General features: G+C 54.6%; 5 protein-coding genes across 14 annotated transcripts in view; 1 reads left to right on the forward strand and 4 right to left on the reverse strand.

Moving 5' to 3' along the window:
- Positions 1 to 11870: 11870 nt before the first annotated feature.
- MEX3D (mex-3 RNA binding family member D) lies at positions 11871 to 23247 on the reverse strand. Its single transcript, XM_064734494.1, has 2 exons — positions 22749 to 23247; positions 11871 to 13289 (listed from the first exon to the last, which is right to left on the reverse strand). The coding sequence occupies exons 1-2, from the start codon at positions 23206 to 23208 to the stop codon at positions 12037 to 12039; spliced, it is 1713 nt and encodes a 570-aa protein (XP_064590564.1). The 5' UTR covers positions 23209 to 23247; the 3' UTR covers positions 11871 to 12036.
- A 9296-nt stretch (positions 23248 to 32543) lies between these two features.
- On the reverse strand, positions 32544 to 49285 carry MBD3 (methyl-CpG binding domain protein 3). 3 transcript variants are annotated; one of them, XM_064734326.1, is made up of 8 exons: positions 49208 to 49285; positions 44996 to 45052; positions 42779 to 42938; positions 40581 to 40718; positions 37669 to 37759; positions 36614 to 36791; positions 34703 to 34900; positions 32544 to 33528 (listed from the first exon to the last, which is right to left on the reverse strand). In XM_064734326.1, exons 1-7 carry the CDS (start codon positions 49261 to 49263, stop codon positions 34708 to 34710), a joined length of 873 nt encoding a protein of 290 aa, XP_064590396.1. In that variant the 5' UTR covers positions 49264 to 49285; the 3' UTR covers positions 32544 to 33528; positions 34703 to 34707. The 3 variants fall into 3 exon arrangements, with proteins under 3 accessions (XP_064590396.1, XP_064590398.1, XP_064590397.1); XM_064734328.1 differs by lacking the exon at positions 49208 to 49285 and adding an exon at positions 48829 to 49037; XM_064734327.1 differs by lacking the exons at positions 44996 to 45052; positions 49208 to 49285 and adding an exon at positions 48829 to 48976.
- A 5145-nt stretch (positions 49286 to 54430) lies between these two features.
- Positions 54431 to 58099, reverse strand: LOC135458964 (cytochrome b-c1 complex subunit 10). The gene is made up of 3 exons (XM_064734488.1): positions 57954 to 58099; positions 56684 to 56818; positions 54431 to 54677 (listed from the first exon to the last, which is right to left on the reverse strand). The coding sequence occupies exons 1-2, from the start codon at positions 58007 to 58009 to the stop codon at positions 56698 to 56700; spliced, it is 177 nt and encodes a 58-aa protein (XP_064590558.1). The 5' UTR covers positions 58010 to 58099; the 3' UTR covers positions 54431 to 54677; positions 56684 to 56697.
- A 2644-nt stretch (positions 58100 to 60743) lies between these two features.
- Positions 60744 to 145034, reverse strand: TCF3 (transcription factor 3). 8 transcript variants are annotated; one of them, XM_064734610.1, is made up of 20 exons: positions 144859 to 145034; positions 142727 to 142828; positions 135715 to 135787; positions 102296 to 102369; positions 101212 to 101308; positions 91606 to 91673; positions 88061 to 88190; positions 86475 to 86524; positions 79608 to 79710; positions 78942 to 79081; positions 78702 to 78828; positions 77822 to 77880; positions 77069 to 77147; positions 76113 to 76186; positions 75345 to 75548; positions 73782 to 73905; positions 72972 to 73134; positions 68863 to 69089; positions 68046 to 68190; positions 60744 to 67159 (listed from the first exon to the last, which is right to left on the reverse strand). In XM_064734610.1, the coding sequence occupies exons 2-19, from the start codon at positions 142799 to 142801 to the stop codon at positions 68048 to 68050; spliced, it is 2010 nt and encodes a 669-aa protein (XP_064590680.1). In that variant the 5' UTR covers positions 142802 to 142828; positions 144859 to 145034; the 3' UTR covers positions 60744 to 67159; positions 68046 to 68047. The 8 variants fall into 8 exon arrangements, with proteins under 8 accessions (XP_064590680.1, XP_064590684.1, XP_064590682.1 ...); XM_064734614.1 differs by having other exon boundaries at positions 72987 to 73134; positions 144859 to 145033; XM_064734612.1 differs by lacking the exon at positions 68863 to 69089 and adding an exon at positions 71852 to 72090 and having other exon boundaries at positions 72987 to 73134; positions 144859 to 145033.
- A 102474-nt stretch (positions 145035 to 247508) lies between these two features.
- Positions 247509 to 281425, forward strand: part of ONECUT3 (one cut homeobox 3) — a 35183-nt gene continuing 1266 nt past the window's right edge. Inside the window, exons 1-2 of the mRNA XM_064734329.1 lie at positions 247509 to 248566; positions 274924 to 281425. The exon at positions 274924 to 281425 is cut by the window's right edge and continues 1266 nt beyond it. Coding sequence (XP_064590399.1) covers positions 247537 to 248566; positions 274924 to 275216 — 1323 coding nt within the window. The 5' untranslated portion in view covers positions 247509 to 247536 and the 3' untranslated portion in view covers positions 275217 to 281425. The remainder of the gene's footprint in view (positions 248567 to 274923) is intronic.

Genomic DNA, 281425 nt, shown 5'->3' on the forward strand with positions numbered 1-281425 from the left:
GGACTCAAAGGAATCTGTCCCTGGCACACAGGGACACACCAGAACTGTCCTTGGCACTCAGGGACACCCAGGAACTGCTCCTGGCATAAAAGGACACACCAGGAACTGTCCCTGGCATGTGGCACTGCTGCAGGGCTGTACCCAGGAGGGTGCCCCACCCATGCCAATGCCCCAGAGGAGCACAGAGATCCAGGAGCAGGGGCACAGCTTCTCCTGGGGACCCACATCAGGCCACCAGCTCCAGGGGACAGGGCCAGACACAAACACCTGCAGCTACATCAGCTCCATCTCCATCACCTCCATCTCCATGCCCTGGTGCAGAGCTGGACCACGAGAGGGGCCTGGGGCACCCCAGCCCTGAGCTGCCACACCTGGCACCCCCAGAGACACCACTGGCACCCCCAGAGGGCACCGAGGCACCCCCAGCCCTGCTGGGCTCCCACCTCTGGGGGATGGCCCTGGGCAAAGCTGGGATGGTGACGGTGGCCTGGCACAGGGGCAGGGACAAGGACAGGCCTGGCACAGGGGCAGGGACAGGCCAAGACCATCCCCAGGGTCTTCTGCAGCACCATGACAGCCCCGGGCCTCTGCAGCATCCCCAGAAAGCTGCAGGGAGGTGGGCAGGGAACATGGAGCCAAGAGAGGAGGTGGCACATCCTGGAGGGGGAACAGAGCTGAGCAAGAGGTGGCAGAGCCCAGAGAAGGGACAGCAAGGGCAGAGAGCAGGGCCAGGGGGGTCTCCCTGGGCACAGGGAGGACAAAGCCCTGGGCACAGCCTGCTCCCCATCCCACAGGGCCCCCGTGCCCAGAGCTGGCAGCACTGCCATCTGTCCCCAGCCCTGTCCCTGCTCCCCTGCAGCCCTGGGTGCTCCTCCAGCACGGGCACCTGGTGTCTGCCTTGGCAAGGACAGGTGTGTGCTAGGGAAGGCAGGAGCCCCTCTTGGAATAGAGAATGTAGACCCTCTCTCTCTGAATTATCATAAATTTGAAATTAAGGGGCTCTCAGGCAAAGATATGGGAGCAGGAATAACAGTTCTTTATTAGGAAAATAAAAATACAAATGCAATATTACAAACAAAACACTGACAGACTGAGACCATGTCCTGCCCCCCTGTGTGTCAGGGGGGTGTCCCAGCCCCATCCATGGGGGCTGAGCCCTCCTGCAGTGCCAGCTGTGGCTCTGCTGCAGCAGGGATCCTGCACAAGGGGGGAGTTTTCCTCTGCAGCTCCAGGGTTGCTGCAGATGGGCCTGGGCTCCCTCTGGCCATGCAGGGCAGCAGAAAGCTGCTCCTCTGGCAAGGCAGGGGGCAAAGGCTGCTGTGCTGTGCCAGGCTCAGATTGTGCCCAGGTAGGAATGCTTGGCTCCTCCCCTGGGCGGAGCATCTCCCCATGGGATGCTGGGATTGGATCAGCCCTGCAGGGACACTCAGGGGCCATGGACAGCAGAGATCTCCTGGAGGGAGGGTTCGCTGTGGGAGAGATAAAGAAAAAACTGCCCCAAGAACAGCAGAGAACTGCCCCAGCTCTGACAGGTGGAAATAGAACACACACCCCAGCACATCTTGTAACCCAGGACACCTGGCCAGGCCACAAAATCACCTTGGGCTTCCCACACCTGCACTCGCTGGGGTCCTGCAGCACAGGGAGAGGCAGAGCAGGACAGAGCACCCCAGGCTCCCCCAGGAGGGATCCCTCCCTTCCCCATCTCCCCAGAGGCAGAGCCCAGCCCCAGCTCACCCGGTTCTGTGCCTCTCTGGGCACCAGCACAGGGGGACAGCACCTGCAGGGGATGCTCTGCTGCCACAGCTGCACCCCCAGAGTGAGAGAAGCTCTCCCAGGGGCAGTGCTCAGGTTCCTGCTGGTGCCTTCAGCTCCCCTCTGCTCACCACAGGCCTGGGCCTCTCCCAGAACTCTGGTACATCCATCTGTGGGGGCAGAGGGGGTCAGAGGTGTCACAGTTGCAGAGGGGAAGCACCGGGGTGCTCTGGGGTAGGAGAGACCTGGAGGTGTCCTGAGGTGCTGACCTGGATGGTCCCCAGCACCCCACAGGCTCTGAGCTGCTCCACTTGCCTGGAGCCAAAGCTGGGGCACAGAGGGGCTGATCCAGAGCAGACCAAACCTGGGCACAGAGGGGCTGATCCAGAGCAGATCAAACCTGGGGCATAGAAGGGCTGATCAGAGCAGATCAAACCTGGGCACAGAGGGGGTGACCCAGAGCAGATCAAACCTGGGCACAGAGGGGCTGATCCAGGGCAGATCAAACCTGGGCACAGAGGGGCTGATCAGAGCAGATCAAACCTGGGCACAGAGGGGCTGATCAGAGCAGTCCTGGCCAGTTTGGCACGCCCCAAACCGTGCAGGGCAAGAGGGACAGAGCACGGAGGGGCTGCAGTGCCCATCCCAGCAGTTCCCCATCCCCTCCCTGCAGCCAGGCTCACACAAAGGGCTCTTTCCCACTTTGGAGTGGGTGCAGGGGTGGTGCTGCCCAGCCCCTCCATCAGCCCCCTCAGGGAGGCTCTGACCTACAGGGGACAGGCAGGGGGGGCTCAGGGCCAGCAGGAGCCCCCAGGGCACACAGAGCTCCTGGTGGAGAGGGGCTCTTTGCTCTGCTGGCTCCTGGCAGGGATTTGTGGCCAGAGCAGGGGACATGGGGACACCCCTGACCTGCAGGGAGAGCTTGGTGAGGAGGGCAGAGAGCCCAGAGAGAGCTGTGGGAGCCAGGCTGTCCCTGCAGAGCCACAGCCCCTCAACCCACCCACCCAGACACAGCCCAGATGTGCATCCAGCTGTGCTGCATCCAGCTGTGCCCCACCTGCTCCCTGCCCCAGGAGGAACCCCGTGCACCTCCCCAGGTGAGCACCAGAACCTTCCCAGGTGCTCCTGACCTTCTGCCAGTGCACGGAGGGTGGAAGGGACAAACAGCACCTTACAGACATGGGGGCAGCAGAACCTTCAGGGCTCTGAGCAGGGACATGGCCAAGGTGGATCCTGAATTGGGGGGGGCAAAGCAAGGGGAATGCAGTGGGGAGCACCCAGAGATGCTGACACACACACAGATGGCTGCAGCTGTGCCAGGCCTTGGCATGGAGCTCAGGGCAAGGTTCTGCCCCCCGAGGCTGCTGGGCACTGCCCAGGCTGCCCAGGGAATGGTCCTGGCCCCAAGGCTTTCTCCAGGCTCTCAGGGTGAATTGTTGGGGTGGCTGTGCAAGGACAGGGGCTGCACTCGGTGCCGTTGGTCCCTTCCCAGCCAGGACATTGAAGGACTCTGCTCTCAGGGCGCACACAGGGATTGATTCCCCTCCTGCCCTGGCAGCCCCTGCCCAGCTCCCACAGCACAGGCAGGCTTTGCTGCCCAGGGGATCTCACCTGGCTCACAGCAGCCCCACCAGCTCCTGCGTGTCAGACCCAGTGCATCCCTCTGGGTGCCCAGATTTGCCAAGGCTCCTGCCAGGGGGCTCAGGGACCCTGGCACACAGCCCAGAGCACCAGTGGGGTTGATTATGACCCCTGGAGCAAGTTGCCAGCTTTGTATGAGGACCTGGAAGCCACAGAAGTTTAAGTGGTGTAATAATAAAATTATCACAGGGTGAAAAGATAGATTTTGGGGTTTTTAGAATAAGGATTTTAGAGACAAGATGGAGGGACTTGGGCGTGTCCAGCCTTTCTTCTTCTTCTTCTCTACCTCCATCTTCTGCTGTGATGGTGGCACTTTGGGATTGGTTTAGAGTAGAAGCTCACTGTCTAACGTAGGTGATAGGTATTGGAAAGTAATTGTAAATATGTTATATGTGGTTTTTAGTATAAAGGCATAACACTGCCCCGGGGCAGGCAGAGTGCCTGGACTGTCCTGCTGGATGGACCTTGGCAGGGAAGAAGAAAGAATTTCATGGATAAGAATTAATTAACAACTCTGAGACTGAGAACTGAAGAGCTCCAAGTCATTCTTGGAACGTGCAGGCCAAACAGAGACTGCTCACGTGTCACTAAACTGCAAACTGCCGAGACCTGGGGAGCAGCATCCCTGCTCTCCTGCACAATCCATCTCACACGGCTCCTCTGGCAGCACACAGCGCCCACAGAGCCCCGGGTGCAGCTCCCCAGGGCAGTTTGGTGCACAGCTCTGCTCAGACACAGCCCAAGCACTGGGAAATGCCCCTGCAGTCAGAAGTGGTGGTGGGCACACAGCTCCTCCTGCCCTGACTGAGGCTGCTGGTGGGAGCAGCTCACAGTTCCCATGGTTTTACCCTCAGCTGAGGAGATTCAGCCCAGCAGGATCCCCCTCCCACCCTGGGAGGGTGCAGAAGGTGCCACAAGGCCTCCAGACAGGGCACCCCTTGTGTGGAGCCCCTGCCCAGCCCACCCACAGCATCCCCTGCACAGTGGGACACAGTGACAGCATCCACGGGGCACTGGTGATTCTGGGTGGGAGGGGCTGAGGTGGGGCTGGGAAAGCTCCTGGGCTCAGCTCCCATCCCTGCTTTGAGGCAGCTGGAAAGCAAACGGGCCAGAGGAGGGCTCTGGGTGGTCTCAGCAGCCCTCACCCACCCTGCACTCCCCATTCAGCAGCTCCAGGATGCCAAAATGGCCCTGGAGGAGCTCCAGGCAGGGCTGTCCCAGAAGGTGACAAACACCAAGGGGTCCCCTCGGTTGTGTTCTCCTCCTGATCCAGCTGGGAGGTGCTGGAAGACAGAAATCAGGAGTGGCCAGGAGGGGACAGAGGAGCTCAGCCCCTGTTGTCTTATGTATTATGACAGTTCTATTATTATTACATGTTGTCTTATATATCAAGAACACTTCTATCATTATAGTGCAAGGATTCCATATCCTCAGAGTTGTGTACCCCCTCAATGCTTCTCTCAGGCGGCTCCTCTGACCACTGCCTGTTCCTGATCCTTGTAGAAACCACCCAACTCCTCTGACCCATTCCCACCAATCCACTCTTTTGTACCACTAGTTCTTATTTGCTGCAGGTGTCATCTGTTATCATTCAGCCTGCTCCTCATCTTTAGTAATAGGGTCCAGCTGCAACTCATTGGGGGATAAGATTACATTCTACATTACCTTCATTTACCCATACTGTGTCCCCCTACAAGCCCCCAGGCAGCACTGTGGTTTCCTCAGGACCCCTCTGTGAGCAGCCCTTGGTGTGGAGCCCTGTGGGGAGAGCAGGGAGGGCTGAGCCCAGGGCTGGCAGGGGCTGAAGCACAGCCAGGGTGGGGACAGAGCACAAAACCAGCAGGGTCCCCTGTTGGGGTGAGATGTCAGGGTTTGCCTCAGATACCCCCGGGTTTGTCCCTGAGGATTTCTTCCCCACGTGTGTCAGTCACCTCTCCTTTCCCCTTCCAGAAGGGCTTAACAAATTGATTGGCAGTGATTGGCAGATCCAAGATTGGCAGATCCAAAGGATGCCCTCTGGGGGGGCATTGGGGCCATCCAGGTGTCCTCTGTCCCTTTGTCCCTCCCCTCCTGTCCCTGCTTGGTGGCTCCCTGCCCCTTCCCTGCCCCTCTCCCCGGGGTTAAAGGAGCAGCAACCACGGGCTCAGGGAGTTCTGATGGAGCTGGTGCTGCACTCAGAGGCCTGTGGGCCAGAATAAAGCTCTGGATCCAAACCCTCCAGCAGAACCGACTCCTTTCCTTCACCATCACCTTAAAGCTTCTCCACAGAGGGAAACCTGAGCTCCTGCAGGCCTGGACTTGCCTCCATGTGCTCAGCTGCAGCATCCAGCTTAGCCAAAGGTGTCCCTGGGGTGAAATCACCACAGCTGCTGCCTTTGGTCCAGCACCAAGGGCCACACAAGCCAGGCACAACCTGTGCAGCTATACTGGTATTATTCCAATAGTCCCCCCTCAGTGGCTCACAGCAAAAGGACACACCTGGGGACACCCTTGGTGACACACTTGGGGACAGCCCTGGGGACACACCTGGGCCATTCCCACCAGGCTGAAGTGCTCCTGGAGGTTCTCATAGTGAAGGGTGAACACTCTGTGTGTGTTAAGGGAAGTTCTGTAGAAGTGTGGTTGTGCTACTGCACCGTGTCCTCCCCCTCACTGTTATCATGGGATGGCCTTGGGCACACAGGGGCATTTGGGAGGGTTGGCTCGTTACTATGGCAACCTGAGCTCTGATCAAGGTGTAGGAAAGTGATCTGCACCCCTGGACTCTCGGGTTTTTGGTTGTTAATTGTTGCCCTGAGATGTGCAGGATGTCTCTGCTATGGCCCATGCAACTGAAGAACGAGTCTGGACTCTTCACTTTTCTGTCTTGAAGTTGTTTATTAATTCTTATCTATAAAATTTTCTTTCTGTCCAGCCAAGGTCTGCTCAGCAGGGCAGCCACAGGCACTCTGTGTTGTCCTTTTATACTACAAACTACATATAACATATTTACACCTAATTCCCAATACCTATCACCTGTGTTAGACAGTGCACTTCTACTCTAAACCAATCCCAAAGTGCCAACATCACTGCAGAAAATGGAGAACAAGAAGAAGAAGAAAGGCTGGACACGCCCAAGTTTCTCCATCTTGTCCCCATAACTCCCAGGCCAAAAATCCCAAAATCTACATTTTAACCCTGTGATAATTTTGTTATTACACTATTCAAACTTGTGTGACTTTCAGGTCCTCATACAAAGCTGGTAACTTGCTCCAGGGGTCACAATCAAATCCCCAGGTGTTCTGAGTTGCATGCTAGGGTCTGAGCCCCCTGACGGGGTCCTTGGCAACTCTGAACACCTGCAGGATGCTCTGAATTCTGACCCTGGACAGTGAGGGAGGAGCTGGCTGACAGGACTTTAGAGGAGCTACAAGTATAAAAGGCAGAGCATCCATCTTCAGGAGGAGCACACAGCTGATGGTCACAGGGGCTCCCAGCATTAATTTTTCCTTATTTAGTCCTTTTGTTGTATTTTTTGCTAGGGTTTAATAAACCTTTATTGTCAGAGCTCAGTGCATCCCTCCGGGTGTCCTGAGTTTCTGAGGGGTCCATCAGGGGGCTCAGAGACCCTGGCACACAGCCCAGAGCACCTGGGGATTTGATTGTGACCCCTGGAGCAAGTTACCAGCTTTGTATGAGGACCTGAAAGTCACACAGGTTTGAATAGTGTAATAACAAAATGATCACAGGGTGAAAATGTAGATTTTAGGATTTTTGGTATGGGGGTTACAGGGACAAGATGGAGGAACTTGGGCGTGTCCAGCCTTTCTTCTTCTTCTTCTTGTTCTCCATTTTCTGCAGCGAAATTGGCACTTTGGGATTGGTTTAGAGTAGAAGTGCACTGTCTAACACAGGTGATAGGTAATGGGAATTAAGTGTAAATATGTTATATGTAGTTTGTAGTATAAAAGGACAACACAGAGAGTGCCTGTGGCTGCCCTGCTGAGCAGACCTTGGCTGGGTAGAAAGAAAATTTTATAGATAAGAATAAACAACCTCAAGACCAAAAAGTGAAGAGTCCAGACTCGTTTCTTCAGTTGCATGGGCCGAAGCAGAGACATCCTGCACATCTCGTGGCAGCAATTAACAACCAGCTACCCAAGACTTTATAATTTTACAAAGTGAGCAGTCATTTCTCACCCTCCTCACCATCCAGCTGAAGACCTATCCATGTCCTTGGCCAGGGCACCCTGGGCACGCAGCACCTGCTGCCTGGACAGTGGTGCCACCAAGGTCAGTGACCACCTTGGGGTGGCACAGCCAGCCTGGGACAGCTCCAGCAGGGCACAGAGCAGCCCCAGGGCCTCCCTGGCTGGCTGCAAAGGGCCAGCCCTGGGCACTGAGGCCTGGCCTGGCTGCAGCTCTGGGGACAGCTTGGGGTGGCATCAAGTCCTCTCCCAACTGCATGGCACAGCTGTCCCTCACGGTGTGAGGGTTCTTGTCAGAAATGCTAATTCCTTTGTATGAGGAACCTCAGGTGCACAAACTCATCAGGTAGAAAAGGCTTAAGATGCTCACTGGGTGTGACCTGTTGACAGTTTTAATAGATTCTGTAATTAGCATATTGGACAAGAACCCTTGTCAGAATGCTCAGGGTCTGTCCCAAGGGCAGGATGGCAGCAGGATCCTGAACAGCCCCAGCTCCAGCTCAGTGACACCTGCGGGCAGCTGAGGGCTCCCTTTGATGCCTCAGGTTTGAGCTTTTCCATTTCTCACATTTTCTGCTGCTTTAGTGGGGGGGTCTGAGCTTCATACAAGGGGGTGGTGAGCAGGGAGACAAAACAATTCCTGCTCTAGCTGGGCACCAAGGACAAATGATCCAAATCTCAGGCCCAAGAGCACAAAAAACATGGAATGAAGAGAGAAAAACAAGCAGGATGGGACTGCATGGGCTGGAGCTGGAATGGGACAATGAACTTCAAGATGCAAATGGAGCAGAACTGATCAAAGTGAGAGATCCTGTGACTGTTGTTCATTTTGGGACCATTTTGGGTTTTATCTTTGAGAGATATGAGGAACCTCAGGTGCACAAACTCATCAGGTAGAAAAGGCTGCAGATGCACACTGGGCCTGACCTGTGGACAGTTTTTATAGATTCTGCAATTGGCATTTCTGACAAGAACCCTCCAGTCAGAAACGCCCTGGTGAAGTAATTCCCCAGTTCCAGCACCTTGGGGGTTCCTCCCCTTAGGATAAGATCCCTGTTTGGGTTTCAACCTTGGTTTCTAAGTAAAACCAAGTTAGCACAGGTGCTGGTTTTTTTGTTTATTTTCTGCCTGGGTTAGGGTTGCAACTGGAAGTGTTTGAGATACTATTTTGTGTTTGGACTCAGATGTTTATTAGTTCTTATCTATATTACAGTCTTATAATTTGTGAGTTCTACAGTATTTAATGAATAAACTATAAAATGGCTCTGTAATTATTTCTGCAAGGTCTTTTAAGGAAAAACTATCTAATTAAGAAATAACACTTTAATTATTTTTACTTTTTTACTTCTACTTTTAATCTAATAACTAATCATGTATGTGGACTTTTCTGTCTAATACACAATACCACCCAAACCTACAAAGAAGAAGGTGAAGAAGAAGGACTGACAAGTTATCTTAGTTCTATATATTAATTATATTATATTTATTATATTAGATTAGATTAGATTACATTTTAATATATTATGTTATATACTATATATTACATTATATTTTATATTATTTTATATTTTATATTTTATATTTTATATTTTATTATATTGTTATTTTAGTTCTATATATATTCTAAAACTTTTCTATCACATGATATTACACACTTTTATTCAAACTATATCCTCATACTCAGTTCTAGCATTGAATTTTGGAAGCCTTCTCCACAGTCTTAGGTCCAAGCAGTGTTCTCTTGAGGGTCTGTGCCTTTCAACACAGAAAATCTGAAATTCTCAGCATCCAGGGTTCCAGCACAGGGATCCTGGAAGTTTGTCATTCTGCCGGGGAAACGTGTGGAATTAAGCTACACTATGAAGCTACAGAGCAACAGCTGTGTGTGCAAAGGGCACAGAGAATTTATGAAAGCAAAAAGGATAAACCCCAAAGGGCATAATTCCCCCTACTGCCCATTAATTAGCCGTTCATTGCCGCTAATTGGAGGGGAAGGGGATTGTGTTCTCCCCCCAGTGCAGCCCCCCAAGGCCCCCTAGCTTGGGTCCCTCGGTGCCCCTGATTCGGGACACCCCAAGGGTCCCCATGGGAGGCACCCCAAGAGCTCCCTCGGGGCGTCCAAAGAGGCCTCACCCGGCACCCCCAACTCGGGACACCCCAAACTCTGTGTCCCTCCCGCCCAGGACACCCCAGGATCCCCTCGAGGCCACCCAAAGGCCTCTCCTGTTTGGGATCCCCCAAATCTGTCCCCACTGAAGGGCACCCAGGTCCCTCCAGGTCCCTCATGCAGGGCACCCCAAGGCCCCAGAGCCTCCCCTCATGGCAGGGACTGCAGGGCACCCTCGTGGGGCTCCAGCACCCCCAGGTGTCCCCCCTGCTCAAGGGTGCCACTGTCTGTGCCCATTTCCCCTGGGTGCCACTGTCTGTGCCCACTGCCCGTGGGTGCCACTCTCCAGGGTGTCACTGTGTGCAGATCTATGTGTCCCCTCAGCCCTGGGTGCTGCTGGCCTCATGTCCCTGCTGTCCCCACACAGGGCCTGAGGGGCCCGGCCAGCCCTGCAGGGGAAGAGTGAAACCCTGGTGCCACAGAGGGTGGGCACAGCTGGGACAGAGTGACAATGGTGTCCAAGTAAGTGAGGGATCACAACCATGGACAATGGTTTGGGTTGGGAGGAACCACAAAGCCCACCCAGGGCCACCCCTGCCATGGCAGGGACACCTCCCACTGTCCCAGGCTGCTCCCAGCCCTGCCCAACCTGGCCTTGGGCACTGCCAGGGATCCAGGGGCAGCCCCAGCTGCTCTGGGAAATCCATTCCAGGGATGGATTCCACAATTCCTGATTCCCAATCTCCCACCCAGCCCTGCCCTGTGGCAGTGGGAGCCATTCCCTGTGTCCTGTCCCTGCAGGCCTTGTCCCCAGTCCCTCTGCAGCTCTCCTGGAGCCCCTTCAGGCCCCAAAGGGGCTCTGAGGTGTCCCTGGAGCCTTCTCCTGTCCAGGTGAGCAGGCCCAGCTGTGCCAGGCTGGCTCAGAGCAGAGGGGCTCCAGCCCTGGCAGCATCTCCGTGGCTCCTCTGGCCTGGCTGCAGCAGCCCCACGTCCTCCTGCTGCTGCTGCCCAGGGCTGGGGCAGCTCTGCAGGTGGGGTCTGAGCTGAGCCCAGGGGCAGAGGGGCAGAATCCCCCCCTGCCCTGCTGCCCACGGATGGATTTTGTGACTGGGAACAAGAAGGCCAGAGCCAGAGCAGGATCACCCAGCCTGAGCAGGGAGGTGGCAATGTCCCCTCTGCTCCTGCTCCTGTCCCCAAGCTGGCACCTTCTCCCTGGGCCCAAGGAAATGGGAACAGGTACCAAGAGGCTCCAGGCAGGGAGACACTGGCTAGCACAAGGATTCATATATAGTAAAAAGTCTTTATTAAGAAGGCTTTGAAGTCAAAAAATAAAACTCTTGATACAATTTTCATAACCGTCAAGTCAGCTCAGCAAATATATAATCAGTACTTTAGCCATGTAAGGTTAAAGGTCCGTTATTTTCTTTTTAAAATAAAATATATTTTAGTTTTTAAAATTTATTCAATAAAGTACATATTTTCCTATAAATTCCCTACATATACATAAAGAGGTAAAAAATAAAAAAATAAAACAAAAACAAAGAAACCTAAAAAAAAAAAAAAAGAAAAAAGAAAAGCCCCCAAAAAAACCCCCAAACTAACCCCAAAATAAAGTGGAGATAGAAATCTGTCTGGTTTTTTTGTGACATGGTGTGTTAACTGTGCCCCCTCCATTCCACAACTTCCTGACCTCACATCACACATTTCTGGGCAGTTTTCACATTGGCAAAATACAAGATAGACCTGCATTACAGAAAAAAAAAATATATATATATATATTTATAGAACCACTGAGAATCATCCAAAAAAAAAAAAAACCTACATACAAAAAGAACCACAAAAAAAATTATTATAATAATAATAGAATGATTTTAAAAAAATAAAAGACAACCCTTGCGTGTCCTAAAATAAAAAGTGCAACCGGACCTTTTCTTTCTGGTTATTTCAGTTTGCAAACGGAATACTGGTATTTGGGAAGGACTGGTGGAGAACAGCCGGGCTCCCTCCCCAGCCCCACAGCCAGGTGAAGAGTTAAAGCTATTCTGTAAACATCGGAGTTTCCTCCTCGCGGAATTCACGCCCCTCTTTCCTCATCCTCATCATCCTCATCTTCTTCTTCTTCTTCTTCTTCGGCCCCTCGGCCCCCACCCTCCCGACCCCCCTCTCGGCCTCCCCCCGCCCGCCGTGCCCGCCGTGCCCTCTGCGCCTCCGGCCGCCGCCTCGCCCCCCTCCCGCCCCTGCGCCCATCGCATCTGGTATTAAATAAAAAGCTCGATTTCAACAGTAGAAAGTCCTTAAAACGCCGTGGTGTTGGGGTGGAGGGGGCGCCCCGGGCGAGCCCCCGCGCTAGGAGAAGATGTGGATGGCTTGGGTGGCGGGCACGTGGCACGCGGGGCACTGCGGCTGCGCCCGGCCGCAGATGCGCAGGGCGCACTCCATGCAGAACAGGTTGTGGCCGCAGGGCACCAGCGCGGCCATCACCTCGCTCTCCAGGCACACCATGCACTCCCGCGAGCTCTTGCGGTGCCCGTCCGAGCTGCTCGAGTCGGTGGGCGAGCCCGAGGCGGCCGAGATGCTGCCGGGCAGCGAGGAGGAGGAGGAGTAGCCGGTGCTGTTGGAGAAGGAGGAGAGCGAGCCCTGCGCGGGCAGCCAGGCCAGCGCGCCGGCGGGGTCGCTGGGGATGCGCCGCGCCGAGGGGTGCTCCAGCCCCGCCGCCCCGCTCTCGGGCAGCGTGGGCGAGTGGCGCGGCGTGGCCGGGCCGCTGTTGCGTCTCTGCGAGCTGTTGATGGAGGAGCAGCTGCTGAAGGCCTGCAGGGGGTTGCCCGAGCGCTCGAAGGGCGACCAGATGGTGGTGGTGGGCGTGGTGAGGTCGAGGGCCAGGAAGTCGAAGCCGAAGTCGCACTCGTCGGAGCCCAGCGGGGCCGGGGGCTCGCTGAAGGTGCTGTAGGGGCTGGTGGGGCTGGCGGCCGCCACGCGCCCGCTGTAGAAGGACTCGGTGGAGCCGCTGCCCAGCGAGCTCAGGCTGTCGTTGCGCAGCGCGGCCGGCGGGCGCTGGGCCGGGTGCGGGGCCTTGGCCCAGGGGGCGGCCGCGCCGCCCTGCAGCTCCAGGCAGACGTCGGTGCCGTTGGAGTGGAAGTCGTTGTCGGCGTTGACGTCGATGAAGGAGCCTGTCCTCATGGTGATGTGCGCCTCGATCTCCTCGCGCGCCCGGTCCACGTTCTCGGGCATGCCCGTCACCTCGAACACGGGCTCCTTGTCCCGGCTGGGCGTCACGATGTACGTGTGCGTCTGCTGCTGGATGCGCTTGATGGTGGCGCCCTTGGGTCCCACCACCAGCCCCACCACGCGGTAGGGGACCCTCACCTGGATGGTGGTCTGGCCCGGCAGGTTGGGGGGCCCCTGCAAGGCCCCCGTCAGCCCGCTGACTTTGTTGCGCGTGGCCCGGATCATGGAGAAGTGCTCGGCGGCCGAGAGGATCTCGCGCTTGGCCATCTCCACGTCCTCCTTCCTGCCCGTGACGATGAACACGGGCTCCTCACCCCTGACTGGTGTCTTGATGTACGTGTTGGTCTTGGCACGCAGGGCTTTGATTTTGCAGCCTGCAGGAAAAGGGGAAGGGGGAAAAATGACACATCAATGCTGGGGCTCACAGTGACCCTCTGCTCACCCAGGGTGGGGACACAATGGACCAGCAGGAACCACCAGGAACCAGCAAGAACCACTAGGAACCGGCAGGAACCAGCAGGAACCAGTAGGAACCAGCAAGAATCAGCAAGAACCAGCAGGTACCAGAAAGGACCAGCAGGAACCAGAAGGAACCAGCAAGAACCCAAAGGAACCAGCAAGAACCAGAAGGAACCAGCAGGAACAAGAAGGAACTAGCAGGTCCCTCTGGCTCTGCACCTGCAGCATGGACACCCTTGGAGAGCAGGGTCCCTCCTGCCTCTGAGGCAGATGGGGGCTCATGGTCAGTGCTGGGGGCTGCCCTGCCTTCTCCCAGCCCCTGGCACTGTTGTGACCCTCAGGGGTTGGGGATCAGCAGGATGCAGCCTGCAGCCCTGCTCCAGAGGGCTGGCACAGGCGTGGGCAGAGGTGCCAGGGCAGGCAGCCATGGGGGCACCATCAGGGCCACTGAGCAGGGGAGAAGCTGGATTCACTCCAGAGGTGTTTAAGGAGGTACAAAGAGAATAAAGATGTCAAGATGGAAAGGAAGGAAAAGGCTGTTTGGATCCTGCAGGTCTATGACACCTCTGAGCCAGCAGCAGAACCTGAGGAACAGCCCCTGGAAGGACAGGGGAGCTGGACCCTGCCCAGGTGGGGACACAGGACACAGCCACCCCCTCCCCTCATGTCCCCCATGGGATCCCCCGTGCTGGGCTGGGGCAGGGGTGCTCCCAGGGCTCTCCCTGTTCTGGAAAGTCCTGCTTCCCCTGCAGGAGGAACGTGATTCAGCAGGCACAGCTGCCCACGGCTGCCTGTGGGATTGCAAGATGGGGCTGCAGCTCTGCCTTGGCCCTGTGCAGACCTGGGCACAGCTCTGGGCACAACCCTGGCCCACCTGAGCTCTGGCCGTGGGTCCTGGCAGCACCATCCAGCCAAAGGCTCCTGCTCTCCCCTGGGGCTGCAGAAGGCTCCAGCTCTCCTCCAGGGCCCGTCTGCTCTGGCCCACTGTCTGTGCAGCCCAGCCCCACTCCCTGCACCCCCAGCCCTAATTGCATCCACTCCCAATTAAGTCTCTGCAAACCAGGCACAGCTTAACCAAGCTGAGCTCAGTGAGCACTGGCACACAGCAGTGAGGGACCCCTCTGTCCCCTGCCAGCCCTGAGCTTTGCAGGGCACCCAGCACAGAGCTGGGGGCCAGCAGGGATGGAGGGTGCTGGTCCCTGGCCATGGCAGAGGCTGCTCAGATCCCTGTGGATGAACAGCTCGGCTCCTCCGGGCACAGCCAGGCAGCTGCAAGGGCCTGGCTGGCTCAGGGCACTCCTTCCTTCCCCTCCTCCTCTTCCCAGACGCTCCCTGAGGAAGGGCAGGGCTGCTCTTCCAGCTGTGAGGCTGGAGAAGGAAAGGCCTGGAAGGCTCAAGGGCCTCAGCACATGAAAGATGCAGAGCTGCTGGAGAGAGGCCAGAGATGCTCCAGGACTGGAGCCCCTCTGCTCTGAGCCAGCCTGGCACAGCTGGGCCTGCTCACCTGGACAGGAGAAGGCTCCAGGGACACCTCAGAGCCCCTTTTGGGGCCTGAAGGGGCTCCAGGAGAGCTGCAGAGGGACTGGGGACAAGGCCTGCAGGGACAGGACACAGGGAATGGCTCCCACTGCCACAGGGCAGGGATGGATGGGATACTGGGAATCAGGAATTGCTCCCTGGCAGGGTGGGCAGTTGGGTTTCTGTAGCAGTGAGGTTACAGGGGTGATTTCTGTGAGCCAGAAGCTCCCCCTGTCTCCACAGAACCAACTCAGCCAGCTCCACGATGGATCTGGCACTGGGCAAGGCCCAGCCCAGCAAAGATGGCAGGGACACCTTGGGATCACGGGTTTAAGAAGGAAGAAAGGTCTTGAGCAGCTGTAATTGGGCCTAGAGCAGAGCAGGGTTAGAACCTGTCAGAAGCAGCTCTGCAGACACCCAGGGCAGGGCAGGAGCAGGGGCAGGAGCTGAGATTCCCCTGACGCCTCCAGGAAAACCATGATGGAGGCCATGGAAGCCCACAGGGGTGCAGATGCACCTGCAGCCCCAGGAGGAGCCCACAGGGAGCAGGGACATGCACAGGGAATGCTGTGAGCCTGAGGGGGGCCTGAGCTGGAGCAGGGTCCTGGCAGGGACCTGCACACCCCTGGAGAGAGGAGCCCACGCTGGAGCAGCTCTGCTGGAAGCACTTGGGACCCTGAGGGGACCCAGCTGGGACAGGGTGTGGAGAGCTGGAGGGACCTGTGTCCCCTGGGAGGGACCCCACACCGGGGCAGGGCTCCAGCTCCTCTCCCTGAGCAGCAGCAGGAACAAGGTGAGGACTGTGATCCCCATTGCACCTCCCTGTACTGCTGGAGGGCACAGGGAGAGCCCAGGAAGGAGGGAGGGGGAAGGGGAAGGTATTTTAAAGATCTGTTTTACTTCTCATGGTCCTGCTCTGATTTTGTTATTAATAAATTCAATTAGTACCCCCAAGCTGAGTCTGTTTTACCCTTGTCCATTTGGGTGAGGAATCTCCCCCTGCCCTTATCTCAACCCATGTTGAAAATACAACTCTTCTGTATTTTCCCTCCCCTGTCCACTTGTGGAGGACAGTGATGGAGCAGCTTTGGGGGTGCCTGGAACCAGCCAGAGTGAACCCAGTACAGTGAGAGAGGCTGTGGCTGCCCCTGGATCCCTGGCAGTGCCCAAGGCCAGCCTGGACAGGGCTGGGAGCAGCCTGGGACAGTGGGAGGTGTCCCTGCCATGGCAGGGGTGGCACTGGATGGGCTTTAACATCCCCTCCAACCCAAACCATTCAGGGATTCTGTCCTCAGCCAGGGCTGGAATGGCACAAGAAGCTGAGGCAGGTCTGTCCCAAGCAGGGGAATCAGCACAGGCTGTCCAGCAGAGCAGAGGGAGAGCAGGGGCTGAGCTGCAATCCCTAAACCTTGGGGATGACAAGAAGTAAAAACCTGTCCCAGTCAGTGGTGTCACAGCCAGGCTCTGTGGCACCACCAGGCCCTGCCAGGTGGGTTCATGGCTGGGCACACAGAGCAGCAATGGCCCAGGGACTGGGGCAGGGCAGAACCATCCAAGGTGGCATTTACTGGAGCCATTGCCATGTGCCAGCTCCTGCAGGGCTGTCCTGGAAGAGGCACCTGCAACTCCCACGTTCCCCTCCCAGATGTATCCTGGTGCCTGCTGCAGGATCTGCCCCTGCTGCACTGCTGGCCAAAGCAGGACAAGCCCAGGGCAGTGGGAGGAGGCTCTGCTGAGCCTCCCACGGGCACCAGCTCATGCCCAAGGTCCCAAATTCATCCTCTGCAGCATCACAGAGCCATGGGATATCTCAGCTTGGAAGGGATCCACAGGGATGTCCCTGCAGAGCCACCCCAACACCCCCACCCTGAGCAGCCCTGGGAGCTCCTGGAGCTCTGGCAGCCTTGGCACCAGTAAAATAGATCTTTAAAATCCTTTCCCCTTCCCCCTCCCTCCTTCCTGGGCTCTCCCTGTGCCCTCCAGCAGTACAGGGAGGTGGCAATGGGGATCACAGTCCTCACCTTGTTCCTGCTGCTGCTCAGGGAGAGGAGCTGGAGCCCTGCCCCAGTGTGGGGTCCCTCCCAGGGGACACAGGTCCCTCCAGCTCTCCACACCCTGTCCCAGCTGGGTCCCCTCAGGGTCCCAAGTGCTTCCAGCAGAGCTGCTCCAGCGTGGGCTCCTCTCTCCAGGGGTCTGCAGGTCCCTGCCAGGACCCTGCTCCAGCTCAGGCCCCCCTCAGGCTCACAGCATTCCCTGTAGATGCAGGTGCATCTGCACCCCTGTGGGCTTCCATGGCCTCCATCATGGTTTTCCTGGAGGCCTCAGGGGAATCTCAGCTCCTGCCCCTGCTCCTGCCCTGCCCTGGGTGTCTGCAGAGCTGCTTCTGACAGGTTCTAACCCTGCTCTGCTCTAGGCCCAATTACAGCTGCTCAAGACCTTTCTTCCTTCTTAAACCCGTGATCCCAAGGTGTCCCTGCCATCTTTGCTGGGCTGGGCCTTGCCCAGTGCCAGATCCATCGTGGAGCTGGCTGAGTTGGTTCTGTGGAGACAGGGGGAGCTTCTGGCTCACAGAAATCACCCCTGTAACCTCACTGCTACAGAAACCCAACTGCCCACCCTGCCAGGGAACAATTCCTGATTCCCAATCTCCCACCCAGCCCTGCCCTGTGGCAGTGGGAGCCATTCCCTGTGTCCTGTCCCTGCAGGCCTTGTCCCCAGTCCCTCTGCAGCTCTCCTGGAGCCCCTTCAGGCCCCAAAAGGGGCTCTGAGGTGTCCCTGGAGCCTTCTCCTGTCCAGGTGAGCAGGCCCAGCTGTGCCAGGCTGGCTCAGAGCAGAGGGGCTCCAGTCCTGGCAGCATCTCCGTGGCTCCCCTGGCCTGGCTCCTGCAGCTCCACATCTTTCTTGTACTTGGAATGATCTGGACCAGCACAAGACATTTCAGATGAGTCCCTGCAAAGCTCCACCCCAGCATGGTGTGACTCCATCCTGGATGGCCACATCCCTGTGAAGCTGCTGCAGGAGCAGGGCCATGCCCAAGGGGGCTCTGGAAAGGACCTGGAGCTGCCTGGAAACGCTGCTGAGCTCCAGGCCAGGCAGTGCCAGGGCTCAGCCCAGCAGCTGCAGGTGGCACCCACACATTGCCCTGGCCAAGGGGTGCAGAGCAGAACAAAAAATGCCAGACTGGGCTGCAAGTCTCCACCAAAGTGGTTCTAAAGGCCCAAATAAAACAGTCTGAAATGAGAGGATAGAGGGGACAGACCAGGGACACTTCAGCCCCAGCAGCTGCAGCAGAAACACCACACAGCAAACACCAGGGCCTGGGTGAGGGTGGCTCAGCTGCTGTTACATCCCTGAGGGCACAAACTCACCCTGACACCCAATGGCCACACTCTGCCAGCAAACCCCAGCATTCCTGAGGTGTCCAAGTGTCATTCCAGAGGTGTCACCCCCTCCAGTGCCACCAGGCCCAGCTGTGCCTGGGCGTGAGCAGGACACTCCTCCCAAACTCTGCCTCAGCTCCATGCCCTCCTCCTCTTTCACCCTCTCCCCATCTCACAGAGCTCCCATTTCTCTCCACTCTGCAGAACTGCCCTGGCTGAACCCATCCCAGCTGCCCTTGGATGGGACAGGGTAATTTCTGACAGGGAACAGAATCCAGGGAATTCTCCCCAGGATAATGTGCTGATGGAGGCAGGAGAGGCAGCTGCTCTCCCTGGACACCCTCACTGGGCATCACCACAGCAAACCTGGCTCTCTGTGAGCAGCCCCAGGCACATCAGGGCTGAGAGCACTGCAGGAGCCCATGAGGAGCAGCACAGCCCTGGGAGAGGGCTGGGCAGGGCCTCTCCATCCATCCCCTGTGCTCCAGGGATGGATCCACACAGCTCATCCACACCTGACCCCAGCACAGCGCAGGCAGCCTCTGCTCCCACAGCAGGATCCTCCTGCCACGAGGACAGAGCAGCTCATCCCCTTCCAGAGCACATCTCTGTGCCACCAAGGGGCTCTGTGCTGGCAGTGCCAGCTCTGAGTGATAAAACCCAAAAAGCACCAGCAGAGCTTTTCTGGAGCAGCCTCTGATGGCAGCAGGCAGGAGGATGGTGTCTGTCACAGGAACCCTCTGGTGCCTCAGCCATGGCTGTTCCTCTTCCCCAGCTCTGCAGCATCTCCTGATCCACATTATCCTGGGGAGAATTCCCTGGATTCTGTTCCTTGTCAGAAATTACCAATGTCCCACCCCAAGGACAGATCCAGAGTTCTGGAGCTCCTGGTCCCCTTGGTCCCCAGAGGATGGCACAGGACAGGGGCCAGGCATGGAGAAGGAAATGCTGCACCCCCAGCACAGCTCCTCTGCCCTTGCTGAGTGCTCCCAAACTCTGCACACAGAGCTCAGCCCTGCTGCAGGAATCCAGCACATCCCACCCTGGCTCCTTCTCCAGACACTGGAGAGGGGCAGGGAGGCTGGGCTGCTCTCCTTGGCACACAGTGTGCAGCCAGGGCCAGCTCTCAGATGCACAGGCAGATCAGATCCCTCAGCAGCCACATCCATCTGTGTGACCAAGCTCAGGAGCTCCCAGCTCTGCTGGGACCCAGCTGGGAGGAGGCAGCCAAGGAAGATGGGCCAGGTGCCTCCAGGGACATGGCCCTGCCAGGAGACAGCAGAGAGCAGCAGCCCAAAGGAGACAGGCTCTGAAAGGAGAGGATTCCTTGCACCCCTGTGAGCCATGGTGAGGTTAGGGGTGCCCAGGCTGGCCCAGAGGGGCCCAGGGTCACCCTGTGCATCTCTCAGCACGGGAATGGCAGTGAGGAGAGGCGCCATGTGCCATCATCCCTGGATTTACCCTCTGAGCATCCCAGCATCTTCTATAAACAGCAACTTTCCTCCTGCAGAGCTGTGACAGTCCCCAGGTGTCACAGATGGGGAGAGGAGCTGTGGCTCCATCCCCTGGCAGGCACCTGGTGGAAATGCCCCTCCAAAGCTGGCACAGCAGGAATCCACAGCAGCACAGTGCCCAGTGCCAGAGTCAGGGCAGCTCCAACCCTGCCCGTGCTCCTGGTGACCCCTGTTATCCCCAAGGCTCTCTCTGCTGGATGGCAAGAGGAGCCCACACTGCTCCAGTTGGTGCCACAGCACTTTGTGGAGATGGTCACTCCCACAGCAGGAGTCAGGAATGGGCTGGCACAGGCACAGCCAGGGAATCCCACCAGACCCGTGTGGGCAGGGGAAGAGGAACCCCAGGTCCCAGCTGGAAGGGGAGCCCCAGGTCCCAGCCGTAATGAGCAGCCCCAGATCTTGGCTGGCAGATGCTGCTCTGTGGTGCCACTGATGCCAATCCATCCCCAGCTTGTGATAAACACTCCTCCAGCTCAGGGAAGAAAATGACAATCTGATTTACAGAACAAAGATTTACCTGATGGGCTGCTGCTGCTCCTTTGTGAAAGGGTTAAATTAGGGCATCTGAAGGAGAGAAACTGAAGAAAAGAAGTAGGAGAAGTTGTGTCCAAGTGCCTGCACAGTGTCCCATCCCAGCCTGCACAGGACAGGACAGGACATCCATGTGCTGGTCCTGGCTGCCAGGACCTCCCTGTCCCCACGTGCCACAGCAGCCAGGTCTGGGCAAAACAGGACAGGTCCCAAAGAGCCCTAAAGTGAGATCCTGAGCCTTGTCCCGACTCCAGCCCCTTCCAGGGCACCCAACACGCACATCTTCATCCCTTCCTATGTTCCAGGCATGGCAGCACCACAGATTTCTGCTCCTTGGGTCACGACTAGGCTGGGCAGTGAGGGAAAGACAGGAGTGACAGGGACATGGTCTGGGTGACCCAACCCAGCCCTGCAGTGTCACCGGCAAGGCACACTTTGTCACCACGATGCTGATGGTCCAGCCAAACACCCCAAGGCTCAGCTCTACAGCCTGACCTCACTGCCACGGGGCTCCCAAAACTGAGGGAGACTCACAGGGGGGCCATGGGAACCAGAAGGTGTGGAGGGAGAGGAGCACAGGGTGAGTGAGAAGGGCTCTGCTTGGTGTGAGTCCTGAGGAATAAACTCAGCATTGCTCAGGGTGAGTGAGAAGGGCTCTGCTTGGTGTGAGCCCTGAGGAATAAACTCGGTATTGCTCAGGCTACACCTGAGCGGGATGCTGTAATCCAGCTGCCAGAGGCAGAGAGCAGCTGGAGCACAAAGGCACTGCTGCCAGCCCCGTGCTGCCCACTGCCCATCCCACGGTGGGACCGAGGGTGCTGAGTGCCCCTCCTCAGCAAATACCCAGACTAGGGGGTTCCCCAGCACCCCGGCAGGCCAAGAGCAGGAGAGGGGCAGCAAACACAAAGGGAAACCCTGGAGAAGGGTGAAGGCTGTTCCTGCCCAGGGGCTGCGGCTGCAGCAGGGAGCTCCAGCTCACAGCCGGCCCCAGTTATCTCCAGCACCCTCCTCAAGCCAATATAATAATTTCTTCGGCAGTATTTTTTAAATAAGTTTCACGAGCTCACAGAGCTTAGCGAGCACCCAAACTCCACCGAGGTACCTGGCTGTGTCCCGAGCTCCTCGGGGTGCTGGAGGGGCAGCACCGGGGTCTCACAGCACCGGAATACCCAGGGCAAGGCAGGCACGGAGCGGCAGCTCCCGGGCCGAACGCGGCCATTCCCAGCGGGCTCCCAGCAGAGCCCAGCCCGGCACAGCTTCGGTTCCACCAAATCCAGGTCTCATCCAGCCCGGGAGGAGGAGGAGGAGGAGCAGGGCGCGGTGCCACGCTCCGCTGCCCGGCTCTGCCCCGGCGCTCCCCGCGCCCGGCGGGGTCCGGCAGCCCGGGGGGAGCCGCGGCCGGGGCGGCGGGACCGCGGAGGGGGGCACGGAAAGTTGGGAGGCCGGGAAGCGGGGCCGGCTGGGAGGCAGCGCAGGCCAATGGGAAGCGCAGAGCATGATGTCACCGCGCTCATCACAGCATGGCTCTGGCTAACAAAGAGAACAATGAGCCTGCCCAGCTCCCCGCTTCCCCCCTGGAAAAAAAGCCCCCCGACCCCCGGGCCGCAGCCCCCCGGGCACGGAGCGCTGGGAGCCGCCGGGCGAGGGCAGGGCAGGGCTGCCGGAGCCCACAAGGGCAAAACAGCCCCGAGGTCACGCTCCCTGCCAGGGGATTCCTGCCGGGATCCCTGCGGGCAGCAGCTCCCTTCCTTTTCCCTTTTTTTTTTTTTTTTCCTTAAATCTTCCGCCCTGGGTGTTTTCTTTTTGATTTTTCCAGGTGAAAGTTTGGTTTATTCGGTACGTCCTGGAGACAAAGCCCACTCGAGGCACACCCACCCGGCGGGGGCTGGGGCGTCCCTTTGTGACAGGTGGGTGCGAGGGGCTCCGGGGCCGCCTGCGGAGCTCCGGCCAGCACCACGAGCGGGTTAATGACCATTTATATCGGATTTATCAGCAGGATTTGTAAACGAAGGCTGAGATAAGGGGCACCGCTTACACGCCGGGTCTGAGATACGGAGCTGGAGGGGAGGGGGCACAGGCACAACTACAATGAAAGCAAAGCTCTCGCCTGCCTCGCTCCGTGTCCTGGCAGCTCCCACGGCCTCGCGTGGCTCCCGGGAACTTTCCGTGGGCAGCCGGCATTATCCCAGCCGGGCCGATGGAGTTTAATTTCCAGTTTAATTGCCATTTCCAGGCAGTTCGTTGGGACCGGCGCGGAGCGCGGCTCCCGGGACCCGCGGCCGACTTTCGGGGCCGCGGCGGTGTCGCCGTTAAGTTTCCGCCTCCGCAGGGAGACAAAGCCCCGAGACTGCCCCAAATCGCGGCGGGCGGCGCGAGGGAGGGAGGGAGGGAGGGGGTGCCCGTGTCCCGCCGTGTCCCCACGCCGCGTTACCTTGCCGGCCCACGATCTCGGCGACGTGCTCGGAGCTTGGCACGGGCACGCACTCGGTCATGTTCACGCTCTTCTTCCTGCTCGCCGGCGGCTCGGGCAGCAGCGCGGGCGGCCCCAGCGGCGGGGCCAGGCTGCCGAAGGCGCCCGCGGCCGGGGCGGGGGCCGGCACCGGGGAGCCGCCGCCGCCGCGCTCCCGCTCCCTTAGGCCGCCCGGCCCCGCACCCCCCGCCGGCTCCTCCGCGCCCTCCAGCCCCAGCAGCGAGAGCTGGTCCAGGGCGAACCTCAGCGCGGCGGCTTCGCCCTGCGCCGGCGGCCCCGGCGGCCCCTCCCGCTCCCGGCCGGGCTCGGGCTCCGGCGGCGGCTCCTGCCCGGCGGGCGGCGGCGGGCTGAGCAGGGTGAGGCAGCGCGGCGGGCCGCGGGCCGGCTGCCCGGGCTCGGGCTGGTACATGGAGCCGGGCATGGCGCGGAGCGGGCGCCGAGCGCAGCGGGCCGGGGCCGGGGCGGTGCCGCTGCCCGGGGCCGCCGCCGCCGCCTCCCTGCGCCCCCCGCCCCGCCCGGCGATGGGCAGGCCCGTCCCCCCCGCGCGCATGCGCGACACGGCCCCGCCTTCCGACCAGGGGCCCTCCCCGCAGGAGCCCCGCCCACCGGGCCACGCCCTTCTGTGCCCCGCCCACCCCGGAGCCGCGACCCAGGGAGAGGGTCGGGAATTTGGGGGGGGGAACCGGGAATTTGGGTGGTTCTGAGCAGTCCGGAGGGGTCCGAGCACGGGGAAAAGTGGGCCCTGAGCATCGCAGGGGGAGGGGAGCGGTCCAAGCATGGCTGAGGCGTTCTGAGCATCCCAGGGGAGATCCGAACATGCCGGGAGTGATCCGAGCGTGCCCGGAGGGGTCTCCTAAAATTGCAGAGGGTACTGAGCATCCCAGACACACCCCAGCATCGCAGATGGTTCCGAGCATCCCGGGAGCTTCCGGGCATCCGAAAGGGACCCCGACCATCACGGGGGGCGGGTGTCGATCATCCCGAGGTGTTCGAGCATCCCCGGGGCCCCGAGCATTCCCGGCGCCCGGCACCGCCGCCCTCCCCCATCCGCAGCTCAGACTCGGTTGTTCCCAGCGCGGAGCGGGGCTCGGTGCCTGAAAAGCGCCGCCAGCACCGAGGGAGGCGGGAGGCACCGGGCGGGGACAGCCCGGCAGTGCCACCGCTGCGATGGGAGCGAGCGGGTCGGTGGGAGCCGCAGGAACCGCAGGAAGCGGAGCGGCGGCAGCACCCCCGGTACCGGGCAGCCACAGCTCCCCCCGCCCCTCCCAGGCACTCGGGACAGAGCACCAGGACCGCTGGATTCCTCCTTCTCGCCAGGTTACTAAACTTAGGAAAACATCAAATCTGTCTTTCCCCTTGGATCTTCAGCTTCTGTTTCACAGAGCACTCTGGGGTGGAAGGGACCATCCAGTTCCAAGCCCCAGTTTTGCTGCTCACTCTCAGCAGCCTGGAGCCCCCGAGCCCAGGGATCCCCATCACCCTCCCCACAGGGTCACCACAGCAGGTCCCTGCTGCCGTGGGTGTCCCCCCATGGGCCACTGCCAAGCAGCCTCCAAACCCTTTGTCCCAGGGCCCTTCCACAGCCAGGACCTGAGAAAACCTTCCTGAGCGTGCTGGCCCAGCACTCTCCTTCCCTGGAAAACCACAGAGCAATTCCCAGCTCCCCCAGGACCCCACATGCCCAGACATTCCCACTCCACACTCAAGTCTCATTTTCCCATTTACACAGAATTGTCTTTCCCCATCACTGTCTTCGGGATTAATTCAAGCGTTTTGCTTGGGATTGTTTTTAATTGCAGGAACCATCAGTGTCTGGGCTAGACCCCCCCCTTCAATCCACCCACTCTGTTCCCATTTCAGATCCCAGGCAACATTAACTCTTGCTTCTCCATGGCCCCAAAACAAGCCACATGGGCTGGCTCTGTGACTCTTCTAGAGACAGAATTACAATTTCTGATACTTTGAGAAGGACACCTGAAACTTCTGTGGGATCTTCCCAGCAAGGTAACAGCCACCAGGAACTGCCTCCTTAATTCTTTCCCCTCCTCTCACCTGACAACTAACTCATCATCTTCCAGATGCTAAAAAGTTTAATGAAAACAGTTAACAAGCTGCTTCTCCTCCTGCTTTGCCTCTTCTTCCTCTCCTCCTGCTTTCTCTCCAGAGGACTCAGCTGTAAACTCCCACCAGCCCTTTTCTTCTGTGGCTGTTGCAGAGAAAGCTGAATAACTTCTGTTTTCCCCCCAAAAAGCTCAATTTAATGGAGATGTGTCCATATCCATCCCAATTCCTTACACAGATCCAACAGCACCAGCACAGCTCTGGGAATCCTCCCACTCCAGACCTGTCTCCATGCCATGAGCTGTTCAGAGAGCTGGCAGGCTCCAGGATTATTGCACAGAATCTTGGAATATCCCAGCTTGAAATATTCAGGGAACCCTGTCCCTGCACAGCCACCCCAACACCCCCACCCTGAGCAGCCCTGGGAGCTCCTGCAGCTCTGGCAGCCTTGGCACCATTCCCTGGGCAGCCTGGGCAGTGCCCAGCAGCCTCGGGGGGCAGAACCTTGCCCTGAGCTCCATGCCAAGGCCTGGCACAGCTCCATGCCAGTTTTGCACCTATTGAGAGAAGTTTCTCCTCCAGGGACCGACACAGGAAAACCAAATCTGAGCTTGAGACATTCCCTCCCCTCTGGTCCGGTCCTTCACTTCCCAAAATATTTAATCTAGTAAGTAGAAACAGCTAAAAATAGTGGGGTTTCCACAACTTGAGACAGAAGGGTACAACTCCTCCTGGCTGAGCTCCTTTTGTTCCCAGATAATGGGGGAAGCTCAGGCATGACCAACACTGGCTCTGGTAACTCCACCAGGCACCTTGAGCAGGCCAAGAGGGCTGCACAGGGACCTGAGCAGCTCCTCAGCGATGTCCCCGCTGCAGTTCCAACACCAAACACACTCCTGGCCACCCCAGGCCACCACATCAGCAGCTCTGAAGCCACTGACAAGTCCCTTTCAAACCCCCTCCGGAGCTGCACTCCCAGCACTGCCATTTCTGTCTCTGCTCTCTCAGTCCTTTTGGGAAATTTCTACATCAAGTCCAACAACACCCAGGGAAACTGCCAGTTGTTATTTTAAGCACTTTGGCAAACCTGGTTTGTAGATGTTGTGCCTCTGATCTGTTCCATTTTCAGCAGAACTAGCTCACACTTTCTTCTGAGAGTCTGACTTCCACACATGACACAGAGCAGCCTTTGGGGTTTTTTTAACCTGAGCAATTAGCAGTTCTTAAAGAGCCTTGTGTCTTCCATTAACAGAAGAAATGAGTCTACAAAGCAGGGAAGTTGCTCAGCACAACTCTGCTTCTTTACCAGAACAGGACCATGCAGTAGAACCAACTTCACTAAACACAGGAGGAAAGAGAAGGAGCTTGCTGCTTCCAGGGAAATCTGTCCAGGTGCTTCCCCATCTCCCAGCAGAACTCATTCCCAGATGCTTGTGGCACCTGTAACAATTTGGTGTCTGACCATTAAAGCTGTGGCTGCCCCTGGATCCCTGGCAGTGCCCAAGGCCAGGCTGGACAGGGCTGGGAGCAGCCTGGGACAGTGGGAGGTGTCCCTGCCATGGCAGGGGTGGCACTGGATGGGCTTGAAGGTCCTTCCCAACACAAACCATTGTGGGATTGTGTAATCTACAGAATGATGTCCCCAAAAAGAACAGAATCCCATGAACAGACAGGGGTTCCAGAACACTGGACTGAAGCACACCAGGTGTCACAGCCCATTCAGGGGTTTCCAATACAGAGAAAAAACAACAGAAGCTCAGCAGAGCCTCAGTGCCAGCACAGCTCCAACTCCCTCAGGAACAGCTCTGCAGCTGCTGCTCACTCCAGGCCAAGTGTGCAATGGCACAAGTGACAATGCCTGAGCTAGAATGTTTATTCTGCAATAGAGAGCATCCTTTGTAGATGCACAACTAAACATGGGATTAGTGAACACAGACAGGGGAACCCTCCTGCTCCCTCTCCAAAAAACCCCACATTTCTCACAGAATCATCCCAGACTGATTTGGGTTGGAAGGGAGGCTAAATCCCACCCAGTGCCACCCCTGCCATGGCAGGGACACCTTCTACCATCCCAGGCTGCTCCCAGCCCTGCCCAGCCTGGCCTTGGGCACTGCCAGGGATCCAGGGGCAGCCCCAGCTGCTCTGGGAAATCCATTCCAGGGATGGATTCCACAATTCCTGATTCCCAATCTCCCACCCAGCCCTGCCCTGTGGCAGTGGGAGCCATTCCCTGTGTCCTGTCCCTGCAGGCCTTGTCCCCAGTCCCTCTGCAGCTCTCCTGGAGCCCCTTCAGGCCCCAAAAGGGGCTCTGAGGTGTCCCTGGAGCCTTCTCCTGTCCAGGTGAGCAGGCCCAGCTGTGCCAGGCTGGCTCAGAGCAGAGGGGCTCCAGCCCTGGCAGCATCTCCGTGGCTCCTCTGGCCTGGCTGCAGCAGCCCCACGTCCTCCTGCTGCTGCTGCCCAGGGCTGGGGCAGCTCTGCAGGTGGGGTCTGAGCTGAGCCCAGGGGCAGAGGGGCAGAATCCCCCCCTGCCCTGCTGCCCACGCTGGGGCTCAGCCCAGCACAGGGGGGGTTTCTGGGGCAGCCTGAGCCCCTCACCCACCAACAGCCCAAGTCCTTCCCCTCAGGGCTGCTCTCTGTATTTTTTACCATTTTTCTAAATCAGACCACATTAGCCAAATTCCATAAAATGGGATCCAAAATTTAGAGGAAAAAATACTTTTAAAGAACAATTCTAGCTGCTCTTCTCCTCTTTAGGAGGTCAAACCCTACTTTCTGCAGCTCTCCAAGCACAGAAGGCACAGGCTTGGAGCAGAGCACAGAAGAGGTGCTGCAGCTCCGAGCAGAATCACAAAAAAGCCCTTACTCTGTGTGGGAAGGCTAAAGGGAATATTTCAGCACATCAGGAGCTGAATCACTGCATGTGGGTGGAGCCAGACAGATTGACAAGATGTGGAACTTGAAAGATGACCTCAGCCCGAGATCAATCATCCCACAAAGTCGCTGACTGAGGGAACAGCACAGGGGGACAGCTCAAGGTGAGGAGGCTCAGTGTCACCCTGGTGCCACAGCTGCAGCACAGGCACAAGCTGAGGTCACCCAAGGCCTGGCCCACTGTGATCCCTCAGCCCCTTCTCTGCCACAGCACCCTCAGAGGCTCCTGCCCTGCAGCAGGACATGAAAGAGGCACCTTGGGGGAAGCCATTAGCACAGGGCTCTTTTCATGCATTAGATGAATGAGGAATTGAGCTGTCAGGTAATGACTTTGGAGTTGTGGAGAAGCCAACTTGATGGAAAGCTAAGAATTAATTGCAGATCAGACAAAAGCATGAAGAAATAAAAGCTGGAACACCACGCTTTCAGGTTTTACAGCCCTTCAGATCAGCAAACCCCACAGAATGTGCCCAGCAGGCTAATCCAGGACATGGAACTGAACTCATCATGCAAACAAAAACACATCAGGAACTTTTTATGATTCAACTTTTTACAGAAGCTCAAGCCTGGGGGTCCATAGCCCACCTTGAGCACCATGTCCAGCCCTGGGCAGCAGCAGCAGGAGGACGTGGGGCTGCTGCAGCCAGGCCAGAGGAGCCACGGAGATGCTGCCAGGGCTGGAGCCCCTCTGCTCTGAGCCAGCCTGGCACAGCTGGGCCTGCTCACCTGGACAGGAGAAGGCTCCAGGGACACCTCAGAGCCCCTTTTGGGGCCTGAAGGGGCTCCAGGAGAGCTGCAGAGGGACTGGGGACAAGGCCTGCAGGGACAGGACACAGGGAATGGCTCCCACTGCCACAGGGCAGGGCTGGGTGGGAGATTGGGAATCAGGAATTGTGGAATCCATGCCTGGAATGGATTTCCCAGAGCAGCTGGGGCTGCCCCTGGATCCCTGGCAGTGCCCAAGGCCAGGCTGGGCAGGGCTGGGAGCAGCCTGGGACAGTGGGAGGTGTCCCTGCCATGGCAGGGCTGGCACTGGATGGCTCTGAGATCCCTCCCAACTCAAACCATTCTGGGATTCTGTGTATCAGAAAACTTGACATTTGTAAATGCAAATGAACCCAGATTTCTTCAGCACAGCATTTCTGAATTTTGCCACTGAAGACAAACCTGTTCAGGTCACTCATTGCCCAGTTCTGTGCAGTCTCCAACTGCTGCTGTTGGTGACTCTGCAAGGTAAGAAAAATCCAATCTGAGACTTATTTAATGAATTGACTAAATTGACTTCCTTCTTTCCCATTGGAGGCCAATATTATTTCTTACCAGTAGTTATTGTTATCAGCTAGTCAGCAGTAGTTTTGGATATTGGTGAGAATCAGCAACACTAAATGAGATTGCTGAGCAATGCCCTGACAATTCCAAGTGCATTTGGTGGGTCATTCTGGAGTTCAAAACGTTTTTCTCTCCCCACCCTCCCAAATGTTCTGTCACTGTAAATACCATTTAGCACACACTGTTCTGTGCTGTTCTCTCCTACACTCCAGCTACTCACGGGATCAGCCTGAGGAGGAGGGGGAGAAAGGTTTTCCCTCATTAATTCAAGTTGATCCCTGCTAATCTGAGAACAAATCCCAATTTTTAGCTCACTACAGCCCATAGAGGACATTATTTTCTGTGCTGCAGAATTAGGACACCACCTTCCCATGGCTGTGTTTCATTAAAGCAGGAAGGTAAAATAGGCAACACTGGGATCCTCAATCGACCCCAAAGTCTGGAGCAATTCCAGCAGATGCAGAAATTCCTGTTCAGAGTGACAACAGTGAGGAATATGCATTTATGTGATAGGAAGAAGTGGAATTATCCAACTATTTGCATGGGCATCTGGACTCTTGGAGATTGTTCTTATGCACATAATCCCAAATAACCAGGATTTCCTGACTGGAGAGTTATTACCAAAAAACTTCCTTTTTCTCCATTAAGCATTCTCCTGCCTCCTCCCCCTTTAAACACATTATCCCACACTCTTTCCAAGGACCAGGACAATCAGCCCAGACAGAATGGTCCCTCCTTAAAGCAAGACAAAGGCAATGACTCAGGAGTCCTGCTTCATTCACATCCCACAGAGCAGCAATGAGAATTTAATATTGGGATATTGGGAAGGGATTCCTGGCTGGCAGGGTGGGCAGGCCCTGGCACAGGGTGCCCAGAGCAGCCCCTGGATCCCTGGCAGTGCCCAAGGCCAGGCTGGGCAGGGCTGGGGCAGCCTGGGACAGTGGGAGGTGTCCCTGCCATGGCAGGGCTGGCACTGGGTGGGCTTTAGGCCCTTTCCACCCCAAACTGCAGCCATGGCATCAGAGCCTCCCCAGGCAGGGTTTGACAGGCCTGCACTCCCAGAGTCCAGCCATGTCATCCCTGACTCTCTGCTCTTCCTGCTGGGCTGAGTTTACAAGCAAGAAAACTCCTCCCTTTCCTTGCTCAACAGCCAGTTCAGCAAGCTCAATTTCAGATGTGAACTGAGCCAACTTTTCCTGGGCAGAACCAACTCCAAGAGCTCTGCTGGCCAAACCCAGACTGCACCAATATCCATTCCAATTCATTCTATGGTTTGCACAAAATTTAATCCAGCTAGAATTCAGGAAAAATAACACTCCCCAAACAGCAGGAAAATGACATTCCCTTTAAATCCTGAATTTTGTAAAACAAAGTGGAAAGGAAAAAACTGTAGCCATCAACACCCTATGCTGAAGAGAATATTAATTAATGAAATATAAGCATTGCCTCAATTCCACTCATTGCTCTTAAGAACATTATTTACTAATCATGTGCCTAACAAGTTGTACCTCCAAGCAGCTGCTTTCTCCACCCTGGGGATAGATTTGGTGATGGCAGACACTTCATGCCCGTCAGTCACGTCCAGGGCTGAGATAACACAAACTAATCCAGTTGTTATTGCAGCAACACGAAACACATCATGGTCAGTGAAAACAAACACTTCATTTCCTCATCTTGGTAAGCAGGTCAAGTTATTTCACTTTCTCTGGCTGTGAGAGGAGTCCCAGGTCCTTTTTTGGCACTTTGCACAAGCAACTCCTCCATTTCAATGAAAACATCATAAACTTTGTACACTGAAGGAAAGAGAACTGGGAAAGGGGTGGGGGGGGATGAAACAATTGGCAGCAATTTAAATTGATATTCAGTGCATGAAAATATGAGTGTCAACACTCAATCACCTGTGGTATGGTGCCTCAGTGGTGTGTTTAGATCCAAGTAAAAGCAGATAAAGACATCACCAGATATTACACAGGTTTTCAAAGAGCCAGTGTCAGAGTAGGATTGCCCTGGTCACAGCTCTGGGGTGGGATATGAACTGCTGGAGCTGAGATTCAAAGGGCCACATGGGAACAGACTCAGGCTGAGACAGGAAGGTTTAGATTGGATATTAGGGATATATTTTTTGGGTTTTTTCCCCCCAGAAAGGGCTGTCCAGCCCTGGCACAGGCTGCCCAAGGCAGTGGTGGAGCCATCATCCCTGGGGTGCTCAGAAGCAGTGTGGATGTGACACCTGGGGACAGGGTGTAGTGGTGAATGTGGTGGTGCTGGGCTGATGGTTGGACTTTATTATCTAAAAGATCTTTCCCCACCTTAACTCTGTGACTTTATCAGCAACCTGCCCAAGAGATGGGACACCCTGGAAGCCTCCATTTGCTGGGGACACAGGAGAGGATTCTGCAGAAGATTGAATTGCTTTGCACAAGTTTCCCTCCATGTTCCCCTCTGCCAGGGGATGTCCAGATGTCCAGATCCAAATCTCAGACTGGAGCCCCCAAGTGAACCCCCAGAGCATCTCCACTGGGAGAAAGGGAAAGGGAGAGCACAAAACTCCAGGCAGGGCTTGAGGCAGACCAGAGGAACCTCTTCTTTGTGAGAAACATTTAATTCAACACCATGACTTACAAGAGGACAGATTTACAGAGTAGTAACTGTAACAGACTGTTCAGAAAGGAAAATAATGGTGGCTGCCTGCAGTGCCAGGTAAAGCTCCCCAAAGCAGCACCTGGCACAGCATCAGCAAAGTACAATTCAGTCTCCTTGCAGTACTCAAATGAGCAATATCAACCAATTTTGTGTTTTCAAACCTTTAAGAAAAGAGTGAATAAAGGATCAATCACTTTGGCATGGGATATTTTTCAGGGATCACTAAGCTGCACTACTCCCAAAGGCAATTCCCTGGCCCCTGGCTGTCCCTGCTAATCTTTCTCACACAATAAAGGCTCTGGGAGCTACTTTCTTCCCCAAGTTTTGGGATACCAACAACTCATACAATTGGTTGGTGGCACAGTATTTCATGCACCACCCTGTAGTGTTCTCTCAGCAGAGACGTCCACGCACGGTTATGCAATGGATACCCTAAGACTAAAATAATTCTGCAACCCAGTCAACACATTCCCCAAGCTATCAGCTCTCATCTTCCTCCCCTCTCCTTGTCTCCCTTCCCAGAGAAATCCATTTTTAGCCACAAGTTACCCCAAAATGCTCAAAGATGTACTGGAAGAGACTGAGGGATCAATCAAGGTACCCATGGTGAAGCCCAATATTTAGAAACACATTAAGGCAGGTTTCACATCAGTCCAATTGTTGACACAAAATGCTGGTCACCTCACTGCACATGCAAATAAGAAAGATTCAATACTTAATAAAAAGCTTTAAATTCCTTTTTTTAGATATCAATTATAGAAAAATCAACCTTTTACCTTTTTTTTTTTTTTTAAAGAGGTCAGAACATTACTGCACACAAAAGCAGGTGTGTAGCCACACCTGTTGGAATGGATCCCCTTCCCTCCACACTGAGGAACAGAGGGCAGGTTCTTGGCACCAGAAGAGAAAAAGGAGGAAGTTTTCCTCATTATCAGTCAGAAATGAGTCATCCTTCCATCCCCAGTTGAGAAAGTCCTTCTGACTGGACTTAAACCAAAGTAAAATATACCTCAGGTTGGGTATATTGTGAACAGAGTCTTGGAGGCAAATGTCTGGACACACAGAGCTTGGATCCAAACTGTGGTGTGGAATAACCAAAGAGCCAAATGCCCAGAGCTGGCAGCCCAAGTCCTCGAGTGCAGCTTCCCCTCCTCACCCAGCCCAGGTGGGAGAGGCACTGGCAGCTCAGCTCTGAGCCTGCACTTCCAAACACCTGCAAGACCAATGTGGTCTTGTGAGGAAACAGCAACTCACACATGGAATGAACCATCCACAACATGAAATGACCTCCCTACAGTCAGGTACAAACAGGTAGCCCACAGCAGAGTAGCCAAGGAGTGAAACAGCATCTCCCTCCCTTGGGTTAGAGAGAAAAGTGTTTCTGTGGGTCATTAAAAGTACTTTGATAGAAAAGCTTAAAAATGTATCACCCAGCACTGACCCACAAAAAGTAATACCAAAAAAAAAAAAACCCAAAAAAAGAGCCAGCAAATTCAGTTCCTCGGATTTTCCCTCCCACCATTGATATTCTTTATCCCCTCCCACTTTTGCATTCCCAATCACCCTACTCCTGTAGAAAAAGGAAGGGGAGTAGAGTTTAGTCAAGTTCCATCTGCAGAACTCCCCTGCAGTGAATGAACCATCAGCTTCCATGTTTCCTGAAGTCCATCCAAAGGCTCTGGGGTACAGTTGGACTGATGGTGCACTCTTGGCTCTGTGAATGCTTGTGCTGACCCTGCTGAATGGGTTTATACTGGGAATTCTTAGATGGAACTCCCTGAAAGAGGAAAAACAAAAGACCTTGTAAGTCAAAAAGAATTTTTGTAGCTTTTCTTAAAAGGAGAAATCCCACTGTCTTAACACACTCCTGGGTTTCACCTGCAGCACTCAGTTTGTTCTGGCTCCTGCCAGACCTCTAGAGCAGAAAGGAATTCAAGGTATTCACTGTCCAAATACAGCTACTGCTGCTGATAGGGGAAAAAGGAAAAAAGAGCTCAGATAAAAGATGGGATCTCCCAAAGGCCAAGCAGATTGCACATTATAATCAATCCTCAGGCTTCAAGGATTGCTAAACAAAATCAATCTTCCTCCCACCTGAAATCCCCATTCCCTTCAAAGGAGCTCCTCAGCTATTTATCCTAAAAAGTCCCTTTTTCCCCCACCACATCCTTGATTCTTGTCTCAGAGGCTCCAGAGGAGGCCACTAAGCTGATCTTAGGGCTGGAGAACCTTTCCTATGGAGACAGGCTGAGACACAACTGGGGCTGAGCCCTGAGCCTCCTTTTCTCCAGGCTGAGCCCCCCCAGCTCCCTCAGTCCCTCCTGGTGCTCCCCAGCCCTGCCCAGCCTGGCCTTGGGCACTGCCAGGGATCCAGGGGCAGCCCCAGCTGCTCTGGGAAATCCATTCCAGGGATGGATTCCACAATTCCTGATTCCAGGGATGGATTCCAGGGATGGATTCCACAAATCCATTCCAGGCATGGATTCCACAATTCCTGATTCCCAATCTCCCACCCAGCCCTGCCCTGTGGCAGTGGGAGCCATTCCCTGTGTCCTGTCCCTGCAGGCCTTGTCCCCAGTCCCTCTGCAGCTCTCCTGGAGCCCCTTCAGGCCCCAAAAGGGGCTCTGAGGTGTCCCTGGAGCCTTCTCCTGTCCAGGTGAGCAGGCCCAGCTGTGCCAGGCTGGCTCAGAGCAGAGGGGCTCCAGCCCTGGCAGCATCTCCGTGGCTCCTCTGGCCTGGCTGCAGCAGCCCCACGTCCTCCTGCTGCTGCTGCCCAGGGCTGGGGCAGCTCTGCAGGTGGGGTCTCACTCCCACCTCCCCCATTCCTGACCCAAAGCCCCCACACCTTTCAAACTCCAGGCTAAAAAGTGAAAATTCATCAATATTTAAGGTTCCTCTTGACAACCTTCCTGCCCCCAGTGTTTAAGGTGAGACACAGCACAATCACCCACCTGGACTATACATTTTCCATCTCCTGGTCATGGTCCTGCTCCTCCTCCTCCTCTTCTTCTTCTCCTTCCTCCTCTGCTCCTTCTTTCTCCGAGGGAGGCTCCCCATCCCTGGCAATCTCCTCCACGTGGGCCAGCATGTCAGCCATCAGGGCCTCCTCCAGCCTCTTCCTCACCTGCTGCACCAGCTCCTCCTGCTTCCTGCCCAACACAGGGACACCCAACATCAGCCCCAGGGCTGCCCCTGTCAAGGGAAGAGTCCCCAGTCCCTCCAACATCAAAGCATGGACTGGAAAAGCCCTCTAAGAACTCCATTGTACAACAAAAAAACCCCCAAAAACCCCCACAACCCTGGCATTGTACTCTGAGTGAAGATGAAAAACACTTTAAAAATTTCTTCAGTATTTATATTATGTGTCATAGACCTGTTGATTTCTGGCTGAAGTTTGGCTAATCTAGCAGCCAACTTTTTAGCAGCCTAATGCTGATTTTTAACTCCTGCTACTAATATCTAAAGTCAGCCTACCCTGCACAGACTTTTAAAAATGTGACTGGAGGAAATTAAGTTTCAGGCCATTTCTTTCTGTTCATTTTCCTTTTGAGTCCCAACCCTAAGAAGTCAAAGCACAGCAAAGAAGTGATCAACAACCAGTGGCTCATGGGGCTCCTATTTCAGCTCAGCCACAGGACATCAAAGTTACAAACACTGTTTTTCCTGGCCATTTATGTCTCAATCAGGCCCAGAAAAATCATCCTGCAATTCCAAAAGATTTATCAAGCAGTCAAAGCAAGGACTGCCTTTAAACACTTAATGAATGCAAATTGCATGCTGCAGGCCTTTGGTATAGTCAGTTCTCCATTAAAAGCTTAAAGCTGAGTTTGACCAATCCTGATTTAACAATATTTAATTACTACAGCAACCTATAGCAGAATCAGCTGCATCCTTGTTCCCTGTCAGCAGGCATGGTTTGGGCATGGTCAATCCAGAAATTTTACTTAATTCATTTACTGACACAGAGGAAAGTGAAGAGAATCCAATCCCACTGTACAGGACTTCTCCAATGCCATCTCTGCACCTTGTTCCCTGTCAGCAGGCATGACTTGGGTTTGGTCAGTCCAGAAATTTTATTTAATTTATTTACAGACACAGAGGAAGGTGAAGAGAATGCAATCCCCCTGTATACAGGATTTCTTCAATGCCACCTCCCAAATCACTGTACAGGATTTCTCCAATGCCATCTCAGCACCTTGCCCCTTGTCACAGGAGGCATGACTTGGGCATGGTCAATCCAGAAATTTTACTTAATTCATTTACTGACACAGAGGAAAGTGAAGAGAATGCAATCCCACATACAGGATTTCTCCAATGCCATCTCTGCACCTTGTTCAAATTATATTTAATTAATTTACAGACACAGAGGAAGGTGAAGATAATCCAATCCCTCTGTACAGGATTTCTCCAATGCCATCTCTGCACCTCGTTCCCTGCCAGCAGGTATGACTTGGGTATGGGCAATCCATAAGTTTTATTTAATTCATTTACTGACACAGAGGAAGGTGAAGAGAATGCAATCGTCCTGTACAGGGTTTCTCCAATGCCATCTCTGCTCAGAGGTGCCTCAGTCAAGGTTCCCCCAACTCAGACACTTTTGTAATAAAAGGAAACTTGACATAAAAAGCAAACATGAGCCTGAAACTGCAGAGTAACTGAGCATGGCCAAAATAAAAAACAGTGGGATTTAAGCACATGACAGAGCTTCATGTAACTACTTTTGTCTCCTCTCTTGCTCCAGAGCCATTCCAGCGAATTCCCAAGGCACAGTGTTCCATCAGACACTCAGAAAGAACAGCAAAGCACTGGTTGAGCACGAGGAACCTCGCTCCAGAACAGCAAGTGCTATTTCCAGCTCCTACCTGATATCTTCATCAGTCACCATGAAGGCTTTGCAGAGAGGCTGGGAGGTGTTGAGCCAGACCCCAGGGTTCTTCTCCACAGCTGCAGAGAGCTGCCCAGTGATGGGCATGGTGCTGGTGTGCAGGGCACTGGCGATGGCAGAGAGCAGAGTCTCATCTGTGCAGCCAGGGCCAACCCCTGCAAGGGGGAGGGAAATCCATGAGCAGCACTGCCCCAGGCAGGGAGCAGGAAATCAGGACAATGGGAATGAAATTTTAATGGCAAAGCACAGGCTGTCAGTTGGAAAGCTCACATGACATAAATCTCAGAGCTAAATGCTTCTAACAGCACCTCTGCAGCTCTCTGAGGGTATTGAAACTTAGAGCAGTTCCTCATTGTTAGAATCAAAAAGATAATAGAAATCACCAAACTGGGAAAGGAGGATGTTTCCATTCTGCTTGAACAAGGCTCAGAGAGCTGGGGGTGCTCACCTGGACAGGAGAAGGCTCCAGGGACACTTCAGAGCCCCTTGTGGGGCCTGAAGGGGCTCCAGGAGAGCTGCAGAGGGACTGGGGACAAGGCCTGCAGGGACAGGACACAGGGAATGGCTCCCACTGCCACAGGGCAGGGCTGGGTGGGAGATTGGGAATCAGGAATTGTGGAATCCATGCCTGGAATGGATTTCCCAGAGCAGCTGGGGCTGCCCCAGGATCCCTGGCAGTGCCCAAGGCCAGGCTGGACAGGGCTGGGAGCAGCCTGGGACAGTGGGAGGTGTCCCTGCCATGGCAGGGCTGGCACTGGATGGGCTCTGAGATCCTTCCCAACCCAAACCCAAACAGCAATCTGGGACGCTCTGCTGTTGGGGAAAATGAATCCCCAAAAGGCAGAGAGGCTTTGCTTCAATGTGCCCTCAGAACAAAGGGCACTGGGAGCCCAGGCAGCAGCACAGCTCCTGCTGCAGCAGGAATGGGCACAGCCCTGCCAGGCCCTGGGAAGAGGAGCTCACCCCCAGCACTTTCACTCCCCCTGCCAGGGGCCAGATGCCAGCCCTGGGTGAAGGGCACCCTCTGGTTACCTTGCAGCCCCTTGGGAAGGTCCATTGTCTTCACCAGCTCCTCTGCAATGTCAAAGGCATTCAGGCCACTCAACTTCTTCTCCCAGAAGAGCTGCAGACAAAGCAGGAGGTTATTGGTACAACCAGGAGTGGAACCGACAGCTCCACACAATCCCTGCCTCCTGTGCAGACAGGGAACAGCAGGGCTGAGGACATTTAATGTGGATTTACCACAGAAGGGATGGATCTGCCACCTCCAACAGCAGCAGGAACAATCCTCACTGCCAATCAGCCCTGTCAAGCCTTAACTTCTTTTTGCCAGGGCTGGGATTAAATGTGTGAGATGGCATTTCTTGTTGGGACTCAGATGTTTATCAGTTCTTATCTATGCTACAGTCTCACCAACCCTGAGTTCTACAGCACTTCAGTCCAACAAACTAAAAATGGAACCCTATCTCTCTCTACAAGATAAGGATAAACTACCCAATTAAGAAATGACACCTAAATTATTTTTACTTTTTACCCAATAAACAACCAACCCATGGCTCATAATGTGGACTTTTTTATTCAATTACACCAAACCATCCAAACCCATTGAGGAGAAGGAAGGAAAGGAGAAGGAGAAGGAAAGGAGAAGGAAAGGAGAAGGAAAGGAGAAGGAAAGGAGAAGGAAAGGAGAAGGAAAGGAGAAGGGAAGGAGAAGGGAAGGAGAAGGAAAGGAGAAGGAAAGGAGAAGGAAAGGAGAAGGAAAGGAGAAGGAAAGGAGAAGGAAAGGAGAAGGAAAGGAGAAGGAAAGGAGAAGGAAAGGAGAAGGAAAGGAGAAGGAAAGGAGAAGGAAAGGAGAAGGAAAGGAGAAGGAAAGGAGAAGGAAAGGAGAAGGAAAGGAGAAGGAAAGGAGAAGGAAAGGAGAAGAAAAGGAGAAGGAAAGGAGAAGGAAAGGAGAAGGAAAGGGAAAAAGAAAGGGAAAGGAAGAAGGAGAAGGAAAGGGGAAAGGAGAAGGAGAAGGAGAAGGAAAGGAGAAGGAAAGGAGAAGGAAAGGAGAAGGAAAGGAGAAGGAAAGGAGAAGAAAGGAGAGGAAAGGAGAAGGAAAGGAGAAGGAAAGGAGAAGGAGAAGGAAGGGAAAGGGAAGGAGAAGGAAAGAGAAGGAGAAGGAGAAGAAAGGAAAAAGCACCAGCCTCCGCCCTAAAACCTCCATCTTGCTTTATATTTATTATTATATTCTAAAACCTTCAACTCTAAGTTTCCACCCTGTGATATCACTCACTTCTATTCAAACTCCACACCAACAATCCCAGTTCTATCATTCAGTTTTGGAAGCTTCTCCACAGCCTCAGGTCAGTGCAGTGTTATCTTGGGGGTCAGTGCCTGGCAGCACAGAAAGTCTGAAATTCTCAGCAGCCAGGGCTCCAACACAGCCCTACAACTCCTCTCTCCCATTTTGCTGCCTTGGAAAACTCTCTTCTCTTGCAGGGCCTGGAACTTTCAATGCTCTGAGCTGCAGAACAAGGCCAGGCTGGCTGATTTTCAGCTGCAAGCCCACAGTGTGAGACAGCCTTGTCTGCACCCTATTTCTCTCCTACATATCCCACAGAAAGTTAAGGAATGCAAGGACTGTGTTCAAGGTAAAGTATTATTTTCTTCCTTCTGTTTGGTCCTTTCCCCCATGTCTCTCCTTTACCAGGTTTTGAGTCACAGGCTCTCCCCAGGTTTAAAAAGCTGAATGTGTGATGTGGTAGAAATTCAAATAGAACCTGGGATAGTGCAAGGTGTCCCTACCCATGGTGGGAGGGTGAAATGGGATCATCTTTAAGATCCCTTCCAGCCCCCAAGAATTCTGGGATTTTTAAGCCAGTGCATGATGGGACTTGGCACTGCTTTCAAATTTTGCAGAAACATCTGGAATCTGCTGAGAAAATGTCAAAATATTCTGCAATCCAGTAAAATATCTTAAAGAGGAACACAAATCCAGCTCAGAACTGGGAGAGGGTATTTTATCTTTAGTGTTCTTTTTTATTGCCTTAACTATAAAAGCTGCAGGAGTAGCAACAACACTGTGAACATACAGGATCTGCTTCCCCAAAAAACCATGGTGAGACCCCGCCAATCTGCTTAAAAAACAAAAAACCCACCTCAACCACCAAAAAACCACTCATTTCAAATAAGTTCTATCTCACATCTGGCGGTTCTAGTTCTAAGTTGAACTGGGTTTATTAAATTCTTAAAATCTGCCTTCAAAAAGTGGTTTTTGAAGTTTTCAGAAAAGGTTTTCAGTGCTCCAACAGATAAAGCTTATTTTACCTTCCCTTGTCCTGAGCATCCTTTCCTTTAATTTTGGTGTGTTCTCTTGCTTGCTAATACACATTATGGTAAGAAAAACATTTTGATTTTGGATTAACAATAAGATTCTAAGTGAATTTATGATCTTATACTGGCAGAGTTTACTCTTAGCAATGTACAGTCCCCTGCACTGCAACAAACACCACAGTGGATGTGATCCCTGCAGGAACAAGGATTTAATGGATCAAGGATTTAATGGAACATGGAATTCTTACACAACTGCAACATTTGACAGTGATTCTAAACCCAAGTGTCCTCTGAAGTGGTTACAATGTCTGAATAATTTTGCAGATAATACTTAATTTCAGCATGAAGGAAATGCAGGTTTAGCTACAACAGAATTGGGATCCAACCAAAGGCTGCAGTTTGTAAATCCCAGTGTGCAGAGTCCATAACTAGAGACTGGGAATGGGATTTGTTCTGATTTTAAGAGCTGGGAGCACTGCAAGCCACTGCTTCTGAAACAGCAGATTTTTCTGAATTCTGAAATGCCAGACATCAGGAATTGCCAGGGAGCATTTGTTCAGCATCACAAAATTAAAGCAGATTATTTTGGGATCCTCCCAGTAGGAAATCCAGGAGTTTCTCAGCCTTACCTGCCTGGGCTGGTCCACAGCTTTCTGGGGGTCACTCTTCACCTTGTTGCTGGGGTGGTTTGTGATCTTGGTGACAGGCTGTTTGAAGATAGAGGCTGTCTGTCTCACAGGCAGGGCTGTGTTCAAATCAGGCTTGCCCTGTTTCACACAAAAAGAAAAGGAGAAAGCCACAAAAATGTTTTCAGATTGCTAAAATGCTACTACAGCCACAAAGAAGTGCAGCAGGGAACAGTTCCTGGGCTTCAAATCTTGTCTAATCTCAAGTTATACAAGTTAGGTTGCTAAAAATACATAACTAAATTCAAATCTTGCCTTAGACCTATCAAAGTTTTCCACTCATTCTGTTTAGCATAGCAGCCTCCTCCCATGTGAGCTCACACACATCAGTTTTACTCCCATTTTAAATGATTTTAGGAGTCAGAACAAACCATGTGTAATCACTAAAAGAGAGGATTACAACATAATATTTGTAATAAATAAAAAAATTATAAGCAGGGATTTAGAGGCTGATTTCTAAATCCAGGAACCACTCCAAACCATTCCTTCTAAATCCAGTTGTGACCAATAAACAAACCAACACCACTGAAAGCTGAATCCCTTTTTTTACCTTTGGTTCTGAACAAAGCTCAGCTTTTAAATGCAGCTCATAATCAATTTTGCACTACAGGACTGCATTTTCTGTTAGGGGAAGCATAGGAAGGCTGCTCCTCATTCCCAAAATCCAACACACAACTCTTGGAATGGCTCTAGGACACGCTTTGTTCTCAGGGATGCAAACGCTGTGTCTGCCTCACAGATTTATTCATGAGATGTAGAAAAGATGTATTCAGGACAAATATAATTCTGAACCATCTGGGTGCTAATCCTTGCAGAAGCCAGTGATAACATTTGTACATTTATTGAGAGTTCTGGGCAGAATTTTTAGCCTGAGAGGTGTGTGAGCTGCTGCTCTCTGCCTCAAGGCAGGTCTCAAAATATCCCTGCAGCACCAGGAGTGTAAGAAATGTTCCCAGCACTCTCGTGAAGATGATCCTTGACTGGCTGAGGTATTTCAGAAATGAGAATTGTGCCTTTTCCACATTCAGTGTTTAGGTGCATACACAGCAGCTGCTGGGTTCTGGGAAGGATTTTAGCATCTGATGAAGATCCTGAGGAACGAGCAGGGACAATCAATGCAGACAGGGAGCCTGACACTGCCATCCTGACACCTCAACAATCTGAATTAGCAGCTAGAGAATCTTTTATTTTGTTCTACAAATAGACCTCACAGTCCTCCTCCCTCTCAGGCTTTTTGCCCCAAATGCCACCTCCCCTTCCATCAGTGCCAAAGCTGGGGCAGCAGCACAGAGCTGACCTCTCCTGCAGCATCTCCTCATCCCTGTGGACCCAAACCCCTCCTCTCCTCTCCAAAGGCAAGGGCAGGGCAGAGCTGCTGCACAGCTCCAGCAATGTGGGGCTCTGGGGCAGATTGTGCTGGAGGAGGTGAGCTCACACTGCAGGGAGGGGATCACAGAATCCTGGAATGGTTTAGATTGGAAGGGACCCTAAAGCCCATCCAGTGCCACCCCTGCCATGGCAGGGACACCTCCCACTGTCCCAGGCTGCTCCCAGCCCTGCCCAGCCTGGCCTTGGGCACTGCCAGGGATCCAGGGGCAGCCCCAGCTGCTCTGGGAAATCCATTCCAGGGATGGATTCCACAATTCCTGATTCCCAATCTCCCATCCAGCCCTGCCCTGTGGCAGTGGGAGCCATTCCCTGTGTCCTGTCCCTGCAGGCCTTGTCCCCAGTCCCTCTGCAGCTCTCCTGGAGCCCCTTCAGGCCCCAAAAGGGGCTCTGAGGTGTCCCTGGAGCCTTCTCCTGTCCAGGTGAGCAGGCCCAGCTGTGCCAGGCTGGCTCAGAGCAGAGGGGCTCCTCTGCACTCATTCCCACAGGGCAATGCCTGTCTTGTGCTGGGAACTGAGGAAGGTGACAGTCTCTTCCCTGCCCTCCTCCACAGGAGACTGAGCAGTGCCACAACTCTCCTCCCCAGCACCAACCCCCTGGGAGCAGCATTTGTCCAACCCCCACCAGCAGAGCTGCTCTGACACAGCTCCAATTCACACTCCAGCTCTGAACTGCTGCATTCTCCCTTCTCTCCCAGGCTGCTCTGGCAGCTCCTCAGCAGGGAGGGGGAGCAGCAGAGCCTCTCACTCTCTTACTTTGGCCTGGTTGGAGCAGTCGTAGCGCATCCTCTGCCTGTTCTTGTTCATTTTGTTCATCAGCATCTTGCCCGTGCGGAAGTCGAAGGTGCCCAGGTCCATGGAGCTGCCCAGGTACCGTGCCAGCTGCGGCTTGCTGCGGAACTTCTTCCCACTGGGGCTGCAAGAAACACACCAGGTGTCCACCCCCGGGCACACCCCCACCCCCTGCACCTCCTCTGCACCTCAGCAGGGAGGGGTTTGATTGCCATGCTCAAAAACACAGGCTGGACTTTGCAGAATGGAGCTGACGTTCAGCTTTGAAATGTTTTCATATTGACTGCTTCTCATGTGGAACACACAAATTAAGTTAAAATGGTTTTGTATGTCAAGAGGAAGATTCAGATCAGATAAACAAATGTAGCATAATGCACACAATAACCATCAAGGGAGATCTCAGCACAGATGCACTTTTCATTCAGCTGTCTCTCATAGTAAATGCACATTTTCAAGTATAATTTCTTCTCTCAGGACTCTTGCATTTGACCAGCACCTAAAATGCTCCTTGTCTGCTCTCCCTGCCCCTTGAACAGCACATTCAGGTTTGATTCTGTCTTTTGTAGCACCCTGAAGACTTCAGAAAAAGAGAAAACCAGAAGTTAACTACTGACAAGCTGCAAGGCAAAGAATCCAAAGTGATGCAAAGATAAATGTCAAAACCTTGTAAAACTTTCCATTAATGGCAAAAGGGAAGAGAGACTCTTCTGTAACACCTGGGTTTCCACAAGGACTCAACCTGGAGAAAAGTTACAAATTATTCCAAATTCTTACTGATGTTTTCTTTGGGGTTTTGTTGTATTTTTTGTTTTAGTTTGTTTTTTGAGGAGGTTTTTTTTGTTTGGTTTTTATTTGTTTGTTTGGGTGTTTTTTTTTTCTGGTTGTTGTTGGGATTTTTTTGTTTTGGTTTGGTTTTTTGGGGGATTTTTTTTTTTAACAATCCAACATAAGCTATTTTTTTATTCATAAAGTAACAATAAGCCACTGTGTAATGGCTGCAGTGTAGGACTGTAAAGACAATAAGCACCAAGTATTTTTCACCTTTTCACTAAGCATCATAACAACACCTCTTTATTCTGTCAATTACTTCTGGTTTTCTCTGCTTTGCAACTTGCATATTCAGCCCTAGTTCACATCCAGGAGAAGCTCATTCCCTGTATATCCATCCCACTATCACAGGTTAATGGCCTGCAAGGCATTTTAAGACCAAAAATGCCAGTTACCCCCTTATCTCACACTGGTGAGATACTGATAACCTTACCAAGGTCTAAACAACAAAACAAAACAAAAGGAAAAGTCAATGTTCACATATTGTCTCCTGCCCTGAAGCTTTATAAGGGGAAAACCAGCATGAGCAGAGAATTTCTGGTATAGGACAGTGACAAAGCAATTAGGTTAAGTCAGGCTGTGCATGAAAAAAATAGATTAAAAAAAAAGAAACCCAGAAAGTACCCAAGTATTAAAAGGTCTCCAAAAACTGAGATCAATTGAATATAAATTACACTGAAACTGAAATCAGAAAAAGTCTCTGGAAGGAGTTAAGTCTGAAAGGTTGTGGTGATCCCACACAGCATCTGCTGAGGAAGCTCCTGGCTCCAACTGCTCCCAAGCTGCTTATCCTGCCTGGATCTCCTCCCTGCCACCACCACTGCTCACACGAATGAACCAGCTGAGGAAAATAATCCATCTTTGGAGGCCAGGGGAGGAGGAGGAAACACTCCCCCACTGGTTATTCCTCAGCTCCCTGTGGAGCTGCACTTGGGCCAGGACACAACACAGAGCAGGACCAAGGAACAGAGGCTGCGTCCAGCCCCAAATTCATGAATAACTTTTTCAAACTCTAAAGGCAGTTATTTGCCTCAATCCAGAGAGAGGAATAACCAACTCAGCAGCTTTAGGGCAGGGCTGTTGCTGCCAGTGAAGCCAGGAAGAAAAGCTCCTGCTACATGAAGAACATGGCACTGCTTCCTCTTCCAAGATCTGCTGCTCTAATTTAGGGTTTAGTGTCTTAGCAGGTTTAAAAATAATGCATTAAAGTGCAGAGTAACTTCCAGAACAGTCAGTACAGTCAAAGACAGGATTTTAAGTGAACAGAGCCCTTCATTTCTGTGTGTTTACTATGTGCTGTGGTCATTTTGCAAGGAAGAACTGAAAAGCTGCTCAGAGTCTCAAAAAACCCACCTGAAATGACTGAGAGTCCTGTCTCTTCCTGGGGAAGCTTGGCCCAAAGGAAAAGCACTGAAATGTTCAGAAGAAAAACTTTTATTCTGATTAGGTCTTGCAAAAGGCAGGATCATCCCCAGGGTCTCTGGGACAACAGCAGGCCAGGGAGCAAAGCTATGAGCAAAAGGTGACAGGGAACTGAGACAGGAAGGGATGGGGTGCCCTGGAGCTCCTGGGGACCCTCTGGCAGGACCATGCAGGACATTGGGGCACCTACACACACCTGGGAGGGTCAGAGGTGTGGGGGCAGCCACAGGAACCCAAAACTCGAGCGGGATTCCTGATGCACACCAGGACACACAGAAACACCCCCGGTACCACAGAACTCTGAGCGCTGTTAAAGTGACTTTAAACGTCACAAAATACAGAATTTACCTCCTTCTGCTCCTCCTGCACTCCTGGTTTTGCACAAAGAGGCCCAGAAACGAGACATTTTGGTACAAAGCTGCAAAGCCCAACCTCTGCTCTGTAACACCCCCAGGCAGTGACGCTGAGGGCCCGGATTGATCCTGAGCTCCCAAATGAGGCTGTGCCACAGCCCCCTGTGTGAAAGGCCGAGCTGCAAAGGAGTTTACAACTTGCAAAGGATTTGCCACGCTCGTCCATCACCAGCTCCGGGGCTTTATTCGCTTGGGCCGCCTGGTTCTCGCTAACAAAACAGACCTGGCTGCCGGAGCCACCGCAGCCACCCCCGGCTCTCATTCCCAGACTTTTGCGGGCAGATTGAGCCCGCTCGGGGCAGCCCATTGAAGGGCCAGGTGTCCCTGCTCTCCATGTGCAGCTCAGCCTTTGTTTCCTGCCTTATATCCTTAAGGAGAGAGCGGCTGCCCAGGCCCTCTCCCCTCCTCCCTCATCTGAGTCTCCTCCCCTCCGCTCTCCCATTTAGCCCGCACAGGATCTGCACAACTTGGGAAGCGAGGGACAAAAGGCAAAAAAAAAAACCACCAAACCCTGAGCAAAGCCAGCCACCGCCTGCCTCTGGAAGGAATGGAGGCAGGGACAGCCCAGGAAAACGGGGCACTGAGAGCAGACACTCAGAGCCTTGCGTCCTCGCTGGAGGGGCAAGGGAAGAACACAAAATGATTCTCCTTCTTGCTCCCTCCCTCACTCCTCTCCCCAGCTCTGCTCCAGGCAAATCCCGGTACCGGGGGCTCCTGGAGAGCTGCAGGAGATACCCTCACAGGGAGATGGGGACACTGCACGACTACAGTGCCAGCACCTCTGTCACAGCACCCCCAGTCACCCCTGGATGCAGCACCCACAGCCAGCCCTGCCCCGGGGTCCCACACTCAGCTGGGCCACCCTGGCATGGGCTGGCACGGCCATGAAAACCATGAAAACCACACCGGGCCAGGGGGTGACACATCCAGGTGCCACAGAGCACCCCACAACCCTACACAGCCACAGCCCCACCCCAGGGAGCAGCCCCGGGGACCTGACCTGTCCCCATCCCCGTGGGGCTGTCCCAAGGGATGATGTCCCCACAGGACAACAGGGGGGGGTCTTCGTTCAGCAACTTGGACTCCAACCATACCAAAAATAACCCCCCCAAAAACTCCAAACAAAGCACTTGGAGACACACAAAATCTCCCCAGATTTCCAGAAGCATCACATCCCTAAAGGAGAGCCCAAATGGCAGCTCTGTAACACCGGGACAAACACAATTACAACCAGATGATTTTGCAGGGCTCAATTCAGGCATGATGGAATTGTTAAGGATGGAAAAGACCTTTAAGCTTATCAGATCCAACCATCACCACCATGTTCACCATTAAACCATGTCCCCAAGTGTCACATCCACATGTTTTTTGAATATTTCCAGGGATGATGACGCCACCACTGCCCCGGGCAGCCTGTTCTAATCCTTTCCATGAAAAAAATCTCTCTAATACCCAACCTAAAAGTCCCCTGGTGCAACTTGAGGCTGTTTCCTTCTCATATGAGAAATTATGAGCTTCCCTGCAGGCAAACCAGAGCAACAGAGGAAAAGCAAAGCACAGACTCCGTGAAAGCATTTTGCTCCACAATTTTTTCTGGAAAAGATTGTACTGATCAAAATATCTTTGGAGGAGTGTTAAAAACATTCCCTTCCAACTTTTTACATTTGTGCTGCAAAGGTAAGGAATTCTCAACAAAATAAGTTTCACACAAGAGTGTGAAGTTTCCCAGCACAGTGATGTCAACATCCTGAGGCACAAACCAACAGTGATCCCAAATTTCTGACACTTGGCCATCAAACCTTCAGGAGAAAAACACTCTGCAGAAAAAAAGCCCCACAAAGCAGCACTAAATTCTCCTTCCCTCATGTGAGAACCCCGAGTTTGAAGAGAGCCAGAACTCCCTCAAAGACAACCTGCCACTTTGACAAAATCCCTGACACGATTTTCTTCCTGCAATCCTCCATCCCTGCACTTCTGCTCACTCCAAATCCAGCCCACCCTCTCAGCCAAAACCCTCCTAAGGATGAGGTTCGAGGACTGGCTGTAAAAACCTGTCCAGGCACTCAGACCTGGAGGAAGATGGAATTTCCAGCCAGAGACTGGCTCAAACACATCTCACAGGGAGTTTTCCACAAACCCTCCCTGCATCTGTACGTGCCTGGGAGCTGGACAGAACAATCGCCCAGGTAAACAACAGGCAGAAGTCCCACAGGTATTACTGAACTGCCACACCTGCATTTACCACTCTGAGGTAATGCAAAATGCAACAGAAACCAAAAATTAGCGCAACAAAGCTCTATTCTACCTTTGATCTCTGTCCAAATTGATACAAAGGGAAAACCCATCATAATTTGGGAATAAAAATATGCTACTTATCCTCTCTTCCCCTTTTTTTAAAGTTCATCTCCGACACTGCAACTTAACAAACAAGTTCTGGGACAAACAGAATCTCTGAAGCTTTCAGCTGCTGCTGGTGGTCTCATCCTGCCCTCAGCCTCCGAGCTGCAGCAGCAGAATCGGCTTCACGTTCTCGAGGATGGCACTTTCTGGTTCACTCCCCTTTTCTCACAACCATAACCTGATTCTAAAAATGAAACCTGGAGCTAAAGCTGTGTCTGTCCCACCCCTGGAAGTGTCCAAGGCCAGGATGGACGGGGCTGGGAGCCACCCGGTCCAGTGGAATGCGTCCCTACCCATGGCAGGGTGGGATGAGATGGGCTTCAAGGTCCCTCCCAAACCAAACCGTGCTGTGAGGATCCTGTGTCAGAGGCAGAAGTTGAGGGTTTGGATTTTCCCGACAGGCAGGGCCAGGTGAGGACACAGGGACAGCTCCTGCTGCGTTCGCAGCTCCCGCTGGACGCGAGTTTCACACCTCAGCCCGCGGGGGCCTCGTGGGTGCGGGGAGGATCCATATGGCCACCTACAGCCATATGAGCCATGCAGGGCTATAAATAGCACCCCTCCAGCTCCGGGGCCGTGCGCTCCCCCCGCAGCCACACTCCCGGCAAGGCGCATCCCGACCCGCCCCGGGGCCAGCACCGCCAGCAGCCCGGGCTCCCTCCCCGCAATCCCCGAGCGCACCCAGAGGGCAGCGGAGCGAGCCCCGGGGAAGGAGGAGCACCCCCCGCGCTGCTCCTTCGAGAATAAAGAACCCGGAGTGCCCGCGGGGCAGGAGCCGCTCTGAGGGGACGCGGGGGCTCCTCACGGCGCTCCCCGATCCCTGAGGGGGCCGAGCATCCCCGGCCCCCCGCGGCCGCCCCGGGCCGGCTCCCCGCTCCCTTCCCCTCCACCTGTGGCTGCAGCCCCGGCCCGGCCCCCCGCGCCCGGGGCGGCCCCGCCGAGCGCTCCCACCTCTTCCGCTCCATGGCGGCTCCTCCCGGCCCGCTCCCGCCTGGCTCCGGCCGCCTCCCGCCGGCTCCTCCCGGCCGCCGCGCTCTCCTGCCGCCGCCGGCCCTTCTGCGCTCCCGGTGCCCCCGGGAGGCGGCGCCGCGGCCCGGCTCGTCCCGCTCCCGCTGCGCTCCCGGTGCCGGTCCCGGCCCTGGCCCCGCTCCCGCCGTCCGGTGCGCGCCGCTCCCTCCGCCCGCCCCTTCCACCCACCGAGCCGCCTCCCACCGCCCGCCGCGCCCGGATCCCTCCGCCCGCATATAGTCCCTCCCCCCGCCGCCCCCGCGTGGTGCCCCCCCCGTGCCAGCCCCGCTACCCCGGCGAACCCGCACGGTGCCGGCCTTACCCCAGCGCCGAGCGCCGCGGGGCCCCCCGGTGTCCCGGCAGCGCCGCTTTGGGCATCTTCCCCCGCGCCCGCCCCGGCCGCACTGGCGGCCCCGCGACCCCCGGCCCCGCCCCGCGCCCTGGGCTGCGGACCCGCCCGGACCCCCGGGGAGAACCGGCCCCCGCCCTGGGGCTGGCCCCGGGGGGTCGGGGTTCGTGCCGTGCAACAGAAGCATACTAAAAAAACCCGCTCAATAAAACCCAACAACAACAACAAAAAAACACAACAAAAAAAAAAAAGGAGGAAATCTGCACACGAGGAACTGGAGTGAAGACAAAGCAATGAAAAGTTTTTCAGGACAGCGTGTAAACCAACACCTACTGCAGCTGCAGTGGCAAATTCCCGGCTGTGGTACCGCCAGGAGAGGTGTGTGCCGAGGAACGGCCACCTGGGAACCCCAGCTTTGGGAATGAGACACCAGCCAGCACCTGAATCCCAGCTGCTGTGCTCCTGCCATTCCATTCCAGTATCCACACGCTGAGAAACACCACAAGGCAGCCTCCTTCCCAAAGCAAGTCAGAGAAATCAATTTTCCTTTAATGAATGATGCATTAGCTTTTTGTTAAGAATCCTGCTTGGAGCAGCAGTTGGAAGGGATCAGTGTCGGACACTACAGCAGGGCTGTCCATAGCAGTGTGTCCACTCTCTCTGGCCACCGCTCTGGTCTGACATCAAACTCTATTTGTGTCAATAACCAGCGCTTCCTCCAGTCCCCAGCTGGCAGCAACTTAGAGTGCTGGAATATCCTGAGCTGGAAGGGACCCTCAGGGATCATTGATCCCAGCCCCTGTCCCTGCCCAGCCACCCCAACAGCCCCACCCTGAGCAGCCCTGGGAGCTCCTGCAGCTCTGGCAGCCTTGGCACCATTCCCTGGGCAGCCTGGGCAGTGCCCAGCAGCCTCGGGGGGCAGAACCTTGCCCTGAGCTCCATGCCAAGGCCTGGCACAGCTGCAGCCCTTGCTGGGCTCCTGTCCCTGTGCCAGAGCAGAGCTCAGCCCCTGCCCCTGTGCCTGCCCTGGGGAGGAGCTGCAGCCCCCGAGGAGCCTCCCCTCAGTCTCCTGGGCTGCAGCTGAACCAGCCAAGTGCCCTCAGCTGCTCCTCAGCCCTTCCCCAGCTCCGTGTCCCTCCTCTGGGCACTCTCCAACAGCTCTGGGTCCTTCTGATCCCGTGGTGCCCAAAGTGCCCCCAGCACTGGAGCTGAGGCTGCCCCAGGGCAGAGCAGAGTGGGACAATCCCTCCCTGGGCCTGGTGCCCCCAGCACAGGGTGGCCCTTGGGGCTGCCAGGACCCAGCAGGGACTCAGATCCAACTTGCACTGACCAGGACCCCCAGGGCCCTTCCCACAGCACCTCTCATCCCCAATCTGTCCCAAGGGCAGGAACCAGCACTGCCATCGTTAAACATCACATTGTTGGGAATTACTTACTGCCTTTTTCTTTTCAACTCGGGGCTCACTCACTCGTTTCAAACTCCCTCGTTTGAAAAGCAGCAGGAGATTGAGGGAGGATGTGAGACTTGTCAGGGATGCGAGGGAAGCCCACACCCCCACAATGGGCTGCAAATTGTCCATCTCGGGAGTAGAAACGGGAAACAATTCCCAAGAGCCAGGTGCGCCCGTAGGTGCTGGGTTACACTTACTTTGTTTAAAAAGGTTTAAGATCCGTGCGGGTGGAGGTGGTGTCTTCAATGTGATCGATGCTGAGCTTTGCCCCGAAGGCATTCCGGCTCCCCAGGGACCGGCTGTGGGGGTTTGTGTTGTCTCCTCTGGGCTCACAGGTAGGAAACGTCTCGCTCTGCCATGGCTGCTATTTCCTGCAATCTTGCACAAAAGAGATGGAAAACTTCCAATTCCACTATTGATCAAACCCACACTATTTTCCATCAATGCACTTCCCTGTTTTTTGTAATAAAACACCCCAAACCTCAAATCCAGCTCAATGTATACTGCTGTAACCAAAAACTTGTACTGATGTGGAGCTCTGGAGTGCAAAAGGGAAACTGAAGCACGGTGAAACCTCCAGAGGTGTTTTATAAGAATGAACTGGCAGAGCTGGGAGCAAGTGGAGCTGTTTGGATGTGGAAGTGTCACAGCCAGTCTGTGGGAGAATCCCCACACGTCCTCTGGACCTCGAGCTGAGGGTATCAGGAGGCAGAAAATCAGTTTTCACTGGCAGCTGGGGCCAGTTTGTGGAAGGGAAATATTTACTCTCTCCTAGGACTGCGTGAAATGTTTGGGTAGAAATGAACTCTTGAGCTGAAGGGAAAATATTCCAGTGTTCCTCTGGGAACACTGCCAGGTGAGGTATTTGCAGGTAGAAGCACCAGCTGAAAGTGGATTCAGCTGCCAGAGACTCTGTGTTGCCCCAGGATGAGCAGATAATCCCAAAAATCACCAAAATCAGTTGTTGTCAGACATGGAAAGAAGCAGCAGGATATCCTGACAGAAAAACTTGATTTCACTGTGCAGGTATCCCTGGTTTGAAGCTTCCCACTCTGCATTCCCAGAGCCAGCAGAGGAGCTGATTCCAGAGCAGGACTGGCCATGGAATTCCCAACCCAGGAGCTCCAGCAGAGGCTGCTCCAGGAGCAGAGACCAACAGGGGCTGGGCAGGCTCCCAGTGCTCAGGTGGCTGCAGTGAATGAAAAAACCCTGTCCCAGCTCCACTGGCACATTCCAGGAGGGAAGTGAAGTGGGGGCACCACCACAAGGGCAAACACTTGGAAGAGGCAGGAGGAATGCAAAGCCTCCCTTTACATCATCAACCCACAGCTCTAAGTCCAAAGCTACCTCTGGGCCCTCTCCAGGTTTGGGAGGGAAAGCTTTTTCCCCCTCTGTCAGGTCATTGTTTTTATTTTGTTCCTAACATATGTGGCATTCATTGCTCATTATGAAAATAATTAACTGTTAGAAGACAGGCAATGCTAGGATATTAAAAATTTGAAAGATCACCCATGCCACTTGAACAGTAATTATTTGAATTTTAACAGTGACTTGCCCAAGAATGCAGAAGGTATTTTCAAGAATGTTTCTTGATCTTGTAGCAAAAGAAATATAGCAATTAAACCAGTTATACACTAATTCTAGGGTTAATTAGCAATAAATCCATCACTGGAAGTGGTGCATGAAAAACAAGGAGATGAACAATCTCCAAACAAATCCAAGCTCTGTGCATTCCTTGCAGAGCTGCCAGTGCACAAAGCTGGGATTTTAAACATGTTTTTCTCCTTTCAGTATCTCATCTCACCTGCTGGGCACACCTCTGCCACTGGGGCTGTGTAAAGGTGACTGTCACCACTGCCAGCCAGCTCGGGGACCCCGGGGTTCTCAGGGGGATGGACACCACAGACCCCCAGCTCCAGCCTTCCCAAAGACCTCCAAGCCATGGAACAAGGCAACACCAGGGAATTTCTGAAGCAGCAGGTGACACCCACCCTGCCAGGTGTGTCACACAGGTGAAGTAAGGGCAGGGACTGAGCTGTCCAGAGCTGAGGTTACAATCCTGCTGCTGTGCAAGGCCAGGCTGACAGAACACCCACTTCTCAAGAACTTCCCAAGGATATCCAGGCACAATTTGGCTGGAAATGGATCAGTATCAGCACCCCTATGTAAGGCAGAGGCTGCTGCTGTCAAACTTGCACTCTCAGCACCCTGAGGTGAAGGGGAGGCTCTGATCTCCTGCAGGTCAGTCAGGAGCACTGCTGGAGGAGGGATGGGACAGCCTGAGGAATCAGCACCATTACCCCATTATTCCATATCCCAGGGAAGCTGCCCCAAGGCTGCCAGAGCTCCAGGAGTGTTTGGACAGCACTCTCAGGGGTGCTCAGGGTGGGACTGTTGGGGTGTCTGGGCAGGAACAGGGGCTGCCCTGATGATCCCTGAGGGTCCCTTCCTACTCAGGATATTCCACGATTCTGTGATTGCATCTTAGTGGACACAGCAGAGCAGCAAAGGCAGTTTTTGCATGTGAAAATTATATTCTTTCCCCCCTATTGATTAACAATGATGATGCTGAAGCAACACTAAGAAGTTTTACTGTTAATTAAGTAATCCAAGTGTCCTGCATAGTGCCACTGTTTGGGCAGGTTCTCCACCAGTTTTCCATAGAAACATCCCTGAGGGTGACACAGCCCTGACAGGGACACATGGGCAGCACAGCCACAACTGGGATATTCCCCTAAAGAGATTCAAACCTTGCACTACAGCCAAACATTCTAGTAAGATGAAATTGGGCACTAAGCAGAGAGAAAACAGTGACCCTGTTCTCACACAGAGGAAGTTTGTTTGTAAATTCTGGTCTTTGTGAAAAGGGATGAACTTTTTGCCCCTGAGTCATCTGTGGCTGAGACCAGAGCAAAATAATCCTCATTCTTCCTTTTTCTAACAGCTAAAACTCTCATCTAAAGGGTTGTGGTAGGGGTTTTCTAACAGCTAAGAACTCTCATCTGAAGGCTGTGTTAAGGGGTTGTTTCACCACTGATTTAAGTCCACAAATAATAGATCTATTAATTGATAATATAGATTATTTTTCTACTTAAACCCCAAATTAAGAACTGAGCAGCTCTCTGAACCCCTGGTTTTCATCCTGGTGCAAAGACAGCCAGGATTTGGGGCCTGCCTTCCTCAAGCCTCTAGACTAAGCCAGAAAAGACCATTTAAGGTGTCCATGAATTGATGTTAAAAACCCCAAATCCTTTCTTTAAACTGAATTTGAGGAACCTGCTACCATGAAACTCTGCAATATTAGCTGTGAAAAATTAACTGCATCCACGAGGCCACAATAATCCAGGAATGATGAGCCTCAAACCAACACACCCCTAAGAGCAGCTCAAGAGCTGTAATTGATATAAATAAATCATCAATCACTGCATCCTAGCAGCCAGTGGTTGATTCCTGAGGAACCTGCACAGGAAAAGAGGCAAACATGTGGCAGACACAGTCCAAGAAGCTGAAGATGCAACACAGTGCCCAGAGCAGCTGTGGCTGCCCCTGGATCCCTGGAATTGTCCAAGGCCAGGCTGGACAAGGCTTGGAACAACCAGGGATGGTGCCAGGTGTCCCAACCCAAACCCAAATCATTCCATGATTCTAAAACCCAAAACCAAACCAGGAGTCTGATCTTAAGAATGTGGACTAAGAAGGTAAGACACACACACCCACAAAATCCTAAAAAACCCAAGCCCCCAAAAATCATTCACTTGGTTTATTTTGTACATTGTACACCTGGTTTATAAACTGCTCCCATCAGGGCAAGATGTGCTGGGAAAGTGCTCAGAGGAAGTGGTCAGTGAGGGTGGATTTGCTCACAGCTGTTCATGGGACAGACAGACAGACACAGACAGAGCACAGCTTGTTGCAGAATCTGTAGTGATTTCAGGGTCACCCCAGCAGGGTCTCAGGGACGGATGGCTCCAGACACTCTCCAGCAAAGAATCCTACAACAAACACAGAGCAGTGGTTAAGCAGAGCTTCCTGCACAGAGCCACAGCAGGGAAATAGGGGTCTCCTCAAGCCAGGTCTCATCAGCTCTTGGAGATCTGTTTCACACCCAAGATAGCTCAGCTACCTTAGAAGGCATAAAATCAGCAGGATGGCTTTTGAGGTAGTGTTGGCAACAGAAAAATTTAATAAAAGGCAAAATAACAAAACTCTTTACAGAGAAAAACTGAGCTAAGTGCAAGAGGTCCTTGCTCCTGGTAAAACACCTCACAAAAGCCATTAGTTTCATTGTTCTCTTCTTTTTCTAGTTAATTGCTCAGGCAGGACTTTTTGGCTTTTGTTCAATTAGCTATCCTTGAGTTTATGGTGAAATCTCCCAAGTTCTATGAGGTGTAATTTCACCTAATTGAAGAGAAACTTCTAGGCTCTTTTAAGGAGACAAAAGATAGTTTTGTCACTCTATCAACAAAGGGCACATTTCTATACAGCAGCCACTGAGAGGTTTCAGGATCCTCCAGGATCCAGGCAGAAGTTTCAGGTACAGGAGCTGATGCAGGTGTGGGTGGGCAGGCCTGGAGTCCCTCTGGAAGGGAGCACAGCTCACCACAGACACATCCCCTTTCTCTGCTCCTCTTCCCACAAAGTTCTTACTTCAAAATGGGAAACACAGGCTGTTGGCTCAGGAATAGAGCTGTGCTCCTACTACCGATAATGTTTAAGGAAGGAAAGGTAATTTAATTGCCACTACATAACTTGAGAGCTTTTCCACTTGAAAACTTTTGTCCATCCAAGTTGGACAGGGCTTGGAGCAGTCTGGGATGGTGGAAGGTGTCCCTGCCCATGGCGGGGGTGGCACTGAAGGGACTTTGAGGACCCTTCCCACCCAAACCATTGGGTGATTTTATGGTTCTATGACTTGGCTGTAAACATCACAGTGACCCACAATCCCTCCAGTTCAGCTGACTTGCAAGACAAGCTTCATTCCTCTCTTGGTCACAGAAGGATCTGTGCAATACAAAGTTTGCAAACAGTAAATTGTTTAAACTGCAACAACTATGGCTGAGAAAGGACTTAAAAAGTACTGTCTGTGCTTTCCAGACTGACTGACTTCCCTACAAAGTACTGTGTAGCTGGACAGAAATAGCTCACTTCCATTAATCAACATTTAGATGTAACTGTTATTCTGACCAGAAGAAACAAACACTGAGGTGGACAGAGTTTCCTCTGGACTCAGAGTTTCTCCATTAGCATCCTTTAATGAATGGAAAAATCTTCCTGAGTCCCTTCTATCTGCAGCAAGGAATAAAGAAAATCAAAGCCTGCCTTCTAAAAAGAATAAGCAGTTAGAGCCCCTACAGAAGGATTATACAATTGCTGTTCCAGCTTTAGGAATGGTCAAACTTTCAGAACATTCAGATCAGCACTTCGGGTATGCATTTAAAGAAGGAAAAGAACCAAAACCTGGAGAAAGCAAATCTTCCAAGGAATTTGTGGAATACAATAACAAGCTTTGAAAATTAAATTTATTTTTAATACCAGTTACAAGGAGCAGAAAGGAGTCTGAATTTGCCTAGTCACAAAACTAGCCCTGAGCTTGTAGCTCTTCTGCTCAGGAACAGAAGTAAACAGATAAGTCAAAAGTTCCAAATTAGCTTGATTTAACCTCTTAAGAACTGCATTATGTTGTGGAAAACACGCTGCTTGCAAAAAAATACTTGAAAAACATATTCTAATGAATATTTCATCCTTTGGTGCTCTGTGAAGCTCCATTTAAAAAATAGAAAAAAATTATTGTGCCCCAGGCAAAGAAGAAATATCCACTGTCACACCAACACAGGGTTATTGTGTTCAAGTGTTCCAGGCCAGGCTGTCCTGGACAGGGCTTGGAGCAACCTGGGCTGAGCAGGGTGAGCTTTAAGGTCCTTCCAACCCAAACCAATCTGGGATTCTGTGACTTTATAATTCTACTGATTAAGCCAAGAGATGCACAAACAAAACTCACCATTAGGGGGAAGCTCAGTCTTCAGTTTTGTACTTGCCGCCAATGTAGGGAACGTACTGCAAGACCAGCTTCCAGTCTGTGGCCCAGATCACCCCAATGCCAGCCACACCACCCCATGTCGCCAGGGTGGGGGTCCTAAAGGAGAGACACACCCAGGGAAACAACAAATTACCACTGGGAAAGGCCTGGCAGATGCTTATGGCTGAGGTACCTGGAAAAGGCACTTCAATCAGGAAGAGAGCTTAGAATTCCAGAATATCCTGAGTGGGAAGGCATCCATAGGGATCACTGACCCCAACCCTGCCCAACCACCCCAACACCCCCACCCTGAGCATCCCCGGGAGCTCCTGCAGCTCTGGCAGCCTTGGCACCATTCCCTGGGCAGCCTGGGCAGTGCCCAGCAGCCTCGGGGGGCAGAACCTTGCCCTGAGCTCCATGCCAAGGCCTGGCACAGCTGCAGCCCTTGCTGGGCTCCTGTCCCTGTGCCAGAGCAGAGCTCAGCCCCTGCCCCTGTGCCTGCCCTGGGGAGGAGCTGCAGCCCCCGAGGAGCCTCCCCTCAGTCTCCTGGGCTGCAGCTGAACCAGCCAAGTGCCCTCAGCTGCTCCTCAGCCCTTCCCCAGCTCCGTATCCCTCCTCTGGGCACTCTCCAACAGCTCTGGATCCTTCTGATCTTGTGGTGACCAAGCTGGACACAGAAATACTGAAACAACCTCAAAGACACGGAATAGCATTAGTCCTCAGGGCAGCCAAGATATTTGACAGGAAGAAGTTCATAGTCTTTCACTTAAAAAGACTACTGCACAGCGAAGAGAAGACACACTACCATACATGGCTGCCGCCACATCCCGTCGGTTCTGCCCCGTCCTTTTGCCTCCCACAGCCCTGCAAAGGGCACCCACGGCACTGCTGTATTACCGAACGTGGAACAGCCAGCGCGGGTGGGCCGCAAGCCTTTCCCCGGCTCCTCGGGCCCTCAGCCCGGCCCGAGCACTGCTCCGCACCCCAGCACCATCCCCAGCGACCTTCAGGGAACGGGGAGGCCTCGGGCAGGGGCCGGGATGCCCTTCAGGCTCCCTCAGGCTCCCACAGAGCGCGTTGCGAGCGCGGCCGTGCCTCGAGGACGCGGTGAGGGGAGCGCGGAGCCCCGGGCCGAGCGGACAGACCCGGTGGGGGCGAGCAGAGCCCGGCTCGGAGCGGAGAGAGAGCCCCGGGTGGAAGCGGGCAGCCCCGGCAGCCCCAGCGCGGCATGGGCAGCCCAGCAGCTCCTCACCAGGTCCGCAGCAGTTCCGCGTAGCGCGGCCCCAGCAGCTGGTTCAACATGGCCATGGCGCCGCCTCACTCAAAGTGACCCCGAGCGGCGGCGGCCGGGCCGCTCCGAGCACGCGCGGGGCTGCAGCGGGGCGGGGCTGCGGCCGAACCGGCCCCGCGCGGGGCTGTGCGCGAACGTGACGGGATGGGGGCGGCTATGAGGGGACACCGGCCGTACTGAGGGGACGCGGGCTCTGAGGGGACATGGGCCGCCTTGAGGGGACATGAGCCATCCTGAGGGGACACGAGCTGCCCTGAGGTGGCACGGGCCATTCTGAGGGGACACCGGCACGAAGGAATCACCAGCCGAAGGGACCGATAGTCGCCAGGCTGGAGAGGGGACACCAGCCCAGATGGGACACGAGCTATCCTGACGGACACGAGGCACCCTGAAGGGACACAGGCCATCCTGAGGGGACACGGGCCACCATGAGGGGACACGGGTTACCCTGAGAGGACACAGCCCCCTCTGAGGGGGCATGGGCCGCCCTGAAGGAGACACGGGCCCTGAAGGGACACAGGCCACCCTGAGGGGACACGGGCCACTCTGAGGGGACATGAGCCATACTGAGGGGACATGGGCTACCCTGAGGGGACACGGGCACTAAGGAAACACCAGCCCAGGGGACGCCAGCCCAGATGGGGCACAAGGCTTGATGGGACACAAGCCCTGAGAGGACGGGCTTGTCTCTGTGCTGGAGGGGGATGTGAGTCCTGAGGGGACACGGACCGAGGGGACGGGCAGGTGGACAGGTGGGATGGATGGACAGATGGACAGGTGGGATGGATGGACAGGCTGTCCCCACAGCGGAGGGATGACAGCAGCTGCCCTAGGGGAACTGGCTGCCCCTGCACTGCAGAAGGGGAGGCCTGTCTTCACACCAGAGAGGAGAGAGGGAACACGGGCCCTGAGGGGACAGGATGTCCGCAGGCTGGAGAGGGGACATGGGCCCTGAGGGGTGGCAGTGTCCCCACACTGCTCCCTTCCCAGAGTGGTATCCCCAGAGCCTGTCAGTGCCCCCGCAAACCCTCCTGTCAAGGCTGCTCAGTCTCCCCCAACAGGAGAGGGAGTTTCCAGCCAGGTTTTTCAGGAGAGCATCATAAAATCACCATCAATTCCATAATGTTCCCCAGGCTCTGCTCAGAGCCTGCTCAGCCTCTTGTGAACATGCAGGAGGAACTCTGGAACAGACACCCCAGAGCAGCTGTGGGTGCCCCTGGATCTCTGGAAGTGTCCAAGGCCAGGCTGGACCAGGCCTGGAGCAGCCTGGGATGGTGGAAGGGTTCCCTGCCCATGGGATGAGCTTTAAGATCCCTTAGAACCCAAACCATTCCCTGATTCTGAGATTGTGTGGCGGTGCAAACATGACATGACATTTGTCACAGGTTCTGGTAGCCTCATCCCAGCTCATCTCCAGGGAGGGAGTGCTGGCAGGAGCTCACTTGGTGGCTGCTGCTCTGCTCTTGTGAAGCCGCATGCTCTCAGCAGCTGCTCTGTGCTGCTCCTTGCTCCTGTTCTCACCGGCTCTCCCAGCCCAAAGCCTGCTCTGAGCACTCGCCTGTTTTATGCTCCACCTTGTGCATTTGTTGAGCATCCATGTTCCAGGCTGCTCCCAAGCACACACTTCTCCCTGGCCTGGATCTGAGCTGTAAACGGCTGGCACAGGCTGCCCAGGGCAGTGGTGGAGTCACCATCCCTATAAGCATTAAAAAAATGCATGAATGTGGCTCTTGAGGACATTTTTAGTGGTGGATATGGCAGTGCTGCTGGGTTAATGGTTGGACTGGGTGATCGATAAAGTCTTTTCCAATTTTAATGATTCTGTGGTTTTATGATGCAACCTAAGGAAGGAATGTCATTGCATGCACCCAGAGCAGCTCGGGAAGGGCAGAGCTGCCTCACTGCTGAGAGAAGGCACCCAAGGGAGATTTATCCAGGCACTGCCAGAGCCACTTCTGTCAGCCTGGACTGTTCTGCTCTGGAGCAGCACAGTGAGGGCACAGGCAGCAAACCTGGGGAAGAAAGGTGCTCCCAGGCAGAGGCCTCAGCTCTGGAAGTGTCCAAGGCCAGGCTGGATGGAGCTTGTGGTCTGCTGGAAGGCGTCCCCACTTGTGGCAGGCAGTGGAATGAGATGGGCTTTGTGGTCCTTTCAGCCCAAATCAATCTGTAATTGTGTGACGGTCCTGGGGGACCTTGGAGCCTGCAGGGCAGGAGAATGGAGCCAGGTGGGGTCAGGCTCTGCTCCCAGGGAGCAAGGGACAGGACAAGAGGAAATGGCCCCAGGGTGTGCAGGGAAGGTTCAGGTTGGATATTTGGAATAATTTCTTCCCAAAGAGGGTGCCAGGTACTGGCACAGGCTGCCCTGGGCAGAAGTGTTCAAACAATGATGGGGTGCTTGGGGCATGGGTTAGTGCTGAACTGACTGTTGGACTTGATGATCTGAAAGGTCTTTTCACTCTTAACTCTGATTTGATGAATTTCTCCCATCACCAGTCAGTGCTGGGCTCCTGGATGGTCTGGGGGTGTTTAACTGGATTTAAGTGGATTTTTTGTGGGTGCTCCCCAGGGGCAGAAGCAAGGAAACAACAGCGATGCAGGGGGCAGGATCCACACCCAGAGCAAGTGTCTGAAAACCTGTCTGGTGTTTTCTTTTGTTTTTTGTTTTTAGTACAAGGCAAAGCCTTTATTCCAACTTCTCATTCCTAGGGATCCACAACATCTGAAGGACACACATGGGGATAAAAAAAGAAATATTGTTATAAAATGTCACATTTATTGCTACATTACTGTTATATACAGGACAGTTCTCAAAATCTACTTTAAAAAAGTTAGGATTATTTAAAAATTCCAAATAATCCAGCCAGCTGTTTTGACACTTGTATAAAATTATTTAAAAAAATGAAAACAATTCATATCTTGAGGCACTCAGAAACACAATTTCATCCCCCAATTGTGATTCATTTCAAAGAGCAACGCATTTCCCACCCCCAAATACTTTATTTTTTTTATTTTTTTTTTTGCTGGGTTAGGCATATATATATATATATTTACTATATATATAGTTCAAAACTATAATGTGTATCTGATTTAAGAACAAGGATTTCAGCCACTTAAGTACATCTGGATTTACAGGTAGGCAGCATAAACATCAAAAGCAAGGACCATTTTTTATTTTAAAGGCCAAAAAACCAAAAACAACCCATAACTTTCTACAGGGTTAAAAATAAACAACTTCCGCAGGCATCTCCCATCTGCTCTCCCACCCCCCATTCCTACAAAAATATAAAGAACATCCCAGGAATGCTTTGTTTCCCCGGAGAGCTGGAGCCCTCTGCAGCCAACAGGTCATTCCCAGCTGGGACCCTCCCTGTCCTGCCTCTGTCCCCTCTGCTGGCACAGAGCAGTGGCGGCTGCGGGGCTCCCACAGCTCCTTCCTGCCCAGTGGCTCCGTGGTACAAGGTTTGCTCAAAGCTGCTGGTTCTGGTGGCTTGGGAAGACGTGGCCCTGGCAAGGGGGACTGTGGTGTCCCCAGCTCGCTGCCTCCAGGGGCTCCACGGCTCCCTGGGTACAACCCAGGGGTGCAGGCACAGCCCAGGGGTGCAGGGCACAACCCAGGGATGGAGAGCACAGCCCAGGGGTGCAGGGCACCACCCAGGAGTGCAGGGCACCACCCAGGGGTGCAGGGCACAACCCAGGGGTGCAGAGCACAGCCCAGGGATGGAGAGCACAGCCCAGGGATGCAGGGCACCACCCAGGGGTGCAGGGCACAGCCCAGGGGTGCAGGGCACCACCCAGGGGTGCAGGCACAGCCCAGGGGTGCAGGGCACAGCCCAGGGGTGCAGAGCACAGCCCAGGGGTGCAGAGCACAGCCCAGGGATGGAGAGCACAGCCCAGGGATGCAGGGCACAGCCCAGGGATGGAGAGCACAGCCCAGGCATGGAGAGCACAGCCCAGGGATGCAGGGCACCACCCAGGGGTGCAGGGCACAGCCCAGGGGTGCTTCTGGCCAAAGGCCTCAGTACCAGGACACCCCTTTGGAAGCAGAAACCCCTTTGTTCTCCGGGACTGGTGCTGCAGCCCTGCTGAGCTCAGATGTCTCAGGTGAGTGTTACAGCCTCGCCCTCCAGCACAGCATGGGCTTGGCAGGGCCAGGGTGGGAATGGGGAGCCCTGAGCAGCAGGAGGGGTACAAAGCCAGGGGAACACAGACACCAATGTGGACACCACGACAGGAGTGTCCTTGGCCCGGAGATGGGCTGCAGGTGGACACAAAAGGTTTGGCAGAAGGTCACGAGGAGCCTGCACCACCCTCTTAAACAGAGCCCCCCTCCCCCTGGGAGTCCTGCAGGCCAAGGCACAGCAGTGCTGGCTCCCCAAAAGGGCTGAATTGTCCTGGAAATCAAAGTACAGAGCACCCCAAGGGCAGGGAGAGGCAGTTGTGCTGTGGGACACTGGCAGCACCCACCTCAGTGCTGGCATGGGCTGCTCCTTTGCAAAGGGAAACAGCTCAGAGATGCTGGCTGGAGAGATTGGGGGGCATGGGAGGAAGGGAAATGCCCCTGCAGGCTGAAGGAAGAGCAGCCCCAGCCCAGGCTGAGGCTCAGGGGTTGGGACAGGGCAGTCTGGGCAGCAGCAAGGTGGAACAGAGCTTCTCCTGTCAGGAGGCTGGGGATGAGGGACGCTGGCAGAGCCCCACCAGCATGGAGCAGAAGGCACAGGAGGATGAAGGGTGTGTGGAGGAGCCCCAGGACCAGGCCCTGTCCTCTCCAGCTCAGTGCTCAGTATGAGCTGGGTGCTCCCACAGTCTCATCTGCCCCCTCCCAGCTCCAGAGCACAGGTGTCAAAATTTTGGAGCTGCCAGGAATGAAGCTGGACCCTGAGGGCAGCAGGGAGCAGGAATCACGGACCAGAGCAAAGAGAATGGGCTGGGCTGGGATCTGCAGAGCCCCAGGAGAGGAGAGAGGGATAAGATTTGCATAGGATTTTTAACAGGGCAAAGACCTTGTGCAAGCTCAGGGTACAGAAATCAGGCCTTGCTATTGCTGGTGTTGGGCAGGAATGGGGGAGTCCAGTGGGCAGGGCTTGCTCTGGGTTAGCCAGCACTGCACGTGGGGGCTGGAGGCTCTTCTGGCCCAGCTTTGCTTCACCTCCCAGAGCCCAGGGGTGGACCTGGAGCTGGGCCAGGCTCCCCACCACAGCACAGCAGGGCCTGCAAGAAGAACTCAGGTTCCACTGGCCACAAAGTTGGCAGCAAAGCTCGAGGGGTGCAGGGGATTGGGGGTTTCCAAAGCCTCCTGTTTTTTGAGCCCCCACAACTGGAACCACCCAGCAAGGGCCCAAAGCTCTGCTGGCTTCAGTGGGGACACTGGTGACATACAAAGGACCTTGGGGAGCAGTTTCTGCCCTGACTCTGGAATTACAGCTTGAGTCCATCCTTCCTGCAGCCCAGCTCTGGGGTAGCTGTGGAAGCAGGGGAGCAGAGAGCCCCCTGGGGCTGTGAGGGGATCTGAGGGGTCAGGGCAGGGGTGAGTGCCACACAGCTGGAATTCTGCTCCCTGGGCTGTGAGCAGCCACCACTGCCTGAGCACCAACCCATGGGAAGCTGCAGCTGCTTTGCTCTGGGGAAAAAGCATGTGAAAAGGGAGAAAAAAACAATCTGCAATTTTGCTGTTCACAGACTGGATTTCAGACGCTCCCCAGTGCTGTGGCATGCACAGCTCGTGTGCAGGGAGGCAGGGGCTGGCTGAGCGGGGCAATGGAGGCCCCTGGGCTGGGGACACAGGAAATGTCCCATGGCAGTGCCCCAGTTCTGCTGCTTCCCTGAGGCAGCCTGGGCAAAGAGGAACCAGAAGCTGCACACAAGGGAAGGCAGCCCCCCATGTGATGAAGGAAGCTTGGGGGGGCTCAGTGGCCCCAAAAGAGGAGGGCACGTGGCCCCAGGATCAGCCATGCAAGCAAAGGCCGAGAGAGGAAGGAGGAAATGGAATGAATGGCACCATAGAGCATGTCACCCCCTGGGACACCTCTCCTGGCAGCACCACCGCTGTGGGGACACACAGACAGGCACAGGAGCAGGTCTGGGCATCTCTAAGACCCCAAGTGGAATGGAGCAGAGCTGTGGGCTGGGGAGGGTGCAGACCTGGCCCTCACTGACCACAACATCTAAAGACAAGAGTTTCATTGCTACAGGGTGACATTTCAGGGCTGGGCTGGTGGGATTCTGGGTACAGCACCTGGCAGTGGTTGTTTTTAGAAAAGCCACTTTCCCTGGCAGGTTACAGACACCATGTTCACACTGGCAAGACAAAAGAACTTTTCCTTGCTGCTCTTCCCAATTGTTCTCTGAGCACCTGAAAGCAGAGATGCCACTGAGGCCACACTGGGCTGGCACACACAGCTGCCACCCTGTGCCATTGAGGCAGCACTGCCACCCCCTACATTGTGCTTTTGAGATGATCTCTCCAAGCCCTGGCTCTGAGGGCTTGTGCTCAAGGATCTTCACCCAAGCCTTGTCATGGAAGGATGTTGGCTGGATTTGCTGTCAAAGGAACATTTTAAACCATTAAATGCAGCTGAAAAGCCCCATTTTTGTTGCAATGCCTGCGGATTCAGGGATAGTGAGAAAGGCTCTGGCTCCTCAGGATTCCTCCTTGGCCTGCAGGCCTCGGAGGGGATAAAGAAGTTCAGCAAATTTGTGAACAACTCATAAATCTTCTCAGGTTTCCAATTTTGTTGAACTGATGGATTTTTCTTGACTAGTCCCTTTAAGTCCAGTCGTCCATTACTGCCACCTCCAATTCTTGGGGCAAAATCAAAGGCTTTGTGAACCATTTTAAAATTTTTTGTAGGGTTTCAAGCTTTCCAGGGCTGGGACACTGCTCCATCTGTCCTGGCCGTGGGACAGGGGCACTGAGCCAGCCAAGACCCCTGAGCTGTGGGTACTCTGCAGCCCCAGCACTCTCACCAGTGGAGCAGGAATTCATGGATGAAACAAAGCAGCTGCTGAGCCCTCCAGTTTGCACTCCAGAGCATGAATGGGAGTCAGGGCTGTCACACAGGGAGGAAAACCTCATCCATGTCCCTGCCCACTGCTGCAGCACCCAGAAGAGCCCCAGGAGGGAGGTGCTGTAACCTGTGGAGCTGATTAGGCTGAAATCAGCCTAGAAGCACCTGGGTTATGGAACCACTGAGCTTCCTGCCCTTCCCAGGGACAGAGCTGGGGCTGCTGAGGTCTCACCATGCACAGGAATGGTGGGAGCACCCAAAAGCTTCAGAGGGATGGCTGGATGGTGGGGCAGGGCCAGGGGCAGAGGGACAGCCCCATCCTGCCCTGGCACTTGGAGTGGCACAGTTGGAGCTGCCACAGGGCTGAGGCCACAGCCCTGCACTGCCCTGAGCACCTCCAGCAGGGCCTGCCAGAGCACAAAGCACCTGGAGGAGCACCAGATTGTGCCAAGAGCCTGGGGTTCCTGGGAAGTGCCACAGGAGCTAATCCTGTGTGCCAGTCCCTCCTTTCCCCGTGCCAAAGCAACACAGCTTCCCCAGGAGCCCAGGCTGGAGCAGCACAGGGAGAGATGGAGCCTGCAGGGGAGAGGGGAGCTCCCCACATCCCCCAGAACAGCAGCCATGTCTGCCTGACTGGGCCCTGCAGAGCTGGGAAGAACCAGGCACAAAACGTTTCACAAGGGGAAGGAGAGGGAAGAAACAAGAGTAAATTCCTGGTGGATGTTTTTCCAGCACCTCTTTGTTTGCTCCACACCTCCAGGGCACCCAGAGGGGCTGCCAGGGATCCTCCTCCTGCTGGGGACACCAGAGTGGTCTGGAGTGACTGGGAATCCCTTGGAGTGAAGGGACAGCTGGCCCAGCCTGGCTGCTGGAGCACAGGGACAGGAGCTCCTGCTGTCCCTCCTTCTCGAGTGCAGGTGAGGTGGCCACTCCCAGCCCGTGGCAGGGCTGAGCTCAGGCTGCCTCCAGGGATGCCGGGGAGATGTGACAGCAGGTGACAGCGGGGTGTGAGGCCACCCCTCCTCCCGAGCCAGCACTTTGCATTTCTGATGGCTCCAGTGCCAGAAGGGATCCTGCAGCTGCTCAGGCCGGGTCTCTGCTCCTTCCCTGCCTGCAGCACCCTCTGCTGCTGCTGCTGCTGCTGGCCCTGTGTCCCACTGCTGCTCTGGCTGCCTCTGCCTCTTCCCAGCGCTGCAGCTTTGTTCACTCGGTCTTTGTTCAGTGCTGCTCCTGGAAGTGCCTCTGGCAGCTCTGGCCCGTGGAACAGGCGCCTCCCTGTGCATCCGTCGCTGCTCTGCTCACCTGGCAGTGCCTCAGTCCCTTGGTTCTCCTCCCCACGGTGACGGTGACACTGGAACAGCCGCGGTCACATCCTCTGTCTGCCCCGGGGGCATCCCAGGAACAAAGCGACCCCGGCCCTCAGTCACTGCCCGGGGAGGGAGCACTGCTGCCACTCGTGCTGTTGAACTTCCTTTTCCCAAATCAGAAGTGGCCGAAGAAAAGAGATGGTGAATTCAGCACAACAGTTTGTTTGTTGTCATGGAAGGTACAAGCCAGGCAAGGAAGAACATTCCCTCACTGTGGCTACATTCGCTTTTAGTGGCTTTCCGAGCCGAATCTGAGAATTCCTCTCTTTATATCCAGTCTCTCTTAATACAATTTTAATATTCTGGTTGATCCTAAAGATGCAACGTTAACTATAGAAACAGCAGCAGAAAAGCGGAGGGTACAAGACATGTTTTTATACAAAAAAAAAATTTTTTTCGTTGCTTACAAAACATATGCAAAAGAAGCTAAAAAAACCAAAAGGCATTGCTATTTGTTCTACATAAAAAATCTCATAACTAATGTTCTTTTTTTTTAAAAAAGAAATATCAAGCTTAGGCACAATTTTGCTGCTGGCTGCTTGTGAACAAGCCAAGAGAACACGCCACCCCCTCCTAACTGAGTGATATGTATTGACTGTTCTGCACTTTATACTTAAGGCAATTTTTTGTTTCCGTTTTGTTTCTGACAAAGTGTTTTTTCCACTCCTTACGTCACGCCAGGATCCGGCTGCGTGTGTCAGTATGAGCAGTACTACAGTTCATGGGTCAACAGGGCTGCAGGTCACACCGAGGGTTTTCTTCCTACACACCTCCGTATTCAGAGGAACAAAATGATCTACAAATAAAATAAAATAAAAAAAGAAAAATTTGAAGTGATAGAAGCTAAATGAGAATACAGCTGTGCTGCTTGCACAGGGGGCCCCAAGGCTGTCAGTCCCTGCAGGGCTGCAGCTGAGCTGTGCCTTTGTTTTGGTCAGGGCATCCTCAGGCACCCACTGGGGCAGGACACCAAGGGACTGTGTGCTCTCCATGCACTGCACGGGATCAGCTCCTGACCCACCACTCCTGGATCTGCTCAATCCCCCACCCACCATCTCTGCACTGCTCACATGCTCCCAGGGGCCCTTAAAAGTGGGAACAGCCCATGGGAGCCTGTGCCTGCCACAGCCTCACCAGGGGATTTGCACCCTCTGTGACTCTCTTGGCATTTCTGGGACCTGCCCATTCCCTCTTATAGAGCCACAAGGAAAAGGAATTGTTGGTTTCCAGTAGCCAAGTGGGGCAGGACTGGGAGGTGCAGAGCAGAGCTGAGCCCACCAGAGAGCTCCAAACCCCCATCCCAGCTATGGGGCTGCACTCTTCTGTGGGCCAGAGGCTCTGGGTGTCCATGGGGCACGTCACACACAGAGAGAGAAAATCATGGATGGGCTGGGCTGGAAGGGACCTTAAAGTTCATCTTATTCCATGGGCAGGGACAACTCTCACCATCTCAGGTTGCTCCAAGCCCCTCCAGCCTGGCCTTGGACACTTCAGGGATGGGGTAGCCACAGCTGTTCTGGGCACCCTGTGCCAGGCCTGGCACACATGCAGGTCATTGATTTCAGGGAAATGAAGCAGGGCTGTGGCTGCTGCTGAGGGAGTGGGGCTGACCAACCAGAGCAGGGCACAGGCACAGGGCTGGAGCCACGCTGGGATGGGGGATCAAAGGTGGGGACCAGTACCTTTACATGTGTCCAACAGGGTTGTGACCGTCTCCTAGACCAGGATGGGAAGCTGACAGTGTCATCTGGGGGTCTCCTACCACTCCGGACACTTTCTCCTCTTCCCGGCGCTTCAAGCAGGCGGCTTTTGGGTTCAGATTGCGCTCTGTGCCCAAAACAGCAAGGGAGGGGAGCAACCTCAGTCTGGGCACCAGCATCACCCTGGCAGCAGCACCCCAGAGGGACAGAGGGGACCATGCCAGGCAGGCCTGTGTGAGGAGAGGAGCTCCTGCAGTGCTTGCTGCTGCCCCAGTCCCTGCAGGATCCTGCCAGGCCCCTGCTCAAGCAGAACCCCAGGCCCAGATGGAATCATGGAATGCTTTGGGTTGGAAGGAATATTAAAGTCCATCTTGTTCCAACCCCCTGCCATGGGCAGGGACACATCTCACTGTCCCAGGCTGCTCCAAGCCCTGCCCAACCTGCCAGGGACAGGGGCAGGGATCCAGGGGCAGCCCCAGCTGCTCTGGGCACCCTGTGCCAGGGCATCTCCATGTGCTTGTTACAGGAACCCCCAAGTGCCTCAGCCAGCACTCAGAGCTGAGGACTGAATTTTCCAAAGCTGCTTAATGGGATCCAGGTGCAAAATCATATTAAGCATGAGCAGAGAGAGAGAGAGCAGCCTCAAATCCACCCCGGGCTGGGGCTGGGGAGAGCTCAGCAGCCAGAGGTGCTGCAAACACACAGCTCAGCCAGAAAGCAGAGTGAGGACAGAGAAGCAGGAGCATGCAGAGACAGGGGGAGAGACAGGCCCCGAAATGCACCTGCAGCGGTACCATACCTCGTACTTGCTGCTCCAGGCCCAGAATGACCTGCACGGCCTGCTGCAGGATGATCAGTTTGGTCTGTGCTTTGTCCGTTTTTAAGTGCATCTGGCACATTCGTCCCAGCTCTTTAAAGGCCTCGTTAATGTCCCGCACTCGCACCCTCTCCCTGGCGTTATTGGCCATGCGCCTCTCCCGGTCCCTCAGATCTTTGTCCTCCAGTGACAAGGCCTCGTCTGTACTGCTGGGTTCACAGCACCACAGGGTTAGTCAGGGGGTGCCACCAGGGGGGCTCTCTATGTTGCCGTGCTGGGAGTGCTCCGGGTGTCCACTGGAAAGCGCCCAAACGGCCTCACTTTGCAAAGCCAATTCCTCTGGGTGCTTCCAGAGCAGCCCAGGCTGTGTCACCTCTGCAAGGCCAGGGGAAGGTGCTGCCAGCACAGGGCCAGGTGCCCAGGGGGGCTGGAGGGGCCACTGGGGGCAAGGGTGGGCACTGATGCAGCATCACCCACCAACACCTTCCATCCTCTGCAAAATTTTGCCTTCCTGTTTGTTTTCAACTGAAAACTCAAAGACTGGGGGAGGCACTCTGCCAAAAACATCAAGTTTGTCCCCCATGGAAAGATTTGGCAGGAAGCAAATCCTTCTCTGTAAGATTTCCTTCCCAGATTCCATGTGCAGCTTCCAGTGCTGGTGTTTGGAGCAGTGGTGCTGCAGCAGCAGGAGCAGCCTGGCCTGGCACCCTCAGGAGCTGCTCTGAGGATCACACTCGGAGGCAGACACTGAATCCAGATCTTTCCACACAGCCAGAAGAGGTGATTTTTTTTTTTTTTCCAGGCACAGTCAGAAGCTCTGTGAGAGCCCCCAGTGCTGACAGCACCCCAGGGATGCCTGACACAGGCAGGGGTGGGGGAAGCAAAGTTGTGCTGGCAGCATCTTGAACCATGGCCTTGCCCACCCCCTCGAAAGCCCCAATTTAAATACAGACGACCTTCTCCCCCAGAGCAAAACTTCTTGCAGGAAGACACCTATCTGAGGAGGGTCCTTGGGTGAGACCTGACACTGGGACAGCCTGTGGGCTCCTGGGGAGCCACGTGGGGATCAGCCCTTAGCAAAGAGGGGCTGCAGAGTCAGAGCCCTCCTGCAGAGCCCACGGACAGTGCAGGGCCATGTGAAGGGGAGCAGGGGCTCCCTGGCAAGCACTGCCTGAGTGGGACTGAGGGCTGCCCACTGGCCCTGCTGCACCCTGTCCTCACTGCCCTGTCCCTGCCTGTGTCCCCTCCTGGCTGCCCCAGCTGGCACTGCCACCTCCTCTCCACACACACAGCACAGGCAGGGGGACAGGGCCATCCTGTGCCCCCACACAGGACCCAGATCCTCCCTCCAGCACAGGCTGGGGGCTGCAGCTCCTTGCTGGTGGCCAGTCCTGGCTGGTGTCTCCCCCAGCAGGGACAAGGCTTGGATGTCACACATGGGCAGGACAGAGCTGTGTCCCCAACACCAGCACGTAGCACTGACAGCTTGCACTGTGTGAGGATGGGATGCTTCAGCTGCCTTGTGCCCCTGCAGACACCAACCAGTCCAAAACTCCTCAGTCTCCTCCTTTCCCTTCCTGCAGCTGCTGTGGCAGTGGGAGGATCCTGGCAGCCCCCCTGGCACACAGTGACCCGATGGCAGCACTGCCAGAGGGGCTGTGAGGGTGGGATCCTCTCCTGGAAAGCAGCACAAAGCCAAGGAGGGGACACTGCCTGCCTGCACTATCTGCTGAGGGAGCCTGCAGGGCTCAGCCACCTCTGGCTGCCCACAGGAAGGGTTTAAAAAGGGACAAGCGTGGGAGACCAAAGTGAACACGGTGCCAACTCTGCCTAAGCCCTGCCCCACCCTCGGCCTGCCTGGGATCCGTGAGCAGCAAGTACAAGGTAGAGTGGGACCACCGAGAGGTCACGGCTGGGGCATGTCTGTAGGAGATTGGAAAGAACAGAACCAAAAAGTATAAACTTGAAATAAAAAAAAAAAATCAAAAGGAAGGGGAAATTAAAAAAGAAGACAGGAAAAAATATACATGTTATGAAAGGCAAAAAATTACAAACTGAAGAGAGGCACAAAGGACTCCAACATCAAGGCACAGCAAGGCCAGCAGAGAGGAGCACAGGCAGGCACAGCCCCCGACGCGTGTTACACAGCTCTGCAGAGAGAAAGGGGTTAACCTGCCCGGAGCGCTGCAGGCGGGGCAGGGGCGGGACAGGAGCACATGCACTGCGGGGTGGGGACAAAGCGGCCACGGCCTGGGGGCACAGCCGGGACAGCCACCCTGGGTCTGGGGGGACAGCCGGGACTGCCACCCTCGCTTCCCCCCTGCCATGGGTGCACACACACCGTGGTGCACTCGTGTGGAAGGCAGCGAGCGTGCCCTGAGCATGTCCCGGTGGGGGCAGAGGCTGCAGGACCCCGCTGGCAGCTCCAGGCTCAGAATGCACAGCGCTCCCACACCAGTGCAGGCAGCCAGGGCTGCTCAGCCCGGGCATCCCGCTGCCCTCCCGTGCCCCAGGGCTGTGCCAGGTGCCACACTGGGTCACAGCAGCACAGAGCCCCATCAGGCACACCGAGGGGAAAGGAACAGGCTCTGTGCTCAGAGCAGCCCTTGGAGACGGCAGAGCTGGACCCCTCTGGGAGGTTCTCTAGTGGGGTTTCTGTCACTTTGCTGGCCAAGCACTGAGCACTCCTGGCTGCGGGCAAGCAGGACATGGCACAGGCGTCCCCACGGGGACCAGCATGCAGCACACGCGGTGGCAGCGGGGGACAAAGGAGAGAACAGCAGGGATGGATGCAAAAAAGGTAAAAAAAAGAAAAAAAATTAAAAGGACATCGACAGCCTTGGATTGGTCCCCAAGGCCACAGGGGAGAGAGACAGTGCGAGGCACCACAGCACGTCACAGGAGACAGACAGACAGACAGCCCCGTGCCGATCAGGTACGTAAATATCACCACTCCGGGACCCTCACTGACCTCTAACTTGTTGCTCCAGGTTCAGTATGACTGATACGGCCTGGTGTAGGATTAGCAGTTTGGTCTGCGGTTTTTCGCTGTTTAGGTGCAGCTGGCACATGCGTCCGAGCTCCTTAAAGGCCTCGTTGATGTCACGGACCCGCAGGCGCTCACGGGCATTATTGGCGACCCTCCTTTCTCTCTCTCTCTCGGCTTTTTGCTCTGGGGGAAGAAGATCGTCCTCCTCATCCTCATCTTGACTAATGGTTTAAAATAAGAACGAGACAGGGACATTCCTCGTGTGCACTCTCAGCACTGGTCAACTCACAGACAAGAAACACACGGTGACGCAGCGAGGTGAGAGCCCCCCGTGTGCCCTGCCAGGGCCTGCTGCCCTGTGCCAGGGGCAGGGACACGCAGGGGCTTCAGACACAACCACTTAAGGCTCTTCTTCTGCCTCTTTTTTGTTTTCTTTTGGTTTTAAACAGCAAAGAAAGAACACACAATGTGATTAAGGCCTGAGCTTGTTGCCAGGAGTGTGCAGGGTGGCCCAGACAAGGTGAAGGCCAACACTGGAATCCCCAGCTGGAATCTGGGAAGATGCAGCCCTCTGCCTCCAGGGCAGGAGTGGGGCTGGTGCTGCCTCTCTGGGCACCACCACCCTGCTGAGGTCTCCGAGCTGGTGGCAAGGCTGCAGAGCAGCCAACAGGCTGAAGGACTGCACCTGAGCCACTGCCACTCCTCTGGCTGGATGTGACAGAGGACACAAAGCAGACAGCAGAGATGCCCCAAGGCAGGGAGGGGATCAGACTGTGTCTGACTGGGAGCACTGGCTCCTTCCCTGCACAGGCAGGTGTGGGATGAGGTGCATCCCTCTGCTTTAGGAGCACGAGGATGCCCTGAGCCCACAGGGACAGGAGCCAGCAGGAGGGTGGCAGGGACCCTTCCCCTGGGGCAGTAGCAGGAGCCCAGGCTGTGTGAGACCACACCAGGCTCCAGGGTGGGCAGGGCTGGGGGGCTGTGCCACAGGGTGACCCCAGGCCAAACTGGACCAAGCCCAGTCAGTGCCTGGCGGGTCCTGGCAGCTGAACCCCAGCCCAAACAGCCCTGGCCTGGGAGCAGAGAAAGTGAAGGGAGAGACCTGTTCAAAGAGCACCTTGTTCTGGTCCGGGAGGGTTTCAGCTCCTTCTTCTCCTCTTCTGAGTTATCTGCCACCGACGTGTTCTCCTCATCCTCCTTCTCCTCCCTCTTTATCTCGCTCGTTCCTGAGGAGACGCTGCTCCGGCCCAGCCCCCCGGACAAACCTGCAGAGAGAGCAGAGCCTGAGGGGCCTGACCCACAGGGGAGGCTGGGGGGGTCCCCAGGCTCTGCTCCTGCAGTGGCAGCTCAAACTCATCCTGCTCCACACTCGGGGAAGATGTGAGGCTGCTGCCTCTGCCCTGCTGATGCTCCCCCTTCTCCCTCTTACTTCCAATTTGGGAACCCAACCTACACAGCAGAGCACTGGGAACTGTGCACCCACACCTGGCAGGGGGAATGGGAAAATACAGGTCAAACATGTAGGGTTAGAAGGGATATTGGGCAGGAATTGTTCCCTGGCAGGAGCAGCTGGGGCTGCCCCTGGATCCCTGGCAGTGCCCAAGGCCAGGCTGGGCAGGGCTGGGAGCAGCCTGGGACAGTGGAAGGCATCCCTGCCCATAGGAGGGGGTGGAGGGGGATGAGCTTCAAGGTCTCTTCCAAGCCAGACCATTCTGGGACTCTGTGACACCTCTGGAAAAGGCTCCAGGTAGAAACTGCCCTGTGAATGCTGCAAGGGAGCAGCAGCCTTGCAGAGACATCATCCATCTGCCCCAGGCTGCACAGGCCTGGGCCCAGCCCCACAGGTGAGTCCCCCCAGCCCCCAGCAGGTGACCCTGGGCACAGGTGAGCCCCCCCTGCAGAGCTGCCTTACCACTGTACGTGTCCTGCTGCCTGCTGAGCTCCGGCAGCGAGCTGGCCTGCGATGCAAGTGTGACGTGGTTGTGGAGCAAGCTGGGGGTGCTGGACAGCCCATCCTCAGGGTGGCCTCCTCCCACCTGCAGCAAGGAGCAGAGTGAGCCTCAGGGAGGGAGGGATGTGTCACTGCCAGCAGGTAATGGGGACATTCACCTGAGCTGTCACCCCAGGCCATCCCCGGGATCCACATGGACCAGGCTGAGGCACAGCTGGGTGCTCTGGGTGCTCCCCTCACCCTCCAACCCCTGGAGCTCTGAATGCAGCAGGGAAGAGCCAGCCTGTGCAGGAGCAGCTCTCTGGGACTGCAGGGGACACTGCAGCTCTCTGCTCTGAGCAGGAGCTGCACCCAGAGCCCTGTCACTGCTGTGCCCAGCCCAAGGAAAAGCCACTCTGTGCCCTCTCTTGCCCTCTGTGCAAGGCCAGCACAGAGGACATGTGTCCTGTGTCACTGAGCACCACTGCCACCAGAGCAAGGACATGCCAGCAACATGAACATGGCTCCAAAAGGGCTGGAGGCAAAGGGTGAGGGTCCCTTGTGAGCCCACAGCCCCGAGGCAGCCACACAGGCTGGGCACTGACAGGACACTCCCCAGCTGGCAGCAGGGAGAGGACACATCTACAGAGGACACATCTCATTTCCTGCTCAGGAGCAGAACCCAGGGAGCCTGGCAGGGGATCACAGCTGCTTCTCCAGAGAAGTGTCACTGCTTTCTGCAGCAGGCAGCAGCTCTGCCAAAAATGTGCTGCTGCTGTGGTCACCAACCTCTGGACAAGGGGGTGATCCTGCATGGGACCCCAGCATCCACCTGCCCAGGGTGCCCTGGATCCATCCCATTCCCTGCAGCTGGAATGAGCCCTCACACACCACACAGGGACGTGGTGCCTGCCCAAACCATTCAGAGTTCCTGGTGACACCTGGCACTCCTGTACTCATTGAATCCCAAACCATTCAGAGTTCCTGGTGACACCTGGCACTCCTGTACCCACTGGATCCCTCTTCTCCTCCCTGCACATCCCAGGGATGCCTAGAAGTTGTTTTGAGGGATTTTCAGTCATGTTGCAGGGAAAGAAGAGCAGCTCTCTCACCACCTCTGCCTGCCCTGAGAAAGGGCACAAGGGAAGGGCACACAGAGCTTGTACCAAAGCTGGACTCTAAGTCCCCAGAGCAGCTGGGGCTGCCCCTGGATCCCTGGCAGTGCCCAAGGCCAGGCTGGGCAGGGCTTGGAGCAGCCTGGGACAGTGGAAGGCATCCCTGCCATGGCAGGAGGTGAAACAAGATGAGCTTTGAGGTCCCTCCAACCCAAACCACTCTGGCATTCTGTGACTCAGCTCTCCTTGCAGGAGCATGGGATGTGATTTCTGTGCCTGTCACTCCTGCAATGCTGCCAGCACCTGACCCAGGCTGACCACACTGAGCTGTTCCTGCATCAAAGGACATCCCCCTGAATCCCACATCACACCAATGTGACACGTGTCCCCAGCGTATCCCTGCCAGCTGCCACACTGCTCCCACACTCACCAGGCTTGGGTGCCGGCTCCCCAGGGCCATGACTGAGGCAGGGAAGGCCTGGCCCAGGCTGCCCACGGCAGCACTGTGTGCTGGTGCTGAGCCCAGCAGCCCGTGCATGTCGCCGTGGTTGCTGGCCATGGCAGAGGTCTGGCCCACGGCGTGGTTCCTCAGCACGTGGATGGCTTCATCCAACCTGTCTTCCATTTTGTTTTGCTGGAAGGGCAGGACAGAGACAGGTCTGTGTTAAGTGCCCCATCCCTGGAAGTGTCCAAGGCTGGATGGGGCTGGGAGCACCCTGGTCTAGCAGAAGGTGTCTCTGCCCATGGCAGGGGTGCAATGTCTGAGCTTTAAGATCCCTCCCAACCCAAACCTTTCCATGACTCCAATCCAATCCAATTCCATGGCTGCAATGCCATAAAGCCAGCAGCCCCCTGCTGCTCTGCACCACAGAATGGCTCAGGTGCCACAGGGCAGGGATGGGGAGCAATAACCCCCCCAGCCAGTGCCGTCCCCAAAGGCACAGTGGGTCACAGAGTGGACTGCTCAGGGCAGGCAGAACCTGCCAGGAATCCCCAGGGATGGGCCTGGGGCTGTGGGGGACTCCAGGTCAGGGATGCAGCACTGGGCTCTGCTCAGCTGCTGCTCCCCAAATATCCATCCCTGGCACCCAGCTGATTCCAGGTGTTCAGGGCAGAGGGTGCCACCCAAAACCCTTCACCACCAAGCCCTGAGGGAAGAGAGAGAAAAGGAGAACCCGGAGTTTTTGGTGCCACTCACCAAAGTGTGGAGGCTCCCTTCGTAACTGGGAGATAAGGCACCCGCTCCGCCCGCCCGCGGCCACTGCGACGAGCCTGGGGACAAACGCAGAGCTGGGGACCGGCCATGGCCACGGCTGCCACTAGATGGGGCTGGAAGCTGGGACACCGCGGAGCGCAGCGGCCACAGCGCCAGCACGGCACGGCATTGCTCGGGACCGGGCCAGCACGGCACGGCACGGCACGGGCCACTGTGGCACTGTGGCACCAGGCACTACATGGGCCACCACGGCAATGCACGGGCTACCATGGCACTACACAGGACACTGTGACACCACATGGCTCTGCATGGATCACCACAGCACAGCTCAGGCCACCACAGCACTCCATGGATCACCATGGCACCTCATGGGCTACTCCAGGGCTGTGTGGCACTGCAAGGGCACTGTGGCACTGCATGGTACTATATGGATCACCATGGCACCTCATGGGCTACTGCAGCACCTCATGGGCTACCCCAGGGCTCTGTGGCACTGCATGGGCACTGTGGCACTGCATGGGCACTGTGGCACTATGAGCTCTGCTCTGGCTCAGCCCTTCAGGCCTCGAGAGGTGTCCCCAGTGTCCCTGGGCTCAGTGACTCGCTGTGACCTCCCTGGGCACAGGGAGCCTGGGCACCAGCTCTGTTGGGCACAACAGGACCTGTCCTGCCTGAAGGGACCAGGAAAGGGCCTTCAGCAGGTGCTGAACGTGGGTTTGAACCATTGGTTGCTTCCCAGCTCCCACTGCACTTCTCCCACGGGAGGCAAATCCAGCCACAGCCTCTCTGAGATGGGACAGGGTCAGGAAGGGCAGGAGAAGGTCCCAGGGTTGCTGCCAGCCCTGGGATGAGGTTTTTGGGGCTGACCTGGGAAATTCAGTGCCTGGGAGCTCCCCAAAGCAAACCCCACCCCCCTCACCCTCCCCACTGTCACTCACCTGCGAGGCCCTGCGGGGACCCGACCGGGGTGGAGGGGTTGGAGGAGAAGTTATTGCTAGAGTGGTCGGGGGAGTAAATCTGCAGGGACAGAAGGGGCATGGTCAGCAGGGCCACCTGAGTGAGCTGTCCCCTCCCAGTGAGTGGCACCCAGCACCTGCTGGGACCTCCCTCCCCAAACCCAGAGCCAGCACAATGACCGAGCCCAGTTCCCCCCAGTGCCCCCATCAACCCCGGGGTCTCTCTCTGTCCCCACTGTCACCACCCCTGAGTGCAGCCTCTGCTCTTCAGGACTCCTCTCAGGAGGAAGCAGGAGGTCTCAGGAATTGTTGCAGGGTCACTGTCAGCACCCCTCTGCCACTGTGCAAGGATCACTGAACGGGACAGAGGAAACTCTCTGGTGACCCAGTGAGACCAGTGCCCTCCAGTTTGAACCAGCACACACAGTGCAAGGACTACTGGGACCTGCAAGTGCTGCCACAAGGTTTGTGTAGGGTGGTCTTGGCAGAGTAGCAGCAGGCTGGGAGGGCACAGAGCAGCAGATGGGGCTGCAGGGCCACCACAACCTGCAGTGCCTCAGTTTCCCCGTCCATCAAAACGTGCTGGGACTGAGATGACAGCACATGGAGGGGGGGAAACCCTCCCTAAAGGCTGCTCTGGATGTGGGGTGCATTCACCAGATGTGTTCCCTGCTGGGTAGAGGGTCCCTGCAGCAGCAGGATGGGGACTGGGCCAGGACCATCCCAAGCTCTCACCGAGGCCAGAGCCTTCCCAAGCGCGTCCCCGGAGCTCCCGGCCGTGGTTCCTCTGTTACCTGCAAGAGAGACACAGGTGCCACTGCCAAGGCCACAGACCCCAGCAGCACACAGCACCCTACAGGACCTTCCTTGGGGTCACCTGCTCTGGAGTAGAATTTTTCAGCTTTAGTGCTTTGCTTGAAAATTAAATGTTTGTCCAGCTCGGAGCAGCTCAGACATGGGGCACCTTCCCCTGGAAGCCATCAAGGGGCTGCAGGGACATCTCTCCAAGCCCTGGGCTGGAGGTGTAGTGCCACCAACAGCAACCAGACATCTCTGCTGCAGCACAGCCATGGGGCATCTCAAACCCCAGCAACCACCAATGCACTGGATGAGTTTCGGGGACTTTTCCAACCTTAATGATACTTTCATTCTATGAATCCCAAACTTGCTTCTCCTAGAAAAACAAGGTTTTTTGTACAAATCTGTGTCAGGATCCTCATTTCCTAAGGAGCATGAGCTCATTTCAGTAACAGGATCAGCAGGGTCAGAGATTAAAGCACTCGGGTTAATGTGGTACCCAAACCCAGCACGAACATTCCCATTCTGGATCTAGGGGAGCAGCTTCACACAGCTGTAAATCCATCCCACAACTCCTCTAACCCACAGAACCCCAAGGAGATAATACCAGAGCTGCTGGGCTCCTCCCAGACCCACCCCATGAGCTGTAAACCCCCAGAGCAGCACCCAGAACCTCCCTGTGCCTCTTCCCCGGGCAGACACACGAGGTGACACCCGAGGGACCCAAGGTGTGTGGGTGTGCTGGATGCCTCAGGTGTGCCCAGGCCAGGCTGTCCAGGTGAGCTGTGCCTGCTGAGGGTCAGTGTGAGGGCCATACCCATGATGGTGTCGGTGCCGCTGATCGGGGGCGTGTGACTGGACACTCCGTACGCCGCGGGCGCCGAGGAGAAGCCGGGCACGGAGGGCAGCCCGCCATTCACCTCGCCTGAATGCAGCTGGTAGTTCTGCAGGGAGGGAGAGGGGCTGAGAGGAAAGGCTGTGGGGCTCAGCAGTGGGGCAGGAGCCACAGCCAGGGGAGGAGGTGCAGGGAGGTGACACAGCCACGGGGACTCGTTACCATGCGCTCGTGCTGGTGTAAACTGTTGAAGCCGCTGGACTGCGGGAGCGGGGACGAGGAGCTGCCCAGCATGGCACCGTAACTCGACTGGCTCATGGCACCCGGGGAACTCCACAGGTCTGCAGAGTTATGGAGTCCATCTGCAAGGAGCAGAGCTGAGTGGGGCAGGGACAGCAGCAGGCAGCCCCCAGCCCCAGGGGGGAACACTCAGCCCTGGCTGAGGGGATGGGACCGTCCCCAGCACATCCTGCCTGTGCTGAGCATCACCCACTGAGCAAATCAGGACAAACCCTCTGGCACAGGGACAGGAGCCCAGCCAGGGCTGCAGCTGTGCCAGGCCTTGGCATGGAGCTCAGGGCAAGGTTCTGCCCCCCGAGGCTGCTGGGCACTGCCCAGGCTGCCCAGGGAATGGTGCCAAGGCTGCCAGAGCTGCAGGAGCTCCCAGGGGTGCTCAGGGTGGGGTGCTGGGGTGGCTCTGCAGGGACAGGGCTGGGATCAATGACCCCTGAGGGTCCCTTCCAGCTCAGCATTCTGGGGCTGCATTGTGCCTCATGCACTGCTGCCCTGAGCTCCCTCCAGATGTGCAATCCCTCCCATGGTCCATAATGGGCAAGGCTGCCCCTGCTCTGCCCGGCTTGTGGGATCACAGGGCTGGGAATAACTCACCTGTCATGTAAAAGGCTCCAGGATACACAGTGCTGGGAGGTTTTGAGGGAGTATATCCAGCTGGATCCCTGCTGTAGTCATCACCTGAGTTGGATGGATACACCTGTGGGGCAGGAAAGGTGTCGGAGACAAGGCCTTGGTCAGTCCACGGCCCCACACCCTCACTGTGGCTGCTCCCAACCCTGCACAGCTTTAACTTCAAACCTCAAACTTCAGCAGTGTTTGACCACCTCTGCCATGGCAACAGAGCAGTAAATGCTTCACTCAGCTGACCTTTCGAGGGATGCAGGGACAGGACCCAGGGAATGGCTCCCACTGCCACAGGGCAGGGCTGGATGGGAGATTGGGCAGGAATTGTTCCCTGGCAGGGTGGGCAGGCCCTGGCACAGGTGCCCAGAGCAGCTGGGGCTGCCCCTGGATCCCTGGCAGTGCCCAAGGCCAGGCTGGACAGGGCTGGGAGCAGCCTGGGACAGTGGGAGGTGTCCCTGCCATGGCAGGGCTGGCACTGGATGGGATTTAAGGTCCCTTCCATCCCAAACCATCTGATGGCCCAGGAGCTTTGCTTTGATTCATCCCACAGCAGATCTGGGGGGGAACTGGAGTCCTCAAAGGGCACAGGCCCACACGGAGCAGAGCAGGGGCCAGGGCACAGAGGACAGGGCAGAGGGACAGAGGACAGGGTGCAGTGTTCCTTTCTGTTTGTTCCTGTCACCCTCCTTGGTCCCCAGAACCTGCCCAGCTCCAGCAGAAGTTTCAGCTCTGCTCCAGTTCCGTTTTCCATGGTTATAACATTTTCTGGGTAACCACAAAAGCCACCACTGCTGCAGTGACCCCACGCTGGGGGAACAGGCTGGGCAGTGCCAGTGGGCACCTGTGTCACCTTGGTACCCCCCTGTGCCAACCCTGCCCCGTGCCAGGCTCCCGAGCACAGCTCCCACTCAAAGCCCTCAGGAAAACCCGGCTGAGGGGAAACTGAGGCACGTGGGGCTGAGCAGCCCCTCATAGTCACTGTCACAGGGCAGGGACAAACCTCAGACAGCCCTCACACAGCTCTTGGGTCAGATTTCTGCAGCACTGCTCTGCTCTGTGATTTAACAGCACATTAAACAGAAGAAAAAGCTTTTCCTTCCCTTCTAAATTACCAAACCTATCCTAGAAAGCCCTGACCGAAAATCAGCTTCTGCCAGGACAAAAACAGACTTTTCTTTTTTTAAAGCAGAAATTCGACATGCAAAGAAACCGAAATGGCATTCAAAGAAACTGAAATAGCTCTCAGATGATGTGAGAACTTTTGTCACAGGTTATTTTCATCTCCTTTGATTCATTCTGAAACCGATAATCTTTTTTTTTTAATCCAGACGAAAGCAGAGGTGGGGCAGGGGCCAGGCCCTGCCTGGCACACACAGTTCTCTTTGGGAAGGAAACTTGCCTGAGTTTCTTTTTCCCCACAGCCAGCTGCTCCCTTCCAGCCCTTGTCCTCGCCAGTAAAAAGGGACAAAATTGATGGTGGGGAATAAAAGACACAATCAGAGAATCCTAAAGGTTGGAAGAGACCTTTAAGATCAAGTCCAACCATGAAAGCAGCAGCACCACCATGTTCACCACTAACCCACGTCCTCCAGTGCCACATCTACATGTTTTCTGAACAACTCCAAGGTGGTGACTCCACCATGTCCCTGGACAGCCTGTGCCAGGTTTCTTTTTGTTTAAAAAACAACCCCAAAGCCCCCCCAGAAATCCAGCAAGGGTCAGTGGGGCTGGGGAAGGGTCTGGAGGCCCATGAGAGGCTGAGGGAGCTGGGAAGGGGCTCAGCCTGGAGCAAAGGAGGCTCAGGGGGCCCTTGTGGCTCTGCACAGCTCCTGACAGGAGGGGACAGCCCAGGGAACAGGGACAGGAGGGAGGGAACGGCCTCAGGCTGTGCCAGGGGAGGTTTAGATTGGAAACTGGGAAAATTTCTTCACATTGTGAAGCATTGGAACAGACTGCCCAGGGTAGGAGTGGAGTCACCATCCCTGAAGTGTTCAAACAATGTGTGAATGTGGCACTTGGGGACACGGGTCAGCAGTGGCCTTGGCAGTGCTGGGGAACAGTTGGACTCTGTGACCCTCAGAGGGCTTTTCCAACCTTCATGACTCTGTGACTCTACAGAGAACTCGTAAAATAAAGACAAAAAAGAAGAGAGAGGGGGAAGGGCAAATCCTGACAGACACAGGCAGCTGCCCTTTGTCCCCTGCTCAAAACAGAGAATTCCAGGCCCTGGTCCCCGGGATGCTGCCGGTGCTGTGGGCAGAGGGAGCCCCGCGTGGGCTGGGGGGGTGGGGGAGGCACTGCAGAACGGGAATCCAGCAAATTGACTTTTGCTATAATTTGATTAAATAGCGGGAGCGGGCTGGGGAATGGAGTGCAGCACGTCTGAGAGCCCCGCGCCATCTGGCAGGGGCTGGCTCGGGGCCAGCGCCCGGCAGCTGCACCAACAGCCCGGCCAGGAGCCCAGCGACAAAACAACGGCCAGAAAATGGCAGGGATGGAGGGAGCAGCGCTGCAAACAGGGAATTCACCTTGCTGCCTGCCCACCCTGCTCCAGCACCCCTGGAACATCTCCTGCAGGATCCTGGGGGGCCAAGCTTCAGCACACTCCTGGCCCTGACCCTGCTAATCGTTCCTTTTGCTGTCCAGCACAGGGGGGGCTGTGAAAAGCAAATTCAACCGAGAGCCATGTGCAGGCACGGTGGGGCTGGGCGCTGCAGGCAGCTGGAAATCAGGGCCAGGCCCCATTCCCCATTCCCAGCCCCTGGCCCCAGCCCCAGGCCAGCAGCCCCGGGACCTCCAGGTGAGGTCATTTCCTCTGGTGAACATTTGCCAGCGCGGCGAGAGCTGCTCTGAAAGCCCCAGCGCTGGGATCCGCAGCGCTCTGTGGTCTGGGGTTGTTTTTCCCTCCCTGTTTTTCTTGCTCAAATGCAGGAGCTGGGGTGGGACTTTGGGCAGACTGAGGCTAAACAGAGCAGTGACCAGACTGGGAATGCAGAGCCTGAAACAGCTCCCAGGCACTGAACTCGCTGTGGCAACAACGTCCTGCAGGAACCAACTTGTACAGAATCCCTGCCCGGGTTCCTCTGGCACTGCAGCCGATGTGGGGCCACATCCAGCCCTGGATCCTGTGCCCAGACACAGCAGCTCATGGCCAGGAGCTGGAGAGCTGCAGGGAGGCTCCAAGGGGCTCCATGCCCTGAGGGCAGCCCCAAGCCAGCACCTACTGCACAGAATCATGGAATGGGTTGGGTTCACAGGGACCTCAAAGTCCATATCATAACCCCTTGCCATGGGCAGGGACACCTCCCACTGTCCCAGGCTGCTCCCAGCCCTGTCCAGCCTGGCCTTGGGCACTGCCAGGGATCCAGGGGCAGCCCCAGCTGTGCTGGGCACCCTGTGCCAGGGCCTGCCCACCCTGCCAGGGAACAATTCCTGCCCAATATCCCATCCAGCCCTGCCCTTTGACTCCTGGAGCCCCTTCAGGCCCCAAAAGGGGCTCTGAGCTCTCCCAGGTGAGCAGGCCCAGCTGTGCCAGCCTGGCTCCAGAGCAGAGGGGCTCCAGCCCTGGGAGCAGCTCTGTGGCCTCCTTGGCACAGAACCACTGAGCCCAAGGGCCCTGGGCTCCCAGCACAGCTCCTCTGTGCCCATCCCTGCCTGGCATTGCTGCTCACACCCCCTGAACCCCTCTGGCTGCCCTTGGCATCACTCCCTGCTCACCCACCCACCCTGAGCTCCTGCAGCCGCTGACCTCGGCGAGTTTTCAAAGCAGCTCGGGAATTACAGATTAAAGCACTTCATTTGAATAAGATGCTGATTAACCTATTTATTTTGCACGGGGTCCAGCGATAACACGGGGCGGGCTCCTGCATGGGCGAGTCAGACAAGAAAGAGCCTTTGATCCGCTGCCTTTGAGGCCACTCCTGCCTCACACTTCTGCTGTGCCTCGGCACAGATCTGCCTCCCCAGGTGTGGAAGTTCAAAAACAAACCAGGAAGCTGCAGCTCCCAGCACAGGGAGGCTGAGGGAAAGAGGCAGAGCCAGACCCTGCTCTGAGAACTGCAGCTTTGGCATCAAGGGGCAGCTGAGGCAACAGCCAGGGCAGAGACAGAGATTCAGGTTGGACGCTGGGGAAAAGTTTCTTCCTGGCACAGGTTGCCCTGGATCCCTGGAAGTGTCCAAGACCAGGTGGATGGGGCTTTGAACACCCTGGGATAGTGGAGGTGCCCCTGGCCATGGCAGAGGTGGCGCTGGATGAACTTTAATGTCCCTGCCAACCCAAACCATTCCATGATCCTATGAAAGGCTGGAGTGCAGGTGTCACTCAGACACAGGGAAGGGGCTGAGCTGTGGCAAATACCAAGCAGCTCTTCCTGTGGGAATCAGGGCCCTCCAGGGCTCTGCCAGCAGGACGGGCCAAGCCCCAGCACTTTGAAATTCGAGGCCAATAAAGGCCATTTGTTGGGGCGATGTTTTCCCCACATGTCGACCAGGGTTTAAAGCTCCAAATTTCCCACAGAAATTCGAGGCAGCGACACAGATTGTGACTCAAGCAGGTTTTCCCTGTCAAAGCACACACTCTTGGAGCTGGTTCTGCCTCACGTGGATCCACATGGATCCCCAGGTCTGTGAGCCCAAGCTGGCAAGGCCTCGGTGCCCTCCAGAACCAGCACCTGGGGGTCCAACCCCAAAGGCAGAGCCTGTGGTGCCGGTTCCAGCTGTGCACCCAGGGAATGCCAGAGCAGGGATTTCCCCCAGGATGGGGGTGTTCCTGGGGAATGGGGCACAGACTGAGGGCACGTCTCCAGCACAGCACAGCCCCGGGCTGGGGACAGAGCCCAGTGGGACAGAGCGAACATTCCAGCCAGGAATGCAGCCCCGGCCCAGACAGCTCCCGTGCTCCTGCAGGAACCCCGCAGCCCGCTCCAATTAGCTTTCCTGGAGATCCCATTACTTGCAGCCACAAAGCCATTGTTCAGTCGGTTCCCCTGGAGCAGCCGCGGGAGCAGGGATATTCCTGCAGGCTGCTCAGCTTTCCTATAAAGCAGCGCACACCTGGAGCGGGCTCAGCTGCCGGCCCAGCGCCAGCGCGAAACCCGAGCCCGCGGTGTCGCCTTTCAGCCGGACACGGCGGCAAACGCGGCTCGGGCTCCACGGCTCCTTCAGCTCCCCATCGCCTCCCCGAGCTCCCCATCGCTTCCCCGAGCTCTCCATCTCCTTCCCGAGCTCTCCATCGCTTCCCCGAGCTCCCATCGGCTCCTTCCCCGAGCTCCCATCGCTTCCCCGAGCTCCCCATCGCTTCCCCAGCTCCCATCGGCTCCTTCCCCGAGCTTCCCATCTCCTTCCCCAGCTCCCCATCTCCTTCCCAGCATCCCATCGCTTCCCCGAGCTCTCCATCGCTTCCCCGAGCTCCCCATCGCTTCTCCAGCTCCCATCGGCTCCTTCCCCGAGCTTCCCATCTCCTTCCCCAGCTCCCCATCTCCTTCCCCAGCATCCCATCGCTTCCCCGAGCTCTCCATCGCTTCCCCGAGCTCCATCGCTTCCCCGAGTTCCCCATCTCCTTCCCCGAGCTCCCCATCGCTTCCCCAGCTCCATCGGCTCCTCCCCGAGCTCCCATCGGCTCCCCGAGCTCTCATCGCTTCCCCAGCTCCCATCGGCTCCTTCCCGAGCTCCCATCGCTTCCCTGAGCTCTCATCGCTTCCCCGAGCTCCCATCGCCTCCTTCCCCGAGCTCCCCATCTCCTTCCCGAGCTCTCCATCGCTTCCCCGAGCTCCCATCGCTTCCCCGAGCTCTCATCGCTTCCCTGAGTCCCCCATCGGCTCCTTCCGGAGCTCCCATCGTTTCCCCGAGCTCCTCATCGCTTCTCCAGCTCCCATCGGCTCCTTCCCCGAGCTTCCCATCTCCTTCCCCAGCTCCCCATCGCTTCCCCAGCTCCCCATCGCTTCCCCGAGCTCCCCACTGCTGCCCGGAGCTCCTCATCGCTTCCCCCAGCTCCCATCGGCTCCTTCCCCGAGTTCCCATTGCTCCTTCCCCAAGCTCCCCATCGCTTCCCCGAGCTCCCATCGCCTCCTTCCCCGAGCTCCCCATCTCCTTCTCGGAGCTCCCCATCTCCTTCCCCAGCTCCCCATCGCTTCTCCAAGCTCCCCATTGCTCCTTCCCCGAGTTCCCATCGCTGCCCCTTCTCCCGCACGGGAATTCCCTTCCCCATCCCGCTGCAATCCCAGCCCGGGATGCATGCAGGGCATGCAGGGTCCTGGTTGCTGGCAGCTTTAGTTTGGGAGAAATCCTGCAAAGTTTGTGAATTTTTAGGTTTGGTATCCCAGTGTCTGCCAGGGCAAGTGGCCACAAACTGAGGCCATTTTCCATGGGAAAAAGAAGTAATTTCCCCAGGCTCTGGGTATCTATTGGAATTAAATACCCTATGACATCACACTGCAACAGGTATCAGCTCAGAGGTGGTGTCTGGGATTTTAAGGGAATGCTTAGCCCTAGTTTCTGCAAGCTTTAGTTTGGGAGAAATCCTGCAAAGCTTGTGAATTTTTAGGTTGGCACCCCAGTGTGGGCCAGTGTGAGTGGCCCCAAATGGAGGCCATTTTCCATGGGAAAAAGAATAATTTCCCCAGGGTTTGGGTACCAGCTCAGAGGTGGTGCTTGGGGCTCTATCAGCAGGGAGGGTCCTAGTGCTGGCAGCTTTGGTTTGGAAGAAATCCTGCAAAGTTTTGCAATGTTGCCACCATCACCCCACTGCTGGCCAGTCTGGGGCTGCAGGGCCCAGCATTTTGGGGCACAGGGAGCAGGGATGGCTCCAGGACAGAGAATGGAACACAGTGCTGCACTTACCGAGGAGGGGAGTCCAGGAGGCACCTTCCGAACCTTTTTGGGCTGTCCATCTGTCAGACAAGAGAGGATCTGAGTTTGCAAGGGTTAGAGGGAGGGGAAATGGGGTTGGAAACTGCAGCTACAGACAGGGCTGAGATCCAAAATGTCCCGTGGTCCAGGACGCACCAACACTGAAAATGTCCAAGGCTGAGCCTCTCCAAATCTTGTCTGCTCCCTTTGGGGCAGGTTTCACACCCACACAGAGATCCCAGGACAGGAAGGGTTTGTTGGGAGCGACTGAACCCATAAATATAATAACATTTAATGTTATAACCCCTCATTGGGGTTTTATTTTGGAAACACTTTTAACTTGAAGTGGGTTTGTGGAGAGAGGATGCAGAAAAGGAACACATGCAGGGCTGGGCTGTATTTTCCTACACAGGGATAGACTTGAGAAAGCTTCACTGCTGCAGGAGGCAGGGATGAGCTTCCCAGGGACAGACCCCAGCCCATCCCTCATCCCTCCAGTTCCAGCTCTGGAGGGGACACAGTGCCCTGGGGGAAGGGGACAGGTCAGGGAGGTGGTGGGGAAACATCCAGAAGTGGCTCAAGGGGAAACAGTGGCTAATTTTTTTTTTTAATTCTGTTTTTCATAATTGTCATTTTTATAACTATTTTTCATAATTATTTTTATTTTTTTCATCAATTTATAGAAAATTTTCATAATTAAAGAAAACCCTGGCTGGGGGCGCAGAGTGCTAACACAGCAACCTGCCAAGCCAGGGATTCTGCTGGGATGTAGCTCCAGAGCAGAAAATGCCAGAGAATCATTTTCCAGGCTGAAGTGGCAGCACCAGAGTAGGTGCCTTTCTCTGAAAAGCACTGAAAAGTGCACCCATCACTGGGTCACTTCTGGTTTCACTCGTTGGGGAAAGCCCAAAATAGCAGCAGGAAAGTGGCTCTGGTGGGTGCAGGGGGAACTGTGACGAGAAACAGCAGTTCTGGGGAACTGGAGCTTGTGTTCCCTCTCAAGTTAAACTCACACCTGACCCCAGCCTTTGGGAAAAGCTTGTTCCCAGATCCATCCAGACATGGGCAAGCCCTGCTTGGGAACAGCAGAGCGGGCAGGGAGAGCTCCTCAGCAAACATTCCCTGGTCCCAGGCACAGCTCCAGCCCCTCCTGCTGCCTCCCACACCCTGCTCTGCCAGTCCTGCTGCTGCAGCTCCAGGAGGGCCACCAGGCACAGGAACGGCCTCCAGAGCAGCCCAGGGATTGCCAGGAAGGATCACTGATGTGCAGTGTGGCTGGAGGTGTTTTTACAAAAACCTCAAGCCATTTGCTGCTTTCAGCTAATCTGGCATTTTCCAGAAAGAGGGAAATTCTACCTGACTCTTTTTTGAGGTTAGATCTCTCTCTCTATACATATAAAAGAGAGATTTATATGCATTCCCTCTCCAAAAAAGAGCAAACACCAGATTCATGCCAGGGGCACACATGGCAACATCAGTGCCTCATTCCCAGCATCCATGCCCTCATTCCCCAGGGCAGCTCTGAGCAGGGCACCTGCCCAGGTGGCATGGTGGCACCCAGGGACACAGTCACTCACCTATGCTGCTCTCAGCACCTCTCCTGCGAGGATTGTTGGGGTAAGAAAAATACTGAGCCCCCCCTTTGCCCCCGGTGGGGGACAGCGTGCTGGGGCTGGCGATTCCCATCTCGCTGGGCAGGAAACCAGGCTGCAAACAAGCAGAGAGAAAAGCCTGGAATCACACTGCAGAACGACTCACTGGGAGAGAACAGAGCTGCTTTGAGCCACCTTCACACCAATTCAGCTGAGGGGAAAAATAAACACGAGCCAAGGGGCCAGGAGGGAAAGCAAATCCGTAAATATGGGGGTGGAGGTGGGGGAATAGGTGTGGAGGAACAAAAGAGGCTTTCAGCTTGTGCCTTCCTGCTGGACCCCAGCAAGGAACCTCTGCAAAGCAGGGATGCAAACCAGCAGGTGCCATGGTGGGGACACTGGTGCTACAGTCACCTTGTAGGTGGGGGACATTGTGATCCTACAGTCACCTTGTAGGTGCCATGGTGGGTGGGGGACACTGTGGCCACAGTCACCTTGCAGGTGCCATGGTGGGGACATTGTGGTGCTGCAGTCACTCTGGAGGTGCCATGGTGGGGACATCATGGTCCTACAGTCACCTCGCAGGTGCCATGGTGGGAGACATTGAGATCCTACAGTCACCTTGTAGGTGCCATGATGGGGACATTGTGATCCCATGGTCACCTTGCAGGTGCCATGGTGGGGGACATTGTGGTCCCACAGTCACCTTGCAGGTGTCATGGTGGGGGACATTGAGATCCTACAGTCACCTTGTAGGTGACATGATGGGGACATTGTGGTGCTACAGTCACCCTGTAGGTGCCATGGTGGGGGACACTGTGGTCCCACAGTCACCTCGCAGGTGCCGTGGTAGGACCAGCATGGTGCCATGCTCACCTTGATGGTGCCATGCTCACCTTGATGGTGCCATGCTCACCTTGATGTCCAGGAGGACAGCATGAGCCCCATGTCACCAGCCCATGTCGTGGCCAGTGCCCTGGAATGTTGCTGCCACTGCTCAGGGTGGTTTTCTCCTGAGTTTTATCAGGGAAAAGCCAAATCCCTCTTTGTAAAGCCAGGAAACTCCTCCCTCTGTTTATCCCTGCTGACCTTGGGCACGCTGGGAAGCAGCAGAGCCAGAGCCCAGGGTGCTCCCTCCTGGGATGGAGCCTCTCCTCCAGCACTCTCACCTCAGGAGGAAGCTCAGTGTATTTACATGGAATTGCACAGGGCTGCCAAAGGCCCTCAAGTCCCAAAAGCTCAGCTTTGACCCATCTTCCGAGGGCAACACATGGAAATAAAGGAGGATTTCAGGCTTTTGAGAAACTGGAAAAAAAACCCTTTGCTTTCAAACTCAGTCTCCTCCAGAAAGGGGTCAGGGAGGGAAAGAGGAGCTCGTGTGTTCACAGCTGGTGACATTCCTGCAATCTGTTCCACTGCTCAGGTTTCCTGTGCTCCGGAGCCGCTCTGAGCGCGGCCAAGGAAAGCACCCGGAGGGATCCCGGAGCTGCTCCTCCTGCAGGCAGGAGACACACTGGGACTTGGAGCCATTTCCCACTGAAAGGGGTTTTCTTCCCATTTCCTCTGCCTGGGGATGCCCCAGGAGATGGTTCAGAGTTAAACAAAGGGGAGATGCCCTGCCAGCTCTGCCCTACCAGAGCAGGGCATTTTTGGGGAAAGAGCCTGATCCCCATCCAGGGCATCTCCACCAGACAATTTTTCATCTTTTCAAAAACAAAACAAAAAAAGGTCAACCCCCCTCCCTCCCCCAAACTGGAGCCAGAAGCAACAACTGCTCTGGGGGCCACAGAGGCTCCATTGGCCTCCCCCCACCCCCACAAGGGGGTTTTGTCTCCTCTCCACCTCAAGTGGGATTTGCCACCCGATCCCCAGCCCTGTGCCTGCCTCTCCCGGGGCCTCTCCCGGCCATTTGCCCCCCCATTCCTGTTACCTTATATTCCCCCTCCTCCACAAAAGCCCAGCAAAACCATCACATCCAAAAGCAACACTTGGCAGCGGGCCCGGTGTTCTTTGAGCAGCTTCAGTGGTAAATGAAATCCACTCTGGCACAGCCAGCACAGCTGCTCCAGCAAAGGAAACATCCTCACTTCAGAGAGGAGGAAATTATGACAAATTTGTGTAAAATTAAAACATGTAATATGTGTGTGTGTACATGGATAAAATAAAAGCTGTCCAGCCAAAAGCTCCTCCCTTGGCTCCGGTGCTGGGACTGCTTCCCCAGGGCAGGCCGGGCACTGAGGGGCACTTGGAGCCACACATCAAAGGGAGGTGCTCACTCCTTCCCAAAAAGCTATTTCTGGATGCTGCTGGCTGCAGGGGAGGTTATCTCAGGGCTGCTCTGCTGTGTTCCAAGCTCACATTGACACCTCTGGTATTCCCCACAGGAAGCAGAGCTGTTCCCCCCAGCAGAGCCCTGGTTCACATGGGGTGACCCAGCAGGGCTGGGCTGTGTCTGCCACAGGTGCCTCTGGTGTGCTGGGTCCCTTCCAGGGCTGTGGAGATCATGGAGTGCCAGCAGGATTTGTGCTGGGAGAGACCTCAGAGCCCATCCAGTGCCACCCCTGCCATGGCAGGGTCACCTCCCACTGTCCAGCCTGGCCTTGGGCACTGCCAGGGGTCCAGGGGCAGCCCCAGCTGCTCTGGGAAATCCATTCCAGGCATGGATTCCACAATTCCTGATTCCCAATCTCCCACCCAGCCCTGCCCTGTGGCAGTGGGAGCCATTCCCTGTGTCCTGTCCCTGCAGGCCTTGTCCCCAGTCCCTCTGCAGCTCTCCTGGAGCCCCTGCAGGCCCCAAAAGGGGCTCTGAGGTGTCCCTGGAGCCTTCTCCTGTCCAGGTGAGCAGGCCCAGCTGTGCCAGGCTGGCTCAGAGCAGAGGGGCTCCAGCCCTGGCAGCATCTCCTCCAGCAGCTCCAGGTCCTGATGCTGCCCCAGGGCTGGACAGAGCTCCTGCTGCAGGTCCTGCACCCACAGCCCCACCATAAAACCAAAGCTCCACCTGGCAGTCACTCAAATGATGCTGCAACACCACAGAAACCCCCTCAGAGACCCTGCCCAGAACTGGACACTGGCCAGGGAGGGGGAGATGCTGCTGGAGAGGGAGAGGGAAAGCCCAGGGCAGGCAGTGCAGGGGAAGGAGCCTCCTGGAATGCTCCCTGCCCACAGCCAGCCTGGCACAGGGAAAGGAGCTTGGATCTGACTGCTGGAACTCCCCAAAGGCAGCGAGGCTGGGCCAGGGCTGATCAAACACAAACCAGGAGTAACAATAACAAAATGAGCGAGGCTGAAGAAGATTGGGAAAGAAGTGAGAGCTACAACCAACATTTTCCAACCTCTGACAACTCCTCTGAGCCAGCAGCACACACCAGTATGAGCCCCCAACACTGCACAGAGGTTTTGGAGCAGAGCAGAGGCTTCCCAGGACCCCGTGCATGGAGATGAGATGGAAATCCAGGCTGGTTTCATTACCAGATTCCCACTCTTGGGAGCCAGTAAATGAAGCAGAAAATCTCACTGCATTTTATCATTACCTGGTTTAGTCCTGGCATCCCTGTGTCTCTTCCAAACGTGGAGTATGAGGCTCTTTCACTGCTCTTCCCTGCAGAAGGAGAAGAGAAAAGACAAGGTTTGGGGTAAGAGGGAAGTGGAGGGGGGTTTTTGGCCCCAGGCCCCTGGATCCTGCCAAGGGACAAATCCTGTTCCCATAAAGCAGCTCATGTCCTATGAAAAGCTTGTGCTAAAGCAGGAGCTGCTCTGAGTTCACAGAGAGCAGGACCAAACCCACCAAAAGTGGCACAGGGCAGTGTTTGTGGCCATGGACACTGGCAGTGCCAGCCCCAGCCAAAGGCTCCCTGCAGACACTGAGAGCTGGGCCTGGCAGGGGCAGGGCAGAGCACACCAAGGGCCAGGACAGTGACAGAGCCCAGGGAAATGCACTCCCAGCCAAGGAGAGCTGAGCTCCTGCTCTGCACAGGGCACTGGGCACCTTCTGCCTCCTCTCCTGGGGAAGGTTCAGCTTCCCCAAACCTGCAGCTCCTCACAGCCAGCTGGGATCTGTGTGGGCACAGCCCTGTGCCAGCAGTGCTCCTGTGAAGTCACAGATCCCAGAAGGATTTGGGTTGGAAAGGACCCTAAAGCCCATCCAGTGCCAGCCCTGCCATGGCAGGGACACCTTCCACTATTCCAGGTTACTCCAAGCTCCATCCAACCTGGCCTGGAACACTTTCAGGGATCCAGGGGCAGCCCCAGCTGCTCTGGGCACACTGTGCCAGGGCCTGCCCACCCTGCCAGGGAACAATTCCTGCCCAAGATCCCATCCAGCCCTGCCCTCTGGCAGTGGGAGCCATCCCTTTGTCCTGGCACCCAGGATCAATGAGGGCTTCTCTCACAACCACCTCACCCTGCACACATGCAGCTGAAAATAAAGTTTTGAAGGGCCAAAAACAAAAAAAAAGGAGCCTAAATATCTGGTGGGATGTACCCTGTCCAAAACATCCTGGCAGTCTCCTGCTCATGGTCACTGCCCTGGGCACAGCCTGGCCCAGCCAGCAGCACCCAGGGGTGCCAGGGCAGCAAAGACACAGGGAAGGGAGGAGGGAATGGAAATGGTTCTGTTCTGCAGCAGCTGGAGGCACAACAGTGTCCTTTGGGATTCTCTCCATCCCTCTGAAGCACAACCAGACACTCTCCTAGTGGGGAACAGGCACGGCACCAGCCCCACCCCAAACCCTTCCTGCACAGGGGATCACACATCACATCCTGCCTCTGCTCTGGCTTAGTGAGCACACTGGGAGGGGCAGGATTTTGCCAATCTGCTTAGCCTAAAGCCAGCCCCAGGCCACTAAGATGCAGTGTAATGCACTGGGGCTGGCAGGACCCTCCCCACACCACTGAGAGGTTTGGGGAGCAGAGGAACAGGGGAGGGGAAGCAAAATGCCTCAAACCATCCCCCCTGAAGCACAGGGCCCAGAGAATGGCAGAGTGGTTTGGGCTGAAAGGGATCTCAAAGCCCATCTCATTCCAGCCCCTTCCACCATCCCAGGTTCCTCCAAGCCCCTTCCAGCCTGGCCTTGGGCACTGCCAGGGATCCAGGGGCAGCCACAGCTGCTCTGGGGCTGGACTCATGGACCTGTGGGTCCCTCCTAGCTCAGGACATTCCAGGATTCTGTCATTCCTGGGCCAGATGGGAACAGAGAGGAGGCTGCTCATCGTGCAACCTTACCACGGAGGTCTTGAACTCAACCCAAAAATTTTAGAGTGGACCCTCAACCCCAGACCCCCATTCCTGCTGGGAAGGTCCTGGCACAGCTCAGCCTCCCCTCCCTGCATGCAGTGACAGCAGGAGGCCCTGGGTGCTGCTGCCATTTCCTTTCAGAGGCTTAAACGATAAGTAAACAAAGGTCACAATGTCAGAGGATGGATCTCCTAAATGACCTAATTTCTAAAAGAGCTTAAGAGCTCCATCCACTGCAGCAGCAGCCACGGGCACAAAGGACACAGCAGGTTGTGGCATCAGGCAGGTTCTGATTACTCCTAAAGCAGAGCAAAAGCAGGGTAATGCCAGGGGGGCTGGCTGGACAGCAGCAGCCAGGTCTCCCTCTGCTAACACACTGCAGCTTCTATGTGTGACTGCAGTGGGGAATCACAGAATTGTTTGGGTTGGAAGGGGCCCTAAAGCTCATCCAGTTCCATCCCTGCCATGGGCATGGGCACCTTCCACTGTCCAGGGTGCTCCAAGCCCACCCAGCAGCCTCTGCCATCACCAGAGAGCTTGGGCTGAACCAGGGGGCTCCTGATGTGTGTGGGAAGCTGAAGGGACACTGAGAAATCCCCAGCCATGTGGTGTTTAACAGGGCAAGTGTTGGATCCAGCCCTGGGTGCAGGGACAGGCTGGGGATGAGAGGCTGGAGAGCGGCGCCCTGGGAAGGGCCCTGGGGGTCCTGGTCAGTGCAAGTTGGATCTGAGTCCCTGCTGGGTCCTGGCAGCCCCAAGGGCCACCCTGTGCTGGGGGCACCAGGCCCAGGGAGGGATTGTCCCACTCTGCTCTGCCCTGGGGCAGCCTCAGCTCCAGTGCTGGGGGCACTTTGGGCACCACGGGATCAGAAGGACCCAGAGCTGTTGGAGAGTGCCCAGAGGAGGGACACGGAGCTGGGGAAGGGCTGAGGAGCAGCTGAGGGCACTTGGCTGGTTCAGCTGCAGCCCAGGAGACTGAGGGGAGGCTCCTCGGGGGCTGCAGCTCCTCCCCAGGGCAGGCACAGGGGCAGGGGCTGAGCTCTGCTCTGGCACAGGGACAGGAGCCCAGCAAGGGCTGCAGCTGTGCCAGGCCTTGGCATGGAGCTCAGGGCAAGGTTCTGCCCCCCGAGGCTGCTGGGCACTGCCCAGGCTGCCCAGGGAATGGTGCCAAGGCTGCCAGAGCTGCAGGAGCTCCCAGGGGTGCCCAGGGTGGGGGTGTTGGGGTGGCTGGGCAGGGACAGGGCTGGATCAATGATCCCTGAGGGTCCCTTCCAGCTCAGGATATTCCAGGATTCTGTGAACCCAGTGCCAGCTCTGCACTGCCCCAATCCCACAACCTCCTCTGGATGTCTCTCATTCCTCACTCAGCATCTGCTGCACCCTTAGGTCTGTGGGTACCCCATGGGATGGGGGACACTGGCAAGGAGAGGGCAGCTCCTGCACCCTCCATCATCACATAACAAGGGAAAAAAGCAGCAAAACACTCAGCACAAGAGATTTTACATTTAACTGGCAGAAGGAAAAATGGCACCTTTCTGGATTGGAATGTACCTCAGCCTGCAGAAATTCAAAAGGTGAACAGCTGGGCAAGGAAAGGCTGAGCTTGCCAGCAGAAGGAGCTGTTTCTGTGGGCATGCAGGTGGCAATCCCAGACCCACCCTGTCACCCCTTGGCAGCCACAGCCCAGGGCACCAACCAGGAAAGGTGGCAAAGTGTTAAAGGTGGTAAAGAAGGAGGCAGGACCAGGATGGAGACAAGGCTCAGTAACATGGGAAAAGCCCACCAGGAATCTCCCCAAACCCCACCTTGCTCCCAGAGAATTACTGAAATCCTGCAGATGGATGTGAAGGGATCCTGTGGGAGGAGGAGAAGACAGTGGGAATAAATCCTCAGAGAGGAAAGGGGTTTCCTTTGGAAAGGAGGTGAAGCACAGTGGAGGCCCCTCGAGTCAGTGCACCCACACACTGGCAGAGATCATTCAGCATTTCCAGATCCCCCTGGCATCCCCTCCTGCCTCTCCCCTGCCATCTCCTGCCCCCATGTGCCTGTGCTGCCTCCAGCCCTGCCCGAGGAGCCTTTCCCAGCCTCCCTGCTCTCCCAGCATGTTCCCTCTTGCAGGCTCTGCCTCCCCCAGCCCTGCCTGCACCCAGGGCTTTTCCAGAGGAACCCCCCACGCTGCTTGTGCCACTCCTCCAGTGCACATCTGCTTCTGAGCTTGAGGTGGAAAAACACAAACTGCTCTTCCCAGAGGTTCCCACCCACCCTGGCAGTGTCAGGGATTGGTTTTGGCACCCTGGAGCAGGGCAGCATCTCACCTCCACTGCAGCAAACTGCTTTTAAATAATAATAAATCATGGCTTTGCCATTTCTCTCATAAACCACAGAATCACAGAACAGCCTGAGATATGGGGGTGGAGGGAAGGAACTCGCCTGAGCTGGAAGGGATCCACAGGATCACAGAAGTCCAACTCCTGGCCCTGCACTTGACAGGCCAAGAATAAAATATTTAAATGCTGCCTACAAGTTTTTCCAGCAGCCACTGGCAGAACCAGTGCCCCCACATCACCCCAGCCCCAGCAGAGCCACCACCCACCACGCACCTCCCCCAGCCCCACTCTGCTAATTCCATTAGAATTCCATTACAATTCTGGCCTGGGGGAAAAGGGGAGGCAAAACACAGCCAGGGATTAAAAACAGGGAGGCAAAAAGAAGTTAAAAAAGCAGGAGCAGCGACCACCCCCTGATTAAACCCATTGTCCAGGAAGACCCCAATCTACAGGCACTGACAATACCCACCCGATTAGGAGCACTGCTCTGAAAGGCAGCTAATTACTAGAAATAATTACTAGAAAGAAATCTGTTATGGCTTATCAGTTTCCTTGCTGTTTAACCACCCCACTCCCTGCCTGTCCCTGCTGAAGATGAATGGTAAATTGTGAAATTGGTGACTTGGAAAAGCCCTCCTCCCCCTCCTCATCCTCTGGGACGAGCTGAGCTGGTTTGTCACTGGGACAGCCAGGGATGCTCCTGTCCCCTGTCCCACCCAGGCTGGGCAGCTCAAACTCCCCAGGAGCTTCCCTGTGCTCCAGGAGCAGCACCAAAGGCTCAGAGCTGGGAAACTTGGAGCAGGGAGCAATGGAGGGCTCAGAGATGGGTTCTGCACCCACCCAGCCTGGGATGCTCCTCATGCAGAGCACTGAGGGTGTTTCCATTCAGGGGTTTAGAATCATGGAATATCCTGGAATATCCTGAGCTGGAAGAGACCCTCAGGGATGATCAGTGCAGCACAGCCACCCCAACACCCCCACCCTGAGCACCCTGGGAGTGCTGGTCTGGGTTGGGAGAGACCTTAGGGACCATCTTGTTCCACCTTGCACCAGCCCAGGCTGCTCAGAGCCCTGTCCAGCTCTGGCACCCTGGGCAGCAGCAGCCACTGAGAGTTCAGGTGACACCAGGGGTGACAGACACGACCCCACTGCCTGCACTGCCAGCACAGCCAGCTCCACACAGGCTCAGAGACCGGACAGCCCATGGAACCTGGAATGTCCTCAGTGGGAAGGGACCCTCAGGGATCATTGATCCAGCCCTGTCCCTGCACAGCCACCCCAACACCCCCACCCTGAGCACCCCTGGGAGCTCCTGCAGCTCTGGCAGCCTTGGCACCATTCCCTGGGCAGCCTGGGCAGTGCCCAGCAGCCTCGGGGGGCAGAACCTTGCCCTGAGCTCCATGCCAAGGCCTGGCACAGCTGCAGCCCTTGCTGGGCCCCTGCCCCTGTGCCTGCCCTGGGGAGGAGCTGCAGCCCCCGAGGAGCCTCCCCTCAGTCTCCTGGGCTGCAGCTGAACCAGCCAAGTGCCCTCAGCTGCTCCTCAGCCCTTCCCCAGCTCCGTGTCCCTCCTTTGGGCACTTTCTAATTTATTTTCTTATTCTTCTGACAAATTTAGGTTATTTCATCCAGTGGAACACAGCCCAAGGTCCCTGCCCAGTCCATCCTGATTTTCCCCATCACCTGTGGAGCTGAAGTTGTGGCTGAGGGCAGGAACTGAAGGTTCCCCTCACACAGTGCCTTTAGTGAGAGCAGGAGGAGCAGCACCCAGAGCCTGTGGGAGCCTGGCTGGGGGGAGCATCTCCCCCAGTCTGTGTCAGTGCAGCCCCTTTAGCTCTGTGCTGAGGTGCCTCCTAAAGCCAAGCTCCCTGTGTGCCCCATTTTCATCCAAAGAGCTCAAAATCAACAGCTGAACAGAAATCTGTGCTTTTCCTTTCAAACTGCTTTTGGCTCAGGTGTGCACCCTGTCATCCACAAGGTCACCACCCCAGGACTGGGGTGAGGAGCAGTGATTGTCCCTCCCTGGGGCCACTGCAGGGAACAGCAGGGATTAAATCAGAGCTTTGTGCTCCCCCAGCTCCACCCCAGGGGCTGAGCAGCCCCTTCCTCACTGCCCTGGGAGGGGACCCTGGGCTGGGGTGACACAAAGGGCCCAACCAGCACAGGAACACAGGGCAGGGATGCAGCCTGTGGGGTTTCAGGGATGTGCTGGCAGTGTGCTGCTCCCCTCAAACCCACACCTGCTTTCCTTCTCTCCTGGGCCAGGCAGATCCCTCCAGCCCTGCCTGTCCCACAGAGTTTGCTGCTTGTGGGGTTTGTGACAGAGCTCCCAGCACAGAAATCTGGAAGGACAGAAATCTGGCTGGACACATCCCACTGCTCCCTTACCCCTGCAGCCTCCCAGTGCCTGTCCTTGCTCCCTGCTCCTGCCAGATCAGTGTGTGTGTGACAGGACCTGTGCAGGAGGGTGAGCAGTGCCTGTATCTGGGATCCCCCTCCAGGGCCCCCAAATGCCACCAGGCTGCAGGGACAGGGGAAGGCTCCACCCTGAAGGGATGTGATCACTGCTGAAAGCTCAGGCTGGCAGGAGCTGCTCAGCCCACCAGACTGTCAGAGCACAGCCTTCTTTTCCATGTGGAAAATTGAGACAAGAAATCCCCATTTGCTCAATTTCTCCAACGAGTGCTGCCTGCTGCAGTGTCCCTTTGCTGGGGAAAGGTGCCCCCTGTCCCTAAAGTCTGTGCCTGGCCCTGGGACATGCACAGACTGCAGGAACACAAAATCCAGAGGATGGGGGTCCCAGGAGGAGCCATCACCACCCTGAGTGCTCAGTGCTGACTTTGGGAGCCCCTTTCAGCTCAGCCTCCCTCTCTGCTGGCCCAACCCACCAGTGCCAACACAGAGCATCCAGGCTGCTCCCAAAATGGCTCTTCCCACAGTCCTGATCCTCCTTGAAGAAACAGAGGTTGAGTGGGAAAGAGAGAAAAATTCTGATCTTGGAGAAGGGCTCGGATGTTTCACAGACCTTTCATCCATCAACAACCTCAACATGTTCATTCTCACCTGCTCCCTTCACCTCCTCAGATTTTGAAATTCCCTGGTTCCAACCTGGTTTCAACCACCCCACTGACATGAACTTCCCTCCCTGAGGGGCACCTTGCTGGCACCAGGGCCTGGCACACAGGGGATACATTGCCAAAACTCCCCTTTTCCTCCCATTCTTCCTCTGCTTTTACAGAAGCATTATTTTATTTTATTTTATTTTATTTTATTTTATTTTATTTTATTTTATTTTATTTTATTTTATTTTATTTTATTTTATTTTATTTTATTTTATTTTATTTTCCTGCCTGTCCTCTCTCTTATCCCATTGCAGTTTGCCACTCTAAAAGTTTTCAGAAGACGCTTGGAAAAGAGGAAGAGAAAATCCCATCCCTGCACTTCCCCATGTCCTTCCTTCCCAGCACAGGAGCAAAGAGGGAGGTTGAGATGGGATATTGGGAGGAAATTGCTGGCTCTGAGGGTGGGCAGGCCCTGGCACAGGGTGCCCCTGGATCCCTGGCAGTGCCCAAGGCCAGGCTGGGCAGGGCTGGGAGCAGCCTGGGACAGTGGGAGGTGTCCCTGCCATGGCAGGGCTGGCACTGGGTGGGCTTTGAGGCCCCTTCCCACCCAAAGCACTCTGTGACTCTTTGATTCTACAATTAAAGTGATTTATGCATTTTGGAACCTGCTCCCAGAACTGATGCTTTCTACTTTAACCACATTCAATTTTAGAAACAAAAAGCAGTTGGAAATGTGAGGAACCCTTCCCTGCTGCCTGTTCCCTATCTCAGTGCTGGGGCTCCTGGTGCTGCCCCTGGAGCCCTGGGGCCCTCAGTGTGGCCACAGCCCTGCTGGCCCCAGAGCCACTGGAGTCCCCCAGGGAGGCCCCACGTGCCAGGGACAGGCTTGGAGAGGCAGCCACAGGCATCTTCCCCACACACATCAAAGGGGAAACCTCCTGCTCCTCCCCAGGGGCTCCTTCTCAGCTGGGAACTCTCAGGGCTGCCTTGGCCCCAGGGCTGGGCTGGGTCCCCCCAAACCCCGCTGAGCTGCAGTAAAGCTCCCCTGTGCTCCCAAAATCTTCTCTGTGCTGCACTGACACCCTCCTGGGCACAGAGGGAGAGGGCAGATCCTTCCTCACCGCCCCTGGGAGGGGACCCTGGGCTGGGGTGACACAAAGGGCCCAACCAGGACAGGAACACAGGGCAGGGCTGCAGCCTGTGGGGTTTCAGGGATGTGCTGGCAGTGTGCTGCTCCCCTCAAACCCACACCTGCTTTCCTTCTCTCCTGGGCCAGGCAGATCCCTCCAGCCCTGCCTGTCCCATGGAGTTTGCTGCTTGTGGGGTTTGTGACAGAGCTCCCAGCACAGAAATCTGGAAGGACAGAAATCTGGCTGGACACATCCCACTGCTCCCTTACCCCAAGGGCCACTCCACCCTGCAGCCTCCCAGTGCCTGTCCTTGCTCGCTGCTCCTGTCAGGTCAGTCTGAGTGAGACAGGACCTGTGCAGGAGGGTGAGCAGTGCCTGTATCTGGGATCCCCCTCGGGCTTGGAAAGGCTCCTTCCCCTGCACAGATCCCCAAGGGACACCCAAACGTTGTCCCCAACAGCACAAGGGTCAGAGGGGGAGCCAGAGCTCCCAGTGAGCCCCAAGCCCTGACCCAGGCCAGGAGGGGCCAGTGTGTGGCTGCTCCACAGCCCTGCTCTGCTCCTCCCCTCTGCCACCACATCCACAGGGGGGATTTTGTGTTGGGGGATTTTGTTTCAAACAGGATTCCCTTTTCTTACCCCTCCCTTCTCACCACCAGAGCAAGCCCTGCCCCAGCCCTGCTCCTTCCACATGTGCTGGAGCACTTTAACCACCCCTGCGTGGGCAAAGGTGGGGAGGACTAACCCCAATTCCTGACCTAATGCCATCAGAGCTCTCTAAGCCCTCCAGGAGGGATATTTTCTGCTCTTAATCTCCCCTCCCACCCCTGAGCTGGCAGAGGTGACTGGGTGAATGGTCACACACATCAGCCATGCAGGATCACCATCCCTGAGCTCCCCACCCTGCCTGCCTGGAGCTGGGCATGGAGGGGCCACACGGGGCTGCTGGAGCCTGCCAGGATGTGGTCAGAGGCCCCTCCAACCCCACTGCAGCACAGGGAGCACCCCCAGCTCTCTGGGGAGTGACACAGCCCCTTGCACGTCACAGTCACCCAGGGAGTCTGGTTGGAGGTGACCATGGTGGGATCATCTGGTGCCACCTCCCCACACAAGCAGGGTCATCCCAAATCCTTAAATTCTTAACAATAAACATCTCTCCCACCCCTAATTCCCAGCTCTCAGGGGCACACTCAGCCCATCCTGGGGGGCACTGACCTGGAGGGGGCACCCCTGCCTTGGGGTGCTACCATAGAGCAGGGAAACAACCACACACATGAAACAGCTGGCACAGCTGGCACTGATGGAACCTCTGGGTGCCACCTCCCTGGAGCACAGCCTGGAGAACACCTGGAGCAGGCCCAGCACAGGGAATGCTGTCCCAGCACTCACCCACGAGTCCAGCTCCCAGGAACGGGGACGAGGAGATGCTGTTGTGGGATGGCAGCTCCCGGTGCTCGCCGTAGTGGGGGCCTTCACCATAGCTCTGCTGGGACAACAGGGGACAGTCACACACAGCAGGGGACAAAACACGAGGCTGACAGGGCCCAGCCTCCCCCAGGAAGGGCAAAGCCAAAGGCTCCTTGTGAAAAGGCATGGGAAGGATTTTATCCTTGTGCCAAGGGAGAGCTGGGCAGTGCAGAAGCCATGGTGTTGGGAGGGGACATGGCAAGAGGGGACATGGAACCACTTTGAACCATGCTGGCAGCTCTTTGGCACCCACCAGGTAAAATCCAGGCAGCCCCTCCTTGAACCAGGGGGGTGAAGGGGAAAGAAAAAGGCTGGATAAATATAAATGTATATTTTTAGATATATTTATATAAATACATAAATTCTAAATATACAAATGAGAGTTGACAGCACAGTCCCAGCTCTGCTGCTGATGGGAGAGGAGGGCAAGGTGCCATTGCAAAAATGAATCACACAAACCCATTAAAACAAAAATTACACCATTTCCATGAAGTTTGTGGCATTTCTCTCTTCCCATACTCAGGCCCCAGACATGAGTGCTGCAGCCTCAACTCCTTCCCTGCAAAACCTTCCCAAATCTCCATCCCCACCAGGGGTGCCATGGCCAGACAACGGGGTGGATTGCAGGGATTCCCTCCTCAGGTTCCCAAAGTCTTGTGGGTGGATGCTCAGGAAGCTTTGCCATCAGATGAGATCCCTCCACCCACCCATCTGTGTCTCCTTTGGGGACCTGTCCCACCCCTGGGTCCCCTCTCCCCACACCAACACTGGGTGCAGGGAGGGAGCTGCCTGAGCAGCCACAGGAGCCCATCCTAGTGCAGCTCTGGGAGGAGGAACCTCAAGGCAGCAAAGCTGGGGAGATGGATGGGGAAAACCCCAGAGTTCCCAGAACCCATGCCCAAAGTGGGTCAGAAAAGCTGTTGCAGGGTTAGACCTGGCTCTGGCAGGCCTGGGAAGGACCCTGTTTTGTTTTGGTTGGAGTTTGGTGCTTGTGCTTTGTCCTTACCCTGCCTTGGTCAAACGTGGAGCTGTTTTGATCTGCCGTTCCCCAGGAACCTGATCCCGGCCTTTCATCCAAGCCTAGCGAAAAACAGGAAGAACAAAGGTTACTCTTTGCTTTATCAGCAAAGCCTCAAAGGTGTTCTCGTAAAATTAACTCTTCCTTCTACAAACAAAACAATATTTTCATTAATAAACCACTTCCACTTGGCGTGACCGAGCCTCCCCTCTGCCTCCTCACCTTCCCACTCCCACTGGGAGTTATTCCACAAACTTCAAAGCACATCCCACCACAGCCTGGAAATGGTTCAAAACATGGGACAGTGGGAAGAGGAGAAACAAGTATTTTAACTCCTTTATTCCAGAGAGCACCCACGAACCTCCTTCCCCCAGAGAGCAGCAGTGAAAGAGACTGAACTATAAATCAAAACCACATTGCATCCATCTGGATGCTCCAGCAAGACTTGAATTTTGCCCATGGTGGTGCAAGATCGTGGGCCACACTCTATTCAATCTGAGCAGAGTGAAAGAGTGCCCAAAGGTGGGAATTGCTGGGGCCCAACATTACAGAGCCACCTGTCTGGGGGGGCCCTTTCAGCCCCCCAAGGTTCCCCTGAGGAAGTGGGGCCATCAGAGCCCAGAGGATCCTCAGCACAAAGGGATCCAGCAGAGGAGCAGGCAGGAGGTTCTGCAGTGTTCCTGCACAGGCTGTGGTGGGAGCTGAGCTCCTTTCATCCCCTGCCAAGGCCAGGCAGGCGGCACCTCCTGGGCAGGCAGAGAGCCGGGCATGGGCTGGGCTGGGCGGGACCTCAGAGCCCATCCAGTGCCAGCCCTGCCATGGCAGGGACACCTCCCACTGCCCAGCCTGGCCTTGGCACTGCCAGGGATCCAGGGGCAGCCCCAGCTGCTCTGGGAAATCCATTCCAGGGATGGATTCCACAATTCCTGATTCCCAATCTCCCACCCAGCCCTGCCCTGTGGCAGTGGGAGCCATTCCCTGTGTCCTGTCCCTGCAGGCCTTGTCCCCAGTCCCTCTGCAGCTCTCCTGGAGCCCCTGCAGTGAGCTGGGAATGCCCACCATGACACAAAACCCTGGGGACGTTGCATCAGCACAGCTCCCACAGTTCCAGCTGATAGCACAAGCACACAGAAGGAACCTTCTGGAAAACAGCCTCAAACTGACTCAGCTGCAGGATCTCTGACTGTGCTGCTGCACCTCCTGCTGCTGTGGGTGACCAGAGGCTGGGGAGCAGCAGTTGGTGTTCAAAGGGGGCAAATCCAGGGATTTGGGAGGGGCTGGGCAGGGTGGGGGCATCCATCATCTTTTGAGGTGCTGCACAAACACTGTGGACAAAAAAATCCCAGATGTGCAGAAGGCTGAGAGTGAGGGTGGCACCAGCCATGGACACCTCCCAACCCAAGGACACCCCTGTCCCCAGCAGGGGCACACTGCAGTGACACCAGACCCTCCAGCAGCAGCACCAGGGCCCGTCCTGTGCTGGTTCTTCCAACGGGGGTGGCACCTCCAGGTGCCCCACGATGCCCCTGTGGGAGCAGGAGCTGAGTGGCAGCAAGGACAGGGGGGCAGGGGGTCAGGGCTCACTCCCATTTTGCTTGGCAAAGCTGATTATTATGGCAAACATGCCTCAGATTTGTCTCCTCCGCTCCCCTCACTGTTCATTTAACCAGAAACTTCTTTCAAATTACATCCTTCTATTTCTGTGCCTTTGTGTTAATCATTTCCCCAGAGAATTGGTGTTTAATTGCTGTCTAATTTGCATAATTATGCATATTAATCTCCACACCTAATGAATATTCATAATTCTCATTTAGATTTTGTTTTCTAATCAAAAATTTCCAATGTGATTACTGTGCAGAGCAGGGATAAGCCTCTAATAATACCTTGGATACTAGGGAGAATTACTGCCAATTCTCCCACCTCCTACTTCCTAGAATAAACTTTTGCTTTGCTAATGTGTTTTTCCAAAGCAATTCATCTGCAATCCCTGCAAACCCTGGCGAGGCAGGAGGCAGAAATGCTCCTTTGAGTCATTTTGCTGTCACGGGTGATTTTAAAGCTCCCCAAGGCTCGGGGAGAAGACATGAGCAGCATCAGCAGCCTTGGACGTGGTTGGAAAAATGGTCCAAGGGAAAAATGGTCCCTGCAGGCTGCAAGGACAGGACTGCAGCAGCACAGGGCCCATGAGGAACCCCAGGAGCCTCAGAGACAGAGGGGAAGCCAAGGAATGGGGGTGCAGACACTCACACCCACCCCTGGGGGTCCTGAGAGCAGAGCAGCATTCCCAGGCTGGAATATCCCTGGAGAGGATGCTCAGGAGGCTCTAAAGGGGGATAGGATAGGGGGCTTGGAAGATCAGGGATATTTTCCTCAGGTTGTGGAGTTTTCCTCCCTTGAATGTCCCTTCAGATATTCTCTGAGTTATGCCAAAACACTCTGGACACAATCCTGTGCCCTGTGAGATGGGATCAGAGGGGACACTGTGGTCCTTCCAACCTCCCCCATTTTGGGATTCTGTGCCAAAATTCCTGAAAAATGAAATTAAACCCGTGCCTGGCTCCCCAAGGAGAGAAGGAGAGGACAGAGAGAGGCACAGGGGCAAAGGCTGAGGGTGAGGGTCACACATCCCCTCCACAAGGACACAGCCCTGGCACCTGGAGCTGCTGCACTCTGTGGTGCCACCAGCAGGGCACAGAGCCTGGGGAGGGGCAAACCCCTGAGTGCCCCAAGTGCAGAGCATGAGCCACCCATCCAGAGCAAGGACAGGTCCCCAACCCTCCTTGGCCCCTCTGTCACCCCAAATGGGGTCACAGCAAACCAACCCTTTCTTTCAGGAAGGAATTCCTCCCTGTGAGGGTGGGCAGGCCCTGGCACAGGGTGCCCAGAGCAGCTGGGGCTGCCCCTGGATCCCTGGCAGCGCCCAAGGCCAGGCTGGGCAGGACTGGGAGCACCTGGGACGGTGGGACATGTCCCTGCCATGGCAGGGCTGGCACTGGGTGGGCTTTGGGGTTCCTTTCAACCCAAACCATTCTGGGATTCTACAACCCCCAAGGAAACTCAAAAGGTTTTTTGCACCCTCCAGGGGTAGAAAAGCCTCCAGTTCCTGTGGCTGCCAAGGTGCAGTGTGATTCCACTTTGCCACCAAAGCAGCAAGAGCATCCCAAGGTTCTGGAAGCTCCTCTGAAGGTGCCCATGCCAGCTCTGTCTGATGTCTCCTGGAGAATAAAGTCTTGCACCTTCCCCAAGCTGCAGCTTCTGGCTTGAAAAGTGACAGCAAAAAATCTCCCTATTTTCAGCACCTGCAGGTGTTTTAGGAATTCAGGGATTTCTGGGATGAAGCCAGGAAAAAGCAGACTGCCCTCTTTCAACGTCTGGCATCTGTCCTACATTCCCTGCCAGCCCACTCTCCCCTCCCTTCGTGTTCCTAAGGATCTGCAATTTGGCACAAATGCCCTCAGCCAGCCCTGCAAACCCAGTGTGTGCCCTGGGCAGGTGTGTCTGGAACAGCTCCCATCAGCAGGGCTGGCTCACTCACTCACACAGCCCCTGAGCAGGGTCACCCCAAACAGCCCCACACCCTGGGAGCAGCCAGGCTGGACATGAGGAAGAGGAAGGGGGGGAAGAACACGGCTCAGCAGCCCCAGGGCTCAGCCAAGGGCACCCCAGCAGCTGTAGAGGTGACCCAGGTGCCCAGGAAGGCTCAGAGGCACCTTGGGGCACCTGGAATGTGTTTCCTGCCTCTGGGCACTGCCCAGGAGCTGCCCCAGGTGAGATGGAGACCCCCTGAGAACCTTCTGGGCCCCAACTGCTCCATGCTTGTGGACACATCTGCTGCCTTAAAACACCCTCAGGGCTGTCAAAAACCCCCAGAAATCCAAGTCACCAAAGAGAGATCATGGCCAAAGGGCCACAGAGATGCTGCAAAGAGCCCCTCTGCTCTGAGCCAGCCTGGCACAGCTGGGCCTGCTCACCTGGACAGGAGAAGGCTCCAGGGACACCTCAGAGCCCCTTTTGGGGCCTGCAGGGGCTCCAGGAGAGCTGCAGAGGGACTGGGGACAAGGCCTGCAGGGACAGGACACAGGGAATGGCTCCCACTGCCACAGGGCAGGGCTGGGTGGGAGATTGGGAATCAGGAATTGTGGAATCCATCCCTGGAATGGATTTCCCAGAGCAGCTGGGGCTGCCCCTGGATCCCTGGCAGTGCCCAAGGCCAGGCTGGGCAGGGCTGGGAGCAGCCTGGGACAGTGGGAGGTGTCCCTGCCATGGCAGGGTTGGCACTAGATGAGCTTTGAGGTCTTTCCCAACCCAAACCTTTCTGGGATTTTGTGATTCTGTGGCTGAAAACTCCCATGGCACTGAGCTGAATTCTGTCTGCACAGGGAAGCTCCATTGTGGCAGGGTTTGGCTTTGCCACCCTCCCAGTGCTCTGCCACCCTGAGGTGTGTGAGTTTTGGAGACACCCACGTGCCCATGCTGCTGGCAGGAGCCAAGCTGATTTTAAAATACCCCCATTTCCCAGCTCCCCAAGTTGAGGCACACTTTCCAATTGAGAAACGACAAAAATAGGAGCTACCTCCTCTCGCCATTAATACAGTTATTAAACTGAGTACAGATTAATTGTGCATTTTAATAACCCTCAGCATGAATATTCATAACACATTTCTTGCTCATGTTCTAATTAAAACATACTAATAGAATAAGATGTAGCTGTCAGACAGTCATTTTTTTTTCCTCACGGTTTTCCTGCCACAGCCAAGAAGAGCTGATAGACAAGAGCTGTCCTAAGCTTCAGCAGGGATAAAAATAATTTAACCACATTTAGGCTCAGAAAAAGCATCCTTAGTGCAGCAATGAACCCTAATAAAGGCTATGGATGAGTGTCCAGTGACACAGAGCCAGGACAGATGTACCCAGCCAGGAAGAACAGAACACTTTGGATACACAGCTCTGACAAGAAACACAGGAGAGTGACAGGAAAGGGACCTGTTTTACCTAAAGGAGACAGATTTACCTCAGATACTGGAAGGAAATTCTCCCTGGCAGGGTGGGCAGGCCCTGGCACAGGGTGGCTGCCCCTGGATCCCTGGCAGTGCCCAAGGCCAGGCTGGGCAGGGCTGGGAGCACCAGGAGGGACTGAGGGAGCTGGGGGGGCTCAGCCTGGAGAAAAGGAGGCTCAGGGCTCAGCCCCAGTTGTGTCTCAGCCTGTCTCCATAGGAAAGGTTCTCCAGCCCTAAGATCAGCTTGGTGGCCTCCTCTGGAGCCTCTGAGACAAGAATCAAGAATGTGGTGGGGAAAAAAGGGACTTTTTAGGATGACTTTTTAGGACACAGGGAATGGTTCCCACAACCACAGGGCAGGGCTGGATGGGTGATAGGGCAGGAATTATGGAATCCATCCCTGGAATGGATTGCCCAGAGCAGCTGGGGCTGCCCCTGGATCCCTGGCAGTGCCCAAGGCCAGGCTGGGCAGGGCTGGGAGCAGCCTGGGACAGTGGGAGGTGTCCCTGCCATGGCAGGGCTGGCACTGGATGGGCTTTGAGGTCCCTCCACCCCAAACTACTCCAGGATTCTCTGTAAAAGCATTAAAAGGGGGCAGGGTTTTGTGATCCACCCCACATCCCACAGCCTTCCAGCTGCCCTGGAGAGGCTGCCCTGGTTTCAACAACCAGAGCCCCAAACCCAGCTGGGCACAGGGGCTGGTCCTTGAGCCCTGAACCCCAACCTGAGCACTTGGAGGTGGTGTGGGGAATGTGGCTCTGGAGGCAGCTCTGACCACCTGGACACAGCCAAGGACCCCCAAGCTCTGTGTGAATGGGCCAGGGTCAGCAGCTGGACTTGATGGTCTTTGTGTGTCCCTCCCAGCTCAGGACATCCCAGGAGTCTGTGAAAGGCCTTTAGAACAAACTCATCCCCAACAATTGCCTTGCTCAAAGCAAAGCTCAAGGGGTGTGCAGCCATCTCCCTTGATCCAGAGGACATGCAGGGATGGAGAATGGGACATTGTGCTCCTGAACCCTCTCAGATACCATTTGTAAAGCAAATACAGAGTTTTTGCTCTTAAATCCTGTACCAAGGCATACCCTGAGGAGAACATGCAGGGCTGGAAAGCTGCAGTGCTGCAGGCTCAAATCATGGAATGGTTGGGTGGGAAGGGACCTCAAAGCCCATCCAGTGCCACCCCTGCCATGGCAGGGAACCTCCATTGTCCCAGCTGCTCCCAGCCCTCCATGGCAGGCACCTCCCTGTCCAGCTGCTCCAGCCTGCCACTGCCTGGGCACTGCCAGGGATCCAGGGGCAGTCCCAGCTGCTCTGGGCACCCTGTGCCAGGGCCTGCCCACCCTGCCAGGGAGGAATTTCTGGGATTTCTGTGACTCCGAATGTCTCAAAGGCACCTTGTTCTCACGTGTCAGGAGGAGGAGGCAGCGAGGGACCCCAGCAGCAGCCCCTGGGTGACACTGCTGGGTCTCTGTGCTGCTGGAGCTGAGACTGAGCCAGGCTCAGCCTCTCCCTCCCCCAGCCTCCACAATCTGCCCTCCCTAATCTGATTCCAGCAAAACCACTGGGCCAGGCTTGCTTTTTTTTTTTTTGTTTTGTTTTGTTGGTAAATTCTATTAAAAATATTTAGGCCAAATCCCTCCTGTGGCTGGAGGAGGTTTGGAAGCAGCTGTGGCTGCTATGAAGGTGCATCTTCCATCCTCAGAGAGCCCACACAGTGCCCATGGTGGGGATTTGAGGGCCAGGAGGGAAATTCCAGCTCTGCAGCCACAGCAGTGCCCGAGGGCTGGAGCAGGACAAGGATGTGGTGGCAGCTGGGAGGAAAAACCCCAGAGCCAGCAGCTTTTGCAGCTCATGGAATACTTAGCTCCATGGGATGGTTTGGGTTGGAAGAAACCTTAAAGACCACCTAGCTCCAACCAGCCTGGCATGGTTATTTAAAGCAGAGGAGCCCTGCTCCCCACCTGCCTCCCTCGGGGTGGGACAGCACAAGCCACCACAGGCAGGGCCACCGGTGCCACTGTAATTTGATTTGAAGCAGAGGTGACAGAAGGCTGCTTGATAAACACTTCCAAATTAAGCAGCTTTGTGTGCTAATCGCTCTGGCAATCAGCCCCACAGCAAAATCTCTGCTAAAAGGGATTGGAAATCAATAAAATTAGTTGACTAGTAATTAGCTTTAGTCCCAGGAAAAGCAGCAAAGTTGTTTTTCCTGAGGAGAGTTTGCTGCACTTGGTGAAGCACAGCCCACCCTGGCACCTCCAGGAAAGGCTCTGAGGAGCTGGCACAGCCCCAGGGAGGGACAAGGGGGTGCTGGAAGCAGCTCCCAGAATTCCTGTTTATTTACCAGCCCCATCCACCCCCAAATAGGAAAAAACAGCTGTGAGTGGAAGGCAGCCGGGAGCTGTTTACAGGACGTTATTGTAGAGGGACCATACAATTTGTTCACTTCCTTTTCCCGGAGCACGACAAAACAATTACAATAAAAATAAGGGGGGGGTTGGATAAAAAACCCACCCTGAACACCTGGAGGGCAGCACGAGGGCCCTGGCAATGCCAGCCTGGAGGGTCTGCTCATGGGGCAGGGCAGGGGATGTTTTATCCCCTTCAATGCTGTGAAATGTGAGGCTGGACCAGAGCTCCCTGCAGGGACAGTGAGGCTCAGCTCTTCTGCTGCCCTGGCAGTGCCCAAGGCCAGGCTGGACAGGGCTTGGAGCACCCTGGGACTCTGGAAGGTGTCCCTGACCATGGCAGGGGGCTGGAATGTGCTGCCACTTCCTGACCTGTCCAGGGGCACCAAAAGGGCCAGGAGGCATCTCCCTCTGGCACAGGGACAGGAGCCTGGCAAGGGCTGCAGCTGTGCCAGGCCTTGGCATGGAGCTCAGGGCAAGGTTCTGCCCCCCGAGGCTGCTGGGCACTGCCCAGGCTGCCCAGGGAATGGTGCCAAGGCTGCCAGAGCTGCAGGAGTGTTTGGACACAGAATTCACAGATTCATAGAATTCACAGAATTCCAGAATCACTGGGTTGGAAGAGACCTCCAAGATCATCGAGTCCAACCCAGCCCCAACCCCTCAACTGAACCCTGGCACCCAGTGCCACATCCAGGCTTTGTTAAACACACCCAGGGATGGGGACTCCATCTCTGGGCAGCCATTCCAGAACTTTATCACCCTTTCTGTAAAAAACTTTTTCCTGATATCCAACCTGTATTTCCCTTGGTGCAGCTTGAGGCTGTGTGCTCTGGTTGTGTCAGTGCTGCTGCAGAAAGAGCCCAGCCCAGCTGAGCACAGGCACCTTTCAGGAGCTGCAGAGAGCGATGGGGGCACCCCTGAGTCTCCTTTTCTCCAGGCTGAGCACCCCCAGCTCCCTCAGCTGTTCCTCACAGGGTTTGGGTTCCCAGCCCCTCACTGACAGAGCCCTCAGGGCTGCTCAGGGTGGGGTTTGGGGTGGCTGTGCAGGGACAGGGGCTGCACTGATCATCCCTGAGGGTCCTTTCCACTCAGGATATTCCAGGATTCCATAAACAGATGCTCTGACCCAGGAGAGCCCAGAGACATCATCCCCAGGGGGACACACAGCACCCACATCAAACTCACAGACCCCTGCACCATTTCTGGCCCCCTTTATCTTTGTGGTGAGGAATGAACCCAGAACCCAAAGGCACCACAGCCCCACCCACCCCACACACAGCCCTGATCCAGGGAAGCACCTGCTGCTGCCACCCCCTCCCCAAATGTGCACTCAGGGATAATTTTTGACTTCAAAAAGCTGATGCCACCACTTTGGTGATTGTGAATTCCTCTGCTCAGCATCTCCTGCACGGTATTCCAGTTCAGCACTTTCTGCACACACAGATGGGGTTTAGGAAATGTTTGGGGCTGGGAAAAATAGGAGAGAACCAGGGAAGGAGTGGGGGAAAATGATCCATTCCCCACTGCCTTTCCATGAGGGGTAACTATGGGGAGAAAGTGAACCTGTACCAAAACCAAACAAAGCCAGAAAGAGGGGAAAGGAGTCAAAGAAGCTCTTTGGCAACTCCTGCTCATTTGGAAGCTGCTGTGGCATCACTGAACCTCAAAGGGCTCCATGGCAGCCCCTGGGCTGGATCTGGGGGTGCTGCTGTGGCATCCCAGAAACAGAACCCTGGAATGCCCTGAGCCACAAGGGATCCACAAGGATCACTGAGTCCAACTCCTGTCCCTGCTCAGGACACCCCAACAATCCCACCATGTGCAAAACCAGTGATAATTATATGCAATAATAAATGTACATATCAGTGCCAAGCACAGGGGTGAGGAAGTTTTGGAAAAACCCACAAAACCCAACCAGCAAATCTGGGCATCCCTCACTTCAGACACAAATCATATTTGCAGATGTAAAGGAAGGTCCCCACTGCATTTTACAGAGTGATTTTATGGTAATCAAAATAAAAGCTTGCCTTTATTTTAAGTCATCATTAAGGAAATTAATGACTTCGGCCTGGAATGGATTTCCCAGAGCAGCTGGGGCTGCCCCTGGATCCCTGGCAGTGCCCAAGGCCAGGCTGGACAGGGCTGGGAGCAGCCTGGGACAGTGGGAGGTGTCCCTGCCATGGCAGGGGTGGAATGGGATGGGTTTGAGGTCCCTTCCAGCCCAAACCATTTTGGGATTTTGTGATAAAAAGTCAGTAAGAGAAGTGAAGGCAGAGAGGCTTCTGGGCCTCCCAAATGCAGGGAAGATCCTGCTCCCTCCACAGGAAAGCCCCAGAGCAGCAGCCAGTCCCTCTCCCAGCCCCTGGGAGAGCCAGCAAGATGCCACACGGAGAAAGAAAACAAACCTGTGACGACAACCAGAGGGAAGAAAATAAACTTTAAAGCTCAAAACACTTCCCCCAGCTGTAAAAACAAAGGCCAGCAGTGACCAAACACGAGCACAAAGGAGAGGCAGGAGAAGGGGATGGAGGATAACACAGTCAGGGCTTTCTAAAGGTCACCAGCCTGCAGGACCAAGCCACCGTGTCCCCTGTCCCCAGGCTCCTCAGGACAAACCCATCCCTGCCCCTCAGCCCCAGCCTCCATCCAAGCCTGACAGCCCTGCAAGAAGCAGGATGTCCACGAGGGTCCAAGGGACAACAGTGCAGGGAAACAGCCCAAGAATAACACTGGGCTGAGTCAGAGCCACAACAGGTGTCTGTTCCTCACTGGGCCCTGGATCAGTTCTGCTCTGCAATGGACACAGAGACCCAGGGGGAGGTGACACTGGGGACCCACAGCCAGCCCTGCACTGTGACAGGGTGGGTGACAGGGACCAGGGAGGCTGGGAGGGCACAAGGGAACGTCCCAAAGCTCTGGAAGTAGCTTGGGATAAACCCAACCCTGCAGAACAACAAGGAGGTGGCCAGACCCAAACCTGCAGTACACCTTTACAGGAAGGTGTCACACAGCACCATGTTTGTCATTACAGAATCATGGAGAGGTTTGGGTTGGAAGGGATGCTGAAGATCATCCCATCCCACCCCTGCCATGGCAGGGACACCTCCCACTGTCCCAGGGTGCTCCCAGCCCTGTCCAGCCTGGCCTTGGGCACTGCCAGGGATCCAGGGGCAGCCCCAGCTGCTCTGGGAAATCCATTCCAGGCATGGATTCCACAATTCCTGATTCCCAATCTCCCACCCAGCCCTGCCCTGTGGCAGTGGGAGCCATTCCCTGTGTCCTGTCCCTGCAGGCCTTGTCCCCAGTCCCTCTGCAGCTCTCCTGGAGCCCCTTCAGGCCCCAAAAGGGGCTCTGAGGTGTCCCTGGAGCCTTCTCCTGTCCAGGTGAGCAGGCCCAGCTGTGCCAGGCTGGCTCAGAGCAGAGGGGCTCCAGCCCTGGCAGCATCTCCGTGGCTCCTCTGGCCTGGCTGCAGCAGCCCCACGTCCTCCTGCTGCTGCTGCCCAGGGCTGGGGCAGCTCTGCAGGTGGGGTCTGAGCTGAGCCCAGGGGCAGAGGGGCAGAATCCCCCCCTGCCCTGCTGCCCACGCTGGGGCCCAGCCCAGCACAGGGGGGGTTTCTGGGGCAGCCTGAGCCCTTTCTCAGGCTGATCCATTTCCTGATCCATTCTCCCACAAACACACAGACAGCCCCATGGAGAACCTTCCTTATTCCTGCCTCACACACACTCAACAACATCAATCCATTTGCTACCACAAAACAAGTGAAATTCAGGAGATACAGGGTAATTCCCAAAGCCAGGGGTTATATTCCATTAATCAGAAAGCTTCAGGGAGAAGACTGAATCTAAATCCAAATCCTGGTTTTTCCAGGTCATTTATTGTGCCACAGAGCTGCGCACTCATGGCAGGGCAGACACTGCACACTCACACATGGATTGCTGCCCAAAGAGACAAAACTCATTGTGCTGAGTGAACAAGGGAGCTCAGCAGCCTGGAGGCAGCGAGGACTGAAACACACCGGCTCCCCTGGGACACCCTCAGTGACCTCTGGTGCTCCTCCAGCCATGGGTGTTTTGCACACCCCCACAGATGCACACAGGAGCTGCAACACCCCCACTTACTCCACTTAGCAGCAGCCACCTCTACTTCCGCTGCGATTTGCATCTTTCCAAGTATTGTTTAATTTGCAATGTAAAATCAAATTACAGCCGCAGAGATGCAACCGGAACACCGGGGAACAAAAATCTTCTCCCACTTGGTTTCCATTACTCACCAACAAGACGAATGGGGACAGAAGCTTGTTTACTTACAAGTGACCAGAAAAACCCCCAGAAGTTTGCCAGAGAGGCATTTGAGATCAAACAGGCAGGCAGTGCCAGCCGTGTGTACGTGAGCCCTCCCAGCCCTGCACTGCTGCAGCCCTACAGGTAGGGAGGCCAGGGGCTGTTAAAAATTAGACAAATTAAGGATGGCTTCCAAATAATGTGGAAATGCTGTGGGGAAGTGGCCAAACACACGTACACCCCACCAGGGTGGCCTTGGCAGTTTGTTTGTGAGCCTCCTCTCAGCAGGGAGAGGGATGCTGGGGAATGACTTGTGCACTAATGAACAAATCCCTGTGAGCTTCCTTGGGAAAGCAGCCCCCAAAGGGCGAGGGGGACAGCCAGGGGTGGTTATTCCAAGCAGGGCTGTGATCCTGGGGGTGCTGGGCTCCTGTGGATGCCCCTGGGGCTCAGGATGCGGCCGCAGCAGCCCCAGAGCCAGCGCTGGCCCAGACGATGATTCAGCCCACAGGAAGGATCATCTCAGAAGAATTGCTGGACACAATGAGGAAAACTTTCCCAAACAAAGCGTTCTCAGCACCACCTGCCTCCCTCCCTCAGCCGGCTCCTGCTCGCCAGTAACCTCGGGGCTCTGGTCACCACAACAAAAGTCGTGCGGTGTTTTTGTTTTCCCCTTTCCCAAGGTGGGCATTCCTGGGGCACAGCGGGCTCAGGATCCCATCCTGGCCCCCGAGAGCAACGCACAGGCTGCCAACAAAGCCCCTGGCCACATCCACTTACAGCCAGCAACCTCAAGGCTGCAAACTGCAGGAGCTGGATAACCCAAAATATACGAGCCAGGCTCCCTAAGGAGTCCCTAAAGCAAATCCATGGGTCAGAGCACACCAGGTGCAGAGTTTTGGGGATAACTGCATGTACAGCCAAAGAGTTCTCCTTCCCAGACAGCAGCTTTTTACAGAATCTGGTCCATGTGACACCACACAGTGAGGTATTTACCTGAAGAACAATTTAAAGACAGATGTGACCTATTTAGAGCTCTGCCAAATATTTCTGTAATTGAATAGACCATTGATTATTTAAATTGCATTAAAAAGGGCTGAATTCAATCCACTTGCTCCTACAAAGCACCATTTCCATGAACAACTCTTTTTCTCCCTCTTTAAGCATAAACACTTCAAGATGTTCACTTGTCCCTCACCCTGAAAGGATCCACATCTTTGTATAACCATACCCCATGCCCTAAATTCCCCTTGTAGCCCTAAAGCCACAAGGACAAGTCACAAGAAGAGTTTACCTGAAGATAAATCCCAACCCATCAGCTTTAAGGCACCAAGGCTGTGGTGTGTATGGGGCAGTGCCATCACCCCGTGCCCTGGCAGGAGTCACTGGTGCATGGCACTGCCAACCAGCCCTGCAGACCTTGTTCTGCCACACACTGCTCAAGGGACACCAAAAAGCTGCTCCAGCCCCTCGTGCCCTCACTCCCTTGTCCCTAAATCCAGCTCCAGCACACATCTCCAAGCAGTGCCTAAACACTGGTGGAGGGATTGAGGCACTGAGGTGGTGGGGAGGAAGGTTTTATAATTGTCCCTGTGTCACCTGGGTGTAGAGAAGAGCATGGGGCAGCCCCAGGGAGAGGACAGGCCAGAGGGACAGAGCCAAGGGCTGGATCCAGCCTGTGTTGATGGATTGTGGTGGCACCAGCTCTGGCTGGCACGTGCCACCCTCAGCAGGTGCTGCCAGGCTCCTCCTGCCCTGCGAGGGGCAGGGAGTGCACAGAGAGCAAAGGGAGCCCACCCTCAGCATCCCTGCAGCCTGGGCACCCACTGCCCTGGGATAACGGTGGCACGGGTGAGGTGCCAGTAGATGGCACTCAATGAGTAGCACGGATCCTCCTCTTTCCCAGCACTAAGCAGGGAAGCACCTTTCTGCACATTGCAAACCATTGCCTGGGTGCAGCTCTGGCATCACTCAGCAGCAGCTGGCAGGAGCTGGTGGGTGCTCCTTGATCTCATCCCCAAAATGCCACAAAAAAACCCCACTGCCCTGGAAGCCCCAGAGGTGTCAGGAAAGCAGATTTTATGATTTTTATGGACATCTCTCACATTACCCTGGGCACACACTGACTGATCATTGTTTGGGTTGTGGATAGGTGACCCTGGGAAAGGGGAGGCAGTTTCCCCTCCCTGCTCCACTGCAGGCAAACCCACAGCAGCAGCAGCCCGGCCTCAGAGCCCATCCCAGCCCCTCCAGGGCTCTCTGCTGCTCAGAACAAGCTGCAGACAAAAAGAGACCCATTAGATTATCTTGTCTGTGTCTCCTCTACATGAGCCTTCGATTTCTGGTGCTTTTGTCAAGCCAAGCACTAACACTCCTTATCAGGAATCCTAATACAACTGTCTAGGAAAATTGACCATTAACAAGCTCCTCTGATATTTTGCTCAAAGATTGCTTTCTTTTAACTATCAGAAGCTCAAAGAAATGTTTTCCTACATGAACAAAAAGAGCTGCAGCAGTTAAAAACCTGGAGCTGCAGTTTGCTGGGATGGTGAGAGCTGAGCTCACCACTGTGGATGAGAAGCTCCTGTTTTGAAGGAAAGTGGCTGCATTTTGCAAATGCAAGTTTGAAACAAAACAAAAATTAAACATTATATGTATAAAAATGAGAATGGGGAGAAAAAAAAGCACAGCATTCTCAGAGTAGTGCTGCAAGGAAAACAAAGACCAAAGTCATCCCCAAACCCTTGGACTGGCTCCAGCATGTGAGCTCTGCTGGCAGCTCCCACCTCTGCTCTGGGGACACCCAGGGCCATGCTGGCCCTGACAAAGCTCCCTCCAGATGCTCAGGGCAGCAGGTGAGTGCTGCTCAGGGCATGGCAGCACTGGCTGCTGTGGGAGGAGAGGGCCCTTCCCACCCTGCATTTCTCTTGAGTGAGTTCTGGGCTTGCTGGACTTTCCAGGGGCTGCTCAACACATAAGGCAGCAGGAAACCCAAAGAAAATTAGTTCCCCATTTGGAGCACAACGTGCCCCAGAAGCCCCCAAGATGGGGCAGGCCAGGATGGACGGGAAGAGGAAGATCTCAGCTGGCAGCTGGTTTGCAAAACCACAGCCCCACACCTTCTCCTCTGAGAGCCCCAGCGCTGGTGCCACCACGGCACAGGGATGAACTGCCCTGGCTGATCTCACCAGAGCCCTCATCCCCAACAGAATCAAGGGGAAACAAGCTGTTATCAACCTCTCTGGTGCCCAGGATCCACCACACTCTGGGTTTGTTCATGCAGCTCTGCCCACACTGCTGTGGTGAGGGTGAGGAGCACTCACCAATCTCTGCTCATCTTGAGCTTGAACTCTCTCAGAGAGTCCCACAATTGTTTGGGTTGGAAGGGACCTTAAAGCTCATCTTGTTCCATCTCCTGCCATGGGTAGGGACACCTTCCACTATCCAGGGTGCTCATGGGAACCTGCTCCTGGGCTTGCACAGCTCTGCCCACCCTGCAATCCCCCTGATCCTGGAGCATCCCAAAGCCTCAGCTGCTCCCTGGCATCCCAGAGAGAGCGCAGGCTGCACCCAGGATGCCGCCTCACCTACACACAAACCCATGTTTATGTAAAACTCAGAGGCGCAGATTTCCCAAGGTGTCCCTGGACCCCACCTCAGTTCAAAGCAGGCACCACATTCAGACCAAATGTTCCTCTTAAATTACAACTCCACACACAAAAAACTCCAATCAAAGCCAGACCACCTCCAGGGAGCTGTGCCTTGTTTGATTCATATCTAAAACCACCTGAAATAAAAACCATCCCACGAGCCCCTTGTAGGGCAAGGAAACCCCACACCCAGGCCGTGTCCCAACAGCAATTAACAATACAGCAATTAACAATACAGCAATTAACGGTGCCAGGATGAGCTCACGGGGTGGGGGCCATGGGTTACCCTACACAGGACCCCCTCAGCCGGCACCTGAACTTGGTGCTGTGTCCCCAACTGCAGAGCCCTTTCCCCCACAGCCCTGCCCTGGTCACAGATGTAACAGGCTTAGGGGACATGGGCACACACAGGGGGGAGGCAGCAGACACAGCTGAGCTGTTCCTGCTCCTAGAAAGGGTTGGGGGTCCTTAAGCAGCTTTAAGGCTCTCAGTTCGTGCCCAACAGCACCAAAAAGCCCCCAGAACATGAGGAAACCCTGCACAATTCCAGCCTGCCCCTCCACAGCCCACCCAATCCCTCGAGAGCCCAACTCCCAGCCGACCCAGCACAAACCGCCCTTGCCACCCCAGGCTCCAGCCCTGCCCCAGCCCCGCTGCCAGCCGTGTGGCAGCACACGTACCCCCGGGCAGGCTGTCCCGGGCTGCCATGGCCCCGAGCCGCCGGCACCGAGACGGGAGCGGGCCCTGCGCCGCCGGAGCCCCAGCCCAGCCCGGAGGGAGGAGCAGCTCCGGGGCCGCTCTCCCGTCCTGCCCCCTCCGCCTGCCTTTGTGTGGGGACTGCACAGAGCTCACTGCCGGCACAGGCAGGGAAAGCAGAGTTAATGCAGTTCATGGGGTGGGTCAGGTTTGCCAGGGAGCTTGCCTGGAGAGCAAAGAGCAAATGGGCAGCATCTCTTCCAGAGCAGGATTCATAGGGAGCTCTGGAAAAAAATCACCCAAGTGCTTCAGTCATGCTCTGATCTACGGGTGAGGGTGGGCAGGCCCTGGCACAGGTGCCCAGAGCAGCTGGGGCTGCCCCTGGATCCCTGGCAGTGCCCAAGGCCAGGCTGGGCAGGGCTGGGAGCAGCCTGGGACAGTGGAAGGTGTCCCTGCCATGGCAGGGGTGGCACTGGATCATCCCTCGGGTCTCCTCCAGCCCAAAGCACCCTGTGATCCCATAATGTTCTTGTTATCTCCTTGCCAGGAGCCCTTTAAAGGCCAGGCCAGCACCAGAGCTGCAGCTGGAGCAGTTTTTGCCCTCTCACAAAAGGCACCTCCACCCAACCCTGCACAGCTCTGCCATGGTGATCCAGGGGCTCCTTTGGCACAACCCTGGGCACTGGTTATTGTTTGGCTTTCCTTTATCTGCAGATCTCAAAGCACTTTGTAAATGTTAAACCTCCAAGCCTCTCCAGGGAACAAAACTCTTTCTGCTATTGTACAGATGGAGAGACTTGCCCAAAAATGAGGGCAGAGCTAAGGGAGGCAGCAGAGCCCAGAGCTGAGCCAGCTCAGCTTTTCACTGGCACAAAGTACAGTGGCACACATCATCCCTGGGAGAGCTGTGTGGACAAACACAGCCCCTGGGAGAAGCACTCACTCTCCAGGTGGGAAAGCCTGGCATGCTGGAACACCCAAAAATTTATTTACAACTGGTGCTCCAAACCACAATGTCTCACTCATCTTTCAGTTTTCTTTTTTGGGTTAAAAAAAAAGAAAGGCAAAAAAAACCAACTCAAAAAAACCCCAGTTCTATAGTTTCAACTTTTTAGAAAATTATTTAAAGAATACAGAACAAAAAACCACAATGATTTTAAAAATACAAAGCAAGCTGGGGGAGAAGGGCTCTTCTCTATTTCTGAGCTGACCCAGGAGGGCTGGGCAGGGCAGGGAGCTGGGGGAGATGCTCCTGCCTGGCTCTCAGCTCCATGGGGGCTGTAGGGAGCTCCCCATCTTTTCACCCAGCTTTATTTCCCATATATTTCAATTTAAAGGAACCTGAGGGCCAGCAGGAATTGGGAATTCAGTGCTTTGGCCAGTGCTGCAGGGAAAGGCTGCAGTGACCAGATGGGATGGAACTGTACCAGCCCTCACTCAGGACATAACTCAGTGCCTGTAAGCTCCAGCTCAGGGAGAAACCCAACTCACTGAGCGTCTGGGATGGAAGGAGCAGCACAAGGGTGCCCTGGCAGCTGGAAAACCTCACAGGGATGAACACAAGCAGCAGCAGGAGCAGCCCAGCACAGGCACCCTCTGGGATGCACAAACCTGCTCTGCTCAGGCTCTAAGGGCGTTGGGAGCAGCTCCCAGGGGAAGCAAGTGAAGTCCAGGCCTAAGGAACCTCCAGGGGTGACTAAAACTGCAGCCAAAGAGAGCCCCAGAGGTTTGCTGTGAGCCCATGGTTCCAGACATCACTTCCCAGACCCTTCTCAGAGCATCACCTCTCCCCCAAGGCCAGGATCTCAGTGACAGACACTCCTGCAGATTCTGACCTACACCCGGGGCTCTGTGCCACAGGAAACCTGGAAGAGCAGAACTGGCCATGAAGAAGGCATGGAGGGACAGGACACAGGGAATGGCTCCCACTGCCACAGGGCAGGGCTGGATGTGATTTTGGGAATCAGGAATTGTGGAATCCATCCCTGGAATGGATTTCCCAGAGCAGCTGGGGCTGCCCCTGGATCCCTGGCAGTGCCCAAGGCCAGGCTGGGCAGGGCTGGGAGCAGCCTGGGACAGTGGGAGGTGTCCCTGCCATGGCACTGGATGAGCTCTGAGGTCCCTTTCATCCCAAACCAGTCTGGAATTCTGTGAAGAGCATGTAAAAACCCCACAGGACAGAATTCAGGACTCGTTTTCCACTCCAAGCTGCTCATATCCAAGTGGTGTTTCCAGCAGGACAGAACTCCACTTGGATCAACCCCACGCCTCCCTGCAGAGCCAGGCAGTTCCTGGAAAGCCATTGCAGGGACAGCAACACCTCAGTGCCACGAGCCCTGCAAAGGGGGAGCACCAGAAGTGCCAGCTTGGGAAGGAGCCAGAGCTGGAGGGGACACAAGGCAGCTCTTGGTGACCCACGGGGAGAGACCCCAGGCACCTCAGCCAGAAACAGCAGCTTGACATTGAACAAACCCCAGCTTCTGAGTTCTGAACTGATGGAAACTGAGAGGAGCTGAGCAGGGCCCTGCTGCCCACAAGGCTCCTTCCCCTTCAGCTGTTTCAGCCCAGCCTCAGAGGCTGCTCCTCCATCACAGCCAGGCTGCAGACAGCGAGGGAAGCACAGCTGGCACGGGCACCACTGAGCTCCACACGGGGCCAAAAGGGAGTTGGACACACCAAACCCAAACCAGAGTCTCAGGTGTGAGGGTCAAGCAAGAAGGTGCAAAGTGGAGCTGTTTAGGTGAGGAGAAGCTGTGGATGGCAGCTGGGGGTGCTCCCCAAGGAAGCTCAACATGCAGGACCCCCCAAAAGGCTCAGATCAGCTCAGCTGGCCAAACCCACCCTGCCCTTTCTCTCCATCCTGCACTTTCACTCCCCACTGATTCCCATGGAACTGCTTAATTAATTAATTAATTAAAATGGTGATGGCTGCTGGGCTTCATGATACCAACAGTGAATCAATAGCAGGTGGGTGGGTGAGTAAAGAGAAGGGGGGACAAGAACCAGGAGGGCTCCAGGGTTTGGGGCAAACACTGCCCAGATGGGATCACTGCCACACACCTGAGGACAGGCCTCAGGAGCCACTCCTTCCATGCCCACCCGTGCCACATCCCCAAGGCTGGCAGTGCCAGGATGGAGACGGCTTTTGCTCTGCACATCCCTGGGCTCAGGGACACCTTTGGATTGTGCCAAGTGACCCCTCAGAGAGGCAGAGACAACAAGGCTGACCTAGAGCTCGATGTGCAATCCCAGCCCAGACCAATCCTGCTCCTGGCACGCACCTCCCATCCCAAAGCATCCACAGGGCACAGAGGTGACAGTCCTGCCATGATGGCACAGCCAGAGCCTCCTGCCTCAGTGCCCAGCATCTATGGGGTCAGAGAGCCTCTCATGCCATGGGCACAGTCCCCAGCCTTTCCTGGGAGAGATTTTAGAGTTAAAGCAACACCAAAGCATCCACAGGGTACAGAGGTGCCAGTTCTCCTATTAATGGCATAGCCAGAGCCTCCTGCCACAGTGCCCAGGGTCAGAGAGCCTCTCATGCCATGGGCACAGTCCCCAGCCTTTCCCGGGAGAGATTTCAGATTTAAAGCAACACCAAAGCATCCACAGGGTACAGAGGTGACAGTCCTGCCATTGATGGCACAGCCAGAGCCTCCTGCCTCAGTGCCCAGCACCTTCTTATGCCATGGGAAGGTGCCCCAGCCTTTCCTGGGAGAGATTTTAGAGTTAAAGCAACACCGGTAGTGGGATTGTCAGCAGCACAAATGCACAATCAGGAGGGGAAGATGTGGGGGGAAAGCATCCAACTGGCAAATATAATACTTGGAAGGAAAAGTAGATTTTTAAAAAAATAAAAAATGAGGGGGTGGCAAAAAAAAAAAAAATCTCAGGAAGTCATCTAGTCATTCCTGCTCTTTGCAGAAACAATAGACTCGGGATGCTGGCTAAGTTATAAATAATCCTGCTGGCTACACAACACAAATCCAAGACAGGAGCAGGGTAACTATCAGCCCCATGGAAAGTGAGTCACTACCTTCTTACAGCATTCCCAAAAAGGGAAAACACCACGGCCCCATTCCCGCTCTGCTCCGCTGGCCAGGACCCCATCCTGAGGACAGGAGCAGCTCGGGGACACAAAGTGGTGACACAAGGTGGTGACACAATGTGACATCCTGACCCACAGTGAGCTCCAGCAGCACACACAACCTGACACTCACAGAATCCTGGAATACCCTGAGCTGGAAGGGACCCTCAGGGATCACCCAGGAGACCCCAACACCCTGAGCAGCCCCGGGAGCTCCTGCAGCTCTGGCAGCCTTGGCACCATTCCCTGGGCAGCCTGGGCAGTGCCCAGCAGCCTCGGGGGGCAGAACCTTGCCCTGAGCTCCATGCCAAGGCCTGGCACAGCTGCAGCCCTTGCTGGGCTCCTGTCCCTGTGCCAGAGCAGAGCTCAGCCCCTGCCCCTGTGCCTGCCCTGGGGAGGAGCTGCAGCCCCCGAGGAGCCTCCCCTCAGTCTCCTGGGCTGCAGCTGAACCAGCCAAGTGCCCTCAGCTGCTCCTCAGCCCTTCCCCAGCTCCGTGTCCCTCCTCTGGGCACTCTCCAACAGCTCTGGGTCCTTCTGACACTGTGGGATCAGCGGCAAGAAAGCTCAAATTGGGGCAAATAATGGGAAGCCACCAAGTCCACAACATCCTTCTCTTTTTAGAAAGGAAGTTGCCATTGTGAGATGCTTTGGCTGAGCTGTTTTCCAGATCCCTGCTCTGAACCTGAGAGCAAGCACAGAGATGAGCAAAGCCAGCATGCCTCAAGATGCTGGTGGAGCTGAACTGCCCCTGGAAGGGTGGGTGTGCCAGGGCCTGTGCCCCAAGCAGGGGACACTGCCCCTCTGGCCTGGCAGCTCTCAGGGCAAAGGGAAGATGCATCTTTTTGGGCACCCATAACATCTCTGTCACTTCTCTGTGTTTGTGGCTGACCAGGACAGGGAGCACAAAGGGCAGCACCCAGGACTGGGGTGTCCCTGCATGGCCACAGCCCTCAGGAGCCCTCATGTCATGGGCAGAACATGGAATCAAGGAATGGTTTGGGTGGAAAGAGACCTCAAAGCCCACCTCATTCCACCCCTTTCACTATCCCTGGGTGCCTCAAGCCCTGTCCAACCTGGCCTTGGAAACTCCCAGGGATGGAGAGCCCCCAACCTCTCTGAGTAACTGATAAAGGGAAAGAGCTTCCCAACTGGAGACTTGGAAGTGACATAAGTTCTCTTTTCTTTAAAAAAAAAAAAAAAAAAAAAAAAGCTTCCTGACTTGTTATTCCATTACTCAAATCTGGAAATGTAATCATATTAGTTCAGCTGCATTAACACAACAAAAAACCCCAACAAAAACTGTCTTAAAAATTGAATTGATCTCCAAGGAGTGAAGAGAAAGGAGAACAAAAGTCAGAAACCCAAAGCAAAGCAAGCAGCTCCCCCTGTGAGCACCACGGCCAGCCCAGCACCCAAGACACTCTCTGATGACAGATTCACGGAGGATGTGAAATAATCAGGATGTGATGTGATTTTTAAGAGCTCTTTTTGCCAGGTAGGTGAGGTAAAAGGTCAGTGAGAGCCATGTGAGCACACCCAGCTCGGCAACGTAACGCTGAGCTTGTCACAGAGCTTAACTCAGCTTAAACAGCCCTCAGCCAAGGGGAAAAATCCAGCCCTGAGCCAAGTGGGAAGTCCAGGCAGCTCTGAGGGACTGTGGGGATGTGCAGAGCTGGCTCAGCAATGCTCTGGCTGCCCAAGCCCTGCTCCTGTTCTTGGGTACCCGGGGAGCAGTGCCCAAAGCAGGGCCCTGGGTGGGGAGGGGCTGGGAGCAGCCACTGCTGCAACTGAAGGGAAAAACCAAAAAGCCTCAATGCCCACCTGGGGGCTGCAGCCAGAGCCCTGCAGGGAGCAGCAGGAGCAACGTGGGAGCTCCTGCACAAACCCACCTGATGGGCTGGGAAAATGCACTGAATCCCACCTGGTTTGGGCTGGAAGGGACCTCAGAGCCACCCAGTGCCACCCCTGCCATGGCAGGGACACCTCCCACTGTCCCAGGCTGCTCCAAGCCCTGTCCAGCCTGGCCTTGGGCACTGCCAGGGATCCAGGGGCAGCCCCAGCTGCTCTGGGAAATCCATTCCAGGGATGGATTCCACAATTCCTGATTCCCAATCTCCCACCCAGCCCTGCCCTGTGGCAGTGGGAGCCATTCCCTGTGTCCTGTCCCTGCAGGCCTTGTCCCCAGTCCCTCTGCAGCTCTCCTGGAGCCCCTTCAGGCCCCACAAGGGGCTCTGAGGTGTCCCTGGAGCCTTCTCCTGTCCAGGTGAGCAGGCCCAGCTGTGCCAGGCTGGCTCAGAGCAGAGGGGCTCCAGCCCTGGCAGCATCTCCGTGGCTCCTCTGGCCTGGCTGCAGCAGCCCCACGTCCTCCTGCTGCTGCTGCCCAGGGCTGGGGCAGCTCTGCAGGTGGGGTCTGAGCTGAGCCCAGGGGCAGAGGGGCAGAATCCCCCCCTGCCCTGCTGCCCACGCTGGGGCTCAGCCCAGCACACATCCAGGAGTGGAGTTGCCACCAAAAAAAGTTGTTAAGAGTAAATCTAATCCCTCTCCCTCATGGGGCTGGAGCTCCATCTCCTCACAGGCCTTGCAATGACCACCCAGCCAGACGAATCCAGTTTGGGAGGAAAGGTGTGAACACTTTGAACCATGGTACAAGAAATGAAGGAACCCTGCTTTAAAATTTTTTCTTCAAAAAGGAAAAAAAAAAAACCGACCAACCATATGTGATGGGGAGGCACATCCACCTTCCCACAGCTTTTTGGGCCATTCATCATTTGGATAAAATCCAGTTTCACATTGAAATTCAGCTGGACTTTCAAATGCAAATCCGAGGAGGAGAGCAACATATGGTAGAGGTTAGTGCGTATTTTTCCTAATTAGATGGCAAACTGCTGCTTTGTATAACAATGTTAACAGGGCAGGAGGAGCCTTTGCAAGGGAGAGCACATCACTGCAGAATAAAATGTCCCAGAAAGCACAAGGGGCCCAGGCCAGCCCCGCTCCCAGGGAAGGTCACGCACTCACCGCCACCAGGATGGGTTTTGTCACTTGTCAAATGTGAGATTTGTCCCCCCAGCTTGGCAAGGATGAGGCACAAAGGTAAGAGAAGGGGCTGGCAACAGAGACCTCGAGGCTTGTCCTGAAGGACTTTGGCTTCTTCCAGGTCGGGTTGTCCCCAGGTGCCACACACACACCTGGGAGGGCTTTTGGAAGGGGAAAACGTCACCAAGTCCTCACCCCAGGGGCCAGGGATGGAGCAATGATGGGCAGGAGATGCTTCTCCTCCTGAGAAGGGGAGGAACAGCTTTTCTTTGAGCAGGGCCCAGCAGCCACCACCAAAGCAGCCCCAGGAGGTGCCACCACCAGAGGTGACCCCAGGGCTTGCTGCCACATCCAGAACATCCCCCACTCTCCTGCAAGGTTATTCCCAGCTAGGACAAGTCAAGGCTCATGGATGACTGTCCCTTGCCCTGCTTGGTCCCAAAAAAGCCACCTCCTCATGTCCCTGCATGCTGGAGGCTGCCCTCCCTCCCAGCCCTGGCCCCAGAGGCTCTGATATGAAGCTCATTTATTTATTTTCAGTCCCTGTCTAACCAGGCAAACTCCCCTGCTAGAAAAAGCTTATGCCACATTAACTTCACCTCCTTCTTACTCCTGACGCAATCCCCAGCTAAATTTAGAGGAAGACATTGCCTGAGGTCACTTTGGAGGTGGGGATGTGCTTCCCAGGTTTCACAGGCAGATGGACACTGTTTTTTAGATTTTTCTCCCTGCTGGCTTTGGAGTCGGGCCTACCTGGTGAGTTAATTGAAAAATTCAGGATTAAAAAATGAGGGCAGATGTCCTGGACTGTCTCTTTCCCTTCTTTACTGGGAGAGTGAGGCACTGGAGGCAAGTTCTCTCCAGAAACATTAATCAGGGCAGGGAGAAGAGCATCCAAACAGGCACTGCAAAAACTCCAAAGCTGAACCAAGAAATCTCCTCTCATGGCTCAGATTTTCCCTTTCTGATGTTTATTCAGATTTACTTCCACCCTGCAAGGCAGGACCAGACAGACCAGGATCTCTGCAACCCATTGGCAAAACCCCCACCCTCCATCCTCCCCCAAACCTGAGGCAAATCCCTGTTTGGATGGCAAAGGCAGAATGGCCACAGTGGCTGCTCCTGGGGACACAGCTGGGGACACTGCCAGCAGCCTGAATCCTGCCCAGGCAAACCCCAACCAGTGCCACACCTGTGGGCACAATGACATCTTTGCTGTGATGGGGGGTTGGCCTGGTCCCCACTGGGGAGCATTGAGGAGTTCTGTCTGTCTGTCTGTCTGTCTCCCCAGCCCACGAGAGCTCTGTGCCTGCCTTGCCTCAGGTGATCCCTGATCCTCAGCCGTGCTCCCAGGCCCCTGTACAATTACACATTCAGCACCACAATGTATTTCAAACTGTATTTCATGCCTCATTTGGTAACAAAATTAATTAAACTCTAAGTCACCACTGAAGGAGTGCAGCACCTCTTCCCTCCGTGGGTATAACTCAATTTGTTTAAGCTAATGTGCTCATCAAAGCTTGCCAGGTATTTGGGGGGCTCCTGGCAGAGGGGGCTCTGAGGTGTGCACAGGATGGGCTCTGCTTAGAGGGGACCAGCACTGACTGTCCAAGCACAGGGAAGGCCACCAGCATCTGAAAGAGCTCAGATTTCCTAAAATGCAACCCCTCCTCTACCAGCAGTGAGGCCAACTCATCATCCCAGGGCTTTGGGGGTGTGGGAGCTGACAACTGGCTGGAAATCACAGAATGCTGGAATATTCTGAGCTGGGAGGGACCCTCAGGGATCATCGAGTCCAACCCCTCACAGGCACCCCAACACCCCCACCCTGAGCACCCCCGGGAGCTCCTGCAGCTCTGGCAGCCTTGGCACCATTCCCTGGGCAGCCTGGGCAGTGCCCAGCAGCCTCGGGGGGCAGAACCTTGCCCTGAGCTCCATGCCAAGGCCTGGCACAGCTGCAGCCCTTGCTGGGCTCCTGTCCCTGTGCCAGAGCAGAGCTCAGCCCCTCCAGGAGACAGATCCCAGTGACCCCAGAGGATCACTGCCATCCTGCCTTCCCAGGCTGATCAGACTGAGGCTGCTGCAAGGATCCAGCTGGGCTTGGGATGTGCCAGGGAAACAACAGCACCTGTTCCTGGCACTGCCCAGGTCCCTGGTCCTGGCCACACAGGGGCTGGTGGGCAATTCAGTGCCCCCACTGCCAGCTGTTAGAGGTGCTCAAAGAGGGCAGGATATCCCAGCCCAGACAGATGGGAATCTAAGAGGCAGACAGAACCACAGAGTAATGAGAGTTAGAAGGGACCTTAAAGCTCATTCCCATCACCTGCCATGGCAGGGACACCTCCCACCGTCCCAGGGTGCTCCCAGCCCTGCCCAGCCTGGCCTTGGGCACTGCCAGGGATCCAGGGGCAGCCCCAGCTGCTCTGGGAAATCCATTGCAGGCATGGATTCCACAATTCCTGATTCCCAATCTCCCACCCAGCCCTGCCCTGTGGCAGTGGGAGCCATTCCCTGTGTCCTGTCCCTGCAGGCCTTGTCCCCAGTCCCTCTGCAGCTCTCCTGGAGCCCCTCAGGCCCCAAAAGGGGCTCTGAGGTGTCCCTGGAGCCTTCTCCTGTCCAGGTGAGCAGGCCCAGCTGTGCCAGGCTGGTTCAGAGCAGAGGGGCTCCAGCCCTGGCAGCATCTCCGTGGCTCCTCTCTACTTGACGTGAGTAAACGTTGTGACATCCCTGGGACAGCTCTGTTGTCCCTACATCCACCACTGGCTCCCCCTGGGCTCCCTCCCTTCCCATGATGGAAATGGCCCTGGGTGAATCCTGCACGCAGAGCAGGGAGCACAGGCTGGGCAGGAGTGAAGAGGATCCTCTCCAGGCCACCAGGATAACAGAGACAACAGTCAGGTATTTACAGTGTCCTTCAGCTGTGTGCACTGGGAATATAGCACCAGGTGAGAGATGAGGCCCTCCAGAGTAACAAAACAGCACTTTGCACGAAATGCACCCCCTGAAGACACCCATTTGTTGTGTATAATTAAAAATACTACCAATAATTGCAGTTTGAGTGTCCCTGCACACAACCATTAACAATGGAGATGCACCAGGCTGAGGAGCTGGTCACACGTGGGACACGTGCTGCAGCAGGGCACCCCACAGGGCATGAGGAATTGCAAATTAGCAGCAGCCAGGTCCGGCAGCAACACTTGCCAGACCTGCTGGGCCCCTTCCAAAGCCATCTCTCCCCTCTGGAAAGGGCACAAGGAGCGTGGAGGGCTGGAGCTGGCAGGCTGAGCCAACGTGTGCTGCTCGGGCAGCCCTGGGCTGGGGCAGGATGGGAGGTGAGCTCAGGCAGGGCTGCACCAAACCCCAGAGTCCTGACCCCAGAGATCATCTGAGAGCTCAGAATGGACATGGGAGCCCTGAGGAACAGGGCAGAGGGAATTCACAGAATCCCAGAATGATTTGGATTAGAAGAGACCTTAAAACCCATCCAATGCCACCCCTGCCATGGCAGGGACACCTCCCACCATCCCAGGCTGCTCCAAGCCCTGTCCAGCCTGGCCTTGGGCTGCTCTGGGCACCCTGTGCCAGGGCCTGCCCACCCTCACAGGGAGGAATTTCTTCCCAATATCAAAGCTGAACTTACTAATTACTGCCCACCAGTACTGAACTTACTAATTACTGCCCTCTCATTAAAGACAGGGCAGTGCTGGAGGCTGTACCTGTTCTTTCAGAGGGTGCACACCAAGCCCAGCTTCCCCTCAGATTTTTACACTGATCCCATCAGAGCCCCCTGAGCCTCACAGCCTGGAACTGCCTCATCCATGGGAGGAAAGAGCTCTGCTGGGAAGAGAGCCCTGCACTGCCTCAGCAATTCTGGCAAAGTTAAAACTGTGCTTAAACAAGGTCTGTGGCAAACTGGCAGTTTCTAAACAAAAGCTGTCACTTATCTCAGTACAGCTTTGGCTCTGGCACACCCAGCATTCTCTGTACTCTTCCACAGTTCAAGATCTTAAATCCAGTCAGGAGGATTCTTCTCCAGGTGAACAAAAAAACCCCAAAAGAACCCCCCAAAACCTTCCCTTGAAAACATGCACCCTTCACCCTTTAAGTTAAGCACACACTGAGACAGGGACTGGGTTGTATTTGCCTCTCCCCAGCTGCTGCCAGAGCATCCCCACAGCACTGCCACCATGTCCCTGCTCTTCCCAGACTTGCTCCTCATGTGTCCATTAGGAACCAGCTGTCCTCTGGCAGGACAGGACACCCTCACTCCCAGGAGTGAAATAAATTCAACGGGAAACAATTAATTGCAAGAGAGAGTCCTTCATATTTCAAGCCAGGCTGGACAAGGCTTGGAGCAGCCTGGGCTGTGCAAGGTGCCCCTGGCCATGGCAGGAGATGGAATGAGAGGGGTCCAAATCATTCTGGGGTTGTTTCAACATCACTGCAAAGCCCAGGAGAAGCCCCTGGGAGCAGGAACATGCACAGGAGGAGCAGAGATGGGGTGTGACCTGGCTTGAGGCACACAGGTGTGAAGACCTCCCCCTGACATTTGTTGCCCCAAACATGTTTCCTGCTGACCTGCACTCCCTGCCTGCAGCTTTTGGCCCCTCCAACTCTTTTCTTCCAGACCCTGCTTTCCATATCCTGGTAAATGGGATGTGCCCATGGGAAAAACAGGGAGCAGAAAGGGGAGAGGGAGGAGAGCAGGAGCTTCCCAAGGGCAAAGGCAACACCAGAGCAGAAAGCCTGACTGGCACAGAGGAGCTGAACTCACTGAGAGTGCCCAGGCTGTGTTAGCAGCACACAGGTGTGTCCCTGCCATGGCTGGAGAATCCTCCTGCATCCCAGGAGCAGCAATGGAAAGGCTCCAGAGCTGTGGAGAGCAGGGGATGGCAGGGACTGGATTTGGAGGAATGAGACTGCACAGCTTTGCAAGCTGGACCTGGCCATGGCAAGGATTTTCCATGGAACCCCAGAATGGTTTTTGGGTTGGAAGTGACCTGAAAGCTCCTCTTCTTCCAAACACCTGCCATGGCAGGGACACCTCCCACTGTCCCAGGGTGCTCCCAGCCCTGTCCAGCCTGGCCTTGGGCACTGCCAGGGATCCAGGGACAGCCCCAGCTGCTCTGGGAAATCCATTCCAGGGATGGATTCCACAACTCCTGATTCCCAATATCCCATCCAGCCCTGCCCTCTGGCAGTGGGAGCCACTCCCTGTGTCCTCCATCCACACATTCCCTGTGTCCCCAGTCCCTCTGCAGCTCTCCTGGAGCCCCTTCAGGCCCTGCCAGGGCTCTGAGGTGTCCCTGGATCCTTCTCTTTCCCAGGTGAACACTCCCAGCTCTCCTTTGATTTCAGTTGATAATGGCTAAACAATAACATTTACTTGGAAACAAATGGTCACACCAACAGCCTGGCAAGTGAGTTTTCCTGCTTTGCCTTTTTCTGTTGTGGTGGCTTTGTGTTTGGTGACAGTTTGCACGGGCACACCACAAAAACACACAGCCCGGATCCCAAACTTGAAGGGGAAGTGCCAGTTCTAAATATCGAGTCCCATATTGCACACCTCATGTCTGCCTTTCATCATCCATCAAAATAGCAAGTGGAGCCCAGCACTCCCACTTCAGCATAAGCAAAACATGTGGGAACTCGAGGCAGTTAGTAGGAAAACGTGATAGAGCCTTGCTAATAAAAGCTCCTGCTTTCCTCACTATGGAAAACAGTTGCAAATGGGTTTCTGCAGCCTGGGACTCTGCTGACAGCATGGTGACAGAAACGCTGTGCTTGGCTCTTGCCAGCCCTGCTGTCCCTGCAAACCACCAGCTCCAGAGCAGAGGGGAGCCCAGCACCATCCTGCTGTACCAGACCCTGCCCATCCCACTCAGTGCTTCCCAACGCAGGGCTGCCTGCACACTCAAAATAATTAAACCTTCAAACAGCTCCCCCATAGCACCAATTAAAGAGACAACTCCAGCTTGCAGAGAATTTATGACTCTCGGTGCTGTTGCCACAGGTATCTGAGTTTGTGCTCTGTTTAAAGAGAGTTTCAAAGGGGATCCGGGCTCGCCTCCCTCCAGGGAGAATCCATTTGCTTTGTTCACCAGACTATAACTTAAAATTTGTTACATGCACCAGCTTGTAAGCCTTTGAAAAACTCCCTGCTCCACCAGCTTCAAATGGACTTGATGAACTTCCCCTGATCAAAGCAATTCCCTCACAGGGAGCCTCAGCTCACGAGCAAGGAAGCACCCAATGAATTTGGGGGTGGGGATCACAACATGGGCCGGGAGGGGACTCCCCCTCCCAAACCCACCTGAGAGCCCAAGCAAAGAGCCCAACCCACTTTGGCACAAAGCATGAAGAAAAAGGCATTAATGCTGAATTCGCTTATTTAAAAGGGAGGAAAAGAAAAAAAAAAATTAACAGGGGTTTTTCTTGCTGAGAGCAGAATAATTTGTCAGAAGAGACCCCATGGCTCCCATCCCATCAGGACTCAGTCCTGGCACCCCACAACATTTGGGATGGGAAGGGAGATGGTTGCACACCCTCCACACCACCCAAAGGTGGAAGTGCTGCTCGTGTGCTGCTCCAGGAGATGTTTTACCTCACACACAACCAACCACATGCCTTGGGTTTATTTCCCTGCTCTGCAGAGCCCAAACCCCTTTGCTGGAGCAAAGGTGCAGCCGGCACGCACCAACCCTGCCGAAAACTCAGCAGCCACGAGGCCACAGCACAACTCTGCTGCCTCCAGCCACTCCCACTGCCTCGATGTCAATTAAAATGGTCATTTCCATGTGAAATTCAGGCCCAGTGGTTTCCTGCTCGAGGCAGGGCTCGATGAAGCACTGGGAGGGAGCTTGCTGCAGCTCAGATTAGTCATTTATGAACTATGATACGACAGGGGACACGCTTTGAGATGTTTTGCTACTGCAATAGCAAACACACTTTGGGGAGGGGAAGGTGAACCCCTTTGAGGCACGGGCTGAAACAAACAGCCAGCAGAAAACAGCCCATGCTGGCAAACACTGGTTGCACTCCCAGCCCCAGGAAGACCAAACTTCCCGCGGTGACCTATATGTGCTATAAATGCTGCAGCCACGGGCTGGGTGACGTCAGCTCCATCCTTGTGGCAATTGTTGGGTCTCTCCTTGCCAAGAAAAGGCAAAGCGGAGGTGCTGAATTGTCCATGCGGCGGGGGAGCCAAACCAGTTCCTCCCCGGAGCATTTGAGGACAGAAAGGAGGGAAACAGTGGCAGAGCTTAAAATAAAAGCAGAAGGCAAATAGGAAAGCAAAGGGATCTCAAAGCTGGAGGGTTTGTGTGAACTCTTTGAATTTTTTTTGGCCTCAGGAATATAAAAGGGTTCCCTTGGTAAAGGGGCCACCAGCAGTTATTAGAAACATGGAATTGTTAAGGTTGGAAAAGATTTTTAGGATGTTCAAGTGCAACTGTCAGCCCAGCACCATGTCCTCAAGTGCCACACCAACACCTGCTCTGAGCACTTCCAGGGATGGTGATTCCATCCCTGCCCTGGGCAGCCAACGGTTAACAACACTTCTGGTAAAGAAATGTTGAATTAGAAAAGGATTTGGATTTGGGATGATTTTAACACTGGGACTGCCTGTTTCAAATGCTTCTGTTCCTTTATTTACCAGCTGGGCTTTGGAAGCAAAAATCTCATTTTGGCCAGGACTGATCAGTCAGTGCTTTGCTCCCTTCCCTCCTTCCTCCTCACTTCCCTGGGGAGGAAAGAGCCTGGAGATAACAGCTCTTTTGGAGGGGAAAAAGAATAAAAGCTGCACACTGCCCCAGCATTTCCACATTGAGATGGAAGAGGGAGATCATGAATTCCCATGTCCAACCCAATTACACCAACCCAGGGACTGGCTCCCGTCCTGGGGGAAGGATAAAACACCATTATTTCTTGGCACACAAGACAACATCAGTTTGTTATCTTGAGGTTACCACAACAAGCCCAAATAAAGAGATCCTGGTGCTGTGGTGCACAGCATCAAGCTAAGACTCAGACAAATCAGTGTTTGCTGCTTCTTTGCAGGCAGAGGGGAAATGCTGCACTGCCTTCTCTGAGAAGTGCTTGGAACACATGTGGCACGTTAAAGAAACAGCCCAGGCCTTCCTGCACGGCAAGATCTAGGGTGATCACCTCCAGCTCCAGGCTGTGGTGTGGCTGTGAGGTGCTCTGCTCCCCCTGCAAGTCCAGATCCCCAAATCCAAGGACCATCTGCTCTCCACCCTCTGACCACATCATAATGATGATTCCAAATCAAATTTTGAGCTGGATGACAGCCTGTGTCTTGGGGGATGAACTACCTTGGGGAATGACCAAGGCCAGGTTGGAAGGGGCTTGGAGCAGCCTGGTTTAGTGGAAGGTGTCTCTGCCCATGGCAGGAGGTGGAAAAAGATGAGCTCCAAGGTCCCTTCCAACCCAAAGCCTTCCATGATTCTGCAATTCTAACTAGTACCTGATTGCATCTGTGAATAAAGCTAAACCAACAAACCAACAATCTCTGAGAACAACCTCTTGCCATTTTCTAGGGCCTTGTTTAGACACCTTGGACCCTTCTAACAGGCAGGGCACAGCCCTCTGCATGGCACAGCTCGCTGACGTCATACTGCAGTTATTCACCCACCAGCTAAAAGCCAAAGATGCAGGAGCAGGAAGGAGTCCCAAAGCTGACACTTAGATGAGATTTGTCCCCTGAACTCCAGGTGAGACCAAGGATGGCTGACCAAGGGATAAATGTGCTGCTGGAGCAGAGCTCTTTCCCTACACCCAGCCCAGAGCTGCATTCCCAAGGCAGGATGCCCTCAGCAGGATGAGGGAGCCTCTGCTGTGTCCGAGGCTGGGACAGCAGGGATTGTGCAACGTCCCTCAGTGCAGTTGTATAACATCAGGGCTCTGTTTTTATGAACTGCTCCCAGTCAGGCCCAGAGAGCAGCAGCCCAGAGGAAGGGTGGTGTCAACATTACCTTTCACTCACCCGAAAGAAAAGAAAGGGTGGGGGGAGAATCACAGATTTGGTGTCATTTGGGCTGAAGGTGGTCTGGCTGTGCTGCAGGGCCCTGCTCCAGGCTCTGCTCCTGGCCAGCACCACTGAGCAGGCAGCCAAGGCAGGCTCTGAGCAGGAAACGGGTTAATGGGAGCTCCTGCACTGCTCTGCTCCCCCCAGTGTGCAGCACGTCTTTTGTGGATTATTTTAACAGCAGAAGGCACACAAGGAACACTCGCTGAAGAGATCAGCTTCCATCTGGGCTAACCCGAGAGTTTTCTCCCCTCCAATTTCCTCCAGCACCCACTCAACAGCTTCCCTCCCTGCCAAAGTGTTTGCTCAAACCATCTTGACATGCAGCTAAACAGCTCAGTTGGAGAGCATCACATTTGCCTGCTCTAGGAGGGCAGGGCAGGGCAGGGCTCCCACCCTGCTGCTGCAGGTCCCCAGTGCCCCACTGGGGCATCAAAGCTGCTCTCCAGAAATCCCAGCCCAATCTCTGGGACGCTCCCAGTGTCACAGCACAGCCAGGAGTTTCCCTGTACAGGGAAGGTCGAGTTTTAACCATCCACAAAGTGTTCAGCAAGAAAGGCAGATGAGCTGAACTTCCCTTGTGCCAGGGGCTGTGTGGGCCCTGACAGAGCAGCTTCCCTGGGCATTAAAGCCCTGGCCCAGCACTGTCTCAGCCTCAAACCCACCAGCACAATTTTCAGCCTCCAATTGCAGCCACTTCTCCAGCCCACTCCTCCCCAAAGCCCTTGGATGTTGGCATCCCTGCTCCCCTCCTGGCACCCTGGAAGGCTTTGCAAGATTCCTTTGGGAATGCTGAGATCCCACCCAACAGCAGCGAGCTGCTGGAGGGGCTGCATGGAGCAGACCCTCAAAATGCACCAGCAATGAGCCACCACCCCCCATCTTCAGAAGGGAACAGCAAAAGTCTTCCAGGGCAGTGCAGACACATCTAAGCAGCTTAGAGAGCAGCCCTGTCTGCTCCAGGCTCCTGGAGCAGTGGGACAACAACCTCCAGCTCAGACAGCAACATCTTAATGGGAGACAGCTCAGCAAGAGCAGCTTTGCCCACCCAGAGACACATGGAGCAACAAGGAAACCATCCAGAGCACCACCCGAAAAATACATCACCAAAATACAGAACCCCCTCCCCGACAGTGCCGCTGGAACCAAACACAAATTTATTACAACAAACATTATGGCATAAGGGGAAAAACAAGATGACAGTACCTGATCCTCCAAACTGAGTGCTCGCAAGGGTCGTGGGTCTGTTTTTTCCATTAGCCACTGGCAAGGGAAACATCTAGAAAAACAAGGAGATGAGAGAGAAGGGAAGAGAAAAGAGATTTCAGTATGTTGGTTTTACAGTGCTCTGCAAAGGGGTCACACTGGGGGAGGGGAGGGGAAGGCAGCCCATTATTGATGCAAAAACCTTTCCTTGGCTCAGGAGGGGCAGGAGGGAGGCACAGCCCTGCTCCCACACACATCCCCACGTGTACAACCCCTGCTCCTGCAGGGGCAGCTGGAAAGCAGCCAGGGAGCAGCCCTGCCGTGCTCCAAACCAACATTCCACCCCAAAGCTGCTCAGCCTGGCTACAGGTGAGCCCTGGGGAAAGGCGACTCCATTGATAAAAAGCCAGCAGGATAATGACAGCAAAGCTGTTTTATCCCTCACTGTCCCAGCTCCCACAGGAGCCCTGGTGCCATCCCACACCTCCAGCCACGTGCAGTGCCTGGGCAGGACAAGGGCTGCCTGTGGGTCTGGCTCAGGGATGAGCCCCCATCCTCATGGAGCAGCTCCCACCCCGCTGCTTTGGGAGCACCAGGACCTGACACAGCCCCAGCCTGGGGAGAAGAAGCTGCTCCAAGGGCAAATACAGTTACTCATGATTTAAAAAATTAATATATTTCACAGAATTGGTCGCTCTGGAGACTTGTTTGCTCTATCACTGCAGCTTCATTATCACAACCGAGCCTCTCCTGCCAGGAGCTTCCTCAAAAACACACCTCGTCACCTAACCTGTATAAATATTTTTAATAAAAGTTGGGAGAGTTTCAGAGGCTGCTATTTAATAATTTACATGCACCTGCGTGCAGCAGAAAAGAAAACTAATTCTCCTGCACACAAATGGAGCTCCAGCCAATAAAACAACTGGTGGGAAAACGCTTAGTGAATTAACATTTTAATATCCTTTTTCTACTCAAGATACTTTCACCACCAAGTCATTTGAATTTTTATTATTTTTAGCTTTGTAATGTCTGAATAACTCAAAAGTTTAATGCTTTGAAGATTAAACAATGTAATGGCACAAGAGCCTACAGAAAGGCAGCGTTTCATGCCCTGACATAGCTGATGTCTGGCTGTGGTCAGAAACATTCCTTTGTACAGAACTGTCTGCCCAGCTTTGTTTTCACAAATGCTGGGGAGGAGAAAAAAACCCAACAAAAAACAGTTAAATGTGGTAAAGATGCAAAGAGAGCAGTTAAGGAACCAACTGCCATTCATAAAGAGCACAAATTTGGGATCATATATATGCATGTGCAGGGTGTAGATGTTTTATCCACGGATTTAAATGAAGGTGTAAACAGTGTTTAGTGCTCATCCCAGCTGCCTGCACACACCTGCCCTCACCTGCCTGCACAGGGCCCCCTGGCCCCCTCAGATGTGCCCCCAGGCTGCTGCTCACCCCAGGGGCTCCTGAGGTGTTTGGGGTGGCCCAGCAGCCCCACCGTCGGATGAGCTTTGTTTCCTCAGGAAGTTGGGCTAGAAAATAAAAACAAACCCCAAAGATTGCAGCTCACCTTCCTCTGCACTGCTGCAGGGCTTCCCTGCATCCCCTCCCCCTTGCAGGGCACGAGGGGGGCTCTGCAAACATCTCCAATGGTGCTGAAAATTGAACTGAGGTGCCTGATCCCACCCTGCCTGTGCTCTCACTCCCTCTTCTCAAGGTGGGGAAGATTGAGATCAAACTCCCTTTTTTCCAAGTGGCAAGGAGCAGGGCTGTGTGTGTGAGCAGGGGGGAAGGGATGCACCATGAACCGACTAGAAAAAAGCACACTCACACAAGAAAAACCAACAAAACAAAACAAACCCCAAAACAAACAAACAACCCCCCCAAAAACAGCACTGCTGGCTCTTTTCATCAGCATTTCTGCCCAGCACTTGCTGAGGCTGAAAAACTCAAGGTTTGAGCAGCAAAAATGAAGGGAGAAAAGGAACAGCCTCGTTCCATTGTGCACCCAGCACCTCCTGCTTGTGCAGATCAGGAGCGTCCCCCCAGGGCAGCAATGCCCAGCACCCCCACAACACCCCCACACAGCCCAGGGAACCCAGCCCCTCCTCCAGCTGCTTGGAGAGAGATTTTGAGGCTGATGCAACACCTTCCTGCTCTGACTCCCCAGGGGATTTAGGAGCCATGGACCCCTTCCTGCAGCAGGGCAAGTAGAGATGCTAAAGGAAAGAATCCTGGAATATCCTGAGCTGGATCCCACAGGGATCATCAGTGCAGCCCCTGTCCCTGCAGAGCCACCCCAACACCCCCACCCTGAGCACCCCCGGGAGCTCCTGCAGCTCTGGCAGCCTTGGCACCATTCCCTGGGCAGCCTGGGCAGTGCCCAGCAGCCTCGGGGGGCAGAACCTTGCCCTGAGCTCCATGCCAAGGCCTGGCACAACCTCACGCTGTCAAAGAAGGGTGCTGGGGAGCAGAGAACCCCAGGTTACCCCTCCACATCTATCACTTGCCAACCACAGGAGGCGTTTTGGGCTTTTTTCTTGCTCCCAGCCTCTTTTTCCACTGTGGTGTGGGCTGAAGCTGCCCCGAGGAGCCCGGCACAAGTCATACATGAAGTGCCTTCGCTGGCGTGTGTTGCTCAGAGGCAAAGTTCATCCACCCACTGCAAATTTCCTTTCTGCTTTTAAATGCTGCTTTAAAAATAAACTGGGGGGAGGGAGGAGATGAACCGGAGCTGGCACCTACCAGGGGACCCAGGCATTGAGGGACCCAAGAGCTCTCAAGAGTTGTAATTGGGTCATTAGTTGGCCTTTGATAGATTTGAATAATGTAGATTTGAACGGTTATGTAAAATCCCCTATCTTAAGTTGCTGTATTTGGTTTTTCAAGCCCTATCTCCAGCCTCCCTGAGAGCTGACAACAACTTCTTCGTTCCCTCCTAGCTCAATTTCCACCCCTTCCAAAGAATTTATTCTCCCTTGTTTCTCCCTGCGTAAAAGAGGCAAATCCAGAGCATGAGAAGATCCAAATGCCTGCACCCTCCCCTGAGGAGGTTATAGCCAAGAGACCCCCACAGTTCACACAGCAAACCCCCAAGAAAGTAAGGGAATTTGCGAGAAACGAGGAACATCAAGCAGCATGTCATTTATTGTGCACATCTAGAAATGCACTTCTTTTCAAATTAAATCAGTGCTCATTCTCTCTCCTCTCCCACCTGATGAACTCCAGGCTGAACCAACCTCAGGCCTGAACTCCAAACCCAAAATCTATTTTGCAGCATGGAAAGCATCCAGCTGTTAATTTGGGGAGAAGAGGGAATTTGACTCAAAATACATGGACGTGTTATACATGTTCACTTAAGACAGACCTTCCTGACTACAGTCCCAAATGCCCACTGTGTGTGTGCAGTCAAACTTTAAACTCCACAGCTGCTTCACTCTGGACAGAACTCTGAGTTTTACCATGGAAATGCAGGCACTGGGCCTTGGCTGGAGCAGGGCACGGCCTCAGCATCCTCCAGCAGAGCAGCAGGAGCTGCTCCAGCCCTGCCTGCTGCCAACACTTGGGCTCCCACCCCCGGATGCGGGGCTGGAGCCGCGGTGCAGCGAGAGCAGCAGGTCCTGTGTGACTGCTCAAGCCCCTGCCCACCCTGCAGAGAGCCAGAAACCCCCTGTGCCAGGCAGCTCCCCGCAGCATATGGTTAATACTCTGCTAATAATCGTGGCTGTTAGCAGCACCTCGCTCCTGCCAGAGCCCCCGGCTGGCACTGGCACTCGGTGCCACCAACACCCCCAGGGCTGCTCTGCCCCCCTGTCCCCTGCCTGGGCGGTCCCTGCCCTCCAGAGCCCAGCCAGGACACCTGTGTGCCACCTTCCCACTGCACACCAGTGCTGGCACAGCTGAGACACTGCCTGGGATAACCAGTAACCATGAAAAGTCCTAGAATCCTGGAAAATCCTGAGCTGGAAGGGATAAAAGATCATCCAGCCCAGCCCTTGTCCCTGCACAGCCACCTCAACAATCCCACCCTGAGCACCCCTGAGAGCCTGGATCTGGCACTGGGTGCCAGGGTTCTGTTGAGGTGTTGGGGCTGGGCTGGACTCGATGATCTTGGAGGTCTCTTCCAACCCAGTGATTCTGCGAATTTTGTGATTCTGTGTCCAAATGCTCCTGGAGCTCTGGCACCCTTGGGGCTGGCACCATTCCCTGGGGAGCCTGGGCAGTGCCAAGCATCCTCAGGGCAAAGAACCTTGTCCTCATATCCAAGTCCTTGTGGTTGAGCATCTCCCAACAGCAGAGGACAAGGGCAGCTCCCCCATACACAGCCTGGCAAAGCCTGGCAGCCACCAAAGCCCAGCCTAAGCCAGAGGCTGAGCTGCCCACTCGGGTCTATAGGCAGGATGTTTTCTCGAAAGCTCCTCTCCAGATCTGGCAGCCCATCTGGGCCTGCTGCCAGGGAGCAGTGGTGAAGGCAAGCTTACAAATTACCTGCACTTTGGGGTAATTAGAAAAGGCAATTTATCTGGGGGTAGAGGCAAGTGTGCTGCCATGCAACCCCAAACATCACTGGGCCTTTCCTCTGACTCCTGCTCACTTACAGATTCCTTTGATTTTTGCTCTTTTTGGCAAATTACAGTGGCACAAAGCTTTGGTGAGTGTTCAATATCTACCCAATAGATTTATTTATTAAAGAGGGGATGAGTCTCTTCTTTCAGGACTGCAAGTCCAGTTTGCAGCATCTCACACAACCCTGTCATTTACAGACCCCAGGAACTCATGGCAGGCCATGCCACCCTCCTAGGGCCTTAAAATTCCCTCCCTGCACAGCAAAACACATTGGAGGGCTGGACCACAGACTGCTGGGGCTGAACACATTTTTCCTAGAAAAAAGGAATCAAAATACTGATCTGAAGCAAATGCTTCCAGCTGCTCTGAGTATCTCTACTTTTCCCTCCCCTCTACTCTCCTGGAGAGGATTACTGAACCAATGCTCCACTCCTGTTTATTCAAAGAAAAATATAAATACATTTGAAAGAGCGAGCTTTGTGGTCAAAAATCCTGTATCCCAAGGACACAGCGAGAGCAAACCATGGAGCACCTCTTCAACAGACCCATCTACTGTCTAGGAAGCTTTTCCATTTCAGCTCCTCATCCTTGAGGAGAGCTGTTAATATTCCCTTTATGCAAAGAGAGGAGCAGGGTGTGTGGAGATGAGGGTTTGTGAAACAGAGCTGGCTGCAGGCCAGGCTGCGCCGGAGCCCATCGGCCAAGGGATCCTGCAGGGAACATCTCCGAGTCATCTGCTGGCAAATGACATCCACAGGCCCTGGTGCTGTGAGCAGCACCCCCAGCACCCCCACACAGCCTTGGAGAGCACAGGGTGAGTGCTGGTCCCTCCCAGAATTACACCAGTGGAAGAGTGCTGAATCCAACCCCAAATTTAACCTTTTTGGCATGGATTCACCTCCAAGGACAGAAATATTTGTGGACAGAGGGACCAGGTCAAGACTCCTCCTGGGAATACAGCTCTAGGCATGCAAATGAGGATGGCTGGTTAAATTGGAAAATAAGGTCTTGGGGTTTTTTTAAAGCTCTAAATGGTGAATGGGATTTGATTTTTATTTTTCCAAGGAGGAGAAAAAGTGAAGCAGGAGCTGCTGCAGCCCCCATCAGAGAGCAGATTCTGGGTTACTGACCCAAAGTGCAGCTGATGGAAAGCCCCAGGGCTCCTGCCAACCTGCAGGAGCTCTGAGAGGGACAAATAACCCCAGAAAGCCCTGAACAGATTCCTGGTTTTACAGGGGTGCCATCACTGCAGTCCCTGCACCGCTTTAAAACATTCTGCCAGAAAAGCCCATTACCAGCAATTTAACAGAAGCAGCCTCCCAGCAGAAGTATGAAACTGGGAGCACTGGGCCTCTCCTGCAGGAGAATTGTTCTGGGGGGCCGAGAGACACCCCCAGAGCCCTGTGAAGACAGGTACAACCCCCACCTATAGAAAAAGCTTTATTTCCCAGGGCTGAACCTCAGCGTGCGGATGCAGAACCCCCAGGTGCCACAGGTGACCCCAGCTCTGCCACCCCTGTTTGTCCCTTCTCCCCACAGGGCAGGAACAGGAGCCCAGCAGGGCTGTGGGCTGGGTGACCCAGGCTGGGGTGACTCTCACGGCCATTCCCCCTCCTGGAGCTGTTGTTTCTATCTCTGCAGCACGTTTGCTTATCTGCACAGCAAGACACAGGCTTGGAGAGCCATGAGGGTGCAGCACACAACAGAGGAACCCAACAGACAGTTATGTGCCTTTGAACAGCAGCTCTGCCCTCCACCAGTCACCTGCCAAGCAGAGGCAGCAGCGCTGGCAGTGCCACGGCGGGATGTGCCAGGGACTAACCCCGCTCTGCTGTGACTAAAGGGACTTCTCCTCCCCCCGAGCTGTGCACACCCTTCAGGGGGAACTCTTAGGTCCTGTTTCTTTGAAAATAAACAGCTCCTAAATGCAGCTCAAGGTTTCCAGGATACAGAAGAGCAGAGCATGGGGAGCACAAGTGTCCAACTCCTGCAAAAATAACGCGCTGGAGAGCTTGGACACATTTCAAACTGTGACAAAATAACCTGTGGGAGCAAAAGTTTAATAGTCTGGATCTAGGGAGAGGAAAAAAGCTTGATTAATCAGCTACTGAAGTTACATCTCTGCACGGCTGCAGAAACAGTCACCCAGTGAGCATTTAAACAGAGAACACACAACTCTGTTAATTCCCCCAAAATTTCCCATCCAGAGAAGAAACCTCTCTGCCTTCCCTTCGAGGGAACAACACACGTTTGAGGGGAAGAGGGGGAGAGAGGAGGGGCAGAGGCTTTGCTTTAACTTGAAAATAAACAAGTTGCAGCACATGTGCACGCACACAAACACGGCACATCTGAAAGCCATCATGTCCAATTTACAGGCTCACATTTCCTCCCCTGTGCAGCTCCCAGCCCCGGGGCTGCGCAGCCCCCCGGCCGCGCTCGCTCACCATACTGAAGTCCAGCAGGTCACTGAGCTCTTTGTCTGTCCCAACTGCAGCCATTCTCTGCTGCTGCTGATTCATATTCCCACAGACTCAACAGTGGCAGTCCTGCAGAAAGCGAGGGGGAGGGGAGAGAGATATTTTAATGACTACAGCAAACTACCCACCCCATTGATGAATATTTTAAAAAGACAGAGCGGAGGGGCAAGAAAAGAAAAAGCCCTGAGCGTGTCGGCAGCGTCAACTGCGGGGCCAGAGCACAGTCGGAGTCCTCACACAGCACCCAGCGGCAGGAACAAGCCTTCTATTGACCAGACACACTTGTATGTTAGTTTTTTGCTGCCAATTCCACTAGTTCAGGCCAATTCTGTTCCTGGCGTGTGGCGAATGAAGGGGGGGAAAAGGAGAAAAAAAATAAAAAAAAGGGGGGAAAAAAAAGAGTGAACTCATTTATCAAAGGGTTCAGGCAAGTTATCACTCAGGCGCTTGTCTGGCTCAGCTCGCCCCCTCGCCTTCCCCCACACTTGCTCCCCGCAGGAGGCTCTCTTGTCCTTGCCGAGTTTTGTTTAAAAAAAAAAAAGAAAAAAAAAAAAGTCTGATGTTACAGCTCTTTCCTTCGGGTCGCCGAGCACCTGCAGCTGCTTTTTCAGGGGCTGTGTTTGGGGATGCCCAGCCAGGCCGTGCTCAGTGAGAACTGAACCTCTCCACTCCCAAAAGGGGCTGGAAACAAAAAAATTTTGTTTTCGGAGTGTTTTTTGCAAAAATAAAGCCCTCCAGGCAACCTTGCAAGATAGGTAAATATTATTCTTCCTAATTTTACAGATTATTTTTTTTCAAAAGGGAGATTGATCTTTTTGGCCAGCTTGCTATGATAGAAAAATATTTCTTTGGGAGGGAGGAAGAGAGGCCTGGGATGAGATAAAAGATTCCTTTTTTTTTTTTGGCCTTTTTTTTAGGAACTCATTCATGGTTACAAAGGGCAGCTGGCCAATAAATTTAACTCATTAATCGTAAGGTTAAAAAAAAAGAAGAAAAAAAAAGAAAAAAAAGAAAACTCCACATGATCCAAAGTGTTTGTAGGCTCAGCCATTACATTTCAATGAAGTTTCATAAAAAAAGGCTGAAATCAGCCCAGCGTGTAAAAAGCCTTCACCACTATAAAAAACAGCCCGGGAATTTTCTTTTTTTTTTTTTTTCCTTATTTTCATTTTCTTTGAAAAGCCGTTTTCAAAATGTCATCAGTGCATCTGGTCAGTGTTTTTAAAGCCACTTTCCCAACCTTCTGTCCCGGTGCCTCAAGTGGGGCTGGGGGACACGAGAGAAGCCGTGGAAGGAGCAAGGTACATCTCATCCCAGCCCCCGAAACACCGGGGGACAACGTGAACAAAACCCTCGGCCGCCCCAAAGCCAGGCTGGGAGGGTTATTTTTATTTATTCCACTCACACTTTCTGACCCCACAGCAGCCCGCGGGGCCGGGGCGCCGGGCCAGGACCCCCTCGCAGATGTGTCCGCGCCCCCGGGGTCCCTCCCCGGCCCGGACAAAGGCTCGGCTGCCCCGGGACGGCCGCGGGCCGGGGCTGAAGTTGTTGCTGCCCCCGGTGCCGTAGGGAGGGGGTCCCGGCCGGCAGCCCCCGCCCAGCCCGGGCAGCGCAGGAGGGCGAAGCGGCCCCCACGAGCCTCCCCTCCGTGCCGGGGGGAAAAGCCGAAGCTGCCGCCCCCGCGCTGGGTCCCGCGGCTCCCGAGCCGGGAAGGGGCTCCGGGACCCCCGGGGGGCCGCGGCGGGCTGCGCTCGGCTGAAGTTCGCGGCAGGACCGAGCTCCGGGCCCCCCTGCCCGGCGGGGACCGCGCACCCCCTCCCCGCGGCCCGCACGCCCCCCGAGCCCGCCCCGCCGCTGCCGCCCCCCTTCCCCCGGCCCCGGCAAACTTTGCCGAGGGGACAATAGCGCCGAGCCCGTCCCGTCCCGCTCCGCGCCAGCACCCCGAGCGCTCCGAGCCCCGCCGCACCGGCACCCACAGCTCCGGCACCCCGCGCCCGCTGCGCCGGGACCCCCGCTCCGCGCAGCCCCGGGGCGGCGCGGCCGGCTTGGCGTGGTTATTATTTTATTATTCCTACATTTTGTTTTATTTTGTTTTTTACCTGTTCCAGGCCCGGCGCGCCCGGGGCAGGGGAAGCGCATGAAGGGTGTCGGGGGTCGCGGCGGGGGCGGGGGCGGCCGCGGCGCCCAGGCCCGGGGGCGGCGGCGGCGCCTATTGTTCTCCGCCGCCGGCGGATACAATGTAGCGAAGCGGCGCGATCGCCCCGCACCGGGCGGCGCGTGCGCCCCGGCCCGCCCCGCGGCCCCGCCCCGCGCCGGGCCGGGCCCTAACGCTGCTGCTGCTGCTGCCGCCGCCGGGGCCGCCGCTGCCGCTCCGCCTCCCGCCGCTGTTCCGCCCGCCCGCCCCGCGCTCCCTGCATAGTTCCCCGCGCGGCGGCGGCAGCAGCAGCAGCGACGGCAGCTCCCCCCCACGCCCGCCTCTGTCGCCTCCCCCCGCACGCCCTCCCGACTCGCGGCCGCACGCCCCGCCCCCGCCGTATCGCTCCGCCGCCTGCACAAACAGCGGGCAGCCAGGGGGGTGATGCCGGCAAGCACGGGCCTCGCGGAACAGGCACTGGCGTGGCCGCGCCCGGGAGGGCGGAGCGGGGCGACGGCGGCGCGGCGGAGGCACCGCCGTGGCGGGAACTACATTTCCTAGCGGATGGGGACGGGCGGCTGGGCGAGCAGCTCTGGTGACGACACCGGAGCTCCGCGAGATGGACTGATAAGGCAGAGGGGCCCCAGCCAATGGAAATGCACTGTTGCTGTGATTGGCAGGTGTTGCGGCCAACCAGGGTGCGGGCTGTGGCGGTCCCCGCCCACCGAGCGGGGGGCGGGGCGGGGCCGGGGGAGGCCGCCGGTTGCCGTGGCCGCCCACAGCTCGGCTCCCCCCGTGCTGCCGGCGGGGCCCCCGGCGGGGCAGGGCGCGCGGGGCCGGGGTCCCGGGGGTCCCGCCGCGGAGCCCCCGCCCGGCAGCTGCTGCCTCGCAGCCGCCGCCCCCCGGAACCCCCGCCGAGGGGCCGCAGGGGCCCGGCGGGACCTGCGTGGCGGCCGTGGCCCGGCCGCGCCGCCCCCTCGGGGGCCCCGGGGCACCTTCCGCGCCGCTGGGGATGGCGGTGCCCCCGGCACAGCGCAGCCCCGGGGGTGGAAGGGCCGGGGCAGCCCCGCTGTGGGGGCGCCGGGGAGCGCCGAGGCCTGGACCGGCCTGCGCGGCTGCGACCCGGGCTCGAGCGGGCCCTGCAGAGCAGCGGGGCTGGGATGGAGAGTCCGTGTGAGACATCCTGGAGCGCGTTGGGTGCGGAGAGGCCTCAAATTTCGTCTCGTTCCACCCCCTGCCATGGCAGGGACACCTTCCTCTATCCCAGGTCACTGTAAGCCCCCTCTAGCCTGGCCTTGGGCACTGCCAGGGATCCAGGGGCAGCCACAGCTGCTCTGGGAAATCCATTCCAGGGATGGATTCCACAATTCCTGATTCCCAAGATCCCATCCAGCCCTGCCCTGTGGCAGTGGGAGCCATTCCCTGTGTCCTGTCCCTGCAGGCCTCGTCCCCAGTCCCTCTGCAGCTCTCCTGGAGCCCCTTCAGGCCCCAAAAGGGGCTCTGAGGTGTCCCTGGAGCCTTCTCCTGTCCAGGTGAGCAGGCCCAGCTGTGCCAGGCTGGCTCAGAGCAGAGGGGCTCCAGCCCTGGCAGCATCTCCGTGGCTCCTCTGGCCTGGCTGCAGCAGCCCCACGTCCTCCTGCTGCTGCTGCCCAGGGCTGGGGCAGCTCTGCAGGTGGGGTCTGAGCTGAGCCCAGGGGCAGAGGGGCAGAATCCCCCCCTGCCCTGCTGCCCACGCTGGGGCTCAGCCCAGCACAGGGGGGGTTTCTGGGGCAGCCTGAGCCCCTCACCCACCAACAGCCCAAGTCCTTCCCCCAGGGCTGCTCCTGATCTGTATCCAGTTCTGTATCCAGTCTGTGCTTTTGCTTGGGGTTGCCCTGACCCATGTGCAGAACGTTGCACTTGAACTTGTTGAACTTCATGATTTGGCACAATCCCTCTTCAGCCCTTGTAGGCCCCTGTGGTTCCCCATCCCTTCTCTCTAGCATGTGAGCCCACAACACAGCTCTGTGTCACACCAAGTGCCCTGGGTCCCACTGTTCATGTCACCCATAGAACTCCTCACCTTCTCACCCATCTCCCTGCCCACTTTGCTATTGTAGCCGGTGCTGGCACTTGGGAGCAGCTGGCAGGTGCTTGGGATCAAAGGTGCCAATGAGACTGTGGAATGTCTGTCTGTCTGGCTCTCTGGATTGTATCATTCCCCAGGGTCCTGTGCACTGTTTCCCCCACCTCTTCTCCAGTGGGTTTTTGAGGAGCTGGGATTCAGTGTGGGGATGGATGGATGGAGCTTTGCCCAGTTTCAGGAGGTGCAGGAGGCACAAACACGTGGTTGCAGCAGGTGTGGGCAGGGGTTCCCCTCCTCTCCCTGCATCCACCCTGGATCCCAGCACAGGGATCTTGGGGGAGCTGGGCTGTTCTCCCTGGCAAAAGCTGCTCCAGGCTCATCTGTCAGCAGCACTGGTTTGGGTTTCCCTGTGCCTGACCCCTCTGCAGCCAGATCTGGGGCCAGCTGTCACCTGCAGCTTTGGGCCATTTGGCTTTTATTTTCTTTTTTTTAAAGTGGAAAGAATTGCCCGCATTTAAATGGGGTCACTGACCAAAGTCATCTCCTGTCATCAGGGATGGATCATTGCAGGCTGAGGATGGCCCCTGCCCCAATTCAGCAAGGATGGGGGTGTGGGCTGGCAGCGAGGTGCTGGTCCAAGGCACATGGAATCATAAAATCATGGAACAGTCTGGGTGGAGAGGACCTTAGACTTCATCTTGGTCCATCCTCATGCCCTGGGCAGGGACATTTTTCACTGTCCCAGGTCACTCCTAGCCCTGTCCAGCCTGGCCTTGGGCACTGCCAGGGATCCAGGGCCAGCCACAGCTGCTCTGGGAAATCCATTCCAGGGATGGATTCCACAATTCCTGATTCCCAAGATCCCATCCAGCCCTGCCCTGTGGCAGTGGGAGCCATTCCCTGTGTCCTGTCCCCAGTCCCTCTGCAGCTCTCCTGAAGGAAGTTGAGCATTGCCTCATTGCTGCTGCTCTGTACAAAGGAGCCATTCACCACCTTCTGCCACATCTCCTTTGGGCCCAGTGGCCCTTGGGACAGGTGTCACCCCCAGCATCCCCAGCCCTGTCACTCCCACCACTGTGGGGCCTCCTGCCAACCTCATCCCTCTCCTGCTGCTCCCCCTCCGCCTTCCGCTCCCGGGGATGACAGGGAGAAGATGAAACATTTCCCTAACACAATTATATTCTAATTTTGCATCTGTGGCCATAATTTCCCTGTCAACAATTGTAATTAAACCTTTGAGCTTCGCTCTGCTGCTGCTGGTGGCTCAGCAAAGCCAAGTGATGGAGGGGAGGGATGGGATGGGATGGGATCCATGGGATGGAGGGTGGGTGGGATGGGATGGGATGGTTCATGGGTGGACATGAGATGGGATCATGGGATGGGATGGGTGGGTCCAGGATGGGATGACATGGATGGATGGGAGGTCGGGATGGATCCAGAATGGGATGATGGATATTGGCATGGATGGATGATGGCTCATGGTTCCAGGCATCATGGCCAGGACAGTGTGGGATGAAAGCAGTGAGGAGATTTTCCTGCTCTGAGCTGTTTTGATCACTTGGTCTATGTTGGAAATAGAATTTGTGTTTCACAGAATGGTTGGGCTTGGAGGGGACCTCTGGAGATGATCCAGTTCAACTCCCTGCCAAGGCAGGGTCACCCAGAGCAGGTAGCACAGGAACACATCCAGGTGCTTTTGGAGTCTCCCTCTCTTGGGCAGAGACTCCACAGCCTCTTTGTGCAGCCTGTCCCAGGCCTCTGCCACCCTCATGGAAAGAAAGTGTTCCTCATGTTGAGGTGGGACTTCTGGCGGTTTAGTTTATGGCCACTGCTCCTTGTCCCATTGCTGGGCACCAGAACAGAGTCTGGCACCATCCTCTGACACCCCTTGGAGATGCTTGTATGGATTGGTGAGATCCCTCTCAGTCTTCTCTGGATTAACCAAGCCCAGCTCCCGTGGCCTCTCCTCATCAGAGAGAAGCTCCAGACCCCAAATCTTCTCTGGACCCTCCCCAGTAGCTCCTTGTCCTTCTTGTCCCAGCAGCCCAGATGTGCCTCCCAAGCAGAGGGGCAGGGTCCCTGTGTCCCCCTGGCCCCAGGACACTCTGCTGGCTCAGGGACAGTTTGCCATCCCCCAGCACCCCCAGGTCCCTCTGCAGAGCTGCTCTCCATGGGTCACCCCAGCCTGTGCTGGCCCCTGGGGTTGTTCATCCCCAAGGTCTACAAGGACTCTACACTTGCCCTTGTTGAAGCTCCTTAGGCTTCTCTCCACCCAGCTCTGCAGCCTGTAATTAATTAGTCTATAATTAATAATGTCTCCTTCCTGATGGATGGCAGCATCATGGCACAAAGTGTGTCCCCAGGCCTGCTGGTGGGGAACCAGGCAGGCTTAAACCTCCTCTGACATTGTGGGGTTTTTCCTTGCAGCTGAGAAGTTCCCCCTTCCAGTTCACGGCATGGCCCCCTCAGTTTCCCATTTCAGGCTATTTTGGTCGGGCAGGAGGAAGCAGAGGGGATGAGGGGATGCACAAGGGGCACCACGGGGATGCTCTGCAGACATGTCCACCCAGAGGTGACACCAGAGGAGCTCTGGTGACATTCCCCACCTGGAAAGGGGCTGGAGGCTCAGGGGCAACTTCAGCATCCCCTGGGCACCTCATGAGGTGAGATAGGAGCACAAAACAGCATGGGCAGCATAGAACCACAGAATCCTGGACCTCCTGAGTGAGAAGGGACCCACAGAGATCATCAGAGTCCAGCTCCTGGCCCTGCACAACCCCAGGAAATGTCAGGATTCTCCCAAGAACCCCAAGAACAGCTCAAGTTCTCATTGTTTCCATCCCCTGGACCTTTGGGATGGGAGTAGCAATTTTCACCATCTTCACAATTGGTTGTGCTGATAACACACAGCTGATAAATAAGAAAATAATTCTGGGGTTGTGTCCAAGTGCTGGAGCTGTGGCTGAAACGAAGCAGTTCCCCAGCAGCTCTTGCAATGCTCAGAGCTGGCAATGCCGGGGGAGAAAAGTGGAGTGGAGGCTCCAAAGGCAGCGCTGTCCAAAGGAGAGCATGGAGAGCTTCCCTCTGAGGCAAGGTCATCCTCCACGATGGTTTTCCAGGGCACAGAGCAGCTGGGGCTGCCCCTGGATCCCTGGCAGTGCCCAAGGCCAGCCTGGATGGAGCTTGGAGCAACCTGGACAGTGGAAGGTGTCCTTGCCCACATCAAGGGGTGCAGCTGGATGGGCTCTGAGGTTCCTCCCAACCCGAACCATCCCAGGACTCTGTGATCTCCCCTGGAAGAGGAGCAGTTCCTCTGGTTGGGCTTCTACCTCTGTCCCTGGTCTCTGTGCCTCAGTTTCCCCTCAGTGTGATGACATCAGGGCCGGGCCACACACTGCTCCCATGGAACCCTTGGAGACCATTGTGGGTGTGAGCCCAGCATCCCTGGGCAAGGCAGCCCTGAACAAGCCCCAGCAGAACCTGCCTGACCCAGAGGGGCTGAATGAGGTGTCCTGGGCCCAGTCCCAGAGCCAAAAACCAGCTGAGGTCACTGAGATCAGCAAGGAGGTGCAGGTGCCACTTGTGTCCTCAGAGCTGCTGGGGCAGAAGGAAAGGCTGAGACCTGAGGATGGATGGATGGATGGATGGATGGATGGATGGATGGATGGATGGATGGATGGATGGATGATGGATGGATGGATGGATGATGGATGGATGGATGGGGGATGGATGGGGGATGGATGGATGGATGGATGGATGGATGGATGGATGGATGGATGGATGGATGATGGATGGATGGATGATGGATGGGGGATGGATGGATGGATGGATGGATGGATGGATGGATGGATGGATGGATGGATGGATGGATGGGGGATGGATGGATGGGGGATGGATGGATGGGGGATGGATGGGGGATGGATGGATGGATGGATGGGGGATGATGATGGACAGGATGGATGGATGGATGGATGGATGGATGGATGGATGGATGGATGGATGGGGGATGGATGGATGGATGGAGGAATGGATTGTTCAAAGGCAGCTTTGGGGCAGGTTGTTCTGCCTCTGACTCTCCACCTTGGCCTGTCAGTGTCCCCAGGGCACATTCCAGGGGTCCATGAAGGTTTGGGGAAGGCTCAGTCAGTCCTTGGCCAGGAGAGCTTGGGAATGCTGGGCTGGTCCAGCCTCTTTCGGTGGGAATGGGTGGGTGAGGCTGTGTCCCCAGCGGGAGCTGTGGGACACCAGCAACTGCCCTCAGAGCCACCCACCTCCTCTTACAAAACTGGAAATTAATAAAGTACAAGTCAGTGCCAGGCAACAAAATAGACTTTAGAAAAAAAATCATATATATACAGCAGAAAAGTCTCCATTTGCCTGGAATTTCCTTAGAGCTGGGCTGGGTTCCCACCCTGTGATTCCCTGGCCATGGCACTGCCCCCTCCAGGGACGCAGATCCTTTTTCCTTCTCTTAGTGACTGGGGACACTGTGACAGCCACCCACGGCAGGGACCTGGAGCTGGTCCAGAGGAGATGGACGGGCCAGGACTGCCCAGCGAGGCCGGTGGCTGCACTGAGCCCGAGGAGGTCCCCTCAGTGTGGGGACAGCGAGGGGCAGGAGTGTGTCCCACCCAGAGCCGAGGTGTGGCAGCCCCATCCTGCCCGGGCTCCCTCTCACTCCCCCTTGGGGAGGTGGAACAGAGCGGGGCTGAGGGGCAGTGCCCGCTGCTGTGCCCATCCTGGAATGGCAGTGCCTGCTGCAGTGCCCATCCTGGAATGGCAGTGTCCCACAGGGCTGTGCCAGCTGCAGTGCCCATCCTGGAATGGCACTGTCCCACAGGGCTGTGCCAGCTGCAGTGCCCATCCTGGAATGGCAGTGCCCGCTGCAGTGCCCATCCTGGAATGGCACTGTCCCACAGGGCTGTGCCCGCTGCAGTGCCCATCCTGGAATGGCAGTGCCCTTCCAGGCTGGGCACTGGCAAGGGGCCGGTGGGAGCCCGGGGTTCCTCGCTGGATCCCCAGGACTTTAAGGAGCAGGTTTGAGTTCATATTTGCATTTAGTCACAGTGTGAGTCAGACATTCCAGCCCCGGCTGCCGAAATGCCTCAGCTCTGACTTCTGATTTCCCACTGCAGCCTTGGGTTGGTTTTTTATTTTCTTTTTGTTTGGTTTTTTTTTCCTCCTCTTTTCTCTTTCCCTTTCCCTTTCTCTTCTTTTTTTTTTTTTTTCCCTTTCTCTGACCTTTCTGGCCAGCCCCAGTTCAGAGACAGGGCACTGGCACAGGGCACAGGTGGATGGGGCATAGGGGTGGGCAGGGGCATCCTGCAGAGTTTGTTCTTCCCTGGAGCAGGTGGAAGATTAAAGCCAAGGGAGGGTTAAACCCTGCCAGGTGGAGGGGGCTGAGCAGTGCTGGGGGACACGGGGGTGGCACTGCAGCCACCAGCACCTTTTGGCCATTGTGGAGGTCTCAGGGCAGGGTAAAACTGGGGGGGAGGAGTGGGAGGAAATGGAGCAAAGTGCCAGGACAAGCCCAGCAGAGGCTCCCCTGTGCTTCAGGGTACGTGTCAGGCTTGTGCGGGTTTGTTTGTCCTCAGCAAAACAGCAGTTCTGGATTTGTAAAGTTTTTCATTAAAACTGACCTGGAGCTCTGCAGGCTCTGAGCAGGAGCTGCCTCCCCCTTGTGTCCCCCCCTTGCTGTCCCCCTCACCCAGAGGCGGCTCCCACGGGGACATCAAAGTGTCCGGGCCAGACGTGGGGGCTGCGGGACCCCCGCACCGGGGGCTGGGGGCGGGAGCCGTGCCGAGCTCCTGGCCAGAAAGGCGATTTTGTTTTTGGTTTCCTGGATGATGCATTCCACATGGCGTTGCATCACGCACAGCTGTTACATCACTTTAGCCAGGAAATTTAAAACAAGTGGCCTGGGCTGGAAATGGTGGTTTAATTATTATTTATGGGTAACAACAACAACAGCGAGAGAGAAGAAAGGCCTCAAAACCCTTTTCGGTTTTTTTTTTTTTTCCTTTTTTAAAAGCCCGCCCATCTCTCACATTACAGCGACTTTGTCCCCAGCCTCTGGTGGGGAGCAGCCCCAGGGGCGACTTCTGGGCTTGGCTTGGCTGGTTTGGACACCCTGTCCCCCTCCCCTCGAGGGTGTCCCCTCCTTCCTGGCCACCCCCGCAGAGCTGGGACACCCTCCTGCCACCCCCGGGGACATTCCTGCACATGAGCCCAGCACGGGTCACAGCAGCTCCCTCAGAGCATCCTTGGCATCCTTGCTGTCCTCCCTGCAGGTGCCATTTGTCACCAGCAGCCCCTGCTGCCAGCTGAGCTGTGACAGTCACTGTCCCCCAGGGGATATTGGAGACACAGGACAGATCCAGTTCATCCCTGCCTGCTGGGGCTGCCCCACAGGGCACCTGAGGGAACTGGTGACAGGGATGGTGACACCCATAAGGACATTGATCACAGGGATGGTAGCATCCATTGGGACATTGATGACAGGGATGGTGACACCCATAAGGACATTGATCACAGGGATGGCAGCATCCATTGGGACGTTGATGACAGGGATGGTTCCCTCTCTCCAACCCCTTTCACTCCCTTCCTTCCAGCTGTGGGGACAGAAGTGATGCTGAGAGCATTGCCATCCTCATTGTCCTCCCTGCCAGGAGGCATCGGGGGTTCTCTTCTTCCTCTGTCCCTTTGGGCACAGCACAGAGCAGGGGCACCGGTGGCTCTGCTCCCCCAGTGCCACCGCCTGGGGGTCGCTGTCACCGGGCAGGACACCCCTGTCCATGGGGCTCTGCTCCTGGCAGTGTGACTGATGGCTGCACAGGGGCCACGTGTGTCCCCAGGGCCCTGGTGTGACCTGCCCAGGGGGTTTGCACAGCCCCCAGCCCCATTTACACTACCAAGGGCAGTGGGTGGGCACTGAGCATCCACAGGCACCTGCCAGGCAGGGCCACGTCCCCTTCCATGGGATGGAGGGGACACAGTGAGGGGACAGACCTGGAATCTTCACTTGGGACCCAGCCCGGGCAAAGCTGAGATGGAAACTCCTCCACCCCACATCACAGAGCCTGGGGCAGCTCTTGGGAAGTTCTGGGGGAATTCTGAGTGCAAGCCCCGTGCTTTGTGCCAGTGTTGAAGAATTCAACAGTGCTCCTTTTCTGTGCTGCTGCTGTCACCAAACCCCTCCAGCCACCTCCCACGGCCACCACGGGGCTGCTCACCCTCCTCATACCCACCACGATCACCCTAAATCCCTTCATCTGCTGATGGGAGCTCTGCAGAACCCACCCCAGCCCTGAGGACACCCACAGGGCTCAAGGAAAGTGATCCCCAAATTGCCACATTCAGATGATCTGGTTGTACAAAATCCCACCCTGGGTGACTGTGGGAAATGGATTTGTAGAGAATTTTTAAAGTTTGATTTTTAAAATTTTTAAAAAATTTTATTTCTCTACAAACCCATCTCCCACAGGTGAGCGCCAGGTCCTTCTGCTGTTTTCCCTGAGCAGTGGGGAAAATATCATCCCCCACAGGCACAGCAGAGCCTGGGGATCCTTGTTGGAACTTGGGGATCCTTGGGAAACTGCTTTGGGAGCTCAATCCTGCCCTGGGGGCTTGAAAAACGCCTTTAAAATCAACAAAAAATGATCTGGGCTGCTGAGAGCACCCTGGCAATGTGTGGAGGAGGAGGAAACGCGGCATCCCCGGCCCCAGGTGGGGTCCCCCGGCGGCTGCAGCCCAAGATAGAATCCGCCCACGGGCAGGAAACCCTCGGTTCGCGTTCTCGGGGCGGGGAAATCTCCTGTGAATGGAAAGGAAAGGCGCCCTCGCCCCCAGAAACCATCGCAGCGCCGCCCCCGAGGCCGGGGGATCTCCAGGGCTGCCCCGGTGGGGCCGCGCTCCCCCAGCAGGGCATGGCTGGGGTGAGAGGGGTGCGAGAAACCCAGAAAGGGATGGGAGAACCTGGGCTGGGCACGGGCACGGGCAGGAGGCTCTGGAAAAGGGGATGAGGACAGGGGGAATGAAAGTGAGGGATGGAGAGAGAAGGAAAGTGAGGGATGGAGCAAACGAGATGGCTGTCATGGGAGTTGGACATGGAGCAGGGGACAGGGACAGGAGCCTTGCCCACAGAGGCTGTCCAGGGTGCCAGATGGGGCACCCAGCACCGTCACAGGTGAAAACAGCAGGGGCTGAGGCAGCTGTCAAACCTGAGGGTAAATATTGCCCAAGGAAGGGGACAGCACCAAGTCCCACAGCAGGGATGGGTGTCCCATAGTGAGGAAGGCACAGGAGAGTTTTTGCCTGGCTGAGTTGGAGTTTTGGATGTCATTGGGATGGGAATGTGCCATTCTTGGGGCACTTTTCCTGTTTTTTCGAGCTAAAACGGCTCAGTGAACCCATCTTTCCCATGGGAGAGGGTCAGGAGGTTTCAGCCTGCAAAGGTGCCCTGAAGTGGAGCTGGTCCAAGCCCTGGGACATCAGGACCACGGTGGCCTTTGTGCCTTTGTTCAGGGGCAAGGAGAGGACACCGTGGTGCCTCTTTGGGACCCAGTGGGGGATTTCCCCTCCCCAGATTTCTTCACTCGGTGAGTTTTGTGATCTGATGTCAGGTTTCAGCTTCGTGTGAGGAGTAATAGAAACCACACAGTGAGGTGGGTCCCTGCTCCAGGCTCTGTCCCCAGTGCGTGGCCGGGGCTCAGCAGATCCAGTGACAGCCCTGCTGCAGCAGGAGAGGGCTCAGCCTCTCTCAGGAAAGTGGAGCCCCATGTCCCATCTCAGCCCCATTTCTCATCCCATCCCCATTTCCAATCTCAGCCCCATTTCTCATCCCATCCCCATTTCCAATCTCAGCCTCACGTTCCATCTCAGCCCCATTCCCCATCTCAGCCCATTTCCCATCTCAGCCCCATGTTCCATCCCATCCCCATTTCCAATCTCAGCCTCATGTTCCATCTCAGCCCCATTCCCCATCTCAGCCCATTCCCTCCCATCTCCATTCCAATCTCAGCCCCATTCCCATCTCAGCCCATCTCCACATCTCAGCCCCTTTCCCATCTCGGGCCCCATGTTCCATCTCAGCCCCATTCCCATCTCACCCATTCCCCATCTCAGCCCATTTTCCCATCTCAGCCCCATTTCCATCTCACCCATCCCCATCTCCATCCCCATTTCCATCTCAGCCCATTTCCAATCTCAGCCTCATGTTCCATCTCAGCCCCATTCCCCATCTCAGCCCATTTCCCGTCTCAGCCCCATTTCCCATCTCAGCCCATTTCCCATCTCAGCCCCATTTCCCATCTCAGCCCCATTTCCATCCCAGCCCCATGTTCCATCTCAGCCCCATTTCCCATCCTCCTTTCTCATGGTCTCAGCCCAGGGGTGTTGTGAGCACCACCTGCCCTGTCTGCCTTCCCTCTGCTGGATCCAGCCCTGCTGGCTTTAGGAACATCCTCTGGCTCTGTCCTGTCCCACACTGCACCATGTCATTCCTTGTCCCACTGTGACTCTGGCATGGGTGGAATCCTGGAATATCCTGGGTTAGAAGGAACCCACAGGGATTGTGCACAGCCACCCCAACAATTCCACCCTGGGAGCGCTGTCCAGGGATGCTCCTCATTCAGAGCACTGATGGTGTTTCCATTCAGGGATTTGGAATCACAGAATCCTGAAATATCCTGAGCTGGAAGGGACCCTCAGGGATCATTGATCCCAGCCCCTGTCCCTGCACAGCCACCCCAAGAACCCCACCCTGGGCACCTCTGGGAGCTCCTGCAGCTCTGGCAGCCTTGGCACCATTCCCTGGGCAGCCTGGGCAGTGCCCAGCAGCCTCGGGGGGCAGAACCTTCAGTGCTGAAAACTCCCCATGAGTGATCTAAATTCATGGTTTATCTCCCCAGCAAGGGGCTCAGGGCTGGGTGTGCCTCTCTGGGGACACAACCCCACATCCCCCTTTAGGACAGCCCCAAATCCACCCCTGTGTCCGGGAAGGGCTGGGCACAGGGTGCTGTGGCTGTGCCAGCCCCTGCCCCTGCTCAGCCCGGCTGCAGCTGTGGCTGTGCCGTGTCTGAGCTCGGCTCTCACTTCCCCAGGCTGAGATGGTGCGGGGGAACCGAGCCCAGCACAACTGGGAAGCCAAGGGAGGGTCAAACCCTGCCAGGGAGCCCCCAAATCCCTCCAGCAGTGCTGGGGGACCCGGGGGTGGCACTGCAGCCACCAGCACCTTTTGGCCATTGTGGAGGTCTCAGGGCAGGGCAGAACTGGGGAGGAGGAATGGGAGGAAATGGAACAAAGTGCCAGGACAAGCCCAGCAGAGCCTCCCCTGTGCTTCGGGGTGCGTGTCAGGCTTGTGCGGGTTTGTTTGTCCTCAGCAAAACAGCAGTTCTGGATTTGTAAAGTTTTTCATTAAAACTGACCTGGAGCTCTGCAGGCTCGGAGCAGCGTCCAGAGCCGGGAGCTCGGGGCACTGCGGGGACAGAGCAGCGGGAACGCCTGGCAGGGCTGGGGGTGCCAGGGGAGCCCCCCGAGCTGTGCCCTGTGCCCAGAGGGGCTGGGGATGCCAAGGGGAACAGGGCAACCCCCGAGTTCCTGTGCTCTGTCCTCAGCAGGGGCTGGGGCTCCTCTGTCCCCAAAGGGGCTGGGGGTGCCAGGGCAGCCCCCAGACTGTGCCCTGGTCCTGCTGTGTCCCCCGAGCTGTGCCCTGTGCCCAGAGGGGCTGGGGGTGCCAAGGGAGCAGGGCAGCCCCCAACTGTGCCCTGTGCCCTGCTGTGTCCCCCCAAACTGTGCCCTGTGCCCAGAGGGGCTGGGGGTGCCAAGGGAGCAGGGCAGCCCCCAGACTGTGCCCTGTGCCCTGCTGTGTCCCCCGAGCTGTGCCCTGTGCCCAGAGGGGCTGGGGCGGTGCCAGGGCGGTGGCACAGGGCAGTGGGCACAGCCTGGCCCTGGGTGCCCGCTCCGTGGGTGAAGCTGTGGGGTGCTGTGGGAAATGGTGAAGGAGATTGTTAGGAAGCTGAAAAACCAAACTTTAAAAACAAAAAAGATCAAAAACTGACTAGAACTACAAAATCTAAAAAAAAATATACAGTAATAGAACAAACAAAAATCACAATAAACCCCCCAAAATTAACTACAAAATATAAAACTAAAAAAAAATTACAATAATATAAAAAACAAAAATTACAATTAAACTCAAAAACTAACTGGAACTACAAAATTTAAAAATAGAAAAAATACAATAATTTAAAAATAGAAAAAATTACAATAAAACCCAAAAAACTAACTATGCCTACAAAATTTAAAAATAAAAGAATTGCAAAAATATAACCAACAAAAATATTAAAAAATAACTTAAGTTTTAAACTGAACTAAAATAAAGCTTAAAACTACATAGAAATGTACTTAACAAAATAATAAAAAAACCCCTTAATAATAATGTATTATGCATTATTAATAAAAACACCCCAAAATTATATAAAATAAATATATATACTTTTAATCATTAACTAAAACAATAACCTATAAACTTTAACAATACAATATTAACTAAAAAGTTTTCTGAATATAGCAAAAAAAAATTTAACTACTACTAACTACACATAAATTTTAGCATCTTTCTATTATCTTTACCATATAATAAAACCATTATTTTAAACCATAAATGAAACTCAAAAAACATACCCCAACAATCCCATCCCATTCATAAAAAATAAATAGCCCCCCCAGCACAGGGTGCCCTCCCTGGCATTTTTCAGGTGCTGCCCCTGCCCTGGACTCGGGGATTTGTGCAAGGGGGGCACGGAGGGGACGTGGGGTGGAATCCAAAGGGGGTTAAGGGATGCTGAAGGAGGAAGAGGAGGATGAAGAGATGCTGAGCCCTGGGCATGCAGAGGACCCAGCACCAAACCCTGTGCCCCCAGCTGAGCCCAGGATTTGTCACTGGGGGTCAGCAGGTGTTGGATCAAGTATTTTTCTAAATCTTACTACAATACATCTTTCATAATCCTATTTTTCTAAAATATCTAATGTTTTTCATAAAACTATCTTTTAAAACTTATTTCTATTTTTCTCTTAACAATACCTGTCTTTCTTATTCTATAATATTTCTAAATCAATATTTCTTATCTTAAAATTTACATAGGAATGATATATTTTTAAAACATATATTCTATATTATATAATATATATAATACAATATTTATTATATATGATAACATATATATAATATATAATATATAATATATAATATATAATATATTACTATATATATTATAATATAATATATATATAATATATTATATTATTATATATATATATAATAAATATTATATATTTTATTATATATTATATTTATAATTATTATTATATATATTAAATATGTATTTATTTATATTATTTTATAAAATTTTAATTATTATTTAATTATATATTTTAAATTATTAATTATTATTTAAATATTTATGATATTATATTATGTTATTTCATTTAATTATTATAATAGAATATAATTTTTAATTCTATTAAATTTTAAACATTTAATAATACTATTAAATTTAATTATTTAATAATTAAGAATTTTAGAATTCTATTCAATTTAATAATTAAGAATTTAATAATTCGGTTAAATTTTAAACATTTCCTACAAATTCATTTCCCACAAGGAGGGGATATGAGCACCCGGGGCTGTGCCCGAGGGATATTCAGGGTTTGGGAGTGTGCTGTGCCCATGGGCTGGGGGGTTCCCAAGGGCTGGGGGCATCCCCTGGCATCCCCTGGCTCTCCCTGGCACCCCTGGCAGCCCTGGCAGCCCTGGCACCCCTGGCAGAGCGGAGCTGGGCTGGGCCAGGGCAGGAAGCCAATAACGAGATGCGAGATGTGGGGCAGCCCCAGGTGGCAGCTCCCCCTCGGGGCCTCCCCCCTCCCGCAGCCCCTCCCACCCCCAGAGCCACATCCGGGGGGCTGCCGAGCGTCCTGGGGGGCGGGGGGGCAGAGGGGCTTTACCTTCACCCACCCTGGATGTGCCCTGGTTCCCATCCTCATTTAACCCTGGATGTGCCCTCGCTCCCACCTTCACCCACCCTGGATGTGCCCTCCTTCCCACCCGGCCTGGGCACCCAACTCATCTCCAACCCAGAGCCTTGGCACCCAAGAGTTTCCTCATCTTAATAATAAAATAAATTTATTTACTTGTTTATTTATTTTATATATATATAATCTGATATCCTCCTCTTATAAATAATATTTATTCTATTATATTTATTATATATTTTATATATATATTTATATATAATCTGATATCCTTCTCTTATACATAATATTCTTTCTATTCTATTTATTCCATATTGAGGAGATACATTAATATTTATTTACATAGAATTTTATATCCTCCTCTTATACATAGTATTTATTCTCTATTTAAGAGATATATGAATATTTATTTATATAGAATCTTATATCCTCCTCTTATACATAATATTCTTTCTATTCTATTTATTCTATATTTAAGATATAGATATTTATATATAATCATATATGCTCCTCTTATACATGGTATTTATTCTATTCTATTTATTCTATTTTCTATATATTCAAGATACATATATAAATATTTATGGATATATAATCTTATATCCTCCTCTTATACATAATATTTATTCTAATATATTTATTGTATTTATTATATATTTAAGATATATATAAATATTTATTGATATATAATCTTATATCCTCCTCTTATACATAGTATTTATTCTATTTATTCTATTTATTGTATATTTACGATAAATATAAATATGTATTTATGTATAATCTTATATCCTCCTCCTACACATAATATTTATCCTATTTATTCTACTACTTATAAAAAGATATATGTAAAATATTTATTTATATATAATCTTATATCCTCCTCATACACATAATATATTTTGTATTATTAATTATAACCTGAACATTATAAAAATCAAATATGCATATACTTTTAATAATGGACTAAACCAATTATCTATAACCTTTAACAATACATTATTAACTAAAAAGTTTTTAAAATACTCTATAACAAAAAAAAAATATATATATATATCTTCCAAAAGCTGCAGCTGAAGGAGTCAGGGGGTTTCAGGAGAGTTTTATTTAAATTCGGGAGTTTAAGGAAGAAAAAATAAATTTGGAGGTGGGAGGGGCAGAAAGGGGACTGAGGCTGAGACCCCGCGCTGCCATTCCCGGGCTGGCTCTGGGGCTGCTCTGAGGGCTTTTCATGGCTGGCAGCCCTGGAGAATGCCCAGGGACAGACCTGCCCGTCCTGCCAGCCCCAGGAGGTGCCAGGGGTGCCCCTGGATGAGCACGGAGGAGCCAGGACAGGCTGGAGCTGTTCTGTCCCTCATCAGCCTCAGGAGAGCCCTCAGCCCCTCGCTGAAACTCGGAAATACAAAAACCCTGCCTGCCCCACAAGCTGCCCCTCTCCCACACAGCATCTTGCTCAGATTTTGAGCAAAACCAGGCAAAAAGCAGCCTGGAACCCCCTGGTCCTGCCATCAGCTCTGCTCAGTGTTTGGCCCTGCAGGAAAAGGTGCCAGGAGATGAGTGAGGGGACAAAAATCAGCCCAAAATGAAAATAGACACGTGGACATTGCCCAGATACACAGAGTGCTCAGGGGTGCTGTGGCTGCCCCATCCCTGGGGGTGCTGGAGAGGCTGGACAGGGCTTGGAGCAGGTTGGGGTGGTGGGAGGGGTCCCAAGAGGGGCTTTGGGGTCCCAAGAGGGGCTTTGGGGTCCCTTCCACCCAAACCAGTCTGGGGCTCTGTGTGCAGAACCTGCGGCTGTGGGGACCTGGCCTCGGCTCACCTTGGCAGCCCCAGACACCTTTATCTTATCTCATCTCTGCATCGAGCTGTGCTGCAGTGAGAGTGCCGAGTGCCCGGGCTTCCCCTGCTCCTGCCTGCCAGGGCACCCAAATAACGCCCGTGGGACACCCATGGCACCCATGGGACACCCACAGCACCCATGGGACACCCACTGCACTTGTGGAGGACACCCCCAGTTTCCGTGGGACACCCACAGCACCTCTGCCAGGACACCCCCAGCACCTGTGGGACATCCACAGCACCCCTGAGCAACACTCGCAGCACCCAAAGGACACCCAAATCACCCCTGGGTGACACGCCCAGCACCCTTGCCAAGGCACCTCCAGCACCCATAGAATACCCAAATCATCCCAGTGAGACACCCACAGCACCCGTGGGACACCCACAGCACCCCTGGGTGACACCTCCAGCACCCGTGGGACACCCACCCCACTGAGGCACAGCTCCCAGAGCTCATCACAGGGACAGGAGACACATGTGGGGAGCATCTGCTCCATACAGGGGAGCAGAGATGTTCCCCATGCTCAAACTCCTCCTCCAGCCCCCAGGAAGGGATGAGGATGAGGATGAGGATGAGGATGAGGATGAGGATGAGGATGAGGATGAGGATGAGGATGAGCTGCCAGCCCCCAGCCCTGTCTCTGCTCCCCCATCTCTGGTTTTTGGCTGTAGTTCTGCAGGTGCCCGATCCCTTTGGGTGCTGAGCTCTGGGGCACAGCCTGGGGTTTGTCCCCAACCCTGCCCACAGCAGAATAAATCCCCACTGCAAAAGGCTTCAAAAGCTGCTGCGGCCCCTCCTCACAGGACACCCCTGGCACTCAGACCTTGCTCTTGTCCTTGCCTGCTCCTTTATAAACCCAAATATTGGCGTGGTTTGCCCAGAGCAGTGGCCGGAGACAGGGATGGGGTGTGACAAAAGGAATCTGAGAACACTTCACCCCCTAGATGTGCAAGGAGAGGGGTGTCGAGTTTTAAATTTTTGTTTGTTAGGTTTGGGATTAAATATGTTGTTCAGACTTAGATGTTTCTTAATTTTTATTTATATTATTATCTCATAACCTGTGAGTTTTACAGGTTATGAGATAATAATAACCTGTAAACAAATAACAAACCTGTAAACACTTTAATCAAATAAACTAAAAAACCGAGTTCTGTCTTTTCCTTTACAAGGCGTTTCAAGGATAAATTGTCTAATTAAGAAATGACACTTAAATTATTTTTATTTTTAACCTGATAACTAACTACCTGTGCCTTGTAATGTGGACTTTTTAATCTAATTACATAATATCACTTAAACTCATGAAGAAGAAGGTGAAGACAAAGGATTAGCTTCTGTCCTAAAGCTTCTGCTTTGCTTCATACATGCTACTTTATATAGTATATAATATATTTTATATATACTACTTTATATAGTATATATATAATATATATACTATATATATACTTTATATAATATAGTATATATACTATATATATTATAATATATAGTATATTATTGATATAATATGATTGATATAATATAATACAATATAATGTAATACAATACAATATATTATATTATATTATATTATATTATATTATATTATATTATATTATTTTATTTATTTTATTTTTTATTTTATTATATTATATTTATTTATTTATTTTAATATATTACTTTATATATATAAAACTGTATTCTAAAAGCTTAAACTCTAAGTTTTCTACTGGGTGATATCACACACTTCTATTCAAATTCCACAGCCATAATCTCAATTTTATCATTCAATTTTGGAAGCTCCTCCACGGCCTCCGGTGAAATGCAGTGTTCTCCTGGGGGTCAGTGCCTGAGGGCGCAGAAGATGTGAAATTCTCAGCAGCCGGGGTTCCAGCAGGGTTTGCTGCGAATAATTTCCATTTTCGCGGGGGACCCGCGCCCCCAGCCCTGCCCCGGTGCCGCTGCGGTTCGCGGGCCCCCCGGGCCGGGTGGCAGCGCCTCGCACAAGGCAGGGCAGGATGTCACCTCAAACCTCAAGCGGAGCTGCCGCCGAGGGGGAGGGTGCCCGGGATGCACCCGAGGGACCCAAAGTAAACACGGGCGCTCCTGTCCCAGCCCCTCGGGGTGCTGGACGTGCCCTGTGTGCCCCGGGGGATATGGGGGACATGGCCAGAGGGTGGGGACACGGCCCTGGGCAGGGCTGGGGCTCCGTGACTGCAGGAAATGCTCTGGTGCCCTCAGGGCTCCTTCTTCCTTCGAGGTGTTCCCCCCTCTCGGTACCCTCGAACCCACCGGGAGTGCATTTGGGAGCTTTGGGACCGTGGGTGGGGACCCTGCAGGCCCCGAAGCTCCTGGGGGAGGGGGACACAAATGGGGCGGCTCTGCCCTCAGCCCTCTCTGTCTCTGGGCTCCTCAAGAGCTGGTTGATACCCATTTACTGCCCATCATCACCACAAATCCCTCCTGTTCACCCGTAATCCGCAAAACCCTCCCCAACCCACCTGAAATCTGGACCGGGACCCTCGAGCACATCAGGGTCTGCCGCCCCCGGGGTGTGGGGCTGGGACACACAGAGGAGGGGGCCACGAGTCATCCCTAAATTCCTGAAACACCCCCAGAGCCCTGATGACACCCGGTGACCGTAACGGGGCTCAGGGGGTGCTGGGGAGGGGGTGGCAGTGCCCACTGCGGTCCCCCAGCTCTCGGTGGAGCTGTCACCGACCTGTACAGGTGTCCCCAGAGCAGCCACAGCCCCCACCCGGCCAGGGATGGAGCGGCCTGGGATGGAGCTTCCCTCGGGAAAAGGCGGCGATTTCCCGCTGCTCGCCGTGCAGAGGGAGAGCAGGAGGTGCAGGAAAAGAGCTATGGCCGGTGCTGCCCCCCCTGCCCGCCCCCTGTGCCCCCTGCCACCCTGGGGACACGAGAAGCAGGGCTGTATCTGCCACCCTGGGGACACGGCGGGCTGTGTACCACCCTGGGGAGGGCACCCGTGGCTATATCTGTCACCCTGGGGGCACAGAGACCGGGGGCTGTGTCTGTCACCTTGGGGACACAGGGACACGAGTCTGTTTGTATCACCCCGGATAGGGCACCGGGGGCTGTGTCTGTCACCCTGGGGACAATGGGACCGAGGAGCTGTGTGTGCCACTCTGGGGACACGGGGACCGTGGGCAGTGTCTGCCACCCTGGGCAGGGCACCGGGGCTGTGTCTGCCACCCTGGGGACACAGGAGGCTGTGTGTGCCACCCTGGGGACATGGGAGGCTGTGTGTGCCACCCCGTGTGGCACAGCCGGCTGTGCCTGAGGTTTGTCCTGCTGGGGACAGCTCCTCCCGCCCGTGTCCCCCGCCAGCCCCGAGCGCTGTGCAGGGCACGCAGGGCCGGTCCCTGTGGGTGATGCCCGGGGGATGCCCGGGCTGGGGATGAGCTCGGCTCCGCTCCCGCATCCTCAGGGAGCCAGCGAGGCTCCAGCCCCGGCCGGGCCACCCTCGCCACCCCAGCATGGGGACCACGGGAGGGGGTCCCGAGCCTGCGAGCAGCAACTTCTGCGGCTGTGAACGCAAAACCAGAGCCCTGCATCCCCAGGAGCAGCTGCTCCTGTTTGCCCGTCTCCTTTCCTGCTTTTATTCCGTTTTTCTTTAATCATTTCTCTCGCCTCGTCCGCACCGACGCTAAGATGGAGCCGCTCCCCTCCCCTCCAGCGCGGCTCCCCGCGCCTCCCCCAGCCCGCAGCGCACCTCGGGGGTGACAGCGACAGCTGCGAGGGTGGCGGGTGTCCCTTCCCCCTCCCGCACACCCCTCGCCGTCCCCCTGCTGTCCCCAGCCCCCCGCCGGGGCCGAGCCCCCCGAGCCGGGCGGCCCCGCAGCCTTTTTGCCTTGACATTTGAAAAATGCCAGGCTGAGCCGGAGCCGGCAGCTGCAGGGTGGCACGCTGCCAACTATTCCGTTTTGGGTGGGTTTCGGTTTGTTTGCCGTGGCGGGAATGAAAGGGGAAGGCTGAGCCCCAGCCAGGTCCGGGGGGCGGCTCGAGGGGGGGCAAGGATCGGTGGTTCTGGGGCTGGGGCATCACCTGTGTGGGGCTCGCCGGTCTGGTGACAGCTCCCCAAATCATGGGGGTACCCGAGGGTCGCCCCGCACCTTCCCGATGTCCCTGTGTCCCTGTGCCAGCCTTGGCCGGGTCGTGGTCCCCAAAGCACTCGGGGGTGGGAGGAGAGGGATGGAGCAGGAGATGATCCAGAGCTCAGCGGAGCATCACGAGAGATTCCCGATGTTTTCAGAGCAGGATTCCGATGTCCCTGCAGAGATGTGACCACACTGGGACCCCGCAGTGAGGAGTCACCTCTCGGCTTGGGTGTCCCCATTCCCCCCTGGGCCCCTACTGCCCCCATGGCCCTGGCACTGGGGGTTTGCTGAGGGTTTGCTGGGGGCTGTGGCACGGAGGGAAGGGATGGAAGGATGGAAGTTGTTTTTCCCCTGCCCTGTTGCAGGTACCCAAGTCCCCGGCTGCTGCTGGCAGTGCCAGTGGGGATGGCACAAGGGATTGGAGACCTCCTCAGTGCCCCGTGCCCCGTGCCTCCTCAGACCCGGAATTGTGCCCGTGCCCTCCTCGGCTGGGGCAGGGCACAGCAGCCAGCAGCAAGGACACCACTTGGATACTCATATTTTTTATTCATGTAAGCACCATAAATCTGCCTGGCTGCTCTTTCCCTGACAATAGAATTCATTATGATGGAAATATCCTCCGGAGGACTGCAGCTTAATTACCTCCTCATTTGCATTTTTGCATATTAATGACTGCAGAGCTGCTAATTTTGCTGCATTATTTTAAAGGCAAAGCAGCCCCGCTCGTCCGTTGTCTCTCCTGCCATTTTGTGTTCCCTCACTTTGTCCCCGCTGAGGCCGGAGGTGGCTCAGCCCGGGCTGGCCGGGTGTCCCCGGTGTGTGCCCGCTGCGATGTCCCCGCTCTGTCCCAGTGCCACCCTGGGGATTCCAGCCCGGTGCCTCCGCCACCCCTTTGGGTCACCCAGCCCGGTGAGTGGGGTGTCCCTCGGCTGGGATGCCAGGCCAGGTGCCCGTGCGGTGTCCCCAGGATGTCCCCGGCTCCTGGCGAGCGTTGGGGGCGGCGTGGCCGCTGCGTCCTCCGCGCTCCCGCCCATTGTTCTGGTGGCGTTTTTGGGCAGCGGTGTCACCGCCTGTTACTTCCAGTCCATGGCTCCAACCGCAGCTCGGGGAGGGGCGCGGGGGCTTCGCCTCGCTGCTCCCGTGGGCCCCGGGATGTGCAGAGGTCACTGCCCGGAATCTCTGACGGGAGTAGGAGGGCTGCGGGGGTGGGGGATGCTGAGCCCGCTCCTGCCTCTCCTCGGGGCGCTGTGCCCTTCCCTTCCCTTCCCTTCCCTTCCCTTCCCTTCCCTTCCCTTCCCTTCCCTTCCCTTCCCTTCCCTTCCTTCCCTTCCCTTCCCTTCCCTTCCCTTCCCTTCCCTTCCCTTCCCTTCCCTTCCCTTCCCTTCCCTTCCCTTCCCTTCCCTTCCCTTCCCTTCCCTTCCCTTCCCTTCCTCCCTTCCCTTCCTTCCCTTCCCTTCCTTCCTTCCCTTCCCTTCCCTTCCCTTCCCAACCTTCCCTTCCCTTCCCAAACCTTCCCCCTTCCCTTCCCCCTTCCCTTCAAACCTTCCCTTCCCTTCCCAAACCTTCCCTTCCCTTCCCTTCCTTCCCTTCCCTTCCCAAACCTTCCCTTCCCTTCAACCTTCCCTTCCCAACCTTCCCTTCCCAAACCTTCCCTTCCCTTCCCAAACCTTCCCTTCCCAAACCTTCCCTTCCCCAAACCTTCCCTTCCACCTTCCCCTTTTCCCAAACCTTCCCTTCCCAAACCTTCCCTTCCCAAACCTTCCCTTCCCAAACCTTCCCTTCCCTTCCCCTTCCCTTCCCAAACCTTCCCTTCCAAACCTTCCCTTCCTCCCTTCCCAAACTTCCCTTCCCAAACCTTCCCTTCACTTCCCAAACCTTCCCTTCCCAAACCTTCACCTTCCCAAACCTTCCCAAACCTTCCCTTCCCAAACCTTCCCAAACCTTCCCTTCCCAAACCTTCCCAAACTTTCCCCCCCACAGAGACCGAAGCAGACCCGAGATTTTCCCGTCCCCGGCCCGAGGTGTGTCCCCGTGTCCCGCCCCAGGTGTGACCCCGGTGCCACCAAGGCAGGGCTGCCCAGCGGGGCTCGGCCTGGCCGGTGCCACCAAGAGGGGCTGGCGGTGTGACCCCCACCGGGGGATGCTGAGCACCAGCGGCAGGGGTGAGGTGGGCAGGGACAGCCCTGGGGACACGGACAGGGGAGGGACCGGGCACAGGGACAAAGCCAGGGCTGGGGCTGGACACAGGGACAGGGCTGGAGACGGGACTGGGCACAGGGAAGGGACAGAGATGGGCTAATGGAGGGGGACAGGACAGGGACAGGTTTGGGAACAGGCTTGGAGATGGGGCTGGGGGCCCGAACAGGGATCGGGGTCCGGGCTGAACACAGGGACGGGGACAGGAGAGGGCGCAGGGACAGACACGAGGTTGGGGACAGGTCTGGGGACAGGGACAGGACAGAGTCGGATCTGGGCATGGAGACTGGGGCAGGGCTGGGGACAAGGCAGTGCACAAGAGCAGGGCTGGTTACAGGGACGGGACGGGAACAGGACACAGGGACAGACACACAGACACAGGAATCGAAATACAGGGGTAGAACAGGGACAGACAGGGGGACAATCATGGGCAGTACACAGGGACAGACACACGGAGAGACACGGACAGGCACACGGACAGACACATGGACAGGGCAGGGACAGGCACACGGATAGGACACAGAAAAAAATGCACACGGACAATACAGGGACAGACACATGGACAGGACAGGGACAGGCGTAGGGACAGACACACCGACAGGACAGGGACAGACACAGGGACAGACACACAGACAGACACACGGACAGGACACGGACAGACACACGGACAGGACACGGCCGGGGAGGGCTCGTGGCGCCACCTGGCGGCTGCTGGGGGCACTGCAGGGCCGCGGGCTCGGGGCGTCCCCGCTGGGGCGCGGAGGGACCGGGGGGGGACAAAGATGGGGACAAAGGCGGGGCACAAAGAGGGGGACAAAGGGAACCCCGGGCTGGCCCGGCGCCCCACGGGGGATCCCCGAGGATGGGCCGCGTAGCTGTAACTCCAGAGCCTCTCGCAGCTCCCCCATCCCTTCACCCCGGGGACCTGTCCCCGACGTGTCCCTCCGGGGGACGGCAGTGTTGCACGAGGGATCCTGGGGACACGGGGCAGGGACCGCCAGGAGAGGGGACAGCGCGGGGACAGCGCACCTGGCATGCCAGGACCTGCCCGCTAGACGGGCACGAGCCAAATGGGCCCGCGAACCTCATCTTGCACCCCTTCCCTTACCCTCCCCTTCGTCTTCCCTTCACTTTTCCCCTCACCTTGCACCCCTGCAACCCTCACACTGCCCCCACACCCTCCCTTCATCCCTTCCCTCCTTCCTTCCCTCCCTCCCGTTCCCTGCTCCCTTCCCCCACCACTCCTCCTCCTGCACCCCAAACCCTCACACTTGCCCCCTTTGCTTCCCTTCTCCTCCAACCTGCCCTTTCCCACCTTCCCCTTCCATCCTTCACTCCCATCCAACCTTCTTCCCTTCCTTCCCTTCCCTTCCCTTCCACCTTCCCTTCCCACCTTCCCTTCCACCTTCCCTTCCCCTTCCCTTCCCTTCCCTTCCCAACCCTTCCCTTCCCTTACCTTCCCTTCCCACTTCCCTTCCCTTCCCTTCCTTCCCTCCCTTCCCGTCCCTTTTCCACCCATGTCCCTCCTCCTCTGTAGTTGCACCCAGGTGTAGCACCAAAACACCCACCCACTAAGGTGATCTGGCACCCCCTGGCACTCGGTGCTGCCAATTTAACCCTCACCGTCCCCAAAGCAGCAGCATCCCCCTAACGCAGCAGCCCTGACACCGTGCCCTGCCCCACAGCCCCCCCTGCATCCCCGAGCCCCCCACCCGTCCCTGGGGACCCCCGGTGTCACCGTGGCAACCGGAGCCGGTCAGCAGCCGCTGACCCGGGTGCCCTGGAGGGAGCCCCGGGCCGGGCCGGGGTCAGGGGGTCAATCAATCTCATTGCTATGCACAGAGCCCTCCTCGGCCCCACAGTGCCAGGGCTGGAAGGGGGGAAAAGGGACAAAACAGGGGCAGAATGACAGAAAAGCAGCTCAGAGGGTTTTCCCCAAGTCTGTGCCATGTCCCCCAAATGGGTCCCTCCAGAGCTCTGCGGGGAGCTCAGGACAGAGGGGTGCGCTGGGTGGGGGTCCCTGGGCACGGTGGGGTGACCCAGCACTCCCCCCAGGCTCCCCCATCCTGCCAGACAATGTCAGCAAGGGCTGGGGGCAGAGGGGGCTTTGCTGCACCCTGGAAGGCCCCGGGGTCCCCCAAAATGGGGACGGACCCTGGGGAGAGGAGGGGGGCTCTGACTGCTGAACAGGGGAGCTGATGGCAACCTTCCTCCACACCCTGCTCTGTGCCTTCATCACCTTCCTCACCCTCCTCCATCCCCCTGCTCTGAGCCTTCTTCACCTTCCTCATGTTCTCCATGCCCCCGCGGCTGAGCCGGGCTGAGCCGAGCCAGGGCGATAGGATGGGATGGGATCCATGGGATGGGTTGGGATGGGGCACCCAAACCTGCCCCAGCCGGGTGCTACTCCTGGGGAGCCCCCCGGGCTGCCAGGGCAGGCGGGACCCCTCAGGGAGCCCAGCGGGGTGAGCACCCCGACTCCTGTGCAATTCCCATCTCAGGATGCTCCTCCGTGGCTCAGGGGTGCAGCCACCCCCGGACGAGGTGCAGCCCCAAAAGCCACCGGGTCCCACAGGGCTGCTCGGGCCCTGCATTGCCACCCCTGTCCCCAACCCGTGCTCCGAGGGACCCCCGGGGCTGGGGGATGGCTTTGGGGCAGCGCTGTCCCCAGAGCTCCGCCGCTGCTCCCCCAGCCCCGCTCTCCCCCCAGCAGGGTTGGAGCCTGCGGAGGACAGACAGACTCGGTGTCTCCAGCACAACCACACTGCCCCGGCAGGGGAGGGGGCTGCTCGGAAGAGGCTCCCCCGCCCCGCGGGGCATTTACCGGTACTGGGCCGGCAGCACCGGCTCGGGCCCTCCCAGCTCCCCCCGCTCCTCCCCAGCCAGGCAGCGGCTCCGAGGGTCGCGTGTTCCCGGTGCCGTGACAGCCCCTCCATGTCCCCGGGGTCCCTTCATGTCCCCGGGGTCCCTCCATGTCCCCGGGGTCCCTCTGTCCCCTTCAGGACAACCCCACACCCATTGGGGCACCGGCTCCTCCTGCACTCCCCGGCCATCCCAGGCTCCCATTTGGGCTCCAGCCCCCGAGGGCACCCCGGGACCCCCCAGGCCCCCCCGGTGCTGCCGTTCCTGCTGCCCCCACCCCCGCATCCCGCCCGAGGCCGGCCCTGACGGCGGATTGCAGCTGACGGCTGGAAGATGGATTTATTGCAATGATGCAAAAATTAGTTTATAGAATATATATAAATAAAGATTTCCTTCCTTGATGGGCAAACTCAGCACAGCAGCAGCTCTTCTGGCAGGATTTATTAATCACCCCGGCGCTGCCTGTGCGGTGGCAACAGTTTCCCAGGGCAAATTGGGCCAGTGGTGCTCTGAGAAGGGGCAAAATTCCTCAATTTTAGCTTCTCCTGGCTCCAGAACCGGTTATTGCTGCTGTGGACAGGCCTGGCAGAGCATCCCCAGCCCTGGGACTGGCTGGAAGGGGAGCATCCTTCCAGCTGCCTTGGGCATCAGTGGCAGGACAAGGGGGAAAGGCTGAAGGAAGGTAGAATTAGACGGGATATTGGGCAAGAATTGTTCCCTGGGAGGTAAATGAGGTCCTGGCACATCTGTGGCTGCTCCTGGATCCCTGGCAGTGCCCAAGGCCAGGTTGGATGGGGTTTGGAGCAGCCTGGGATAGTGGAAGGAGTGAAGATGTGCCATCCATCAGCCCCGGGCACCCGAATAATTCTGCGATTCTGGGATTCACCCTGCTGGATAAACACGGGGAAACTGAGGCACGGCTGCAGCGTGGCCTGGCTGAAGCTGTGCGAGCCAAAGGGACCATGCTGGAGCCCCAAAGGGGGCTGAGCTTCCTCTGGGGCCGGGGGAAGGAGGAGCAGTGACCCCGACGGGACCATCCCCGAGGTGGAGCAGGGAGCCCGGGCCCGCTGTCCCCTGTCCCCTGTCACCCTCGGGGGGCCGGGGCACGCAGTGGGACCCCCCTGGCCCCGGGCAGGCTGGCGGGGGCGCCGGGCAGCGGCGGGGTCCGGGCTGCTGCTCTCTCTCTGTGTCTCCTTGCTGGGCGGTCGATCCCCAGACAGACTCCTCGCCTTGCTGCGTGTGCTCTTTCGAGCCCATTGATTTCCCTGAGTAAGTGAGTTTGTATGGATCATGCAGCATGCAGGCTGGGCTGCCCAGCGGTGCAGCAGCCGGCGGGGGGGAGGGCTGCGAAGGGGGGGCACCGGGGAGAGAGCAGAGCCGATCAATACGGACAGTGTGAAGTGAATTAATGGAAGACGTAGAGCCTGGCTGACAGCGCTGCCGGGGCCGCGCTGCCCTTCGGGGGCTGCTGAAGGCAGCTGGCCGTGCCGAGAGGGCTCCCCGGGGGCTGCAGCGCTGCCCGGGGATGCCGCTGGGCCAGGGGGCGGCCACAGGGACCTGCTGGCTCTGGAGATTGTCCCCAGAGCGAGGTTTGGCTCTTGGGCTGTGCCCAAGGGTTGCCCCCTGTCCGTGCCCACGGGCAGGCAGCTCGGGGGTTAAAGAGTGGCGAACACAAAGCTCTCGGGGAGGGGGTTTGGTCAGGGGTTCCGTGAAAACGTTCTGGGGATGGGATGGAATAAAAGGGGAGAAAAATGCCCGGTTTTCTATGAAAATCTGTTGGCTTTTCTTCCAACAACAGTGTTCAGAGGAGTGGGGTGCGAGCAGACCCTGCCTACATCCAGCCCACAGCACCCGCATCTCCTTTGCCCGTGCAGCGTTTGGTTGTGAGCTGGGAAAAAAGCAGAACCCTGAAATCCCCCCCAGAAATGTTTTCTATGAAAATCTGTTGGCTTTTCTTTCAACAGGACTCCCCGTGCTCAGAGGAGTGGGGTGCGAGCAGACCCTGCCTGCACCCAGCCCACAGCCCCCGCATCTCCTTTGCCCATGCAGAGTGTTTGGTTGTGAGCTTGGAAAAAAGCAGAACCCTGAAATCCCCCCCCCCAAAATGTTTCCTGCGGTGCTGAGGGGGCAAGAGCAGCCTGGCACAGCCCCTGGCAGCAGCAGCACCCTCAGCTCATCCCCAGCTCGGGAATGCTCAGCTCGGGGTGCAGGGGTGGGGGGAGATTCCGAATTCTGGCAATGCCAATCAAACAGGAGCACGTGGGCAGCGCAGAAACCTCCCAAACTCCACCCAAAATGAGGCATTTTGCGGCCCATGCTTTTGCTGAGGCTCATTAGGATCTTACTAATTGTCACAGAGTCCCAGAATGATTCCAGTGGAAGGGACCTCAAAGCCCATCCAGTGCCACCCCTGCCATGGCAAGGACACCTCCCACTGTCCCAGATGCTCCCAACCCTGGCCTTGGGCACTGCCAGGGATCCAGGGGCAGCCCCAGCTGCTCTGGGCACCCTGTGCCCCCTCACAGCCAAGAATCTTTTCCTTATATCTGACCTAAATCCTCTCTCTCAGTATGAACGCATTCCCCCTTTCCCATCACTCCAGCTCCTGATGAAGATTCCCTCTCTGTGATTATCCATTCTCTTCCTGCCTAGTTTTTGCTGGAATTGAGGCACAGAGGAGGGGACCGCGGTGGCATCGCTGCCTCTCGGTGCTCAGGGATTTAGGAACGGGAGGGTTCCCCTGCAGGGCTCGGGGCTCGTTCTGCCCGGGCTGCGCAGGCGGAGCCACCTGAGAGAGCGACTCCAGGTGCTGCCACCGCTTTGTCACTCCCAGAACGGGACCTCGAGTGCCGAAGGGAGGCGGGCACAGCCCAGGGTGGAAATCCGGGATGCACTGTGGGTTTGTACGGGATGTGCAGAGCAGCGGCTCTTGGGTCGCTCTTCCTGCTCCAGGGAGGCCATCGCCACTTTGGGGACTTTGGGAGCATTTCCCCCGTGGATTTTGAGCAGGAGGAGAAGCTATTTACCCCCTTTTGAGCAGGAGGAGAAGCTGTTGCCAGCCAGCAGTGCTTTGGGAGCCAGGCTGGAAACACACTCCAGGTGCTCTGGGCTCCCAGTGAGGTCTCTCAGGACTCCACACAAAGTGGGGATACCTGCTTGTCCCCCCTTTATTTCCCTTTTACTTTTTCATCTGTAAATTCTTGTTCCTGTGCCCTGGCTGGCTCCAAGGGCTGGAAGAGAATTAAAATGAATTGTTGCACCTCTGCTCTGGAGCCAGCCTGGCACAGCTTGGGGTGCTCACCTGGACAAGAGAAGGCTCCAGGGACACCTCAGAGCCCCTTTTGGGGCCTGAAGGGGCTCCAGGAGAGCTGCAGAGGGACTGGGGACAAGGCCTGCAGGGACAGGACACAGGGAATGGCTCCCACTGCCACAGGGCAGGGCTGGGCATCCTCTGCTCCCTGGAACCTGAGGAATCCTGAGTGTTGGGAGGCTGAGGAGGGGAAAGCTGTGTCCATACAGAGCTGCAGAGCAGGGAGAAAGCTGCTGGTGGTGGCAGAGATGTGCCCTGGGGATGGCACCCATGTGTCCCTCACGCTGTGGCACAGGGATGTGGCACTGGGGATGTGATGGGTGCAGGGTGTCACCATCAGCCCGGCGTGGTGCCCTGCCTGGCAGGTGGCACCTGGGGACACGAGGCTCCTCTGGGCCCTGACACAAGGCAGATGGGCCCAGGGAGGGGGAGGAAGAGGAGCTCTGGCCCTTTAAGAGAATAATTTCGGAGCTGGCCTACTGAGTTATTGATTGGCGCTATGGTAACGTATATTAGATTATGTATGGCTGGAAATGTGTTGTGGACTGGGAGCCTTGTTTGGGAAGCCAGCACTCCTCTTCTTGTAAACCAGCTCCCCGCAGAGGTTTGGGCTCTGCTGGCTCTGTGCAGTGGCAGCTCCAAAGGAGCTGAGCACAGGCAGGAGCTGAGCACGTGGGGGATCCTTGGCATTCTGCCCCTGGGGGCTCCGGGGGGCACAGGGACCCCTGAAGGGTCTGGCTTCAAAGGCTGCTATGGACAGGGGGGGATGGCTGTGGAATTGCTCAGAAGTGGTGAAAGCCCAGAGCAAAACCTTTCCTCCCAAAGCAGCCACAGCTTTCCCCACCTCTGGTCTTCCTTGGAGAAGGAAGGAGCCAGTGCCATGACCCAGGGCAGGTGAAGAGCCTGGGCTCACCCCAGGCTGTCCTTCTGCCAGGGCTTTGCCTTTGCAGCTGGCCAAACACAGCTTTTCTCTGGGGCTGTGGCACAGGGGGGCTGGTGGAGAGGTTTTGGGTTTGCCAAAATCCTTTTCCAGCCAAGTGCTCCTGCTCCAGGTCCTGTGGCGAGCCTGAGCCCTGCAGCTCCATGGGCTGGGTGTGCTCTGGTACTGCAGGGGAGGCTCCTGCAGCCCCACTCTGGGTCTGCACAGACCCTGGGAGCAGGAGAGGAGCTGGGATTCACAAAACCCCTCTGCAGCTCCTGCCTGGGTAGGCAAAGCTCTTCAGAGCCCTCTGTGCCTGTTCCCTTAGCAGGAACAGAACAGGATGTGGCTCACCCTGCTCCTGCTGGGATGGCTCTGGAACCAGCCTGGCACAGCTGGGCCTGCTCACCTGGACAGGAGAAGGCTCCAGGGACACCTCAGAGCCCCTTTTGGGGCCTGAAGGGGCTCCAGGAGAGCTGCAGAGGGACTGGGGACAAGGCCTGCAGGGACAGGACACAGGGAATGGCTCCCACTGCCACAGGGCAGGGCTGGATGGGAGACTGGGAATCAGGAATAGTTCCCTGGCAGGGTGGGCAAGCCCTGGCACAGGTGCCCAGAGCAGCTGGGGCTGCCCCTGGATCCCTGGCAGTGCCCAAGGCCAGGCTGGGCAGGGCTGGGAGCAGGGACAGTGGGAGGTGTCCTGGACATGGTAGGGATGGGATGAGATTAAGTTTAAGGTCCCTTTTTTCAGGTGTCTTCCCCTCTTTTTTTCTTTCCCCCTCTTCACCCCCTTCCCTTTTTTCTCTCCCCTTCTTTTCTCCTCTTCCCTTTTTTTCCCTTCCCCATTTTTTACCCATTTTTTAAATTTTGGCATTCCCAGAGGAGCTGCCAGCTCAGACCCATCTGGACATGAGGGAGAAGAAATGGGCGGGAGGGGAGAGGAGAGGAGAGGCAGCGCTTGGGCCGCGCCTGTCAGTCCCACATCAGCATGGGGCCGCCCTCAGGGCCTGCAGGCCGGGTTAGCCCCATTAGCCCTGTAGCCATCCCTCAGGGGCCTGCTAGCCCTGTGGCCATTGCTCAGGGCCCCGCTAGCCTGGTGGCCATCTCTCATGGCCCCATTGTCACCTTCAGGGTCCGCTAGCCCTGTCAGCTCCGTTAGCCCCATGGCCATCTCTCAGGACCCCATGGCCACCCTCAGGGCCCCACTAGCTCCATGGCCATCCCTCAGGTCCCGCTAGCCCTGTTAGCCCTGCTAGCCCCGTGGCCATCCCTCACCCCACTAGCCCCACGGCCATTGCTCAGGGTCCTGTGGCCATCCCTCAGGGCCCTGCTAGCCCCGTGGCCATCCCCCAGCACCCCGCTAGTCCCGTGGCCCTCTCTCAGGGCCCTGTGGCCATTCTCAGGGCCCTGCTAGCCCCATGGCCATTGCTTAGCACCCTGCTAGCCCTGTGGCCATCACCCAGCAGCCCACCAGCCCTGTGGTCATCCCTCAGGCCTCGCTAGCCCCACTAGCCCCGTGGCCATCCCTCAGGGCCCTGCTGGCCCCATGGCCATTGCTCAGCACCCCACTAGCCCCATGGCCAGTGCTCAGGGCCCTGCTAGTCCCATTAGCCCTACTGGCCCCATGGCCATCCCTCAGCAGCCCTGTGGTATTTTCAGGGTCCCCCATCATGTGGAGGAATGATGAATCTGACTCCATGTTCTTATAAGGTTAATTTATTATTTTATGTACTGATATTACATTAAACAATGCTATACTAAAACTATGCTAAAGAATAGAGAATGAATACTTACAGAAGGCTGAACAAGATACTCATGAAAAACTCGTGACTCTCCAGAGCCTCGACACAGCTGGACCATGATTGGTCATTAAATCAAAACAATTCACATGAAACCAATCAAACAATGACCAGCCGGTAAAAAATCTCCAACCACATTCCAAAGCAGCAAAACACAGGAGAAGCGGATCAGATAATTATTGTTTTATTTTTTCTCTGAGGCTTCTCAGCTTCCCAGGAGAAGAAATCCTGGCAAAGGGATTTTTCAGAAAATATGACAGTGACACAGCCTGCTAGCCCTGTTAGCCCCCGAGGCAGGAACGGGGAGCAGAGATGAAGAGGAGGAGGAGGAGGAAGGAGAGGCACTGGGTGCTTGGGGACATGCCAGAATGGGGCTGAGCTGCCACAGGGAGGACAGGTCTGTCCCCTTGAGCAGAGCCTTGTTCTGGGAGGTTCCAAGGATGTGGGAAATGGATTTGTAGGGAATTCCCAAAGCCTGGCAGAAGCTCACAGTGTGCAGCTGTATGCACATCTGGAGATGAGAAATGCTGGCTTAGAAATGCCATGGAATAGGACAGACATGGCTGAGAGAGAAATGGAACTAGAAAGTTTCAAAAGGTGGCCTTGCAAAAAAGACTGGATACTTTAGAGAAATAGAACTGTGAAAGATGCATTGCAGTATGACCACAAGGGGTAATTTTAGATGATTGGCTTTGAGGCATTTACAGCATAGTGTGGCTAAAGCTGAGGCCAAAAAATGTTTATAATGCATTGTAATTAGGAGGTCGTTGGCTTCTGATGGTGATGGCATGAATTATAACATCTGTATTGTTTCACCCTTCACGTGAGACTGAAAATGGAATAAAAGTTTATAAAACACCTCTCAGTTACCCCATTTCTGGGTCAGAAAAGAGCCTAATCCAACATGAGGACAGTCCCAAACACAGCAGTGCCACCACACCAGAGCAGCTCCCATCTCCAGAATCCATCCTGGATCCCTCCCTCACCCCCAGGGCTCGGATCTGGGTCTTGCCCAGGGTTTCCTGGGCTGCAGTGGGACCATTCCTGCCGTGGGGGGAGTGTGGCAGCACTGCCCTGCACCCGGAGCTGGTGGCACTGGGGTGGCCCTGCCAGGAGGCAGCTGGGGACCCACAGCAGGTGCCAGAACAGGAGGAGGGGTGACAGCCCTGCTGGCTCCTCACAGCATGGAGCAGAGCAAGGGATGCCACCAAGCTGCATTTGGTGGCATAAATGGAAAGGGAGGAGGAGGAGGAGGGAGGAGTTGAGGGGGTCCAGAGGGGTCCCATTGGGGTTTGTCCAGATTTCCCACCCCTGGAAGTGCCCAGGGCCAGGCTGGATGGAGCTCTGAGCAACCTGGTCTAGTGGAAGTTGTCCTTGCCCATGATGGGGGGCATTTAAAGTGAGCTTTAAGGTCTCTTCCAGCCTAAATCATTCTGGGATTCTGTGATTTTCAGCCCAGGAATGAGGAAGAGGAGGATGGGGGATGCCTCCTGAGCATCCAGCCTCCCTGGGAGCAGGCTGCTCTGTCCTGGGGCTCCTCTCTCACCTGCCCCAAGGAGAGGGGGACAAACCCTCCCCTCTCAGGGCAGGGGGACCACTGGGGCCATTGTCCCACTGCTCTGCACTTCAGGGGAGGCCACACCAGAGCAGTGGGGATTTAAATCCTTCTTTGGCTTTAGGTGCTCCTGGGGTCACCCATGGCCGAGGTGGGCACAGACCAAGCGCCTCAGAGGAGCCCCGTGCTCCCAGCACTCCTTGGCACAGCTCCAGCCCCCCTCTCCTGATCCCCTCATTAGCTGCAACACGGAAAGTGTTTTGAAACCTTTGCAGAGGGGTTTGTGTCCCCCCCTCTCCTCCCCCTGCCACTTTTCCCGTCACGCTCATTAGAGCCCTGAGTATCAATCAGGGGGAGATGAAAGCCAGCTGGGGATACATTACAACACCTTGGGAAGGGATGAAAGCGCCTCTTTAGTCCTAACAAACCTCTCCAAGCCCCATTGCATATGGATGTGAGCCTGGCTCTCGCTGCCTTTCATCTCAGGTTTTGCCTTTTGGGCTCTTTGGCTTCTGTCCCCCCACCAGTGACCCAGTGACATCACGAGTGTGACCAGCACGGTGGCCTGGGGACCCTGGCATGGGTGGCACAGCCTGCTGGACACACCACAAAGATTCTTAGGAGCTTTTAGACATCTCACTTTGCTCATTTGTCCCCTCTGATATCTGAGGGCTGAGAGGGTGACCCAAAATATGCCCAGCAGGAGGAGTTTCCATGGACACCTCCAGGTGCACATCGGTCCCATCCCAGATCTGGGTGGTTCCCACTGAAGGAGGGGGCCAGGATCAGGCTGCCTTGCAATAGATTTTAAATTTAGAAATTGTTCAGATTTGTACTTTGGAAAAAAAAATCCATGGGGCATTAAATATTTACAGAAAATCAGCAGCTGCGTAAATAATAGAAAAATCCAATATTCGGCGAGTGGACCGGTTTTCAATAAATTTGAAAATTTTATGATATTGTTATTATTATTTATTGCCTATTTTATTTGCTGGTGTCTCTCCTCACAGCCTGCATGGATCTGGGTGTTGGACCACCCCGTGCCAGGCCAGGGGTCAAACTCCTCCTGCCCAGAGCTCTGCTGCTGAGCCCGTCCTGCTCACTGCACTGATGGGATGTGCCCGCAGCAGCAGGCAGGGACAGGATCCCTCTGCCACCCCCTGCCCTGCTGATGCCCACCCTGGCACAGCCCCACAGTGCCCCAGGGGTCCCTCAGGGCCACGGGAGCCCCATGGGAGCAGAGGGCTGTGGAGGGTGACGGCGACGTAGCACCTCCTCTAATGGGATCCTCTCCACAAGTAATTAAGCTCCGGCTAATGCTAACCGTAATGTGATGTATGTATGCCTTTAACTAATCATTTATTAGCCTCGTTGATGGTTTGTCAATATTAATTCATTTATTTAAACAACTCCGAGCTGTAATGAAGATGTTTGCTTTAAGGGGGGAAAAAAGAGATGGAGCTGCCAGGAGATTTTTTTGTTGACTCGATGTGTGTCGCCCTGCCCCGGGTGACGAGGAGCCGCTGCCACCGCTCAGCCCGGGGCTGGTGGCCTGTCCTGGCTGTCACTGCTGGACCTGGGAACCAGGGGGAGCACAGGGAGCTCCAGGATTCCCGCACCGGCCAGGGCAGCAGGATCAGGCGCTGTTTCTTGCCCCAGGGCGATGCGGGGCTCCGGCACAGCTCACACGGGAGCCTCTCCAGCGCCAGGCAGCTCCGGAGAAACTTTGGAACAATTTCCCTTGGTTTGACCTTAAAATGTTCGAGCTGTGCCTCAAAGCCTGAAATCAAACCCAAACGTGCTGCCTGACCCACAACTATCGGTTTTTGCTCGACTTTCGATTTGTTAATGATTTCAGACCAGTTTTCACTTCAAATCAAAGTATTTCTTTTTATTTTTTTTTGGAGCTGGGGAGTGGGAAACTGCTGATAAACTGGAAAAAAAAGTACTTTTGGTCCTGTTTGATAAGCTCAGGTTGGATCAGATTGGGTGCTTGTTTTGTGCCCTCGGGGTGCTGCAGCAGGTGGGATGCAGGAGCAGGGATTGTCATGGGAAGCATCCCGGGGCAGAGGGGTCCTGCCCTGGCTCTGGGCTCAGCAGATCCTGAGGCAGAGCCTCTGGCCAGGCGTTGGATCAGCTGCTTCCAGCTTTCCTTGGCAGCTTCTTAATATCAACTAGATCACCGTATTAAAGTTAACTTTCTCTTAAACAGGCTTAATTAGCGTCCTTCAGACGAACATAAATTAATCCTGGGCTGCTCAGGAGGATGTGGAGTTTCCCCTTGATCGATCGCCAGTCCTGGCTGGAGACAAACTCCTTGGAGAGCCGGGGCAGCCCTGAGGCTACACCTGGAGCTGGGAGCTGGCAGCTCCTCATGCCCTGCCCCAGGCTGTGGGCACAGAGAGCTGGCCCTGATGTCACCATTGACACATGTGACCATGTATGACCACACATGACCATTCACTGCTGTGCAGGACAATGTGTGACCATGCACAAGCACACCTGAGCATTCCTGAACATTCCTCATCATCCATGAGCACACACAACCACACACAAGCCAACATTGCCATGTCTGACCACTCGCCATCGTGTGTGACCTTGTGCAACTATGGATGACCACACATGACCACTCACCACCACACAGAGTCATGGACAACCAAATGTTACTGTGCACAACTGGGCATGACCACACACGACCACTCACCACCATGGCTGAGCATGGATGACCATGGATGACCACACCTGACCACTCACCACCATGGCTGATCATGGATGACCACACACAACCATTCACCACCATGCATGACCATGTACAACCATGGACAACCGTGTACAACCATAGATGACCCCACATGACCACTCACCACCATGGCTGACCATGTACAACCATGGCTGACCACACACAACCATTCACCACCATCCCTGACCATGTACAACCATGAATGACCACACATGACCACTCACCACCATGGATGACTATGTACAACCATGGGTGACCACATATGACCATTCCCCACCATCCATGACCACACCCAACCACACACCACTGTAGATGACCATGGGCAACCATGGATGACCATGTAGAATCATGGATGACTTCACACAACCACTTACCACCATCCATGACCATATGCAATCATGGATGACCATGTAGAGTCATGGATGACCACACACCACCACTCACCACCATCCATGAGCATGTGCAACCATGAATGACCATGTGCGACTGCGACCATTCCTCACCATCCGTGACCACACAAATCCACACACAACATTGCACAACTAAATGTCACCTTGAACAACTATGTATGACCACACACAACCACTTGCCACAACAGCCGACCATGTACAACCATGGATGACCATGTACAACAACAGATGACCATGCATGACCATTCACCACTGTCTAGGACCACACAAAACCACACATGATCACGGACATCTCTATATTCCCATGCACAACTCTGTATGACCACACACAACCACTCACCACCATCTGTGACCACACACCACCACATGTGACCACGGATGACCACGCCCAACCCTATATTACCATGTATGGCCACTCACTCTCATGTATGACCATGAACAACCATGGATGACCACACATGGCCATTCACCACCATCCATGACCACACACACCCATGGATGACCACATGTGGCTATGAAATGTCCTCCCCACCACAGATACAGCCCCAGCAACTCCTGCAGCCCTCAGGTGCAGGGTTGGTGTCTTGGCTGTGCATGGCCATGGATAGTTTGCCTCTCATGGAAATGTTCTTTGTTCCTGAGCACACTTGCAGTGTCTGCAGCATCATGCTGTTGCAGGGGACATTCCCATAGGGAAGGATCTTCTCCCACATGGTTTGATCTTTCTGCCTGCTCTTTTCCTTTGGTGCCCTTCATTGTGTCCAAGAGGAACCAGAAAGCAGGCTCCTCCTCTAGGGCAAAATAGGGGAAAGAAAGATGGAGATTTGATAGGAGGTCAAAGGAACCTGGGGGTGAAAATCACTGTGTTTTGGGAAACTGCTGAAAGGCTTCCAGCACAGCAGGAACCTGCATGGATTCCTCAGGAAACAGGGATGGAAAAAACCAGGTTAATTATTTTCAAATCACTGGTGGTATTTGCCTGTGTTGATAAAAGCAACAACTAAAGCTACTCGATACCAGTGGCCTTCAGCCTGGAATCCTGTAGGAAAAGGGAGTGAAGATCCTTCACTTTGGAGGCAGGGAAACTGAGGCACTGAGGGTTTGACAGCCTTTTGGGGGTGCCACAGCCACCTCATCCCCAAACTCCTCGTGCAGTGGGCTCAGAGCCTTGGAATTTCCCCAAAGCAGAATCGGGAAAAACTTGGGAATCCCCATCTCTGTGCACAGAGCACCTCTGGGTGGCTCAGCACCCCCTGGGGGAGGCAATGGGGGGATAAAGGACCCATGGTGGGACATGGGGGCTGGATCCCCTCAGGGTGAAGGCACACAGGGAGCAGAGATCCCATCCCAGCCCGGGATGAGCAGAGGGATGGCAGCGGCTCGGGGGAGGCGCGGGGCGGCCGGAGCTGCCCAGCCTGACACCGGGTCACGGAGCCGGGAGCGGGGCGAGGTGCCGAAGGGATCAATAGCAATTCTAATATCATACGAGTCAATTCTGACCTGCCATGGGCAGCGCGGCAGGCTGACTCCGGAGCTGCAGGACCTGATAAATGGGCTCTCAAAACCATATTTATAGCAAGAAAAAGCTCATAAAATGGAAACAGGGGCAGGGCGAGGGAGGAGGAGGAGGAGGCTGCAGCCTGGCCGCGCTCTGGCCATTATGTTGGCTGCGGGAAGGGGAAAGGGATGTGGGAATGGAAAAGGGTTGTGGGAAGCTGCCCACCCTGGGGGCTGTTTAGGGGCTGGGATTTGGTGCTGGAGGGGCTGTGGGGTGTTTAGGGGCTGGGGTTTGGTGCTGGAGGAGCTGTGGGGTGTTTAGGGGCTGGGATTCGGTGCTGGAGGAGCTGTGGGGTGTTTAGGGGCTGGGATTTGGTGCTGGAGGGGCTGTGGGGTGTTTAGGGGCTGGGGTTTGGTGCTGGAGGGGCTGTGGGGTGTTTAGGGGCTGGGATTCGGTGCTGGAGGAGCTGTGGGGTGTTTAGGGGCTGGGATTTGGTGCTGGAGGGGCTGTGGGGTGTTTAGGGGCTGGGATTTGGTGCTGGAGGGGCTGTGGGGTGTTTAGGGGCTGGGGTTTGGTGCTGGAGGGGTTGTGGGGTAGAGGCTGTGCCCATAGGGCTGGGGAGCAGCAAATGATGGGGTGGGTGAGGGACAGGCGTGAGCATGGAGGGACGCATGGCTGGGGGGGAGTGTGGGGTTGTTAACCCGGCAAACTCCTGCCCCAGCCCTCTACAAACCCAACTCAGCCCCAAACCCTGGCTGCGGGAGAGCTCTGGGACACCTCAAACCCTGCTGAGGGGTCCTGAGCTATTTCTGGGGGACACACATGAGCTGCTCCCCCTCATCCCTCCCCAGGCAAAACGAGACCTGCAGCTGCTCATCCCTGCTCCCCTCTGCTCCCATCCTGCCCCTCCTGCTTCCCCTGCAAAGAGCAAATCCTGGCTGACATTTCCAGCAGCAGCAGTTTTCCTCCAGGCCTTGATGAGGAAAGAGAAAAATTGGGGAAAATGAAGTCAGGCAGGTGAGGGGCATCAGTTCACCTGTGCCCAAAGAGGTTTGTCCCCTCTCCTCTGTCCCAGCCAGCAGGACAGCCAGGGGTGACTCCTCATGCCAGGAGAGGTGTGGTTCCCCTGCCTTCCTTCACTCCTTCATCTTCTCCCGCCTCTTTATCCTCCTCCCTATGGATCCAACCCCACACAGTGCTGTGCTGTTTCTCTTCTCCACCTTTTTGGCCATTTTCCTGCTGTAAATCCTCCCCAAATGTTGCTCCCTGTTAACCAGGGAGATTTATCACCCTCAAAGGCTCCTCCCAGGAGGTGGGCAGGGGGAGCAGGGGGAGCTGAGCTCCTCTCCATCCTCTCTGGGCCTTCCCAGCTCCTGTGGATGCCTGTGGGCACTCAAGGAAAACCAAAGCACCCAGACATGGTGTCTCATGATTTATTCCATATTCCATTCCATATTTTCATGTGGATTTAGCCAGGCTGGCTGGAGTTTCCAGTGTTACAGGTGTGATGAGTTTTGCTGGGTTCAGCTCGGGTCCTCTGAAGGGGGGGGTCCGTGACAGAGGGCTTGGAAGGAGGAGGGGAAGGTGCTGAGGGAGGGTGGGACATGAACAGGGGTTGGATTTGGCATCCAAGGGGCTCCCAGAGCTCAGACTGATCCTCTGAGCTGTGTTCTCCATGTGCCTTGTGGCATTTTTGGGATGCTCCGTGCTGGATGGCGCTGCCAGCAATTTGGGATCTGTTTCTTTGCCTTCATCCAGAGCAATAGAAGGGACAGGAAAACTCCCACCCCCAGATTTCCCATCCTTGTTATTTTTGTCCCCTTGGATCTTCTCCCCCTCCCTGTGCAGCAAACACAAAGTTCTGATCACACCTGGATGGATGCACCCTGAGAGGAACCTGCTGCAAACCCAGCCCTGTTCTTGCTGCTCCTTCCTCCTTTTCCTCCTCACTCTCCTCCTCCCAGCAGCCTCACATTCTCCTCCTGCTCCCTCTTCTGTCCTTGGCACCCCTGGGGTGGCTTTGTCCCCTTTTCCCTGCCTGTGTGGCACCGTGTGGCTGCTGTGCTGCTCTTGCATGGCCCTGCCCTGCCCAGCCCAGCTGCTGAGTGCAGGGTGAGGGGGGAATGCACCCCCAGGCTGGACCCACATCCCAAAATCCCAGACAAGGCCCTGTCCAGCCTGGCCTTGGGCACTGCCAGGGATCCAGGGGCAGCCCCAGCTGCTCTGGGAAATCCATTCCAGGGATGGATTCCACAATTCCTGATTCCCAGTCTCCCACCCAGCCCTGCCCTGTGGCAGTGGGAGCCATTCCCTGTGTCCTGTCCCTGCAGGCCTTGTCCCCAGTCCCTCTGCAGCTCTCCTGGAGCCCCTTCAGGCCCCAAAAGGGGCTCTGAGGTGTCCCTGGAGCCTTCTCCTGTCCAGGTGAGCAGGCCCAGCTGTGCCAGGCTGGCTCAGAGCAGAGGGGCTCCAGCCCTGGCAGCATCTCCGTGGCTCCTCTGGCCTGGCTGCAGCAGCCCCACGTCCTCCTGCTGCTGCTGCCCAGGGCTGGGGCAGCTCTGCAGGTGGGGTCTGAGCTGAGCCCAGGGGCAGAGGGGCAGAATCCCCCCCTGCCCTGCTGCCCACGCTGGGGCTCAGCCCAGCACGGGGGGGGTTTCTGGGGCAGTGCCCATGGCTGGGGCAGCCTGAGCCTCTCTCACCCCAGGGCTGTCAATAGTTTGGGAATCCTGGGGAGCTGCTCCCCTGCTCTGTGCCCCTCCCTGGAGGACTTTCCTTCCTCCCAACCTCTGCTGGGCAAGGTTGGACTCTGCCAGGTTCAAATCCCCCCAGGAACATCCCCAGGGAATTCCTGCTCCAGGGGCAGCACGACAAGCTGACATCCCCCTGGGACTGGCCCGGGCAGATTTCACATGAACCAGCAGCTGCCACCAAACGGGTGGAGTCCAGAATGAATAAAATAACCCCCAAATCAGAGGATTTCTGGCTGAGGAGGGGACGGAGCCGCTGCTGCCGCTGCGCTCCCGCTCCTGGCCAGGAGGAGGGCTGGGAGCTCGCATGGGCAGCGGCGGCCGAGAGGCAGGAATCAGCTCTGTCCTCGGATTGTTGTTCATGTATTCTCACAAAATGTGAAGTTTTCTGCTTCAAAAAGGAGAGGAGAAAAGAAAGATCAGTGTGTTGGAACAGACAATTCCGGTCCTGTACTCCCATCTTTCCAAGAAAATCCACTGGTTTATTTATGAATTAGGCTCTCAAAAACCTTTGAGCATCTGAGGGTTTGGTTTTTTTTGTGTTAAAAAATATTTCCCAAAAAAACTTTATATATGGATTTTTATTTTTAAAATAAATATCTCTGGAAAAAAACCAATGTCTTTGAAGCCCCATTTCTCACCGTGTGGGGGAGTTTACCAAGGAGCTTGGTTGCAGAGATCTCGGTGAGGGTGAGATATTTTTCCCAAGCTCCCTGCTGGCAAAAGGCAGGGAAAGGGATTTCCAAAAGGCAGCGGTGCTGGGGGCAGCCTTTTGGGATGGAGCAAGGTGGGGAGCAGGGTATAGGGCTGGGTGTAAGGATTTGGTGCTGCTCAGAGTGTTTATTGCACTGCAAAAGCCTACTCTGCTCCCTGGGTGGGGAAGAGAAAGTCACAGAATCGTGGAATTGTTAAAGTTGGAAAAGAGCTCCAAGATCTTCGAGTCCAACCATTAACCCAGCTTTGTTTCTCCACTGAACCTCATCCACATGGCTTTTGGACACTTCCAGGGATGGTCACTCCCTGAGCAGCCTGTGCCAGTGCCTGACCACATTTCCAGTGAAGAAATGTTTTGTATCAAATCTGAATTCCCTGCTGGAAGGATTTTCCAGACTCAATTGCCACAGATGCTTTTGCAGAAGGAGCTCTGGGACTCTGTTTTTCCCCTCTGGTGAGGATCTCAGGAAAGCATCTGAGCAAAAGTTGGGCCAGCAGGACTTGGTTTCCCCTTTTCCTCTTGGTGGGTACCTGCAAGAGGCTGCCTGGCTGGGTGGGATATGGAGGATTTCCATCCCTCTGCTGTTGGGGTGCAACAAGAGCAGGAACCTCACAGAAATCAGGAATCTGAGGCCACCAGGAGCTGCCAACGTGCAGAGACCAGTGCTCTGCCATGTCCTGCCTTCCCTTCTCCACTTGGCCACCACTGACATGACCCAAAGGCTCCCAACCACTCTGTCCCATTCCCGTCTTCATCTCCCACCTTCCTCATGTCCCAAAGTCATCCTGCCCCACCTTCATCCTGTCCCATGGGCCTTCCTGATGTCAGGAAGGGTATTTTTGCATGGGACAGAAAGAAGGCAGGAATTACCAGTTTGTAGCTGGTGTCTGGAGAGCCACCACTGTGCTGGGAGGTGAGCTCGTGACCAGCACCTGCTGATCCTGATTGGAGCAGAACAGCTCCTGGGTGAGCTCTGTTTCTGTGCTCATGGGCACTTTGGGGCATTCATGGTGGTGGGCAGGGGTGGCCCTGTGTCCACCACCAGCTGCACCATCTCCTGCCTGAAGGGTCTCCAGCAGCACCAGCTGCCACCACCCCAAGGACTGAGCACCCCAGCTCAGCTGCTGTCCCCAGGGATGGACACACAAAGCCCAAGGCAGACAATGGCCAGGAAAACAGGGGTTTCTGCAGCGCTGAGAAGCTGAGCCCAATCTCCTGAGGTGTGCTTCATGCTCAGCTGGGGCACACTCCCTTGCTGATGGAGACAGACATGTCCCAGAGGTTCTGCTCCATCCCTTCTGCTCCTTGGCCACCTGGGAGAGTCCCAGGGTGCTGTTGTTAATTGCTGCCCGAAAATGTGCAGGATGTCTCTGCTTCGGCCCGCACATCTGAAGAACGAGTCTGGACTCTTCAGTTTTCAGTCTTGAGGTTGTTTATTAATTATTATCTATAAAATTTTCTTTCTGCTCAGTAGGGCAGCCAGCGGCACTCTGACTGCCCCAGTACGATGTTGTCCTTTTATACTACAAACTACATATAATATATTTACACTTAATTCCCAATACCTATCACCTATAGACAGTGCACTTCTACTCTAAACCAATCTCAAAGTGTCAACATCACTGCAGAAAATGGAGATAGAGAAGAAGGAGAAGAAGAAGAAAGGCTGGACATGCCCAAGTTCCTCCATCTTGTCCCCATAGCCCCCATACCAAAAATCCTAAAAGCTACATTTTCACCCTGTGATCATTTTATCATTACACCATTCAAACCTGTGTGACTTTCAGGTCCTCATACAAAGCTGGTAACTTGCTCCAGGAGTCAAAATCAAATCCCCAGGTGCTCTGAGTTGCACGCCAGGGTGTCTGAGCTCCCTGACAGGGTCCTTGGCAACTCTGGACACCCAGAGGGATGCACTGAGCTCCGACAGGAGAGCCTCTTCATGGGTCCAGGCCAGTGCTCCAGCCCGGCCTGTTGGCCACAGCCCAACCACCGCCATCCCAGGCCTACCTCCTCCTCCAGGCCCATGGCTCCCCAGGCCTCCATTTCCCCCACCACCCGTTCCTGGGCCAACTGTGGAAAAACAAGCAGCTTGTGTGGAGAACCCAAGCGTGGCAAACAGCGATGAGCCCGGGAGAGGACACCTCCCCATCCATCTCCCTGCCAGGCCTTATCTCGGAGGGAAGGCGCATCCGGAGGGAACGAGGAAGAGCTGAAGGGGACATCTGGCTCCTGGAACCCTTGGCCCCCATCTCCATGTAGCCGGTGAAGATCCTGGCGTCCTCTTGACGGAAGCTAGGCTGCATCCCCGGCCTTCCTATCTCCTTGCAGAGCATGGCAGTTCCTGAATTGCCTGCTCGTGGCGGGCCCTAATGGCCCAGAGCTGATGTTTTATTGTCGGGTTTAAAAGTGTAATTAGTTCAAGTGTAAACAAAAAAACCTTGCTTAATTAAGAATTTTTAAACAGGGCACAGAGAGATTCCGGAAACATTAATGAACCCCAGGCAAGCACCATAAAATTGATCGAGGGAAGAGAGACGGTGAGGGCTGGGGGAGGGCTGGGGTGGGATGGGGGAGTGAGGAGAGGTTTTACCACAGGAATAGCCTCAGTTTACTTTGGCCGCTTTAATGCCGGAGTGCATTTGGAGGCTGCGTTTATGGCGATGGGTCTCCATAGAAATGCCTAATGATTTTTGATGCATTAATGGGAGAGATGGACGGCGGCAATGCATTGTTTAAGGAGATGGAGAGGATCCTTTTAAAGGCTGACGTGTTATAGATCAAGACTGACGAGGCAAGCCCTGCCATGAGGGTCCCTCTGCCATGGCCTGGTGGGGCCCACACCTGAACAAGGAGCCAATCTCAGGCTAGGCCTCTAAGAGTCGATACAAACAACAAGCAAAATCAAAATGTTGTTTTCCCACCACCCCAATACTGCTTTCAAAGCTCTTTTTGGTTGGTGCCAAGGCAGGTTCCCTCTGCCATGGCCTGGTGGGGCCCACACTTGAACAAGGAGCCAATCCCAGGCTGGGCCTCTAAGAGTCCACACAAACAACAAGCAAAATCAAAATGCTGTTTTTCCACCACCCCAATCCTGCTTTCAAAGCTGTTTTTGGTTGGTGCCAAGACGAGTTAAATAAATCTGCCTTCCCCATCCATGGGCAATGGGGAGGAAGAGGGTCTGACCCTTTGCCATCCAGGCACTTCCAGGTGTGTCTCCATGCTCTGTGTAGGTTGAAACACCTGAAGCAGGAGAAGAGGCCTGGAAGAGCCTTCTTCTTCCTGTTGACTGGGAGGCAGCCACAGGGTCTGCTGGGCTCTGCTTGAGGCCAAACAGCCTCTCCCTGGACAGCTGGGTTGTGTGATGGGAGGTGCTGGTGAAGGTCAGCCCTGAAGACTTTGTGTGCATGGGTGCCCCATTGAATGGTGGCTGAGAGAACTGGAAGGACCAAGAAGAAAATGAAAGAGGAAGAAAAGTGACCTTGAGGCTTGGGAAAGGTCATCCCTCTTATTGCACAGGCAGGGCTGAGGAGCCTTTTGCCCATGGAAGGAGTCCTGCTGCCTCTGTCCTGGGCTGAGAACCCAGCTCTGCTCCAAGGGTAGAGCAGCCCCTGCTGTGGGCAGCTGAAGGACTTTGAAGGTCAAGACATGTCTTGGCTTTTCCCTTCCTGGCCCAGCATAAGGCCCCAAGGATGTCGTGCCCAATGCTTTGGAGTAGCCAAGTGCTGGAGAAGTTGAGCAATTTCCTGTTCTTCTGATCAAAGTTCCCTTTGGAGACCTCTGTACCACACATAATATCTCTTGGAGTTCTGCAGGAATGTCCACCTTGTTCTCCCCCAGACCTCTCCAACAATCATGTTCAGGGCCACCAAAGGCCACCAAAATCCTCAGAGAGAAGCTGCTGCTGCCCTGGAGCCCATCTTCAGCCTGGCTTTGTGTATCCTGTCCTCCCCTTATGTGAGATGAAGAAGAAACCAGCCAGTGTTCTGTCCTTCTGGATTTGCTGCTCTCTTGTCCCTTCTGGAGTACATGAATTTGCTGCCTTCTTCTCTTCCTCAAAGGCCAAACCTCCTGTTCCTGTCCATTTCCTTTGTGGTTCTCCAGCTTCTCCACATTTTCCTTGTAGAGCTGGTGCCCCACCCAGGGGAGAGGCTCTGGTGGGGCCCTCACTGGAGCTGACTGGAACAAGGTGTGGCTGCCAGGTCTGGTGCCTCACCTGGCCTCTGTGCCCTCCCCGGCCTGCTCAGGGCTTCTCCCAATAAACCAGGGCCCTGTGAGCTCTGCTGAGCGCTCAGAACTTGCTCTTCTCAAGGGACTGGAATGAGCAGGGCCACCAGGAGACACATCTGTGCTCAGTGGGGCCCTGCCCTGTGAGCTGGGTTGGCAGGGTTGGGCAGAGAGAGGATGACCAAGGAGAGAAAACAAGTCCCAGAATCACAACATCCCAGACTGGTTTGGGTTGGAAAGGACCTTAAAGACCTTATTCCAACCCCTTTCTTGGGCTGTCTCGACCAGCCACTGTCTAGAGCAGCTTCACTGGATGAGCTGTGCTCAAACTCAGCCTTCCAACAGCCCTGTAAGGCATTATCAGAGGTTGGAAAATGAGGTGTGGGGAGCTTAGACCATCCCTAGAGGCAGATAAAGCACATGGGACAGGCTGTACTGCCTCGGGAGGGACACAGAGCGAGGTGGAGCTACACCCTGAGATGGTGGCAGGGAGCCCAGGCCAGCAGGCTGTTCCCTGGGCACTGTTGGAGTCTCCTGGAGGTGCTTTTGTCAGAAGCCACACTCAGGGCTTGTCCCTCTCCTGATGATGGTGGGCAAGCAGGGACAGCTGGCAGCACCTTCCAACTCCAACTAGTCTGGGATTTTATGATTCTGGTGCTTGTTTGGGGGTTGGTGGAGCTGCTGGCAGAGACCCCAGACCAGCAGGTTGTCCCCTGGAAGCTGTTGGGGTCTCCTGGAGGTGCTTTTGTCAGGAGCCACACTCAGGGCTTGTCCCTCTCCTGATGATGGTGGGTAAGAGGGAGAGTTGGCAGCACCTTCCAACCCCAACTAGTCTGGGATTTTGTGATTCTGTGGCTTGTTTGGTGTTTGGTGAGCAGGTGGCAGAGGTCCCAGACCAGCAGGTTGTCCCCTGGGCTATTTGGGACACTCGTGGCTTGTCCCTCTCCCGATGATGGTGGGCAAGCAGGGACAGCTGGCAGTGCTGGCCCTGGGCACTTGGCTGTGCTGAGGGTGTCCAGCAGAGGACAGAGCCCTCACCTTGCTCCCCACAGAGGCTGTGACACCCAGGGGACAGTCCCTGTCCCGCTGTCACCGCTCCTGTCCCACCACAGCCAGGGCAGAGCCCCCTCGGGGCACACCATGCTCTGGGGGCTCCCCGGCCTCTCTGCCTCTTCCTTCATTATTTCCCCGCTCCTCCCACCCTCTCCCTGCCTCTCCTCCTTTCCCTGGCTTTTGTTCCTTCTCTCCTCTTCCCCTCCCTCCTCCCAGAAGCCTTCCCCCATCTCCAGTCCCTGCTCCGGCTGCCCAGCCTGTGTCAATTAAGTATCGATCCCCTGTTCTCTATCAGTGGTCAGCTGAGCTAACCAGTCCTGCTCGCTGCTTTTCACCGGGATGAATAATAACAATAATAATAAAGGGGTAGGGGGGAGGCAGCTGCACTTCGTGCCTGCAGCCCTTCACCTCTCCCTACCCCGCACACGCCCGCCCTCGCCCCCTCCACAGCTACAGGCAAAATCGATAGCTCGCGGAGTCAGGAATGGAATATTTTTATCCTCTAATTGGGAAATGTGCTTTGACAAAGCCCGAGGAGCAGGGAGGGGGCCGGCAGATACTGTACCGAGAGCCAGGCAAGGCGCAGAGCCCGGCCAGGGCAGGGGCACCGGGGATTGTCTGTGCACATGGGAGGAGGTGGCGGTGGTGGCATCTCAGTGGGTCCGGGCACGGCTCTGCAGGGCTGGGCCCATGCAAGAGCCACTCTTGACCCAGGGGATGTCAGTGCCAAGATGAAAGGAGGACAAAAAGCCCATCCTCCCCCTCAGCTCTCTGCTGCAGCTGCAAGGAAGGAAGGGAAGGTGTTCCCTGCTCTGGCTGCATCCCAAACCCCACAGCCCATGGTACCTGTGCCTGCCCAGGCCAGAGGGACAGCGAGGTGTCCCAGGGAGCCACCAGCCCTCCCCTGTCATCCCTGGCTGATCCTGACCCTGCCAGGCCCCAGGCAGCTCCTCCTGCTGTGGCTGCAGAGATGTGGGTTGGGCTCCAGGATGTTAAATCTCTTTTCCAACCTGAACGATCCCATGGCCCAGAATGATTCTGTGCCTGCCCAGCTGGCAATCCTGCCACCAGCCTCGTGTGCAGCTCCAAGTTTGTCACACCTGGCAGCACCTTCCTGCCTCCAGCTGTGCCAGGAGAGATGTGTTTCCTTTGCCCATGGCAGGGGTTGGGATGTGATGATCCCAAAGGTCCCTTCTCACCCAAACCTCCCTGTAATTCTTTAAATTATCCCCTTGCTTAGGTCAAACCAGCTCTGGCAGGTTCTCAGGTGGGTTTTTCACCACTGAAGCCACACAAGGCCATAGGAAAACACCAAAGACACAAAGCCCAGCATCTGGAGGGATGTAAAGGAGATGTGGATTAGGGACATGGTTTAGTGGTGGGTTAATTGTTGATGGTTTTGGAATCATAGAATCATTTAGGCTGGAAAAGACCCCCTGGAGCTGCTCCAGGCTGAATATTGGGGCTACCCTGGGCACATTCTGGAGATGGAGATTTGTGTCTTTTCTCCCAGGTAAAAAGTGACAGGAAGAGAGGAAACAGCCTCAAGCTGCCCCAGAGGAGGTTTAGATTGAATATTAGCAAAAATTTCTTCCTGGAAAGGGTGGCCAGGTATTGGCACAGGCTTCCCAGAGCAGTGGTACAGCATCACCACTGGAAGAGTCCAAAAATAAGCGTGGATGTGGTGCCTGGGGATGTGGCTTAGTGGTGACCACAGGGCTGGGTTAATGGCAGGGCTTGATGATCTCAGAGAGCTTTTCCAAAATTAATGATTCTGTGATTCCACCGAGCCCTGACCCTGCAGCCCAGCCCTGCTCCCTTCCTCAGGAGTTCGGAGTGAATCCATTTGTTGTTCCTGAATCAGTTTCCAGTCCTCAAACTGGGAGCATGTGGCACCTGCTGGCTCTTCCTGAGGGTGCCCAGGCAATGCCAGGGTGCCAGGGCTGCAGAGGAATCCAGCTGGGAACGTGCCAGGACCTCAGGCTTCCCACAGCTGCTGAGCCTGGCTGCTCCCTCGGAGGAAAGCTGAAAATCAGAGCAGGGACGAGCAGGAATGGAACCTGTGATGTGACAAGTCCTTCATCAGACAAACACCAGGAGCTGTGTTGACTTCAGCTGAATGAAGTGGCTGAGGGAAAGCTCCGGAAGGAAATGCTATTTAAAAGCTGAAATTAAATACTTTGACCTGCCAATGCAGGATGTTTCAAATGGTACTTAATTTCCATGTGTAAGGTGCCTCTAATGCTCCTGAGTAAGTGAAGAAGTTACTCGGGTTTAATCCAATTGTATCTTCCCTGGGTTTATTTCAGGGGAGATGTTGACAAGCTGTAGCTTCAGGGGATGAAAAATAAAGGCTGAGAATTATTTCTTTCTCATGACTCTGGGCCAGACATGTGGAGGTTCCTGCTCCCACTCAGCCCTGTGTGTGGGACCTCAGCAGAAGGGTTGGATGTGGCTTTCCTGCTCTGAAGGAACCTGAAGGAAATTGGGTGTGACCCAAAATGTGGCCCACCTGCAGATTTTGGGATGCTAAAGCCTACAGGAATTCTGTCCTCAGCAATAAATGGCAGGACAGGGGCAGCAGAGCCCTCCAGGGCAGCTGCTGCTTTGGGGCATTTCAGATGAACTCAAGAGGATTTGGGTAAAGACCAAGATGATCCTAATGAGGCACCCAGAGCATGAAACCCAAACCAGCACTAACAAATCTCCTCATCCAGCTTGGGAGCGAGGTTTTGGCTCCCCCAGAGAGGGAAGGAGATGGGGCTGGGCTGGAGCCAGAGGGGGCTCAGCTGCTGATGGTGCTTGGGCAGCCCAAACCTCCCCTTGCCATTTACTGCAGCCTCAACCCAGCATCTCCTCGAGGAGTCTGAAGTGATCTGGAAAAGCCTGAGGGGTTTTTACACCATGCAGTGCCTGTCTTTTTGATCTGGCTTTAGGTTTGCTTTCAAACCTTTTAAACATCTCATCCTCTCACATCCAGCCCGTGCTGTCGCCCTAAGAGCACTCTCTGGCTGCCCTTGGCTGGGTTATTTTTATTTTTAAGCGTCTCTGCCTTGTTGTGGCCGTGCTCATGAAACCTTTGCAAGGATGGAGGGGGAGACCCAGCACGGAAACCACAACTCTGCTCTTTTCCAAACACTTGCAGCCCTCAGGTACAGTGGATATATCTGCCCCCAAAGAAGGGGAGGAATGATAAGCAGGACTCCATTGATATCAGAAGGCTAATTGATTACTTGATAATACTATATTATTCTATATTATATTACACTATGTTACATTACAGCTAAAATGAATCTGCCAAGCACTCAGCTCTGCACACACTGCCCAGAATCTCATGACTGACCTGACACTCACACACACACACACACACACACACACACACACACAGAGCTGGCCCTGACAGGCCAAGGAACCAAAACACCATCACTGTGGGTAACAATCTCCACATTGCATTCTACTTTGGCACAACACAGGCACAGAAAATGAGGTAAGAATAAGAATTGTGCCTTGCTTTTTTTTTTCAAGAGAAATGTGGGGCTGCACACTTGGCCCTGACAGGCCAAGGAACCAAACCACCATCACTGTGGGTGAACAATCTCCATGTTGCATTCTGCTTTGGCACAAACACAGGCACAGCAAATGAGATAAGAATCGTTTTTCCTTTCTCTGAGTCTCAGAGAATGTGAATCTCAGAAATATTCTTGGGAAGAATTGTGCCTTGCTTTTCTCTGTGAGGAGAAATGTGGGGCTATTTCCTGACAGGCCAAGGAACCAAACCACCATCACTGTGGGCAAACAATCTCCATGTTGCGTTCTAGTTTGGCACAAACACAGGCACAGCAAATAAGAATATTCTTGGGAGAGATAAGAATATTCTTGGGAAGAATTGTGCCTTGCTTTTCTCTGTGAAATGTGGGGCTGCACACTTGGCCCTGACAGGCCAAGGAACCAAACCACCATCACTGTGGATAAACCATCTCCACATTGCATTCTACTTTGGCATAAACACAGGCACAGCAAAAGAGATAAAGATTGTTTTTCCTTTCTCTGAGGTTCAGAGAATCTCAGAAATATTCTTGGGAAGAATTGTGCCTTGCTTCTCTCCATGAAGAGAAATGTGGTGACACCCAGGTTTTATGTTTTTGTTTGCTCCTGGCTGACCTTCCCCAGCCTGGCAGTGCCCAGTGGGTGAGGTGCCAGTTTGCCCACCCAAAGAGAGACTGGTTTGGGGCATGCCTGGGGCTGGGGCTGAGCCAATCTTCTGGGGAATAGAGAGAAAAGTGGAGCTCTGGCTCCTCAGCAGGGCAGGAGTGATGGCAGTTGCCATAGCAGTGTCCTCTCCCTCCAGCCCTCCCTGGTTATTTTTGGCTATTGTTTTCCAAGCTGTTTTCAATGGAAACAAGAGTGAGCTGGAGGGAGGAACAAAGTGAAGTTGGATTCCTCTGCTTCTCCCCTCCTCAAAGGGCAAACTGAGGTGGTTGTGGGTCTGCTGCAGCCCTTGGGACACAACGGGGCTGAAGGCCAAGGGGAGGGGATGCAGCATCTCCATGGCTTGGTTGGAATCACAGAATCCTGGAATATCCTGAGCTGGAAGGGACCCCCAAGGATCAAATCCACCCTAACAATCCCACCCTGAGCATCCCTGAGAGCAGTGTCTAAACACTGAAATTAAATTAAACACTACTAAAATTAAATACCTTGACCTGCCAATGCAAGATGTTTCAAATGGTTCTTAATTTCCATGTGTAAGGTGCCTCTAATGCTCCTGAGTAAGTGAAGAAGTTACTTGGGTTTAATCTAATTTAATCTTGGGTTTAATCTAATTTAATCCTGGAGCTCTGGCAGACTTGGAGATCATTGTGGGAGCCTGGGCAGTGCCCAGCACCCTCAGGGGGAGGAATCTTGCCCTGATGGCCACCCCTGCACTATCCCAGGAGAGAACAGGGCTGTCCCATGGGTGTCATCCCTGCCCATGGCAGGGGCTGGAACCAGGGGATCTTTAAGGTCCCATCCAACCCAAACAAATCTGGGATTCTCTGATTCTGTGAAAATCCAGATCTGCAGGATTGCTCCATGGGATCCCATGAAGCAATGATGAACAGACTGGACAGACCTGAGGACAGACAGATCTCAGGACAGACATGCACACACAGGACAGAACAAGGACTTGAAGAGAAGCCCTCCATGGCAGAAGCCTCTTGCTGGGTAAAGGATCTTCCTCAACATTCCTGTTTATTGTCACAGACATCTTTTATGAAAAATCCTTTCCTTAGGATTTTTCCTCCTGAGAAGCTGAGAGGCCTCAGGAACAAAATTAACATTGATTATCTGCTGCTGTGGAATGCAACAGGTGCATCTGTGATTGGCCCATCTTGGATGTTTGTAATTAATGGCCAATCACAGTGAGCTGGCTCAGACTCTCTGTCCAAGACACAAGCCTTTGTTATCATTCTTTCTTTTTCTATTCTTAGCTAGCCTTCTGATGAAATCCTTTCTTCTATTCTTTTAGTATAGTTTCAATCTAATATATATAATAAAATAATAAATCAAGCTTGCTGAAGCATAGAGTCAGATCCTCATCACTTCCCTCATCCTCAGACCCCTGTGAACACCATTTATCTTACAGGACCTGTTGCTGCTTCCATGCTCTCCAAAGCAGATCCCGTCTCCTCTCTCCTCTTCTCTCAGGCCTGCTCTGAGCTGTGACTGGAGCTCCCAGCAGGGCCCTGCTCCCAGGCCCTTTGCAATAAACCCCAAATTCCAAGACCAGAAGAAGATTTATTGTATTGTAACAGGAACCTTATCCTCTTTTACTCCCTCTTTACTCTTCCTCACTCTCTCATCTCTTTACCACACTCTTGCCTTCTCTTTCTGTACCTCTCTCTCCTCTCGGGCCTGCTCTGAGCTGTGGCTGCAGCTCCCAGCAGGGCCCTGCACCCAGGCCCTCTGCAATAAACCCCAAGCTCCACAACCTGGCTGCAGAGATCTCTCATCTCCATCCATCCCAACCCTGATACCCCCTGACATTCCTACACTGGCCCTTCTTCCCCTTCCTGATGCCAAACTAAGAAATTATGGAATATTTTCAGCTCAAATGCAATATTCTCTTGGGAATCAGTGCAGAAAGTCCAAAATTCTCCGTAGCCAGGGTTCCCACACTGAACAATCCCACATTTCTCTCCTTCCCAAGCAGGAGCAGGGAGGTTTCCTTGCACCCAAAGCTGAGAGCTCCTTGTGGGAGCCCCTGGGCAGGGGCTGAGGGCCGTCCCTCCTTCCCAGGCTCACAGAGCATCCTTCAGCTCCTCTCCTCAGTTTAACCATTTGTGTGGCAGAGAAGAGCACTGGTGGGAGGCAGAGAGGGGCACAAGAGGATCCTGGGGAGAGGAGGGCTCTGGGGAGCCCAAGAGTCAAAAACATTTCTCAAAATTCTCAAAAAATTCCCCCCAAAAATAAAAAAAAAATCCCCCCAAAATTCTCAAATAATTGAAAAAAGTCAGAAAAATCCCCTAAAACTCCCCCAAAAATTTTTAAAAAATCTCAAAGAATTCCCAAAAAAAAATCAGAAAATTCTCAAAAAATTCCCCTGAAAAATAAAAAAAAATTCCCCCCCAAATTCTCAAATAATTTTTAAAAAGTCAGAAAAATCCCTAAAAACTACCTCCAAAATGAAAAAAAACTCAAAGAATTCCCCAAAAAAATCAGAAAATTCCCCCAAAAATTCTCCTCAAAAATTAAAAAATAATTCTCAAAGAATTCCCAAAAAAGTCAGAAAATTCCCCCCAAAATTAAAAAAGAAAATCTCAAAGGATTCCCAAAAATGTCAGAAAATTCCCCCCAAAATTAAAAAAAAAATATCTCAAAGGATTCCTAAAAATGTCAGAAAATTACCCCCAAAATCCCCCCAAAAATTAAAAAAAAACTGTCAAAGAATTTTTAAAAAAGTCAGAAAAATCCCCCAAAATCCCCCAATTAAAAAAAAATCTCAAAGAATTCCCAAAAAATCAGAAAATTCCTCCAAAAATCCTCCCAAAATTAAAAACAAATTCTCAAAGAATTCCCAAAAAAGTCAGAAAATCCCCCCAAAATCCCCCCAAAATTAAAAAAATCTCAAAGAATTCCCCAAAAATTTCCCAAAATTCTCAAAAAATTCCCCCCAAAAATTCTCAATAAGTTACCAAAAACGTCAGAAAATCCCCCCAAAATGCCCCAAAAATTAAAAAAAATCTCAAAGAATTCCCCAAAAAGTCAGAAAAGTCCCCCAAAATCCCTCCAAAATTATTAAAAAATTATCAAAGAAATCCCAAAAGAGTCAGAAAATTCCTCCCCAAATCCCCCCGAAAATTCCATAAAATTCTCAAAGAACTCCCAAAAAGTCAGAAAATTCCCCCAAAATTAAAAAAAATCTCAAAGAATTACCAAAAAGTCAGAAAATTCCCCAAAAACTCCCCACAAAATTAAAAAAACCTCAAAGAATTACCAAAAAGTCAGAAAATTCCCCCAAAATTCCCCCAAAAATTAAAAAAAATCACAAAAATATTCCCAAAAAAGTCATAAAAATTCCCCCAAAAATTCCCACAACATCCCCCAACCCCAAAACTCGATTTGGGGAGGGTCTGCAGGCTGTGCAGCCACTCCCACCCTCAGCCCTGCCCTGGATGCCTCCCCACTCCCTTGTGTGGCCGTGGCAAACAATAAAGCTCAAGGTGAGCATCACCTCTGCCCTATCTCTGAGCTCTGCTGTCCATCCATCACCCCCTGCTCTCCTGCAGCCCATTGCAGCCAACCTGCATCAGCTATTGATTTATTGACACAGCCAGGCCTGGAAGATTCAGGGAAGCAGCTCCCCACAGAAACGCTTTTCAGAAGTAGAGATTTGATTTTTTATTTATTCTTCTCTTCGATGTATGGATTTAACAAGCTCTAGGCAACAAAGAACTTACTTCTCCAGCAGGCAGGCTCTCACACTGCCTCCATCTCCTTCCCTTCTCTGGCACAAAAGTCATTTTTAAGGGATTATTCTTTAAGGGCAGGATGGATGGAGCAGCTCCCCAGGGCTCAGATGCTCCATAACCTCTGTGCTGACCTCTCTCACAGGGGTAAATGTCTCCCTGGCTCTCTGTGTTTGTCATGCATTTGTGTTGGTGTCAGCCTGGGACCAGAATTCCCTGGGTTTTTTTCCTGTATCCTGGTGATGAACTTCCAGCCCAAACAGGTGCTGGGGGCCAGAGGCACCTGAGGGGGAGTGGTGTGAAAAAACCCACAATCAATGCATGAAGTGATGTATTCCCATCACGAATGAGAAAATATATGTGGAGAATATCCCAAAAATCCTGATTTGGGAGGTTGCACACAGCTCCTGTGCTGGGGCTGCCCCAGCAAGGCAGGGCACAGCTGGCAACATCTGCACCTCCCCTTTTTCCGTGGCTGCTGGTGAGTTCAACGCTTGGATTGGGGTTTTTCCCCCAGGAATTCACTGGCCAGGAGTTTGGAGAGACCAAAACCAGGGGAAAGGGCCCTTTGAGCTTTTTCTCAGCCTTCAACCCCAGGGATTGTCCCCAGCTGGGGTCACTGCAGGGTCGGGGGATGTCCCAGGACATCCCAGCACATTCCCTGTCCCATCACCTCTGGGTGCTCCAGGACAGTGAGATGGGTGGGCAGGGGGTGGTGAGGAGGAGGAAGATGAGGACGAGGCCAGTGCTGCCTCTCCATAGTGATCCCCATGGCCAGCCCTGAGCTGAGGGAGCAGCAGAACCCTTGGGCCTGGGGAGAAGCTGCCTTAGCAAACTGGAAATCAATTCCTGGGAGAGCAGCAGGTTCTGAGAGCTCAGCTCACCCACCCCTGTCCTTCACAAAGCTGAGTTTTTCTGGCTCAGATCTCTGTTTTTTCTCCAGATACCCCAGCTGGGCTTTGGTTCCATCCCCTTCTCAGGCTTTCCAGGCAGGTGGAGCCTCATGATCAGAGCATGGCTCTCATTGCCCCATCCCAAAATTGTGGCAACAGCCCCTCCCCAGCTCCCCCTGCCCTCAGTCCAGGGGGATTTGTAGGTGCAGTCCTTTCCAGATCCCTTGGTTTGAATAGTTAATGATGGGTGATTTCATTTGTGGCTGCATTAAACATCTGATTACTCTCCTGTGGAAGACTAATTTGCAGGCAATGGAGACAGATGCTTCCCAAACTATCAGCCAAAAGGCCTAATTCCTGCACAGCCAACTTTTTTAATTTACTTCCTGGCTGATTTAAAAAAAAAAAAAAAGTTTTACACAATAGGAGAGGTCAAGGTGGTGCAAATCCTGTCAGAGACACTTCAATGGCATTGTGGGCTGCCAGCACCTGAAATGCTGCTTTGGGAAGCAGCTCTGGGGTGAGATTGCAGAGAATTCTAGAAACCCAGAACTGGTTTGGAAGGGACCTCAAAGCCCATCCAGTGCCACCCCTGCCATGGCAGGGACACCTTCAGGGTGCTCCAAGCCTTGTCCAGCCTGGCCTTGGGCACTGCCAGGGATCCAGGGGCAGCCCCAGCTGCTCTGGGAAATCCATTCCAGGGATGGATTCCACAATTCCTGATTCCCAATCTCCCACCCAGCCCTGCCCTGTGGCAGTGGGAGCCATTCCCTGTGTCCTGTCCCTGCAGGCCTTGTCCCCAGTCCCTCTGCAGCTCTCCTGGAGCCCCTTCAGGCCCCAAAAGGGGCTCTGAGGTGTCCCTGGAGCCTTCTCCTGTCCAGGTGAGCAGGCCCAGCTGTGCCAGGCTGGCTCAGAGCAGAGGGGCTCCAGCCCTGGCAGCATCTCCGTGGCTCCTCTGGCCTGGCTGCAGCAGCCCCACGTCCTCCTGCTGCTGCTGCCCAGGGCTGGGGCAGCTCTGCAGGTGGGGTCTGAGCTGAGCCCAGGGGCAGAGGGGCAGAATCCCCCCCTGCCCTGCTGCCCACGCTGGGGCTCAGCCCAGCACAGGGGGGGTTTCTGGGAGCCCACACTCATGGCTGGGGCAGCCTCTCACCCACAGTTCTCCCAGGAGAAGCAGTGGAGGACAGCTGCCCACCCTCAGGGATGTGTAGGTGACATTCCAGAGCTCCAGTTGTGACTCCAAGGGCTTCCCACCTCCACCCATCTCCTCCCACCACCCTGCTCCCCTTCCTCAGTACAGGAGGGACACGGAGTTGGCCACTGTAGCCACCAGGAGCCCTTTGAGTCCTGGTCTGAGGTTTCTCCTTCAGTGCTATCCCATCCCTGCATGGGGAGGGGGTCTGGCAGCAGCTCTGTGGCTGTGCCTGGCCAAGGTCAGCGCTGCCTGCAAGGACATCTGCAGCAGAGCCTGGCTCGTGCTCTCCCCCAGCTCCACACGAGCTGCATTGCTCGTCAGGGCTTAATGATTACCCTCAGATAACTTTATTGGCTGGGAATTATTGGCTGCCTCTGCTGCAGCTCCAGCCTCCCTCCTCCCTGCAGCCAGGCACGAGTGAGACCTGGCAGGGAAGGTGGGCCAGAAACCCCCAGGCTCCCCTGGCCTGTTTTGGGGGGGATTATGGCTCAGGATCCTTTTTCTTGCATGGAAACAAAGCAGGGGATGTCCACCCTTAGCTGGGCAAGCTCTGGTTCCATTCAGCTTTCTGAGCACTTCTCTCCAGTGCTTTTCATTGTGATAACAGTTTAAAGACAGGATTTGCTGAATTCCTGGGAGAACTGGGGCAGGTGGGGAGTTGGAGCTGGGATCCACACAGGCCCAGGGGAACTTGGGAGCTCTGGTTTCATCCCTGGCCTGTGGGAATGAGGAAAACCAGGACAAGGATCTTCTCCAGTGCTGGAGGTGTGATGGTGACACCTCATTGTCACAGAATGAGGTATCATTCGTTCCTGAGCCTGTTCCTGAGGCCCTGAGGGCAGCAGGACCCCCCTGAACAGGGGTAGATCCTGGTGGGATGCCTGCCCTGCCTTGGGGTGCTGAGAGGGGTCTGATGGTGACACCTCATTGTCACAGAATGAGGTATCATCCGTTCCTGAGGGCCTGAGGGCAGCAGGACCCCTCTGAGCAGGGGGAGATCCCTGTGGGACCCCTGCCCTGCCTTGGGGTGCTGAGAGGGGTCCCCAGCAGGGTGCAGGGTGGGGGGAGAGCAGCCCATTGCCATGGAAACAGAACATCCTGTGGCTCATCCTGCCAGGGTGGGTTTGCTCTCCCCTCCCCTCCCCTGGCTGTGCGAGCCCTCGGCATTGATCTGGGAACGTGCTCTTGGCATGTATGATCCATGCAAACACCGTGTTCCTATTGATCAGCTCCTCTGCTGCCTGGGCTCGGCGCTGCCAGCAGAAACAAAGGAAGGAGGAGAGGAAATCACCCAACCCCACACCGAGCCCGCAGCCCTGGCAGCACCCACGGGCTCCCTCCGGGGCTGCCTCCTCAGCCTCGCCCATTCCTCCCATCTGCCTTGGGATTTCCCTTCCTTCATCCCTTCTCCATCTTCCCCCTTGTTTCTGTATGCCAAAAATGGGCCGAATTCCCTCCTTTGCTCCTTTTAGGGCTGTTTCCAAGAACCAGGGAGCTGACACGTCCCTGTGCCACTCCTGGGGATGTGGGGGGACACTCCCACATTCCCAATAATGGGATTTCCCCTCCTTCATCCCTTTTCCATCTTCCTCCTCATTCCTGCGCACCAAAAATGGGCCAAATTCCCCCTTTTGCTGCTTTTGGGGCAGTTTCCAAGAACCAGGGAGCCCACAAGTCCCTGTTCCACTCCCAGGGATCTGGGGGGGCACTCTGGGTGTGTGGGGGTCCCAAACCCAGCTCCTTTGCCAGCTCCGCTCTGTGTAAGCCTTAATAATTACAGTGAGGAGTCAATAACAATTAGGCCTAACAGCCACTCAGCAGAATTGACGCAAATTATTTTAATTTTATGTTTCTATCGATGAACTTTTCCAGGTTGGCACCTTCTCCCCCATTCCCAGCCCCCCATTTCCTGGGCACACTCCCAAAATGGGGGATCACTGCTGGGTTCTCCTCTTCCCACATCCCTGCTGCACAAATCCAGAGCTGTGTGCATTGGAAAAATACGGAAAAAATACTGAGAAAATACTGAAAATATACTGAAAATATACTGGAAAATATACTAGAAAAAATGCTGAAAAAATACTAAAAATACTAAAAAAAATACTGAAGATATACTGAAAAAATACTGAAAGAATACCGAAAAGATGCTGAAAAATGCTGAAAAAATGCTGGAAAAATACTGAAAACATGCTGAAAAAATACTGAAAATATACTGAAAAAATGCTGAAAATACTGAAAAATACTGAAAACATGCTGAAAATATGCTGGGAAAATGCTGAAAAAGTACTGAAAAAATACTGAAAATATACTGGAAAAATACTGGAAAACTACTGGAAAACTACTGGAAAATACTGGAAAAATACTGGAAAACTACTGGAAAAAATGCTGGAAAAAATACTGGAAAAATACTGAAAAAATACTGGGAAAATACTGGGAAAATGCTGAAAGCTGCATGGGCAGCTTTCTTCTCTCAGGATAAAAACCTCTGCTTTTCCAGGGAATGTGGTTCCCAGGTGCTCCAGAGGGGAGAGGATGGCTTCAGGCTTTGTTCCACAGAGCTGAGTGCAGCCTCCTTCCTACAACACAAATTTTAGGATATTTTACACACATATTTCCTCATTCCTGGTGGGGATACATCACCTCAGCTTCGGCTGCTACCGTGTCAGATTTTTTTCATGTCATTCTATACAATTGACCCGCATAAATATGATATATTTATATTACATAGAAATTACAACAAATCTATTCCAACTGATGCCTCAAAAGCAAAGCTTTTAGTGTCTAAGGCTGTCTGAAGGGGCCTCACCTGGGAAATGCAGCCACAATCCTGAAGGTTCAGGCTCTGTGCTGGATGTTTGCAGCACCTCCAGCCCTCCCAGCAGCCAGAACCAAACTGTGGTGTGGGGAAAAAGCCCAGGACATTTTTTTGTGATGTGAATGATTCCTGGGACTTTTTCTTTCCTATTCACATACTGCACATCCCCAGGGATGCTGCAGAGCTCCACATCCAAGCAGCGACCCTCCAGCTGTGCTCATGGAGGCTCCCACCCATCCTGGGGAGGTTTATCCTGCTCCCATTCCCTCCTCCTGCCTCTCGGGGTGTTTTTCTCCTGTCTCTGAGCCCTGCTGGCTGTAAATTGCCGGCATCCCGGCACTGCTGACCTGCAGCTTTTCTCCTCTCCTGTCATTAGGGCGAGGCAGCCCATTCAGTGGGTGACAGGTGCTCAATTGCTCTTAAGTGGCTCCCAGATAATTGGGGAGGTCTTTAGCTACTTGTAACTTCCAATAATAAACAATGGAGAGAGGGGGGAAATATCCACGCGGAGCACTTAACTGATGGTCTCGTTGTCAAAACTGCATTAGGGCTCTTCTTCTTGCCTCGGGCCAGCCCCAGGGTGACACGGTGCCACCCTGACGAGCAGAGCCACCTTCTCCTGTCACCTGGAGGTGCTGGATGGGAGCTCGGGTGTTGGAACTCAGTGCATCCCTCCGGGTGTCCAGAGTTGCTGAGGACCCTGTCAGGGGCTCAGAGACCCTGGCACAGCCCAGAGCACCTGGGGATTTGGTTTTGACCCCTGGAGCAAGTTACCAGCTTTGTATGAGGACCTGAAAGTCACACAGGTTTGAATGGTGTAATAACAAAATGATCACAGGGTGAAAATGTAGAGTTTAGGATTTTTGGTATGGGGGTTATGGGGACAAGATGGAGGAATCTGGGCGTGTCCAGCCTTTCTTCTTCTTCTTCTTGTTCTCCATTTTCTGCAGTGATGTTGGCACTTTGGGATTGGTTTAGAGTAGAAGTGCACTGTCTAACATAGGTGATAGGTATTGGGAATTAAGTGTAAATATGTTATATGTAGTTTGTGGTATAAAAGACAACACAGAGAGTGCCTGTGGCTGCCCTGTTGAGCAGATCCTCAACCGGCTGGGCAGAAAGAAAATTTTATATATAAGAATTAATAAACAACCTCAAGACCGAAAAGTGAAGAGTCCAGACTCGTTCTTCAGCTGCATGGGCCGAAGCAGAGACATCCTGCACATCTCAGGGCAGCAATTAACAACCAAAAACCTGAGACTCAGGCTCAGCCCCACCACTGCTGGAGGTTTGGAGTTTTGTGAACCCCTCCTGGGGGTTTTGTTGGGATGGAGGGGGTGCAGGTGCAAATCTCAGGTGAAAAAGCCAAGTTTTACATCTCAGGAAAAGCTGATCTCCCCTGTGGTCAGCACAGGCTGCTCCTGGCTGGGCATGATCTGATCCTGCCCCGTCCCTGGAGCTGTCCAAGGCCAAGCTGGACAACCTGGACCAGTGCAAGGTGTCCCTGCCTGTGAAAAGGAGTGGAATAAGATGGACTTTGAGGTCCCTTCCAAACCAAACCATTCCATGATTGATTAAGAATGTGTTTTAATGTTTGATGTGTTTTTTTTAACAATTGTTTGATTTGTGGGAGAATAAGGAATATTAAAGATGTGATGAACACTCTAATTTTTTAAAAGTTTTACATGTCAGGAACTGCTACTGCAGCAAAAGCTGATCCCAGACCCCTGTGGTCAGCACAGTCTGGCATGATCTGATCCTGCCCCATCCCTGGAGCTGTCCAAGGCAGGCTGGACTTCCATGATCTGTTCTTTAAATCCAAACCAGGGAGCTGCTTCTGCCCCCTCTGAGCCAGCTGCAGTCAGTCCCTTGGGAGGTCCCTGAACAAGGATCTTCCATCCCAAAAACAGCTCAGAAAGGGCCTTTCCCCAAAGCTCCTCCATGGTTCCAACTGTCCATGGAGCTTCCACCTTCTGCTGGGAGCTCATCCCTGGCAGGGGAAAGGCAGAAAGATGGGATGGACCCTGCAGAACTGCTCAGTTTGGGTGTAAAACTGCAAATCCCTCACAAAAATGCTCTCAAAACCTCTTCTTTATCTCATGGGATGGGATGGGATGGGATGGGATTTATGGGAAGGGATGGAATTTATGGGGTTTATGGGAAGGGCTGGGATGGGATAGGGTGGGATGGGGTGGGATGGGATCAATGGGATAGGATGGGATAAGATGGGATCAATGGGATGGGGTAGGATGGGATGGGATCAATGGGATGGGATGGGAAGGGATTAGTGGAATGGGATCAATGGGATGGGATGGCATGGGGTGGGATGCAATGGGAAGGGATCAGTGTGTTGGGATGCAATGGGATGGAATCAGTGGGATGGGATGGGATGGGATGGGATGCAATGGGATGGGATGCAATGGGATGGGATGCAATGGGATGCCATGGGATCGATGGGATGGGATGGGATGCAATGGGATGCAATGGGATCGACAGGATGGGATGGGATCAGTGGGATGGGATGCAGTGGGATGGGATGCAATGGGATGGGATGCAATGGGATGGGATGCAATGGGATGGGATGGGGTGGGATCAATGGGATACGATTTATGGGAAGGGATTTATGGGAAGGGATGGGAAGCAATGGGATGCAATGGGATGGGATCAATGGGATGCAATGGGAAGCAGGGCTCACAGCAGCATTAGCTGCCCATGCAGATGCAGAAATGTGATTTCCCCTTGCATGCTCTGGGTTAAGGGGGAACTCAGAGCCAGCAGGAAAGGTGGGAAGAGGGTCCAGGTCCTCTTCTGGAGCTTTCCTTGCTTTCCCTCAGCAGTTCCTGAAGCTCTGGGGTGGCTGCACTGCACCTGCCCCAGGAGCCCCATCCTGTACCCAATTTCTCCACAAGGGCTGCTCTCCAGGTGAAGCCCCTGCCCCAGGCTGCTCCTGGAGGAGCCAGAGGGGATTGAGGAGAACCTCAGCCAATGTCCTGCCCTGCCAGGGGACCTCTGTGACACTGTCCCTGTCCATGGGGGGCTTCCCCTGAGGGTCAGCTGGTGCTGGGGGGTCTGGAGTCACCCCTCACACATGGAATCCTGTTTGAAATGTCAATACTGCTTTGATTGTTTTGTTAAACTTTTGTTGGATATATTGAAGTAGATAGGTATAAGGGTATAAATATTATGATAATGTAAGGTATAAATATTATATTTAACATATTTTATATTGATTTATATATTTATAATATTTAAATTTATATTCACAGATTTAACAATTGTTTTATATATTTATTTTTATTTATTTCTATATAAATAATATTTTCATTGTATAAGGAAAATAGTCTATTTAATATATATTTTTATATATTTTATATTTACAATATTTATTTCATATATATTTATATAATATATTTTATATATTTAATATTTATATAAAATTATATTATGATTATATAAGGTATAAATATTATGACAATTAGTAGATATACGTTTATTTTAAAAAGTTTTTTAAAATTGGTGCAAGGTTTAGTTAATTAAATGGAATTTTTTTTTTACTTTGAGTTTGGTTATACTTTTTTGTAATTGTATGTTTTGATGTATAGATATCAAATGGTTAGAATGATTTGAATAACACATTTTATTAAAATATTTATACTTATGTTTATGTATTAATAAAAGAATATTAATTGTTGTTCTGTTTTGTAGAGTTGTCTGTCTTACACTTTGAATATTAATGAATTGTTTTGTGTAAGAGAAATGGTATGAGATTGTTTACTTAGCTAACAATTGAGTTGATGTAATTGTTTTAAGGCTGGTTTTGAAGCAGTTTGAGGTAGAAGGAAGATTGCTGTGAACCTTTTTCTAACATTTTAAGTCTTAAAGTTGTTATTATTATAGTTAGGTCTATATTGTTTCTTTATTGTATCTTTATGTATTTATATATTATCTATTATATTATTCTTATTGTATATTATTTATATATTATATTGTTTCTTTCTATATTTAAGGTACCTTTTTTTTGTCTTTTTAAATTCTATTTTGGGATAGTCTAATTAAAATTTCAGTGGAATTATACCTTGTACAAAATTTAGAATCATAACACCATTTACCTGTGCATTCCTTAACAAGGCTCTATGATATTAAGGACAATTACACTTTTTGTATTAAAATAAAAAACCATCCTCCCCTTGTGCTTCTGTTCCAGGCAAGGCCACCAAGCAGTGAGATCCTGTGCCTGTGCCTGGGGTTGGGATCCTTTGCCAAATTCCCACAAATTTTTCATGAGTATCTTATTAAGCCATCTGTAAATATCCTTTCTCTATTCTTTAGTATAGTATTCTTTTACATAATATAATAATATAATATAATATAATATAATATAATATAATATAATATAATATAATATAATAATAAATTGGCCTTCTAAGAACATGGAGTCAGATTCATCAGTTCCTCCTTGGTCCTGGGGACCCAGCAAACACCACAGCTGTCCCACAGCCAGGGGGATGGAGCTCTTGAGATGTCCCCATCCAGTGCCACAGCCACCCCACACACTGGTGAGGGACCCCCAAATCCACCACCATCATCATCATCGCCATCCCCAATTTTTGGCAAACACCGCCGTCCCCACAGCCAGTGAGGGATCCTCGGCCATAAATTCTCCATTGATTCCCCACCAGAAGGAGAAGGCCACAAATATTATTCCTGATGAATAATTCAGGCAGCTCCAAGCCCTGCCTTGCGCCTTCATTACCCTCCACGAGGACCTGGGGGATACGGCTTGAAAGGCCCTGGAAAAGGAAAAGGGGGAAGATTTATTTTTAGGGACGGGCAAATCGCGATGAGCCGCGCTGGGGAGGGGTCGCTGCTGGGGCCGCTCCGCGCTCGCTCCGCGCTTTGTTAAAAAAGGAAAGCACTTACCGGGCTCAGGCCACTCTCCTTTCTTCCTGCCGAAGCTTTCAGGGATGAAAGCATCTAAAGTGCGGGAGCTGGGAGGGAGTTGTGCCCCTCCTGCAGCCTCTGCCTGCTGCGAGGTGGCGGCGGGGTCACAGGAGAGGGTGGGAGAGGATGCTCAGCCCGGGCTGGGTGCCCTGGGAGCCACCCGGGGCCACCAGGAATTGGGGTACAAACCAGGGAATGGGGACAGGGTTTCAGGGTTTACCCCAGAACCTCGGGACCCTCCCTAAAAATTCCCTCCCAGGTGTGTCAGTCACCTCTCCTTTCCCCTCCCAGCACTGTCTGTCAGTCCTGGAATTCCAGATTGGCAGATCCAAAGGATGCCCTTTGGGGCCATCCAGGTGTCCTTTGTCCCTTTGTCCCACCCCTCCTGTCCCTGCTTGGTGGCTCCCTACCCCTCCCTTGCCCCTCTCCCTGGGGTTCAAAGGAACAGCAACCACAAGGTCTGAGAGTTCTGTGGGTTCAGGTCCTGCAGGCCCTTTCATCACCCCAAACCCCTCCCAAGGGAAGCCACCTCACCCTTTGGAAGGTGTGATGGCTTCCCACCACAATTTGATTTTTGCTGGCTGAAGCTGCATGGAAAGAGAAGCACTTTTCTTCAAAAATTGCCTTTTATCTTGCAGGAAAGGTACAGAGGTTTTGCTTTTATATTTTTAGGAAATAAACACAAAGGGAGGGTCAAGGTTTTGATGTGAGTTGGATGCTGCTGAGGTTTGGAGTCAGATATTGGCTCTACCCCAGGGTCGCCCCATCTGTCAGTACAAAATCTGGAGTGGTTTGGGGTGGAAGGGACCTCAGAGCTCATCCGGTGCCACCCCTGCCATGGCAGGGACACCTCCCACTGTCCCAGGCTGCTCCCAGCCCTGCCCAGCCTGGCCTTGGGCACTGCCAGGGATCCAGGGGCAGCCCCAGCTGCTCTGGGCACCCTGTGCCAGGGCCTGCCCACCCTGGGGAAGAATTTCCCCCAGTATTCCATCTATCTCTACTTTCTTCTGCTTTAAATCCTCTGCCTGTCCATGCTGCTGAGCTCCTTGGAGCAGGCCCTGTTCCTGAGTCCCTGTCCATAAACCCCCTGTCCCCCATTACAGGGACGCTCCTGTAACCAATGCCACCTTCTGTTGACCCCACACTTCCCTGCTCATCCCAAAAGCAGCTGAATTTCACCAGTGCTGTGCCCATGAACCTCCTGGGGTCAGAGATTTCCCTTCCCTGACTGGCACTGCCCTCTCTGTTACCCCTGCCAGTAAAACCTGAGCCCTGCATCAGGTGTCAGGATCCATCTCCCACCTACTGAGAGGGCTGAGTGTGGGGTGGCTGTGGCACTGGGTGGGGACATCTGAGGAGCACCATCCCCCCTGGCTGTGGGACAGCTGTGGTGTTTGTTTATTATATCTATTATATTTAATTAATATATTTTATTACATAATAGAATTTTATTATACTATAATATAATATATAATATATAATATATAATATATAATATATAATATATAATATATAATATATAATATATAATATATAATATATAATATATAATATATAATATATAATATATTATTATTCTTTTTCTTTGTTATATTTAATAAATATATTCTATTATATTCTGTATAATAAATATACAATATATAATATATATTATATAATAATATATAATAAATATAATTTATTATATTATGTAAAATAATACTATACTAAAGCTATACTAAAGAATGGAGAGAGGATACTTACAGAAGGCTTAATAAGATACTAATGAAAAACTCATGACTGATTCCTCAGAGTCTGACACAGCTGGCTGTGATTGGTCATTAATTAAAAACAATTCACATGTTGGATAAACAATCTTCAACCACATTCCAAAGCAGCAAAACAGAGGAGAAGCGAATCAGATAATGATTGTTTTCATTTTTCTCTGAGGTTTCTCAGCTCCCCAGGAGAAGAAATCCTGGCAAAGGGATTTTCAGAAAATGTGACAGTGACAGGACAGCGGCCATCAGAGGGGACTCAGGGCTCTCTGAGGGGGCAGATCTTCCTCTGGTGGCCTCAGCTCTGGATTTGACACTTTCCCTTTGGTGGGAAGCTGCTGCTGGCTGGACTGGCAGAGCCTCCTTCCACCTCCTCTGCAGTGATGCCAGGGACAAGGGACACCCAAGGGCTCAGCCCGTGGGGTTTCAGTGCTGAGATCCCGGGCAGGAGGAGGGTTCTGCTGCCTTGCCTTGTGCCCATGATGTGTTTTGTTAGGGCAGGAATATCTCTGGTTGCTCACCTGTGCTTTGGTCTGTCAGAGGGGAGATTCCCCCTGGCTCCCCAGGCTCAGCAGGGTGAAGGTCACCAGGAGAATCCCAAGGGTCCTTGGTGGAATCACAGAACAAAACAATCACTGAGGTTGGAATATCCTTCCAAAATCAGCCTTTAACCGAGTGCCTCCCTGCCCGCGGAGCCATGTGGCACAGTGCCACATCTGCTCTGCTTTCTGAGCACTTCCAGGGATGGTGATTCCATCACTGCCCTGGGCAGCCTGTGACAATGCCTGATCACACTTTCACTGAAGAAATTTTCTCCAATATCCAACCTCAACCTCCCCTGGCACAGCTTCCATTTCCTCTCCTCCTGTCCCTGTTCCCTGGAGCAGAGCCTGACCCCATCCCAGCTGTCCCCTCCTGTCAGGAGCTGTGCAGAGCCACAAGGTCCCCCCGAGCCTCCTTTGCTCCAGGCTGAGCCCCTTCCCAGCTCCCTCAGCCTCTCCTGGTGCTCCTGTTCCCTCCCCTGGACACCCCCAGCCCCTCCAGATCTCTTGCAGTGAGAGGCTCAGAACTGGACACAGGATTCCAGTTGGGGCCTCAGCACTGCCAAGATTTTCTCTCTCTCTCTGTCATGCCAGAATTTTCAGGGCACTCTCTGCAGGAAGATGCCCAGTGGCAACTCAGAGTGCAGGTGATGGAGCACCCATCTCTGGAGCTGGATAACTGATGGTGATTAATTACCCTGGTTATTGAGAGATCTGCCTGGCTCCCAGCTCCTGTTCCAGCAGCATCAGAGTCTCATTAGGTCCCTATCCCACATCCCCCGTGCTGGTATTTGAACAAATCCCCCTTTTAACCTCCTCATGGGCCTCAGAGCAGCAGTGTGGGCAGCAGCCTTGGCCAAAAGATGTTCCAGGGTGCCAGCCCTGATCCCTGGCAGAAGAGGAGGGAGATGGAGGTTCCATTGTTGGAGCATTGTGGGGTAGCATGGTTGGGATGGACAGAGGCACAAGAGGTCTCTGAGGCCAGGTCGTGGAACTTGGTGTTTATTGCAAAGGGCCTGGGTGCAGGGAGCCACTGGGAGCTGCAGCCACAGCTCAGAGCAGGCCTGAAAGGAGAGAGAGGTTGAGAGGATGAGAGGGTAAAAGCATAAGAGAGTAAAAGGGGTAAGAGAATAAACAGGGTAAAAGGCAAGAGCTAAGAGTGCAAAGTTCCCTTTACAATACAATAAATCTTCTTCTGTGTTGAATATTCTGATTCTCACTAGCCAATCTAGTACAATATACAAATCCTACAGCATTTCCATACAGCCTATAAGAATCACTACATTACTATTCTGCGTTACATTTTAAACCCTAAAAAACTCCTCTTTGGGCCCCTTCTGCCAAGCTGTAGGGTCTGCTTGGACTCTTAGACCTGTCTGCAAGCAGAGGGAATTGTTCCATCAAAAGGAGATTACCTTCAGCCAGCCACACCATTGTTTTCCTGTTGTTCAGTAACTGAAGTATCTCAAAGCTTGCTTTCATTTCATTAATTTCAATCTCACTTATAGTTTCTATATTCTCAAAATCTTTTGCCAGGCAATCATATTTATAAGGCTTTCCTGTTTCACCTTCCCCAACATCCATGGATGTGCTGGGACAGGCACAAGAGGAGAGTAAACGTGCATGAGTGGGGCTTTGCCATGGCCACACACCCATCCCTCCCCTAAAATCCAGCTGCTGGTGCCAAAGCTGTGCCCCCCAGAGGAACCTGGGCTTGCCTGCTCCCAAATGTACACCCTGCACCCCATGGGATGCTCCTCAGGCCCTGCCTCCATCCCTGCTCCCCCCAAACAGCACGGCACGGACAGGCCCGTCAAGTGAAAGGTGGAAAAAGGTAATTAATCTACAGAGAAAAAAGTGTTAATACCTCTAAGACACCGGGGACACTGGCTGTCAGCTTCCACCAATTAGTCACCTAAAACCCTGCCTGTATGATCTCTGTGGTACAGCTGAGTTGATTACTCTAATTAATTTTGCATTGATCTGCATGGATCTGCAGCAGCAGGGCCTATCAGGGCCGGAGCAGGAGATGGATGCAGGAGCCCTGCTGGAGTGTGGAGGAGGGAGCTCAGCCTGGCTGCTCCCTGTCCCTCCCTGCCCCGAGGCCACCACAGGCAGAGGGGACACAGCTGTCCCCAAAGCAGGGCCAGGGAAAGGGGCAGTGACTCATTTTGGGACATCCCAGTGGCTGCTGTCTGCTCTGTGCACATTCCTTCATCCCTTGCCTTTTCCCCATCTCCTAAATTGTACCTCAGGGGTTTTTGAGCAAGAATCTCTTTTGCCGTGTCATACTCAGCAAATGCTGTGGGGCACCCATAATGGCCTGGGAGCCGCTGCTTTCATGGAATCATGGAATGGTTTGGTTTGGAAGGGATTTTAAAGAGCTCCCTGTGCCTTGCCAAGGAGAATCCCACTGCTCCTGCTGATCTCCCTTTGCATCAGGCCTAAATGCTGAGTCTGATCCACCTCAGGCTCAGCCTCCCCTTTTTGGGGACTCCATGTTTACTCTCAGGAATGTTTTGTGACAATGGAAAGCCAAATGTTTGGTGTTTTCTAATTTTATTTTTTCCCTCCTTACTTGGCTGAAATTTGACCTAAATGTCCCAGCCTGCTCTGAACATGCTCCAAATCCAGACTCCACGTGGCACTGGCAGAACATGTGTGGAGCAGGATCTGTCAGCATCCTCCTGTTTAGGGATTAATTTCTCCCCTCTCCAACCATCTCCTGAAGCCTCTCAGCAGGAAGGATCCTGACAGAACCCAGAACATTCCTCTGACTGCCCTGGTGGACTCGAGACACTGGCAGGGGGTTCAGAGACCTTGGCACGGAGTCACAAACACCTGTGCCTTCCATTTTAGCCCATGGAAACAATTCCCAACTTTGTGTGAAGAGTTACAAGCCACAAGGGTTTGAATAGAATGATAGTGAATTCATCACAAGGTGAAAAAGTAGAATTTTGGGGATTTAGAATGGGGGTTCAAGAGGCAAGATGGAGGAATCTGGGCATGTCCTGTCCTTCTTCTCCTTCTTCTTGTCCTCCATCTTCTGCTGTGATGGTGGCACTTCTGGATTGGTTTAGAGTAGAGACAGACTGTCTAGCATAGGTGATAGGTACTGGAAAATTATTGTAAATAAAGCACACGTAGTTTTTAGTATAAAAAGCCAACACCACCCCAAGGGTGGTCAGAGTGCCACAATCCAACCTGCTGGACAGATCTCAGCAGGGCAGAGAAAGAATGAAATAGATAAGAGGAAATAAACAACCTTGAGAACCAGAGCCAAGGAATCTTGACTTCTTTGGTCATGGGGCTGGTAAAAAACTCTTCAATACCTTGGGAGCCATTTCAATCACAGAAAACCCAAGAGGATCCCTGACAGCCATGAGGAGGATCTGTGGTTCTTTGGGATCACCCTCCAGCCCCAGTGGGCTGCACATCCCCAGCCTGGCTGGCTGGAGGAGCCAGGATGAGCTGTGGTGTCCCTGAGGAGCCCTGTCCCAGCACCTCCTGCTGCCTCCCAAAGTGGATTTTGCCGCTTTCCAGGAATGTCACTGCTCCTCACATCTTTGACCTATCCTTAGCCCTTCAGAAGGCTGGGCCATGTCCCCACCAGACATGGATTTGGGACACACAGCTCCTGCTCTGCCTCCTCCCAGAGCAGGAACAGCAGCTGGGGTGCAATTCCCCCTGGAGTGAGCCCATCCTTGCACTCAGACTCTGCAGGACCCCCCAGCAGCTCCGTGAGCCTGCTGTTCCCCCTGCTCATCCCAACCACATCCCAGGCTGTTCATTAAAGGTTTGGCTCTAATGAGAGCTCGTCTCTCAGTGCTTTAACCAGTGCCACTTCCGACTCTGGCTTTACACATGTTGGAAAACAAAAATTGAGGCACTGAGGGATTCAAATCACCCAAATATGGAATGAGGCAAGTGAGCAGGGAATCCTCCTTGCATAGTGCAAAGGGTTGGCCTTCATCAGCATAATTTCCTGGGATTAATATTAAAAATGTTTCTAATGGCTCCCACTTGTTTATTATATACCCAGTGTGGAGATAAGTTATCAGCTTTGGCTGGAATTGCTATTAATCAAATATTCAAATCTGTGCTGCACTTGGCCACAATGGGACACACACATAATTCTCCAGCTCTGGTAATAATTAATCTTTTTTCCCCCTTTTCTTCCCTTCTACTTTGGACTCCTGCAAATATCTTTTGGTGTTAAGAGGTCCCCAGAGAGACCTGCCTCTAAATGAGGTGTAAAAATCTAAGCCGCACAAAAAATAGCATGAGGCTGGAATCGATATTCTCTTCACAGCTACATCGATTAACAACAATATTCTTCATTTATTAATTATGAAGGGGAATTTTCCATCCTTGCATCTCTTTCTCTGTTTGTTGCTTGGGTGGGTTCGTGAGGCCTCAGCCAGGGTGCCAGCCAGGCCAAGGAGGAGCTGGAATCTGCCAGAATGGAGGGGCTGGAGGGGAGCAGGGACAGAGAGCAGAGTTTGTCTGTCTGGGAGCTCTGGGCAGCTCAGCCTGGGGCTGAGACCTGGTGAGACCTGGGAGGTGATGGGGAGAGGGGCTGGAGCTGGGATGGATGGATGGATGGATGGATGGATGGATGGATGGATGGATGGATGGATGGATGGATGGATGGATGGATGGATGGATGGATGGATGGAGGGATGGACATGGATGATGGATGATGGATGGATGGATGGATGGATGGATGGATGGATGGATGGATGGATGGATGGATAAATGGATGGATGGATGGATGGATGGATGGATGGATGGATGGATGGATGGATGGATGGATGGATGGAGATGAGATGGATGGATGGAGATGGGATGGATGGATGGAGAGGGATGGATGGATGGATGGATGGATGGATGGATGGATGGATGGATGGAGCTGGGATGGATGGATGGATGGATGGAGCTGGGATGGATGGATGGATGGATGGATGGATGGATGGATGGATGGATGGATGGAGCTGGGATGGATGGATGGAGCTGGGATGGATGGATGGATGGGGGATGGATGGAGATGAGATGGATGGATGGAGATGGGATGGATGGATGGAGCTGGGATGGATGGATGGATGGATGGATGGAGCTGGGATGGATGGATGGATGGAGCTGGGATGGATGGATGGATGGATGGATGGATGGATGGAGCTGGATGGATGGATGGATGGATGGATGGATGGATGGATGGAGCTGGGAGGGATGGATGGAGCTGGGATGGATGGATGGATGGATGGATGGAGCTGAGTGCTAGATGGAGGTCAGGGATGGTTGGAGGTCAGGGATGAATGGACATGAAAACTGGATGGAGATGGATGGAGCTAGATGGAGGTCAGGGATGGTTGGAGGTCAGGGATGAATGGACATGAAAACTGGATGGAGATGGATGGAGCAGCATGAAACTCAGGGCTGGATGGAGCTCAGGATGAATGGAGGTCAGGGATGGATGGAGCTGAGGGCTGGGTGGAGCTCTGGGCTGGACAGTGGCTCAGCAGATGAGAATGGAAGAGGAGGTTGAGGAAAGACTCCAGAGCAGCTCCTGTGCTCGGGGTTTTTCCAGCCCTGCCCAAATCCCAGGGGCTGTCCCAGCTCCAGCTGTTGCCCAGTGAGTGCCTGACTCTCCCACTTCCCCCTGAGTGCTCTGCTCCAGCTCCAGCCGAGCTTCCAGTTCCTGCAAGAGCTCTGCAGGGCTGCAGAAAGCGGGCAGCTTCCTCAGCAGACCTCAGCTCATCCCTGAGTTTTCCTTGGCATCTGCAGCTCCCTGTCAGGACAGGAACATCCTGGCTTGGCAGACAATGCTCCCAGCAAGACAATTCCCCTGGCAGCTCCCATGGGAAATGCCATTCTCCAGGAGAGGACTTTCCCAGGGACATTGCAGAGCCAGCCCAGCCTGTCCAGGTGGCTCTGGGTCACATTTTGGGGCCAGGGAGATGGGAAATGGCAGGGAAAGGGATCAGCAGGGAGCAGGGAGGTCATGGGAGCAGGGTGAGAGCCTCAGGGGCTGAGCCCCTTTTGTCATGCACCTTTTCTTCTCAGGGTGCTTAGGAACCCACCAGCTCTGCCTGGGAGGTGCCACATCTCACTCTGAATTTCAGGGCTATTCCTTCTGGGATGGAGAGTGGCTCAGCAGATGAAAATGGAAGAGGAGGTTGAGGAAAGGCTCCAGAGCTGCTCCTGTGTTCTGAGGTTTTTGGTTTTTGTTGGGATTTTTTGTTTTATTTTTTGGTTTTTTTTTTTTTTTTTTAATTTTTGTTGGGGTTAGGATTGAAGGTACTTGAGATGATAATTTGTGTTTAGACTTAGGTCTTTATTGGTTTTTTTAGTGTTATAGTTTTATAGTTGTGAGTTCTGTAGTCTTTTATTAGTAAGGTATAAAATGGCTAACTATCTCTTGTTATAAGGTCTTTTAAGGCTAAACTATTTAATTAAGAAATTATACTTAAATTATTTTCTCTTTTAATTCCATAACTGATCACCTGAAGCTCGCAATGTGGACTTTTTGGCCTAATTACAAAAATGCTACTTAGACTCATGAAGGAGAAGGAAAAATAAGGTAAAGAAGAACAACTTGTCCCTGCTTTAAAACCTTTATCTTGTTTCATATTTATTACTGTATTTTAAAACTCCAAACTCTAAGTTTTCTACCTTGTGATATTATTCACTTCTAATAACTACACACTCATAATCTCAGTGCTATTAATCAATTTTGGAAATCTTCTCCGCAGCTTCAGGTCAAATGTATTGCTCTCTTGTGAGTCTGTGCCCCTTAGCACAGAAAGCCCAAAATTCTCAGCACTCAGGGTTCCAACACTTCCCAAAGGCTCTGAGTGAGCAGAGATGGAGTTTGTGTCATCACCTCACCCTGAGAGCTGCCTCAGGCTTGATGTCAGCACCTCCCAATGAAAAGTTTTCCCCAAATCCCTCCTTCTAAATAAGGGGTGCAAATAGGAATTGCCCTCTGATCCTGCCCAGAGGGAAGGGAGCAGCAGCCCCCACTGCTCACTCCTGCCAGGGGCACTCAGGCACACCTTTACCTTGTACTTCCAAGTGTGTAATCGTTATTTAAAGTGAAAATTACCACCGAGCTCTATTAGACTTTAAAATAAAAATGAGAGGTTTTTAGAATGGATTTTCCCTAACGAGGAGCGTGACGGATGGGCCCTTTGGAGAGCGTGTGAGCCAAGTGCTGCAGGGTGAAATGAAATGGCATCAGTGGCATCCCCCCCTGCTCCCCTCCCTCAAAAATCCATAGCAGCCCCATCCTGCCAGAGTGGCACTGGGACAGGGGCCAGACACGTCCTTCCCTCCAGTTTAAGTGAGCAGAGACATTTCCTTCCTCTCCAGAGACAGACATTTCCCTTCCTCCTAAATCAAAGACAGCCAATGGCCCATCTCTTTCCCCCCTAAATGCGTTTGCAGCCTGGAATTTCTCCCATTCCCTTCGACACTCACTCCAAAACGCCCTCAATTTGGGAGCAGAATTCAGCTTAGATGGCAAATTTCTATCACAAATTTATCAGATTTAAAATGTGGGGGTTTTTTTCCCCCTAGGTGACCAAAAGCTGAACCCCTGAGCTGTGTGAGAGTGAAAATGGTCAAACTTGGGGGTGTGGGACAAGGTTTTGTGTTTGGTTCCTGCTGCTTTTCTGGCTCAAAGCTCATTTTGCAGATGTGGGGCTTTCATATCTGTTCCAAAGCTGAAGCGTTTTCACAGGGAACATGGAAATGAGGTCTCTGCAATTCCAACCAAACACAATTGACGTTTTCCCAGCTTCATTAAATGTGCTATTTTTACCTCACAAGGTGTAATGTCCCTCCGTGCTTGGTAGCGAAGGGGCTGGGACAGCTTTAAAGCAGCAGCTCTTCACATGAAGTTCTGTTCAATTTCTGTGTTATCTTTCCCAGCACCTTATCAGCCTCTCGGGGCTATCTGCCTTCCCCATCCCTCCCCTCGTGGCTGTCAGCGAGCTGGGGATGCTCAATGTGAAAATCCTTTTCCATCAGAGCCTGAGGGGCTGCGGCCAGACCTGAGCCAGGAGCGCATCCCGTGGGCTCCTCCTGGGAGCTGCAGCCCAGAAAAACCAGCCAGGGCTTCCAGAGGGTCCTTCAGAGGCATCTCCTGCCTGGCCATGGAGCAGGGGGTGTGTCTGTGATCATCCCACATTTTCCATCCAAGCTCCGCTGGGAGGTTTGAGCTGCTGGAGGGTTCCTCCCTCCCACTTGGGTTCAGCCCGAAGCTGTGGATGGTTCTTGGAGAATCCCAGGAGGGTTTGGGGCATAAGGGACCTCAAAGCCCATCCAGAGCCACCCCTGCCATGGCAGGGACACCTTCCACCATCCCAGGGTGCTCCAACCCTGTCCAGCCTGGCCTTGGGCACTGCCAGGGATCCAGGGGCAGCCCCAGCTGCTCTGGGAAATCCATTCCAGCTCTTCCCCACCCTCCCAGCCTGGAATCCCTTCCCAATCTCCCACCCAGCCCTGCCCTGTGGCAGTGGGAGCCATTCCCTGTGTCCTGTCCCTGCAGGCCTTGTCCCCAGTCCCTCTGCAGCTCTCCTGGAGCCCCTTCAGGCCCCAAAAGGGGCTCTGAGGTGTCCCTGGAGCCTTCTCCTGTCCAGGTGAGCAGGCCCAGCTGTGCCAGGCTGGCTCAGAGCAGAGGGGCTCCAGCCCTGGCAGCATCTCCGTGGCTCCTCTGGCCTGGCTGCAGCAGCCCCACATCCTCCTGCTGCTGCTGCCCAGGGCTGGGGCAGCTCTGCAGGTGGGGTCTGAGCTGAGCCCAGGAGCAGAAGGGCAGAATCTCCTTTCTCATGCTCTGGTCAAGGTCAGCCTGAGGTGGTTCTTCTCTTCTTTCCACCATCAGAACAACCCCAGCTCCTCCATCCCCATCCCTGGGAATCTCACAGCTTGGATGCACCTGTCTCAGAGAGCCTGAGCCCCATGAACAAGGTGATCCCCAAGACCCTGCCATGAAGCCATTGTTCAGAAATGTCACTGGGAGCTGCTCACTGTCCCCTCTCCTGCAGCTCCAAGTGCCACCAACACCTCGAGCCTGCAAGGTCTCAGCTTCCTCCTGGGAGCTGTCCCCGAGGGGACAGGAGCTGGCAGAGGGTGGCCCAGCCAGGCCTGGGGTGGCAGTGCCAGGGGAGGAGAGGCAGCTCGGGGCTCTGGTTAGCCCTGAATCCGCAAAACTCAGCGTCCCCTGAGCAGTGCTCAATACTCCTATTGATCAGTGCTGTGCCTTGATCAGTTTGCTGTGCTGCTGCCGCAGTGCTGCTCTGGGCAGGGAGGGAGGGAGGGATGGAGGGATGGAGGGAGGGAGCGGCCCTGGAGGGGGCAGGGAGCCCAGAACGCGCCTGCGCCGCCAATGCTCCAACTTCCCAAGGCCAACTTTGCCTGGTCCTGCTGGGCTCAGGGCCTGCCCACCCTTCTGAGGGAGCCAGGCTGGGCTCTGCACTGGGGACTCGGCCCAGGGGGTGTTTTTGAGGCAGGAGGGTGGAGGAGAAGTCCAAAAATTCAAAAATCTCCTCGCTCCTGCCCAGCTGCCTTCTTGCCAAAGCCTCCTCAGACACCTACAGCTGGGTGTCCAAGAGCAGAAGCAAAGAGCCAAAGGAGGGAGAGGGAGATGGGATCTGTCCTTGCTGGGAGCACCCAAAGGAGGGTGAGAAGCTGTGGGGGGACCCCATCCTGCTGTGTTTCTCTTCAGGGGAGTGGCTGTGTAGGAGAAGAGGTGGGGCTGGAGTGTCCCAAGGGCCTGTGCATGGCCAGGGTGGCCAAGAAGGCCAATGACACCTGGCTTGTACCAAAACCAGCAGGGACACAGGGATTGTCCCTCTGTGCTGAGCACTCCTGAGGACAAACCTGGAGAAAGTGTCCAGTACTGGCCCCTCACTGCAGGACAGACATCAAGGCTGGACAAGTCCAGGAGAGGGAATGGAGCTGGGGAAAGTTCTGGAGCACCAGGAGAGGCTGAGGGAGCTGGGAAGGGGCTCAGCCTGGAGAAAAGGAGGCTCAGGGGGGCCCTTGTGGCTCTGCACAGCTCCTGACAGGAGGGGACAGCCAGGGGTCAGACTGTGCTCCAGGGAACAGGGACAGGAGGAGAGGGAACGGCCTCAGGCTGGGCCAGGGGAGATTCAAGTTGAACATCAGCAGGAATTTCTCCATGGAAAGGGTGCTCAGGCCTTGGAGCTTCCCAAGGAGGTTTGGAGTCCCCATCTCTGGAGGTGCCCAAGGAATTCCTGGATGTGGCTCTCAGTGCTCTGGGCTGGGGACAAGGTGAGGGTGGGGAGTTTGACCTCGATGGCCTCAGAGGGCTTTTCCAAGCAGGTCACTCTGTGATTCTGTGTGAGCAGAGGCCCTGAGGAAGGTGTGGTGGGATGGAGCAGAGCAGGACAGGTGGATCCACAGCTTTGACCTGGTTTGGGCTCAGGCTGGCAGTGCATGGGGTGGGTGCGAACACCAGGATGACTCTGGATGTCCCCATAGCCTGGGCTGGCTGTGTCCTGCACTGTCCCCATGATCTCAACACCCTCAGCAGCCTTGGGGACATCAGCCAGGGGCTTACTCATGGGAGAAGCCCCATTTCTGCTGAGAGAACTGGAAACACGTGCTGGGCTCAGGAGTGGAGGGAGGCTGGGAGCTCAAACCCCACCCCCAAAGGTCACAGAGTTAATTCCAGCTCGTGCTCCCCTCTCACACCTCACTGATTAATAATTGAAGAAAATGTATTTCTTTTTCAGCTTGGCATAAATCAAAAACAAACACAGCATCCATATTCTGCCCCAGGGAGGGGCAGGAGCGTGGGCTGGGAGCTGCCTTGGAGCAGGGGGAGGCTGGGATGGCAGCAGGGGCTCTTTGGCAGAGGCTGATGTTGGCTTCGAGCTTCTCCCATTGAAACCAGCACTACTAAAAGGCTCCTTGAGAGACCTGAAAGGAGCTGGTGGAGCTGGGCTGTCAATCTGCTGCCACCAGGAGAGCCTGAAGGGATTTTGGGCATTTCCCAGTGCCCAGGTCCTCCATTCTTCCTCATCTCGGGTCCTCAATTTCTCCTGCTCCCAGGTCCCCCATCCATCCTGCTCCTTGGTTTTCCTTTCACCCTTCTTGCTCTCAAGTCCTGCACCTCCTCCTGCTCCCAGCCATGGCTCACCTGAGCTGCTGGCAGCCTCTGGAGACGCAGTTTTGGATTGCTGGAATGCTGTTGGGGGAATTCACCAGCCTGGCACCCACACAGTCCAGGGAAGCCTGGAAAATGAGGAGGAATGGCAAGGAAATGTCCCTGCCTCACCCAGGGGCAGGTCTGGAGCACCAGCCATCCCTCTGTGCCACTGGCTGTGGGAACCCAGAACCTCCCTGTGGCTGTCCAGGATGGCCAGGACCCCTGCCAGGGGGCTCAGAAACCCTGGCACAGAGCACAAAACATCTGTGGGTTTGATTATGACCCATGGAACAAGTTATCGACCTTATATGTAGATCATCAAGCCACAACAGGTTAGCTAGAACAATAGCGAAATTAGTACAGGGTGGAAAAGTAGATTTTAGGGTTTTTGGTATGGGGGTTCAGGAGGCAAGATGGAGGGAACTGGGCATGTCCAACCTTTTTCCTTCTCCTTCTTGGCCTCCATCTTCTGCCGTGATGTTGGCACAAGTCGGGAATGGCAGATATCAATAATGGCCAGAGCAACAAGCTCCAGTGGTGTCGGAATTCAGGATATCCCTGTGGCTGTCCTGGATGGCCAAGACCCCTGCCAGGGGGCTCAGAGACCCAAAACACCTGTGGGTTTGATTATGACCCGTGAAGTAAATTACCAACCTTAGATGAAGATCAGCAGGCCACAACAGTTTAGGTAGAATAATAGTGAAGTTATCACAGGGTGGAAAAGTAGATTTTGGGGGTTTTGGTATGGGGGTTCAGGAGGCAAGATGAAGGGAACTGGGTGTGTCCAACCTTTCTCCTTCTTTTTCTTCTTGGCCTCCATCTTCTGCTGTGATGGTGGCACTTACAGATTGGTTTAGAGTAGAAGCTCACTGTCTAACATAGGTGATAGGTATTGGAAAGTAATTGTACACGTAGTTTACATTGTACATGTAGTTTTTAGTATAAAGACATAACACTGCCCCTGGGGCAGGCAGAGTGCCTGGAACTGTCCTGCTGGATGGGCAGGAGAAAATTTTTTATAGATAAGATACAATAAACAACTCTGAGACCGAGAAATGAAGAGCTCCGACTCATTCTTGAAGTGCTCAGGCTGAGAAAAGAGACTTTTAACATTCTTGGGGTCAAAGCAACCCAAAAGACCCTGAGAACTGGCTCCTTCTCCCACCTCTCAGGATCCTCATCCAGGAGGGTTTGCCCATCCTGTCCTCTCCCTCCCGGCTCCCAGGGGTGACCCCATGCTCAGCTGCTCCTCTCCTGCTCTGTCTCGCTGCTTCCAGCCCCCCAGGCTGCTGGCAGGAGCTGAATCCAGCTCTCCTGCCATCGATTTGCATTGATGGATCCTCCAGGAACGCCCATGGAAGGCACAGGCATCCCTAACCGGGCCCGGCTCCTCCATATTCATCTCGCAGCTGTCGGGGCTGTACGTGTCGTCTGTAACCTCACACCTGGCCCCTGGTGTGAATAACTCCCTCACGAGTTATTCTGCAGGTCCAAGGAAGGTCTGAATGTGGCTCTCAGTGCTCTGGGCTGAGGACAAGGTGGGGATGGGGCACAGTTTGACCTCGATGGCCTCAGAGGGGTTTTCCAAGGAGGTGCCTCTGTGATTCTGTGTGAGCAGAGGCCCTGAGGAAGGTGTGGTGGGATGGAGCAGAGCAGAACAGGTGGATCTTGCCAAGGTGGAGCTGCATTTTGCTGCTCTGGCAGTGGTTGGAGCCCTTTGTTGGGGACATGGAGCCGGACAGCTACAGCCAGGATGGGCTGAGAGAGACCTGGTGAGAGAGAGGTGTCAGGTGCTGCTACCAACACCTCTCCTCAGGCCTGTGGGGGCACCCACATCTCACAAAACACCCAGAGAACTTCTGGGAGCTTGGAGGGATCCAGCGGACCCCAGGCTGTCCCATTTCTGGCAGCCGCTTGCCGCTCCCTCCCCTCCCCTCTCGGTTAAATAAAGCTTTGGGCTGTGATGAAGCCCATTAAAGTCAGAGGCGAAGGTGTGGGATTGAAATGTAGGACAGCAGCCGCTGCAGAATGTGGTTGCATGGGATCAATGGGAAATCGATACCCAGCTCTGCTCCGCGGGCTCCCGCCGGGCCCTGCTGCTGCTGCTGCGTTCCCCGGGCACTTCCCAACTTCTGCACCCTCTGGAATGGCCCCGGACAGCTCCCCAAAAGTGGGAAAGGAGGAATTTTGGCGTGCAGACAAAGGTCTGCAGCTGCAAAAGGCTCGGGGTTTTGCAGAGGGCTCAAATGGGGCTGGATCCCTGTGGGGTGGGAGGGATGGAGCTGAGCTCCGGCACTGCACCTCTCCAGCTGCTTGTGGACGGTGCTGGGGAAGCAGCCACGACCCACACGGGGTCAGGGTTGGAGGCAGTGCCACCCCTGATCCCTGCAGAGGGAGCATCCATGGGGAAGTGGGGCTGCTCCGGGTGGGGATCACCAAGCAGCAGAGCCCTGGAGAGGGAGCAGAACAGTGGCAGGGCATCCCTGTGCTCCTCCCGTGCCTCTGCACCTCGGCAGGAAAACACAGGGGGTGCCCAGGGCTCATCCAGCCTGAGCTCCCAACCTGAGAGAGGCTCTGCTTCCCCCTGTGCCACAGCCAGAACAGGGGAGCGTCCTCTGTGCCACTGTCACCACTGCCACTGCCACTACTGCCACTGCCACCACGGCCAGTGTCACCACAGCCCAGGGCAGCACAAAGGGATCTCTCAGGAGCCATGGTTTAACCGGGCCGAGGTGAGCACGGCGCTGTTTAACCCCCTCTGAGCATTGATGGATTGATCCGAGCCGGGTTATTCTGGGTTTGTGCCAGCGACTGGGGCTGGGCAGAGCCCGGCAGGGCTGGGAGCTGTTCTGGGGGTGCTGAGTTGGGCAAGGAGCTGCCCACACCTCCCTGTGTGCCTGTGGCACCCTGGTGACTCCCCCGGCAGCGGTGCCCTCCACTGGGCCGGTGTGCCCAGCCCAGCCCAGCCCAACCCGGCCTAGCCCAGCCCAGCTCAACCGAGCCCTGCCCAGCCCAGCCCGGCCCAGCCCGGCCCAGCCCAGGCCGGCCCGGCCCAGCTCAGCCCATCCCAGGCCCGTCCGGGCTCTCCCACACCACCCCTCTTTCCAAATGCCATTTTGGGTTCCTTGGTGTCCCCTCAGTCCCTCCTGGTGGGGAGGGGACACCCTCGGGCCTGGGAAGGGGAAGGGCTATGCAAAGGCGCCATTAAACAGTCGGGTTTATCATCCCGGCTCACGTGAGCACGGCGGAACCATGACACGATCCATCAGGGATGAACATTAATTATGATTGCACCTTGGGATCTTGATTGCCATCGATTTATCGATTCCTCGGCCCCTGGCAGCAGCCCCGCTCCGCAGGAATTGCACGACGGGGAGGCGCCTGGGCCGGCCCTGGCTGGGATTTGGGGCTGGGGTCTCCAGGGATGCTCCAGAGGAGAGGGGACGATGCTTTGGAGGGGAAGAGAAAAGAGGGATAAGGCTGCAGCAGCGCGCCACCTCCTCCATGGCACAGAGGGGACGTGGCAGACACTGGGGACACTGAGGAAAGGCTGGGAGCAGATCCCGGAGCAGATCTCACAGAGCCACAGGCTGAGGGAACCTCGGGGCAGATCCCACAGAGCCACAGAGGCTGAGAGAAGCCTGGAGCAGATCCCACAGAGCCACAGGCTGAGGGAGCCGGTCCTGGAGCAGATCCCACAGAGCCACAGAGGCTGAGGGAACCTCGGGGCAGATCCCACAGAGCCACAGGCTGAGGGAGCCGGTCCTGGAGCAGATCCCACAAAACCAGGGGCTGAGGGAGCCTCAGGGCAGATCCCACAAAGCCACGGGCTGGGAGCCGGTCCCGGAGCAGATCCCACAGAGCCACCGGAGCCTCTTTGAGGCGGGGTCTCTCCCCCCCCGAGCCTCCCCGCTGCTGATCCCATCGAGCGGCGATCGGATCAATGCTGGCCGTACCAAGCCCCGCTCGGGCGGGGAGGAGGGACGGGCTGCAGCACTTCCGAGGGAATTTTCCATCCTCAGGCTCCTGGAGAAGGCGCCTCTGGGCTGCTCGGGCTTGGTACATCCAGCAGAGATTAGCGAGGGAGGGAGAACAAAGCCCGTGATGCCCCGATGTGTCCAGGCTGGGAATGCCGGGGGGCAGGACCCAATTCCAGCGGTTTTGTTTGCTGGGATGTGTCCAAGCTGGGAATGCCAGGGTGCAGGACCCAATTCCAGCGGTTTTGTTTGCTGGGATGGGAATGCCGGGGTGCAGGACCTCTCTCCAGCTGTGCTGGCTGCAGGGATGGAGTCCAGCGTCCTGCTCAACTTTAGGGACATCCTTCCCTCTCAGCATCTCATCAAACCACCCAAACGAGCTGTTCACCATCAAAGCTGCTCCAGGCTGGCTCTCAGCAGGCTGCAGGCTGCTCCCAAAGCTGGAGCAGCCCCGGATAACCATGGACAGAGGCAGGAGCAGCAGGAATGCTTGCTGAGTGACCCAGCTGCCCTCACCAGCTCACTGCCCCCTTCCAGCAAACCCAACCATGCCCAGGGAGGTGCCAACCACAGAGCCGAGCCCATCACAGCTCAAGCAGAGAGAAAATAAATTATTTCAAATAAACTGGCTGTAACAGGATATTGATAACCAGACCAGGGCAGCATCGAGGGCAAACAACCCAGGAAAAACCTTCCTGGTGAATCTCCAGGGAAAATTTTTTGCAAAGGTTAAAAAGAAAGAAAAAGAACCTCAAAAAAAAGCCCTGCTGTACAATTAATTCCTTCTGATGGTCATTTCTCTGGCTGCCATTTAAGGCAGGCACTTGGGAAGTGCTGGGATATCGATGGAGAGGAGGAGGAGGCGGTGGCAGGACCTCATCCCCTGCCCCTCTGCACAGGCTGTAAGTGCATGGCCCGTGATTTATTCAGTATCCATGAATACTGAGTGAAATCAGAATAATGGGGCACTTAGCCAAGTTACTGAGAAATCGCTATTGTGATGCAATTTACTTCAATTAATTAAGCCTTTTTTGTTACCATTATTCCTTGTTTTACATTTTGTTTTAAATTTCAAACGATTGGGTGCATTGTGGTGGGAAGCTGATAGCGCTGGTTGGAGCCTGCACACAGAGCCATAAATACCCCATAAATACCCCGGGCTGCTCGTGCCAGCCCCTCCCAGCCCCTGGGCCTGCTGCCCTCCCCAAAACTCAGCAAAGACCACAGAGCTCCCCTGCAGCTCCCTTGCAGCACCCAGTTTGGTGCTCAGGTAGATTTAATGTGGTTTTTAATGCAGCTCCTGAGGATGCTCTAAATTTGACCTGTGAAGGGAAAGCCTGAGCTGCGAGTGCAATGAGTGGAAAGGAGGGTTTTTCTCACTGTGTGGAAAAGGAAATAAACTCATAGAACCACAGAACTGGGTTGGAAAAGAGCTTGAAGCCCATCCAGTGCCAGCCCTGCCATGGCAGAGACACCTCCCACTGTCCCAGGCTGCTCCAAGCCCTGCCCAGCCTGGCCTTGGGCACTGCCAGGGATCCAGGGGCAGCCCCAGCTGCTCTGGGCACCTGTGCCAGGGCCTGCCCACCCTGCCAGGGAACAATTCCTTCCCAAGATCCCATCCAGCCCTGCATGGGGAGATGCTGCTCCCAGGGGAGGAGCCAAGCATTCCTACCTGGGCACAATCTGAGCCTGGCACAGCACAGCAGCCTTTGCCCCCTGCATTGCCAGAGGAGCAGCTTTCTGCTGCCCTGCATGGCCAGAGGGAGCCCAGGCCCATCCACAGCAGCCCTGGAGCTGCAGAGGAAAACTCCCCCCTTGTGCAGGATCCCTGCTGCAGCAGAGCCACAGCTGGCACTGCAGGAGGGCTGAGCCCCCATGGATGGGGCTGGGACACCCCCTGACACACAGGGGGCAGGGCATGGTCTCAGTCTGTCAGTGTTTTGTTTTCTTTTTCGTTCTATTGCATTTATATTTTTAATTTCCCTAGTAAAGAACTGTTATTCCTGCTCCCATATCTTTGCCTAAGAGCCTTCTTATTTCAAAATTATAATAATTCATGGGGGCATAATAATTCATTTTCCATTTCAGGAGAGGCTCCTGCCTTCCTCAGCACACACCTGTGTGTTCAAACCCAGACACCAGGTCCCAGGGCTGCAGAGCACAGGTGCACACACAGGGTGTCAGGTCTATTCTGACTCTCTCAGTAGGTGGTTTTGTTTGTACTATTGCATTTGTATTTTCAGTTTTCCTAGTAAAGAACTGTTATTCCTGCTCCCATATCTTTGCCTGAGAGCCCCTTAATTTCAAAAATATAATAATTCAGAGGGAGGGGCTTTACATTTTCCATTTCAGCCTTCCTTAGCACACACCTGTCTGGTCAAACTCAGACACCAGGTCACTGTTCCAACTCTTGCACTGACACATGAGGGGCTCCTGTATGGGGCTGGGGTCACCCCTTTAATGGAGGGGAGAGAAAATATTGGTGCCTTGGACCCCCCAGGGAATAAATTCATACTGCAGGATTGATTCGATCTTTTCCCTCCTTCTGCCTGATTCCTGGAGCCTCCTGGGTAACAAAGATTAAGCTTCAAGCCCTTCTGATATTACTTTGAAATGCAGAAACCTTCAGAAAAAGACACTAAATCTTGCCTCATCCTGGAAAATGGCAAATATCTCTGGGGATGAGTGCTTGGCTATTTCCTCCTTCTCCCACCATGGAGTGAGGGAGCTCCAGGGCTCACAAACCCCCAGGGGCACCACACACCCCTGCCCTGCCCAGAGCTCCCCTTGCTCCCTCTCAGAGCTCAGAATTCAGTCTCACTCCTTTAGCTGTGGCCGGGAGCACGGGCAGCAGCCACCTTCATATCAGATCAATTAATTATCAGCCCTGTTAGGATGAAGCTGCTGAAATGTGGGCTGGGAGAGCTCAGGAGTGCAAGCACAGAGCTCTCATTTCCCCATTCCCATAATGGCTGGAGACAGCCCTGCCTGTGATCCCAGTCTGCAGTGGCTTTGGTTTGTTTATTTGAGATTTTGTTAGTTTTGAGATTATTTTTTAGCTAATATATTAAAGAGTGTGGTGGGTTTGGTGATGGTTAATTACTAATGTATTTGCTTTATGTTGTGAGATAGGATTAGGAGAAAGGTAAAGTAGTGGGGGTACAGAATAAGAGAAAAATGCTCTTAATTAACTCAATGGAATAATAAAACAACAATGAAAATAACATAATGTTTGCATTTACAATGAAAATAACAACATGATAATTTTACTGGAGAAACTAAAAAGGGTGTAAAAAGAATACTATGGGAGTTTTTTGGGGTACAGGATTTTACATTAAAACCATGACACAGTTACACCAGGATAAACGTGGAGCAGCTCCAGGTGTTTAATTGGTGCCACCTGGGCATGGGCAGGTGGAGCAGCATCCATCCCTTGGGGTGGGTTCCTGGTCCTCCCTGAGGCAGCATGGGCTGGAGGCTCACTGTGCATGGAGATGGAACTGGAAATTGAGGATATTTAAGGAAATTTAGGATAAAACAGGTAAATCTGAGGCACAGAGAGCAGGAGATGGAGTCCTGAGCTTGGGGGGCTCCTCACTGCAGGGAGGGGAAGGAAAAGGAGGTGGAGATGCTGCAGGAGGAGGCACAGTGTTGGATTAAATCCATTTTTGATTTAGAGATAGGGTAACTGAGAGGTGTTTTAAAAACTTTTATTCTATTTTCAGTCTCATGAGAAGGGTGAGACAATGTTCACATTATTATCTGTGATAATTCACACCATCACAATCAGAAGATAGTTGTGGTAGATGATTGTGTCTAATCTCTCCCCTTTTCAAGAGAGAGAGGGAAATGTAGGAAATGGATTTGTAGGGAATTCTTGGAGCCTGATGGAAAGCTCACACAGTGTGCATCTGTATGAAAACTTCCTATCAAACTTTAAAAATTCTCTACAAATCCATTTCCTACAGCATGGGAGCAATGGAGTGGAGGGGGGACAGGGCAAGGACAGGGACAGGGACAAGGAAAGGAACAAGGACAGGGACAGGAATGGGACAAGGACAGAGACAGGGACTGGGCAGAAGGTTTGATGTGCCCATGGGGTGTTTGTTCCCCAGGCTCTTGGGCTACAAAGGGCTGGGCACTGCAGCTCTGAGTAGAGAGCAGCTGGAAAAGCCCAAGCAATTGAGGGTTTTGTAAAACTGAGACACTTTTCCCAGTGTCTGGGAGCTGCCAAGTCAAGTTTTTGTCTCTTGACTTATTTTGGGCTTTTCCTTGGTCTCAGCCACACATTTCCTTTACAGTCAGGTCCTTCAAGCTCAGTGATGTCCCTCAAAATTCCCCCTTCCATCCTGGGCTCCTTTTTTTGACCTCAGAGTCCTCAACCAGCCCAGGCTTGTTCCACTCCCAAACTGAGCATCTCCCTTCAGCAAACAAAGCCAAGGCCAACTTTGCTGCTTCCTTTTCCTGAGTATCCCACAGCTCTGGGATCCTTCCAGCTCTTTGCCAGCTGTGCTGCCTGCCCTGGCACCTCCAGAGGGGTCATTTCCCTGCTCCCAGCCCCTTCCCCAAGGCTGGCCTGGGTTACATCTCCCTGCCAGGTTTAACCTCCCCTTTCCTGCCCTGCAGATCTGGAGGAGATTCCACCTGAAGTCCAAACTCCTGGATGTTCTCACTGCCTCAAATGGACAGCTCTAGACACGAGGCTGTCCCTGGAAAACTCCAAGTTTTCCATCATGACTTCCATGCCCCATCCCTGGAAATGTCCACGGCCAGGCTGGATGGAGCTTGGAGCCCCCTGGTCTAGTGGAAGGTGTCCATGGCACAGGGATGGAACTGGATGACCTCTGGTGTCCCTCCCAACCCAAACCAGCCTGAGATTCTGTAAAAATTCCCTTTGAAAGACTTTGCCATTGAGTTTTGGCCATGTCCAGGGAAGCTCAGGGGAGCTGGGAGCCACATTCTCCATGTGTGTCCACAGGTCACTGCTCTCCAAAGCCAACCTGGCAGGGACTTTTTCCCCCTCCAAGGCAGGGACTTTTTCCCCCTCCAAACCCTCCCAGGCTGAGAAGGAAGTGATATTCTGACTCTATTTTTCTATCAATAAAGTTTATTGTCCTTTTCTCGCAAACCCTTCAGCAATTAAAAAAAAAAAAAAAGAAGAAGAGGAGGAAGAAGAAGACAAAGGGAGTTGATGTTTGACTGCTGGGCTATCACTTAAGTCCTTGTTCCTGTTTACTCAGGACTTATTAGAGCTCATTCAATGCCTATAGCATGGCTGGATCAATACCTGCTGGGAGCAAGAGAGATTCCGCTTGGCCACTGTAGCCCATGTTGCAGAATTGATCTGCTTGGCTGCTGCAATCTGAAAATCCATCTTTTTGCGCTCCCTGCCTCTCTCTGCCGCGGGTTGCTAAGCAACAGGGGCTCCTTGGGATGGCCATTGGCCAGCGCCGTGGTCCTCCCTGGTCACTTGGCCACTTTGGGCTGCGAGTCCTCCTCCAAGGCTGGCTCCGGGTGCTGGGGAGGTGGGGAAAGGGCAGGCAGGAAGGGAAGGGGCTGGGGGGTGGCGAGAGGAGGGACGAGGAGAAAAGGGAAATCGATATCACCTCACATTTAACCTTTCTTTAAAAAAAAAATCTTTGAGAAAACTCTATTGACCCATTCCTTATCACTTCTCGCCACCGCAGCCTCTGCACCAGCTCCGCCGCCTCTTTTTGGGGCTCAGCACACTCCTGTCCTCCCTTCTCCCCGTGTCCCTCACCTTGGCTGGACACAAAGTTATGCCAGGTTAGCTAAAGGTGTCTTTTTAAACTGATTTCATTAAACTGGGGCAAAACCTTTGTGCGGATGTACTGGGATCAATGTAAACCCCATTTGCATCGATTTCGCTTCGCTTTGGTAAAGGAATCGAATTATACAAACCAATACCAACCTGCTTTAAAATGATTTAAGAGTGTCTACACAAGACCAATTTTGGCTTGCAATTTTGTGTGTAGACAAGGTCCATCCCTCCTCCCAAAGAGCCCTTCATTAGGCAAATCCTAATGGCCACAGGAGGCTCGGAGCTCTGGCTCCCATGGCCTCTCCAACAGCCAAGTCTTTGCAGCTCGTCCTCAAAGCTGTGCCCAGGTTCTGCTGCTCCTCCACCAGATGCAGATCAGGGCTGGCGAGGTGCTTTCCCAGGTGCTGCAGAGTGTTTGCTGTGCAGGTATTGATGCTGCTCTGGCTCCACCTGCTCCGGATGGAGGCACCTCCTGTGTGTCTGGTACTGCAGTGCCTGAAAGAAATCACATTTAGAGCCCAAACTGCTCCTACCAGGGTTTGCAACCCTTGTTTTGTGGTTATCTCACACAGCCAGAGGACAGAGGGGTCAGTACTGGACCACAGGTGCTCCCAGAAGGATGTTTCCCCTTGGGAGGCACCCATGGGAAGTGGCTTCATTTCCACCAGTGCAGGTGGGCTCCCACAAGAGCTGGGAGAAGCCACATTTGTGTGGGGTCATCCAACCCAGCCCTTGGTCAGCTCCCACAGGAGGTAACTCACACCCAGGGATGCTCCCCAGGTGGAAAATGAGCTCAGAGCTGGCTTGGGGGGGTTCTGATCCCAACCCTCAGCCTTGGCACAACTCCATAAATCCCAGGCTCCCCCAGTGGCACCCCCACACTGTCACTGGGCCAGCTGCTCCCTGGGTCACCCCTTTGATTAATTTTGGGGTTCCATACTCAACTCTAGGGCTCTCCATCACAACAGTTCCTGGTCAAACTGTGATGAGAAGCTTTTTCCTTTTTCCACAAGGGCCTGCCTCACATCTGGGTGGGCTCTGGCTCTCAATGGAGACAAGAAACCCACCTGGAGGGGCTTTGATCTGAACCCCTGAACGCTGTGGGCAGCTTTAGGGACCCTGCTCTGACCTTCAGCCCAGGGAAGAAGCAGCAGAGGACATGAGTGTTATTATCCCATCTCAAAGATAGATTATTCTCCTATTTTAAAGATATATTGTTATACTGAAAGATAAATTATTATCTTAATGTAGATTAAAAATTCCAGCAGTTTTTCATCCTGAAGAGCTGAGCATAACTCAGGCCAAGGCAGTTACTCAGATTTTACACCCAGGCATCCAGGGAGGGTTGAATTCCCCATTCTGGGTGGCCAAAGAAAGCAAATCCTTTGTTGTGAGGAGTCCTCCTGACTCTGCTGCTGCAATTTCCTCCTCCTCTGCAGTTCCCTTTTGGAATTTTCTTGTCCTACACTCATTTTTTCACACAGAGGAAGGGCAGGACACAAACCTTGGATGAGAAGTTGAGAGCCCTATTGATGCAGGGCTCTGTCCCTGGGAGCCTCTGAAGCCTTTCCACACCAAGCAGAGGTTGGGGATACTCCAGAAGTTTGGAAAATCAGAAAAAAATGTCACTTTATCAAAATAAATTCTTCTTCCAAAAGAGCCACTGCTTTCTGAAATCTCCCTTTTCAAACATTTCATTTTGAAAGAACAGGAGTCATCAGATTATTCCACTTCAGCATTTCCAAAGGAATCATTTTCCTCTTCCAGCCCTGTGTGATTTTATTTTTGTTTTTAAATCATGATTAATTTACACTAAAAGGAAATTTGAAAAACCGCCCAAACTTAAATTTAGCTGCTACTCTAAAGCCTGTCAGAACCTCCTGCCTTGATTGACAGTGTCTGTAACAGCTGGGATTTCTTTACTCCATTTCTTGGGGCTTTTCCTACTTGAGGACATTCAAATTCCCATAAATCCTCACAGAAGAAGGATCTGTCAGATCCCAAACCCCTTCTCCAAATTCCCAGGGGGCTGAAGCAGGTACTTAGAGGCTGTCATGAATAGCAACCCTTCCTCCAATGGGGCAGTGATTTCCCTCTTCCCACTGGGATTTTTGGGATATTTTGTTTTATACACACGGTAATGGCTGCTGAATGATCACTGGGAAAAATGTGTATTTTATGATTCACAAATATTAAAATGAATATTAAATGTGTTGTGTTAGAAAGTGATGCTGTATTAATTATCTTAAGTAGAGTGTTAAATATAGTTTTAGGTTATAACAAAATGTTAAAATAGAAATGATGCTATGGAAGATATTTTTTTTTAAAGAGAGGACTTGCAGCAAGGTAGCAGCCACAGGACAGTTAAATCTCTCAGAGAAAGAGAATTTATTGTTCCATTGTCAGAAGAAATGAACTTCTTCCTGCCTTGCTCAGCCCTGAAGACACTCTTAGGATTCAGAGGAAGAAGTTGAAGATGACCAGACAGAATCCTGTGTTTGAATGGAATTTATGCATCATGTATGAGGTGTATGAATCTGCAACAGGTTAGTGTTTAAAGGGTTAATCCTCTGTTAATGTGGGTCCTTTTCTGGGCTCGTGCTGCCCAGAAAAAGGTACCCAGACTGTCCATAATTCTTTGTTTGTATTGTCTCATATTGTCCTAATCCAAATTGTCCAAAATCATTATTAGTCTAATTATATTACTGTATTTATAACCATTTAATTACTATTAAACTTCTAAAATTTTAAAAACAAGTGGTTGGCATTTTTCACCCTTCCCTTCCCTTCCCTTCCCTTCCCTTCCCTTCCCTTCCCTTCCCTTCCCTTCCCTTCCCTTCCTCCCTTCCCTTCCCTTCCCTTCCCTTCCCTTCCCTTCCCTTCCCTTCCCTTCCCTTCCCTTCCCTTCCCTTCCCTTCCCTTCCCTTCCCTTCCCTTCCCTTCCCTTCCCTTCCCTTCCCTTCCCTTCCCTTCCCTCATCGAGATTTCGGTTCCTCAGCACAGGCAGCAGCTCTGTTCCAGCTGAGCTGGATCCTGCATTTAATTTGCACTGTACATTTTTCTATAGGTACTTTTCTTACAGGTTAGAAATTTGTTATCAACCCTAGCAGGTGATCTTTAGGTTTTAAAATGGTACCAAAGGCAGCCAGGCTGATCCCCTGCAGCAGAGGAGATGCTGGAGCAATGGCAGAGGATAAAGGGGCCAACTCTTAGCAGGGGTTAATCCAAAATTTATTTCAGGAGCTCCAGGGAGCCCCACAAACCTCAGGGGGCTCCTGCTGAGAGGTGCCAAGGTTACTTTGAAAGGGAGGTGGAAACCCAAAGCAGAAAACATTTACTGACCAATGAGTGACCCTAAGGGATGGAGAGTGGGGATGGACATTTAGGACAGGATATGGGGCAACACTTGGGGGTGACCCCTGGCTTCTGGCTGATCACTCGATGTCCTGGATGGAAAGTTCTGGATGGAGGGGATGGGATGGTGAGTGAGTGACAGAGAGCCAGGGTGGGGATTTGGGGATGATCTCAGCAAAGGAAAGGGATCACACAGGTAGAGGGAGGGGACACAATCTGGGGAAAATAAGGAGATACAAAGACAAAACCATTATAAAACATAAAAGCTCACTACAACACACTTCACTAATCAGCCCCCTCACAAATCACCCGCCCTGGGCTCTGTGAGGACTCCCCATGCCCAGAGCAGGGCTGGACAAGACCATTAACTGATTTTTGCTTTCACTTAGAGCTGCAGCATTGATGGCCCTGCTCGATATCTGACAGGCTCTGAGCTGGCCCCAAGAGCTGAGCAGCATCTCAGGAAAACATTCCTGGTCCTGCCTGCCACAGAAACCCCCAGGGCTGCTCCTCAGAATCCTCCAGGCAGGGTGGGGGCTCCCCTGGGCTCCCAACCAGCTTCTCCCAGATCTCTGGGTCTGAACAGCCCCAGCAGCTGCTGGATTCAGGTGGATCCAGGGGTCTGGGGCTGGGTTTGGTTCCTGCCTCGAGCCTCTCGTGGTGTCCCCACTGTGGCCATCCCTGCCCCAGCCTCCCCTTGACTGCCATGGACACAAGCCCAGGTTTCATCTGGGGGTGGTGACAAGTCCATGGGCTCAGGAATTGCTGCTGGGTTTGAGCTTGGGATGTGGATTTTGTAGGAAGAGAGGGAGGTGACATCTGGGGACAGAATTCTCCCAGTCCCCTCCAGTGAGACCATCAGGGGTGAAGCTTAACCAGGGGCTTGGCTTAACAACTGAAGATGTTCACCTGGACAGGAGAAGGCTCCAGGGACACCTCAGAGCCCCTTTTGGGGCCTGAAGGGGCTCCAGGAGAGCTGCAGAGGGACTGGGGACAAGGCCTGCAGGGACAGGACACAGGGAATGGCTCCCACTGCCACAGGGCAGGGCTGGGTGGGAGATTGGGAATCAGGAATTGTGGAATCCATGCCTGGAATGGATTTCCCAGAGCAGCTGTGGCTGCCCCTGGATCCCTGGCAGTGCCCAAGGCCAGGCTGGGCAGGGCTGGGAGCACCCTGAAGGTGTCCCTGCCATGGCAGGGCTGGCACTGGGTGGGCTTTAACATCCTCTCCAACCCAAACCCTTCTGGGATTCTCCGAGAACATCGAGGAGAGGGAGGAAGAGGAGTGCTGCAAGTGGGAAGGAGAGAGACCCTTGAGAACATGAAATTATTCGTTTTGCAGAAAAGAAAATTCATTCTACATTTGAGGAGAAACATTGAAGGTTTTATTCTTCAGGCCCTGTTTCTAAAATTTCCTGTTCCCTTGCAAAGCCCGTCAACACCTGAGAGGCTCCTTTCAAGTTCACTTGGAAGCTTGGGGGAGGAAACAGAAGCTTCACCTTCCCAAGGTGATGAGTTTGTTGTGGATTAACATGAGACAAGTGCTGGGAAGCTGAGCCCACAGGCAGAGATCCCCCTGGCAGGGTGGGCAGTGATGGAAGCAAGGAGTGGCACTGCTGGCCCTTCATGGGGTCAGTTCAGCTGGAAAAGCTCTCAAAGATCTTCAAGTCCAACCATTCACCAGGTCCAGCTCTAAACCATGGCCCTGAGCACATCTGATCAGGGTTTTGGAACACTTTCAGGGATTGTGGCTCCACCACTTCCCTGGGCTCCCCACGTCACGCCTGAGCCACCTGATGCCTCAGGTTTGAGCTTTTCTATTTTTCAGATTCTGTGCTGCTTTAATGTGTGGGTCTGGATTTTGTATAATGGAATGGTGAGATCTCTGCGCAGAACAGGGAAACAAAATAATTCCTGCCCAGACCCACCCACTAAAGCAGCACAGAATCTGAAAAATAGAAAAGCTCAAACCTGAGGCATCAGTGGAGGATGTACCTGTGCCTACCATGTGTCCCACCTTGGGCTGAGGGCTTGCCTGGGAGGTGTCCACAGCCCGTGTGGGAGCAGGGGTTGACACTGTGCTCCAGAGCTCCATGAGCTTTGCAGATCCCCAGGAGAATCCCCATGGAAAATCAGGTCATTGTAGAGCTGGGAGCCAAGCTGTGCCCTGGGAGAGGTGCCCCTATGCTCCCTTTGATGTCTCAGGTTTGAGCTTTTCTAATTTTCACATTCTGTGCTGCTTTAGTGCGTCTGGGCTTCATGTTAGGGGATGGTGAGCTCTGTGCACAGAGCAGGGAGACAAAACAATTCCTGCTCTAGCTGGGGACCAAGGACAAATGATCCAAATCTCAGCCCAAGAGCACAAACACCGTGGGTTGGAGAGAGTAAAACAGTCCCACAGGGTGGGACTGCATGGGCTGGAGCTGGAAATGGACAATGAACTCCAATATGCAAATGGAGCAGAACTGATCAAAGCGAGAGACTCTGTGAGTGGTCGTGCATTTTGTGACCATTTTTGTTCATCTGGGTGTAGGCCTGGCTGGGCTCTTGTGCTGCCCAAGGTGGATCCATTGAGGCCTTTTAACAAATCCCTGCTTTATTCTTTATCTCTGCCCAGTCTCAGTTCTAGCTCAGCCCTCACAAGGTGTCCCACCCTCGTAGGGACTGAGGGGCCCTGTGACAGCATCTCCTCAGCAGCTGCCTCAGCCCCAGTGGGTCAAACCTCCAGTGCTGGGGGCTCTGGGGGCTCTGAGGGCTCTGGGGGTTCCACAGAAGATCTCCAGGGTGGTTGGATCTGGAACTCCTCTCTCCCAGCTCAGCTCCCTGTGAATATCAGAGCTGTTGCTCCAGGTCTGTGGTGCTGTTCCAGCTTGTCTTTCCTCTCCATTCTCCTGCAGCTTTTTTGCAGCCCTCCCCACATGATTTAACTCTCATCCCCTGGGGGTTTTCAGCCAGCACCTCCCTTTGCACTGCCCCGAGGCCTCCCTGAGGTGCCCCATGCAGGATGCAGTGCCCAGGGAGAGGCAGAGCTGTGGAATAGCCCGGACAGCCGGGTGGCCCCGGCTCTGTTTGCACTGGATTATTCAGCCAGGAGCCTCCGTGTCCAGAGCACACGTGTGAGCACAGCCCTTTACAAATGAAGAGCAGGAAACAAAAACTTCATCCATTAACATAATGACAGGTATTTCCCTGTTCTTAAGCCAGGCCTGGCCGAGCAAAACACTTAAGTACATGATTAATTTGAAGTCTAAGAGACTTAAGCACATGCTTAAGTGTTCTGCAGCCCCGGACCTAACGACAGAGGTTTCCACAGAGCAATCCGTGCTCCCGACTTGTTCCAGTGGTGCTCAGATCTATGGATTAAGGGTGCCATAAACAGTTGAGATATTCTGTTTAAACAATCATTTGTTGACAAGACTATTCTAAGCCCATCGAATCCCTAAGTGATAGATGTATGTTGTCTCTCTGAGTCTCATGCTGTATCAGCCATTGATTTTTTCCTGCCTGGATGCTAAGGTAACCTTTACCTGAGAGCTTAGGCAGAAAGCCCTGGGTGTGTGCTCACCACGCCGGCTGTTTGCACGCCTGGGCTCAGCTTTGCGCTTAGGCTCGGCTTTGAGCCCGTGCTGGTGGCACAAAGCGCCCTGGGGGATGGAGGAGCAGCCCTGGTGCTGCACCGAGCCTGGAATGGATGTGAGATGTTCCCCTCTCTCCCAAAGCTTTTTCCAGGCTCTCCCTCCAGCCCAAATCATGGCTCGGGGTGGTTCCTCAACCTCCAGGGAGCAGCGATCTTGTCCTACAGTCCATGACCCCTCTCAGCATCCACTTCTGGAGACATTTCCCTGCAGAACTCACAGGTGCCCCGCTGGTTCCATCCCCGTGTGCCGGGACACCCTTCTTGGAGATCTGTTTTAATCACATTTATACACTTTAACCAGGGGAAGGAATCTATTGACAGTCTGTCTTCACATTTCTGTCAATTCTTCCGGAGACATCATTAAATCCAAGAGTGGATCTTAATTTAACGTGTTAGCTAACGGGTTATTTAATTAGTTTTCAATAACCCCCAAAAAAGTGGGGGGTGGGGAAACGGGCTAAGTATTAAGGGGAGAAAAAAATCCAGCAAAGCAGAGAGCAGGATGATGAACACATCCAGGTTTCCCGGATCTGCAGAGAAATTGTCTCCTCAGCCCCTTCGCCCCTTCTCTCTCTCAAGAAAGAGCCATGTTGCGTTTTCCCCCTCTCCCCACTGTGTTCAATAATAAATGAAAATGGTAAAAAGCAATTCATACACAGGCTAAGCGTCTGGATTTATTATCAAGACAATTACACCGAGGAGAATTCCCGGAAAATTACTCTTCGAAGTCTTTCTCTGGCACCCCCTCCCAGTTTGGATAAATACAGCAGCAATTACTGCTGCGGGGGAGAGCAGCTCAGGGCCGAGGGGTGCCAGCCCCGAGTGCCCCAGCCTGGCTGGCTCTTGGGTGCCATCTGCCCCCGGGGGTGGCTTTGTCACCGGGGGGGTGGCAGGGGTCGGTGGGATGGGGTGGGTTGGGGGCATTTCCCTGGGGCGGGTCCGTGCCTGGGGTCGGCTCTGGCTGCTCCGGGTGTGGGGTGTGAGCACTCGGGACTGTTCTGGTGATCAGCGATTTGTGTCTGGGTGGGCGAGGGGCATCCCAACCTGCAGGGACCCCCTGCTTGTCCCCCGGGGCAGCTGCTTGCTCTGCCTGGGGGTGGCAGCTCCCTGCCTTGTCCTGCTTCGTCCCCGCTGATTGCTGCTTTCCCTCATCCCCATCCCTGCCTTGCCATCACCCCTGCATCATTTCCCATTTTCCTTATCCCGTCCCTGCCGTGTCCCCTTCCATCCTTGCCTTGTCCCTTCCCTGTCTCCTTTCCCATTTTCCCTCATCAGTGCCTGTCTCTGTCCCTGCCTGTCCATCCCGGCTTCATTTCCCATTTTCCCTCATCAGTGCCTGTCTCTGTCCCTGCCTATCTATCCCAGCTTCGTTTCCCATTTTCCTTATCCTGTCCCCTTCCATCCTTGCCTTGTCCCTTCCTTGTCTCCTTTCCCATTTTCCCTCATCATCACCGATACCTGGCTCTGACCCTTCCTGTCCCTTCCTCGTCTCCTTTCCCATTTTCCCTCACTCTCACCAGTGCCTGGCTCTGTCCCTGCCTATCTATCCCAGCTTCATTTCCCATTTTCCTTATCCCGTCCCTTCCATCTTGCTTGCCTTCCGTCTTTCCCTTTTCCTCATCAAGCCTTCTCTGTCCATCCCGGCTTCATTTCCCATTTTCCCCCAGCCCAGCCTTTCCTACCCCCAGCGCTGCCTCCCTCGGCTCCTCCCGCAGGCCGGGCCGGTCCCGGCAGCCCCGGGAGGGGTTCCCCGGTACCTCGGTACCCCCATACCCCGGTACCCGGTACCTGTTACAGGGCTGAGCCCCCGGATCGGACCGGGGCTCGCCCAAGGCCCTCCCTGCCTTTCCTCTGCCCTCGGCAGCGGGGAGAGAAGTGTCCAAAGCCGGGAGAATCTTAGCGAAAAAGCACAGACGGCTTCTCCCGAGGCAGGTGAAGGAGCCTGAAGAAATAGGAAAATATCTGCGGAAAACACAGAAACACAAGGGGAAATTTAAAAAATATTGTATGTACTTAAAAAATCGCATTTATATAAAATAAAGCCTCTCGCTTTCTATGTATATTTTGTATAGGATATAGATGGTCTATATTGTGAATAAAATGACTGCATCAGGCTCGCGTGCTGGAGATGCACGGGGGATGCAGCACGGCAGAAAACTCCCGGTTCCTCCCGTTCCCTCAATGTTTTACCGGCCCCGGTTTCTGCCTCCGACTCCCCGAGCCCCCGGGAGCTTTTGGGGCGCGCAGAGACTCGGGTTTGAAGGGCTCCAAAATGCAGAAGGAGCAAAAAGTGGCAGAAGGCAGAGCGGGGGGAGCAAGGAGATCCCGGAGCTCTGGGAGACACCCGCGGTCCCGTCCCGTAGATCACGGGCGAGCTCGTTCCGTGTCCCCCCTTTGGGGACACCCGCACCCCAACCCGGCCCGGGGACAGCCGGGCCTGAGGCGGGGAAAGGCAGAGCGACAACGGGAGGGAGGGGGAAAATTAGGGAAAAAAAAATAAAATAAAAATTCGATTGTATAATTTATATATCTCGCAGCTGGGCGAAATCCCAGAGATTTTTCCTCGCTTTTCCCCAAAAAGCTCCGATGGAGTCCAGCCCTCTCCTTGCCGCTCCAGGGCGTAAAGTTCCGCAGTGCTCTGCGGGGAACTTTTGAAAACAAATCGCGGCTCAAAGAGGCTCCCGGAGACTCCGGGGGGTGTTGGAGGTGCGGGGGCAGCGGGGGGGACCCGGACCCCGCTCCCCGGCCCGGGTGGGAGCGGAACCCCGGGGGCGCCCGGCCCGGCCCGGGATGCGCGGCAGCTCCGCGGGGCCGCTCCGTCCGGGGAAATCCTGCGGGGCTCACATCGAAAAGCGACACGGCCCGTCCTCAAACTGCCCCCCCAGCGCGAAATCGGATGGGAACCCCCCCGTCCCCGCTCCTCGCCGCCGCCGCCGCCCCGCCGCTGCTTCCCGCTGAGTTTCGAGGCCACCCAAAGTTTCTGGATAAACGAGAAAAGTCTCCGGAAAAGCCGTGGAGGGCTCGGTTCGCCCCCCAGCTCTCCCTCCCGATCCCCCCGCCTCGCTGCCCCCCGGTGCTGCCGCTTTCCCCGCTCCCAGCCCGACCCACCGGCACCGGGGCCAGGCGGGCGGCGGAGCCGGGCAGGGAACGGGGCAGGTTCCGGTCGGACCCCGCTCCGCTCCTGGCCCTAAAAACCCCCCGGGCCGGACCTTCAGAGAGAATGAAAATTTTCATGCGGGTAGAGCATTAAAAAAATTCTATTCTATCCCGCCAAAGGGAAAGGGAAAGGAAAAGAAGTCGGGAGGGGTGGGGAAAGGGCCTGATCTTGCAGGTAAAACTGTCCTAAAAATTAAAAATAAAATTAAAAAAAAAAGCCTGCGAGAGCGCAGATCTCGATGATCGGCCGAGGGGGGCCGGGGTTTTAAGCAGAGGAAGAGCTCGGTGGGGAAAGAGCCGGAGTTTTTTCTCGGCTGGATTCCTTCCCGGGGCGCAGCAAACCACAGTGCAACGCGCCTGGGCGCCGCCGGCAGCGTGGGGAAGGGAAAATCGCACCCGAACGGGCGGGACGGGGAGGGAAAGGAGCAGAAATCGCGGGGCTGGGCCGGCCCGGCGGGAGCTGAGCCCGCGGAGGGGGCGCGGAGGGGACAGCGGGGTCTGGGGGTCCCTGTCCCCCCGCTGCCACCCCCGAGGGGTTTTCTCCATATCCCGCTGTAATGACCCCAAATCCAGGCGGAACTTTTCCGGCGTGGCTGCTTTTTTTCCTGCTTTGTTTTGTTTTGGAAGCGAAAGCGTTTGAATCCCCTTCAAGAACCGGTATCAAAGAGTCTTTTTTTAAAAGCTATTGATTGCAAAAGTCTTATTTAAACCAACACATTTTAGTTTCTCACATTTTAAAACATCATCTGGGGCCCATTGTATGGAAAATCGATTAGCAGGAATTGCCACGCTCTTTGCCTCCCGCTTGATTGTTGGAAAATCGAGACATCCATAGGCAAAGGCTGGGCTGGGGAAGGTTTGGAACCGAAATGAAAGGGTTTGCGAGGGATCTATAGGCACTAAATAATTCACCTGCCAGGCGATGGTGCTGTTATTTTGAAGCCTTAAAGAACTTTAGGGAACTTTTTGACTCCCGGCGGGGTGCGTGGAGCCGCTTTCCGGCTCCGTTTCTTCCCTTGCCCGGTAAAACCGGAGGTTTGGCCGGTGCCCGGTGCCTGCTCGGCGGCAGCACCGCCCGCGGTGCGGCCCCTCCGCTGGGGCTGGTCCTGGCTGGGGCGTTTGTGCCTTCGCGCTGCTCCTAAGTGCAATGAGAAAAAAAAAAAAAAAAAGAAAAACAAACCAGATTTGAACTCAAACCAGCCCTGGAGCGGCGGGCACGGGACGGGCAGGGCACCGGCAGCAAAGCTCGATACCTCCCCAAGAGCCCGCACGGCCCGAGGGCAGCGGGGCTGGGACGGGGACGCCGAGAGCGGCTCTGGAAGCTGGGGGGGCTGGGGAAGGCCCTGCGGGGTCGCTGCGGGGATGTGGCGGGGCTGGGAGGGTGTAGGGACTGCCCCGACCCCCGCGCCCCCTCCCCGCACTCACCGCTCCGCGCCCCCGGTGCCCGCGGTGCCCGCAGTGCCCGCAGTGCCCGCGGTGCCCGGCCCCGCTCGGAGCGCTGCGGAGGAGCAGAGGGAAGGGAATTAAATAGGGAGAGGGAGCTCGGGAAGAAAAAGGTGGCGAGGGAAGGGATCAATAGCATCCAGCTGGCGAATGGAGCAGGGGCCTCTCCCCCGCTCCGCGTCCCGGCCCACGGCCGGAGCCTCTCGGCGCTCCCGGGGCTTCCCCCGGTTCGGAGCCGCTGCTCGGGCAGCGAACCCCGCGGAGCCCCGGCCCGGACCCCGCTCGGCAGCCCGGGCAGCTCCCGCCGCCTCCCCGCGGCCCGGCCCCCGTGTCTCGGTGCCTCTCGCCCTAATGATATTGCATCGATCGGGGAAGGGCCGGGGGGGGGCGGGAGGGGGGCGCGGGGCTACCGCATTACTCAATTATGTCGCACTAATTACTAAAAAGTCTCTCTCTTTTTTGCCGTTTGCTCGGTGCGGGGCTCGGCGGAGGGCAGAGTCCGGCGCCCGTCCCGGGGGGCTCCCGGTGCTGCGGGCCCGGCGGGGCCGGGGATGGAGGGGGCGTGGGGAGCCCGGCCAGAGGCCGCGGTGCGGGACGGCAGCTGCAGGGATAGATCTATCGATGGGCGGTCGATGCGCTATCGCCATTATTACACTCAATGAAACCCTTCCAGACGCGGATGCTTCATCCCTGGTTCGTTCCCCACCTCCTCCTCCTCGCCGCTCACCTCGACACCTCGGCACTGCCCGGCTCCAGGCCCTCTGAGCATCCCTGCACAGCTCCGAGCCTTCCATTGCCCATCCCCTCACAGCTCCGAGCCTTCCCTACCCATCCCTGCCCAGCTCCGAGCCTTCCCCTGCCCATTCCTACCCGGGTCCAGGCTTCCCTTCCCATCTCTGCCCCCCGTCCAACTCCTGCCCGCCCCTGTCCGTCTCTGGGGCTCTCTGCCCACCCTTGGCACCTCAACTTCGCCTCTCCCCCAATATCTGCTGCACTCCAGACAGCCCTGTCCATCCCTGCCCGGCTCCGAGCCCTCTCCTGCCCATCCCTGCCCGGCTCCGGTCCCGTTACCTGCCCCAAAGCGCTCCCGCCCCGCTGGTTCCCTCTCGGGGGTCCTGCTCGCAGCCCCCTGGTCCTCCAGGCATGCACAAACCGAGGGAGAGGCCAAGGGGGGCCCGGAGCCCTTCCACACCCCGGCTCGGGGGCTGCATCGCGGTGTGAGGGGCAGAAAAGGGGCAGAGGGGAGGATCCCCCTCCCCTCCGATCATCGCCTACCCTCTCTCTCACGTCCCGGGAATTTGCGGGGCTTTATTTTAATGAACTGGGCGCTTAATTGACTTCCCGGTGAAGGTGCCAGATGGGATAGAAAACTATGGGATGGATGGGATGTGATGCGATGGATGGAACGGATGGGTTGAGATGGGGTGAGGAGGCTTGAGATGGTTTGTGTTGAAAGCACTGAATTTGGACGGGATTTGGCTGAGTTACTCCCTGAGCTGGGGAGTGCGGGGTGAGTCACCACGAACACCCCCAGAGGGGCCGGGCCCTGCTGTCCCTCCGCTCCCAGCTCCTCCCGGCCGTCCCCGGGCTGTGGAAGCGCCTGGAGCTCGGCAGGGCCGGGAGCGGAGCAGCCCGAGCGGGGCTGGAGGGCCCCACCCGCAGGAAGCGATGGATTTTATTTTTATTTTTTCGGGCTGTTCAATAAAGCTTGGGAAAGCGGCATGTGCAGGCCTGGGGGAGCGGACACGGCCGGGAAAGGCCAGGATTGCCCCGGGAGCCCAGCTCGGGATAACAGGGCTGGGGCCAGCTGAAAACCCTTCTGGAAGCACAGCGAGCACCAGCCCCTGCGGTGGCCTAAAACCGGCTCACGTTAGCCCTTCATCCAGTCTTCCTCACCGCCTTTCCTTTACCTTCCCATTTCCCTTTCTCTTTCAATTTTCTCTTTCCATTCTCCATTTTCCCACTTCATTTTCCATTTTCCCTTCCCGTTTTCCATTTTCCATTTCGATTCATTCTCTCCCTTTCCCTTTCCTTCCTTCTTTTTTTTCCTCCTCCAGCACCGCTGCTCGGGGCCCTGCAGCAGCACCGTGTGTCTCTCCAAGCGTGTCCCTGTCACCTCCCCTCGCCGTGCCAAGGCCACCGAGGCAGCGCCCGCCGAGGGGCAGGGGACATGTGTGGGGACGGGGGGACACGCGTGGGGACGGGGGGACACGCGTGGAGATGGGGGAACACGCTTGGGGAACACCAGGGGTGCGGGACAGGATATTTGGGGTAGAAAGGGACAGCCAAGCCCTTGGGAGGGGCACGGGGCAGGCAGCGGGGGGACAGGGGGTGTTGGGGACACTGGGGACGGGCACATCCAAGGGTGGCTGGCACAGCCAGATGTGTGCACAGGGAGCGGCCTGGGGCCAGCCAGATGTGCGAGGGCGCAGGTGGGCACGGGGTGCGGCGGTGCGGGGAGGGTCGGGCCGGTGGCGGCGGGGTCACCGCGGGTTGGCGGTGTCACCGCGGGCCGGGGCGGGGCGGGGGAAGGTGACCCCGGCGGCTCCGGGTGCGGGCGCTCCCCGCGGCACCGGGAGAGGGGCGGGGGGGCGGCTCGGTGCGCCGGGGGGGCGGGGCGGGGCGGCGCTGACGTCACGCCGCGGGCCAGAGCGAGGCTGCCGGGAGCCGGCGGCCGAGGCTCCGCAGCCGCCCCGCACCGAGCCCCGCGCCCCGCGCACCGCCCGCGCCCAGCCCCGCGCCCCCAGCCCCGCGCACGGCAGGGCGGGCGGCGGGCGCACCATGCCGGCCTGACCGCGGGGCGCGGACATCGATCCCCGGGCGCGGAGTCTGAATTAATCCGGGCAGCCGGCGCGGGGAGGGGGGGCGGCGGTGGAGGAGGAGGAGGAGGAGGAGGCGGCGGCGGCGGCGGGGGGGTGGGGGAGGAAGGCAGCGAGCGAGCGGGCGAGGCAGCGGCAGAGCCCGGCGGCCACCATGGAGCTGGCGATGGAGAACCTGGGCAGCCTGCACGGAGTCCCGCACTCGCAGCCCGCCGAGCTGCTGAGCCCCGCGCACGGGCGGCAGAGCTCGCACCGCAACCTGGTGCCGCACGGCCGGCCCGCCATGGTCTCGGGCATGGCCTCCATCCTGGAGGGGGGCGACTACCGCGGCGAGCACAGCCTGGGAGCCCCGCTGCACCCCGCCATGAGCATGTCCTGCGAGTCGCCCTCCGGCATGAGCCTGAGCAGCACCTACACCACGCTGACTCCCCTGCAGCACCTGCCGCCCATCTCCACCGTGTCGGAGAAGTTCCACCACCCGCACCACCACCACCACCACCATCACCCGCACCAGCGCCTGGCCGGCAACGTCAGCGGCAGCTTCACCCTCATGCGCGACGAGCGGAGCTTGGCCTCCATGGGCAACCTCTACAGCCACTACCCCAAGGACATGCCGGCCATGGGGCAGCCCCTATCGCCGCTGCCCAACGGGCTGGGCAGCCTCCACAACGCCCAGCAGCCGCTGGCTCCCTACGGCCCCGCCGGCCACTTGCCCAACGAGAAGATGCTCTCGCCCAACGGCTTCGACTCGCACGCCGCGATGCTGTCCCGGGGCGAGGAGCACCTGGCGCGGGGGCTGGCGGCGCCCAGCTCGGCCATGATGCCGCCGCTCAACGGGATGCACCCGCACGGGCACCCGCACGGGCAGCCCGGAGCGTCGCTGCTGGGAGAGCGGGAGCGCCCCGCGCCCGGCCCCGGCTCCCAGCCCGGCGGCTCCGGCCAGGTGGAGGAGATCAACACCAAGGAGGTGGCCCAGAGGATCACGGCCGAGCTGAAGCGGTACAGCATCCCGCAGGCCATCTTCGCGCAGAGGATCTTGTGCCGCTCCCAGGGGACCCTCTCGGACCTGCTGCGGAACCCCAAGCCCTGGAGTAAGCTCAAGTCCGGCCGGGAGACTTTCCGCAGGATGTGGAAATGGTTGCAGGAGCCGGAATTTCAGAGGATGTCGGCGCTCAGACTGGCAGGTAGGACACGGCACGGCTCGGCACGGCTCGGCTCCTCCGGCCGGGTGGGTCAGGGGTGCTGCGAACACGCGTGGGAACCCCCGGGGGTTCCGGGGTTGCCATCACGAACAGGGGCCGGGCCCGGGCGGTGTTACCGACTCGGTTTGTGACCGTAAGACCAAAGGGAATAAATTAATGTTTAAGGTGAGTTATACCTAAAGCGACCTCCCGCCTCCCCGGGCCTGCCGCTGCCCGCAAGAGATGCGGGATCGCGGCTGGAAGGAGCCGAGAGCTGCCCCTTGGTCACCGCCCGTTCTCCTGCCGCGGGGATTTCCCTGTCGGTGCCGCGGAACCGGCCCCGTGGCCGTGGCACAGCCCTGGAACTGCTCCGCCGCCGCTTCGGCCGCCGCTTCTCGGTGCCGGGGCAGCGCTCGGGGGAATCTCCGGGCCGGGGCTGCCCCCGGCAGAAGCCCCGAGCCCCGTGTCTCAATCCCCGGTTAATCGAGGTCCCACCGCGCCGTTCCCGCGGTCCCGGGCCGGCTCTGGGCCGAGGCTGTGCTGGAGGAACGCGCGATCTGAGCCGGGGGTGGCGGGGAAGGGACAGGAGGGTGCGACAGAGGGGACAGGGGGGCTGTGCCCGGTGCTCCCCGCCAGCCCCGGCCCAGAGCCGCCACCCCCGGAAACACAACCGGAGCTCTTGACTCCACGGGGCCGAGCCGTGGCGGACAAAACACACGTCAGTGATTTTTTAATTTATTTTTTAAGAAATCCGAGCTCCCCGTGGGGACGGGCAAAGGCAGCGACGAGGACCCGCCGTTATTTATGGGGAAGAGCAGCGTTCATATGTATTTAGTGTAATTCAGTTGCTCTTTAATTAGGGCAGGGTAGTGGCATCTTTTAGTTCCAGTCGATGCCCTATTGAAAAGCAGTTAATAGAATGCAAATTGTTCCTGGCTTTACAAGGTTCTGGTAAATAAAGATTTAAACACTGCTGCGATCGGCCGTTTAATGCCCCCGTTGTTGGGGCTAATTGAGCAGCGGGTTCGGGCTTCTGCCTCGCCAGAATTGGAAATAATAATGAATAATTCAAAAATAATAGGAGTAATAATAATTTAAAATATCCGTGATGGTGATGATGAAAAGGCGGCCGCAGCTGGGGGAAGCTCGGGGGGAACCCTGTTCTCGGCCCGCCTGGAGAGCTCCTTGTCCCCGGCCCGGGTCAAGGATCCCTGTCCCCAACCGGCTCGTAGGATCCCTGTCCCTGCTGTCACCTCTTTGCTCTCCGCACCGTCGTGGGAGGTTTATTCTCCCCAGAATTATTTTTTCTTCCCGAGCGCCGTTTCCCCCGCCACCAGAGCCGCCATGTCCCCATTATTTACAGCAATCAACCCCCCAGATTTCCGGGGAACGGGGTTTGTTCATTTGCTGTCCGTGAAAACAGGAAAAAACCCACCAAGCACCAGCACAACCTCCCGTCCTGAACCTGCCCGTGCCGCTCCGAGCTCCCCACGCGGGACCGGGTCCGCTCCTGGAGGGGCTCGGCCGAGCCGCCCCCCCGGTTCTGCCGCTTTGTTCCGGCCCCGGGCCCCGCTCGGTCCCGCTTTCGTTTCGCTCTTTCCACCCTCTCGCCCGCCCGGGCCCGGCCCTGGTTCCGCCCCAGCCCCGAGCGGCGGCTTCGGGGGAAGGGGCAGCTCTGGGGGGCCGAGCCCCCGATCGGTGCCGCTGAATCCCCAGCCCGAGGCCTCGGGGCGAGCCCGCCCGTCCTTTCCCGTTCCTTTCCAGGCTGGGGGCCTGAAGGGCTCCCGATGGTTGCCACTTTCGGCAACCTGGGCGGCGAGAGGAATTTTTCCTTCCCCGGTAAAAGGCAAAAAAAAAAAATTGTTCGACTTTTGTGCTCGTGTGGCACGGCCGGGGCACGGACTGGCACTGGTTCTGATTCTATTCCTGGTTCTATTCCTATTTCTCTTTCTGGTCCTATTCCTCATTATGCTCCTGTTTCTATTCCTATTCCAATTCCTATTCCTCCTTCTGCCCTGGTTCTATTCCTATTCCAATTCCTATTCCTTGTTCTGTTCCTGTTCCTGGTCCTGTTGCTGTTCCTGGACCCGGTCCTATTCTTATTCCTCTTCTCTTTTTTTTTTTTTTTTTTTGTTCCTATTTTTGATCCTAGCCCTGGTCCCGGTCCCGGTCCGGGGCCGCAGGAGTCCATCTGATGGATTAGTCCGAGTCACTGAGCCGCGGATCGATGACCACGCCGGGCCCTTAGAAATGGCACCCGCCGCTTTCCTCCTCTTTCCAGCCCAGTTCCCCCCGTCCCGCCGCCCCTCCGCAGATGAACCATTAATTATTCAGCCGGGAGATGAGGGGGCCGCAGCTCCGGCCGCCCCCCGCTCCCTCCGGCCCCGCTCGCCCCAAGGGGCTCCGCAGAAGAGGAGGGGTCCCACGGAGAAACATCTGGGCAGCAGCTGGCCGTGCCCAGCGCGTCCCCTCGGGCCATTCATCCCCCGCTCCGCATTAATCCCCACCAACTCCGCCGGGGCCCGTGGGGGACGCGGAGCTCCCACGGTGCCACTTCTGGGGGTCCCCGCACGGGTGTGACCCGCACCCGCTAAACCCCGGTGCTCTGGGGGCGGAAAGGCCCCGGCTCCGTCCCCGAGGGGCGATGGGGGAGCTGGGAGCGTTCCTGCGCCCCAATCCCCCGTGTCCTCCCCACCCTGTGTGTGTCTCGCGTGGCTCTGGGTGCGCCCCCATCGCTGCCCCCTCCAGTGGGAACCCCCTCCCCGATTTATTCCGACACTCAGCACCAGGAAATTCGCTCGTGGTTATTTCTCGGGAGGGCGACGACGCCGTGGTGTCCCTTTGGGGCGCTCGGGGATCTCTCCTGTCGGGTTTTCCCCGGCTGTGCGTGGAATTCACCCCGCGCGTGGGGTGCGGCTGGTCCCGAGGGGCCCGAAAGCTGCTGCTGCTTTTGCATTCGCTTCTGCTTTTCCTTCTCCAACCTTTCGTTTTATTTTCCATTAACACTTCAACCACCCACTCCTGTTTTTTCGTTCTTCATTTAAATTTTTTTTGTTTAAGTTGGTTTTGTTCGTTTTCTCTTTCTTTTTCTTTCTTTCTTTCTTTCTTTCTTTCTTTCTTTCTTTCTTTCTTTCTTTCTTTCTTTCTTTCTTTCTTTCTTCTTCTCTTTCTTTCTTTCTTCTTTCTTTCTTTCTTCTTTCTTCTTCTTTCTTTCTTTCTTCTTTCTTCTTCTTCTCTTTCTTCCTTTCTTTCTTCTTTTCTTCCTTCTTTCTCTCTTTCTTCTTCTTTTCTTTTCTTTTTTCCTTTCTTTCCTTTCCTTCTCTTTTCTCCTTCTTTTCTCATTCTTTCTTTCTTTTTCATTCTCCATTTTCCTTATTTCATTATTTCCTTCTTTTCCATTATTTCCCTTCCTTTCCCTTTCTTTCTTTTCCTTTCTTTTTTAATTCTCCATTTCCCATTAATCCCTTCCCCGAACACGTCTCCACCGCAGCACAAAGCACCGTTTTTCAACACAAACCCCAAAACCACCCCGGAACTACGAGCACAACCGCGGGGCTGGGCCGAGGCAAATGCCCGATAGCTTTGCCAACACCAATAATTAATATCACTAATTAATACCGCGAATTAATACACAGACGTGCTAGAAAAAGCGACAAGATGGCGCTGAATAAAACCTCGGGAAATATATATTTTTTTAATTTTTTTTTTCACGACTTTTGTTTTAATTTCAGCATCTTTCAAACGACTTTGGCCCAACGACGGCTCCTTCCGGCCCGCGGTCCCCGAGCACGGGGTGGCCCCGGTCCTGGCCCGGTCCTGGCCCGGGAGAGCGGCAGAAAATCGCGCACGGTTTCGAAGCTTTCGATCCGCGCGTGGCCGCAGGTGACGGGGAAAAGGCGCCGCAGCCGCGGGGAGCTTTGGAGGACCGGGAGCAAATGGGTTTTGTCGCCGCAAAATGGGCGAAAACGAGATTTTGGGGCTCCCGGCTCGCAGCGGCTCCTCCCGGCCCGGGAGAGCTGCCCAGGCTGGAAATAGGAGAAATATTCGGGAAAGGAGGCAAAGCTTTGTCCCAGTTGGGAAACAAAAACCACCAAACCAAACCTTTAAAAGTGTGGGGGTTTTTGTTTTGGTTTGGATTACATATATATTTTAAACTTGAATTTCTTAATTTTTTTTTTCTTAAATTACTATTTTATTTTGCTAATTTTTTTTTTTTTAGCTCGTAAATATAGTTGGAACGAGATGAGCTTTAAGGTCCCTTTTGAAGCAAGTTTTGGGATTTCGTGAATTAGAGGCGACTTTCTCCGCCGATCTGGAGCCGCCCGCACGGAGCAGCCGCCGCCGGCGTCCCCGGCTGCGCGGGTGCGGCCGCTGCGCGCTGCGCTGCTCGCCCTGCGCCGTGTCCTGCAGCTCCTGGTGGTCCTCACTGCCCAAACCCCGTGTCCCCCAGCTCCTGACATCCCTCATTCCTGAACACCGCACTCCTGATGGTCCTCATTGTCCGAACCCTGCAGCTCCTGCTGTCCCTCATTCCTGCACCCCGTGTCCCTCAGCTTCTGGTGTCCTTTATTCCTGAACCCCGCAGCTCCAGGTGTCCCTCATTGCCTGAACCCCGGAGTTCCCGGTGTCCCTCATGCCTAAATCCCGATGCCCTAGTGTCCCTCATTCCGAACCGCAGCTCCAGGTGTCCCTCATTGCCCAAATCCCGATGCTCCTGGTGTCCCTCATTTCCCATGTCCCTCAGCTCCTGGTGTCCCTCATTCCCCTTTTCCCATGTCCCGCAGCTCCTGGTGTCCCTCATTCCCGAACTCCGCAGTTCCTGGTGTCCCCCATTCCCGAATCCCGCAGTTCCTGGTGTCCCTCACTGCCCGAACCCCGCAGCTCCTGGTGCCCCCCATTGCCCAAACCCCGTGTCCCCCAGCTCCTGGCGTCCCTCACTGCCCGTGTCCCGCAGCTCCTGGTGTCCCTCATTCCTGCACCCCGTGTCCCTCAGTTCCTGGTGTCCCCCATTTCCCGTGTCTCGCAGCTCCTGGTGTCCCTCATTGCCCGAACCCCGTGTCCCGCAGCTCCTGATGGTCCTCATTTTCTGAACCCCGCAGTTCCTGGTGTCCCTCACTGCCCGAACCCCGCAGCTCCCGGTGTCCCTCATTGCCCGTGTCCAGCAGCTCCTGGTGTCCCTCATTCCTGAATCCCGCAGTTCCTCGTGTCCCTCATTGCCTGAATCCCGTGTCCCGCAGCTCCTCGTGTCCCTCATTCCTGCACCCCGCAGTTCCTGTGTCTCCATTGCTTGTGTCCCTCAGGTCCTGTTGTCCCTCATTCCCGAACCCTGCTGTTCCTGGCGTCCCTCATTGCCGGTGTCCCGCAGCTTCTGGTGTCCCTCATTGCCTGAACCCCATTTCCCACAGCTCTCGGTGTCCCTCAGCTCCTGGCGTCCCTCATTCCTGCACCCCATGTCCCTCAGTTCCTGGTGTCCCCCATTTCCCGTGTCCCGCAGCTCCTGGTGTCCCTCATTGCCTGAACCCCATTTCCCACAGCTCCCGGTGTCCCTCATTCCCGAACCCCGCAGTTCCTGCTGTCCCTCATTCCTGCACCTCATGTCCCGCATTCCGGTGTCCCCCATTTCCCGTGTCCGCATCTCCGGTGTCCCCATTTCCCGTGTCCCGCAGCTCCTGGTGTCCCCCATTTCCCGTGTCCCTCAGCTCCCGGTGTCCCCCATTTCCCGTGTCCCTCAGCTCCTGGTGTCCCTCATTGCCTGAGCCCCATTTCCCACAGCTTCCGGTGTCCCTCATTCCCGAACCCCGCAGTTCCTGCTGTCCCTCATTCCTGCACCTCATGTCCCTCAGTTCCTGGTGTCCCCCATTTCCCGTGTCTCGCAGTTCCCGGTGTCCCTCATTCCTGCACCCCGTGTCCCTCAGCTCCCGGTGTCCCCCATTTCCCGTCTCCCGCAGTTCCTGGTGTCCCCCATTTCCCGTGTCCCGCAGCTCCCCGCACCCTCCGCGCCTCCTCCTTATCAGCGCGGCGGGGCCGCCTCGCTCCGCCCGCGGCTGTTTTTCTGTTTGCTCCTAATCTGCGCCTCAGAAGGGGCCAATAAACCTCGCGCAGGTTAAACATTAAATGGGGTTCCTTCCCCACACCCCCAGGAAACGCGCTCCCCTCTGCCACCCACTCGTGCCCGCGGGGCTCTGCTCCCCCAAACGCTGCTCCCCAAATCCCCCACGGGCTCTGAGCATCGCCCCAGCCCCGGGGGCCACGCCTGGGGCTTTTCTTACCACCTCCTTTTAATTTGGGTTCGCGTTTTGGGTGGGTTTTTGTCGGGTTTATCTTTTTCTGGGTGTACAACACGGGGGTGATAATTTTTTTCCTTGTCCTGTCAATCGCCACTGAAACCATAAGGGAGAGATAACAGAGAAGAGAAAACTCTCGGAGTGACCTTTGAATCAATTTGAAAAACCTCATTTAACTGATAAGTCTTGAAAGGCCCAGAACTAATTTGAAAATACATCTATTAAAATCTCATTGCCGCTGCCTGGGAGCTGCTGGGAAGGGTGTGCGAGGCGACTTGCCGGGGTCGGGGGAGCCGGGAGAGCAGGTTTGAGCCCTGGTCAACAAAGAGATTGCAGAGCTGACTGCAAAATGATGGGGCTTAGACCAGGAGAAAAATAAGAATATTAAAAGAAAATGGGTTTTTCTCTCCCAGCTGGTGGGGAAAGGGGAGATTTACTGCATTTTCCTGCCATAACCAGGCACGGAGTCTGGGAGCGCAGACAGAATATTGGATTTTTTTTTTTTTTTTTTTTCCCTTCACAAAACAAATCCAATATTTTCTCATTCTGCTCAGAGGCAGCTGCAGGGCCGGGGAGCCTGTGGTTCTTTGGGGGCAGCTGTGCCCCACTGAGGGGTGAGGAGGAAGCTCTGTGCTCCCATCTCTGCGTTTTCTGCCCAGCTCCCTTGGTGCCAAAAAGCAGAGGAAGAGGAGGGATGGTGAAGGCAGGAGAAGAGCAGAGTCAGGGCCCAGGCTCGTGTTTTCCTGCCTTGGCAATGTCCTGCCTTGCCCCGGGCATCAGCTGGGTGTAAAGGAAACAAAAATCCCTGCAGGAAGCTCCTGGCACAGAGAGCTCCTGGTGTGAGGCTGCTGTGGGTTGGGAGCAGGGTGGTGATGGCTGACTGGAAACACAAAAATAAGATTTGAAATGAAATAAACTCCATCAGAGCCTGGTTTGAAGGAACTGACCCATGGCAGCTCGGTGGGGATGTGGAAATGCTCCTCCTGCCCCAGACCTTGGGTGCAATTTGGGGTGCTGGGAAAGAATCCCAGCAGGACAGGCCGTGCTCCCTGCGGGAATTGCTGCTTCCCTGGCTCAGACAGAACTGGAGCAGTCACCTTCCCCAGGACAGGAAGAGTCTCTGAGGTTCCCTGAGGTTTTTGGAAAGGTTCAAACAGAGGGAGGCTGACCCTGAGCAGGAATGGAGGAGCTGGGCAGCTTTGATCTGCCCTCACCCCGTATCCACCTTCATGGCTCTGGCCCGGCTTCTTCTTTGGATTTGAGCTGAGATGTGCAAATTCCTGGAGTTTGGCATGAAGCTGAGGATTAAAGGAGCCCAGGATGAGTCCTATTAACCCAGGACAGTCCCATGAACCCAGGACAGGTCCCATTAACCCAGGACAGTCCCATGAACCCAGGACAGGTGCCATCAGCCTGGGACATGGTCTGACCCAGCCAGGATGGGCACCTGGCCCTGGCCCTGCTCCTGCACAGCCCCAAGGGCAGCACAGAGAGGTTGGGGCAGCCCCTGCTGTTGGAAATTGGCCCAAAAGGGAAGGTGGAGTCCAAAATGTTCCCCTCCATCCTCATCCAGAAGCCATGCAGGGAGGTGCTGGCCAGCAGCAGCTTTTGGCAGCGTTTGGAGTGTGTTTAATCCTGGCTCCGTGCAGCGCTGAGGCTGCTGAGCGGCAAAATTTGCTGATTTAATGGAAATTCAAAAATCTCGTTAATACCTCAAGTGATACAGGGAGATCTCTGTATCCAGCAAGATGTAAAGCAAGTCTGGCTTGGATGGGAGAAATGGATTTTTAAAACGTTTGGTGTTGTTAAAACATAGCAAAACAAAGAGGCAACGTGGATTCTCTGGTGCTGGAAGGGGGGACCGGGGTATTTAAAAAATAAGGACCCAATATTAAAATTGAGAGATGTTTGTATGGACATGAGTAGGATTTTAAGAATGACCGTAATAACGTAGAAAATTTAGTTTTTCATATACATATATAATATACACATATATAATATATATGTGTGTATATATATTTGCTAAGTTATTTTTATACATATACATATATGTATATATAAATTTGCTAAGTTATTGCTTATGTTATGTATTATAAATATAATATATATTTATATTATTTTAATATTATATTTATAATTATTTTATTTTAATTTTTATTAATTATAAATATAAAATTATATATAATTTTGTTAAGTTATTAGGGTCATTCTTGGAATATATATAATGGAATTTATATATGTATATATATATATATATATATATATATTCCATTAGGGATCTGCATCAATGCTCTAAACACTGGTGGTTTTTGCCGTGCAAGGAGAAGAGGTTCAGAAATTATTTTAAAGCCATTCCACGGATGTTTTGTGGCTGGAGGAGTTGGGTTTAAGACGTTTCACAGGTGCTGAAGTCAAGCCTTGCCCACATGGGGGGGATGCAGGGATGCTGGGCTGAGATGGGCAGGGTTGCTCGTATTGCTTGGATTCACTTTGGGATTTGGGAAACCTCGTCAGCCCTGGCAGACTGAGGGTGGCTCAGCTCTGCCCAGCCTGGGAGAAGGAAATGGAAAATCTGTGTGTGGAGCAGGAGGGGAAAGCAGGGAAGGCTGGGACTGGCTGTATCCTCCTTGCTTGCAGAGGAGGGAGGAAAATCCCAATGTCTTGACAAAGAAAAAACAACCAAAACCCCCCTAAAAATACAAAAACCAAGGAGGAGCAAATTGCAGCTTTTCCTGCTGCTGCCATGCCCGGGGTACCAACCCCGCTCTGCTGAGCTCAGGTTCAGCAGCAGGAGGCACCAAGGGGAGCTGCAGGTCTCCCATCCCATCAGGCTGCAGGAATGACTCCAGAGAGCCCTGAATATTCGTGCCTGGGGGTTTGGGTGTGCAGAGGGTGGTCGGTGTGTGGCACAGCGCTGAGAGGGCACTGTGGGAACCCAAAGCTTCAGGTTTGGCTGTTGGAGACCCTACAGAACCCCCAAAAGGACCAACAGCAGGGGAAACACCTCGGGCCACAGGTGATGCTGTCCCCAAGGAGTCCCCACAGTGAGAGCAGGGCACGGTGTGGGGCAGCCGAGGGCCATGGCAAGGGTGGCTTTGACCCCTGGGAAATGTCCCAAAGCCACCATTGGAGAGAGACGAGCTGTGACATGGCCATGGATGAGCACCCCCCTCGTGCCTCAGTTTCCCTGGGCAGCAGAGAGGATGAGCAGCGCAGGGCAGAGCTCTGGCAGCACCAGGTTATGAAATCTGAGGAAGGGAGGCATTGGAAGATGACTGAGAAAATATGGAACCAAATATCTGAAAGAGATCTCAAGACCTTAATTCATATCCTGACTCATTCCAGGATCAACTATCATCTCACAAACATCTGTGTAACCCACTGCTACAGAAATGTCTCCTGATAGTGAACTGAAACTTCCCTGAACTCTGTTACCAGTTTCTTTTTAGCATTTATCCCAAATCTGTAATTTCAGGCTTGGTAGATTTTCACAGAATATCCTAGGGAGGGGTCAGTCCATCTTCTTTCGCTTCATAGAGTCTTTCCCAAGCAGTTTCTATGGGCTAGTGATAAATGCAGAAGGAATGGTACAGTTGGTAAAAGATGGTAAAGAATTTGGTAAAAATGGTAAAGAATTTTTACGTGGACCTTTGGACCAAGTAACAATTCTCAGGTGCCCCGGAGCCTTTCGAGGTCCCTTTGTGGCCGATAAGGAGCCGGTAACGAGCGAAGCTTCTCCGCCAGGGATAAAATTGCAAATGCAGCGGGAGGTGCTGACGGGCGATAGCATCAGGGGCTGACAGAGATCTCAGCGCTCCGGGAGCTGCTCCCACCCCTGCCATTTTCACACAGATCTGACCCTATCCCGTGTTTTTCCCCCATTTTCTGAGCGTCTCTTGTTTGCCCCGGCGCGGAACCCCCCGATAATCCCAGCCCGGGGTGGGGACGGATCTCGCTGCGGTTCCTGTGGGGATGGAGCCGCAGCTGGCGCAGCTGGGCTGGAATGGGATGCTCGGTGCTCGATGCCAAAGGGATTTGGGCTCCCAGAGCCTCCCCAGAATGGGGGGGACCCTTCCCCATCCGCCCCCCAACTCCAGGGAATGGGGGCAAATAGGACAGGGAATGGGGCAGGGAATGGGGATTGGGAATGGGGGGAAATGGGGCAGGAAATAGGAGAAGGGAATGGGGGAAGCGAATAGGGCAGGAAATAGGGGCAAATAGGACAGGGAATGGGGCAGGGAATAGAACAGGGAATAGAGAAGGGAATAGGGGCAGGGAATGGGGGAAGGATTAAGGCATGGAATGGGGCAGGGAATGAGGAAAGGGAACAGGGGAAGGGAATAGGGCAGGGAATGGGGACAGGGAATAGGGGCAAATGGGGGCAGGGAATAGAGGAAGGGAATAGGGGCAGGAAATGTGACGGAATAGAGACAGGGAATGGGGGCAAATAGGGCTGGGAATGGGGCAGGGATTAGGGCAGGGAATATGGGCAGGGAATAGGGGCAGAGGATGGGGACAGGGAATGAGGGCAAATGGGACAGGGAATAGAACAGGGAATAGGGGAAGGGAATGGGGGCACATGGGGCAGGGAATGGGGGAAGGGAATAGGGGAAGGGAATAAGGCAGGGAATGGAGGCAAATAGGGCTGGGAATGGGGCGGGGAATAGAACAGGGAATAGAGGCAGGGAATGGGACAGGGATTAAGGCAAGGAATGGGGCAGGGAATGAGGATAGGGAATGGGGGCAGATAGGGCAGGGAATAGAGGAAGGGAATGGAGCAGGAAATAGGTGAAGGGAATAGGGTAGGGAATGGGGCAGGGAATAGGGCAGGGAATGGGGACAGGGAATAGGGAAAGGGAATGGGGCAGGGAATAGGGGCAAATAGTGCAGGGAATGGGGACAGGGAATAGGGCAGGGAATGGGGGCAAATAGGGATGGGAATGGGGCTGGGAATGGGGCAGGAAAAAGGGGAAAATAGGACATGGAATGGGGCAGGGAATAGAACAGGGAATAGAGCAGGGAATGGAGTAGGGAATAGAGCAGGGAATGGGGGCAAACAGGGATGGGAATGGGGCAGGGAATGGGATTGGGAATAGGAGCAAATAGGGCAGGGAATGGGGCAGGGAATAGGGCAGGGAGAGGGTGGGATTGTGACACTGCTCTGCCAGGCTTCAGAGTCCCCCCAAGGCCTCTGGAAATGGATGCCTGGATCAATGCCTGATGTTAATCCTCTTTTTGGGGCCAAGCTGTGGGATTTTGGTGACATTTCTCAAGTGCAATCAGCGAATCCCTGTCCTGGTGTTTCCCTGGGAACTCCTCTGCTGGACTGCCCAAAGCCACTGGCTCACTGGCCTGCACACACAGGCAGCCAGAAAACAGAAATTGAAAACAAATCATCAAAATCAGGGCTTTTATTCAAGGAAAGATGATTCCAAACTAGCTGGCTTTTCCTGGAAAAATTGTAAAAGCATCTCCCCAAAACCTCAACAGCCTTTTCACCCCAAAATGCGGATTCCTTTACCTTCACCACCCCCAAGAAAAAAAATCCCAGATGATTTCTTTGCTCTGGTTTCTGTCACCATGGTGAGGTGGTGGCCCTGCTGTGGTTACCTGGGGGTGAGCCAGGTTCTTCATCCTTGGGAAAAGGGACCCTGGGGGACATTTAGGGCACAGGGGTGAGCCAGGTTCTTCACCTGGTAGCATCCTGGAAGTGTCACTGTCCCCTGGCAGTGCCTGGCAGTGTCTCCTGCTTTGCAAGAACAGGAGAAAAGAGGCAGGAATGGAAAGGGGAAACCAAGGGGCTGCTGGGCATTTCCCTGGGCACAGCTGTGCCACCCAAGGGTCCCCTCGTTCCCTCCTCTCCTCCCTTTGCTCTTCCTCCTCTTTGTTTTCTTTCCCCTTTTTCTTTTCTTCTTTACCTTTTCTTTTTCTCCTTTTTTCCTCCCTTAATTTGTTTTTCTTTTTTTTTTCCTTTTTCTCTCCCCTTTTCTTTCCCCCTTTTCCTAATTTTTTCTTTTCCTTATATTTCTCCTTTTCTTTTCTCTTTTTTTCCTTATTTATTTTTCTTTCCCTTTTTCTTTCTTCTTCTGCATCTCCTCCTTTCCCCCTTCTCCCTTTTCTCTCTCTTCCTTCACTTTACTCCCTTTCCTTTTCACTCATTTCTCTCTGCTCTCATTTCCCCTTTCCCGCCTTCATTCTCTCCTTTCCTTCTCAGCCCATTTCACCCCCAAACCCCTTTCCAAGAGAAACCATTCCCTGGAACCATCCCAAGCCCCTTCCCCAGCTCTGCTGTCCCATTCCATGGGCAAGGGATGGGGCAGGGAATGGGGTAAGGAATGGGATAAGGAATAGGGCAGGGAATGGGACAGGGAAGGGGTAAAGAATAGGATAAGGAATAGGGGTAGGGAATGGGGCAGGGAATGGGACAGGGAATTAGGATAGGGAATGGGGACGGAAATGGGGATGGGAATGGGACAGGGAATAGGGGCAGTGAACAAGCAGGGAATAGGGCAGGGAATGCACAGAGTATAGGGCAGGGAATGGGGTAAAGAATGGGATAAGGAATAGGGCAGGGAATGGGGATAGAATATAGGAGCAGAGAATGGGGAAAGGGAATATGGGCAGGGAGCAAGCAGGGCAGGGAATGGGACAGAGAATAGGACAGGGAATGGGGCAGGGAATAGTGGCAGGGAATGGGACAGGAAATAGGGGTAAGGAATGGGGTAAAGAATAGGATAAAGAATAGGGCAGGGAATGGGGCAGGGAATAAAGCAGGGAATGGGGTTGGGAATACCCAGGGAATGGGACAGAGAATAGGGCAGGGAATGCATAGGGAATAGGGTAAGGAATAGGGGTATGGAATAGGGGCAGGGAATAGGGCAGGAATGGGGTAAGGAATAGAGCAGGGAATGGGGCAGGGAATGAAGCAGGAATTAAGGTAGGGAATGGGGCAGGAATTAGGGCAGGGAATAGGGTAAGGAATAGGATAAGGAATGGAGGCAGGGAATGGGGGAGGGAATGCACAGGTAATGGGGCAGGGAATAGGGTAAAGAATAGGGGCAGGAATGGGGCAGCTCCTGCGGGATGGATCCCCCTTCCCGCAGCCCTCCCCTCAAACCTGCCCGCGAGCTCCCGCCGGTCACGTCGCCATCAAAGTGATGTGCCAGCAATATCCAACACGCAGTTAAAGCCACTCGTGGGAGTTTCAATAAAATCGACCGGGCAGGATCAATGGGCTGCGCTGGCCCCATCCCCGCACGGAACGGGGCGGGGGAGCCGGGAAAAACACCCAGGGCTGCGAAATGGGGGCGGTGGGAGGGGGGGAGCTGATTACAAATCCATCCCATCCTCGCCGTGATTAATTGCTGCGTTACCAGAAGGAACAGCGCGGGGTGGGGGTCATTTTTAAAGGTAACGTCGAGGAGGGAGTTTCTGTGCTGCCTTTGGAGGGGAGGAGGCGACAGGAGCCTTTTCCCGTGGGTTTCCCTCCAGGCAGGATGGAGCTGGGATAGTGATGGTTCACCCCAGCCCAGCAGCGATTTGGGATTTGGGAAGAGCCCTCCCCAGCCACGCAGGGGGAGCAGAACCCCATTCGCACCCAGCTGGGATCACTGGACACGGCTGTCCAGCTTGAAGGACCACCAGTGTGCAGTTTCCACCCTAAACCAGCCCTGAGCAGCCCCTTCACCCCACACTGGGGCTCTGAAAGGGCTCAGGGGGTCTCGCTCCTGCCCTGCCCTCCCCGGAGATGCCCAGCTCAAATTAAAACATCATCCATCGTTGCGGTGGCAGCGCATAATCCCTGGCAGATCAGCGCAATTACTGCGGGAAATGCCTGGGGAGCTGAACTAATAACGCCGGCCGGTGGATTAAGAGTCACTGGCTTAGTGCCGGCCGTGCCACCGCGCCCGGGGGACACCCGGGGACACCCCGGGGACAGCGGGGTCCCGGTGGGGCTGGGGGCAGTGGATGTGTCTCTGGGCGGGGGTTTGGGGTGGTTTTACTGCCCCATATGTGTGGGGCAGGGATGGGCAGGTATGGGGCAGTGATGGGGAATGATGGGGGCAGTGTTGGGCAGCAATGGGCAGGGATGTGATGGGGCAGGGATGGGGCAGTGATGGAGGTAGGGATGAGCAGCAATGGGCAGGGATGGGGCAGCGATGGACAGTAATGTGGCAGTGACAGAGGCAGTGATGGGGCAGGAATGGGCAGCGATGGGCAGGGATGAGCAGCAATGGGGCAGCGATGGAGGCAGCGATGGGGCAATGATTGACCCATGATGGGCAGGGATGAGCAGCGATGGGGCACACGGAGCTTCCCTGCCCCGCACCCGGGCCAGGCAGTGCCATTCCCGCGGCTCCCGGTACCTATTCCGTCCACCCTCCCCCCCGGGGCGCGGGTGGACCGCTCCATCCCATGTGCACGGAGCGCCCGGACCGGCCCATTGAGCTGAGGGAGGGGGGAGTAAGGGCCGGTCCATCGGGCAGCGGGGGGGGGTTGTGACGGGCTGTACCACTGCGCCGCCCCGGGGGAGAGCCCGCGCGGCCATCCGCAGGGGGGCGCCAGAGCGGCGGGGACGGCCCAGAGCGGCTGCGGAACGAACCATTGCTGCGGCGGGGGGAGCGGGCGGGACCACCGCTCCGGAATGGCGGGGGGGCCGGGCTGAGACCCTCCTCACCCTCAGCCCGAGAGGTGCCAGAGTCAGCCTGGGCCTGAGGGGCCACACGGAGCGGCACAATGGGGCTGTGTCCCTGCCGCTGTCACAGAATTGCAGAGCGGTTCGGGCTATGAGGGACCTCAGAGCCCATCGAGTGCCAGCCCTGCCATGGCAGGGACACCTCCCACTGTCCCAGGCTGCTCCCAGCCCTGTCCAGCCTGGCCTTGGGCACTGCCAGGGATCCAGGGGCAGCCCCAGCTGCTCTGGGAAATCCATTCCAGGGATGGATTCCACAATTCCTGATTCCCAATCTCCCACCCAGCCCTGCCCTGTGGCAGTGGGAGCCATTCCCTGTGTCCTGTCCCTGCAGGCCTTGTCCCCAGTCCCTCTGCAGCTCTCCTGGAGCCCCTTCAGGCCCCAAAAGGGGCTCTGAGGTGTCCCTGGAGCCTTCTCCTGTCCAGGTGAGCAGGCCCAGCTGTGCCAGCCTGGCTCAGAGCAGAGGGGCTCCAGCCCTGGCAGCATCTCCGTGGCTCCTCTGGTCTGGCTGCAGCAGCCCCACGTCCTCCTGCTGCTGCTGCCCAGGGCTGGGGCAGCTCTGCAGGTGGGGTCTGAGCTGAGCCCAGGGGCAGAGGGGCAGAATCCCCCCCTGCCCTGCTGCCCACGCTGGGGCTCAGCCCAGCACAGGGGGGGTTTCTGGGGCAGCCTGAGCCTCTCACCCACCAACACCCCAAGTCCTTCCCTCAGGGCTGCTCTCCCTGAGCTCGTCCCCAGGCTGGGATTGCCCTGACCCTGCTGGGCTCAGCCTGCTCCCCATGCCGGCTCTGTGCCAGGTGGGAACAGCTGGGATTTGGGGTCACACTGGAGCCAAATTTGGGGTCACGCTGGGGCCGGCCTGTGACATGGGCTGACAGAGCACTGTGAATGCCCAGGGCTCCCCTAGACTGGGGCCTCACACCGTGAGGGGCTCCAGGCTGGATCTCCCTCCTGCCCTGCCCTGCTGGAGCTCAGGGGTGCCCAGAGCAGCTGATGGCCCTGTGCACATCATCCTGCCCACCCTCAGAGGGTCCTGGGGACACAAACCATGGACACCCCACCCTGAGGATTACAGACTGTCCTGGCTGTCCCTGCACCAGGGGCAGAAATCCAGCAGCCCACTGAGAACTGACTCGGCCAAGTGCCAAGGGACTGAGGGAGCTGGGGGTGCTCAGCCTGGAGAAAAGGAGACTCAGGGGTGCCCCCATCGCTCTGTGCAGCTCCTGAAAGGTGCCTGTGCTCAGCTGGGCTGGGCTCTTTCTCCAGGAACTGACAGAACCAGAGCACACAGCTTCAAGGGAAATACAGGTTGGATATCAGGGAAAAGTTTTTTACAGAAAGGTGATAAAATTCTGGAATGGCTGCCCAGGGAGGTGGTGCAGTCCCCATCCCTGAGTGTGTTTAACAAAGCCTGGATGTGGCACTGGGTGCCAGGGTTCAGTTGAGCTGTTGGGGTGGGCTGGACTCGATGAAGTTGTGTGTGTGTTAATGGGTCTAGGATGTTAAGAGGATTCTATTCTTTGACTCTTCCAGTTCAATCTAGAAATAATGCAATGGAGGTCTCTTGGAGGTCTCTTCCAACCCAGTGATTCTGTGAATTCTGTGGATTCTGTGGATTCTGTGAATTCTGTGACCTTCCCATCTCACATCCCATAATGCACGCAGGACCAGATTTCATCAGGATATGCAGGAAACTCTTGGGTTTTTCCCCTCCACTCCTTTTTCTCTGTCTCCAGCACACATTTTGTGGCTGATGATGGCTCTGGGCCCTCTCTGGGCACCAGCTCAGGGCCAGCACACCCTGATGAAGGATGTGCCATGGCCACTGAACCTGCTCATTGTCCCTGCTCAGAGTTCCAGGAGCAGCTGGAGGCAGGAACAGCCTGCTGGGAATCCCAAAGGGAATCCCAAAGGGAGATCCTTGCTGCTCCTCTCCTGTGTGAAGGAGTGAGGACAGAATGGAATGCACAGCCCCCCCTGCCACAAATGTCTTCTCTTTCACACAGTTTGCATTTATCTGAAATTCAGTGTGGACCAAATGCTGACATGTAGATCTGCAAATCCCCTGTGTTTAATTAACACTTTAATTTATTAATTTACAATTTATTGGCCTATCCAGTAAATATTATTTACACATTCTGGAACAACTCAAGCTGCAGGAGTGGTCCTTCAGAAGCAAACTTGGAAGTGGATCCTTCAGCTGACAGAGCTCATCCTGCAGCACAGCACGAATCAGTGTGAATGAAAATCCATGGGCTAACAAGTTCAGTGTCACAGGAATGCCACCCTGGATTCCCATCACAGGCTCCTTGTCCAGCATTACCTCATTGTCACAGAATGGAAAATCCTGAGTGTAGGAGTGTCGGGGGGATGGATGTGGTGGGGATGGATGGAGACGAGAGATCTCTGCAGCCAGGTCGTGGAAATTGCATTTATTGCAAAGGGCCTGGGTGCAGGGCCCTGCTGGGAGCTGCAGCCACAGCTCAGAGCAGGACTGAGAGAAGAGAGAGGATGAGAGGATGAGAGAGTAAAAGGGGTAAGAGAGTAAGAGGCAAGAGCTAAGAGGGCGAAGTTGCCATTACAATACCATAAATCTTCTGTGTTGAATAATCTGATTCTCACTAACCAATCTAGTACAAGATACAAATCCTATAGCATTTCCATACAGCCTGTAAGAATCACTACATTACCATACTGTGCTACATTTTAAACCCTAAAAACTCCTCTTTGGGCCTCTTCTCCCAAGCTGGCAGGGTCTGCTCTGACCCTTGGAGCTGTCTGCAAGCAGAGGGTGTTGTTCCATCAAAAAGGAATTACCTTCAGCCAGCCACACCATTGTTTTCCAGTTGTTCAGTAACTGAGGGATCTCAAAGCTTGCTTTCATTTCAATCTCACTCATAGTTTCCATATTCTCAAAATCTTTTGCCAGACAATCACATTTATAAGACTTTCCTGTGTCACCTTCCCCAACACCTGAGCTGGAAGGGACCCTCAGGGATCATCAGTCCAGCCCTGCACAGCCACCCCAGCAATCCCACCCTGAGCATCCCTGGCAGCCTTGGGGCTGGGAGGATTCCCTGGGCAGTGCCCATCACCCTTGGAGGGAAGAACCTTTCCCTAAAATCTGACAACACCAGCCTCCCCTGCATCCATGGCACAAACCATCCTCCAAACTCCCCTTTTTCCCCCCAGAATCTCTAGCAGGGGCTCTTGCACCAGCGCTGAGCACAAGCTGGCTCCAAGGAGAACTCATTGCAGGGGATGGAGCATTTCCAGCCTCATCCCCTCCGCGCTGCCGTCCCTCCGGGCGCTGCCGCCTCACTCCGGCACTTCATTAGCACCAATTTGCTCTCGTCTCGCTAAGTGCTGCTGACTCGGGAGAGGAGCGAGCAGATCCGAGCAGCGCTCCGGGGCTCCTGCCCAGCCCTGCCTGGCCACGGCAGCGCTCCAGTCCCGGCAGCAGCTCCCCATAGCCGTGCTGTCCTCTGGAACAATAAAAGCAGCTGATTCTGGTCCAAAAAAGGCCTGGAAAGGGAGGAAGTAGGACAAATGGGGGAAATGTTAGCAGCGGAGCTGATCCCCATTCCCCTGGGTGATGGGGAGAGCAGAGCAGGGCACCAGGTCTGCCTTCACAAAGGAGGCTGGAAAAGCAAGTGGGAAATGAAACCTGTGCAGAAAGGAAATGCTTTTAACAACAAATTCACCTTTTAAAGTCATGTGAAGCTGTTTTGGTGTCCCTGAGAGGGGGTGGTCGGTGTGGGTGCCTGGCAGAGCCAGATCCATTGCATTATTTCTAGATCAAACTAAAAGAGTTAAAGAATATGATATTTTAACATCCTAGCCCCATTAACACACACACAGAGCATTAATTTGCTAACTTCATAGGCAAATTTCAGCTGCAAAGGCTCTAACCAAGAATTCACCACCTATCATCCTTTTTAAAACCTAAAGATCACCTGCTAGGGCCAATAATGAATTTCTAACCTGTAAGAAAAGTACATACAGAAAAATATATAGTGCAAAACAAATGCAGGATCCAGCTCAGCTCCCTGGGCTGAGGAACCGAAACCTCGGGAAGGGAAGGGAATGGCAAGAAGGGAGGGGAGTGTGAAAAACGCCAATCACTTGGGTTTTTTTAAATTTTAAAAGCTTAATAGTAATAAAAGGGTTATAAAAATAGCAATATAATTAGAGTAATAATAACTTTGGACAATTTGGACTAGGACAAAATGAGACAATAGAAACAAAGAGTTATGGACATCTAGGTACCTTTTTCTGGGCAACATAAGCCAGAAAAAGGACACAGTTAACAGAGGATTAACCCTTAAAAACAATAACCTGTTGCATATTCATACACCTCATATATGATGCATAAATTCCATTCAAACACAGGATTCTGTCTGGTCATCTTCAACTTCTTCCTCATAATCTTAACGGTGTGTTCAGGGCTGAGCAAAGTGGGAAGAAGTTCATTTCTTCTGATAATGGGGCAATAAATTCTCTTTCTCTGAAAGATTCAGGTGTCCTGTGACTGCTATCTCAGTGTGAGTCCTTTCTTTATGAAAAAAAGTATCCTACATAGCAAAGTTTCTATTTTAACATTTTGTTATAACCTAAAACTATATTTGTTTGAGGTGATTTTGTAATTGTGTGCAGTTGGAGGGTGGGGGATCCCAGGAATGGGCAGTGCAGGGCAGGCTCTGCAGGTCATTCCATGGTTGGCACTGTGAGAAGTGATACTCACTTCCAAAAAAAATGATACTCTCTTCCAAAAATTTAAAAAGTTTCTTATCAAAAATACAACAGCAGACTGAACAGAGAAAATATTACAGCACCTGAAGCAGAGGATTTTTCCCACCATGTGCTCACCCATGCAATGGAAATTTTGCCATTTAACCCTTTGGTCCCTCCCAAAGTTCTATCCATCAACTCCTTCTTTGCTGTCCAGTTTGGAATTCACTTCCTTAAATCCTGATTGGAGCTCAGGTGCTGCCACAGTAACAATCCCACCCTCCCAAATGTCCCAAACCCAGAGCCCCCCCTGATAACAGCACAAAAGGGGTAAAACACAACTATAAATCTATAAACTTCTCTTAACAAATATACAGGATATTTGCCTTCTAATTGTGAGAGCCAACCATGCCATTACTCACCTATCCCACCACCACATCCCCTGTGCCTGTTTGTCTGTGTTTGGAACCAAATGGGGTTTCAGGAAAAGAAAAAAGGCAAAAAGAAAGTTGAGGTTTGATTTTTTTGAGCACTTTTCCTTTGTTCTGTTCTGTTAGCATTGTGTTCTCCCAGCTGGAGAAGATCTGAATTTCTGCTGGACACCCCAATTTGTGACAAGTTTCTTTTTTCCTGCAGTACAAAGAGAAATCAAACCAAGCTCTCAGAGCTGCCCCAGCACCCAGGCCCCACTGGACCAGAAGGTTTCTGGTTTGGAGATAAAGCTCCCTGGTCTCTGCTCCAGCCTGGGGGAGCAGACACCACGAGGTTCATTCATGAGATTCATTCTGGTCTCTTTGCTCAGAGCTGAAACTCCCCAAAACCTCCCAGGGCAGGTGGGGGCTGGACCAGCAACACCCAGGCCCTCCTCTGGGAAGGGAGGGACATCACAGAGCCATGGAATTAAGGCTGGAAAGAGCTCTTAGATCAAGCAGAACCACCAACCCAGCCCCACTGCCATGTTCCCTGCTAAACAATGTCCCCAGGTGCCACATCCACATTTTTGGAACTCTTCCAGGGATGGTCACTCCACCATTTCCCTGGGCAACCTTTCCCATGGAGAAATTTTCCCTGATCCAATCTAAACCTCCCCTGGTGCAACTGGAGGTAATTTCCTTCTGTCATTGGTTACTTGGGAGAAGAGACTGACCCTCACCTGGCTCCAGCCTCCTTTCAGACCTCTCTGCCCCGTAAAGGAGAGGGGGAAACTGAGGCACTCCAGGGGCTGGGCCCATCTTGAAGGCACAGAGAGCAGCCAGCTTTGCTCAGGGCCATTTCCCACCCAGTGGAATCAGCCTGTTGGATTAGGCCCTTTTCTGACCCAGAGATGGGGTAACTGAGAGGTGTTTTAAAAGCTTTTATTCCAATTTCAGTCTCATGAGAAGGGTGAGACAATACAGATGGTATAATTCACACCATCACAATCAGAAGTTAACTATTTCCTAATTACAATTTATTATAAACATTTCTTGGCCTATCAGCTTTAGCCACACTATGCTGTAAATGCCTTAAAGCCAATAATCTAAAATTACTGCTCGTGGGTCCTACTACAATGCATATTTCATAGTTCTATTTCTCTAAAGTATCCAGTCTTATTTGTAAGGCTACCCTTTGAAACTTTCTAGTTCCATTTCTCTCTCAGCAATGTCTGTCCTCTTCCATGGCGTTTCTAAGTCAGCATTTCTTATCTCCAGGTTTGCATACAGGTGCACACTGGGTGAGCCTTCTCCCAGGCTTGGAGAATTTTCTGTTAATTCATTTCCCACATCAGCCCATCGCACCCTTGCACCAGGGCAACCTGTCCCCACCTTGCCAACCACACCCAGGTTTCCCCTCTCCATCCCTTCCTCCACCTCCCTCTGGGCCCATAAATGCTCCTCAGTCCTCTTCCACCCCTGAGAGATGATTTGACAAGGAGAAAAAGAGAGAAACTGGTGGGTTTTGTGCAGAATTCCCCCCCCCTAACCTTGCTTACAGCCGGCTTGCTTGCTCTGAAAGCCCCTGGCTGTCTTTTGTGATTTCAACAAATCACCAGCACTTAAGCAAAGTGGGCAGAAAATTACAGGTTGTATTGCAAGTGAATGGAGAGGGAAGAGCAAGCTGGGGCTGAAAAGCAGAGGTTTGCTGGTATAATAGAGCAAGCAGAGTCTGACAGGCTGTGGGAGCCTGCAAAGCCATCAGGTATTAGTTTAATGCTTGGCGGGGTTCACGCTGCGAGGCATAATCACAGTTCCTGAGCAGCAGCCATTTGATTGTCTCCATTATGTCCCCTCTGAAATGATTTGGGAGATGTTTTGCTCGGAGCTGTCAAGGTGAAGTCAAGGAAAACGCGATGCCTCTGACATGAGGCTCCAGGAGGCAGAAACCCTGGGCAGAGCCTCTGGGGAGGAGGAGAGGACGTTTCTGCCTTTTGGAGCTCTTTCCTCCTGCTTTCCCTGCCCGGGGTTCCTCCTTGTCTTTGCTCCCTGTGCTTTTTCTGCAGCTGGGTCAGAGCTGCCTTAGGGATGGGATGTTTGGATTGTGTGCCCGGCGTGTGGAGGGATCTGTGCCGTCACCAACCCCATCCCACTGCACCTGCCAACCCCCTTTGTCACTTCTGGGCTCCTTGGTTGGGTTTGGAGGGTGGGAAATGAGCTGGGGAGGGGTTGACAGAGGAGAAAACCCCACTGTGGGTGAGCACAACCCATTATTGGCCAACAGAGCCATGGGAGACTGGAATATCCTGAGCTGGAATGGACTCACAGGAATCATCAGCCCAAACCTTGTCCCTGCACAGCCACCCCAACAACCCCACCCTGAGCACCTCTGAGAGCTCCTGGAGCTCAGCTTTGGGGCTGGGACAATTGGTCCTGGTACTGCCAGGGCGCTCTGTGCCCCAAGAGGAGCAGGATAACTCCTTTCCTTTGGGGACACATGCAGAGGCAGGGGTGGAAATGTCCCTGTCCCCAAGCCCAGAGAGCCAGGAAGGACCTGATGGAAAAACAACATTAAGCCAAGGATGGGCTGTTTGGATCTTAGAACTTGGGGGAAAAAGGGATTTTGGAGCACAAAGAAAATACCTGACCCACGGCTGGTATGGGTGGGAGGCAGATCTGTGCCCCTGGCTGTTGTATTCACAGAGAATGCCTGATGAAGGCAGGAGTGATGAATCTGACTCCATGTTCTCAGAAGGCTCATTTATTAGTTGATAATACCATATTATATTAAAGAATACTATACTAAAGAATACAGAAAGGATTCTTACTGAATGCCAGAAGGATAATAATGAAAATTTGTGACTCTTTCCAGAGTCCTGACACAGCTTGGCACTGATTGGCCAAAGAGTGAAAACAAGTCACAGCAGAACCCAATGAAACAATCACCTGTGGGTAAACAATGTCCAAACACATTCCACATGTGAGCAAAACACAGGAGAAGCAAATGAGATAAGAATTGTTTTCCTTTTCTCTGAGGCTTCTCAGCTTCCCAGGAGAAAAATCCTGGGCGAAGGGATTTTATCAGAGAATGTGAATGCCACACCTGGCTGCCCCCCTCGTCCCTGGCTGCCTGTGGGGACGTGGGGACAGCCAGCAGCAGGCTGCCTGGGAAAGCAGCACCCAGGGGATGGGGAATGGGAAAAAGATCCTCCGTGGAGGGGTTGATGGCTGCCGTAAATAGATCTGAGCAGCGCCGGCATCGATCGCTGCTGCGCGGAGCTGTAATTAGATTGAGCTGGGGAGAGGGAGTGGGGCTGTGTCAGCAGAAAGGGAAATTAATAAATAAACAAACCAGCACAGGAAATGGGGGATGTGGCAGCGCAGGCCAAAAATAACCCAAACTAGAAAAAATAACCCAAACTAGCAAAAATAAATAACCCAAACTAGCAAAAATAACCCAAACCAGCAGGGGTGAGGAGCAGGATGTCACCTGTGCCTGGACAATGGCACTGCTGCTACTGCAGGAGCCCAGTTTTCACCCTGATGGTTTGTGTTTGTCTCAGAGCTCGGAGTTATTGATGGGAGACTGGGGTGTAATAATCACTGCAAAAAAAAGGAATGGGAGGGTGGAAAGCTGAGAGGTTGGACCCTGGGCTGGGTGTGGGAGTGTGTGGCACCAGAAAGGAGAGCAAGGGGACAGACTGGATTGCCAGGGTGACAGCTGGGCCACATCTCCCATCCACATGGAGACATTCCCAGGGCCATCCTGCAGGGCAGAACCCCTGTGGGTGGAGAGTGAGGAGCCCACCCTGGACACAGGAGGAGCTGAGCATGCCAGGGGTGCTGGGAGGGCTTGGGGAGGGTGGGCTCGGGGCACAGGTGTGGGGGGTAATGTTTCTGTTTGTTGTTTGGCTTGGGGGGACATTTGGGGTGGATTCTTTTTTAAAATTCATATCTGGGGGGGGAAAAAAGTCAAATTTTCTATAAAGGCTTTTTTTTTGTTTGTTCTTTTTGCAAGCATCTGATGGTCATAGGGTAGGTTTCCACATTCTCTGCTGGTTTGAGTAAGGTACCCCTGGGACAGGGTCCCCTGGCATCACTCAGTGTCCCTTTGTCCCTAAGGATGGTGGTGTGCAGCCAAACTTGCCTGGGGTGGGGGAAGGGGAGGGGAAGGTTCTCCACTGGCTTTACCAGGGAGGGTTCTCCACTGGCTTTACCAAGAGAGGGTTCTCCACTGGCTTTACCATTGGAAGGTTCTCCACTGGCTTTACCATGGGAAGGTTCTCCACTGGCTTTACCAGAGGAAGATTCTCCATTGGCTTTAACAGAGGAAGGTTCTCCACTGGCTTTACCATGGGAAGGTTCTCCACTGGCTTTACCAGGGGAAAGTTCTCCATTGCTTTTATCAGGGGAAAATTCTCCACTGGCTTTACCAAGAGAGAGTTCTCCACTGGCTTTACCAAGGGAGGGTTCTCCACTGGCTTTACCAAGGGAAGGTTCTCCACTGGCTTTACCAGAGGAGGGTTCTCCACTGGCTTTACCAGGGCTGGTTGATTTGGACAGAGTGGTTGTTGGTGTCCAGCTTGGTGCCTCCCATGCCCTGCCCAGTGGGAGCAGAGCTGGTGGCTCCCAGCACAGTGTGGGGACAGAGCCAGCACTGGGACACAGAGCTCAATCTGCTGCATAAATTGTCTCCCTCAGTTAGCTCCAGATTTCCTCAGCTCTGGGTGGAAGGGGTGGATCTCATCCCTCTCTCACAGTTCTAGATGATGTGAAGAGGATTGGTAGTGGAGGCAGCTGAGGAACTACAGGAGGAGGAGATTGCTTGTCTTCCAGTGAGGAAGAAATTACTCCAAACAGCCTCCTACTACTCCTGAGTTACACACTGCCTCCCCTGTGGCTGTGGAGGCATGTTTGGAGAGCAGGGAGGGGTTTAGCCCAAGGGAAATACCTGTCCTGTGCCCCTGCAGCATCTTGGCCCCTCTGAGCTCTGTGCTTGGAGCTGGGAACTGCTTTGAGCCCTCCAGGCCAAAGAAGCTCCTGCAAGTGCCAAGCTGAAATCTGCCACCCAGACAGCAAATGTCTCAAGGGACCCTGAAAAATCCTTCAGAAAATCTGAACCAAGAAAGCCCAAAGGTGAAAACTGCTGCTGCCCTGGGCAAAAGTGGGACTTCCTCTGGGAAGTCTTGAGCCCACAGTTTGCTCTCTCTTTTCTGAACTTCCCAGGAGGAAATGCTTTGTCCCCAGCCCTGTAGGGTCAGATCCATGTCCTGCCTTGCCCATGGCATCTCAGGTTCCTGCAGTTCTGTGTCTGGTTGAGTCCCTGAGCACCCAGATCAAACCCAACAGCTTCAGGGTTGGCCCTGCTTTGAGACTGGATCAGCCACCTCCACCATTTTATAGTTTTCTAGGAAAATATCATAGCAAAGACTCCATATCCCACCTCTTCCACCAACACTGTGCTTGATATCCCCACAATTAAAATTCATATATTTATTTCTTTTACTCACTTCCCTCTCTGCCCTCATGCAGAGCGCTGGGGTCAGGGGGGCTTTCCTGGCTTCCCCCCGTGGCAGCCTCTCTGTGCTGACCTTTGCCTCCTGCCAAACCTGTAGGGAAAGCTTTTAATTCAATGCTGACAAATGTGCCAGAGAATCCAGTAGCAAAGGCACACAGGGGAGACAGAATTTCCTGGAGCCTCCAGTGACTCTGGCAGGAAAACCCTTCCCAGAGCAGGTGGATCCATGATGGGTCCCTCCAAGCTGATGCTGTGGGATTAAGGCTGCAGAGGGACCTTTCCATAATGTCCCTGTCCCCTGCATTTCTGAGCTGGCTGCTGGATGTGGTGGCCAGGAGCCAATGGTTCCCTGAGTCCTCTAGGGACACCCACAGGGGTGCTGAGGGAGGCTGAAGGATAACCCCCAGAATTCAGGGCTGAATCCCCATTGCCAGTCTCTGGGAACAGAGCAGTCCAGGGCTCTCCTCAGTCTCCAGCCCAGGGTCAGCTGGAGATGCTGAGACTTTCCATGGGCTTCCCCCAGGGTTTTGTCACCCTGGTGCCACAAGGGGCCATTGTCCCTTCTCAGCAGGCTCAGGGAGGAAGAGGAGGGAGCAGTGGGACACAAACCAGTGAATTCCTGGCGGGAAGGGCCTGGATTTTGGGAGGCAGCCTGGATTTTGCAAGCAGGCCAGGGTGGGGGAGCCCAGATTAACATCCCTGTTCTCTCTTTTGAACGTGCCCAGCCTGCAAACGCAAGGAGCAGGAGCAGCAGAAGGACCGGAGCCTGCAGCCCAAGAAGCAGCGCCTGGTCTTCACGGACCTGCAGCGCCGCACCCTGATCGCCATCTTCAAGGAGAACAAGCGCCCGTCCAAGGAGATGCAGATGACCATCTCCCAGCAGCTGGGGCTGGAGCTCAACACCGTCAGCAACTTCTTCATGAACGCCCGCCGGCGCTGCATGAACCGCTGGCAGGAGGAGCCCGGCGCCAACCCCGGCGTCCCCTCGTCGTCTACAAGCACTTTCTCCAAAGCATGATGTCCCCCAGCCCTCCCTGCCCCTTCCTGGGTGTCCCCCTCATGACAAAGCCAACCCCAGACTCACACGCATGGCCTGAGCGGGGTGGGTGCTTCTGGGGTGGGTTTGGGAGCCTGCAGACCCTCAGCTGGGTGTCAGCCATGGACGTGGGCCTGGGGCCACCTCCTGCTGCCACCTCCTGCTGCCACCTCCTGCCAGCTTGTGGAGCAGGGACAGGGTTTGTGACCAGGTCAGCTCCATCCCCAGGTTTGGGATGGAGGGAGGAGCAGGGCTCTGTCTGGAAGGAAGCATCCCTGGTCCTTGGGGATCACAGAGCATCATCTCCCCCTGCCCATGGAGGTTTTTGGGGAGAGGGGCCTGTCCTGACCTCTTCACCAGCCTTGATCTCTGTCACAGCCACCCTTGTGGCTCCCACAGGGGACGGGTAGAGGTGGGGGTGGCACAAGAAGTGGTGTCACAGGCTGGGCTCTGGTACAGCCCCACTGCACCAGGGCCAGACCTGAGGACTGAGCAGGGGAAGCTCTCCTGGCATGCCTGGAGGGCTCCTGGGCTCTGCCAGCTCTCTGATTGCTGGAGGGTTTCCCCTGCTCAGGTGCCGTGTGTTCCCCAAGGCAGCCAGACCCTCTGTGCCATCACCATGTGGCACTTCTATCCCTTGAGGGTTTTGGAAACCTGGCTGAGGACACCCCTGTACCCCCCATTCCCTCTATGGGCATCTTCCTCTGATCCCCCCGGGCACCCCCAGGAGCACCCACACCCCAGGCCCCCCAGAGCCCCCCACCCACGAGAGTCCCCCTGTCCCAGATCCCTCCCAGAGCAGCTCCACGGTGAAGGAGTCCCCTCCTGCCTCCACGGACCCGAGCACCCCTTTCCAGGGGACCCCCGCTGCCCCAGCAGGTCAGAGAAGCACATTTTAGCTACAGAAATCGGGTATTTAAAATAACAATTGTTGGAGAGGAGACGGGAGGAGAGACTCGGAGCGAAGGATCTGATCTTTCCCGGTGACTGGCTCCACCTTTCACCTCTGGATTTCTGGTTCACTTTTCGGCTGAGGAATGGACACGGACCAAGCAGATTTGTTGGCTTTGCCTCTCGCCCCATCCACCCCTCAACACACACACTCTTGACCCCTCCCATCCCTCCTCTTCATCTCTGTTACCAAAGAAATTACAAAAACCAAAAACACAACAACAACAACGACAACCAAAAAAAAAACTTTCCCTCCTGGGAACCAACGTCGGTGCACGGTGGGAAAAGAAAAATCCGAGGGATCTGGTGGCGAAATCCAGCCCTGGGTGTGAGAAGGGGGAAAACTCCCCAACGAGATTGAAAGGGAAAAAAACCCCAACCCTCCCCCCCAAAAAAAGGAATAACAACAGAAACCACAACGAAACAAGCTCAAACAAGCTCAACAAAGACCGGCAACTTACCAAAAAAGACACCAGATTTTTTTTTTTTTTTGTGCCAATTAACAACCTGCCTTAAAAGCGAATTTCTGGAGCAATGGTACTTAGCTTCAAAGGGATCATTTCCTCTGAGCTCTCAATGGTGACTTGTGCCATATAAAAAAGCAATCACGAGGCCAAACCCTTACAATCAGCCCTCTCCCAGCCCCCCAAGGGTTCCTTGCAGGAGCAAGAGGTGCCACTGGGGACAGGGAAGGGCTGGGAGAGGCTTGGGGATGAAGAGGGAGGCAAGGTCCCCTTCTTCCCCCATCAGTTGGGGAAAAAAAAATCCTCCAAAACCAACCATCAACCAAAAAAAACCAAGAAAGGGACACTCTTGAATTTATGCGGGTAAAAAGTACCATCTGTGTTCTATGGTTTCTTCGATTCACTTTACTTTGAGAGTGATCAGTTGTGTCACAGGAAGGCACCTTGTTGAAAAGAAGGAAAAAAAAGCAAAGAAATGAAAAGAAAAGGGTATGTGTTCACCAAAAAAAAAAAAACAAAACAAAAAAAAAACAAACAAGCACCCCAAAAAAAAGGAGAAAAGAAAGGACAAAAGAATGAAGAGAGAAAGAAAACAGCCCTGCACACGAAGCCCTGAGCAGGCAGGGTCAGAGGACGTCTTGAACCAAAGAGCTCCTGGGGTAGGTGGGCGGTGGAGGGGCTGGGGGTGTCAGGCTGGACACGGTGACCCCAAACTGACCAACACTGCTGGACAGAGGGCGGGAGAGAGGGATGGAGAGAGGGCAGAGCGGGAAGGGGCAGGTGCCACAGCGTGTTTTGCCAACCAGAACCCAAAAACCTAATGGGAATCTCATCTCCCCCAGGACCCCGCTCCCCGCCACTGATTTTTTCCCCTAATGTTGTTTCTTCGTCTTGTCGTGACGTGGTGATGATGGTGGTGGATTCCTGAACCCCATCGAGTTGTATTCAAGGGCTGCAAAGCCAGGAAGGGGGCCTTGGTTTGGGAAGTGAAAAACACAACAGGAAAAAAAAAAAAAAAAAAAAAAAAGGGGAAAAAAGGAAAAGAAAGAAAAAGAAAAAAAAAAGAAAAGAAAAAAAAAGAGTAAATGCCACAGGCCCTCAAGGATGCAAAGACATTTCTAGTGAGAACCCGAGACTAAAGGCTACCTCACTTGAGTTTTCAATTTTTGTGATTTGAAAATCACGTCTGATACCAAAGATTTTGTTGCCTTGTCTGGTCTGTGCTGGAATCGTCACTTTCCCTGCTCCCCGTGGCCAGGCTGGCCCAGAGAGCCCCTGGCCACCCCCAGCCCCAGCCCCAGCCCCAGCCCTGCCCTGAGTCCCCGAGAGCGAGGGAGGAGGCGAGAGAGCAGCTCCGGGATGGCAGCGTGGTAGATGAGTGCCTTTTTCCTGTACCAAAGGTGTGTGGCCATTTCTTTGCTCCTCTGCTTTGACCCCAAAACTCCGTGTGACCTTAGCTCTCCGCAGGGAAATAATCCCAGGGCTCTCATAGCCTCTGGGCATTGGGATGAACGAAAGAAAAGCCAACCCTTGTCCTAATTGAAGAGAAAACATCCCCCTGGCTGAGGGAAAGGTGCTGGTTCCCCAGCATGTCCCCACTCTCAGATGTCCCTGTGTCCCCCAGGCTGTCCCCAGGGTCCCTCCATGCAGCCCCTCCTGCCCCAGGAGCACAGAGTTGGTGTCCAGGGACGCTGCTCCCAGGGAAGGGCTTTGCTCCACGTCCTTCTCCAGCCTCAGTGCTGGACCCTGCAGAAGCCCATGAGGTGACAAAGTTGAGTTTCCCCATGAGGTGACAAAGCTGAGTTTCCTCACAAGGTGACGAAGTTGAGTTTCCTCAACTTTGGGTGTTTTTGCCTCACTTAGCTCAGATCTGAGCTTTGCTTCGCTCTTTTGGTAGCACAGTTCATGGCATTTCTGTCTGGAAAGATGAAGGCAGGAGCAGTGGAAGCCTCACCCTGAGCTTTCTCCAAACTCTTCCCTTAGGGAAGGGGTTGGACAGTGAATCCTTCCAGCAGGAGCTGTTTCAAAGTCCCCAGAGGGGCGTTTTTGGCTCACAGACCTGTGCAGCCAGGTCTGCTCCATTCTGCCCCTTGGCTTCAGCAGAAGGCAGCAGGACCTGCTGGAGCTCCCCAGCAATCTCCAGAATGCCCAGTTTAGGGCAAACTCGGGTTGAGTTGTACCTGCCTGGGTCAGGCTCCGGCCAAGGTGACTTCTTTGAGTTGGACCAAACTTGCCCAGGGCCACTCCTGGTGTGATTCTTGGGGTTGTCCTGTGCGGGACCAGGAGCTGGACTTGGTGACCCTTGGGGTGGGTTCCTTCCAATCCAAGATATTCCAGGATTCCAACGCCCCTGGTGAGAGCAACTCCATGGGAATTCCCATCCTGCTGGGCAGACTGAGAGGGCCCTGTCACCTCCCTGTCACCTCCCTGTCCCATCCCTGTCCCCCCTGCCCACCTCCACACTATTGCCTTGGCCAGGGCTTGCCCGCCCTCCTGGCCACGCCACCCTCCTTGTCCCCAGTCCCCACCTGGCTTGTGATACCAAAGACGTTCTCTATGCAGGAGAAAGCCTTCATTGCCACCCAGCACAGACCTTACAAGCCTTTGACAATGTTCTCTGAAATACCTCAAAATATTTAATGTATAGTTTATGTGATAAAAAAAAAAAATTACTTAGCTAGTTTTTGGAATTTGTGACTTGAAGCTTTATACTGTTAAATTATAATTTTGCAGAAGACGGCATGTTCTTATTTCTTTGATGCGTTCAATGGGAGACATATTGAATGTTAAGGAAATGAAAGCTGGATAGTTTCACGATTTAAAAAAAAAAAGAGAGAGAAAGAGAGAGAGAGAGAAAGAGAGAGAGAAAGATTAAAAAAAGGACCCTTGGAGTTTACAGATTTCATATTTAAACAAGTCCTTTTAAAAAAAAAAAGAAAAAAAAAGAAAAACTAATAATGATGACGATACCTTTGCGTTCAGATGTGTTACTTTTCTCTGAGTCATGTCGTATGAGAGTATTTATTATATGTGTTCTGTGTTCAAATGTAATTTAAAGAAGACAAAAAAAAGAAAAAAAAAAGACAAGATGAGAATTTGATTTATGCATGAAAAAAATATACTCTTTCTTGAAGTAATGTAATAATTATTGGGGAGGGGTGGTCGGGTGGGAGCGGGAGGGGACAAACTGTGCTTTTTTTGTCCACGAGTTTTTGGTTGATGAAGATTTCTCTGCATGGATCATGGTTCTGTTCCAGCTCACAACTACGGGAAAGTCGTCATTTACCCCCTCAGTTTCTTCCTTCACCTCTTTTGTTCCTTTCCTCACCCTGAAAATCCCTTGGCAGCCACAGGGGGAGGCGGGGGCTGCTTGGCAGGGCAGGGCAGGGGGCAGAGCCTGGCCCCGTGCCCAGCAAACAGGGTAAGGGAATCTGGGACACGGGACCCTGCCGTGCCCACCCGTCCCTCCTGCCTCCCCCTGAGGTCTGGCTCCTCGCTCTGCTTTGTTTTCTGTTTGTTTGGGGGGGATATTGTGGGGTTTGGGTTTGGTTTTGTTTGCTTTTCCAGCTCTGTGGGTCAAATCCCAAGTGCAGCCAAGAGGAGGAGAGACAATCAGCTGCCACCACGACCTGAGCTGGCAAAGCCATGGGGCTCCTCGTGTCCTCTGAGATAAGGGAAACAGCCCTGGGCACCCCAAAACCCCCTCAGGGGAGAACTCTCCAGGTGATGCTCCCAAATCCCCATCCTTGGAACAACCTCACAGCCCTGTCCCTGCACAGAAAGAGGTGCTGGAGATGCATCAAGGCCCAGCTGGACCACGCATGGGCTGGGATGACCCATTTCTGGAGTCTTTGTCCTCAGGAATGTGGTTTGGGTCAGAGGCACAGCCAGCACTCTGTCCCTGCCACCAGCCTGGCTCTCACTCTGTGCAGGCACTGCCCTGGTGGAAGAAGAAGAGTCCAGGCAGTGGAAGAGCCCCTGGAGGATCCCAACCCACCAGATGACCTCAGGCCACTTTGGAATAGCTTTGGAGCTTTCTGATATGCCCAGAGTCCACCCCTGAGTGGCTCCTTCCTCCTCTGCTCCTCCTCCTCTCCCTGCTTACAGAGAAGCCACATCTTTGGGGGCCAGGAGGGTGATGGGGACCTGGAGGAGGCAGTGGTGCCATTCCCAGAGCATTTCCCTGAAAGTGCTGCTTCCTGAGCCCTTCCCAACCTCTTCACCATTCAAGGTGGACCCAAAGCTCAGTTCACCATGAGGAAAGAGATCTCAGCTCCTTCAGGCCCCACCAAAGTGGCCCCCAAAAGCCAAGGAAGGTGTTTTTCAGTCTGCAGCTTTTGTCTGGTGCCAGCACCGAGATGCTCAGCACCAGGTGCTGGTGAAGACCCACAGACCAAGGACCCGGCTTTAAGGAGGAGATGATGTTGGTTCCACCCATCTGTTGCCAACCCTTCTGCCCTCTGGAGAGCCCAGCATCCCCACCACGCCCCATTTCCTCCTCCAAGACCTTTTCCACCAGGAGAAGCTTGAAGGCCAAGACCACAATTACAACTGCAAGAAGGTTTGGACACAGCCCCAGTCACAAATCCTTGGAGCTTACAGAGAGCAGCTGGATTCCATCCTGGGAGTGATGGCTTGGGAGACCCTGGAGAAGCCAAGCTCTGAGCCCTGTTCCCCATCCTTTGGCCCACCAGGACTCTGGCTCAGCTGAGCCCACCCTGGACCTGGCCCTACCTGCTGCCCACACCACCAAAATGCCTTCAGGAGCAACTTGCC

Source organism: Zonotrichia leucophrys, chromosome 28 (assembly GCF_028769735.1).
Source record: "Zonotrichia leucophrys gambelii isolate GWCS_2022_RI chromosome 28, RI_Zleu_2.0, whole genome shotgun sequence".
Taxonomy (NCBI): Eukaryota; Metazoa; Chordata; class Aves; order Passeriformes; family Passerellidae; genus Zonotrichia; species Zonotrichia leucophrys.

Excerpts from the sequence above, each read along its gene's own strand:
- MEX3D (XM_064734494.1), bottom strand. The coding sequence starts at position 23,208 with ATGCCCGGCTCCATGTACCAGCCCGAGCCCGGGCAGCCGGCCCGCGGC. Across the intron at positions 13,290-22,748 it reads CGAGATCGTGGGCCGGCAAG|GCTGCAAAATCAAAGCCCTG; the intron begins GTAACGCGGCGT and ends CTTTTCCTGCAG.
- MBD3 (XM_064734326.1), bottom strand. The coding sequence starts at position 49,263 with ATGCCCAAAGCGGCGCTGCCGGGACACCGGGGGGCCCCGCGGCGCTCG. Across the intron at positions 45,053-49,207 it reads CCGCGGCGCTCGGCGCTGGG|TGCTTTTCCTTTGGGCCAAG; the intron begins GTAAGGCCGGCA and ends TGAACATTTCAG. Across the intron at positions 40,719-42,778 it reads ACTGCTCCAACCAGGCCAAA|GGCAAGCCTGATTTGAACAC; the intron begins GTAAGAGAGTGA and ends TGTGTGAAACAG.
- LOC135458964 (XM_064734488.1), bottom strand. The coding sequence starts at position 58,009 with ATGGCCATGTTGAACCAGCTGCTGGGGCCGCGCTACGCGGAACTGCTG. Across the intron at positions 56,819-57,953 it reads GCGGAACTGCTGCGGACCTG|GACCCCCACCCTGGCGACAT; the intron begins GTGAGGAGCTGC and ends TCTCTCCTTTAG.
- TCF3 (XM_064734610.1), bottom strand. The coding sequence starts at position 142,801 with ATGAATCAGCAGCAGCAGAGAATGGCTGCAGTTGGGACAGACAAAGAG. Across the intron at positions 91,674-101,211 it reads CCTGGGAGCTGGACTCGTGG|GGAAGAGCAGTGAAAGAGCC; the intron begins GTGAGTGCTGGG and ends CTCCTTCTGCAG. Across the intron at positions 76,187-77,068 it reads GTCCCCGCAGGGCCTCGCAG|GCTCGTCGCAGTGGCCGCGG; the intron begins GTGAGTGACAGT and ends GTTTGTCCCCAG.